The sequence below is a fragment of the Cyrtonyx montezumae genome, unplaced genomic scaffold (genome assembly GCF_038088225.1).
Source record: "Cyrtonyx montezumae isolate F1298 unplaced genomic scaffold, pur_monq_1.0 scaffold_9, whole genome shotgun sequence".
Lineage (NCBI taxonomy): Eukaryota > Metazoa > Chordata > Aves > Galliformes > Odontophoridae > Cyrtonyx > Cyrtonyx montezumae.
Window position 1 is genome coordinate 6849328 of NW_027072100.1, and position 266462 is coordinate 7115789.

The 266462-nt window shown below is 42.8% G+C and overlaps 6 protein-coding genes, 1 long non-coding RNA gene and 4 other non-coding genes across 21 annotated transcripts; 10 read left to right on the plus strand and 1 right to left on the minus strand.

Moving 5' to 3' along the window:
• Positions 1 to 1402: 1402 nt before the first annotated feature.
• Positions 1403 to 29963, plus strand: STAU1 (staufen double-stranded RNA binding protein 1). 11 transcript variants are annotated; one of them, XM_065754411.1, is made up of 17 exons: positions 1403 to 1482; positions 5640 to 5706; positions 10411 to 10687; positions 11071 to 11195; positions 12560 to 12716; positions 14181 to 14319; positions 14998 to 15163; positions 19936 to 20034; positions 21351 to 21581; positions 22108 to 22251; positions 23055 to 23201; positions 23935 to 24007; positions 24309 to 24628; positions 25330 to 25452; positions 26982 to 27067; positions 27167 to 27214; positions 27732 to 29963. In XM_065754411.1, the coding sequence occupies exons 3-17, from the start codon at positions 10495 to 10497 to the stop codon at positions 27817 to 27819; spliced, it is 2139 nt and encodes a 712-aa protein (XP_065610483.1). In that variant the 5' UTR covers positions 1403 to 1482; positions 5640 to 5706; positions 10411 to 10494; the 3' UTR covers positions 27820 to 29963. The 11 variants fall into 11 exon arrangements, with proteins under 11 accessions (XP_065610483.1, XP_065610484.1, XP_065610492.1 ...); XM_065754412.1 differs by having other exon boundaries at positions 21369 to 21581; XM_065754420.1 differs by having other exon boundaries at positions 27172 to 27214; positions 27732 to 27777.
• A 7326-nt stretch (positions 29964 to 37289) lies between these two features.
• On the plus strand, positions 37290 to 39391 carry LOC136060125 (uncharacterized). The gene is made up of 3 exons (XR_010623330.1): positions 37290 to 37523; positions 38336 to 38463; positions 39301 to 39391. It is a non-coding gene; the product is annotated as an uncharacterized LOC136060125 (long non-coding RNA).
• Positions 37297 to 37388, plus strand: LOC136060268 (small nucleolar SNORD12/SNORD106). The gene has a single exon (XR_010623341.1). It is a non-coding gene; the product is annotated as a small nucleolar SNORD12/SNORD106 (small nucleolar RNA).
• On the plus strand, positions 38174 to 38265 carry LOC136060269 (small nucleolar SNORD12/SNORD106). Its single transcript, XR_010623342.1, has one exon. It is a non-coding gene; the product is annotated as a small nucleolar SNORD12/SNORD106 (small nucleolar RNA).
• LOC136060267 (small nucleolar SNORD12/SNORD106) lies at positions 39135 to 39226 on the plus strand. The gene has a single exon (XR_010623340.1). It is a non-coding gene; the product is annotated as a small nucleolar SNORD12/SNORD106 (small nucleolar RNA).
• A 319-nt stretch (positions 39392 to 39710) lies between the features above and the next one.
• LOC136060270 (small nucleolar SNORD12/SNORD106) lies at positions 39711 to 39805 on the plus strand. The gene has a single exon (XR_010623343.1). It is a non-coding gene; the product is annotated as a small nucleolar SNORD12/SNORD106 (small nucleolar RNA).
• Positions 39806 to 55607: 15802 nt separating this feature from the next.
• LOC136060121 (somatomedin-B and thrombospondin type-1 domain-containing protein-like) lies at positions 55608 to 171768 on the plus strand. The gene is given in 9 exon segments (XM_065754432.1): positions 55608 to 55778; positions 55780 to 55813; positions 55816 to 55919; positions 55921 to 56173; positions 58333 to 58527; positions 59449 to 59527; positions 60649 to 60825; positions 65351 to 65669; positions 171759 to 171768. Coding segments are annotated over 8 exon segments (1068 nt in total). The 5' UTR covers positions 55608 to 55670; the 3' UTR covers positions 65469 to 65669; positions 171759 to 171768.
• On the minus strand, positions 86472 to 191772 carry KCNB1 (potassium voltage-gated channel subfamily B member 1). The gene is made up of 2 exons (XM_065754410.1): positions 191126 to 191772; positions 86472 to 95300 (listed from the first exon to the last, which is right to left on the minus strand). Exons 1-2 carry the CDS (start codon positions 191690 to 191692, stop codon positions 93276 to 93278), a joined length of 2592 nt encoding a protein of 863 aa, XP_065610482.1. The 5' UTR covers positions 191693 to 191772; the 3' UTR covers positions 86472 to 93275.
• Positions 191773 to 209381: 17609 nt separating this feature from the next.
• On the plus strand, positions 209382 to 225187 carry LOC136060265 (protein-glutamine gamma-glutamyltransferase E-like). Its single transcript, XM_065754647.1, has 13 exons — positions 209382 to 209395; positions 215039 to 215206; positions 215500 to 215742; positions 216053 to 216171; positions 216673 to 216801; positions 218073 to 218250; positions 218380 to 218515; positions 219411 to 219514; positions 219974 to 220219; positions 221328 to 221633; positions 222335 to 222492; positions 222686 to 222819; positions 224862 to 225187. Exons 1-13 carry the CDS (start codon positions 209389 to 209391, stop codon positions 225007 to 225009), a joined length of 2076 nt encoding a protein of 691 aa, XP_065610719.1. The 5' UTR covers positions 209382 to 209388; the 3' UTR covers positions 225010 to 225187.
• A 1970-nt stretch (positions 225188 to 227157) lies between these two features.
• Positions 227158 to 242308, plus strand: LOC136060264 (protein-glutamine gamma-glutamyltransferase 6-like). Its single transcript, XM_065754645.1, has 14 exons — positions 227158 to 227529; positions 228552 to 228666; positions 230792 to 230965; positions 231124 to 231363; positions 233633 to 233751; positions 234362 to 234490; positions 234601 to 234781; positions 235002 to 235137; positions 236792 to 236895; positions 236976 to 237218; positions 238495 to 238812; positions 239711 to 239874; positions 240738 to 240862; positions 241832 to 242308. The coding sequence occupies exons 2-14, from the start codon at positions 228660 to 228662 to the stop codon at positions 241980 to 241982; spliced, it is 2091 nt and encodes a 696-aa protein (XP_065610717.1). The 5' UTR covers positions 227158 to 227529; positions 228552 to 228659; the 3' UTR covers positions 241983 to 242308.
• A 2724-nt stretch (positions 242309 to 245032) lies between these two features.
• Positions 245033 to 260028, plus strand: LOC136060124 (protein-glutamine gamma-glutamyltransferase 6-like). The gene is made up of 13 exons (XM_065754436.1): positions 245033 to 245111; positions 248167 to 248340; positions 249173 to 249412; positions 249872 to 249990; positions 251037 to 251165; positions 252519 to 252696; positions 253004 to 253139; positions 254244 to 254347; positions 256237 to 256479; positions 256831 to 257175; positions 257977 to 258134; positions 258993 to 259126; positions 259804 to 260028. Exons 1-13 carry the CDS (start codon positions 245105 to 245107, stop codon positions 259955 to 259957), a joined length of 2121 nt encoding a protein of 706 aa, XP_065610508.1. The 5' UTR covers positions 245033 to 245104; the 3' UTR covers positions 259958 to 260028.
• The last annotated feature ends 6434 nt before the right edge of the window (positions 260029 to 266462 follow it).

Genomic DNA, 266462 nt, shown 5'->3' on the forward strand with positions numbered 1-266462 from the left:
CTTGTGCGAGCAGCACCGTTCAGTGCTGTGATTTCGCTGGCTTTTGTGCTAGCATGGATTTGTTATGAAAAGCAGTTGTATTGTTTAAGAAATGATACGGGCAAGGAAGTGTTGGCTTTAAAGCATCTACAGCTCAGGACAGCACGCACCAGAATCCCGCCCAGCACTTGGACTGCTGCAGTGATGGCCGAAGGACCCCCGCCACCCCAGCCCCTGGGCGGGCAGCCAGCCGCAGCCGCTGTCACTGCGGCCGTTGCTCTTCTTTGAAGAGCTCCGTGATCCGGAGTAACGTCTGCAGCATTTCAAAGCGCCGTTCCTATGATAAACCTTAAAGGACAGCGCTCAGGAGCGGCGGGTTGCAGTCGCTGCCCTCTTGATGCAGAGTGAGCGCGTCCACAGCCCGGCACTGCCTCAGCTGATGCACGTGACCCCGCTCCAGGCGCTGGTGGCGGGAGTCCGGCGGCAGCACCGAGCGCCCGCGCTCCCTCGGGGGGGGCTGTGGGAAGCGGGGCGCGGCCGCCGAGAGGTGAGTGCGGATCGGGGCCGTCCGAGCGCGTTCACAGCAACCGCGCGCACCCGACGCGTCCCGTCCGCGCTCCCGCGCTGAGCTCGGCCGCACCGCAGCGGCCGCACGCGCTGTCCGACGGCGCAGGCGCTGCGCTGCTCCGGCTCTGCCCGTCCCCCCCCGCCCCGCCCCGCTGCTGCAGTTCGACATTTTACGCCGTCGGGGCTCGCAGCCGCCCCGGCTGACGTTGGCCGTTCGCTCCCCGGAACGAACGGAGCGCTTCAGGCCGCTTGTGAGCGGGAAGCGGCGCTTTAAGCTCTCGGCTCTGCGTTACCGGAGCACGGGGAGCAAAACGCAGCCGCTGCGGCCCCGCGGGAGCCCCGGAACGGCCGTGGTGCGGGGCGGGCCCCAGAGCCGCTTCCCGCCGCGGATGGGGCGGCTCCCGACCCTCGAACAGAGGACCGCGGGCGGGGGAAGCGCTGAGCTCCGGGGAAAGATGTGAACGGCGGCGGCACCCGGCCCCGCCGCGTCCCTCGGGCGCCTCCACCACAGCCGGGCACGGGCAGCGCGGCACGGCGGGAGCTGTAGTCCGGGCGCCCGGAGCCGGACCGCCGCTGTGGGGCGAGGCGCGCCGGGACTTGTAGTCGCCGCGAAGGAGGCGGTGCTCCCGCCAGGCCGCGCGCCCATTGGTCGAAAGCGCGGAGCGGGGCGTTTCCTGAGGGGTCTCGGGCGCTCCCGATTGGCTGCTCGCCTCCCCCTCGCCGCCTCCCGGCGCGGCGGCGTCACTTCCTCCCCGGCCGGAGCTGGCCCCGCTCATTCTCTTTAGTGTTTGCCCTGTGCCCGCCGCCTTCCTCCGCCGCCGCGGTCGCCCCCCGGCCCGCCCCCCCCCCCTTCCCCCCCGGGACCCGGCCCATGGACTGAGCCGCCCGCTGGCCCGCCCCCGCAGCCGGCCCGGGAGCCGCAGCCCAGGCAGCCAGGTGAGGGGGAGGCGGCCCGGGCTCCCACCCCCCCCCCGGTAGCGGGGCGGGGGGAGGAGGGGGGGTGGCGGCGGGGCCTAGCGAGGCCCTAGGGAGGGGCCCGGCTCCGCTCCCCCCGCCCCGCACCGGGCCCCGCCCGTCCGCCGGGGGCGGCCCCGCCACGGTGTGGTAGCGGGCAGGTGGAGGGGGCGCTCCGCGGGGCCGCCCCGCTGAGCCTCGCCGGGTCCCCGCCCGCCCCCAACGCCGCCCGGGCGGCCCCGCGACTCGAAAAGGGGGGGAGAGGTGGGGGGACACCGATGGGGTCGGCCCGCCTGGGAGGGGGGACGGTAGCCGCGGCTCTCGGGGTGCGCTCCTCAGGAGCCGCCCGACGCCGAGCCGGGGATGGCCGCAGCCCGCAGCTCTCAGCCCGCTGGCCGCGCACATCGCAGCGCGCACCCCGAGGCGGCGGTGGGCAGCGCTGCGCGGCGTTACCGCGGGCCCCGCGCCCTCCCCTCGCTGCCCCTCTCACTCGGCGGCCGCCGTGCTGCTCCGTGGCCGTGCTGCTCCGTGGCCGTGCTGCTCCGTGGCCGTTCCGTGATCGCGGTGGCAGCAACAAGTTCTGTCGCAGCCGTACCGCGCTCTGCTCCGAGCTGCACGGCTCTGGTCCTTCTGGGTTCTCCTTCGGGTGTTGCTGTCGCTGGGAGCAGTGAGCGCTGTCTGTCGTTGATCCGCGTGTTGGGCATTTTCTGTCTGTTTTCTGACAAAAGGCAAACCTGGGAGGAGCGCCATTGGGAACTGATGGGCAGCGAGGTGTATCGGTAGCAGTGAAATGAAATACCTGCGTAGAAGGCCCTTGCCTGCTTTCAGGACAGTGTGTTCAGAGTTGTTGAATTCTACCAAGAACGTGTGACTGCACTGCGTGGTTGCTCTGTCCGTGCTGACAGGTTATTCTTTTTCAAACATCATCTCAAGACGTGCTGTAACAGTACAGCTGTGGCTGCAGTGTGGTGAAGCGTTCCCTCATTTGTCCATTTATCATCTCATGATAGCACATCACGATATCATGTCAAGGTTTACCGGGTGACCGTCACGTCCTGGCCAAACTTTTAGGAGTAAATGGGTTCGACTGATTCTGCGTTTTGTGGTGCCAGATCAGAATTTCATTTCAGAACTGCTTTTAGGTGCATGTGTGAGACACATTTCACTCTCATTGAAAACTTTCTTAACATTGATCATCGGTTGTGAGTTCATTGTCAGTTGGGCCACGTCTGAGGCATTTGTGGGCAAAATGGAAGTATTTGTAGGTTGAAATCAGTTTGGGGTGTAGTAACTGTAACTCTGCAGTTGGAGCAAAACAGAGAACTGCTCTGTTTTCCATATGGCACTGAAAAGCAGCAGCTTTGTTCTGAGGACGTGCAAACGGTCAAAAAATGTTTTAATCAATGAGCCATGCCTGAGCTGCTATGTCTTGTAAAGAGTTTTCTCTCCTTGAAGATTTCTTCCATCTGTAGTCCTAAAGAACAGTGCCTTTTTCTTCAATGGGTGCTGGTGCTGAGATGCACCTTGTCCTGCTCAGGTGCTGTAGAAGATCAGTTGAAGGCAGCAGTGCTGAGCATGCTGTGTAAATAGCCTTGGGTCTATAAAGTTGAGAGTATTGTTTATCTTTATTGGCAGAGTGTATTTATTTACAGTTTTCAGTTGTAAATAGTCAGGTATTGTTGTTAATGCAGTTGCAGAAGCCAAGTGCTTTAGGATTTTGTGCCAGATATACACAGCTACCAGTGTGTGTTTTTCAGCTCTGTGATAGGAAATGAACCATCTCAGTAAATCTGATGGAATTTGTGGAGATGTGTTCTTGGTGCTCCCGAATGAGTATGCAACAAAAGGAGGAGGCTCAGCTGCCACGTCTGGGTTATTTAAGGTTCCTTTTGAGAAGGGCTGAGGAAGGGAGCTTCCCTGAGCTGTGTTTCGCCCAGCATGGTGGGTGCACACAGTGTCTTCCTCCGTCTGCAGCAGCAGGTGGGAGTGCGGCCACTCCGCTCTGCCTGCGTGCTGTAGGTGATGTTGGTGTGTGCTGATCTCAACCTGTAATTTGTGTCCTGATGGCTTTGTCTGGTGTCCGTTGTGTTTCTCATTTCCCTCTGCTCTCATACCTAAAAATCCCTCCTCTGCTGCTGGCAGTTCATGAATGGGTGCACAGAAGGTTTAATGAGATATGCCTGCAAGCTGTGATAGGCAGCTTAATGGCATGTGCTTGCACACAGCTCTCCAGATGTGCACGTCCTGGAGAGCAGGACACCTTCCCATATTCTGCTACTGACAATGAATAAAATACACTTCTTTGAGATCTCGGTCTCTGTTGTGTTTTCAGCTGACCTGTCAGTGTTCAGAGCATGTCTGTGGCAGGTCATTGTGAGATCCCCTTTTTCCAAACCTGGTGTTTGAGCTCCAGGTGCTGCCCTTCAGTGATGGGGAAGGGCTGGTGCTGGTAGGGGCTGGGCTGTGCTGTCCTGGGAGAGCAGGGACACTGGGAAGCAGCAATGCATTGCATCCATCTGCAGCAGCATCTCTGAGACCTCATCCCAAGTGCGTGTTTATCAGTTACTTCAAGTTTGCCAACAAGTCATCTCCACCACCCGCAGTGGTGTGGTGCTCTGCAGTCCTTCCTGTTAGAAAGCTCCATCTCCATGCGTTTTTAAGCCTGCCACATCTTGTTCTGTTACTTTACGCATGGAGAAATTATTCCTTTCCACTTGAAGAACTGTACTGTGCTTGTGGACTGCTGTTGTCAGCTGCAGCCTGCCAACCCCTTCAGCATTCATGAGCCCAAGTCCATTCATGTTCCTTCCAGGATATACTTTCCTAAAGCTCAGAGTGCTGCCTGCTCTCCTTGCTGTATTTTTGCTAACCAGGTCTGTGCTTGTGTCAAGGTGTGGCACCCATGCAGTGTGGACGTGGTGCTCCAGCTGAGGGCTCAGTAGCACTGATTTGGAGTCAAGGCTGCTTGTCTGCAGGGTGATGGTTGCTTTTTCTGAAACTGCCCATCAGCATTGGCTCGTGTGGGGTGATGCTGTTCCACTCTGTTGGTTGTGACTCCTTTTGTGCTGTGCTGGAGCCCCTGGGAGGTTTTCCTGCCCTGTTTGGATCAGCAGTAGTTCCTGCCTGGGACTTTGTGTTAATCCCTGTAGAGGTGGTGGGATCTGAGCCTGGTTTGGCCACCAGGGATGGCAGGAAAGAATGCAGTGTCTTTACACAGTTTGGTTTTGATCCTGCCTGGGAATGTTATCTATTGCCTTGTTTTCCAGATGCTTTACTAAATTAAATTAATTCTTCCAGGAACACTTCTGGAAAAGAAGTTCAACTGACAGAGCTGTAATCCTCTTGTCTCCTTCCTCCACTCTCCAATTTAGCCACGAGGTTTGCCTTTTTCGGGCATCTCTATCCTCCTCTGTTCACAGGCACTGCTGATGACTGGTTGCAGCTCCAGGGTTTGTTGTAGGCTCTTAAAGCAGTGGAAGTAAAGCGGTGGCCTTGTGCATCTGATTCCTTTTCTAACCTTAACCGAGGTGGAGACCTTCCCTGTTGTGTTGCTGGTGGTAATGCTCCTGGATATCTGCGTGCAGTTGGCTTCAGCCATGGAAAAGAAGGATTAAACACTTAGTGCTATATTTGTAAGCAGAATAATGTAACGTTTTGATTTCCATTTAGAAAAGTCCACGCAAATGATAGGATGTTTGTAGCAAGGTTGATTTTTCTGTGTGAGTTTCTGCAGTCAATAGCTACCTGTGTTCCTCTGTTTGGTGCCTTGGTTTGGTTGATTTTTGTGATCTAAGATCTGGGTCTAATCTCAGTAGCTGATCTCTAGGGCTGTTAGGAGGAAACTTAACTTCTGTAACACCAGAAACTTTGTGAGGGGAAAATAAATTACAAGTGCTTCAGAGACCTGTAAAGAGTACAGCTGGACTGCACTCCTCGTGTGAGATCATTTGAGCGTGGGAGAAGAGCAAGGAATTGTTGGAGCAGGTTGGAATTCTGCTTGGGAAAACGTAGCTGTGTTGAGCTGTGTGTCAGTGAGAACTGAGTGGGCATCCAAAAGGGTAAGGCGAACTGGTTGTAGTGGTGTGATGTTTGCTCTAGACTTCTATGTAGCAAAATGCTAACTCTGTTTTTCTTTCTAGGGATTCTCCATCATAAATACCCAATTCACAACTAAATCCAAATCTTCACTGTCTGGATCTCCTAAAGGTACAGGAAACTTACTTCAAATGTTCAAGTTTCTTACCTTTTACTTGCTTTAAAGAAGGCATGTGTTGTGGTGAAGTGTGATGATCCCTAGGAAGTGTCTGTTGTGTGACCCTCTGGCTTCCATCTGCAACACTTCATTGTGATAAAGCAAGAAAAAAACGAGAACAGTTGAGGATTATCATGAGGATAATATCGAGACAGCGCTGTCTCAGTACATTTTAATATACCAATGCCTGATTTAACAAGAAATAAATATGCAGAGTTGGGAAAGGAGCAAATTATGTGATTAACTGCTGACTGAGGTGGTACACATGAAATGTTTGTTGGCTCACCTGTCTGTCTTCCAGACTTTGTTAGCTTGTAAGTTCTAGCAATGTCACAAGTATTGCGTAGGGGTCAGGTGATTTGTAGTAATATTTGCCTTGAAATATTTGAAGTAGTTAGTTAACCTCTGGTTACATGGAAAAGTCACCTGAGATACCAGCATCTTCATTTCTCCATCCAGACAGGCGTACGTAAATTGTTTTTTTTTGAGTGCTTCAGAGCTTGTAACTGTTAGAGGACAGAGAGTGAATTATGCTGAGAAAGCATTGTAAACTCTTTATTATCCACAAAACCCCATTACTGAACATTCATTGAGGTGCAGTAAGTTCTTTATCCTAGTTAAGTATTTCACACAAACCAGCAACGCTTCCGTAAGCTGCACAAGTAACTGAGAAATTAGAGACAAAGTCCTGATTTGCTTTGCCAGAATGTGCTTTAATGTTGCTTGCAGGAGCTAAATGGCTTTTAAAAGAAAACAATATGTATTTGTATATGTCAACTTGCAGTGTGTGATCTTGTAAATTGCTACGTAGGGTCTAAAATGGTGAGAAATTTATAAAGGGAAACTGTGCAACTCACAGATGTTCTAACTGCCAAGCAGTGAAGGTGGATTTGTGAAACAAAGCCTAAATTCAATGTAACCAACTCTGAAATGGTTCTGAATGGGCAGTAACTTGCTGGATGTTTATTAAACTTTTTGATTAGAATATAAAAATGTGAGATCAGCGACTGAAGGGGAAATCAGAGAATCACTATGTGATGGTGATGTAACCAACTGATGTAGAAGGAAGCATTTATTGTGCTTAATGCCAACAGGTTAAAATGACACATCAATTGCAAGAGTTTTATTGTCATAGCATTTTAGCTGTCTCCCTGGTAATAGTTTGTTCAGCTGTGGAAAGTGCCTGGCGTGCACAGCTCTTCTTCTTGAATGTCATGGGGATAAGCCCTGAACCGTGGGGCATTCTGCAGGTCTCAGATTTCTGTTCCAAGTAAAGATTAACTTACTGATTTCTTGCAGTTTTTGTCCTGATAGACATTGCTGCTGCTTCCTTCTCCACCTTGAGGAGCACTCATGGAAAGGGACACTCATGTGATGCTGTTGAGCACATTTTTTTCTTTCTTGTTATATACAGTTCCAGAGGGCAAATATTTGTACGGTAGTTTTGATCATCAAATCCTGGATGTGTGTGTAATTGCAGAGTATTTTGCAAAGAAGAGTGGGTGGGACTGTTGGCATCTTACAGATGCCTGAAGTAAGCCGTGCTGAAACTTGTGGTACTCGGCTCCTTTGGAAGTGTCTGGATTCCCAGAAGGTTCAGGGAGGCTGAACTCTGCTCATCTTTGACTTGTCAGGATGGAGGAGGGTGCGTGCTGAGCTCTGGGAGGTGTGCTTCCCAGCCACGTTTCAATGTGACCGAGCAGCCAGACTGCCAGAGAAGCTGGGGGTCGTTCCCACGCTGAGAACTAGCGTGCTGTGAGCCATGGTGTGTCTGCTGTGACTTTTTTTTTGTCTGGTCGTGGAATGTGAACAGCTGAAGCCTATTCTCAGTTGGGTCTGTTTCCAAAACTTTGTTGCTTTAAGCACTAAGATGTGAGCTTAAGCCTCCAAAGATTTTGTGAATCATGCCTGAATTGTTTATTCTGAATGTTATTCTAAATAGAGGTGTTAAAAAAAAAAAAAGCTTTTTTGGACTGGCACAGATGACTTCAGCTCTTGATAGAGTGAGTTCTGGATGGAAAATAGTCCAGGCTGTCCTGGTATGAGGTTCCTCAGTATTCCATGGTAAATATAGCAGGTGAACTAAGTGGAAGTCCTTGATGGCAACTCTCTTGGAATAAAAAAATGAGGGATCAGGATTAAGGTTTTCCTAGTATAGTGAGAGTAAAAGAAGATAAAGGGAGGAATAAGTTGAAGAAGTTACTCAAGTTTTTCAAGCTGAGCTATTAAATGTAGTGTTCTCTCTTTACATAGAATAATGTCGGGTTTTGCTTAAAGCACAGATTGACATCCTTGGAACAAGTTGCTGTGAGTAGACGTGTGGCTGTGGATGAGTTTTGGGAACAAGAAATGTAAGAGGTGAACTTCAGTGCACCACAAAAATAGTGGGAAAAATTGAATACAGTATGGAACAAAACTCATTTGTAATGTGACAGTGAAAGCTGAATTGTCTTTATGTACAAATTTGAAATAGAAAATTGCAAAGTTGCTCTAGATTTTAAATATCCAGTGACAGATCCTACTTGATACAAAAGACTTTTGCAGATTTCCAGCCAGACGTGGACTTGCTGAGATGTTTATTTAGCAGAGCTTTACTTCTGAAAGTATACGATTCTTGTCTGCATTGTATGATAGCTGACCAGAAAACCACTTTGGTATACGTATTTTTGGTGTTGAAATTCCACCTTTCCAATAACCAGACGATTGCAAGTAACTGAAGATGAATGACTTGCTTTAGAAATGAAGCACTTCTAGGCAGAGTTCTGAGAAGAATGTTTCAGGCTTCCTTTCCAGCATGATCTCAGAGATGTCAAAACCAAACATTTTGGTGTTCTCAAAACGGGGGGATCTCAAATGTGTGAACTTGGGTTAATTTGAGGGACGCTGCACTTCAGCAGTAAATAATAATTCACTTTTTATAGGACTACAAGATTATGTATTCATTTGTGGCAATTGTATTATATTTGAAAATGTTCAGGGTTTCTAGTGATGCTCCAGGGAATGAAACTTAGCTATTATAAAATGATTACCCTAGGGTCTTAGTCTACATACTTTTGATCCTTGTCTTTCAGTTTCTTTGAGCTCCTTCAGATAGGGCTCCCTGGTGCCCTTTCCACAGTTGCAGTGTACCTAAAGCACACTCTGATAGTCAAATACAGCATTTACTTATAGACAACGTATAGATCTTGTGAACTAAGGAGGTCTTCTGAAGTAATTTCCCTGTCTAGTGAAAAACAAAGCTGTCCAGCCAGCAGCATGGTAAGCCTGACGTGTTTATGATAATTCTTCAAAGCAAAAATATTCCAGATGGCAGATTGGTTTGTGTGTGTCGTTTTCTGTGGCTTTTTATTTACCAGATGAAATCTTCCTATGAGTGCATTACCCTAAGTTCTCCCCTTAGAACTGTTCGGTCAGTACCAAGCTAAAAGCTTCAGTCTGACTCACTGCTGCTCCTCTTACACTGGGCAGCCCATTCACAGGTCCAGAATTTGAGGCTTACTGAGCTCTTGCAGAGTTGTGTTGCTACTAATAGCTCCCTGGCAGTATCTGGAGCAGTGATTTCACTTGTACCTTTCATCTGTAATTATGTCAGGAAAAAAAAACCACCTTTGTTTGGTGCCCTAATAAATTCTGTGGCAGATGAGTGTGTGCATCCATGTGTGTGCATATCTGTGCAAAATGTATTTACTTGGCTGTGAAATTTATTTGGAACAAACAAATTGATATGTGGATCGTAAGTGGATATGGACAGCTGAGCTCTGGCAGCAATGATGGCCTCAAACTGGCAACCCCTTAGTGTATATTTAGGTTTAACTGTGTGAGCATGTAGATAATGTTGCATCCATGTGTAAGAGAAGTCTAACGCTAATTTGTCAGTGGAGGAATATCACAATTCCTTGCTGCAGTGCTGCAGGTGCATTGCTTGGAGTTATTTCTTACATGAACATGTTGCCAATGAACACTCTCAGCCCTGGTTTACAGGCTTGTGAGGCTGGGTAACTGTACACTGATAGCTTGGAACTTTGTGACACAAGTAGAAGTATCCTTCAAGTTGCATGTCACTTAGATTATAAGCTCTTACACCTTCGCTTTTCCACCAGTAGCTACTTCAGCATTTTCTGCTAGACATCAGTTGTGTTCCCTTGTAAATGATCAGGTGCTCTCTTTAGTGAGCCTGGAAAAAAAAAAGTACACATTTTCAACAAAGAGTACAAGCTCTAAAGAGTTTCTCTGCAGAGAATACGTTTGTAGCTTGCCCTTCCTAGTTAAAAAAAAAAAAAATTGACTTGAAATGGTAAAATGCACAAAGTGTTACCTGTTCATGCAAGTTATTCTGTGCTTACTGTATGAGCAGTGGTTGTCAGTTTAAGTAACAGGATTTGCTTTGTAAGGTGACTTAGTGACATAGCAGTCAGGAAGTCAAATAAGTAAGCATTAAATAAGACTCCTATACTGCTCTTTCATAGATTAAAACAATGCTATTAAAACTGGATGTCTAAGTGACTTACTGCGTACCAAATGGAAACAGTGGCTGCTTTATTTAACACTTTTGACCCCTTTACACCTTCTTGTTGCTGAGAAATAATTTCAGCAGATCGTTATTTAGAGATTGGTAAACATTCAGTATTAACTTTTCTTTTTCCATCTTTACATTTTAGGTCAGCAGTTTGGTTCCACTGCACTGAGTTTGCCTGCATTCAAAACTGTTTACCTACAGTAACTTGCTCTGGTTGGAAGTGAACATGTCTCAAGTTCAAATTCAGAATCCTGCTACTGCCCTTGCAGGGACCCAGATACTGACTAAGAACCCATCTCTTTCACAGCCACTGAGTATTCCTTCTACCACTAGTTCTCTGCCCTCTGAAAATGCAGGTAGACCTATCCAAAATTCTGCTTTACCCTCAGCATCTGTTACATCCACCAATGCAGCCGCAGGTGAGATTGAGTGTCTGTTAATAGATGTATGTATTCTTCATGTCTTGGACATAGGAATATTTTAAAATTAGTATTTATCCAGCTACAGCAGCTTGTAAAAACTCCATGCTGAATGGAGTCTGTCTGAGGCAGACAGAAGTGCACTTCTGCACAGAGTTCTGTTTGTAGTACTGAGAAATACTGGACAGTTTTGTACAGGTCCCAAAGTTCATCAGGGAACGTGCTGTCATTTTGGCTAACGACCAGAACTGTCTAATCCAGGGTGTGTGCTTCTGGGGGGTATTGCAGACATCTTGTTGCTAAGCCAGTGGAGAAAATTTATCTAAAGTGCTTGTAGATTTCGTGTTATCTGTTCATCTATCTGTTTTTATGTCTTCTTTCAGCTCCTTCTAACATGGCAAACCCCAAAGAGAAGACCCCAATGTGTCTTGTGAATGAGTTAGCCCGTTTCAACAAGATTCAGCCTGAATATAAGCTCCTGAGCGAGCAAGGTCCAGCTCATTCTAAGGTAGTACCCGTTCATATAGGTCTCTTGTTTCCATTCTTTGTGGTCTTGTACTTTTTTAGTGGAAAGGAGAAGTATATGCCTTTAGTTGTTAATCAAATGAGTCTGTCCTAATTGTCAGGTATTGGGAAAACAAGGATCTTGGTATATGTTCTTTAATGCCTGAAATACAGTACAATTGAACAACACTGAACATTCATCTGTTGCAAAACAGTTACTTTAGCAAAAGAATCATTGGTCCATGATGGTGGGGATTATGGAAATGCCTAGGAGAAGCCAGCACATGGTGTTCATCCAGTGCTGTTGTGCATCTTGTACAATGCATTACAAGCCCAGTAACGTGCAATTTGTTTAGTGCTCTGTTTACCCATGGAGAGAGAGAGGAATACAGTAAATGCAGAAGCATTTTGTGTTACTTAAAGAACAATGAGGGTGTGATTTTAACATTATTAAACTCTTTAATTCTCATTGGAGATCTCTGTTGCATGAGTACTGAGATCAAGTCACACAAGGAAAATCAGCCAGGGCTACATCTATTTAATCTGACACCATCTCCTTAAGGTGTTTTCTGGAACAGTGTCAGTGTTGTATGTTAGAGGGCTTACCTTTGATGTGGGTAATGCTGAGAATTAAAATCTTTCAACCTAAGTATGTGTAATGTCAGCTTCAGTGTGCAAAGCAGGCAAGGTTTGCATTTGCAAGAAGTAATGGAATAACATTCAGAGCATCTGTTCACTTGTTTTCATTCAGATTGAAATTATATTTCATTTAATTACCAGCGAGACTTTGGCTTTCTGTTGTCTGATTAATTTGTGAAAATTTAGGGCAATATATATCCACATAAAAGGAAGTGTCACCGAGCATTGCTCTATAATCTGATAGGCTTCACTCACCTGGGGGGCATGCAGGGGGCTTTTTGGTGCAATGTGAACTTCTCATTCCTCAAACTGCTGGAAAGTACAGTTTATTAGAAGAAAAAAAAAAGTGTTAAAACAGCAGGTTGTTGGGGAATCATGTCTGATTTTCAAGGCAGCTGTTCAGAGTGATGTTGATATACCATCCATCCTTGTGGCGGTCACTTCTTTACGCATCGCCTCTTCTGTTTTATGGAATAGTCTCTTTCATCTCACACAATATGCAGGACAGTGCTAGCTGCAATTTTGGTGAAATTCTCAGTTAAATAATCAGGGATATCCTGTAGATGTCTCGAGCCTCCAAAGCCTGCACTGATGTGTTAGTTAAGGAAAGCACTGGGTACTGTCTCCTCAACTTTTACATCAGTAAAAGACTCATGGTTCGATGGAAGGCAGTCTGATAAATGATGTAAATTCTGAACTCACTCATAAAAAATGTTTCCTGTTTCTCAGGTGTTTACAGTGCAGCTGACTCTTGGGGACCAGCACTGGGAAGCTGAAGGAACTAGTATTAAAAAAGCTCAACATGCAGCAGCTGCCAAAGCCTTGGAAGGGACGAAGTTCCCTAAACCAACAGCTCGTCCATCTCGTAGTGAAGGCAAGAATCCAGGTATGTACCTCACCAAACTGCCTTAAAAACCAACAAACAGAAACTATGGAATTTAGCTTCCTGGTTTTAACATATGTGTGAAGTTGTGTGAATAAAAACGGTGATGCTGAAATTATGTTCTGCATATTTAATAACAGCAGTAGTTGGGTTTTCTGAGGAAGTCATTTTGATTTAACCTTTGATTGTGGTAGACATCATTAAAAAAAATCAAAAACTAACAAGTTAAAAGTACAGATGTTATTTTTCTGTCAAGTCACTCAGGGTTGAAGATCGTACTGCTTAACTTGCTGCTTTCTTTTGTATTGCATGGTGGAATCTTTGAAACTACTTTTACCATAACCTTAAAAAAAATCTATCAAGAATTCAGTCACAGATAATGATAGTGTTCTTCATAGGCTGGTGAATTTATTTGGCAATTTTTACAGGATAGTTCAGAAGTTTGATAAGGATTTCCTTAAAACTTTAAGTAAAAAATCGAACTATTAAGTTTGTGTTGAGCAGTTGATTCAGAACTTTGGAAGGTGTTTCATTTGCGTTTCTTTAAAGAGAAGTAGAAGTTGAGTTATAGAAAAGCATCTACACTTGTGTAACATTTAGGCAACTTCTTATTTTCTAAGATTGCCTTAAGCATGTATCTAAAATGTGAAAGTAAGTACGAAGAACCTTTTCAATTCAACTGCACATGTGATAACTTCGCATGTTTCTCTCACTTGAGTTGAAAGCTCTATAAGGACAGCATTATTTCATTCAGCAAAGAGTAGAACTTTAATACCAGCTGTATTCTGATCTCGCCTACATTCTTTCTTTAGAAACACTTGGTGTTGTGAACAGAAAAAATACCAGGAACTAGCAATTACCTATTTTTTTTCTATGAATCTATTCCGTAATTTCATTTTATTTTGGCAGTTACCTTAAAACTCTCCTTTATGTTTCTGTGACTGTTTATCAGATGAGAGTAGTCAGTCAGTTACTCATCCACATGAAATCCGCATTGAGAAAAATGCTTAGAGCCATCAGCAGCCATATACCTTCCTTATCAAAAGGCAAATTGCAATTTGAAAGTGAAGAGTCATAAAACCTTTGTTAGTTGTTGAGGACGAGAAGAAATACTTGATCATTCTCAATAAACAACAGAATCAGAAGGTATGTATATATGTATAGCATGTCTGTTAATTAAAAAAGATATAAAGAGAAATTTCTGCTCTGCCCAGCATATTAGATATGATGTAAAAATCAATCTGCAGCTTAACAAAGCTTCACCAGAAAAAAAACATTTTTTATAAGAGAATTGCCACAATTTTCTAGGCTTATAATTTAATATGCATCACACATGTATTTTCTCCGTGTTCAGAATATGAAATGGCAAAATCTAGTCTTCTTTTTCTCTGCCTGGAGTCAGGATGAGTTTGTATTGCTGCAGTCCCTAGTGACAGTTGGACAACTCTTTATTTCTGTTTTATTTAGACAGTGTAACCCCCACAGTGGAGCTGAATGCACTTTGCATGAAGCTGGGAAAGAAACCTTTGTATAAACCTATTGATCCTTATACGGGGATGAGATCCACTTACAACTACACAATGAGAGGTGGTACTTATCCTCCACGGTATGTATTGTTTTATTTTGGGGGTCTGCAGTCTGTTGATTTTGAACTCTGTTCTCTTCATCTGATGAAATCTTCTGAAAACTATCTAAAACTGTCTAAAAATGCTGTATCCCTTAAGCACCAGTTCAGCTTGAAAGACACTCTGAGACAAACAGGATTTGATAAATACACTCCATGTAAAACTGCCAGTTGTCATAATGGTTCTTCGTTTTGGGGGAATGGGAAGGAGAAGGAACTGAACCAGATGATGCAGTGTTTTGAGGGACGCTTGGATATATCCAGTTTCATGAATACAATACCTCATACTTCTTGAATTTCCTTTCTATGTAAAAACAGTTTTATGCTTTTTTTTTAAACTATTTAAGTTGGATATTCAGTTTAAAGATTATGAGCATTGGAGTGAAGAATTCAAAGCTTGCAGGACTGACAACTTTGTCAACTCACAGTTATGTTGTCTTTCACTATTTAGTTTGTTATAAATGTTTTTATACTGTAAAAGAAGAAATATTAATAGCCACTATGTCTCCCTGAAAGCTTTTAGACTTACAATTTGGCTTTTTAATAGTCATGCTTACGTGCTGAGTAGTGGTTGCTGATACCCAAGGGATTCTTCCACATATATCTTTTCTGTTTGTTTGCTCTGTAGGCCAAACTACTTACTTCTTTCTCTCTTTATAGGTACTTTTACCCATTTCCTGTTGGGCCTTTACTTTATCAAGTTGAGCTTTCAATTGGGGGGCAACAGTTTCATGGGAAAGGAAGAACAAGACAAGCTGCTAAGCATGATGCAGCTGCTAAAGCACTGAAAGTACTGCAGAATGAACCCTTGCCTGAGAAACCAGAGGTGGGAATTAATCTAAGTGTTTTAAGCATAAATTGTTAAGATTGAGTTATTGTAGATTTTTTGTTTCCAAATTGAGAAGAAGATCATAGTTATGAAATTTAATTCTGTACCTGTGCCACTAGGAACAATTTGATTAAAATAGTATTAATTTTCTATGAAACTAGAAATATCCCAAATGAAGTTTTATTAATTCTTTTGCTGTAGTATTTTTCCACAGCAATGCTATAGCCCTCTGTCAGACATAATAAGCACTAGAAGCTTCTATAGGAACGAATGACTTAATAGCTCCAGATAATATGCAAACTTCAGAAAAAGTCTAAGCAGGGCAGTTAGATTCCAGTACAGGCAACACAGAGATCAGAGGCAGGTTTCCTTCCTGGGCAAAATTTGTGTGATTATGGTAAGAACAATAGAACTTAGAGAGGGTTCATGGAAGTGGTAGAGTTGTCCACCATTTTTGATAGAAATAATAAGAAGCAGAGTTGTATCCCTTCATATTTTTATGATTACCTGGCACTGCTCATTCCAAGATCCTTGCTTTTTATTTTGTTTTTCTATTTATTTATTTAACTGCTTGGGTGGGAAGTCTCATTGTGTGCACATGAGTTCCTGGAGCTGAGGTGATTGTGTGCAACCTCTCCTTATGTGCTGACTGACTTCTCTAGCCATAGCTCTCAGTCTGGGGAGCAGAGCATGTTGGTTACAAAATCTGACTGTGTGCTGGGGGAGGGAGAGGAAAAAAAAAAGGGAGAAGAGAGAAATTGGCAAGAATGTAATTGGGGAGTTTCAGATTGAGATATTGAGTTAAAAATGTGTTTGTGGGAGAGACCGCTGCCTGGATAATGAGGGAAAAACAGGTGTGATGGTTTCAGGATGAGGCCTAGGAGGCAGTGCAGTATGGAGCAGATCAGAGTGCAGGTGGTCAGGGACGAGCTGGGGGTCTTCAGCAGAGGAGATGAAGCCTGAGGGAGGTATTTTCCTTCAGTGCAGGAGGACCTCAAATTTCTGAGCACTGTCATTCTGTGTCACTGATGCATAATAATCGCTTTTTCTGCTCGTTGTCCTCAAACATGGCCTACTGTCCTTGGACAGTACTGGACCCAAGGAGCCCAACTCTGCAGAAAATCTGAATTCATTTCTGTTCACTGCTTTAGAGAAACTTACGTGCAAGTGACTTAGAGTATTTGTGAAGTTGTGTTTGAAGCTGAGTAACGTCTTGAGAACAAACACTGTACTTCCACACGATTGTGTACTCTTTACTATAGGTTGTCTTTTTATTGTAAGTGGTGTGAATTGAGAGATGAGGGAAGTAAACCTAGGGGGTGCCTCTTTTTGTTTGGTTATTTTGAGGGTACAGCCAGGAAATTGCTATTGTGAACTATACAAGGGGTTACAAGAAGAGAATTATTTTATGAACAGAACAGTTGCAAGTTCCCTGTGTTCTGTCTTGACTCCGCTATACATATGCTGGGCAAGCCACTTTAAGTTCACATTCACAAGAAGCATGCATTTGTCTTTTTGTTTTCATTTATTTAAGCTTGACTTCTACAAAAAGTGAACATTAAGAAATACAGCTGTGCTTAAGGAGAGCAGTCCTTTGAACACAGTACTGTTTTATAACAAGCACTCAAACCAGATGTTAACTTAAATTTGGTACTTCAGTAACAAGTTCATTCATATTTGTGGATCTGGAGTGTTGCAGTTCTGGGTACATCTGAGGGAGTTGCAATCTTTGTAACAGCTTTTTTGCACTAGACAAGATGAGGAGAAAAAAAAGAATATTTAACTCTAAGTGAACAGTGTTCATTGAAGCAAGATCACTGGAGAATGCAGCAGTGTAAGATCCTACGAGATTCCCTTACAACATGTGCATACAGTGAAGGCAAAGTAAGAATTTTACAAGCATAGTCCTGATAATTCCTGCTTGCTACTTGATGTTGCCAGTAATTACCCTTTCAAGCATACTTATTTTCATGTATCCCAGTGTGTGTCTGTATATAAAATGTGCAACCTCGAGCTCCTCTGGTTTTAGCTGGAAAATGCTCGATACTTAAGAATAAGTCATTGAGTAAAACGAGTAGACTTTAGGCATAAGAATAACCATTTTCCATACCATCTTAGAGCACAAATATGGAAGCTAGTGGCAGGAGAAAGATTTTAATAAAATTTGCTGTCAGCTGGACAGAGCACTGCCTGAGCAACTGATCTAATTTTGTCTCTGCTTTGAGCAGGAGTCTATAGTAGGAAACCTCCAAAGGATCGTTCCAACCTAAATTAGTCTGACTGGAGTTCAGGAGCACTGACAAGGAGGCAGAACAGGGTTATTTGCATATTCAGAGGCAGGAGCAGTTTTAAAGCTTGGAAAGCAATGCTTTCCAGCACAGTGCTCAGGCAAATTCTGTTTGCCTGAAAACACTAAAACCAAAAACACTAAAGTTTTTTTTTTCTATGTATCTGTTAAATATCAGCTGCTCTTTACAGCTGTAACATGGAAGAAAATACTGATAGCTCTGTTGAAATCAACGTAGGTCTCATCAGCAATTTTAATAACTAGCTTATGAGCAGTCTTTGAGGAAGTACACCTAGAAAATGGGGAATCCCTCTTATAGGAGGATATTACTTCTGCAGTTTGCTAGGAGCTTTTTCAATCTCTATTTTTTTGTTTCATTACATGACTTTAAATTGATAGAGAGGGATCTAATAATGTGATAAAAGTGAGATGGATGTTTGTGGTCTCATTCTGATTTGGAGGCGTAGATTCTTTGGAGAGGAATACATGTGTGCAAAGTGCTTTAAAAGCAGACTTTGTGGATTATCTGCCTCAAGGCTGCTGGGAAAGAGGAAGAAGGTGGGGGTGTGATTATCTTTGATTTATTAAAAAAACAAACTGATTCAGAACTCAAAAGTGGATGCAAAATAATTGCCACAAGAGCCATAGTGTGTTAATGCTTTGATATTAATTTACTCTTTTTAAAGAAAAACACTGAAAAATACCTGTTTTAAACCATTTGAACAGACTTGAAGTATGTCAAAAATATACAAACGTAATTTTGCAGATAATTTCACAGTATATATTTGTTTTGTTTTGAAAGTATTTTAAATGGAAAAGTGATCAAATGAAGAGAGGCCCTGGTCATCTTGGCAAGGAAAAATGTGGGAATTTCACAATCTGGGATATATCTGAGATTACAGGGAAGGGGAAGATATTTGTAATTAAAGTGACTGTGCAAATGTTTTTATAGTGAAGACAGTGACAGGTCATTCCTATCGGTGCTGGCAGTCCATAATAAAATAAGCCTGGAAGAGTTCAAATACTTCTTCTGGGAATATGATTGGTATTCATTTTTAACCTACCACTTGCTTTTGAAATGGATTTTAGAATATGGTGACTGGGATTTTTGGCTCCAGTAGTCAATCCTACTTTTGCTGGACTTTGCCCACACTGCCTCCTGCTGAGATGTAGTGTGTGCTTCTTGGAGTGAAGGTACAGCTTGCACACTGCTTGTGTGCTGCTGTGTGCTTCGCTCCCGTGGGAGTGGTGCCATCATGTGGGCTTGGTTTTCACAGACCTGAGGGTTGTTCTGTGCATTGGAAGACCAGAAATGTTAGATGTAATCACTGTTTAAATATATGGATAGATAGATAGATGTTAGACTGTGTGTGTTTTTCTGAAACAGTGCAACTCAAACCTGGAATGTGAGGTGGGTCCATAGGAACAGTGTAAAATCTGATGGGATGCTGGGAAGGAGTATATGTATTTTGTTCAAAGATTGGAAGAGGCTGCTTTAAATGGTGGGAAACAAACATAAATGTCCTTTATGTTCTGATCTGACTTGTTAGTAACAGATAACTGAGGATGCTTGCTACCATCAAAACTAGATTTAATCAGTAAGAGCTCTCTAGCATATTTCTGCTGCTTCAATAAAATATTTAAATCATTTTTGTTAGCTGGTTGCATAACCAGTATTGCAGCATAATACAATTGGTGTAATTGTTGCTATTTGCCTTACCATAATCCTTCCTATATCACTGCTGAACACTTAGCCTTAAAATTTCTCTGTTGCTGTTACCATACCTCTTAGTTCATGTTGATACCAACTTCAGTGAAGACATTTTTGGAATCACAATCAAAATTTTACCGGGGGATACACAGAAGTGCCTGTAGGTAAGCTCCACCTGGCACTGCTGTCCTTCTAGCAAGGTGTAAGGTATCAGAGATGGATGGTATTGATTTAAGGCAAGTTTCTGATAGTATGCTCCTCAGATGAAGAACTTGCAAGAGGGCACGCTGAATGGCAGGTCTGTGCCAGGGTCTGACGGGTCATCCTTTATTCACGTTGGTCCCATTCTCAGAATCTTCATTTTTTCTGGCCTTTCTCTTATCTGATACTGTCTTAGTGCATTTGGTACAAATGTCCAATCAGCATGTGGAAACTGTATTTCATAGAGGTACTTCGTTTGGAAAGCAGTTCATTTAACACTTCAGTTTCTTTTTCTGTAGATAGATTTTAAATCTATTGGCCCATATTCTATTTGTTTTTTCCCATCACGAGCACATGCAAATAAGGAGGTATGCCAGCTTTTACCCATACACCCTAAAGGAGCTTCCTAAATTTCAGTTCTGTAGTATGTGTGCTGCATTTTTGCACATTCATGTAAAATGGCACTAAAAGTTAAGCTACTTACAAAATTTGAGAGTTCAATAAACTGGTTGGATTAATCAAATTCAATTTAATAGGATCTTTATTTTAAATAGAGTATGCTTCTTTTAGGTTAACGGAAAAGAACCAGATGATGAAAATCTCAATAAATCTGAAATAAGCCAAGTTTTTGAGATTGCACTTAAAAGGAACTTGCCTGTGAATTTTGAGGTATGTTTATTTTACAAGCTCTAGACCTGTTTTCATTAGAAAATTAAGGCTACACATTAAGTAGAGTCTTTTCTAGGTAAGCCAAACAACTGACTTTTAACACGCTTTGTTAGTTGTGAATACATGTTCATTTTTGACAGTCACTCTGACTGTCTCAGAGTTGATAAGGTTAAGTGATGGAAGAAATCCACCTGTTCACCAAATCATGCACTAAAATCATAGCGTGAGTGAACAGCTGTGCTGTGGTTGTCTGTGCAATCTTTTTTCAATTTTTTTTTATTTTTAATTTTAATTTATATCAGTATTATAGTGAAAAACAAAACAGAACACAATCCCACATTAAAGATTAGAGCACTGAAGCACAAAGTCGAGGCAGAAGAGTGTAACTTGCTCTGAAGGAGCTTATTTATGGAAGTATTTTCTTAACTGAGCACTGATGTGGACTACCCGCAAGTTGCAGGATCTCACAGATAGGTTTCTTTTCTTGCCATGAGGTGACCTCATGTGCATCTTACTTTCCTTTCCCTTTGGCCTGGCTGCTTGCTGCCTCTTTGCCCATCTTTGATCATTTAGTTATCTTAAATCAGTAGCTTCGATAGGAGCATCTTAATTGCACTAAAATATTAATTTATCGTGTTGCCTTCCTGAGCTGGCAGAATAACATTTCAATCAATTATGTGAATGATCACAGTAAGAAAATGTAATTGTGTGTAACTAAATTGCTTTTTAAAACTGTATTATGAAATTTTATATGAATCTTCCAGTTATTAGAGATTGGCATGAACATCACCAGTACAAATATACTGTCACAAAAAGCCAGTTGTAGGTGGAAGCTCTCAATTCCTTTTTATTTTTTGACTCTCAATGTTTTGAAGTACGATTTGTTTGGAATGGACTTAAATCTAAATCTGTAGTAGGCAGCTAGCACTTAAACGCTTAACTCAGAAATCAGTAATTCTGGAAATTGCTGGATCCCAAATAATGGCTTTCTCAGTGATGTTCTGTTACTGTGACGTAATGTACGAGGTGATGTTATCTGCATGGAAGTAGACAATGAAATAGAACAGTCATTTGAAGGAGTAAATAAATAAGATGGGTTAATGACTGTAATATATAAATAACGTTTATGGCTTGCTGCATCTGGTCTTCTAAAACACATTTATTTGGGTGGGGTTATGTTATTAGAAGATGGTTTACATTGTTGCTTCATGAAGTTTGTTAAAATTTAAGATCTTTATCCATAGTGCTAGAGAGAATTTTGCTACAAACAATGTGCTGTACCATTTTTAATAAGTGTTTATCACGCTTTCACTCAGTTTTTCCCTCTGAAACAGGTGACCAAGGAAAGTGGTCCTCCCCATATGAAGAGCTTTGTAACCAAGGTGTCAGTTGGAGAATTCATAGGAGAAGGTGAAGGAAAGAGCAAGAAGATCTCAAAGAAAAATGCTGCAATAGCAGTCCTAGAAGAACTGAAAAAATTGCCACCCCTTCCTACGGTTGAGAAAATGAAGCCACGAATCAAAAAGAAAACAAAATCAATAGTGAAGGTAAGAGACAGTCTAACTGCTGTAAATCATCAGGTGAGAGACATTTCGTAGTCAATTATAAATGCTTTCAGGTTGCTTAACATTTGTCATCGTACTGATGCTGCAAAAGAATATTTTGCTTCCACTGGGAGCAAATGGGGTTCTGTCAAAATTTTTACAACAGTTAGTAATAAATTCAGGATGAAAGAGAAACAATATAAAAGAATGAACGATACCTAAAAAACAAGTTATGACTTTCAAGCCTTAGTGTGGGGTTTTGCATGATTTTTGCTTGTACAGATTCTCCTGCAAGCCTGTCCTTTCCAACATATGATTAGAATCTCTGAAACTATTTCCAGTGGTAGGTTCTATATGGTCAACCTGTGACAGCAGAGCCAAATAAACTGGGTGTTTCTCCGTGGCTGCAATGGTATTTCGTTAAGTAATTTTGTTTTTTAATTCAGAAAATAACGAGTTACGTGGCTCTGTTCTTTTGAATCAAATATTCACAAACTTGGGCTTATTTCCTGAATGTTATTCTGTGTAGCTGCAGACAAGTCCAGAGTATGGTCAAGGCATGAATCCCATTAGCAGACTTGCCCAGATACAGCAGGCCAAGAAAGAGAAGGAACCAGAGTACATGCTCATCACAGAACGTGGTCTTCCGAGACGCAGGGAGTTTGTTATGCAGGTTTGTATGTGGACCTGAGAAATTCTGTTGCTTGGTGTGTTTCTTGTGATGTTGGCTTATTGTAATTAGAGTGTGGTGATGGTATACAAAATGGATAGGATTACAGCCAAATTTGCATTGAATTTATTGCAGAAATATTAGATTCCACACATGGGAGACAATGGTTCAAGAAACATTATCTGAATCGTGTTTAAAAAAAAAAAAAAGAAAAAAGCATGGGACTGCAGAAGTCTACCTGTACCTTCCTACTGTATTTAAAGCTTTTTATTTTTTTATAACATAGGATTCATTAAACATGAATGAGATAATTCTTCAATTCTTCCTTCCCAAGATTTCTTGTATTGCCTTGGAGTACAGTGTTTTCTGTATTCTTCATTGCAAATTCCAATAGCATGTTACTTTATTGACTATCTGCTAGACTCTAATAATTATGTCTTCCAGCCCTCTCGTATCTTGGAAAAAGCAGAAAAATCAGTTTCTTTCTAGTACTTTAGGAAAAATTGCTAAACAGGTAACTTCAGCTTGAAAAAACTGTCTCCACTGTGATGTCAGTTTTGAGCGTTTAGGCTGGTGCCAACTTGTGATAATGAAATACCACTGATTATGCTATTCCTGTTTGCTATTTTGTGGCTGGAGGGCAGTGATTGAAGATAATAAACAACAGATTAATTGTTGCTTAGAATAATAGTTTGAGCTATCTCGTGACTTGTGCTGTGTTGAAGATGCAGGTGAACAGCGAGTGAATCCTAAGGTTCAATCCCAAGCTTAAGATTTTACTTTCTCTTTCTTCCTCTTCTGTCCAGGTGAAAGTTGGTGTGCACACAGCTGAAGGAATGGGCACAAACAAAAAGGTTGCTAAACGCAATGCAGCTGAAAATATGTTGGAAATTTTAGGTTTCAAAATTCCTCAACCTCAGCCTCCAAAACCAGCATTAAAGACAGAAGAGAAGGTAATATTCTTTGAATACTGACCACAGTTAACATTTAAATGATTTGCAAGACATTAAAGTTACAGTAAACTCGTGCCTTCTGCTCTGGTCAGGAAACCATTCTGTTGAGGTGAGTGCTCTAAATAACTGCATTTTGGTTACATCAAGGATTCAACTTTGCAAGCAAATCGAAACCTCATCAGAAGGTTCAGTAATGTATTTTCCACAGAATGGTTCAGTATCTGATCCATTTGGTCTTAGAAACTGACAAACATTTAGGGTACAGCGCATATTGGAATTCGTGGTAGCTTTATCAGTAATTTCAGTCACAAGTTTGTCATAGTTTTTTATTCTCTGGTGAGTCTCCGAGCATGGAAAGAGCCTTGCATTCTTGTCTGTGACTCAGCAGATGTGAAGTTAAAATAGCAAGTCTTGCTTTCTCTTTTTCATGTATGTGTTCACTCACATCCAGTGCATGTTGTTACCAGCAACATGAATGTTATTTTAGCTGGCTGATTATGGCATCTAGTTTTCAATATCCGTGCTCCTACTAGCACTTCAATAGCCTGTAGATTGCTTTATTCAGTAAGAGTCACTGAACTTGTCTTTTCTTTATGGGTATATGAGAGACATTTAAATAATATTTCTTGAGTGAAATTTTGACAAGTCAGCCTACGTTTTGAAAACTTTAGCACTTGCGGGGAAAAAAAGTTTTTAAAGGGTTATTGTTTGACCTCAGTTCTTTATTTTTAAGACACCAGTGAAGAAACCAGGTGATGGGAGAAAAGTAACTTTCTTTGAGCCGGGCTCTGAAGAGACTTCAACTAGTAAGTAACCTTACTGATAGAAGCACGGCCCTGGTGCGTTTCTCAGTCCCTTCATAAGTGTCATTTAATATGCTGTGATAAGCAGAAGTGCTGGGACAATGTCTGTGTGAGGAACAGGCAGGGAGAGGAGAGATCAGTCTCTTTGACTTGGGAGAAAGTTTTCTCTGGTAGAGTCCAAGTGAGGATGGGAGCAGATTCTCTGGGAAAAGTGATGTGGTTTCTGTCACCTGGGATTAGCGTAGGTTTGGAGAAGAGTTGCAATAAGCAAGCTCTGTATTGGTGGTACCTTTCTTCTCCTCAGGTAATAAAGACGACGAGTTTAGGATGCCTTATCTCAGTCATCAGCAGCTTCCCGCTGGAATTCTTCCCATGGTCCCTGAGGTTGCACAAGCTGTAGGGGCCAGTCAAGGACACCACACCAAAGAATTCAATAGGGCAGCCCCAAATCCTGCCAAGGCTACTGTAACAGCAATGATTGCCAGAGAGCTATTGTATGGTGGTACTTCTCCTACTGCTGAGACCATATTAAAAAATAACAACTCATCGGGCCACGTGCCCCACGGACCACTTACCAGGCCCTCTGAACAGCTGGACTACCTTTCCAACGTTCAAGGAATCCAGGTAAACGTTCGGTTTTCAAGAATTCTTCCAAACTTACTGAAACTGATATAACTTGTTTTAAAGCATTATAGCTCTGCTGGTGACTGATGTTCATGTAAACACTTTACCTACAAAATATACTGAATCTTACAGCTTTTTTTTAACTTAGTTGTTTGATATGCATTATACACTACATCCCCAGGCTCAATTCGGTGCTGGTGTGAAGAACAAAAATGAAAGTAGTGTTTCCTGAAAACTGCCATGATGTGGGGACATAATGTGAACTAGTGATTTTAAATCAGTCTTTGTGAAAAATTGATTCATTAACGCTGCCATAAACTCTACATTTACTTAGGTTTAGTCCCTTTCATTCGAATCGCATTTAATTTCCTATGCTGATATTTTACTGATACTATTCTTAGTAATAAGAGCTCCATCAATTAAAAAGTGTAATAGGAAAAGCATTCAGGTACCACTGAGTAGAATAAAGATCATAGAAATAATCACTATATAGCAATTGTAATTCAGAAGGCTTGCAGAGTTCTTGTGATTACTCAAAATTATTATTACAAATTCAGAAGTAAATGGTTCTGCTGGCTAACAGATAATGATTAAAAGTAGGGTTTGGCTCCACATGTGGGAAAATAATCTTTAGCAGTCACAATGTATTATTTCCTATACATATGTAACTGAAAAGAACTAAATGATTCTCTTTTCTTTAGGTTGAATATAAAGACTTTCCAAAAAATAACAAGAATGAGTTTGTGTCTCTTATAAACTGTTCCTCTCAGCCTCCACTGATCAGCCATGGAATTGGAAAGGATGTAGAATCTTGCCATGATATGGTATGATGAATATTATGGACATGCTTTCTTTTTTTGTCTTCAGTGACTTAAGGGATGCAGCAGGTAGAACAGGATTTTGTTACTGCTGGATAATAATTAAATGCTGTACAATTCCCTGACTATTTTTGTCAAATACATCACAGGTTGCTAAAGTAACTGATGAATAATATCAACATCTAATTTAAATAACCTTTAACATGCTTAATATATGTTAATAATTTTGTTCTACAGGATGTGCATTTATCTCGGTGATATGTGCCCTGAAGAGATATTAAAGAAAATGAATAGAAAGAAACTTGTAAAACACAAAAGCATATAATTTTTTACTTTCTTCAATGGAATGAGCTGATATCTTATTTGGAACTATGATACTTGGATTCTTATTACCAGATTTTCTGCTGGAGTGAAACCCAAAAGGGAAAGACATGCAATAAGTAATTAAGTAGGAGATGCTCTAAATCTGTTAAAATCCATTCATAAATAAGGTGTTTTTATTCACAGTAGCTGAAATAGTTTTTGTGAAAGAATGAGTTTTCTGGAGACTGTACATTGTAAGCGATCTTGTCTTCTGCTCCATCTGTAAAAGACATTACCTATTGTTAGCCATATGTACACAGAGTACTGTAACTTGAAGGAGGAATTTATTTCCTTTGGTACCTGGTGGTGGCTAGACCACAGACTAAATAAGAGTTTATCATATGTAAATACATGTAAGAAAACCTGTTTTACTGACTTCTAGACTCAGCATTTTTTGCAGTAACTTTATAATAGCTTTATTTTGACAGAGATACTTCAATCTTTGTCACTTATTTGTAATGCTTTCATACCTGTCTCTATATCCTCTATATCCTAAAGGGGTCCTGGAAGACCAAGCACATAAGTCAGTGTAGTGGGTGAAGGGAAAAGGACAGCTACTTTCAAGCTTAAACATTGTGATTTAATAGATGTGAGACCATTCTCTTGTTCAGATATCCAGCTTTCATTGATGCATGTGCCATAACTGATCAGGTGTTTTGAAGAGGTGCACCTGAAACTGATCCAAACAAAACAGAAAAATCTTTTCAATACTTAAAGGAGGTGACTTTTGTATTAGCCATGCCACATTAACAAAATAGACTTCTTTTATGCAGTGTATCCTATTTGTATTGTATTTTTGATATTTAGGCATATTTTTTTCTTATTCTGTGGAAGAGTTTTTGGTTCCCTGTATTTTAATGTCCCTTACTAAGTACTGTACAGTTGGAGCCATTACTAATCTTGTCTTTTTCCATGGTATTAATAGTACTGCTGAATTAATGTTTCCTTGTTGCTAAAACAAATGCTATGGGAATCCTCTAGCCACAGTACTCTTCTGTTGTTTATTGTAGCAGGATCAAATTCTACACCATTTAATGTTTTCTGCCGTAATTCTGATTCTTAAAAAATATAATACAAAAATCAGAGTGCTTACTTTGAGTCCCAGTCCCCACTTAACCAAACAAACGAAATGGGCTCAAGTTGAATTGTTGAATGCTGTTGCTTTTCTTTAGGCTGCACTGAACATTTTGAAGTTGCTGTCTGAGCTGGACCAACAAACCACAGAGATGCCAAGAACAGGAAATGGACCAATGTCTGTGTGAGTGTGACCCATTGACTTTCCCTTGTACTAATGGAAACCTGTAACCCTAAGATGTACTATAAACAAATAAAATATGAGGGTTTTTTTCTTTGCCAGAGAAGTTAAAATACCAAAGGCTGTTACCTTCCTGAGAAGGACGAGAGGGTAGGTTTTATGATCAAGCTTGTAATTTTCATGTGTCAAATGCAAGTTACTAAGCTTAATGCTGGAGCACGTAGATAAAATGTAATGGCTGTGATTCAGAGAAATTTTGACTGTGATGTCTCTGCTTAAATTAGTTTCATGTATTTGTAAACAGTGTGGCGTTTTTTAGTGGGGTTAAGTATTACAGCAGCCTCTAGAAATTTCCTGCATGTAAATTGCAATCTCTGTTTAGATTTCACAGTTTGCTCACAGAAGAAGTGGGGGAGGTGGAAGGGGGGGGTGGTTTGTAAATTACTTTACCAGAAAAAAAAAAAGAGACTTTTTGTTTTTGTCATTCAGATAACAAGCTACAAAAACAGTTGAATCAGCAAAGAGCTGATTGATTAAAAATTGAGGCCAGTTGCATGTAAGCAGGTTTGTCATCTGCACCTCACATCCTTCGTATCAGTTTTAGAAGTGTCTTGTTTGTGGAAGTGATGTTTTGTCCCATAAGTAACAGATGTTTCCTCACTTCTAGATGTGTGAAACAAGAAATGGAAAGTGACCCTCTTCTCAAACCGGCTAACTCAAACACTTTGGGACAAACACTGGACAGCACTGCCTAAAAAGGCTTTTGACTGGACCCAAACGTGAAAGCACCAGAGAAAATCAAATGCTTCCTATTAATGTAACCTAACTGTTTTAGAGTGCTACAGTCTTTACAACCTACTGTAGTGTCTAAATCATAACTGTTGCTTTTTCTTCAAACAGTGATAAATTTTTAGTTTCATTATGTTGTTTTGATTGAAATGACACTATAAATTTTTCATTTAAAAGTTTCTTAATTGTATCTAGAACAATAGCGCAGTTTAGAAACTTTGTCTTCTGAGACTGACATGTTATCTGTGAACTAACTTGGGAAGATCATATCCATGAATGTGGTTATTTTGTTTTTATTGAAATAGCAAGTTTCTCTGGAAACAAATTGTGTGGCCACCATTTTTAAGAAGTCTAGTACTTTTGCCAACCTGGTGTAATTATCCAACGGTTGAATTAATTACAACACTTCAGGAATTTTAAACTTTGATCATATTTGGTTAATTTCTAGTTTTGTTGAGTAGGGGTATGGGAACTCGAATGCAACGTGACTTTAAGTGATCTCTGATCTGTGTTTTAAGGATTGTGTGTATAGATGGCACACAGCTCACTACATTACAGGATATGATCTCAATGTATAAAACCGCAGATTGATTTTCCTTGAGTGCTTTATACTGTTTAATTACATCTCCATGTAGGGCTGAAAAAAAATACCTATGTTTATATATAAACTGTGTTGCTTTTGATGTTGTGTTATTGCGCACTGAACTGTGTGCAATAAAGTATTTGCATATGGTCCAGGTAAAGCACGATAGCCTTGCAAGTTAAGTACTGCTTCAGTTCATTGTTTACGCTGGAATTTTTTCTCCCCATGGAATGTAAGTAAAACGTAGTGTTTGTCACCAATAAATGGTAATACTAAATTTTTTTTTGGTTAATTTATTCTTGTATGCCACTACAGGGGCTGCTTTTTCATAGGACTCATAATGCTTGTGACATAGTATGGGCGGTATTGTAAAGCTGTAACTGTACAATGATTATCCACAACATATGAATAATTCCTATTTAGTAACGTGGAGGATGTGAAACATTGGCAAGGTGAAGGAAATTCAAAAGTAATGTAGGTACATTTTGTTATTTGTGCCACAGTGTATTAGTGCAGCTGTATTTGTGGGAGCTTAAACTAACTTTATGATTCTGACAGGAAACCTGGCACAACAGGTTGGAATGATTTTCAAGTTTAAGTCTCTGCTTTCAAGTTCCCTTGTTTGCTTGTAATTTGAGTCATAACCTTGCCTTGCACCGAGTAACTCTGGGTAAGTAGCACTTTAACCAATGAAACCAAACTTTAGCAACAAAAATTGGCACTGTAGACTGACCCATGGCAGTGTGTCATTTGGATGTAAACTATGTTCATGTGTACTTAACTGGTAATCTGTAGCAACACTTCCCATGTGCAGTGTGTGTAGTAACTCGTCACAGAAAGCAGTTACTGCGCATGCTGTGACTCAAAGCTAAATGTCTCAGCCTTTTTTATTTGCATTATCAAAAACAATTGGGCTACGTGAACTGCATACCAAATTGTATGGAATCAAGTTGGTTTTGATCATTATAAGCTGAAAAAACTTTGTATGTTTTTTTTTAACGTTTGTAGAACTGAATGTTGTACATTTAAAAATTAAAAAAACTTGCTAGGCTGAGGCTTTGTATTGCAAATTCTTACAACTTACAAGCTATTTACCAGACAATACTGGGAAACAGATACCACGATAGCAGTGTAAATGGTCTCCCTGCATCCATCTGCTGCTACTTAAGTTTTCTCTTTGAATGGAACTTTTGGCTTTTCAGCCACAGTCATTTGTTGATAATGCTGTTTCATGTGAATTTTAAGGTACTTTGCCACAGATATCTCTACTTCAGTGCTGGTAAATGCATCAGCCATGTCAGAGGTGCTATATAAGAGAAGGTTACTTTGTGAAAGACCTTATTATAAGAGCCACACGATGGAAGACTTCATGGCCATATGTGGATTCTAGGTAACATAAGTGAGGGTTTTTTTCTAGAGCACTACCGTCACTTTTTTTTTCTATCGACTCCTCTGTGCTCAGTGCAGGAAGTGCTGATAAGAACGACTGCTTACTATACGTAATTGAAAGGCTTCATATTACCCTAGTTCTGCTGATACTATAGAATATTCCACAAAGAAGAGAATTATAAAAAAAAAAAAAACCCTGAGGGAAAAGATAAGTACCCTGACTGCAGTGATCTAGCAGGCTGGTATTGGTATAACCTATACATTTCTGAGTACTAGCAAAGTGCTGCCTGCAAAGGCACATCATTTTGGATGGTTTCTTCAAATAATAATCTTTGAAATAATAGTAATCTTTCTACTTTCACTTTCTGACTGCAACTGAATGAGATGGAGCTTCAGAATGTGATCATCAGTCTACAATACCTTGGGCTCTTGCAGTCCTACCTTTCATTTAAGATCCCATTATAAAACCAACAAGAATGTATACGGCCTATTGTAAAATGACAGATCTTAATTGTCTAGTATTGTTTTCCCTCCAGCAGATTTCCACCCCATTATCTTATTTGACTCTGCTTAAAATTGGCACCAACTTTTTAGTGGATGAATGCACTTTTCCCCATGTTTCTCCCAAAATATTTGGCAGTATGACACTACTATTCTCACTGTCCCAGAATCTGCTGTATATTTAGTAAACTGTGAAATTCTGCATTCACTTAATTGTACAGAGAACTTCCTTTTAAAATTGTCTCCGCTAAAAAGGAATAAGGAAAACAAAGTAATGTAGTGTGATACATCAGTCTTGCAACTATTATGCTAACAATTGATATAGTGACCTTGTTTCTTTTCTGAATTTGACATTATTGCAGCCTCTTATATTGTAGAGCTGATGTTCTGCAAGTAGAGCTGCCTTTAAGCCACTGCTTTAAAGTAGAAAGTGGAGATTTGATCCTAAAAAACATCCACTACTGCTTTAGTAACCTGTAAAGTTGAGGGTGATTCCCAAGGAGACAGGTCATTGGATTATAGGAATATGATGTGTCAGAGCTGCTGAATTTCAGTCCATTTCAGTCTTTTTGGACCTTTTTAATTCCTATCTATCCTACTTCGAAAAGGAAGTGCAGAGCACACAAGCTCCAAAGAAGTAGCTTGGAGTTTTGAAAAACAGATTCTGAAAGTATTTTTATGCTAGTTTTCCAGTTGTTCAGGTTATAAATAATACTAGCAGAGACCAGAGAGAGTAGGCAGTACATTTTCCTTCACCGAAGAAAATGTCCTATCTGCCTGTACTCCTTCTCTTGCATGGACTCTAGTCATCAAGTTGTTATTTTCTGCTATGGGAAGGAAAGCACTTACTGCTGCTTTCTAAAATGTCAAAGCCACAAGCCAGTTGTAACGTCCAGCAACTTTTACACCGCTTTCCTTAAAGTGCTTTTGTAAAGTGCTGCACTTATTAGTGGTTCTTGTCGAGAGTGATACTATGCCACTATTGGACAAATGCAGCCACATATCCCATTTCAGTGCCCTGCATGGGAACCTGAGAAATGTCTTTGTAGATGTGCTGCCTACAAAACTTATCAAAGCCTTTTTCAGTGCTGTGTTTCTGAGCTTAATGACTGCTGCCTCCTATTTTAATAGCAACTTGGACTCTAAACATAGTGTTTAAGGTGGGTGGTTGGGTAGTCTAAGTTCATTCAGGGAGTATTGTCTGCTTTCTTCAAAGGGTCATTTTGTTACTGTTGAGCTGAAAAACTGCAACACATAAAGGGGAATAACAAAATGCGTGTCAGTGGATTTTTTTTAAAGCAAAATATTTTATATGTTACTAGGAAATCCTCACTTCCCAAAGGAAGAGGCATAATTATCCATGACCTCCATCCTGAAACTAACAGTGATGGATCTTAGAAAAAAGAAGAATCTGTGCAAAATTTATTTTGGAGAAGGCTGACCTGTAGGTAGTCACAGTGTGCATACAGAATGAGCAGCAGCATGGATTCACTGTGATATGTGTTTGTTCCATGATACTAAAACACGTTCCCACACTTTGAATTGTGTTTAGAACAGGATTTTGTTTTGCAGTGTTTTGTAGTTGCAATGACAGTGCTAGTACTGAAGCTTTTATACTGGTTCACCTAGTCTCCAGTGATCTTTTATTGGACGGCTGGTATTTCCTTAGGATAAATCCTGCCTGAAAGGACTCAGCCAGGGAATCTGCCCCTAGCGAGGCAGTTATTTGGCTAGAGAATTGAGAATATTCATTTTAGTAATGTACATCGGAGTTAAATTTAGATGTACTTGGGATTCTATTGTAATCATTCTATTATTTAAGGATCACAACAATATTCTGTTCAAACCTGTTGGTCAAAGTTTAAAGTAGGATTTTTGTTCTGATGTAATAAAGTAAAGGCAAATGGTGGTGGCTGCAGAAGTGCCTAACTTCAGGAAGGGATAGGATGTTTGTGTACCATTTGACACGATCTTCTTTTGTGAAGCAACCACATAATTATTTGGTGCTTTCACTTTAAATCTGCAGAAAAAATCCAACAGAACAAGTGTGAATCAGTGTAAAAGCTTCCTTAAGGGCTTCAAATACAGAAATGTTTTTATACAGATGACTCCTCTGTTTCAAAGTTCAGATGAAGAAATACTGGTCCAGAGGTAGTTACCAATCTGAAAATACTCAGCTTTGTGTCTGTGGCTACAACATGCTGTACTGCTTTCCATTACCTGCTGATTGGACTCATAGACTTATTTAATACTTAAGAACTTCTGAGCAAGAAAATGAACATCCTGTGAAAGGAGGTTGGGGAACGTAAATTGTTAAAGCAAAATCTCTAGGATGTTCATTTAATCTCTCAGATTAGAACTGAATAAGAGCATACAGGTGGTGAATATTACTTATCCAAAGTTTATTTTATTCTCAGACAAAATAAATTATTTTTTGTACCACTAGCAGCATCCTAATGAAGCAAATTGTATTCAACTAGAAATGAAAATAATAGTGCTTTAAACTGTATTTCTTCTCCTGTTTCCAGTTTCACTGTATTTTAGCAATCTGGTAAGAGAGTGATTTTGAATGTCTTTAGTTATGCCACACATATCCTGGACAGAATATGCTTTCAGTGTGTCATCCTAAACTACCATTCTTTCATTACCTTGTTGTTTTTAGTTATTTTTGTTCTTTAGAGAAGGTATGCTCCTTAAGGAGGCAAACCCGGCTCTGTGCTAAAGGGACAAAACCTCTGATGATTTTCATGGCTAAGTCTAAATGCAAAAGCCATTTAGGTACAACTGAGCATCTCTACAGACGTAATCTCCTACTCCCATTTTAACATGGGTACAACCTGTCAAGCTGCTGTACTTGAAATGTTAAAATTGTTACAAAGTACATCACAGTAAAGATATATCTTGTGGTCTGACTGTTAAGTGTTGCTTTCGTTGTTGCTTTCACACAGCAGATTGGTTTTTATGGAGAGAAGACTATTTAGCTCTTGCCAAGAAAAAACAATTGGGACATGAAAGTATCACTGGAAAAAGTAAAACTATCAGGAGTTTGTTGTAGAAGAGATTCAACATAACTTTCCTGCAAACTGCCACTGTATTTGCATAGAATGTTTGTCTAGTCCCTTTTAAAGTTTGCTAAGTAGATACTGAAGTGCTTATGTGTTCAAATGCTGAGCCAATGAGTTATTTTAATTACTAAAGGGGATAGAAACTTGAAGAAAATGTGCTACATCAAATTCACAAAAGCTAAATACACTTAAATAATTGTCTCTTCCAAGCAATGGCGGTATTGTGCTTTCTCTCGTACTGTGTGAGTTGGAAAGTATTGTAATGTGTTCCTGCACAGTTGTTCAACATTGCAGTTGAAAAGTTTGTCCCATGTAAATGGACCTACAACACTGAGTTACTTTTGCATGATGTTCACACCTTTCTCTAAAATTATTTTCAAGTTAATACCATATTGGTCCATTGCTCCATCTTGTTATGACAGAGCAGTGTCTTTTATCAATGCCTATGTAAAATTAATTTGCTAATAATAAAAGAGAGTAATCTGTAAGCCATCAAAGCTACCTTTTTCCTCAGAAAATATTTTCTTTAGAATTTAGCCAGAAATTTTGCAAAGTGTTACTGGTGTCGTGTGTCACTAGAAATTATGTCCTCAGTGCAGAGCTGTTAAAGAGGCAGTCGCTATCAAAATGGCTGTTTCCACTTTTTAAATTATTTCTTAGCTTCAAAAAACTAAAATGTTTTGATCCATTTTAAGTCTGCACTTGAAATAGATGCATTAAGTCAGCATTAAACCCAGTGCTGCAAGGCTGCAATGATTATACCCTAAAAAAATGCAGCATCTTTGGGAAAGCTTGTGGTCAACAGAAAATCAACGCTGGCATTTCTCTGTATGAGTGCTTTGTGTCTCTGGTGATCAATAGTCACTGACCTCTAAACCTGCTACTGCCAACAGGGCTGAGGTTCCTGCTTCACTTACAGTGTGGCTGTGATTCATTTAGGTCAGTTTTGGAGAAAAACCCAGGACAGTCTGTAGGAAGAAAAAAACACAGCTTCATCTATGCGCAAAAAAGTCTCTTGCTGAAATTCAGCTGCGCCATTCATAATTTTGTTTCTAGTTCTAGATGTAGGCTAGGAAACTTCTGGCTACATGATCAAGCTGTGGCAGTTTCTTTTTTACTGCCCTCAATACATTCTGTGAATTTTGTGTTTGAAATTTCTCATATTCCAAAAGGCCAGTGTGTATGATTTGGCAGATAGTCACAGTGTGTGTGTGTTTTTAATACCCTGTCAGTGTTCTGACCGTTTATATTTTGACTTTCATAGTTCTGAACAAGAAAGTCGCTGACCCAGTAGCTCAAAAAGACTTTTGTTGTCTACTACAAAATTATATATCGAGTAGTAATAATCTATTAAAAATGTTGCAAATATTGGAGGCATTTGGTGCCACGGTTTTAGTTTTGATTATTCAGTTGAGAAGTCAGAGGTTGCATCCCAATTAAATTTTATATTTCCTCATAGTTCAGATTTTAAAAGAAACAGCATAAGAATGGAGCAGTTGGATACTGTCAAGTGAAATATTTAATCACTCCACAAGATTTAAGAGGTTTGGCTTTTTTTAGAAGTTCTGCAGCATTTCTTCTCATCACGTTTCCTCTTTGGACACTAGAGAAAATAAGGCTTGTGTGGTGGTACTCAGTGTTGGCATGTGAAAGAAGCTACAGACATATGCTTGTGAAAGTTGCTGTAATATGGAAGCATTGTTCAGAAGTTGTGGTACTGTTACAAGACATAAACAGAAAACATGTGACTGACTGCCCTTTAACCATCACTTTGGTTTTGACCATCCCTGGTAAGGTCTGATACTGCAACTGCTCAGGTATGACTTACACATCGTGCTGAAATAATCAAAAGGACTGGATTCTTTAACACTGTATGTTAAAGAATTCATAAACTAGACAGATTTTCAACATATTTCTGCCAAGAATAAAAACAAGTGCAATCAAATACATTTGATAATAAGTTTGACTGCAGCTGCTTAACATCCCAGACCTTCCTACTTTTCCTTCCTAGAAAGGAAGCTAGGGAACACAAGTCACGTTTACAGTTCTTGAGTTGTGTATGTGACATGGGTTTGCACTGTAACAAGATTACTTTTCCCTGTAATCTTCTTAAAATGTCCTTCTCTGGACTGCCTTTTCATCTCTAGGTGTTCTGGAACTTGGATTAATGGGATTGAAATTTATTCCATGAGTCCCATTTGATAAGCTGCTTTCTGGAATTAGTTGCTTACAAACACATTTCATTTGGAAAGAATATTTTAATGACAGTTGAATTATATATATCATGCCAAACATAGTACAAAGCCTAAGTACAATCACAGTATGGTTGTCAGTAGATACTACTAGACAAGTTGAATAAAGCAAGGCAGACTGATTTGTTTCAGTGTTTAAAACATCTTATGGCTGCTGCAGGCACATAGGAAGAGCCTTGGCCATGTTTGCAAACTAGCTGACCAATTTACCATGGGTCTTTTTTGTTAGTTTTCACCATCTTTCAAGAACCATCCTTAAGCCACCCCTTCTACTTACCCCACAGGATTACCTTGCAATCAGTTTGATCTGGTTCCCTATGCCCTAGAATCCCTTTTAAATTAGTAAAAGTCTGATACCAAAGTAAACACTAGTTTGCTTAAACAATAATGTGAGAAGTTGCACAGGAGTGCCACTTTGTACAGTGCAGACTGACTGAACTAATGTGCCCAGTGCCCTGTCATAACTAGTGTGTATTTTACAAAGAGAAAAATCCAAGGCATGGAGTAATCCCATGGTTTTAAGGCAACAGCCTCATCCAGAGCTGGTTAATGCAGAATTTGGGGTTGCTCAGTTCCCATATTTAGCTCAGGAAACTACCCTTCAGATCTAAAACAAGCATATATTCTACCTTGCCCTATCCCTCTGGCTCCATTTCATTCAACCTCTTCATCCCAGCACCAGAAGTCCCCGCCTTCCCCAGGAGGTGCTGCAAGAGGCGGTCATGTCTGCAGGACGTCTGTCTGATCTGACCTGGTAGCATCCCTGCTGTGCAGTGACCATTGGCGAGGAGTGTGACCACAGATAGCTGTACTCCCACAGTGCTCACCAAAAATACCTTCGCAGTGAACTCAAGGCTGCCACGGGGCACGTCCCCACCAGATGCAGGTGACTTACAGCTGCAGGATCACCACCTGCAACAGTGGCTGGGTTGCAGAGCACGGCTGTTAGCGACACAAACTTTGCTTTTTGTGTTGCTCAGCAGTAATACGTTTCATGGGAAGCAGCGCGCCTACCGACGGCCACCGAAGCTCAAGACAAGCCGTTCGCTTTGGGCAAGTTACCGAACATCCCTGAACCTGATTTTTTTTTCTTTCCAAGAAGAAACGAACGAGAAGATATATATATATATTGTAGGACGTATCGACGCCAGAAGCACGGGGCAGCACCCGCCTGATGAGGGGGTGGGGGGGTTCTGGGCCTTTCCTGTAACATATGACATGTACAGAAGCAAAGCAGAGAGCCAGCTTCCCCTCACGGTGGCCCCTCAGTTCCCCGAGGCGGGAACTACCTCAGCAGCACCGCCAAATGGCGGCCGGGCCGCCCCGCGCGCCTTACACCGCCTCCTCTCCCGGCATCCAGCGCGGGCTGGGGGTGGGGGCGGGGCGGGGCGGGGCGGGCGGCCCATAAAGCGCGGCGCGCGCGGCCTGACGACCTCTTGCTGCGCCGCGGAGAGGTAAGTGTAAGTGCTCTGCTCCTTGGGTCTGGGTGAGTTTGGGTTTTACGCTGTTCCTTTAGAGCAAGGCTAGATCTCGGCTGGATGCGTGCTCTGCCGCCTTCTTTCTGCCCCTGTGCGGGAGTGGCTGGCACGGCCGCCCCTTGTTCTGCCCCGTCCCTTGAGCTCTGTAACGGGAGCTCTGCCCGTCCCGGGCCGCGCTGGTGTAGCTGATGACTGAACTTTTTTCCCCATCAGAGCGACAGTGTTGATTACTTATCACTCTAGCCAGGTCCTGTCTGATGCACCGGCGGGGAAGGGCTGCGGTGCCCCGCACCCTCGTGTGCGCGGTGCTCACTGTCCCTTTGTCTCCTTCCCAGGCCTCCGAAGCACCCCGTGTGTGCCCGATGGACGGCTGCAGCTGCCCGGCCCGCCCCGCCGTGCTGGGTGAGATTCCCAAGTCCTTCCTGTTACTTGCATCCCTCATTATATATATATATATATTTTTTTTTTTCTTGTTGGCGGCGGTTACACGCAGTGTCAGGTCTGGGATGGCAAGAAACAGGCAGATAAGTGGCTTAGCGTTTGTCGCGACAGCGTGACTCGTGCTCGGGGCACGGCTAGGCCGTGGCGACACGTGGGCGCCGCCGCTCGGAGCTGTGGGGCCGGAGCGCCGTGGGCGGAGCCGTGCTTCCCGCACGTGGGGCCGGCTGGCTCGGCACTGCCCCGCTCTGCCGCTTGCTGGTGGGTATGCGGTAGTGCTCGTGGCATGGGGCGTCGTGCCTGGCTGTCGCCTGTGTCCCTGCCCTGCCCTCGTGGGCAGAAATGCCTCTTGGCCGTAGAGGTTGTAGCTGCGGAAGTGTGTGAGCTGTTATCTCTGTCTGACTCCTGTTAGGTTTGCCTTAGCTGTCTCACGCTGAACTGCAGAAGTCTATTTCATCGTTTTTCCTTGGTGCTCTGCATCGTTTCCCCTGTGCCATGAGCCTGTTGAGTAGACAAATCAGTTAACTTTCTGGGGAAGTGTTTGTGTGAATTGATGCAGACCCTGTGGACGTGCCTAGGGAGGTGGGAATGTGGCTGTGTCACTCCTTGGACCTGCTGGTGTAGCTGATGACTGAACTTTTTTCCCCGTCATAGCGACAGTGTTGATTAATCATCACTCTAGCCAGATCTTGTCTGATGCACCAGCAGGGAAGAACTGTTGTGTCCCTCAGTCTTGTGTGGCTTGATGCTAAATGATCCTTTGGTTTTACTCCCAGATCCCTATGGAGGCAGAAGGGCACTGTGCCTGCTGGAGACCTGATGGGATGGCTGTAGCCAGCAGTGATCAGCTGTGTGATGAAGGCAGTTGTCCTGGCTTGCACCACAATGCCCTAACCTTTGGCAGGTAAGAATAGCAATTTGTAGGGTTTCCATTGTTAATCATTGTTTCAAATTGAGAAAAACAAAGTGTCTTTGTGCAGAGGGTCTGTTTCTGAAATGCTTTGTCAAATTGGTATCTTTGGAGACTTCCTCTGTATGATTTGCAATACATTACCTAATGCACAGAGCTGAAAGCACACAGGGTTTACTTCTGCAGAGGCACTGCATCAGGAGCCTTTGTGCCTCGTGTCACTCATGTTCTATCATGTTCAAAATGGCAAGTGTGAACAGTAACCAGCATAGCAAGGGGTTGGTAACTTTGTACCAGTGGGTTTAGCTGGAGCAGACTAGTGGATTTATAGCTGTGTCCCTTTTTTTTTTCTCAATGATAAACTCTGTTCATAGTACTTAGTGAAGTCATTCTCCTTGGAGAAATAGGGGTAATCTGCTCAGAGCAGCTGCTGTAATATGGTATGGGAACCATCCTGACATGGATCCCTTAGGAATAGAGTCTGTTGAGTTTAAGGTTTTCTTGCTAGCTGGCTTGAGGAAGTGTTGAGGGAGGTTAGATCCTATGAGTGTTCAGTGGGGGCTGTATGTGTGCATGGCTTTTCTGCCTCTGCATTAGTTCACTGTTCTCCATGGACCTGTCTTAGGAAGTGAGAGCACTGCATTGCTCTGTAACTCCTTGGACCTGCTGGTGTAGCTGATGACTGAACTTTTTTCCCCGTCAGAGCGACAGTGTTGATTAATCATCACTCTAGCCAGATCTTGTCTGATGCACCAGCTATGTGGGAAGAGCTATGGTGTCCCACAACTTTACAGGGCTCAGTGCTAACTGGTACTTGGATTTCATTCCTAGGCCTCTGTGAAGGCAGAGGGATGTTGGGCCTGCTGGAGACCGGATGAGGTGGCTGTAGCCAGCAGTGGATCGGCTGTGTGATAACTCCAGTTGCCCTTGGCTTTTTCTGCTGTGTATTTCCTCTTTGATAGAGGAGCAAAGGTAAGTTGTTTCCCTGGAGACTTGATTAATTGGTAGACTTGTATGAGCCCTCTAGGCAATACCTTTGTCCTCCTACAGCATGTAGTGATAACAGATGAACAGAAAACATTTTTTACTAGTTTTCCTGAGAATTTACACCTGTTGGAAGTACTCTTGATTACTTCTATTTTTTTTGTGCAGTATGTAGTGCCCTATTGGTTATTTATGGACCTGAAGGCTTCTTAAATGTAATGAATTGCCTCAACATGAAGCTGAGGAGCATCTGTCATTCTGTGGTATATGATGACTTCAAACTTTTTTCCCCGTCAGATCGACAGTGCTGATACAAACTTGTATTTAAGCCAGATTTGTCTGATTCCACAGATGCAAGACTCTTCAGTTTGTCATTTGGTTTTGTATTGAGGCTTCATGCCTATGGGTGAGAGATTTGTGTTATGTGCTGCGTGCTTGGAGGGCAAACAGCACTGGAGGGTGCTGTCTGCATGTATCTTAGTAACACTGATTGCATTACATTATCTGACATGCATAAAAGTATTAAAAGACTAAAAGTGAAAGGATTTTTGCTTTCAGAAGATCTCCAGTATCAGAAATGGCAGAGAGATTTGAGAAGTTTAACTTAAAAGAGCATAAACATAGCTTTTTTTTTCCTTTTTTGCCTCTTTTCGGCAGTGTTAAAATGAAGTGTTTCATATAAAGCAAAGGGGACCTTTGTGGATTTATTTTACTTGTGAATGAGATATTCTCCATGCCCTATAAGTGGATAAATGTCAGCTTGCAGCAAATTTCTGTTTTGCAGAGAAGGATTGCTTTTGGTGGTTTTTCTTCCTTTGTTTCTGTAAGGGATCATCTGTGATATCTTCTCAAAACTTAGCTATTTGTTTAGGGTTTCACTAATGCTTTAAGAAATGTGCTTAACAGAATTTTGCTTCTTTGAGTAAACACTGCTGGCTTCATTCAGTTGCAGCCTGATCTTGCTGTTTGTGTACGTTGTGTTCAGCTGTCATACTGCTAAGGGAGACTGAAGTCTCCTCCATAGCCTGTATCTGGAGAGCACAGATGTGACCTTTCTGCATAGCACGTTAGAATTCTGAAGGAGTGTGAGTGATCTGTCAGATGGCAGAGCTGATCGAATATAATGCTCTGGCACCCTCTGCTCAGTTAGCCCCCCAGACTTTTATCAAATACTATGAAATTCCAAAAAATTTACTTTCAAGAGTATCCAATCTGGAGTGTCTTGGCAGTACAGCAGTTCTTCTGTCTGCAGAACAATCCTTAATATCATAAAGAATTTTGTGAGATTTGAAAGCTGTGTTTTTGCTGTTTGATAAGAACTGACACAATGTTGGGTGTGTTTTTTGACAGGCTGAGTGAGATCTCTCAGAAGTCCTCAGGATTTGCTGTTCGAAGCACTGAGTGGAACCTGCCTTTTTTAGCAAAAGTGTTTCTTTCCATGCTGCTGGCTGTGATCCCTTGTCCATGCTACAGCATCCATATCACTGCAACAACTCTTGAGTCTTTTCTCTTGGTATCTTGCCAACTCACAGATGGGAGGGTGTTTTTTTTCCTTTATGTGATACATTTAATCACAATGGAGTCTGGAATTTGCAGCATGTTTTACATAATTGGATGATTTTTGTCTGCAAGGACTGCATTTACCACCTGAGAACTGATGTTACTTGACATTAAAAGTATAAAAGCCTTAAAAAGCTGTTGTCATACATTGGATGATGGCCTTGTGTACAAGATTGCTTTTTTTAATAAAATCTTGAGTACTGAAAGAATTCACCTGTTTAATGAAATTGTCTTCCATATCTTTAACAGCCAAATTCTGTTTTTAATTATTGTTGATGTTGGGAATTGGGTGATAGTGCATCTCTGTGGTGACTGTTTCATGGAACTGCTTTCTGCCTCAATTAAGAAGTAAAGGGTCATGGTCTCATGGCAGGATAGCTACTCCTCACACCCTGAAGAAAGGTGCTTAACTGAGATGGGTAGCTTCTGACATTCCCTAGGAAACTATAGTGCACTGGAAGCTGTAGCTGGCTTGGTAAAAGATGTAGGATACCATGTTCCAGGTAAGTAGGTCACAGTTGCTTTGCAAAATCTTCCATCTATGAGTCCTTCAGAGTTCGCAGCCTAGGAAGGAAGAGAAGCTGATGTCAGCTTCTGTAAGGATTTGGATATCTCCCTCATGCAGTGTGATCACGGTTAGCAAAAATGACTGTTGTTGGCTAGAGAGACTAGTGGCAGATGTTGATTCAGCTCCTGCAGCCTTCCCCTGGCTGCTTTTTGGCAGTCTTCCCAATCTGTGGAGCAGGAGAATTAAATATGAATTACATGTGCTGAAGTAGGAAAACACTGAACAAGATGGTTTCCCTAAAACTAGAGAAGTAGTTGGAGCTGTGGAGTATGTTGCTTCTTGTACCTCCAGACGTAGCTCTGTAAAATATAGGTGTCTGGCCTCAATGGGGAACATTTTATCAATGGGCTTGTGCTATGCAATGTCCACTTGAGGTTGAATAGTGGTAAGTCTGCCTCCTGCATGAAGGTATTCTCCATCTGTTGTGACCATTAGCCTGGCAATCGAATGGTGTCTGCATGGTGCACAAACAGGCCTTGGCAGATGGCTCATGCAGATCCTGGTCTGCTAGCATCTCTATACCCCACTGGCAATGCAAATGAAGTAAAACAGTCTCTTGAATTCAAGCTGTTGTAGAAAGCTGGGACTTGAATAAACTGGGTGTCTCAAACAGCAGAAGTTGACATTGAAACCCCAGGCCTAATGACGGAAGTAGTTGCCTATGTGCTCTGTTGAGAAGCAGCACAGTAGTTAGTAGGTTCATTAGGAATGCATTTTAAAACCCATCCTGCAGCCTCATTAGTTTCCTGAGGAGCAGGGTCACCTGTGTGTTACTAGTCCTGGGCTAGTTATCATGAGTTACACATGCAAGTATCAAGTAAGTGGCTGCTGCCTGAAGCAGCTAAATGCTTATCCCCTACAGTGAGCTGACTAGCCCAGCACCTGGAGGACAGAAGTGAGTGGATAACAGGCTAATGAAATATTTAAAGAATTATTTCCTGCTGCATTTTAAGTTTTTTAAATGCTATTTTTACCTCTTGATAGCAACAGCTTAATTAATATTAAATAGCTTGGTAATTATTTACCTAGAATTTCTGTAGGGTGATTCCATTTCTTAAAACCATAAATAGCAGTTTCAGTCATTGTAGGAGGGGATTTGATACCTGAACTGACTGGCCTTGAGCATGCATGTCTAATAGACTACAGTGTTGATGGAAAATAAGCTGTTAATCAACATGTAAAAAGGAGTCTTCTGTTAAACTGGGTAGAGAGATTCTTCTCAATTACTCCAGTGTAATCTCTTGAAGTAACGTATTGATGTGGGATCAGAGCTGCTAATAAGACTTAATCTACTGAGAGTATCTACCAGCAAGCTTTCCGTGGATTGTGGAGTAGAGACTGCTAGTTATCCAATAGGACAGGTATACCTGAAATGTCCCCTGTATATTTTAATCTTGTCAGGAGAAGAGGTCAGGATTGAAGCTTTGGTACTACTCTCATGTGCAGGGATAGATGATGGAACTGAAGATGGCTGATCTGCTGCGAGCAGTTGGGGAGCATTTCAGGCTGGAGAGATGGAGGAACTGAACTGTATGCAGTGCGCTGGGCTCAGAGATCTGACCTGACAGCTACAAGGGGTGCTGTGTGTGTACCTTTCCCAAGCTTAGTTAAGGTCCAAGCAGACAAGTCTTCCTCATCAACTCTTCATTTGTGTGTTTATAGTCTGGATGCTTTCACTTTGCCACTATAGCAGTTTGCTGTAGTAACAGTGGACTAGTGTTTGAGATTTGTCTGTGTGAACAATTAGTTTGACAGTGGGGAGAAACTGAAAGTCACATGCAAGTGAATCTGAACTTGTCAAAGGCTTTTATATTTAGAATGGTGAAGGTGGACTTCTATACTGGCAGGCTTTTGTTTCAGAGCTTTTTTTCTGGAGTTTCTGATGGGCCTGCAAACAGCAGGGCACCTTAGGTACAGTTTCATTCTACATCTGCTGTCATAATCTTTCTGGAACTGATTTGGTTCTAGAGGGACTTCCCTGGTGCTCCTTCCAGACCTGTGTTCCAAATCCCCATGCACCTTTGAGGGAGAGTCCTATGAGGACAGGCTGCGTGTGGTCACGGGCAGCTCTGGGCTCTCTCAGGTGTATTCTGAGCTCAGGTAGTTTTCTAATATATAATTAATTGTAAGCTACTCAAAAACTTGAGCTACAGTGGATTTCATAGTACTACAGCTTACAGCTGTGCAGTAAAGTAAGCTTCCCTAGTAATAGAGAAGCCAAGAAAAGAACTCCACTGGCTCTATCGATGCAGGTAAGATCACCCCATTTGAAAATTTCTCCATATTTCCCTTTGTAAAAAGATGGGAGATTTACACTGAATTTAAAGCAATTTTCACCTTGCATTTGTTGCCCCATTGTTGCCTGGTCACTCTGGTAGCTGGGTGTTTTGAATGAAGTAATGACGGCAAAGAGGAATGTTTTGGACAAAGGCTGACTTAGAGCCTGTTCTGATTGTAATTCTTCACAGATAGCTCCCTGCCATCTCAGAGACAAGCAGAGGAAAATCAGTGTGTCCAGAGCTCTTATTCTGCTGCTGTGAAGAAGTTGAACAGGGCTGTGAGGACAAAGGCAGGGTTTGTCAGCTCCATCAGTTGTAACAGAAACAGTGTTGTATTGTATATACTTGGGTAACTTTCTAAAATTGAAATCTGTGGTCACTAGGCTGATATGTTCAAGCAAATGTTTACTTTTCTGAAGCAGCACTGTTTCTTGGTGCTGTGAGCATTTGAGAGGAAAATAGCACAGACTATTTCTCTGGATGTTGCTTTTAATAGACGTGTTTTCGTACACAGTGAGTGGTTTAACATTCATATTCTTTACGACTCAGGAATGTTTTTTTGACTGCATATTAATATTTTCTAACTTTTTTAGACACGTCTGTTAAGTGGCTGCATTAGCTCATGGGATAGCACAGTCTGCTTACTCATTGCTGCTTCTACTGTTGTGTTGTCTCTGCCTTAATCTCTGCTCCTCGATAGATAAAATTACTAAATTATCAGCTGTGGTAACAGGCTAGATGTTATTTTGGACAGCAGTGAAGTAAAAGTTGGTTTTGTGATCTAGGAAGGTCCAGATTTTGGGACGCTCAAGCTCTCCTACAGACAGGGGTAAAAATATGCTTTGAAGCAGGTTTCTTTCTTGAACAGCATGCTTTTAGAGGAACCTTTTGTGTTCCTCTTCCACCCTTTTTGCCAGTTCCCTTGCAGTGGTGGGGTGAAGTTTGCCATCTCAGTGAAACCCAGGTTTGTTTTTGCACTGTGGGATCTGCTGGCACAACATTGCCAATCCCTTGTGCATGAATGGGCCCAATACGATGATAATGGATAAGGTACTTTGTGCTAGACATGGTGTAAATTAGAAGCAGTTCCATTACGTTCTCTAGGATTGTTCCTGAGTTCATGGAAATGAGTTCAGGATTGGTTTTGTGTTACCTGAGATCTGCTTGATTTCTTTGGTGATATATTTAGAAAGCATTCACTGGAGAGTCTGCACTTTGCTGGTGCCTGTCACTGTTTGTTTTTACATGCTGTGGCAGGGTCACCTTGAAGTCTTCCCTTCAGTGCTGAGAATAAGCTTGACTTCTGTAGCCTTTCCTTAAACCAGATATTAAAGCCAAGGGTTGTCCTCATTTCTCTACTTCATACAGATTTCTTTGAGTTCCTGCATCCTTCCTCAGCAAGAATGTCCTGAGTAAGAGAACAGCAGATGTGATCTCAGCATTGACTACACAAAGAAGCAAGGCATGTTGATCTCCAGGTGGAAAGCATCCCTCCAGCAGGCTCATCTGGTGGTAGGTGTGCAGAAGCAGTCCCACATGGTGCTGCTTGCCCAGATGAATTCCCTGCATCCTTTCCTGGAAGTTGCTCTCCAGAGGTGATGCAGTATGTCAGCACGCAGGGGTTGGCCTGGGGTAGGTCATTCTGCTGAGCATGTGTTTTTATTTCCCACTGTGGGTGGCCTCAAATATGTTCAACAGCTTACTGCTTCTGGTTCAGAGCTGCTCTGTGATAGAAAGGGTGAGGCTTTTGATCCTCCTACAGATACTGGAATGCTTGTGCATCAGTCCAGGATAGAGCCTGTCCCTTTGGCAGCAGCTAACCTTCTGGATACCATTTCTCAGAAGAAACACTGAAGTCTACCTCTGTCATTGTTTGATAGCTGTATGTGCACTTCTATTGTGCTGCACATCTGTAACATTGCCTTACCCTGCCTATTTTCCCCATCTAGCTGTGGAATTATTGGTATGAGGATGATGGAAGATGGCTGCTCTTGGTCACAAACCCTCGGCAGGCTCACGGGAGTGTTGCTCTAACTGTTCCACTGACTTAGTCTTCATTCACATTCATAAAAATTTTGTCTACCAAGAAGAGAAAAAATATTCTGAGAGAAGATCTGTCTTGAGAGCAAATCCATTTTCTTATAGATGTGGGTCAGGTCCTTGACAACAACAGTTCAGAGAAGACTTTGAGTGTATTCACTGACAGTGTTTTACAGCAGGATTTTTGTAGGTGCAGTTTTCTTGGAAATCTGCAGAGGAGGACTGGAAGTGTCTGAGAAGTTCTGTTAGTCAGCAGTTTATGTTGCTGTGGAAACACCTTAATGGAGCTTGGGAAAGCTGCCTGGAGAAAATGGCTGTGCTAACAGCAGCTTGCATCTTTTGTTGGTTTGTAGCTTACCTAAACCTATGCAATGAGCACATGATCCACAGCAGTTGGTGTTGTAACATGAGGGTGACACATCTCATGCTGCTGGCCATGATTTCCCTCTGCAGACCCTGTCACTCATCTGAACTATGACACATACTCCCTGGCAGTCTTTCCTCTAATTTGGAGTGGTATGCAAGGTACCAAAGTGATACCAAAATCCTTCAATGTTGCGTTGCTAGAGGTAAAAGAGAGTAGTAATATCTATGGGGACGAGGGGAAAACTGATGAACTCTGGTGTCTCATTATGTGTTACAATGACCTGGTGGATGTCTTCGTATACAAATACATCTGTTCTTTTTTCCCTCTGGATGGATAGACCAGGTAGACCTGCCTTTACATGGCCTTTTGACAAGTAGAGGGTGCGCTGACGAGTCATCTTGTTAGTTTCATATAGCAGGTACAAATCTGCCCCTTACTCTTTTTTTCCTGGCTTACTTCTTTTTTTTCATCTGGAGAAAGGTTCTTGTAAGAATAAAGCAGAGCAGAGAGGAAGCGTAGATGGATTTTCTCAGTGAAAGAATGCAGGCTGAGTCAGGGCTGTGACTGCCAGGCTTGCACTACAAATGCTGGGTGCATGGTCGCTGTGCTACGTGAAGTGGACATGATAGTCACAAAAGATGTGTTGCATGAGAGGTGATACAGCCTTTTCTTTCCAAGTGGGTGCCTCTTACTGTGGTGCAGGCTGCCTTCTGCCTGTCTGAGTTGTGACAGGTAATCTGACAGAGGCACATCCAGAGAAAGAGCCTAATGATTTTCTCTCACTGTGAAAAAGAAAGCTCGTTGATACCTGGGTGTTGTCAGATGTTCCCACTGTCTGATGGAGTCTGTCTATCCATCACAGCACTGTTCCTCCATCTGTGGCTCAGGAGCTACCAGAAGGGCTATGTAAAGCCACATGGGAGGCCTGCAGAGTTAGTGGAAGACAGGAGCTTTCAGGCCTTCAGGAATGCATCACTGGCTTCAGCCACAGGTGATGGGCTTGTCAGTGAGCTATGGTTAGAACTCCCACAGTGCTTAATCAGGTTTTTCATAAAAGAAGGCAGTAAGAATGCAAAAGAATCTGAAAGAATGCACTTTCAGGTATGAAAATATCAGAAAAGCTTCTGTTTTCATGCAATTATTCTTACTACTGAATTCCAATGAACATGTATACTTGATTGATTAATGCCTTCCTATGCCAATGACAGCTGCTGCTCTCATTGTAGAAAATAAATGTGACCATTTCTGCCATTTAAATTGTATCAATTAAATAAAACCATTAAATAGGTGAGCTAATATGAAAGGTTGCATTTATCTTCATCCCTGCTGTTACTGTATGCTCTTTCCCAGTTGCACTCAAATGCCAGTCTCAAAAAGGACCCATTCTTCTGAGAGTTGACTTTTGGGAGCTTCGGTCAGTGCTTTGTTTTCTGGCTCTCCTTCACAACATATTTATTTCCTTCTTATTAACATGTTACAGAGTGTTTAGCCATCATCTGCAGAGACTGAATTTGTGCAGGTAAGCGTCCTTGAATCTCCTGTGGAAATGCATTTCTTGTAGGTAAGACCTCTGGCTTTGTCACCTAAGTGCAAATGAGCATCTGCTGCTTTGTAGATTAACTGGAACTTTATTAATGTACAAGGGTCAACTTACTGTTTTGCTTTTTTTTTGTCTGCTAAAACAAGGGGAAACATGTAGGTTTCAAGAGGCAGAATGGCTCCAAGACTGATGAAGGATCTAGAATTTAGGATTCATTTGTTCTAGGTCTGATTCTACAAATACTTCTTCAAGGCAGAAGATGCAGTGAAGACACAGAACTGCCTGCACAAATAAGGCCCATTTGGCAGATGTTTACAGCACTGAAATGATAATTTCCATGCCACCTGATTGCACCACGTGCATCTGACTCATCGCATGCTTGAGAAGCCCTCAGATTACCTTTGGCAGGTAGAAAGGTGTGGGGCAGACCAGGCGTCTTCCCTTGGTGGCTTCCTCCAGGAATGCTGTGTGGCAGACGTTAAGCCGAGTGCTGTTCTCTGGCCTCTTTGGCTTCTTGATAAAGGCAGTCTGTGACACAGGCAGCACCTGGAGTGCAGAGCCAGACTGAGTTCAGATAAGTTTAATCCTGACAGTATCATCAGAAATCGTGTTGGGTTTTTTTCCATTAGCATAGTCAAGCTTTTAGCTGACATTTGATAGCTAATGTCAACCCTCTTGTGAAGTGGGCATTTAAATTTATGACACAAAAGTGCTAGATCAATTGTGAAAGACAAGGTTTTGGATGTACAATCAACTGAAAATTTAAGACTAGCCTGAGTAAATACATTAGCTTTCTTCTGCAGCTTTTATACCGCATTACCAAGCCTGGTTAATGATCAGAACAGTTATGTCTGTGTGCAGTGTAATATTTTGAACATATTTAAGCATGCTTTGAATGTAGAAAGACACAGTGTTCTGTTTAGGCAGCACCTGTATCACTTTAGAATTTGCTTTCTGTTTACTTTGCTTGACTTCTTAACATCTGGGGAGAGATTTAGGAGTATGAAATTCATGGCTGGCTTTGATAACTGTGCTGAGGAGCTCTGGGTGACTTCCCAGCTGATCTTGTATTACACAGAGTTCCATGAGATGAGTGGTGCCGTGTCACACCAGAGCCTGATGCTGCACCTTGCACACCACTCACTTGTACTTGCTGCTTTTAAGTCAGCTCAACTGATTTGACAATTCAGTAAATTAATAAACATGAGTGTGGGTTGGCTTTGGTGGGTGCTTTTTTGTTTGTTTTAAGCTGTGGATGGATTTTTTTAGCCTGAGACATAGAAGGGTATTGCTATGAGTATCAGGTATATCTGCTGCTGTATGGAAGGACAATATCTGCTTTTTGTCTCCATAAGAAATCTCTGTATAAAAACCAACAACAACAACAACAACAAAAAAAAAAACCCACACACAATGTATGTCTTAGATTTACCTGTTACAGAACAGGAAGATGTCAGCTTTTCATCTTAATCTAATGGATAACCACTTACAAAAAGTTAAGAGACCTGTATTCTGACCTATGTCAAGTTGCAGTTGCTTCCCTGCAACTGAAGAAGCAGAAATGGTGGCCTGGAATCTCAGGCTGTTTTCTTAAGACTGCCTTAGCTAAGCAAGATGAGATGATGCAGTGTTGACTGGGAAGACTGGTGATGGGGCATGACTGGAACTGCTGTTTCTGGAAGGGTGGTAGCAGTGTATTGTTTCATCTCTAGAGTGAAAAGTGTCTCTTGTGCCCTTAGAGATTTTCCCCAGCTCTGCAGAAGAAGTGTGGTGTGCTTCATTCACAGGGCTCTGTCTCATCGCTTGGACTCTCAGAAATTGTTCCTTCATTTTCTCTAATGAAAAGAGAAAGAAGAACACGAAGTACTGGATTCAGAGAAGTTGGCAGGTTTCCTTTTCTTTGGGGAAGCAAAAGACCCAGAGAGAAAACCACTAAAAGCTTTTTATTAAAGTATTTATCTTTCCTATTTTCTGAATAAGACTCTTGGCCACTTTGAACCTTCCATAACGCTCATTAAAGATAATAGCTTTTTAATGACAACGAGTTTGTTTCCTTTATGCCCTGGGGTGAGTCACAGCCCTGATCTCCATGGAGGGACTGCACATGACAGGGGTTGTGAAATAGCTCTGGGAAGAGAGGAGGGGAAGGTTATCACCCCTTCTGTGTGTGCCACACATCTGAATGAGATGTTGGTGCTTCTTTTTTTCCGATTTCCCCCTGGTCCTACCATGCAGAACTGTGTGTGAGAGAAGGCAGAATAAGCAGATCACACTTCCCATGTGTTGAGCTGAGAGACTGACTTTGCTGTGTTGAGATGAAGCCTTTATCAAGGGCAAACATGCTTGGGGTTTAAATCCAAGAAAGTGTTTGTTGTTGTGATAGAGGCACAGCCATAACTGCTGTGCTGTGGTGGGGATTCTCTTGGCAGTACCTTGAGGACACAGCATGTTGTGTACAAGAAGAGAATATGCTTCAGACCTAAAGGGTTCACGTGGTAGAGCTCTGGGAAGCACTGCTTTTGTCCAGAGAGTCGTTGTGGTTCTCCTCTTTGCAGCCAGGTGTGTATGGGTTATACAAGGGTGGCAGAGACATGGCTGGAGGGCTGTGCAGTGGCTGCTGGGCACACAGAGAAGTCCAGGTCTAACAGTAGGGGATTTTTTTTCTGTCTGAGTTGCTTTTAGATCTCCATATCTACATCCCACTTCATGCATGCTGACCAAAATCCCCTGCAGTCTCAAAATGAGTTCCCATCCCTTTATCAGAATATAGGACTGCTTGTGGGTGGGCTTTGCTTGCAGTGTTGTTTAGGACTATTTGGTTTTATGTTTTTCACTCCTACAGCAAAAGCTATCATCTCAGCTCATACAGGGCTCTGGTCTGATTTCTTCAGACAGCAAATCTGTCAGGAATATCTCTGAATCTTGCTCGGTATCAACTTCAAACCCATGTCTCCGTGTGCCATTCGTAGGTCGTCTCACTTCTATTCTGAAAACTCGGAGGATGCTGCAAAGGAGAGAATCAAGTGCAGTCAGAATCTCTTCCAAGTAAAGTGGCATTAGGATCCCTGCAGATGTGTTCTCTGCATACTGGTCTCAATAAAAGAAAATTCCACAAATCTTTTCTTAAATAAGCCCTCAATGCTTAGTCCTCCTCCCTTCCCTGACCCATCGACACTTTTTTAATTACAGCTTTCAGTACAGAGTGCCTGGGATAAGCAGGCAGACAGGCATCTGAAGAAAGCAGGAGCAGGTGTGAAAGTAAATCACCCAGCTCCTCTAGTTTTTACAATTATTTTGAGTTTACAGAAAGAAAGACCCAAAAAACAACAACTCTTAGTTCCTGCATTTGGATATTTTCACTTTTTTTTTTTTCTAGGATTAAGCCCTTGTCATCTGTCTGTGAGAATTTTTCATCTTGGCCTTAACAGCACGAATTTGTATTGTGATTGGAACAATAGCACTGCCTCAGCTCAGCCCACTGCCCTGGCAGCCCCTTTGGGCAGGGTAGGCCTTCCGCTGGCAAAAGAGATGATTAAGGGAGAGTTCAGTGGAGATCTATAAAATCCGGAGTTGCTTTGAGAAAGTAAATGAGAATTGATTGTTCGCTGTCTACTACAGGAACTAGAAATTCCAATTAAATTAACTGATGGTAGCTTCAAAACGATGCTGTGCTCTGCGAGAGCGCTGTGGGTGTGAGGTTGGGGGTGCTAAAAGCTTACGTGAGTTTGAAGTGGGATGGAAGAAAATTTGTATATGACTGAGGCATAGGCACCGCCTATTAGGGAATTCTGGAGGTGAACTTACCAGAAGGAGTGAGAGCACTGTGGGAAATACCACTATACAGCTCATACTCCCTCCTGGGCAATTGCTATTGCCTGCTGTTAAACGCAGATACCAGGAGAGAGAGGTATTTTTTGTAGATTTCTTAGCAGCTAAACAAATACACAGTGTTTTTTTCACAGCAGTCTGACCTCAATTCCCTTTCTTCCTTCTGCTCTGGGACAGAGCAAGAGGATACTAACCAGCTGTCAGAAGATGTCCTTGAGCTGCGTTGGGAAGAGCTGTGCCCTGAACTCCTTATGAGAGCTGGGGTAGGCAGGACCAGGAGAGCAGCATCCTCATGCCTGGCGTGGGATGGAGGGTTGAGAAGCTTCAGAGATTCCCTGCTGCCAGGACACATGGAAGGGAGTTAACAATTGAACAAAACAAACAAACAAAAAGTATTTTTTTTCTCAGGCAAGTGGCTTCAGTGGAATACTCAGGTAGGGTAAATCATTAAAGGCAGACAGATGTTTCTTGCTTGTGTTCCCTGCTTTTCCTGTGCTGAGGCTTTTTTTTTTTTTTTTCTATTTGCCACACAGAGAGAAGGATCTGGGATGAGAAAACATTCAGCGAACTGCAGAATCAGATAAATGCCCTGAACACAAAAACACAGCGGTGGCTTTGGCCTTGGCATGTGGCCAGCTTGCCCCTATTCTGCTTGGGCAGCGAAGCACAGCACAAAGGACAGCTTGAAAGGGAGGGTTCATTAGGAATAGCATGGGGCAGTTCGGTCACTTCGGTTTCATTTTGGTCCTCCTCTCTACAGCCGCGCTTCGGTTCAGGCGGAGATCAAGTGCTGCTGCTCAGCCACAGCAGCAGCCTGAAAGGAGTGAGAAAAAACTCAGCGTTTGCATCTGAATATAAATACTGCTGAAAACGAAACAGCCTGTTTCAAAGGCTGCTGCAGCATAATTTTATTGGGAGAGGGGGAGAATCCCCAGAAACAAGGTTGGAGGATAGAAAAAAGATATTAATGTAGCTGCAGGTTAGAAGGTTGGCTTACAAAGGTGTGACAAGAGCTGGCCTCCAGCTTTGCTGTGTTCAGGTGCTACCTATACTTAGAGCTGTAGGGGTTCTGATCATTGTCTATCCCCAAGGGCTTCATCCTCTTGCTGGATTTCCTGGTTCTGGAGTTTCACTGCTTCTATTGGGTTTGTTAGTGGTAGGACACTGGGTTATTTGTCTCAGCTTTTCTTTGAAAACATTAAAATTTTGGACAGTTTATCTGGTGCCCGGATGGTATTGACAAGCTGAGAACAAACTGCTGTGTGCAGCTGGAATTCTTCCTGTGCTCCCCTCCATCTAGCAGGGCATAACCTGTTCATGAGCACATTGCTAAAACTCTGACCAGCAAAGCCTGGAAATGTGTGCCTTTGCATGCTGCTCTCTCTGGCTATGAGTTAAGATACAGCCATCAACAGCACAGGCTCTTCTGCTGGAGTTGATTTTTGAGTTGGTACCTGCTCACAGCAGCAAAAGTGTAGGTGGGAACACTGAGCTTCGCTTCGTTTTGGACAAGTATTGTTGTCATTTCTGTTTGTGTCATATTCTGGAAGGCTCATATGAACTGATGGTACTTCTTGCTGAAACAGAAAAAAAAACAAGCAGAGCATCTCTTGTGAGCACTTCTGAGGAGGGTTTGCATGAGCTGGCAGCCAGCTCTCATGTGGCCCTCACGTAGTGTAGAAATCAGCTTCAAGAAATTAGATCACTCAGTTGGCTACTTTCTTTTTATGCTTTTACAGACCTGGCTGCCACAATGGAGATGAAAATCTGATGCTCTAAACAAGAACTAGTTTTTTCTGTCCTGCGCACTGATACCTCTGTGTTTCCTCACTGCTGCAATGCACATGAACCCAGGTCCTGAATGAGGGATGTAATGTGCAAGAGGCTGTACAGACAGAGCAAAGGAAATACTATTCTCCTAATGGATTTGCACTGTACACATAAATCACCACTGTGACATGTAGATAGATAGAGATGGATATATAGGAAATAAGGTAACACCTATTTAAAAACACACTACGTGGGCTTTTTTTATTATTATTATTTTCTTTTAAGGTGGGGGAAATTAGGGCAAAACAAAGTTTAAGGAGGTACTAGTATTGGACAGTATTCCCTGCTTCACAGATGGGTGGATCAGCTGATGGTAGAAACAGTAATGAACAGTGATGAGCTACTCCAGGCACTACCCAGAGTGGAAGGGTGAATAAGCTCCCTTTTGTCACTTGGGAGGGTCGTTCCATCTGCTGACATCCTCTGTCCATCCGCATTAATGAAGGGCACAGAAGGGCCTCTGGGAACTGGGTCAGGGGCAGCTCTGGCACAGTGCAACCTAATTAAGGTAGGGGAAATGAGTGGGAGGGAAGGAACCCTGCAAGGCCAGCCAGGAAGGCAGCTGTGTTTGCACAAGCAGATAAAGCTGCTTTTCCACCTGCCCTGGTGAGCTGCCTCTTGATGTTCCCTGTAGGTTGGAAGATGCAATTCGTGCTGCCAACAACAGCCCTGCAAGCTGCTCTGCTACTGAATGCTTGCTTGGCCCTAATTTTTCTCATAGGGCCAACAGTCCTGCTTTTAGACTCTGCAGTTCTTTAACAACAATTTTCTTGCCTGGCTGGAGAGGTCCAGCATGGCTTGGGCCATATTCCCCCCAGCTTCTTCAACATTATTATTTTTAGCACATTAAAGGGGGACTAAATAAGTCCCCCAGTGTGCTATGTCAAACCAGAACAAGAACTTTTGTTTTCAGACCAGCAATGTGAGATGGGCAACAAAGCTTGCTCCCAGGAGCTTTAGGTGGATTGAAGTAAACTCCAGTGAGATGTCTGGACCCAGATCCAATCTTCCCAATAGCACAGGGTCAGTCAAAACTACAGTGTTTATGTGGATACACTGTTTGCTAAAACTAATTTCTATTCAGTCAGCTTTCTGTATCTCAGAATAATGTGGTTGTATTCCTCCTACCACAATACTGCTGGCAGGGGACCTGGAGCATTGGCAGCATAAGTGCTGGAAACATCAACACCTGGGAAATATTCTCCATCACTGCCCCTCAGTTAACTGTGCAAGAGCTGCACAGTCCTCTGGTTTGTGTGGACTAATTAGTTGAGTAATGCAATCTCCTTTCGAATGTTGACCTTCCTGTTCTAGATCAAGAATGAGCCATACATCGATTGAATGACTTACCCACAGGCAGCAAGTGACTCATGGGCAGAGGCAGGAATTAACACACCTGGCATCTCTGCGTTCCTGTTTCCCTCTTGTTTCAGTGCTCTGCCCTTTCCTCTCCTGCATTTTTGTCTCTTGCCCACCGTGGGATTTGTTATGTGTGATTTCCAAGGAGGCAACATCGGACCACTGCCAAGAAGACAAGCCATCTTTTCTTTCACTCAAGTGTATCTGCAGACATATAAAGAAGCTAACGTTCTCTTTATTGCTTATCTTTTTGGAATATTTTACCACGTTATGCCTGATTTGGTCTACTGCTCCTGTACCTCCAGCACTGCCCATGGACTGCCCTGTAGTCCTTTTGTTCTAGAAGTGTCTTTGCTGCAGTCTCCTACAGTCGGAATGCTCTGCCCATACCCACCATCGGTACAAGGGCATAATCAGTCACGGAAAGTCAGTGGGTGGGTTTTGTAAATCCCAGCTCTATTCAGCGAGGTAAAACAGCTGTTGTGATCAATATTTTACAGCAAGTCTGTTTGAGAAGAAGTTACAGTAAAGCCTTTAGCATCCCACTGAATAGCTGAGCAATTCACAGGAGTGGCTCTAATCGCTTTAAGCTCTTTGCATTTGAAAGTGAGCAGAAAATTCAGAGTAATTCTGCAGAGGGGTGTTGCTTAGAGCCACTGAGCTGAGAGGAGCAGAGCTTCAGGTTCTTAACGGCTTCTCAGGTGCGCTGGAGCCCAATCTAGGGAAAAGCGTTCTCGTGTCATTTGGTTTGCCTGGTATCCTTCACGATGATTTTCTGCAGCGCAGAAATCGTACCCCGTAGTTTTAAAACTTTGCACAACCAGAACTCTGCGTGTGCACCGTGAGATGCCACGAAAGCAGAGAAACATTCTGGTGCCGCCAGGAAAAGAAAGGCAGAGAGGAACTGCTCCGAGCCCCGCCGCAGCCCCCAGCCCTCCGCCCGGCTCGGCCCTGCCCTTCCCGGCCCGGGGCAGCGCTCAGACGGGCGGGCCCCGTCCGTCGCCTTTCGCTTTGGGAGGCGGGCCGGCTCCTTCCCTCCCAGCGGTGAAAGCCACGGGACGCGGAGCTCCGTGTGCTGGGGTAAAGTCTTCCCGACCCAACCGCACCGCGTCGCCCCGCCATGCCGCCGCCACCACTCCTCCTCTTCCTCCTCCTCCTCCTCCTCCTCCCGGCCCTGCGCCTTGCCGCCGCCGCCGGCTGTGCCACCCTGGGGCTGTGCTGCCCGGGCCGCTCCCCGTCCTGCCGCAGCACCGGCTGGCGGCCCGACGGCTCCCACGGGCCCTGCTACTGCGACCAGGCGTGCGAGCACACCCTCGACTGCTGCCACGATTACTCCCAGGCCTGCCCAGGTGAGCAGAAAGACGACCGCGGGCGGGCTGGAGCCGGCTGCATCCCCGTGACGGCGCCGAGGGCTGCACAGTGCGCTCTGCTGACGGCTCGGCTGCGGTGCCCGCGGGGCTGTGCGCTGGGGAGGTGTTATTTTAGCGAGCGGAGCCGTCCCATATTCCCTTCCCATAGCCAGCATCCTCACGGAGCCCTATCCACTCACATAATGCTTTTTTTTTTTTTGCCGTTGTTGTTGTACTTTAACTTGATCAGCTGTGCCGTTGCACGGTTTGCTTTAGGCAGCTGTTCCTATGGTTCAGTTACCTTTTTCTCGAGAAAACAGCTAATTCAGCCCGAAGACTGTGCTCCGAGCGCGGCAGGGAGCGGCGGTGCGCGTGGGATGGTCCCGCACACGCGTGACCCCGGCGCTGCGGTGCCGGCCGTGCCCACTGCTACCGCTTTGACAGCGCGGCCGGGTCCCGCAGGAGCCGCTCACAGAAGGGCGGTGCGAGCACCGCACCCACGGGGAAGCGGCGATGGGCGCTCCGTCCCGGGCCGAGTTCGGCGCTACCGCTCTGCGCGGGGTCCTGAGCGCTCCTTGCAGCCTGCCCTTCCTTCGGGGAGCTGTTTTATCAGACTGGTTTTGCAGAGAGATGTTATGGCGTCTACGTTAATATCCGAAGCCGAATGGGACTGAAAAGAGCGGGAGATTTCAAGTACAGAGTGATTAGGGGTTATCTGTTTGCAGCGGGGGAGCGCATGGAGGTGTCAGGGTATCAGCAGCAGTTAGCATCTTACTCCCAGGAAATCAGGGAGCATCGGGCTTTGGGATGGCTTTGTAAATCAGACTGCAGCTGGCTGTTCCTGCAAGGTGCCGAGTGTGTTGGCTTGCCATTGGTTTTGGTGAGCTCTCCTGCACCTTGGGATTGAGTGGTTGGTTTGTAGCTGGGCTGGATTTATAACCAAGGAATTCCTTGAGCCTGAGCTCAGTGTCATGGGTCAGATTTTTCCATTTGCTTCTTGAGTACTTGCAGGGACTTAGTGAAAGGCAGCTTGCAGGCACAATCATTCTCCTATAAGGAAGGAGATGCTGTTCTTCAACCGAGTGCTGTGTGCGAGAGATCGAAGCGGCGATGTTGCAGAGCTGCCAGTTCCATGCTCTGGTCCTGCTGAAGTCAGATGTCCTTAGTAGTGGTGTGATGCATTGTCACACAGTGACTTGGAGCAGTCATGAGGTGCAGAAATGCAAGGAGTGGAGCTGTAGCTGACAGGGAATACACAGGAGACGTGAGACGACTTTCCAGAAGAAGCCCATTTGCCTTGAGAAGCCCAAAGGACATCTTGGGTGGCTCAGGAAGTCCTATGGCGACGTGGCACAGCACAGCTTCCCACCCACTGTGTCCAGTGGTGCATGCTGACAGCTACCCGAGATAAAGCAAATCTAGGCCACCCAAACATGAGGGAAAACAGGATCAAAGCAGACTGAGGTCCCAGCCTCTCTCTCCCAGCCCATGTGCTCTTGTTACTGTTCTCAGTCAGGCAAGGAAGATTGAGTTATGAGACACAGTTAATTACAGAAGGCATGTGAGGCTGTGCCGCTGCTGATGGCAGCCAGGAGCTCCTGTGCTGGCCAAGCACTGCTGCTGGGGCAGCCAGCCAGGGTCCTGCCAGGAGAAGGAGCGATGCCAGCACTGCCAGGGTTGGAATGCTGCTCTCTTTTTGCCTTCTGCTCAGTCAGGCCAGATGGTGCAGTTCACCAATGAAGAGTGGACAGAGAAGCAGTTTTGGTAATCTTGTGCTGTAATAATAAACGTGTGTTTGAGCATCCTCACAACTGTTTCTCAGTAGTGTGTGACAGACAGAGAAGGTGGGCAGTGGTCCCCAGTATCTCCCTGCACTCTTGTGGATACTGAAGAGCTTGTTACATTCCCCCCTTCTCTTGCTTTTGATCCTTCTCATACAGCTCAGTTTGATTCAGTTTGATACAAAACATGCTCAGTTCCCCAGTGCAGGTGCATCTGCACTGGAGCTCACAGCAGTGTAGCAGGAGGTGAGTGGCCCCATGCAGCCTGGGCTTGTTTGAGTGGATGGAGCTTCTGGGAACAGACCTACCAGCACAGCTGTGAAAACAGCAAAACTCATTTCTGCAGAGCTCCACGTGCTTTGTTTCTTACTCTTCCAGTTATCCCCTGCGTTGTTTCTCAGTGGAGTGAATGGAGTGGCTGTGCAGAGCCATGCAAGACAACGTATCGTGTTCGGAGGAGGCACATCATCCAGGAGCCCCAGAATGGAGGAGAGGCATGTCCTGCCCTGGAGGAGAGGGCTGGCTGCGTGGAGTACTGGACTGAGCAAGGAACAGAGTGTAAACAGTCCCTGAGTAAGTCCTCTGAAAATGTAAGTGCCTTGGTAACAGGAGGGCTTGTTTGGGCCAACAGACTTGGTCTGTCTTTATTTGAGAAGAGTTGTTTTCAGACACCAGCAGATTCGCTCTGGGTCTGTCTGGTGGAACTGAGAATGGAGCTCTTCACACAGGGGTGTAGAGATATCCATCCTGGGACAATATTTAAAAATAGTTCCTGCTATTTACTATGTTCTGGTGTGTTTCAAAGGTGAAATATTACAGTCCTGTCATGATCTCACAAGTGTAAGTCTCTGGTAATTTTGATAGAGTTGGTAGATTAATGGTGGTTTAAAACTTCTGCAAGTGTGTGTTGAGTGCTTTTTTTTTTTTTTTTTTTTTGTTAATGAGTCATCTGCAAAAAGCCATGAAGGAGCAATACCCATCAAAGGCAAGGTATGGCCTTTTGCATTGGAGCAGGATGCATGCAGAAGAAACCTCTTTTTATTTTCTGGAGGAAAGGTCTGATTTGAGTTTGTTCAGGTTGATTTTTCATGACATACCTTTACTGACTTTTTTGAAAGAACTGCTTGTGATTTTTTGCTGGTGTTTTTGGGTCAAAATCTCTACAATCTTGAATTTAGCTACAGCTGGCTTTGTCAAACCTGTGGAGTTGATGCCAAGTAAATATTGCCGCCTCCTCCTCTGTCTTTGGGTGTGCCTGATAAGAAGGCTCACACTGCTCAAGCAAAAATCTGGTAGCAATACAGGTTTTCCTTTCAGTGAAGTTGTTGGTGGGAATCAATAGTATGAAAATACACAGTTGTGTTTGTTTTTCTCTCCTGCCAAAGATAAAACCAAGTGACATTAAAGGCCTATCTCCACTGTTTTGCAGACACTGACAGCCTCAGTGTGGTACAACCACTTATACTGTGTACTCTTTCTCTTTGACATATGCAGTCCCTGCGTTAATAACAACAGGAGGGTTTGGAAAAGCAAGGAAAAAAAGAGCTGCAGCTGATGGCAGTGAAAGAGCTGGGTAAGTTGGTGGGTCAGCACAAGGCACAGTCGTACTCCACCTTGAGCATCTGCTTTGGGACTGGCTTCCTGCTAGTAAGAGCCAGCAAATCCTGCTAGGACAGAGCACTTTACAAGAGCAAGGTGCTGCCCTCTCCTCAGCAACAGCTTATCTGCAGGGAGCCTGAAGCCTGTGAGCCTGCTTTGCTGTAAGGCTGGTAGGCTGATGCCGTGAACAAAGGTTGTGTGATCAGTAAACCAGAGGCCAGTCACTACAGCTCTTCTCAGTGCCCAATTTGAGTGCTCTGTGCTTCTCTATCTTTACAGGATAGGATGTCTGGCAAGGAGCTTTTGAAAGTCTCATGCCTGTGGTTAGTGATGCTGCTTGAAAAGATTCCTAACCGCAGACCATATTTAGTGCTTATACATGTATATTTACTGTAATGTACATGGTGTATGGACTGCACAGTTAAGAAGCAGTAGACTTTAATGGGAAGAATTGTAAAACACGGTGGAGCAGCAGCCCTTCTACAAGGGAGTGCTGTCAGAATGTAGATACTGGAGCGTGATGTGTCTGTTCAGCAGTCCTTACTGTGATGAAACTTCTTTGTTACTTCTTTAACCAATGTAAGTCCAGCCCTTGTCTCTTCTCCTTAGGAGAGTCATTTACCAACAGAATCTTGTGGGTCCTTACTAGTTACTCTGAGAGGGAAGAGTGTGTTGCTAATCCAGAGTTTCATTTCTGTCTCGATACATTATGGAGGTTTGGTGTGGAGACAGGAGCCATGGATTAGGAATGTTATGGCTGTTGTTGGACTCTGAGGGTTCATGCTGAGCCCTCGTGAGGCTGCTGAGGGTTGCTGACTTGAGGGATTGTGCCTTGGTATCAGGAGTGCAAACAGGGGCTCTTTGTGTGGATCTGTGTAAAAGGAGCAAATTCCCAGGAGGCAGAATCTGCTCTGTGCATGGGAAACTCATCCTTCTGCCACTTCAGCTCCTTTGGGCTGCCCATTTGTGCTGCATTTTGTTTGTTTGTTTCTAATTAGTGATGTATGGTTGCTGAATTTACTCTGTCTCTTCCAGTGCTGCTGAAGGCTCTAACCTGGTTATGAAGCTAACCCTCCATGGTTATTTTGGCTGCAGGTACTGTGTGGAGTTCCAGCTTGTGGCCATCACGCAGGGCTGCCTGCACAGTCACCACGTGTACACTCACTGGATGCAGTATCTCAGGGAGGGCCACATTGTCTGTGTGGAGTGTCAGCACCCGGCCTTGGACTCCAAGAGTCTGCATTGCTACGGGGATGGCAGTGGAAGCAAAAGGTAAGAGTTTGGGTTTCTTTTCATTCTCCTTCCTCGACATGCTTGTCCCAGTTTCATGATGTGCTTTGTTCAGCTCTCTGGAGCACTATCCATATATTATCTGGTGATCCTTGCTGCATACTGTGAGTTAGGCTGGAAATTTTCTAATTGCTTTCTTGCAGAAAAGTCAAATATTAAACCAGTAGCAGAGCCAGGACTGGAAAGTTCTGTACTTAGTCTGTGAAGTCTCACAGACTTTTAAGTAGAACAGTTGTGTATTTATTTATTTATTGTCAGTGGTGGTGTTTTTAAGATACTTCAACCATATCTCTAAGGTCAACAGTCCTATCAGGTCAGGTCAAATAAAATGAAATTTGTTTGTGATTTTTTAAGAATTGGGGATTTTGTTTCTACAAGTGACTCTTAATGAGTACTTCTGGCAAGTGGTAGCTTGGGCTCCCTTAGGCTCAGGGAGCTGGGCTAAGTGCTGGCACCTGTGCTTGGATGGTAGCACTGTTAAATCTCTGCTCTTTCAGCATCCTTTCCCTGGAAGGCTGGAGAAGCTTTAGGATGATTGATGGGGACTGCCCAAGGTGTGCAGATTGGGTGGACTTCAGTGAAGATGTAGGGAATGGCTTGAAGCTGTGAAACATCTGTGGCAGAGCCAGAGGAATCCTGGCTCTCAGGCCTCTGCTGTGGTCACAGGAGGCACAGCTTCTGCATTTCTTTTATCCTGGTAGATACAATTCTCTTAGATAAAATGCTCTTAGAATTTAACCCCCTTGTCAGCTTGTTAAAGGCATTCTATGAAACTACAAAACAGCCTTGGCTACTGTTACCTGTCAGTGTGGGGAGGGATGTTTCTAAAACATGTACAAAAGTTGAAATAAGCATGTTCATTTGAATTAGGAACTCTAAACTGAGTTTGTTAGGCTTCAAGCACAAGAAGTATTGTGCTAGCAGGACTGCCAGGAGTGGCCCTTTTATCAGGGTTTGTTTCAGGCTTTTAGTAAGAGGAAGTCATGTTGGACTTTTTTTTTTTTCCCTTGCCTCAGCATGTTATATGCAGAAGTTCCAAAAGGGTTTTAGACAAAGAGGAAAAATACTTCAGAACCAAGACTCAGCCCATGGCTCAGCAGCTGGTTTGATTCCACCTGAACTAAGCAAAACCTAGAAATCGTTTCTGTAGACTTGCTGTAGGTCTGTAAGATAATTCCTTATAGGCATGTGAAAACCTAGGAGGGAAAACAGCTTTCAAGTAAGCTTTCATCTCTCCAGTGTTACTGCCTATAATATCAAATGAAGTAATGTCTTTGGCATTTTCTGGGCAGGTATGAGCTCTCTGTGTGTGCCAAGCTGATGTAATGAGTGCGTTCACTTAAGTTCATTACCGAGGTAGCAGTGTAGGCTTGCAGAACAGGCAGTGCTGCTGTGGGCTGGCATGGGCAGTGGAGAAAGCTCAAAGCTCTGCAATAAACAGTGGAGATGCATTTCTTGCCTCCTTGATCTGTCTGTGCTGGTCAGGTTGGTCAGGGTGAATGGGCAGCTGGCAAGTGGGATGTAAATGATGTCTCTGCTCTGCAGATTTCTCCTCTTGTGTGTGCACCTGAAACCTCCCTTCCCTTCCACGTGCATCTACTAGATAACCTCCATGACACAGTTCTTCAGCACTGTGTGACCTAACTACAGTGGTGTATCAAGTTGGTTCTTGGCTAGGGCTGGATATCTTGCTTGATTTACTTGATATCAACATCTCCTAAGTATATATTATATGTGTTCTTTATATGAACAGAACTAACTCATAATTAGTTTTAGAAATAATATGCTTTTTTTGCCAGGTTACATGGTGGAAAAAGTTGACCTCTGTGGTCTCTGAGAAGAAACTGGACTCTTGGTGGGGACAACCATTGAGTGGGATCAGGGAAGTGTCTGTGAAAAGGTTTCTGCCTTCAATTAGAGTAAGTGGACATACCTGAGCATGCAGTGTTGGCATGGAGCTGAGCTTTGGAGGTCACGTGGTGAGGACATAGGCTGGGATTTGATGGCCAAATATGGAGAACAGAAGCATGATGCTTGGAAAGAACAGTGGAAGAAGATAAGGCAACAGCTTCTCTGAGAAAAAAGGTGGTGGGAGGCCAAAGCTGATGCCAGCACTTGGGATGCAGTGCACAGCATGTGTGAGTGCACTTAGATCTGCTCCTGAGTCTCAGGCTGCTTGCTCAGTTCACCGTCTCATGGAATTTTTGCCTGTGTAACTCTACTGGTCACCTTTCCAGGGAGCCAAGGACAGCTTGCTGGTGACTTCAGACCAAGTCTGTGTGGCTGGCCTGTGCCGTGGTGCTGCTCTGGGTCTGTTGGGCTGTGCATGCACAGCTGCTGCTGTCACACCCACGCCGTGCCTGCGCTCTGCTCTGCACACTCTGTTGGTTTGGCAGCTTGTGCCAGCGTTTAGTTTGCCGAGGTATTGTTCCAAGAGTGACTCTCAGGAAGGAAAACATCTGACAAGAGTTTAAAATAAACTCGGCAATGCTGGTATATTTTGATGAATATTTCCTAATTATCTTCTTGTGTCTAAGTGGAGTCTGGCTTAAAAATGCGTCAAAATGAAGAGAGATGGTTGTTGTCTTTGCCTTCCACCTGTCCTCCACTGTGTAGAAGAGGTTAGTTCATCTTAACTCCTGTTGTGAAGTGAGTACGAGCTCAGGAGTTTCCCAAATTTTTGATTTGTGTCCATCAAGTGAGGATAGGTGGGATAATTCAGTAGCTTGGATTGGCTTCTTCTTTCTGGAATGTTATGAGATAAACAAGGTGGTGCATTATAGCTGAAATGGATCTGTTAATTTTGCATCATCTTCTGAATGGTCTACGAAGAAAGCCTGGAGCAGCAGACTTGACATCTGTGAAATTGTTACTCAGCCTATGTTGAAGTGGATCAGCTGCTGTTCATCTGGAGCAAGCTGTGGTGGTGGTAGCACATAAACGTCCATCCGGGCTGCAAAAGCTTATGCCCATACTTGTTGGGTGGGGGGAAAAAGAGGAATGGATGGACTTGATTTATAGCAGAGTCAGTATCTGCCTTCCCCACCAGCCGGACTGGAGTTGGCAAGCTTAGCTGATGTGTTTAAGCAGTAAAGCCTTTTAAAGGTAAAGTTGCAGCCCAGAGTTTTGAAAGGTATGGTACTGCTCTGTATGCAGGCTGCTTTATCAGAGTTCTTAATCCTCCCTCTGTGGATTCTGGTATTTTGAAATGACCTTAAGCCAGGAGAAAAATACAGTGAGCCTTTTTCCAACCATGTGTGATGCATAAAACCCTGCTCTGTAGCGTGACATCTCATTAAACTAAGGAGAGAGTTATCCATGTGGAGCTCCAGTAATAATTCCAGTTTCCACAGAACTATAAAATAAGCAGAAGTTGGGGATCTGTTTGGCTGTTCTGCTGGCAGCACTCTGCAGAGGGCAAGAGGCACTATCAAACTGTGGTATCTGTGCATCTCCAAAGGGCAGGGCTGAGACACAGGTGTAAGGAATTCCTTTAAATCACTGTGCAATCAATTCTAGGAAGGAACACGCTGTATGTTTCTTGTACTCCAGCTGCTCGTGGAGATGAATTTTACAGGTCTTATGTTCAAATCCAGGTCTATGTGCTCATAAGGGAGTAAGTATCTAACAAAGCCTGTGTCGCTGCTCTTGCAGTGAACCCGTGCTATATCAAAATATCTGTTTCTGTGGCTCTTCAGCCAGCATTTCTTCTGCAGCCACTGATTGTGACAAATAGCCTGTGGATCTGCTTGGTTGTTTTAATAGGATATTTCTCTGTTCAGTTCTGGTCGAGGTATTGATGGACTGTCTGAAGGAAATGTGTTGTGGTTTGGGTTTTTTGTTTGTTTTGCATCTTCTCCTTATGAGACCTGTCAGTGAGCCTGTTCCAACAAGTGAAGCTCTGATACCTTTAGCTAGCTGCAGTCAAGAAGTTGTTTTAGTGTGCAGCTCTTAGGAAGATAGAAAAACTTCAGCAGGTGTTCCACTAACGTGGTTATCCAGAGATGCTCACACAGACCTGAGCTGTGGGTTGTGTGCTGGGAATACTCAGTGTCTCGTTGGCTGTGGATGGCAATAGAGCTCTGCCTGCTGAGGTATTACAAAGAAAAACACCAATTTTGCCCACTCTGCCAAGTGTTTCAATACAGGAGTTACAGGGATGTGGGATCATTCTGTGAACTGTTGCATGTGATGATGGGCACGCTGTGGAATGTTTCTCTGACCCCTTTTGGGTTTAACACCTGCACTATCAGCTGCTTTGGCTTCTTCCAGTCCAGTGTTCCTGGGCGGAGTGGTTGTGGTCTGCTTCGTGTTATTATAACCCTGTGGGGGTCACTGAAGATACTTCTTTACAGCAGCTGAAGCGGAGAATTGGGTCCATGGAGTGAAAATTGAAGTTAGCTACCTGAATAGAACTTAATGGATGATGTAGCTCTGCTTGTACTAGTGTCTTCCTGCAGTGGGAGTGTAGCGTGCTTACTTTCTCCATCTTGTGCTTGTGTTTCAGGAATCAGCTGTTGCACTGGCAGGCGGTAGGGAACCCTCGATGCAGCGGGACGTGGAAGAGAATTCGCCAGCTGGACACTTGCTCCTGTCCTTCTGTTCACAGCTTCTTGTTCATCTAACTCCTGACAGTCCCAGCAAGTGAGCGCTGCGGTGGCTTGTCTGGCGCAAACATGCGGTAGCAGTAGTAACCACAACCAAAACAATGACTTCTCCACGTCAGAGGCTGTGCTGCTTACTTTCAAGAGTTTGCTGTCTGCCCTGGGTCATGCTGAATGCTGTACTCCTGTTTCCAAAGAAGTCAGGCTGACTGTGAAGTGCCAGTCTCTTTGTATGTCCACTCCTATAGCCTCTTCTGCCTGAGACAGGCCTTTCTGGCCCAGTGACTTTGAAATCACCCCCTCCCTCATGTAAGAAAACGGAAAAAAAGTCCATATAAACCCAAGATTAATTATTGTTTCCTAAAGTCTCACTGATAAATAACACAGTGCAGAGTGAATCAACTCAAGTGCATCCTTTTCATGGCAATAGTATTTCTAGATGGATCCTTGTGCTCGTATATCTTTTCCTTTTGTTTTCATCTCCCTTCCCCAATCTCATCATTTCATATTGATCTTTGTTTTATATTGATTCTCAGTCTTACGCAAGGTTGATCTTGCACAGCTGAGATAATGACAAAATGCAGAAATAGCCTATACCAATCTATGAGGATCAAAGGTAGCAGGGATAAATGGGAGTTGGACTTCACATTTTGAGGAGTGTCTTGGAGTTGTCCTCCAAACGTAGTGCAGTCCTGGAGCTCTAAATAGCAAGTCATTACAGATTTACCTATGGAGGCTAGCTGTGGCCTTGTGGTTTTTTACGGGAAAATATATGAATTGTTTTCTCTATATTCTGCTGATTTACATTCATGCTTTTCTGTAAATGGAAATAAGAGAGACTGGAGATGTTCTCCCAGTGCGAGGTTTGCTTAACCTCTGTAGTGCCTGAGCCTGCCTGATTTGTTCCAGCCAGTCTTACTATCAGCTCCTGTACTCCAGCAGGTAAGTTCCTAGAATCATTAAGGTAGGAAAAACCACTAAGATCATCTAATCCAGCCATCAGCCCATGCCTGTGACTGCTCTAAACCATGTCACTCAGTGGGACATCTGCCTTCTTGAAAACCCCCAGGGACAGTGACTCCACCACATTCCAATACCTTGCCACTCTTTCTGAGAACAATTTTTTCTTAATATCCAATGTAAACCTTCCCTGGTGCAGCTTAAGGCCATTGTCCTGTCTTGTCCTGTCCCAGGTTATCTGGGAAAAGAGGCTAACCCCCAAAGTTGCTGTTGTCCAGTTCCAGAACTAGCGGGGATTTACAGAACAAAGTAATGCATTGTGATCTACCAGTATGCAAAGTGAATATATTTCTTGCAACATGCCCATAGTTCTGGATCTGCTTAAACAAAATTATGACCTGTTTAGATTCCATCTTGTGTCTGCGATGAGGATATTTTGTAAAAACATTAAAGGGCTGAGGAGAAGTTCTTGATTTGGATAGGTGTACGTGTAGCACGGCACTACAAAGCCTAGCAGCGCTTGACTCCTCCTGGTCAGCACACTAGGGATTTTAGAGCAAGGCTCTGCTTTTTACTGTGTGCTACAAGCTGTCTCTGTGAATTAATGACTCACAGTGGGGTGATCTCATCCCAGAGTAACAGGATTGGAAAAAAAAAAAAAAAAAAAAGACTTTTCTTCACTGTCTGGCATAATCTACCTTTGTGGCCTGCTCTGGAAAACTCTGGCTTGTGACCAGAGTGATGCAATGTGCTGAGGAATGGTTTGTGTGTAAGTGGCTGGAGTGCAGCATTCTAGTTTTGCCAGTGAGGAATTTCTATCAAGCTGGAAGTCAGTTTCTTGGTGTAGGTATGTAATCACAGCAGCATTTAGTCACTGTAAGGTTTTCTTTGTCCTGCAGATGCCCCATGCTGGGCCCCAAGAACCTGAAGAGGGAGCTGCTCATATCAGCATCAGAATGAACCTGCTGTTGGAAACATGTTTTGCTTTCAAAATCAACTCAAATTTTAACAACCTGAATCCTTTCTCTTTCCAGATGCTCTAAGAACTGAGTACAGAATCTATAAAAGACGCAGTCTCTCCTTAGTGAGGCTCAGAAACTTAGTCTTCCAAATGTAACATTCACCGGGCTACCCTTTCCTACAGTATCAGAATCAGGTAGCAAAAGGCTGTATTGGGAACTAATACATGATATTGCCAAGTGGTAGAAGCTTTTGTTATAATCAGTGAAGTGATTTAGTACCTTAAAGCACTTTAATTGCAATCCCTTTCATTTATTGAATACTTGAGCAATACTATACTATTTTTGTGTGTAAGACCTTTGTTAAATTGCTATAGTAGTTGTCACATGTTTAGTCCTGGCATTAATACATTTTGTTGTGAGTATTCTAGGAACTGCTGATTGGCACCTGTCCTGAGTGAGTGTTGTGACACACCCTCCCTGACCCCAACCTTTGTGGGAAGAACTCTCCTCATGCTTCAAGGTCTTGTGAATAAATAAATTTTAAGAGAGGTTCTTTCATAATGCTTTCATCTGTTCTACTCAATGTGTAGAAAGTTTGCAGAATTAAGACCCATAAGGCAGTGGAGCTGGATACAGAGAGCTGAGATGTTTGGGGACATACTGCTCAGAAATAATGTTCTGGCAAAGTCTTTGGCTGCAGCAAGTGAAGATGAGCCCAGATGCTGCAGCCATGGAAGCAGAAATCAAGGAGAAGAGCTGGTCACCTTTGGAAGGCCTCAGGTATGCACAGGTCTCCAGAAAGACACCCTCACCTCCACTTCCAGTCCTTAAATGAGGTCTGGAAAGGGGTACATTCTGGCTCCACACCTTCCAGTCATTCAGATGCATTGTGTGCACCTGAGCTCCCCTGGGTTGGCTCTTCCTTCCCCCTAGGTGCTCCATCACTGGTTCAAGCTGTGACAGCATTTCCACTACGCTTTCCCCAGCCTCGTTATTTTCAAGTTTCTGTTTCTTGGAGAATATTGGAGGAAAAAAAGTCATTTTGACTTGACAAATTACTCCCCCCAATTCCATTCTTAAATCAAAGATCTGCTGTGACAGCTAAGTTCATATGTGGCTAGGTCTGATATATCTGAGAGCTGTTCCTGCCCATCAATAGTGGGTTTCTTCTGGGGTCCTGCTTGTGATACTACACTAGTAAGTGTAGGGTAGTCTGCTGTTCAGTGACTTGTTTTTTGATGTGTCTTCATGTTAGTGCTTCATCCTTGAGCTTATAACATGAAAATATATCGAGAGCCATTGGTGGTGGCATGGTTGAACTTCCAGTTTTCTGCTTCCATCACTGTAGCCTAGAAATGCAGGAGCATTGTAGTGGTTGCATTTCTACATAGGCTACATCACTTGATGAAAGGAGACAGTGCAAATGTATCAGCTCATCTTATAAAGCTCATCTTGTCCTGTCCCAGGTTATCTGGGAAAAGAGGCTAACCCCCAAAGTGGCTTCAGCTTCTCATCTTGAGTAACTTCAAACTACTGAATCCCGGGGGGAGTTAAGAAAGATGCAAGCATGTGTGAGAAAGAGCAAGAGTGAGCCTTTTAAGTAGGAGAGGATAACAAAGCTTTCAAATGACTTTTCCTAAAAGTCAAAATTAGCTCGTGGTGTAGATAAATACTGGCCCTGCCTGTTTCCCTCTAGAGACTTTATCACTGTCCATCATTACAATCTCTATAGCCTGGGTTTTGGGAAAGATAAGATTATTGAAAACCCAAGGCAAAACACTCTTGAAAAATGGCTTTGTACAATAAACAAGAAAGGCTGCCTCACGTTGAGAAGAGGCTGTGCACTGAGGATGACAGCTGTTCCCATGACAACGCCAAAAACCTTTCACCATTGGATATCAACAGGAGAACATCTCCCACGGCAAGTGCATGAAGCCAGGAGCTTGCTTAGTCCTCATCTCATAAATCATCCTGATGGACAGCGCTGATCAGCACTGCCAGTTGGGCACGTGCAGCTCACCTCCCAGGGGTCAACTGCCTTAGGATGAAATGAAGAGCAAATAAAGCTCCAGAGCTGGCTGTATGTAAAAGGAAAATTAAGCTCTACTAGCAGTACTAGGTTTCCCTCTGTTCTCTAGCTGAGAAATAGCAATTTTTAATGATGAAAAAAAACAGCAAAGGTCCAGGACATCTTACAAACCGTTTAAGAGGACTAATGAAGAGGCCATGTGATTTTGCTCAGCTGCAGACAGATCTCTCATTGACTTGGGATGGAGACACAAGGGCAACCTCAGAGAATTCTGCTATATTTCATCCTGATCCTGTAGTGTTCAATTTCTGATTCAAACACTTTTGTGTGGGGCCCAGCTTCTGTATTTATCTTAATGTATGAGAATCTGCTTGCTTTTTTTTTTTTTTTTAAGGAAAAAACCTGTATGCATTTGGAAAAATATACATGTATAATGTGCCCAGAAATCTCAGTAGTCTGAGGTAAAGAAAAAGAGTAAACTCCTTAATTTTCTTAAATATTCTTTTTGGTCTAAAGACAAAGCTGTTTTTTCTTGCCTAGAGGAGTTGAGTACATTGTGCTTTATTGGTAGGAGTTAGCATAAATAAGGCAGTTCTGTTATCTTTAGCTTTACAAAGCATGTTTTCGTCCTTCATTCTGAATATTTTGTGTGCTTAAATACAAAGATCACTGACTCTTCTTCTATCAGTTTATTTATTTATTTATATTATTTTAGAGGAAGTTTTCCTCAAGTCCTCTCCAGCCACAACATTGGTTGCTTGGTGATGGTGTTGATACTGCAAGTGTAGGAGTAGAGGTGAGAAAGGAGAGGGGATTCTGAACCAGTAAAATTATTCTGTTCTGTAAATGCCTACTGCAGCCTCAAAGCACAAGAAGAAAAATTAGCAAGAGGTGATTGTTTCTTTTTGTTTGTTTTGTTTCTTTGTTTTAAATGCTGTTTTTCCCATTTCAAGTTGGGTGCAGTGTGTTCACTTCTAAGGCTGTTCCATACGTGCTGTGAGTCACTGTCTTTGAATATCCACGTGGATCTGTAGGGCCACCAGGCTTCTGCTCATGGTGCTGCAGTTCTCATGTCCTGTGGGGCATGTCCTCAAGTCACCATAACATTATGGGACCTGGACATGCATACAGAGTGGGGTGTGCTTTGTTGCATCTTGTAAACATCTTGGAGAGGTACTGAATAGAGATATTTGTGCACATCTGCTGACAAACATCACAATGTTGTTGTTTTTTCATGAGTTCAGGCACAGTATCTGACCCCACACTGCCTGAAGTAATGAATTCCACAACTGGCTCATGCTGGAAATAGGGCACAGTTTCCCTTTTCGCATTCCCTTATCCTCAGGCTGCAGAGCTGACTCTGTGCTGAGATCTGTGCAGAGTTCAGCAAGGCTCTGTTTCTGCACATTGGTGTTTTGCTGCTACTACTTCATGTGCTCTGTTCTTGTTCTACTTAAGGTTTGCTACAGCCTTTCTGTACCAATAGCTGTGTGCTTCTGGGTTACTAGAAGGATGCTGTAAGGAGATGCCAGAGCTTATGGACTTTAACCTTCCACTGCTCTCACATTGAATCATTGGGCTGATGAATCAGCTCCTGGGTTATTCCTTGTGCCATGCTTCCCTCATTAGCCCTTTGCAGGTGGGGCAGAAGATTTCTGAGAAATGGCTCAGCCCATCCTGCTGGCAGTGGGAGCAGATTCTCATCTAACCCTGTGAATTTCTTCTCATCTGCAGGCCAGGGATGTTCTCTGAGCCTTAAGAGCACTAGAGAGCACAGAGTGCAGCTGAATACCTTCCTGCTGAGCACAGATGTGTCTGTATCTCTTATGGGCTCCTCCAAACCAGAGCCTGTGACCATTTCTGCATCCCAGGTGTGGGGACAGGTGCTCTGATGGGGCAGAGCATTTCCAGGAACCCGTTTGCTGGTTGTTTGGGTACTGGCTGGAAAATTCTGTGTTTCTTTGATAAGACAAGAGGACACTGTTATGTTTTGCTATTGTTTTCTCTTTCTGTTATATCTCTAGCAGGTGGATGCAGTGTAGAAGCAGATCTCTGAAACGTTGTAACAAGGAGAGTGGCTTAGGGCTCCATTTAAATCCAGAGGATACGTGAGTAAGTGGTTTCACAAAGGATCCTCAGGCACAATTGTGTGCCTGAGAGCTGACTCTCCCACTTCTCCCTCTCAGCTGCCTTCTGTGGGCATTGACTGTGTTCGTTTAGGCACAGCAGTATGAAGACAGCTGGCAATCCTGGGTGGGAATTTTCTTCTTCAAATAGTTTGATACCGTTCCTCATGGATAATGGCCTTAAAATCACAACCAAACCTTGGATGCAGGCTCACAGGCTACGTGTGGATAATTCTTCAGTGTGTCAGCTGTGTGGCTTAATTTCTGTGTCATAACACAGACTGATGGCAGATGGGAACTTTGGGTTTGAGAATTCATTCAGCTCCATTCAGATTTTTTGTTGTTTTTTACAGTCAGAATTGCAATAGTAATGGTGGATTGCAGAGGTTTCCTGGAAACAGAATTAACAATTAAAAAAACAAAGTACAATAAAATGTGTAGAGGTGTGGGTGTCAGAGAAAGGGGAGTGCTTACCTTAGCCGGAGTCAGTAATTGATGTTCGTAATGTAGAACTGATGGCACGCTGACAGATCACGGTGCATTGCGGCTGCCCTGAGCTGGAAAAGCAGCACAGTCACAGACCCACATGTCACCTGCATCCTCAGAGGAGCAGGGAGCACACCAGGGGGAGAATCATGGTTCTGGTTCCTCATCTCCTGATGACCACGTGAGCCCTGAGCAGCACCGGAGCGCAGTGCTCCCAGCACGAGGTGTGCAGTGTGCTGTGCTGGTGGGCAGGGAGGAAGAAGGGCTGGGTGGAGGGCTGCAGCTGAGATGGGCAGGCTGCAGAAAGGGCAGGAGCAGGTGGAGGCACTGCTCTGCTAATAGGATTCACAAGAGGTGCAATGTAATCTCATGTTTCTCCAAATGAACTTCCGCTTGGCAGTTCAAACAGCCAGAAATGGCTTCCAAAACATCAATACAGGAATGGTTGCTACATTTACATATTGGAATGGCTTATTAAACAGCTGTAATTGTGCAAATGCAGTGGCAGATATGTTTGCTTTGTGGAGGCACATCTCCATAAGGATAGTTTGATGAGTGTGCTGAAGTCCTTCATTTGGAAATGTAGAGGCCATGCAATTAAGTAAATGCATTTTCCAGGATTCTGATCCTGCAGTTTTTTATGTGCTCTGTATGACTGCAATTGATTTATTAATTCTTGGGTACTTTTGGTAGGAAGTGAATATATACAGCATAATCAGAGCTCTCCTTCAACCTCATGGATATGCAAAAGCTGTTCTCTCTGTCTTCCATTTGGAAAGTAACCTCACTTACCTGCAAGGATGTGTGATGGGTTCAGATTTCCTTAAAACCACCCAAATCTTTCAACCCTTCCCAAAGGCGCAGCCTTGGGCCAAACTGAAAGGCGATGCACATGCTCAGCAGCTTCCATGGTGCTGGAAGGCAAAACAGTCATAGCTCACGGCACGATGCAGGAGGAGCCCCTCATCTGTCTGTCTCTTGGGCTGTCTTCTCATTTGCTGTCTTCAGGATTTGATGGATAAGCTGTCACTTCAGGCTTGTCTTGGTAAGTAATGGGAAAATCACTGCAGGTCTCTGAGAGAAGCCTGAGGGGAGATGGTTAGGAGAAGCACTTCTTCACTTGAAATTGAAGAGGAAAAAGTCTTATCTGAAATTTGTACAAGTAGACATTCATATTCCTTGCGAATTGCAGATGTTTTTAGAATGGAGCAGTTTCTTATTTCATGATCTGTGTTCTGCTCTGTATTCCTATGTTAGACCAAATCCCACTAGACTCAAAAGAATCAAAATTGGTTGGAGCAATTGAGCAAGTGTGCCTTTTCCAAATATGCCCAAAGGCTTTGTGGCAAGTTAAAGCTGAACATGTCTTCAGTGTTTTGGACATCTCCACACTGAGCAGACAGGGATCCAGTGGAAGTCAGTGCTCTCCCAGGGGCTGTAGGTGGCCATAGGCTGGAATTCCAAAGGTCAGCACTCTTAGATGTAGAGGCAGCAGCACCACGGTCAGTGCTGTCCACCCTGGATTGATTCACAAGGGAAGGACATAAAGTAGCCACATCCACTAAGAAATTTCTGTGTTTTTGTCAACGTGACTTTATCACCTGTTGATCAGAGGTGAATGGATAAGGAGTCAGAGGTGATTTGAGATTCCCAAACTACAGTCATGGCTGCTTGTACTTGGGTCTCAGTCCCTTAGGAGCAAGGGAATGGAAATCCAAAGCAGCTCTCATGTTCAGCCTCCATCTTGCCCTCTGTCACAGGGGGTGAGATGGGGAAAGGTTAATAAGCAAATTCCTTTTAACAAGATCCTGGGCCTGGAGATAGCTACATTTTAATTGACTGTGTTAATCTGTTTGCCTATCTTGCTCCTTTTTTTAATCTTTGCATCTATTAATTATTGCAGAGCAGTTCTTACTGATAACTTCCCAGCAGTTTGCACTGTTCTAAAATTATAAAATGATATAGTTGGCAGAATGGGTACAGACATGTACAGTTAATTGGTTTTTTGCAGAAGGAAATTACATAGTATAATAACATGCCCAGGGTGCCATGGGAAACACAATTTCTTGTTGCTTTAGTAAATAGAATTGGGAGAATATGATGTCTGGATTATAAATTGCTTTGGGATCTATCCCAAAGCTGCAAAGGGTTTGAAAGCCCTATCATTTGTGTTTCTACCTCCTGTCCCTGTCATCACAAACCCACTGCTGGCTCTGCTGTCCCTGTTGTTCTTGTCTTCCATTCATTCACTAAGATGATGGCTCAGGTGCAGAGTCCCAGGGCAGCTGTTTTGGTTGGGTGCCCACAAGTCACAGGAGCCACGTGACAGTAAAACAAGTCATGGTCCTAGAGAAAGGTGGTCTGTGAAAACCCAAGGTTTTGGGGGAAAAAAAGTATTTCTACTTCTCACTTCTTTTTTAGGAAGTAGGATTGGTTAGAAGCAGTTGAGGACACTTTCTAAGTGAGAACAGTTGGTGAGAATGAATGTTTTTCATTTCCTGCTAAGTGCAATTCTCAAAACCAAGGCTCTTGTGTTTTTTTTTTGTTTGTTTGTTGTTGTTGTTGTTGTTGTTGTTTGCTGCTTGATGGCTTTTGTTTGTTTTTTTTCAACCTGACTGCATAAACTGGAGTCGACTTGAAAATATTACACAAATTTTGTAGCTTTAGTGTCTGGAAAAAACCCAACAAAACACAGAGGATGAATAATTTGAAGTTTAAATGGAGATTTAAAGTTTTTCTTGTAATTTTTATTGAAAAGAACAACTCCTGCTCCCAGGATTTTGAGCAGTAAATCTTTGTAATTGGTATTAGCCTTAGCTCAGGGTATCAATAATTTGATATCTGCCTTTGTACTTCGATGTCACACAGTGTCCCCAGCTGTATCGGGGCTGAGATCTGCACCCTGAGCCCCAGTAAAGCTCCTGGCTCTTGCACGCCTCTGAGGCTGCAGATTTTTCTCCTCCCCTCTTCATTGCTTCAGTGTCAGAGGTGGGTTCCAAACTTTGTCACCTTTATAGAGGCCTCAGAGACCCTCAGCAAGCTGTTCTGGATGCAAGCAGCAAAGCTCATTTCATCCTGCCTATGCAGTGTGCCATCTCCTCCAGTCATCTCCACTAATTTCATTAAAGCTCTCTTTTTATGAGTTGGAGATCTGTAACTTTTGTGTTGTTGTTGCTGCTAGTGCTGGTGTGCTGCATCAGAGCTCGTTCTTATAATTAATGTGACAGATCTTGAACTAGCATGTCAAAACAGCACAGTTGAGGCAGAAAAGCATCGCAAAGATCATCTTTAATCAAACAACAGTGATTCATGCTTAACTGGGTAAATGGGAAGTCCTCTACCTAGCTGGCTCTGAGCGAGGCTTCCCTAAGGACAGGGTGTTGTTAAAAGTTTTGCTGAACTGCCTGGCCCCCCCCACTTGCTCTTTTTGATGGAAACTCTTTAAAATGCCATTTCTGTCATTATGTCAGAGCTGTAGCTGTGAAGCTCTGAACCCTAGCAATTCTTTTCATATTTATTTTCTAGGAACTGTGCAAAAAAGATAAATGTAAGGGAAACAATCTTGATTGGAAGCTCCTGGAGCCAAACTATGTCAGGTGGGTGGAAATGCTTTGTTTCAGGAGTCCCAGCTCTTTTTTCCCCAGACTCTCTCCATCTTTCTGCAAAGGTTTTGTGAATACAAATGGAAAACATGTACATCCCCGTGTCCTCAGCTGGGCTTGAGTAACTGGGAGCTTTGAGGCAGACCCATGGGAACTGGGAGTACTTTCATTGGTCAGATGCAGTGCCTTCTGACACTGCACAGTTCTATCATTTAATGACATCCAGTGTTTGGGAAGGCTTTGAAATTTGCTAAGCTAACTACAGCTGCAGTCCGGAGTTCTGGCATGTAGGGTACCAGAACCTTAGATTAATGGCAGTATTTTTATGTTGCCATAAATAAACTTTCATTCTTGACCAGAGATGTGTATTGGTGTGTTATCACAGTACTTATTGTAAGATTGCCTTGCACAGCCAATAATAACATTTGGCACTGCTTAAGATTCAGGAGCCCAGGTTTCAAGAGCTGAGCATTTCTAGCTGACAGGAACCCACCCACCAGTGCTCAGGTACCATGAACACCTACCTCAGTTACCAGTTCTTTTTCAGTGAAATTTCTAGCTCTGAAGCTACTGACCTTTGTGAGAAGACCATGGGGACACGTGGGAAGGACATGAGGCCCGGTGCAGGAGCAGCATGGCAACATCCGTGTTCCTGCAATGTTTTGCTTCTGAGAGTATTTCTCCTTCTCTTGCTCTATACATATGAATGGAATCTTTGATTTCAAAACCTAATTGGTAAATATATATCATTTACATGAAAAAGTGGAGTGAGCAGGTGGGATGCTGTTGTTCTTGGCACACTTGTTGCCCTCTGAAGGTGATGGGATGGAATTTGGTCCTCAAGTACAATGGCTGGAGTAGTCCAGTGGATACATGAGGAAGCATTGGGCTATTCAAGTGCTGCTAGGATCTCTGCCAGAGAATTGCTTGAAGAAATTAATGAGTGGGAGGGGAAGGAGAAGGGGGAGGTGGGACAGTCTTTTCCTACTGCGCTTTCCTGCAGTGGAAGGCTGATGACCTGGAGCTATTGAAATGCTTATAATTGTCTCATTATGGGCAGAAAATGTAATTTGAAGGGACAGCAATCTTTCTCCAAATTCAAAACACCGCAGTCTATCTTTGAAAGCAATTTTGGCCATTAGCGCAGGTGGTAATGTCCCAGCAATTGAACTCAATCTAATTGAAGTGTCAAATGGCTAAGGAGAAAAAATGAGCTCCCTCTCTGATGCTACCTGGCACAGCCTTGAGTCCATGGGGAGCGCTGGGAGCACAGGGCAGCATGGAGCTGGGTGAGGAGAGGGGATCATGGTGGGACATGGGCACCCATGGGTGGGCACCCACCAACAGGAGGGGCTCTTTCCTGGCTCTGTGCTCCTGGCCCTGATGCCATTTTGCGCTGAGATCAGGAGAGTGCATGTGCTGCATCTGCAGATGGCATCAATTGTGTTATTTTTGCTGGAGATGAGTGGCTCAACCACATGTTCTCCAGTACAGTGAGCTAAAATTACTCATGTCTTTGTCTTGCTTTTCCTAGATATTAAAGCAGCTCCATGTCCCAGGATAAAGGATGCTCTGTAAATTTGTGAGCAAAGCTGAGATACGCATGAGGGAGGTAGCTGGGTGAAAGTACGCACTCTTTGTGGTCTCAGCACAGTCTCTTCTCTCTCTTGCTAGAAGTGATGATTTCAGCCAGAAGTGCTCCTTCTAAGCAGGAAGGGTGGGTGGTTCATCAGGGCTTGCTGCAAGCAGGCTGGGCAGCTGCTGATAGCCCATGGTCACTGCTCTTTGGTGCTCTTTGAGGCTTTCAGAAAGACCTAAAAAAGCGCCATGAATCTATGAGAACAGTAGTTTCATGTTCCTCAGGTTGTACAAAATGTTTTTGGTGGAACAACAAGTTGGTCTTGACTTCAATTCTTGGTATATTTTCTTTCAAAAGAAAAAAAATGTCTCTTTCTATTTACATGCTTATTCTCATGTTTTCACATATTTTTTTACTCAGAAGATGGTGAGGCACTGGCATAGACTGCCCAGAGAGGCTGTGGGTACCCTCTCTGGGGACATTCAAGACCAAGTTGTCTGGGATCCTGGGCCTTGATCTGGTGGAGAACAAGCAGCCCTTGGTGGTTGGAACTGGGTGATCTTTAAGGTCCTCTCTAACCAAAGCCGTTCTGTGATTCTGTGATACAATTCTGTGATTCTTTTCTGCAATCAGAAGCAGAGAAGCTGAAGTGCAGAGAAAAAAAAAATATCTTGGTCTTACCTCATGAAGAACTGAGACATTAGAGTTAATGCATAAAAAGGTTTATGCTGATCCCCTGTGGCTTCATGTTGGGCTGTGTATCCAGGGGTCTGCTGTGGCTGTAGCAGAATGCAGTGGGAGATCCAACCCCATCTGAGATGCGGGAAGGGCTGCTGGCATAGGGAGGCCACCCTTGCAATGCATCCGCTGCTCCTCTGCTAGGGAGGGACTGACATTTCTAGAAATGCTGCTCAGAAAAGCCTGCTTATGAGTAAAGTATTACTATGGGAACTGGTGGAAGGTACCATCTGGTGGTACCTGTCCAGAGCTCATCTGCAGTGTGTCTTCATGGGCTCAGTCTTTAAGACATCATGTCATGACTTTGCAGCCTGAAAAAGGGGCGGTGATGTTGTGCTGAAGAAGGCAGTGACTAAAATGAAGGAACTAACAAGAAAAGTAAAAAAGCTAATTTTTTTTTCTAATCTCCAGAGACACGAAGGAAGATTTTTGCAGCTAATGAATTATTTCTGAAAACACTAGGAATAGCTGCAGGCAACATTAACTTCAAGAATCCCAATGAGCAAGCTTCATTTATGCGCAGATTTAAAATTCGAATGTATTTTCATTTGCAGTAGCTCAACTCCAACATGTCTGGGGGTCTGGAAGGAGGCCAGAAGCAGCAGCCACGTTGTTGACAGTTTAGATGCAGCAGTGGAAAGCAGTGGCCAGATCCTACTGAAGCCTGGGGCAACCAATTATTTCAGCAGAGAGGCTCCTAAGCCCTTCATTAGCACTGGAAAAGCAGTGAGTTCATGGTTGCTGCAAGCACAACGATGTCTTCAAGATCAGTTGTGTCATAGGTTAAACAGCTCTACTGCTATTAGAAAACCCAGAGTGGGACTCTGGCCCAGCTGGGAATACTAGAAGTATTGCTTTCAACTTCTTGCACTGGAGTTCCTGCCTTTTTTCAGTTAAACTCCACTACCAAGCTGGTGCTAAAACCCAGCCAGGACCATGGACTGGAGCACCTCAAGGCACTGGATCTCATCTGCAGGTGGGAATGTGGTGGCCCGAAATCCCACCTCACAGCTGGAGCTGGGCTGGTGGTTTTCTGGGGCACAGGGAAGGAGATGGGGCTGTAGGGCTGGTGCTCATGGGTTTGGTTGGCATCTCGATGGCAGTGCTTGGTGCTGGAGGGATGTGTCATCCAAGAGAAAAAGGAAAACAGATGGTAGAGGGAGTTACAGTGGGAGGAAAACCCAATTAGAAGTCCCAGCATGGTTTGTGGTAGGAATATGGATCTTATACCTTGAGTAACAGCCAGGAAAAGAGCGGCACCCAGCTTTTTCACCCATAGTGGTGAGGATTTTGTTTAAAGCAGAGGTTGATACTGAAAAAAAAACACAAACCAAAAACCACATTTGTGAAGCTTTTGAGAGATTCTTCTCTGCAAGGAGAGAGAATGTGGGCAACGCAATATGAGAGATGATAGACTTTAAATCCAGAATGTAGAATCATTATTCCTTTCTTTCCTCCAGAAGGATACTTAATATTTGAGACAGCAGCTACGGAAGTAGAAGCCTGTGGTCCCACACTGGGGATGGGATACCATCATCCCCTTCTGCCATAGACATCCTTTGTCTCTGCAGTTGCTTGCAGCCCTGTTTTAGCCACCCAGCAGTTAATTTCAAGCATCTGGAAGCATTAACACGAGCTGAAGGAGGGCTGTGAGTACCTCTGGGCTTCAGTTTCTGCAAAATACTTCATCTGTGCCATTTGTAACTCCTTGCAGTTCACAGGGACCAGGCATGCTGTCACTCCCAGCCCTGATGTGGGTTGTGGCCAATGAGCAGTGTTACCTAAATTGCAAAATCCAAACTTGGAATTCCAGAAAACATGCAGCCTGTGTTTTTCTGTGCAGTTCTTGCCTTGCTCATGTGTTATGATGGAGCCTGATGGCAGCACCCTGCCTCCAGAAAAATACCCTCTCCAAGGGATAGGAGATCAAGTCATAAAAATAATTATTGAATAGCAAGAGATATGGTGAAAATCTTGTATTTTTGTTTGTTCTTTTTTACTGTGATCTTTTTTTTTTCCCCATGAAACTATTCCTTCCTGCTATTGCACTGAATTAGCTTGCTGAATACATTAAATATTTTTCCTTCTCAGATCAATAACTAACGCTAATAAATAACTCCTCATAATACTCTGAATGAAATAGATTTGTGTTTCCTCCCTACTGAAGAGTGTTCAGGAACAAAGGATCAGAGTTAAATATAGGACCAGGGCTCAGGCTTCACCATTGTGCTAAGGCCATCAAGTCATCCTTGATGCTCATAATAGCAGAGGTGGAAATGACTGCCCATGTTTAAAGCTTTTTTACCTTATGTAAAGTCCAAGAAATGCTGTTCTGCAAGTTTATTCTGGAACTGAGTGTATCTATTGCACAGATTACTCATAATGTAGGCATATATTAAAAAAACTGCAACACAGTATGGGATACTTGCTGACTTGGAAATCCTCTTTAAGTGCCTCAGTATGTCTGAAAAATCTTCTTACAGCTCTGGATCTGTTCGGTCAGTGTGGCCTACTGTCTCACCTTCTGTTCATTGACCCTAGCACCAGGGTGGGAAACAGACACTTGCAATGTCCTTCCTTCACTTTCTCTTAATTTTTTGTTACATAAATTCTATATATTCTGGAATAGAGGCTCTGAACTGCTGAACTCAAACTGAAGTCAGTACCAGTAACAAGCTCATTTATATTAATAGGAAATCAACTGTTCCTTTTTTCTGGATTCCCAGTGGAACAGCTGAGGGTCTGCTTTTTTCCATGTTGGCTTTCTACTCCAACAGAAATGCCTCAAAAATACTTGTTTGCTAGAAAATTTTAGTGGAAGCCAGTAGTGCTGATGTGAAAAACAAGAGAACAGAGAAAACCACAGATTCTTCTGGTCAATTAGATCTTTGGAAAGCGGTCTAATCTTTTGTATATGATTACTCAGCTCTTCATAACTGCCTTCCAACAAATAGCCTCATGGTTTTTGATGACTAATCCTGAAAAAAAAAAGGAGATAGTTAGAGCTGTGGTTAAGTTATTTGCCATGAGATGTATTTAAGAGTTTGGACATAGTTGCAATAGCATATCAGCCTAAAATTCCTTTGCCTCTCCTGGCGTAACTGGTGAACACTAGCACTTTGAGGATGTTGGATAAGAAATGCTGCGTTGGACAACTTACAGGCAAATTTATCTGTGGAGAATTAATCATTTTTTGACTTATACCACTAGAAAAGGGCTTATATACTTTCTATTTTGTTGTCTTTGTTTTTTACCTGTAATTTTCTTTTCTGCTTACTTGTCTCTTTATACTCTTCAGAGCTTCAGGGACATCCTGACCTGCTCATTAGCAGAGAGGGCAGTGCATGTCTTGTCTGAGACCGAGAGCAGTGTCACCCCAAACACAGAGCAGGTCTCAGGACTGCCCAGGGCAGTACGTGGATCCTAATGACAAACAGATTGCACATTTGCATAATGATGCAAATGAGAGATCTGATCACAGAAAGAGTGGCACGTCTTGGCAGACCCCCATTACCATTGCACAACACTGTTAGTCATCCAGGAAGGCTTGGGAAGTGGTCATCTTCCCATACTAAGCCTTGAGAGAGGCAAACTCTCTTGGGCTTGGCTTCCTGTGAGAGAAAGCCACAGCCTTGGTGCCATCACCTTTCCCATGGCTCAGTTATGTACATGCTGTGATCCACGCTGTGTTGGCTGTGCTAGGATCCCTGCAATGAGTGGCAGCAGTTTCTGTACAGCCACGTGAGCACTCTGCTTTACCAAAGATTTTGTAGGTAAGCGCACGTTTGTGTAGCACTGGAGATGTTCAACAAGCTGTGCCTCAGACTCCTGTACTGTGGGGACTTAATTTCTTAAGGCATTTTTTAAGGCTTTGCCAGTCTCTCATGTTTCAGAAAATAATGTCTCCAATTTATTGAATGATCTGGCTATTAAATCTGCCTGTAAAGAGTAGTAAAACTAGACCATGAACATCTATGGGAATTCATTTTTGTTAAATAATTAAATTTACACTTTCTCGTGCCCGGATCAATCTCATCTGAATGTCCCCTAGTGTTCTCCTCTCTACCATTTGGAAGAATGCTGGAAGCTAAATCACTGTGCAGTTCATTTTTAGACTAATTATCATCAAGGCATGAAAACAGCATTTTATATTATGTTTCTTCAGTTCAGCAGATAGACCAATTCATTTTAGCTTCTATTATTGTTAACCATGTATCTGCCAAGACTGCAGAATGCCACTGGGTACAGCAAACTGTAAGCTTAACTTTAGATGGGAGTTGTGGGTTCTTTGTTTAATTATATCGGGATTAAATGCCGTGATGCAATGTTGCACAAATTTGCTCTTCTTTTCTGAAGCTAAGGTTGATGTTCAGTGCTCGTGTTCCTAACCAGAAACCACAAACTTTCATTGCTGCGACACATTAGTCTCAGCTTCTGCTTGGCTGGTTGAAGATGATACTCTGGGGCAAATTTACCTCTAAATGCTCTTGCTTGCTGAATAATAATGATGTCACATTTCTTAGGAGCTCAATTTCTTTACAGAAAGTAGGAAGGAAGGTAAGAAAGCAGAAGGAGGTAGAATGGAAGATCTACTCCATATTTCATAAGCCTACAAAAAATCTTGTAAATTATTTAAATTGCTACTGTATTTTCTGAAATGAACAAAATATTCAAAATCTGAACTTTTCCTTTTGTTCATTAATTTTTAAGTGCCTAAATATCCTCCTTGGTCTGGGTGACACAGTGTGATGTTACACAGGAACAGGAGCGTCCCTGTAGAAGGCAGTGACATCTCCAGGAGTGAAGTCTGTGCTGCATCATCGCTATTTTCAGCAGCTCAGCTTCCAGCACCACTCGCCAAGTTAAACTCTGGAAGAACTCCACTGGCTTTATTAAGGAAAGAATTAAAAGTAATATAAAAAAGTGCCTGTGGCCAATGCTCAGCATGCACTTATCAGATCTTTCCATAGTGTGTATTTCCATAGTGTACCCTTAATATTTGTTGTATGATATAGAGTGCTACGCAGTGCTGTGATTTTGGGGCTTTGTAGGTCTGCCAGCAGCTGGCTCTTCTCCCTCTGCCCTAATGGGTGTTGGGAAGAGCTGGATGAGCCCTAGTGGTGCTGAAGGACCCTGGGGCTTCTGTGCCCCAACCTGGGGTGTGTGCTCCCTCACCAGATGGCTTTGTTTGATTAACCTTTGGGATGATGGGCTGACTTGGTGTGGGGAGGATGTAGGCTTGCTCTGGTGTTCGGGGAAACAGTCTTCATTAAACATATAAGGTCAGATTTTGTAATAGAATGGTACATAGCCTGAAGAGGAACAAAAAGCCTGCCTAGTTTAACATAAATAAAAATCACAGGAAAATCCATCCAGTTTGGAAGGAAGAGGCAGAGAGGTTTTTGCTGATGCACTGATGTGGCAGAAAGTGCTGCAAAGAACAGCTGGGAGCAGCACGGGCATTCCTGTAGTATACCTTAACTAGGAAAAAAATATTTAATAGCTGAAGGTTTGGCACACAATAATGAAGCACAACGCCTGAGGAGATAGGCATTATTTTAATTTACTTGATAAAGTAAATCAATTCATAGAGAAAACCTCCTTGGACAGTATAATTACAGTAATGGATTATAATTCAGGGGCTTGCATGCTCAGGCTGGCAGGCAAAACAACAAAAAATCATTAGCAGAAAGTGGAAGAGGAAGACATATGTTGTAGGAATTTCTCCACTTTCTGGTTCTTCATTTGTAAACTTCCCTTCAAGCTCAGTGCCTTAATCTTATTAGATGTCATTGTCACAGTTTGTTATAGAACGCTCAGCGAATCATTTAGATGTTTTGAAAAAGATCTAACTGAACTGAGAATGAACACAAGGAAGTGAAGAAACGTGCTATTGAAGGGCATTATATGTACCTCTCTTGTGCATTTAACCTCCTGCTCTCCATTTGCAGCAGTGGTGGCTGTATAAAATAAGACTTGCAGCTGTGTATTTCTTAATCTTTTCCATTGGACTGGTATGTGCCGTTACTCTGCCAGGTTGCATGTACTGCAGAATCACCCAGGGCTATAAGTGTCTGAGTTAACTCTGTCTGCATAAAATGGAGGAGCCAGATTAAAGATTGGAGGAGTCTTACTGAACATTCTAGTTTAAGAAACTTGATGTAATCAAAGAAAAGATTCCTGAGCAGTTCAAATTACCTTTGCTCTGATGACTTTCATTATCGAACCAACCTGCTGCTTAACCTAATGGAGAAGAAAACTGCAGTGACTCTATCAGAGAGTCCGAGCTTTTGCCCCCAGGCAGCAGCAAAGCAACCTGTTTGCTTCACTTTCACACCCAAAGCTCTTTGTGTCCAAACCTTGGTTGTTCTCTCATCTACATCTGACTCTGCAGCTGCATGCTTGAGAGTAAGATGCTATGTCAAGGTGTTCAGTGAGGCTGGGAGATGCTTGGTCCCTGAGCTCAGTCACAGCCACAGGGGTGAGGGTGGGCTGTGTCCGTGCCAGGCAAGGGCTGGATCGTGCTGGTTTGGGCATCAAGTCTATCAGCATCAAAGGAGGAGGTGTTGAGCTCAGCACTGCTTTCCTGAATCACGGCTTCATCCGTGAGCAAATAACATATGTCTAAACCTGCTGTCAGCTGCAATGAGCTAAAGCAGATGCTCAGTGCCAGCTGACGGTGGTTTTATTTTTGGCCAGCAAATATGACCAGGAAACAGAGCAAATGAATGGTTTGGTTTATCCATACCTTTTTATTTATTTCTGTAGTCTGTAGTAAGGGACCATTGCTTTAAAATCCTTAGACATTTGGACATATTTTACAAGACAGTACAGTTTCTGAATGTCACACATTGATCACAGTTTCATACTACTACATGCATATAAAGACATTGATTTTTTTTTTTTTTAATAATTTGTTTACGGAAACAATTGGAGAGGTCAATAAACTTCAACAAAGAATGACTAAATCAAAGTTACAAAAAATGTAAGACTCCAAGTACACTAGTATATGGCTAATGTTGCTGTTATCACCCCAAAATGCCAGGGTGTTGGAAAGTTGCTTAAATGGGGAGAAAACATCTGCTGATGCATGCCCCTTGGGTCAGCCCAATGTAACCCAATGAAGGGATTGTGCAAGACGTGCAGGATCTGCTGGGCTGTAGGCAGAGGCATGGCACTCTGCCCTTTGTTATATACAAGCTGAACTGGATTCCCCATTGTTTCCCCTCATTGCTTAGGTTAAAACATAACTGAAGTGCAAGGCAATGGAGAAAGCTGTCATATTCTGCTCTTTCTCAAGCTGGGTCACAGTTGATTTCAGTTTCCAGCTACAAAAGCAATTTGATGTACATTTACTAGGAGAGTCACAGGAAACTTGCATTTTCCAGTTTTTATTTGTTGTTGAATATTACGTTTTTCTTTTAAGGGGAACCCCACATCTTTCTTGTCCTTTCGCAACTACGGGTGCCTACCAAGGGAAGTGCTGGCCAGGGTGGCCATGGGGTCAGTGACTGGCAGAACAGCACAGCTCGAGCAGTTATCCTGTCCTTTGGGAGAAGGAAGAGCTTGGGCTGTTCCCTGGCATGGGGAGACACCAAGCAGCTGGCATGCAGCACAGACTGCCTGGCACGCCACATTGGACATGGAGTTGTCACCGAGCAGCACATGCAACAGTGCCTTGGTCAGTGTTTTCTCTCCATTTAAGAACTGCTTCACTGGCCTGATAGAAAGAAGGCTTTTCCTGCATTAACTGGGGCATTATTTTAATGCTAATCTAGCTGGAAAGCAAATTTGGTTGGTAGCTGTGGCTGGCCTTTCTAAGTGCAGTATCATGGCTTCAGAGTTCTAAGTAACATAGAGATGCTGCCCGCACCCCAGATATACCAGTGGGGATTGCTTCAATGTAAGAGCAATGCTGGGCACCCACAACCAGAGAACCAGAAAGAACTGGAGAAAATAGATATGTCTTCTGGCTGTCACAAGACAACAAAATTTATACAAACAGATCCCAGTGGTTGCATGAGCCTAAGAGTGGCTAATGGTACTCAGGAGTAGTTGAAAAACAGGAGGAAGAGGAGATCTCAAATGAAGTACGGTGTTTAGGGCAGAACTGTTGCAACCTAAAATGGCCTTAACTGCAGATTTCCAGTAAGACTGGAGGTTGACACAAATATAACTGTTGGCCCATGAGCCTGTAGGTTCTTCCTTGCATCAGCCAGTTCCTGGACTGGGTGCTGCCAGGGTTGAACAATGTGGTCCTGTGGTAGGAACAGACATTTGTGAGTTTGATATGCTGCCTGTGGTATCAAGCCCACAAAGAGTGAGCCAACATAGAGGGCTGCTCAGTCAAGGCTGGGATGATAACGATGATTATCTTCCTCTTGTGTGAAGGATTTCCTTCTTTTCCCTATCTCTTCCCATTCCCTGTCCTCATTGGTCTCCTTGTAGGTGCTGTGGGCAGACACCTCCATCCCTGAGGTCATGCAGAGCCTGTAGTTTTCAATTAACATTTAATGACAAGGATCCAAATACTTTACTGGGATAAACTGAGAACAGCTCCATTGACCTCAATGGGTTTTACTTACAGCAGCAAATAATTTGTTATTTCATTCAAATTCAGCTCCCTGGCTTCTCACAATGCTCTGGTTTGGGTGGGTCTTTGCACTGAGCCCAAACTGATTTATTACTTCTTGAAAGTAGCATCCCTGCAGTCTGTAGAAGACCCCTTTAAAAATGTCAAAAAAGTTAATCCTTGTTCAGTCCTACAGAATATCAATAGTATTATTTCCACATAAAAAGAAAAATGAAAGTTTCTCTTCTATGCCTCTAGACTGAAGACTTCTTGTGCGATGAAGCCAGAATGAAGCAAAGCAAAATTCTGAGTAGTATTTACAGATATGAACACTTGTGGCACCCTACCGTTGGTGTCAAAGGACACTTATTTGTGTAACACCAGCAACAAAGGGGATACACATCCTGAATGCAAACATTCAGCTTTCCTAAATTTTCCTTTGTCTGGCCAAGACAAAGTTTCAGTGCAAGAGCCTGCATTTGGTCAGCATGGGGTGCAAAACGCATGCTGAAAAATAAATACCACTTCTTGGATGGGATGGTTGGTATCTGGGTCATTTCTGTTTCGGTGGGAGGGCTACCTGTAGGAGTAAATTTAAGACTGGCAAGACCGGAAGCTTGCTGTGGTGGTGGTAAGTATGTTCATGTGAAATTAGTGATATGGAAAGTGCATTTTGAAGAGATTTATGGGGTCTTTTATGATAGTTATAATGGGTTATTGCACTAGTTGTTTTTAAAAAACAACCAACCAACCAAAAAACCTCACCCAGTTTTGATCACCTTGTGTGTAAATAAGTATTGCTGATATATAATCACAAGCAAACCAGTTTCTGATGGTTATATTGCTCATTCGAGTGTTGCCAAGACTTTCTCAATATGTTACATTCCCAAATTAATTCTATTATTTCAAATTTACTGGGTAATGTGGTGAGCATATAAAAGTCACACAAAGGAGATTGCTTTGGGGTAAGAAAAGGAAAAGAGACCATAATTCCATCTATGAAAAAAATTGTCGCTGACCGGACTGTTGGGCTGATTCAAGCCAAAACATTTCTGTGGAGTGAAAGGGCAATCTGAATCTCTTAGTCATGCTAGACTTTGACAGGCCATGAGATATGTTCAGGATGCACATTTGTCTCATGGGCTTTTTATTAAATTTTTGTGATGATACAACTACAAAGGAGCAAGCAAGATCACTAGGTAAGCAGGTACATGGGTGATCTTTACCTTAGCCAAATCCAGTCCCTTTCTGAATGTGTACATTTATTATTATTATTATTATTATTATTCTCTTTTTCTTTTTTTTTTTTTTTTTCCCAATTTCTTGATTTTATCTGGGATTGAAAGTAGAAGTTCCAAACACCCAGTGAGAAATAAGTCTTGATCCTTCTGTTTTAACCCAGGGAAAGTTCCCCTGGATGTAGGAGCTATGGAGGGAGTTTTGCCTGAGCATTGCTAGGCCACTGCCCTTGAAATAAGAGCCTGACTTTTCAGTTTTAATTAAAACTGAAATGAGATACTTATCCCAATTCTATCATAATAATTAGGACAATCAGATTCAAATCCTGTCTCTTCATGCTCATCTGAATTGATGTGAATCTGAAAAAACTCCACTGAAACCCAGGCTATGGCTAACGCTGAAGCCAGTGGCATAGGCTGGCATGTATCAGCACTGCCATAACCGAGATCAGTTTGGCCAATTCTTTGTTTCTCAGAAAGAACAGCTTAGTTTCCATAGCCAACCTCTGGCTATTTTTACATACCACAAACAGGAAAATACAAAAACACGACAACATCGCACAAACTTAGTGACCTTTCACAGACATACTCCCATGAGGGATGTTGTGGGTGTTTTCAGAATGAAGGAAAATGATGACAACAAAAAAGTTAGGGGACCAGCTATTGAAATGAACAAGAAAGCATCTAATATATTATTCTGTAATACAAAAAGAAGAGATTTGACTTGATTGCCCTATTATAAATTTGTTAAAAATACATATATATATATTTATATTTTTATATATATATATAATTTTTTTATCTGAACAGAAAAATAGACTACTCTGGAATGCATGAAAGTCACATGACTTTTCCATACATCAGATACTTATAAAGCCAACACAATGGCAAACAGAAGGTACAGAGGTAACTAAAACATCTGTACTTTATTCAAGAACTGTTTAAAGCCATATTCTCCCCAAGTGGCTGGGCCTAAAGCAATCTAAGGTAACACTTGTCCCGTTCAGTTACCATAAGCAGAAGTGACTGACTAAACACGAGTGCTTTGCTGAAGAAGTTGGAGCAAATTTGGAGCTGCTGGGAAGCCCACCTCCCCATCTCACTCCTGACTGAGCTGCATGAAGGGCGTCAGTGCCGTGCGGTCCCCATCGCTCTGCTGCTTCACTCGGTAATTCTACTGCTTGCTTTGAAATGAGGCATTAAAAACTATGGAGGATTATGTTACGGGGAACTTACCAACAGAGAGAGAACTTGGCTTTAGAGACGTTGTCTTTGTAATGAGTTTTAAATACCCTTGTAATTTACTATAAACTGTACCAGTCATAATTCTGTCAAGACATAAATATACAATAGGTACAAATATTAACAATACATTACAACTTTACAGAAGAGAATACTGTTTTCCTTAGAAATGTGTATCTTATTAGCTGCAAGGGAAGAAAAGGCTACAGTTTATCACAGCCATAGTTGCCAAAGAAACCAACCACCTTGGACTCCTTCCTGTGTGCCTTGCACAGACAAATACCCCGGCATGTGACACTCGGCATGTTGAGAAAGGGAATGTGCGTTCCATGGGTTTTCTTTTCCTCTTTTTTTTTTTCTTCTTCTTCTTCTACCTTTATAGACTCTCAAACCTTTCAGAAAATGTGGATTTCACAGGAGACTTTTGTTTTATTTAGCTTTTCCGTAAGTGTGCTTAGGTGAAGTTTCTAAGAAAAGGCACTGAGAAATCTACTGCAATAAGTGACTGCTGTTTTCCTTTGTTCAAGGCTAAAACTCAAAGGACCTTTGCTTCCTAGTTAAGAAAACTGCACCCATTTCTCCTGCAAATATATATATTCTATTTATATATATATATTTATAGATATGTATTAAAAATGGTGTTGATGGCGTAAGATACAAGCAAGAGCAGACATCAGACATTACATAGTCCTTTCAGATACGACGCCTTCTGCAGCAGCAGGTGAAACTGTTGTCTTGCTTGATACAGGCTACACAGTAAGTTCACAGACCTGAATGCCAAATATCAGTGATTAAACTGCACACTTTAGCTTGATGCAAGAGAAATTGCATATTTGCTCCTACTTTGATGAGCTTTGGGAGATATGTACCAAACAAACTATAAAATGAAATTGTCCTTCTAGTATCTATAGGATTTAGTGAGCATTATGTTTTCAAAGCACTGCCTTTCCTTTTGTAATGAGTACAGATTTAGTCTACCATAGCTTTATGTTAGAGTAGATTTCCCAGTGCTTACATTATATATATGTGTATTATGCACACACACACATATATAGGTACATACTTCATAATCAGACTTTATTTCATTAAAATAAATTAAACATATTTCCTTTTTAACTGGGCACAAAATGAGAGCTACATCTTCATACACAAATAAGAAAGAAATGCTCTTCAAGCATATTATATGCTCAATTTTAAATTATTTGCTTTCTATAAGAAATCTATAGGACTTTGGCTATTCAGAATTAAAAGGTAGATTTTTAATGATACTTTTGAATTTGGCTTTCAAAAGTGACTCAATAAAATGCTACTTTAAAGGTAGGACTAAATAGATGATATAAGGTATGTGTCATAAGTGAACACACAAGGCAAACAGAGGGCCTTTGGTTACAAGGAGAGTTGCACCAGTTGATTATCAGTTAAAAATGATAGAATCGTTGATCTATACATTTTTGTCAGTGCCATCTATGAACCAAATACATCAATTTGGATGAAAGTGTGGTAAATACTACACTATATGGCTATATTTAAATATGCTCACTTTTGTGATATGTAAAATATGACTTTTTTTTCCACATGAAAGCATCAGCTCTAAAAATATTTAACTTGGAAATCACTATTACTTACTTTATCAAAAAAATTGTCCCTGATTTTTTTTTTCTTTTTACATTTGTGCTGATGGCAGACATGAATGATCACTGAAACACAGAGGTTATGTTAAGACTGTTCTCGTTAAAATTTCTCATTGCCACTCTATGGCCTCGGAAAGCCATAGAATAAATCAGTATTTAAAGCTTATCTGCTGGAAAGTCACTTTACTTCTTCGTAACGAATCAATCTTAACTAGCAATACGACAGTTCCTTTAAGTACACTTGTATTTACTATGGCCAAATCCTAAAGTCCTTCACCAGGCAAAGAACCCATTTGGATGAATGGTGGTTTTGACTGAGTGAAGACAGAGCAAAAGCTGAGAAACCTCAGGAATTGGCCCTGTGTAAATACTCTGGAGAGCACAGTTTGCTCACATGGATGCCTTTCACTGAGTTTGAGTACCTCCCATGTAATTCTCTGCATGACATGAGGCCTCTTCCACCGCCAGCGAGCAAATCTGTGGGATGGAGGCTCAGGTCTCACTTGTCCCTTCCCTAGGGCCTGGCCTTGCAGGAGGCAAGCAGGACGCGTTAGCAGGTGCCTCGGGCTGTATCCCACTGTCAGGAGCCCAGTGGGTCCACTGCTGCAGCATGCGTGCGGGTTTGTGCCACGGAGAGACCTAGCAAAGCTATCATCGTAACCCATAACAGTTCCTAAAACAGATATGTGCTTATTGCTTTTGTCCGTACATGCTGCATTCACTATTATGGATTACAGACAGAAGTACTGTACAGCTCGGACGGACAGACAGTTACATTCAGGACCAACCAACAGCTTTTTCACAAGGGGAAGGAACAAAACGCAGCGGGCTCGCATGGTTATGGTCTTCCTCCAGCGTGCACCTCCGCTCCTGAGTCCTGTGCCTCCGCACGCCCCAAGACCTGTTGCATGCAGATAGCTACACGCCCCGGCAGGTGCTCCGAAATAGGTCAGGAAACGCTTATTGACAGAGTTATTTACAACTGAGTTTTACAGTAGAAACGGATAACAACATAAAAGATTACCATCACAGTTATCACAGGACAGGTTGTGACTTGCTACTGGCGTGTAACAAATCACAGTCACGACAGGAGGCACAAATTAAAATAGTGCTTGGTTAAAGTGCTTGATTGTTACACTCTGCTATCCTACTCCAGCATTGCAACAACAACAACAAAAAGTCAACGTAAAGTGCTTTTCCCCCCCAGTATTAAAAACCAAAGACAAATTATTTCCTACACAATTTGACAGAACTTTATTGAAACAATAATATTTTAAAAACCTAGGCTGGTGGCTGCTAGTTCTGTTCACTTAAAATGGTCAAATCTTTTTTTTATTATTATTTTTTTATTATTTTTTTTCTTCTTTCACTTAAAAATGAGTGGATGCTATTAAAACATCAGGCCTGGTCCTGCTGTCTCTGGCAGCCTCCCTGTGCTGCCTAACGCACCAACATGGCAGGAGATGCTCCCACCCAACCTCCTCATGAGAGAGAGCACAACCAGGCCCGGGGCGGGTAGCTAAAGAATCCCTCTTTTTGCATATTTATGTAACGCTTGCATATCTTTCACCACGCCGCGTGGGCGCGAAAAGCTTCAGACCAACTGGTTCCTCTCCTACGCCAAGGGCAAGACTTCGGCTGGTGCCTGAAGTCAGGGCGCGGGCGGGAAGGGTAGGACCGAGGAGCCGGCCAGGCCTGGACCAAACCTCGGGGCCAGCTACTGTGCTCGGCCATCCCTGTAGGGCCGGGAGCTGCCGTGGTGCGGCTGGGAGCCCCGAGAAGAGCTGAGCTCCCCTTCCAGCCCCACACTCCCCGGCTGCAGGAAGGGAGCTGTGATGCCGCCGGAGATCCCTGCTTCTGCATGGCTCCTTCACACCTTCCCAGCATGGGCTGTGCGTGCCACGAGGGCCACGTGCTGGCCCAAGGACAGCTTTCTATTTTAGCAGAGGGTAAGTGCGAGTTTCACTACGTCCTAAAGGGGTGTTTGGAATTAGATACAAGTGGTGCAACTCACCCTGCTGATATTTCAGAAGAAAACGTCAGGTCCTACAGGATATAGTATTGTTAAACACACACAGAGCATTTTAATAACTGGTTTCTCTAGACCACTATTTGTTTTAAATGTTTTTCACTTGGATTTTTCTAATAATGCAAGTGTTCCCTGTTACCTTTAGACATAATATCCATCAGAGAAAGCTGTAGATGAGGAACAGCTGCCCTGAAGCAGAAAGCATTGTGGTTTAGATAGCTTTATACCAACCCCAGCAAATTATTCCAGAGTTCAAATCTGGCTGCCTTGGCATCCTTTATGGAACTAACGCAAATCAGGTGTTAATATTTCCAAAAGGAGCTCTAGCGTTAAAGGGGAATGGATGGATATTTGGTCACATTGGCTTCACTGGACAACATGAAAGGAGATCAATGTGTGATCATGATTTGCAATCCTTATTTTTGACTGATGTGGGCAATGTCTTTAGAGTTGTTTCAGAGAAGGACATTTTCACAAACCCACACTGGACCTCCCCTCAGACTTTTAGAAACAGATGGCTTGTTTCAGCCAAGTTCATGCCATGCAGAAGCTCTTTTTTTTTTTCTTTTTTTTCTTTTTGTGTTGACTGTAAGGACATTCCTTTAAACTTTCAGTAAGTTCTCTTGGAGCCTGTTCAGATACTCTGATCATGTGTGTTAGCATGTCCTCCACTGCCTGGTAATACATGGACTTCTGGGGAAATGTGATTTTCTAGTCTGACAGTCTCCTGATTGCCCTGGGTTCTTCCAGTGATACCTTCCATAGAGTAAATGCAGTTTTGCCCTATTAGCTTAGGGGAGGTGGGTAAAGCAGCAGCTTCTAGATGGTTCTTCTCTGTTCTATAAACACTGTCCTTTTGCTTTAGATAACCAATGTTTGTGACATTGTACTTAGGACTCACATTTCCAGGAGGACTTGAATCATAAAGCAGCTGACCTTCATCATCAGTGTCAGCATCTATGTATTTGTGAATACCGGCATCATGGAAGTTGAAAGCTATGGGTGCCTGCATCTCTGGTGACTTTGGAGGTGTTCTTGCACTTGCAGTTGTGTAGATAGAGGTTTCTGGGCTCATGAGAGATCTGTCAGAGAGTAAGGAAGTATCTGTGCCAGTGGCAGCAGCAGCTCCCCTGCTCTTGAGAGTGTCTGGATATATTCTTAGGACGTTTGATGCTGGTACTAATGTGCTGGTGTCCTCCTCCATGAAGTTGACCTTCAGAGATCTTAGTTTTAAAGGATTACTGGCCTTTATGGAGCTTTTTGGACTTTCTATGAAAAAAGCAGAACGGTGGCTGCCTTCAGAGCTTGGGTTTATTTCTGCAAATCTGGTACTGCTCCCTTCCGCTCTGCTCTGCTCCTGAATCACATTAATGCCACCTTTGCATGGGAGGGTAGCGAGTGGGCTGTGAGAAAACCTCCCAGAGTCAGGGAACTCTGCAGCACAACTTATGAAGCTGTCGATACTGGACATGCTCCTCATGTCAATGATCCCATCGGTGCGAGTTGTCAGCAAGGGCACCATAGGGCCAGGAAGGGTCTCCATTTCTAGCTCTTCCTTTTGTTTTCCAGGTTGACTTGACTCTTTAGTGTTAAGGTTTGGCTGTGACTGAGTCTTTGCCATTTTGTTATACATGTCTTCTAGCTGTTGGACATTCAGGTGCTGGGGGCTTGAAGATGATCTAGCTTTTTCTGGAGATCCTTGTTCCTTAGTTTCAAAAGATTTACTAGAGCTAGTTTCAGAGAGTGTTCTCTTGGTCCATTTCCATTTGTTGGGAGATAAATGATTGTCCTGAACCTTATCCTTTTTGGCTATGCTTTCTCCATTCTTTTCCACCACAATGTCCATAAGTTCTATACTACGGGCAAATGCATCTTTCATGTTCATGGAGACAATACTACCATTCCTTTTTGCCCTTTCAAGAGCTTCTCTGCGCTTAATGGCTTTCTCTTGCCTCTTCTGCTCTTTGTAGAACTCAGAGAAGTTATTGACAATAATTGGGATAGGAAGAGCGATCACCAGCACTCCAGCAATACAGCACAGTCCTCCTACTATTTTACCTAAAAGTGTTTTGGGGTAGATGTCTCCATAGCCTACTGTTGTCATGGTGATTGTTGCCCACCAGAAAGAAGCTGGGATGCTCTTGAATTTTGTATCATCCTCATCCTTTTCTGCAAAAAACACTAAGCTGGAAAAGATCATAATGCCCATGGCCAAAAACAAGATAAGTAAGCCAAGCTCATTGTAGCTTCTCCTCAGTGTAAACCCCAAGGACTGTAAACCTGTTGAGTGCCGGGCAAGCTTTAGAATCCGGAGTATCCTCATAATCCGAAATATTTGGACCACTCGTCGTACATTTTGGAACTGAAGTACACTTTTATTGGATTCTGTGAGGAAGATAGTGACATAGTATGGTAAGATAGCTAGCAAATCAATAGCATTCAGTGGGCCTTTGAAAAACTTCCATTTCTTAGGCGAGGATAGGAACCGCAAGAGGTATTCCATTGTAAACCATGCAATGCACACTGCTTCCACGTGGGCAAGTTGAGGATTATCTGTGGTCTGCCCAAATTCATCCATGCCTTGTAGTTCAGGAAGTGTGTTAAGGGACAAGGCAATTGTAGATAGTACAATAAACATGATGGAAATGATTGCCAAAATCTGGAAAGGAAAGAGAAAACAGTGAGTTTGGCTCAGAATATATTACATGATCTACCATCACATTTCATATCTACCAACACATTAATACACAAGACTGTACTTCCTTTTATGCATTTCTAGACTAATTCAGCTCTTGGTACATGGAAATTTATCCTGAAGTGATTCTATTTTGGAAACTGAATTGAGCTATATCAGATGCATAGAGCAGATAAAGCATCTACTTTGACTCCTTTGCATTTATCTCATTCATTTTCAATGTGTTAGAAGCAGCTAGGATGCCAGAAGGACTGTGAAGCAGTTCACAGCAGGACCTTTTGATTAACTACTAATTAGGTGCCCAACAAAGTCCATCTGGACAACCATCTCTGGAATCTAAGCAATAGGGAATGTAATTGTGAATGCAAGATTCAATCACAGTGATGTCCTCCATTTAATCCATGGCTACGTCTGTAACTCTTGTGTGCCTGTGGCTTATTATAGTGATGTGTGTACATTTTTATTACAAATAAGTGTACAAGTAAATAATCTTCTTGAATGATTCATCTCTAATATGAAACTTGACTGCTGTGAAAGACACAAAAAAACATTTCTGAGGTTTTCTAAAACATTCTGAGATGTGAGCTATTCTGTGAGTGACCAAACAGCCATCCCAGCTCCTCACCACAACACGGGAAAAGAGCAAACCCAGCTGGGTGAATGGAACTGCTCAACAACGAGACAGCCTAGGCAGGACAGGTCTAGCCACTGGAGAGCTCAGCCCATGATAGAAACCAGATCTTGAGATCAAGAGTGCAAAGAGATGAGAAAGGTTTGCAGTGAGCAGCCTCTCTGAAAAAGTCACCTACACCTGCTCAGCTCCTGGGCCATTAACTTTATGCAGAACTGGAAAGCACAAAATGCTAGATTAGCATGTTTGCAGCGTTCAGATGCTGTAGGCAGGCTGTCCTTCCATATCTGTTTTAATTCTGTACTTTCCAGTTTCCCTAATTATGTTTTCTTTTAAAGTCATTTGAGGGAGGTTTTAGAGCTGACAGACAATTTGAAGAATGTTTTTTTTTTACTAGCGGGTTCTTTCTCTAGCTTGTTAATTGGGTAGGAATATATCCAGTTTCTTAGGCTACTGCCAAAATACAGAAATGATTTCAAAACACATGTATATGTGACTAATGTTTTATGTATTCATGGCAGTGTAAGCTGGTCCCTTATGCTTGCTTTTCTTCTGCCTAAGATAGAAAAGAAGCATAAAATCAATTGCAACAAATGTGTGTGATGACTAAATACACAATATGAAGCAATGAATTATAAGATGCATGACAGGAATTCTGGATCATTAATTGCAAATGTGACATGCTCTGAGCCCATGTCCTTCCTTGCCCATATGACTAGATCGTAGCTTTCCTCACAGCAGTGTCTCTCAGACAGCTTCACAACACCAGAATATCCACAATAACCACCTGGGGCACTGCAGAAAGAAATTCTTGCAGGATTTCTCTTCAGACAAATCCAGCACAGGTATTCTAATTGTCAGGAGCTATGAATTCTGAATGGGTCCCTACAGTAGTACAAGCCTTGCTACTGTAGGAGAAACACACAGATGCAATATGAATTGGAAACATCTTGGTTATCTCTGGAAGAAGCTCAGCTTTTTGAAACTGAAAAACAGAAGTGTTCTGCAAGAGTGTTCTTCTGGAAGACTTACTTGAACTAAATTCAGCTTGAATTAAATTCAGCTACTGTTTTTGGAGGAAAGACATCTCACACACCTTCAAAAAATTCTAATTTAACATGAGACTCTCAATTTTGACAATCTGATTTCCAAAAGTGCTTTAAAAATCTACTTGCAGGTTAAAAAAGCCTTCTGAATCAATATAATAAAAAACATCTACATTTAAATCACTGAAAATGTAACTTTGATTTGTACATGACACTGCAGACCTAGTAATTTAATCTGAAGAATGAAATCTGACTAGAAACAAACATTAGTTCCATTAAACAGCCTGTTTTCATTGCTTAAATTGGATTAAATGAAATAAAGTGAATGGTGTAAATGGCTTCCTCTGCAATGCTGGGAATTTAGAATATCATCACTTTCAGTTACTTAGTTTTTACTTGGAGAAATGCTGGAAGATTCCCTTTCTTTTTAAAACAGATTGTTTATAAGAAAGCTTGGTGTTAGAAGAATAAAAATTTATTCACTGAAGACAATCTACTGATAGGAAACGAATAACTTCAAATTGAATCTCTACATTTCAGTTAATTGAGTGTTAGAAAGAGGTCAGCAGAAATACAATCTGGCTTATGAGCATTCAGAAGAAGCAACCATTTAAGCTTACTCATGGATTCTACTTTTATTTGGCTGAAAGAAAAGGTGAAAAACGAGGCAAAATTAATAGAGATATTTTGATACAGGACATTATGCTGAAGTGGGGAGAAATTCAGACAACTATTTCTGCAGATTAATTTGAAAGATCATCTCCTAAAGACCAGAAAATTCCTCTAGAATCAGGGAGCTACATTTGCTTTCCTAGAAGGCTCTTTTAGAGCTTTTGCTGTGATTTCTTTGTTTACAACTTGTGATTTCTGAAGGTGTTTGGGATGCTTTCAATAGCATTTTCCAATTTCTTGCTGGGCTTTATCTCTGCCTGCTATGCACATAGGGGCTTATTTGTAGACTTAGATGTACCTAGTGTGTTTTATCTCCTTCGCTTTCAGTGTAAATATTAACACTCCATCTTTATTCAGTGGATGCCATCCAGAAGCAGTAATTGGTGTCAAACCCTGTTTCCTTTGATATATTTTCCTGCTTTGAAGATCAAGGCAATGCCAGATGAACATAAATTTGAAAACTAGGAGATCTGAGAATAAAATTTGTTTTTAGTCTAGCAGATCTAGTCACGGAGCGAAGCCATAAACAGACAGAGACATTTATCATTTCTCCAGCAAGTTACAGCAAGATGTCACCTGTATGCCAAAGATACAGATTTTCCCCTTTGTTGATCTGCTGCAATCATACATCTTTAGAGGGCTGTCAGGCTAAGAAAAACTTCCCAATGTGGGTTGACTGTCCTCAAGTATTCAGAGCACTTTTCAGTTGGAAAGTACCAAAACAACAGAGGATGAATTTCTCCAGAAGCCTTTTAGGTGATCCTTCTCTAAGGCATGTCTTGTAGCATGCACCACCCAAAAACCCACCTGAGGAGCAGCTGTCTGCAGAAAATCGGGTCCAGTTGCTATTGCTGCTGAGCATTAGCAGTGCATTCAGTGGCACAATGCTCTATGCCAATATATTTACAGTCTTGGATTTCAGATTACAGAAATCCCTGTCTGTCTAATAGACTTCCAATCAGAGCCATACTGATTCTCTGGCATTTTAGGTTTTGTATTTTCCACTATCAGTAATGAGACACTGAAAGTTGAAGGAAAGACAGTCTACCAAGAGAGTTTATCATAGAATCATTACGGTTGGAAAGACCAGTAAGATTCAACCATCTAGTTCAACCATCTACTCATGACCACTCTAGACCCATAACCACCATGCCCATTAAACCCACATGTCATTCTGTGCAACATCTACACTTTTCTTGAACACCTCTTGACTCCACCACCTTGTTGGGCAGCCTGTTCCAATACCTCACACTAGGGATGCTCAGTGTGGTGGGCAGCCTTTCCATGAGATCTCCACCATTTTCTCCTTCCTTTGCTCTTCCAGGTCCACTTTAAAGCTATGTGCTTCTGGTGTCATCTCCCCAGAACCATTTCTTCTAACAAGTTGCATGAAATAAGCTGTGTAAGTCTCCTTTCTGCTTTTGCTCTTACATTTCACCTCACACCATAAATTGTGAATTTCCCCATCAGCTACTTTACTCAATGGCTTGCAGAGAGTGTTGGACTGGCTCCTAAAGACAGCACTGCCTCACAGTGCACAACTAAATATGTACAGGCAGGATTCCAGAAAATACTTCTCCATCAAATCGACTGTTCTGCAAAGGCTTTGACTGAGTGAATCTGGATCATTGGTATGATTCCTTTGTGGTAGCTGAATAACCCAAGGGCAGGGCAAGCTTTTGAATGAATTTAAAGCACTTTCCTGGAAGTGATTAGCATGATTCTACATACAGGCTGGTTATTACACATGCAAATGAGATGTGCAAGCTGATTATGTGAGTAAGTAGCAGAATTTGGTGGGCAGGAAAACCACATGTGCTATCTCTGTAGGTAGGGTAAGTTTCAGGCAGCGTTAGGTCTGGTAATATGTATTGCTTGATTATCTGTTCTTTGCACTGCTAAAAACCCTAACTAAGGTCAAAGTATAAGATTGGAGATTCTCAAAGCCATTAAAATTAATGAGAATAGGCTGTCCAAATCCTAAAATCCCAGTGTAAGCATCTAAGGTCTATCTGCTCATGGCAACATGCCCTATACTTTTTCTGCTTTCATCCTCAGTAATGAAGCTGATATAGCAAAGAGAAGGGGTGGTGTGTGGGAGAGAGTAGGAGGGTGTTTGAATATAGATAGATTCAATATTCTTGGAAATACGATGAGGAAATTGTTATGTAATCAAGAAGTTCAATAATGGTTTAGTCTAATGCACTTTTTTAGCTCCATCAGGACATGCAGAATAAGCTTGGCATCAGGACCAGGTTTCATTCATATGCTCCATTTACTAAGGGATTTTTCCTGCTGCCTTCCCATTTCCCCAGGTAAACAATATACTTGGGAGTCATACTGCCCAGCTCACTCCTGCCGTGCCAATGCCATCCTGATGCCTTCACAGACCCTGAGAAACAGCACGGTGTGTTTTGAGTGGTATCCCACAGAAACAGATGGAGAGTTCCTTAATCTCCTCCCCACTTTGTGGAGCACAAGGAAACATCACCCACTCACCACAGGTATTTGTTGACAAAGACTTGCTTTGGGAAGCACCTTTTCTCTAGAAAATGCCTACATATTCTGAAACTTTGCAGAAAATTCTTAGTTCTAATGCCATGATTCTGACCATTGGGCTGCAGGATATTTTTTTTTTCTAGAACACACTGGGGCCATTAAGAACTGCAACACTTGGTTCTTGGATTGTGACAAGGAGAGGAGATGAGGATAAGGAGGGACACAGAGCCTTAAGTTTTTTTTTTTTTTTTTTTGTGTGTGTGTGTGTGTGTGCTTAGAAGGATGTTAAGATGCAAATTAAGACCTTAAGTTAAGACCCTCAACCAAATCTATAAGTCCCACTGATTTCTGGAAACCATAAGCCTTTGCTTATGAGTTGTACCTGATCTGGCACTCTCCATGTCACTTCTGCATCTTGAGACCCATTTGCTCTGTCCTCGAGAGGTGTAGGACCCTGCACCATCAGCTCACACTCCTGCAGTGCCCTCTGTTGTGTGCACAGACTGGGAGAGTTCAAATGCCTCTGCTCTTCTGTAAGCACTACAGCACAGTATAAAATCTATAGAACCAAAATCACTTGTATTCTGCTTTGTACTGCCTGAGATCTTAATTTTGACATTGTCTGGCAGAGCCCAGATTGAATACTAGTTAATTACTTGATTTTAGTTATAACTGTAGTAATTTCATCTATTGGGAGACTAAGTCTACTTGGCCTAAAAGGGGATGCAATACTTCTGCTGATTATATAGCAATACTTTGCTTACCTACAGGCATCCAGAGCTGCTGCTGCAACTGCTGCTGACTAAGCTGAAGTGGGCAGAGAAGTAGCCTTCAGGCATGACTGCCTGTAAATTCCTTAATGCTGCTAAGAACATGTTTAGTTGTCAGAGAGCTATCAAGCCCCATTAAATGATAAATGGTGTCAGTCTTCCTTCTGAGCAAAGCCCAGATGCAAATGCTGCGCAGGAGAAGAAAATGATAAATGAACGAAAAGACTGGAAAGGCAAACTTCAAAGGCACACACTGCTTTCAGATATCAGTACAATAATAGTGCTTGAGAAAGGATGAGAGGGAAGCATCTGTCCTATTTCTGCTGCTGGGGAAAGGTAGAAAACAAACACATAGAAGCTCAAATTTACCCCTATTTTTTCCAGGTTTTAGGTCCCTGAAAGGCAACTCAGGAGCAGATTGTAGTGAAAACCTCATGCACAATGCACAGAGCATCCCACCTGCTCTTAAACTCTCTACAGGAAACCAAGAAATCATGCTGGGAAATCATGCTGGGTTTCCTCTATAGTTAACTCAACATTTTCCTGGGGCACATTTATTCAGAAGTTTGTTTCATTCTCTTTTCTCATAACCCATACTTCACTTTTGAATTCTCCTTTTCTGATTTTATTTACCTTTTCTTCACACATCCAGGTCATCTTCTTTCCTACCCCTGCTTTTTTTATTCCTCCTATCCTAATGCCTTCTGTGATCCTAAGTCTGACATAGCAGAGTGCTAGACCTCAAAATGCAATTCAGTTTCAATAAGAAGTAACTTCATAGTATCCTGCGTTAGTGACCAGCACCTGTCTTGGGGTTATAGCAACTTCTTATTTTCATGGGTTTTGCTGACATTAAGGCAAAGCATTAGCTGTTGTCATAGAACCATTACGGTTGGAAAAGGCCACTTGGACCATCTAGTCCAACTACTAACCCATCACCATCATGCTTACTAACCATGTCACTCAGTGCCACATCTACCAGAGTCAGACTCTAGACCTCCTCCCAGATAGCTTTTTGCTCCCTCACTCCTTCTTTCTCTGTTGTATTCAGTAATCAATGGTTTCAATGCAGAAAAAACAAACCCAACAAAACAAAAGGAAGTCAATTTCTTAACCCTTGCTCATGAATAACTCCCCGTGTCCCAAGAATCTACTCAGACTCAGTCACTGTCTTCAGGTTCTGCTGAGCTGAAAGTGTTGGAGTTCACTGGTGTAGATGTGGGAGGTTTTATTTAATGGTTAAATTGAATCAAGAATGTGCCATATATAGCATGAAATCAACTAAATGTAATTAAGCAAAAACTATTAGCTTGATTGCTAAACCAGCCTTCCTCTCATGAATATGCATGAAAATAATTGATATTAATTCTTTTTGAATCTAAGACACATTGGTCCTGCATATTACAGTGTGAAATCTTTTGGAAGACTAAACCAGTTCCACTGCCACTTCCTCATCAAAAGGTATAATTAGTTTTGCTGCAGGGAGATACACTTCATCATTGATACCATACTGGGCTGTCACATAGCATGGAAATTAGGACAGTGCTCCATGTTTTGTCTGTAAAAAATGGTGACCCAATCAACAATTCTTCCAGAAATGCATTAGGAGAAGACAAATCTGTTACAAGAATCAGCAATGCTAATGACATGAAGAGATAGGGAAGCCTTCAGGAACAGTAAATCCCTACAGAGTGGAAATATCCTCAACCCATTGAGAATGTTTGACACTAACACAGAGTGGAGGTACTGCTCCTCGGGGACTGGCTGTCTTTGGTCAGCAGGCGGTTTTTTCATCACTTCCTTTGAATATTTTCCTCTCCTCTCCTCTCCTCTCCTCTCCTCTCCTCTCCTCTCCTCTCCTCTCCTCTCCTCTCCTCTCCTCTCCTCTCCTCTCCTCTCCTCTCCTCTCCTCTCCTCTCCTCTCCTCTCCTCTCCTCTCCTCTCCTCTCCTCTCCTCTCCTCTCCCTCTCCTCTCCCTCTCCTCTCCCTCTCCTCTCCCTCTCCTCTCCCTCTCCTCTCCCTCTCCTCTCCCTCTCCTCTCCCTCTCCTCTCCCTCTCCTCTCCCTCTCCTCTCCCTCTCCTCTCCCTCTCCTCTCCCTCTCCTCTCCCTCTCCTCTCCCTCTCCTCTCCCTCTCCTCTCCCTCTCCTCTCCCTCTCCTCTCCCTCTCCTCTCCCTCTCCTCTCCCTCTCCTCTCCCTCTCCTCTCTCTTCTTTTCTCTCTCTTCTTTTCTCTCTCTTCTTTCTCTTTTATTAAATCATCCTTGTCTTGGCCCAAGAGTTTATGCAATTTTTAATTTTGCCCCAGGAAAATTTCCCCCTCAGGCTGAGGCACTTCTTCTCCCTTCCAGGCTGAGAAAGATTTACTTCTTTAGTGAGACAAATCCTCCTGCATCAGGCTGCAGCCCTTGCCTGGGCTGCACAGCCCCACGCAGCTGCCCACACTCTTACAAACTGATGTAAGAGGAGCTTTACTTGCATCTATTGCCTTGGTGAGTAAGCTTTGTGCTCACACAAGGGATTACAGATGATAACTGTTTATTCCTGCAAAGAAGTTGAATATGTGTCTCTTTTTGCAAGAGAAACATACAAAGGCTGCAGATGATGGGAAATGTCACTGCAGAGTTCCCTACGAGCTCTCAGCACCTCCCTTTTTATTCTGAAAAAACCTGTGCTTTCCCTATCAGCCTCTCTGCTCTCTCTCCTGTCCACGCTCTATTTGCAGACATCAGGGCTGTGATTTGGGGGAGCACATCCACATGTGAATCTCTCTCCAGCATTCCCAGGGATTTTCTCTGACTGCAGCCCTTTAAAATACTTCGTTCACTTTATGCTTGCAGTCTTGAGCACAGATGGCTCTTCCCTTTGGAAGCACTAAACACTTGATTAGATATCACATATTTAATAAATAGCAACAACTGTAGACAAACCAAAGCAGCTAAAAATGAATCCTCAGCAATTAATCATTCATATCAATATGAGACCTCAGCAAGTAGTAAACAGAGACTGTAGATACAGAATCTGTTTCAATGCAAAAGAAAAGGCAGAAGCTATACACTGCTGTTTCAATAAGAGTTTGATCTCAGCTCAGTATGACAGTTTTGATGCATTTAAGCTATAAATACAGGAAACAAAACTGAAAGTGCCAAGATATATACTTCTTTTTCTTTTTTTTAACTTGTTTTTGAGCTCAGAAAAAGCTCTTTGAAGTGTCAGCTGGCAGCCTGGGATCTCCCCTTATTTCCATGTTCACTGACTTCTGGGAGAAATGGGCATGACACTAACTGCACAGTAAGCTCTTTCAAAGCCACAAGAAATAAGAACATTCCACTCCAGACAGCTTTGGACTTTCTGATATTTTCAGCATCTCTTACGATGGCCTTTCCTACACTGCTGCATAACAGCTTACCAATAGACACTACATGGGCAGCCCAGCAAAGCAGTGCATATCACACACTGCAGTTTCTTTCTTCTCTCTTCTCCTCAGTACAGCCCTCCAAAGTCACTGTGCTACTGCCACGCTCCCAGCATGGTCCCCAACCTACAGGGCAGGCACCCAAGCTCTATTCTTGCTGCCATGGTACCCAAGAAGCACCTTTACAACAAAAACAGATCTTTTCTTTACCACTCCTTTTCCAATGCTCACAGAACTAGAGAAAAAGTAGATATGAAAAGAAAGAAAAATAAGAGAAATAAGAAGAAAAAGCTACCTAATTCTTTTTGTCAGAGAGCACAGTCGGTATTCATACTATCCCCCTGGAGATTTTTGTTTGTTTGTTTGTTTGTTTAACGGCTACTTTGCCCTTTACACTAATAAATTCACTGAAAGTTTAAAAAAGCACCACTGAAGATGTGCTGTATTTAAGTGAAAGTTTATTGAACAGAGAAGAGCAGCAAGAGGCAAGGTTTGCTGTACATGGCAGATGGGCAGTGCCAGGTGGTACACCATATTTTAATCAATGTTCAGAAGAGCAAAGACCAGCACTGAAGAAGAAGGGAGATGAGGTACTTCACAGGGTTTTAGCACGTTCTCAGTTGCATGTTTTTCTTCAGGGTTTCTATGTTAATATAGGATGATACCACATTATACACTGACTGGCAGAAATTAATCTTGTCACCAATGTACTTCTTTGAGAGGCTGAGCCTCCTTGAGCTCTTAATTTGAGCTGATTTGACTGTCTCATTATCATAGCAGCAGGTTTTGGAATAGCAAAGTTGAACCTTACTTGAACTTGTTGGCTACATCAGTGCTGTTTTTCCTTCTCCCCACCTCCATCCACGAATAATACCAGCATCACTTTTTTATGCTGTTGAGGCCTCCTAGTAACTGTTTGCTCAACAAACACAGCCAACATGGTGCATTAAGGAGCCTGATTTGTGTTTGCCAAAGATAGAACTTGTCATCCCAGGGAAACGCTCCATTTTGAAGTCCTGGGAAACAGGGTTTTCAGTCAAGCGTGCGGTGCCTTTATCTCGCACATCGAACAGACTGTGAGCATGACAGCTCTGGGCTTTGCAAAACACATATCGTGTGTGGATGGGGGCCAGGTTGCTTTGTTTCCGTGTTCTGAGGCGTCACTGAAGTTCAGCTGAGCAGTCCCGGGCTCGGGCTGCTGTTTCCAACTCAGACTGCGGCTCTGCTTTGCTCACGCTCCCCACTCACTGCTGTGATGAAGATCTAGCACAGTCCTGATGCTTCCATTGAGACCGTGCTTGGCCAGCAGAAAACAACCCATCCCCCTCTAGGTATGTCCTGTGACACATCTGACTGGGCCCTGCCTGCAGCAGAGGCATCCATCCCTTCCTTGCCCCAATAACTTTCCTCAGAAAGAATGCAGGTGGGTGGGAGCAGGACTGCAGTGCCTGTGAACAGCCCTGCAATCCAGTGCAAGGTCAGCCATGAGCCGCCCCGTGGGCTCGCTGAGCTGCTGGATAAAGCTCTGTTTCTGATCAGCTTGCATTATCCCTAACGAGCTCTGGCAGACACTTCAGTACTCTGCTCTTCCACCAAGACAAACTGGTAAGAGCCACCTTCTGAGGGCAGCGCTTAACTCTTTCCATGTATGCTTGCTTGCCCACAGGGAAGCTCAGATGCTATTTGGGTCCTGAACAAGGCATCCACATCACTCACACAGATCATCAGAGCAACACAGCCACCTGCTGAATGGGGGATTTCCCCATGGACAGTGTGATCTGTGGTTTGTAAGAGGTGCTACTGAGACCGGCCAGTGCTCAGCAGGTCTGCAGAAATGGCAGTATTTCTGTTCTGCTGTTTGGCTTCTTGATGGCTACAGCACGAAATGCCAAGAGTCTCCAACAGTGCAAGGTCTGAAAGAGATCCCAGCATGCTTCTAAGAATGCATTTGGAAATAATAAGTGGAGGAAACCCAGCACAGGGACAGACCTGCTGCAGAGTGGGAAAAACAAACCCTATGCTGACAGCCATCTAAAAAGGACAAAATACCAAAGGAAGAAAGAACATCTCAGTGTGCCAGGTATATATGTTTATAGGAATAACAAAGGGATCTAGGAATAACCTTTAAATGGAAGGAATTGGGCACAGAACAGATGTGAATGAAAGTCCCCTGCAGCTGAGGTTCTCCATGCATGACGTGAAGCTGGCAATCCCCAGGGCAGCCCTGAACAGCCAGGCTCATCAGGGAAGCTAATATTGACTTATTGTTTTCCTTTACTTCTTAGAGAGGAAAAAACATCCTTACAGCAGCTGTGCTGGAGCTGTGTGTCCCTATTAACCTGCTGCAGGTAGGGTCAATCTGTTCTCTCCTGCATCCCCTTCAGAGGGCACAGAGCGTGTCTGTTCCCATGGCCACTGTCCCCTGGGAAGGAAAGGAGGAAGAAAGGTGCTGTTCTATTTATGAGATAGTTCTGCTTTATGGCGCTGCTCTTCCTGCAGCCTGGCTGAATGGTCTTTCTTTTTCTTTTTTTTTTTTTTCCTTCTCTCTCATTTTTCTGTCAATTGATTGCTCACTGCCAGAGGGTATTATTGGCTTCAAAAGCCTCATTTTCTGGTTCCTGAACTGCTCGTGTTCTCCTGGCTCATTGCTGCTGCTAGAGGTCAGATCTGAGTCCCAGAGTCATTAGGCTGTTCTGGGTTTGACCTTGACAGCTTCTAAAGCTCACCACATATCATGAAGAGCATTTTTGAAAAGCTCATTGGATCATTTCAGACACACACTTTTAAAATAACACCCAGTGACCAGAGATGACGTGATTATTTCAGTGGTAGGTGGAAATAAGCTGGAACCACACCACTGCCACGTTTCAGAATGCAGTTGACTTGGAGTGTTTCTGAGCAGCACTCAGTTCTGCTTGGTGCAGAGCTGGGGGCTCTGAGAGCATCCCCTCAGTCCCAGCATGCATGGAAAACTTGGTTCAGTTCTGTAAAAATGCAACAGTTCCATTCTGGTCTCAGCTCCTGCTATGGATTAACACATCAGGTGCAAGATGCAGTTCTGTGATTTGCAAGAAAACTGTTCTGGTACAGGTGTTTTGGGAAGGGTTTCTCTCTGGATTGGAAATTCCCAAGCTGTAGCTGTCAGTAAGCAGTCACTGAAAGCACCAGGGAAAAAAATTAAAATTAAATCCTTAAAAATTAAAATTAAATCCTTATCAGTACCTTGCTGTTCAGTTCCACTCTGCCCCACTACGTAAACATGGCGAAGAAGATGCAGTGGTAAGAATTCCATACTAAACTGATTATTTGTTAATTTAATACCTTGTTTCTTATTCCTTGTAATATTCCAGGGAGTTATATTGTTCTCTACAGAACTGTGCTGGCAAGATCCCATGAGATTCAAAACTTTGAGGTGAGGCACTAACACCTCCTGGGGAGGAGCAGTCCAAACAGATCAATGGATGTCAGATTAGATATCACAGAATCACAGATTTGTAGGTATTAGGATAATTTTCTCTCAGAAAGAGTGGTCAAGCATTGGAACAGGCTGCCCAGGGAGGTGGTGGAGTCTCCATCCCTGGAGGAGTTCATGAAAAAGATGGATATGGCACTGAGTGACATGGTTCAGTGGGCATGGTGGTGAGGGGTTGGTGTTTGGACTTGATAATCTTAGAGGTCTTATCCAACCTTAATGATTCTGTGGCGTTATGAATGAGCAGCCCATGGGCTGGGGTTGGGGATGGGGACTGAGCGTGAGCCCAGTAGGGCAGGGAGCAGATGCTCTGTCCATGCAGACTGTTGCAAGGTGGGTGGAGGGGAGGGACTGCTCTGTCCCTCCTGTCTGGAGGGAATAAAATGGACTCAGAATCACTATTGCTACTGCTATGCTTGGCTGAGGATGTGGTTTGGGTTTGTCATTGTTAGCTCATTTCCTTTTATGCTCTGTACCTTTGCAGAAGGAATAAATAATGCTTTGTCTGGACAAATTCATCCTATGCCACTGCAGATGTGCCAGGCAGGCTTCTGGATGGAAGCTGCTACAAAGAGCCCAGGCAGGTCAGGCTCTACTCCCACAGAAGACACAGGTGCCATACACACTCTGTGCAGTCAGACTTCAGCATCTCCTCCCCAGGATGATGGGTATCTGCTCATAGGACACCTAAGCATCCAAGCAATGAGAGGAGCTGCTCACCTGGGAAGCCACCTCCATGCCTTCCCACCCTGCTCTCACCAAATGATCACAAATGGGAGGCTTAAAAACCTTCAGTTCAGCCTTGGGGCAAGTTGGCCTCCAAATAAGATAGAATTGGGGCACTCTGGCTGAACACCTGCTCTTGAAAACATGAAGAGCAACTCAGACTGTGTTAGACATGCGTGTAAGACGTGATGCTATTGGAAACCAAATAAAAAATCACAAACACTGTAAGCAGCAGCAGCCTGGCTATACTGGGGGCTGTGTGGGAAGGAAAAAGAATGGCTCCTATTTAAAGATGCCTTAATCAAATCCCATCCCATCTACACTTTTAGGTTTTGCTCCAAAATCCAGTTAAACCACTGAGCTAACAAAAACCCTAATTAGCAAAGAAGACAATGAACCAGAAGACACACACTCCTGGGGTATTTCACTGCTCTGTAGGGGAAGCACCGAAATGCTGACAGTATACCTCTCAAACTCCTCAAATAAAACAATTCTTGAAGATTCCTGAAATATTATCAACATGAACAGCCTGCAGGTGGGGGCTGCACCAGAATGGTTTTGCTGTGGCCATAGTACAGGGCTGTCACACAGTGGCACTGCACTGAAAAATTGTTTGTGCTGGTTAGGATGCCCTGAGGAATCCAGGTCTCTCCAAAGTCACTGTTCACAGAGAGCACCCTCAGCCCATTTCTCCCTGCATGAAGATGGTGCAAAATGCGGAAGAATTGTGAAATTTGGAGGGAACTGTACTCAAAGAGAAATCACACATTATTGATAAAAAAGAATCTGTTGAAGAAAAAAAATAATCTGCAGTTCTCTGTGTTAGCGGCACATTGTCTGCTGGTTCAAAATCAGGCTCTGGTTGATGTTATTTTGGGGGGTTTAAACCAGACTCTTGCTGTTGCCGTCTCACTGTTCTTGGCTTTGTTGCTGTTTCTCTTTTTTATTATTCTGAAGAATAGAAGTCAGTTAGAGCATTCTTTTTTTGGCTCTGTGAGCACAGTGTGGACAGGCTCCAGGTGGCACAGTGGCTCAGCGCATGGGCTGCTTCCTGCTGCTCCAAGTCAGGTGCAATGTCACGGGGATTTCCCTCCTGCAGCACAGGGCTTTACAGGCTCTCAAGGTGTATCCTGGTGCTAAGCACCTGCATGGAGCTACAGCCACACATCCAGGAAGTTGTACAGCCTAGATGTGGCCCTGGGCAGAGGGGAGGGTGTACAGGAGCCTGTGTGCATGTCCCAGCCTGTGTGTACATCCCAGCCATCCCCCCAGGGCTGTCTATCCCTCGTGAGATCTATAACTCTCCCTCCAGAGCAGACCCTGTGTTATGCTGCATGATGTCTCTACATACATGCACAGTGCTGATGAGCCTTCCCTTTGCCTCCACCTGCACAGGCCCACCTGGCTTTGCTTGCTGCAAAATATCCCCACAGCAGATGTGACTGTCCAGGCTATGAACCAACCTGGCTCCAACATGCCCACAGCACCACGTGATGAGATCCTGACATCGTGCACATCTCCTCCCTCGCAGTCTCTCTTTCCAGCATCAATTAGCTACCTGCTGGCACAGCACAGACTGCAGTCTTAGAGGCACTTGCCTCTGAGCGGACTTTAATTACCCTCTGAAAGCTGTGCACCCAACAGGTATCAGATAATTTACAAGGCAACTTCCAATCCCTATATTTAAAAAGGTGACCTTAGTTTGAGAAAAGATTTTTGAGGGTCAAACTGTAATTTGGAAACGTTTAAACATGGATTTAAGTAACCCTGTAAAATAATGTGCTGCCAGGTGAGAGCTTTGGGTTAAATTAAACCCCCAGGAAAATTGCAATGTGTGAAAGTGGCTGCTGGAAGTTGACAGGGCCTTCATTATGGCAGCCCTGGTGGGCAATCTGGCAACAGAGCAATCAGTTAGAAAATCTCTGCTGGGAGGGTAGTGGTGAACCCCATGTGCTGGTGCACATCCTGCTGAGAGCCATACTGCTGGGGCTGTGTGTTTTTGAGAGAAACAGCTTCAGAGGAGCCAACAACTTCAGAGGCTCCTTCCCCTGGTTCAGGCTCCTCCAGAAAATAAACACAGAAACTGCTCTGCTCAGTGTTTCTTGACACAGAGCCACACTCTGCTGTGTTGCTTTGTGACAGCAGCACTGCAAAACGCATGCTGCTCTGCTTTGACATCCCCAGCTTGCAACTTAAAGGCAGAGCATTCTCCTCCTTGTCTCTTTCCCACACCATCAGAGTATAAAACCACCAAGCTCTGCTGCTAATGGCCCAAACAAATGGTTTAATCACAGTGATGTAAAAGGAGTGAGGAGCATGCAGGATGGAAAAAATGCTGGATAGACAGTAAGCCTAATGAGGTAGTGTGCAAAGCCAAAAGTTTTCTAACAGACAGAACGTGGCAGAGCTGACATGTATATTGATAGGGACATAAAAGCGTAGACAAAACAATAGCCGTGGTTGGCCACAGCTTGGTTTACGTAGTGGAAACATTTTTTCCTCTGAAGGCAAAAGGGAGAAGTGCAGAAGACTCATTGAAAACTCCATTATTGGTAGTGCAGACCCAGCATGGCCATGAGAGATGCAGAACGCCTGTGCACAGGCAGCTCGAGCTCTGAGGCTTTGCCAGCACCAGTGTGATGAGTCTGCCAGGGCCCTGCTGGACTGCCCCTGTGAGAAGAGCAGAGTGAGGGGACAAGTGCCCAGTGGCGCCATGGGTTGGGTAAAGGGCAAACTCTGGGTTTCTACCTGCCTGCTCTTACTCTAGAAACCTGTTGGAAATTCCTGCTGGTGCACCCGAAGAGCTACCTGTTTCAAACTGCCATAGCAGCCAATCTGCATGAGTCATTCAATTCTTAAGCATTTTCCCCATTTTGGAGTAGCTGTGAAAATTAAAACCACTAATTCCAGCTGATTGCATTCAGTGTACACTCAAATGGCAATTACTGGTGAAACTTTCCTATGGCTGCTGAAGAACTTGGACTTTATATAATCCAGGTAATAACATCAGCCACAAACAGATAACTTGCACTGACTGCACTGCCACTGTGCCCAGAACGGATTTACACAGTTCAGTGCTTTGCAGTAGTTTAGCCAGTGCTAAAAACATAAGAATTTAGTTATTAATGTCATTTCACATTGAGATAGTGTGCAGGATCAATCTATCACGCTAAATCTACAACCTTCAAACTGTATACATAAGGTATACTGGGGGATTTGGAAAGATTAAGAATAGCTCCTAAGTGTCTGCATGTGTGTATAACCACTGATGGCTTTATCTATGAGTTACCTGCTGCTGTGCTGGAAAGGCAAAGATAAGGAAACCTGCTCAGCCTGCCTGGGAGCAGCAGTGTGGGACCTATCCATTGCTGAGCTCTGTCTCTCTGGTTTGGGGCAATGTAGCCCTAAAACGTTGTGCTGAGCCTAGCTGGAGCTCAGGGCATCCCACAATTCTGCCATCTGCACTGAGCCTCCTCTTGGATGAGCACTGATCTCCTATGGGATGCTGTGATGAATCAGCCATTCCTAGGTGAATGGAGCCCTGCGTGAGGTGTGGTGAATCCCATAATCCCCCCGTGATTCAGTCATCACCTCCCACAGCTCCAGCCAGAGATATTCACCGCAGCCCCAGCCCCAGGATCAGCAGCAGGGCAAAAAGGAAAGGACACTCCACAGGACAGCGAGCACTGGCTATGTTAGTGAAAGCAAACCTTCACCTGTGTTGTGAAGTCTGTGTCATTGCAGAGTACCTGAGCCAGTACTACCTTCCCCAAACGCCCATAGCGTGTGTAACCACGCCGTTTATAAAAAGCATCCTATGAAAAGATTTTCCTACCGGGTAAAGGCCCATTATGAGGACTTCCTGGCTTACGTGGCTGTATATAGCAGTGGTAATCCTATTATGCTTATCCTAAACTGTCCTCCACCGAACAGTGAAATGAACTTTACAGAACACTAGGAGCTTAATTAAGCCTCCAAACCTGCTGCGAGAAGCACAGCTCTGCCTCTGTAACCACACGGTTATCGCAGCAAACCCAGGCAGCACACCTGCACCATACACACACCCAGCGCTGCGTCCCTGCCTCCACTCAGCTTGTTTTTGGGAAATTCAAGGCAAGTCCTTTGTAGGAAGTGTTGTCCCATTAATACTTTATCATCGTGAGCCCAAATCTCTGCACACATACGCCTGGCCATAACTCTGCTCTGGTAATAGCTGTGCTGAGGCTGAAGAGCAGTCGCTCACGCACTTCTGTTTTTTCATTGCTCAGCTGTGCTTCCCCGCGGCGAGGATAAATAAAAGTGGAAGTGATCAGCCTGGCCCTTCTGGGGGGCCTGAGCAAAGCTTTAAAGAAGCAGTATTACAGCAAAAGTGAGTAATAATGAGCTGGGTTGCAGTAGCCCCAGTGCCTCTGTGCTGTGTATCAGCGCAAAGCTTCTGAGCTGCCACACAGACTGAAGAGCTGACCAGCAGTGTCCAGCTGTGTGACACGTGGAGGGGGCAGATCTGGATGCCCTGATCACTTCATTTCAGCTGCATGCCCCTAGATGCCCACATTCATGTTTCACACCTATCACTTTTTCACACAATTCATACTTGATAGTCTTTGAATGTCACCAAAGAAAACCGAGCACCCATGAAGCTCCTGTGCAAAGCCAAAGGGATGTGATGTGCAAGAGCATACGCACAGCAGCCAGAAAGAGCCACAGGGATGATTGCCCTATGACCAGAAAGGAGTCTTTCTGATGTTAATAATATCACAACTATTGGTCTAAAACCCTGAGGAAATTTCAGTGTCAGTGCCAGCCATTGTGCAGAGCTGAACACCTCACCCTCACTGAACACAGATTCCTGAGACCTTTCCCATGCCTTTTCCCTATGCAGGGCAACTTAGAGGTTTAGCTGTAGGAATTAATATCTTCAGACACTTTTCTTTTCTTTTTTTTTTTTTGGTGTAACAAGCTGAGACAGCCTAAATATTTTGTGTTCTTGTTTTTCCAGGCTGGTAAACCAGATACTAATAATGAAGCACAACAGGGTCATGAGAATTAATATTAGCATCTGCGTTAGCTGCTTTATTTACATCACTGTATCTGTCAAAAGTTGTAGGTAGCTTAAAAGGAATCTGGTTGATTTATGTTGACAACAGCAGGAAAATAGCTGCGTCCATGAGGCTGGGGCTCAGGACAAAGGACAGGAACACAGGCTGTGCCAGAGCTGTGTCATGGCTAGGTCTGGGCTGGAGGCAGCAGTTAGAAGAGGTTCATTCTTAAAGCTCCAATCATTGTTTCATCAAAATTAAGAAAGTAATTTAAACTCTAGCTCAGTAATTATGGAAACTTCAGCCATGGGAAGGAGTGCCTCTTCCTGTGGGTGCCTATGTTAGTGTCTGGGGACATCCTGCTTGGAGTGGACAGTGATGAGATTGTGGTGGTGTTAGGATGAGTGTGATTCAACTGCCAGAGCTGGGGATCTCTGTATCTGAGATGTTGAGAGGCTGTTGAAGGAGCTGGCTGGGAAGTGTCATCCTGGTGTCAAGCAAGGGATCTCAAGGATGGAGTGAGCTTGGGAGCTGCTACTGCAGTGCAACACTGCAGTGAGCATCTCCTGGATCCCCATAGCCATCACGGGTTTATCATTTCACTGCATACATAGAGAGATCACCATTTGTTCCAGAACCCTGCACCAGAGAAATGTTTGCCTGTTAATTATCAGGAAACTAACCAAAACAGACATGATCTCCTCCACAGTAGGCACGAGAAAACACTATTAAAATCCTCTTATGTCCTTGTCTCGGTTGTTATATGGACAAACATTTAAGCAACCCTATCACAACAAAGGCAATGTCTGTTTTCAAAGCAAGCAAAGACATATCTCTAGGAATTGGGTGGTCCTGGATCCAGAGGTACTGTTCTCTGTTGGATTTCAGTACTGACAGATGTTGAGCTTCACTGCCTTCGGAAAACACAAGTTGTCATCTGGAAGCTTCATCAGCACATACAGATTGCAACTGTAAACGTGCATATTAAGCAAAAGTTGGACTTGATCTCTAGAGATCCCTTCTGATCACATTCTGTGATTCTGTGAAATTTGTCTCAGAAAAAGCAAAACTCTCCCTAGGACTGAGTTTGTGGCTGCTCCCCAAACCTGCAGCAAGTTGCATTTTTATGAACAGTTATCTAGGAAATGCAGGAATTTCTGTGAAATTTTCAATTTTCACTTGAATTAGCATCCCTCCCCTCAGCCCCTATGCCAAAGAGTGGCACTGCACTGGGACAAACCTGTTGGTGTTGTGCCAGAGCACCGCACCAGTACCTCCTGCAGCCTCCCTATGAATATCTGCTGCCATGGCCATCCTGAGCCTCCTTTCTGCTTCACATATAGGAAAAAGCAAGGCTTTTTTTTATCTTTAATCAGCTCCTGGCTCCATAGGTGTTCCCCTATCAGTCATTTCCAGCAGTAATCGCAGTGTTAGCCTCTTCTTGCCTTGCACTCAATCTAGACAGTTCCCTACCAGCCCTGTGTCAGCTTTGCTCTTTGATCTCCAAGGGAAGCCTGAAATAATTATGAAATGGTGCTTTCTTTGCTGGCAGCTTTAACAACCACCTGACTGGCTCTTTAGATGCCATCCTGCCAGCTGTCACTCATACAGTGGAGAGGCGAAAGTAAATATTACCTCACCTTGTCTAAAAATCCCACAGAGGACTTTTTAGTGGATGATTTGTTGGTGTTGGTTGCATGGCCCTTTCCAGCAAAGCCCTAAGAGCTGTCTCCTTAACAGATGACTGCAAACACAGCTCCCACGTTACTGACTTCCTCTCTCCTGGCAGCAACCAGCAGCCATTGCCCCAGTAATGGAGAGAGCGGTGGTTCTTGGGTGAGCACGATTCTCCCAACACTAAAACTCCCAAGAGTGCCAAGTAAATGAGTCTTGGGACTCCTGATTTAAAGAATGAGTTGGGTCTGCTCCATTGCTCCCCTCATCGCTGCTGTGAGGCTCAGAGTGGCTCTCCTCATCCTGAGATCCATGAGAAGGAAAGTGCAAGAGGAACAGAAAATATAGGAAGAACTGGTGGGAAAAAGAGTCAGCCCTGGCTGGTCATTTCTGACTGAAAGCTCTGGGCATCTGCTGGCATTTTTTTGCTAACTGTACTTTTAAATTTTGGCAAGGATACGCAGAACCCAGGAGAGGAATGCTCTGTGTATATAATTATAAATCAAAATATAATATAATAAGTAAAATGAGCACTGAAAACCACCACTCACTAACTGCATATGCCATCCACCTAATAGTTCCAGGCCATGAGTCACCACTTGAATTAAAGAGGTGCAGCAGAGTGGCTGTGGGCCAGCTCCACAGAGATGGCAAAGGCTCTAAAGCCTGTCCTCGTTCATGCCTTGTGGTGAAGCCAGCAGCTCTCAGACCTGGCACCAGGGAACCTGCACTCAGTGGTGTCATACCTGGCTGCCTAGTTGTGCCAGGCTGTGCATTCAGTTTCCTGTGTTATATGGGGAAAGGTCTAAATAATTAAGAAATGGGATCATGGACCTGACCAGGCAACAGAAATGAGTAAAAGAAAGCCTAGGCTGGTGCAGAACTGAACATCTCTACACAATGCATCCAGGAGCTTTCAGGGGATGGACACCTACACCAGGTCAGGAAAAAAAGAGAGAAAGAGGAGGTGCTGACACATGTCTGGGTTTTAGAAATGTCTGCTGAGTGTACTAGCAAATGCAAATGCAAAGAAAGGTCAATGGAGCAAGGAGCAGAGGAGAGAGGTTTGCAGTTGCTAGCCTTAACACCCTGGTAATGAGCAGCAGAGGGTGAAAGGGCATTCCACATGCACATCAGCACAGACCTCTGCGACCTGTATGTCTTCAGTGCTTGTGCAACAGGAACTTACAGAAAGCAGCACTCCGAAATAATTCAGTGTAAGATGTCAGGGTCCCATAATCATAACTCATGGTGACTTCATACCAGCTCTGAGCCAGTTTCCCTGCTGCTGGCAAGGCCGTGTGTCCTTGCCTTTGGACTGCTTCACTCCCCGTTGGAATTCAGCCACCTCTGCACTGGGACACACTAGGATTTCAATTCTGTAAGTGAGAGAACCAGTGTTGACCTCAGGGCCTTCCCTGGGAGCTGGGAGCTGCCGCATCCTTTGGCTGTTTGCAGACATTCATGTATTCACAGCAAGCTGTTAATTTCTGGGAAACAAGCTGGGGTTCAGTTATTATTACTTAAATGGAGTGGGGTAATTGGGGCAGAAGGTAGGCACCTGAAACCTTAATAAAATCCCCAGCCAAAAGGTGTGAACATTTCATTCCTCTTGTAGAGCAGCTGTGCTCTGTGACAAAGGCACTGGTGACACACGAGGTCTCTTACTGCTTGGATTGTCCAGAAAAGGAAAAGAAAGCCTTTTTATGACTTCCTATTTTTATTTTTATTTCCACATGATCCCAGAAAAGCTCTGGGTCTTTTGGAAACATTTTTGACGACCTGAGAAGGCTTGAAGTATTTTCTTCCAAGTGACTTTTATTCTGAAAGTGCTTTACATTTCTTATGTTTGGTAATGGCGATAATAACTGCTAAACCCCATCAATCCAGGAGTGAGATTCCTCGTCACCTTGTGTGTGGTTTAACTGAAGCAGATTTGTTTACGGTGTAGTAAGGGCATTGGGAGGTTGGAACATTTTTGCCAGCTGCTCCCTGCGATATTTTGGCAGCTCTCAGGATGTCACTGTCATTCCCAGCATAGCTTGAGATGGCTCTCAGAAGGCCAAGGAAAGACAGCCAGGCACGTCTGCACCTCCTCTGGGGTTTAGCACGCCTTACACGCTCCATTGTGTCTACTGCAGGGAAATCCCCCATTTGCAGTGCCTTGGAGCATTAAAGGTCTCCTGGTCAAGAAACTCCTCTTACTGAAAGCAAGCAGCAAAGCTGACAAGCAATACCCTTTTATTTTTTTCTGGTTTTTTATTTTTCCTTTTTCTTTTCTTTCTTTTTCCTTTTTTAACATTTAGTCATTCTAAACTTTCTCACTGGAAGCTTTTGAACTTCTGAGAAATGGTATTAACTGTGATGCTGGAAATACAGTTCTTTGCCCTCGGGCTGAACCTGCACACGGACTCTTTTGGACTGTCTCACAACACCCCTGCGTCATGCTGAACCCTGTACCTATGATCTCTCTTTGTTTTTTCTTTTGCAGGAAATTAATTTCTAAGCCTGGTGGTTGCTCCTTCATCTGATGGACCTCTGTGGTTCCCCTAAGACCTCCGTGACATCTGGAATGAGATTTGGCTGCACCCTTTCTTGTACATTGAATTCACTTCTGACTTGCTTCTGCAAAAATAATGCTGAAGTGTTTTTATGGTTCAATAATAAATGATATTTTGTGGGATTTTTTAAAATCAATTGATAATGCCTCTCAGGAATGTTACACGTTTACCTGCAAACTCTGGCAATACACTATGTATTTTATCCTATGTAAAGTCTCATCTGGTTAATGCACCAAGGAGTTAAAATTGACTGAAATACTGATTATGATCATTTTGATGCATTATCTGATCTTGACACTTCCACATTTGATTACAGGCAACAGGACGCTTGGCAAGGTCTATGGAGAACCAGAACTATCCCCAGCACTGAGTGGGCAGCTGAAATTGCACAAGATTGAAGGACTTGAGCGTGTCCACAGACTGAATTTATCTTGGTGGCAATTGAAGTTGATGAAACAATCAGTTCCACCACTTTAAAGAACAAGCTTTCAAAATCTGGCCATTATTAAAGGTTAAAAAAAGCTGTAGTCTCCCAGGTAGCTCTTACCAAAGCAAAACAGAGTGCAAATTAGTATAAATTGGTGCCTCAACACAACTGTGTAATTTGCATTTAGACTACTAAGAGTCAAATGCAAATCTCACTTTGCCAGACATGATGCTACATTCAGACTGACTGGTTCAGCGTGTACCAGAATACTGCTGAGTCAGAAAGGAAGAAGTAGGATAGGTATGTGATGAGAAGGGGAATAGGGAGGTACACGTGTGGATGATGGAGTGCCCAGGGGAGAGTAAGTCACAGCAAGGAAGAAAAACAGCTTTTGCTGCTAAAGCAAGGAGAATTGAGCAATCTGGGTCCTCTTCCCAGTCATGGCATTTTGGATCTGTACTGTGACCTTGGGCAAATAATTTATTCTCTCTGTGCACAGTTTCCCCATCTGTAAAATAAGGTTAATAGCTACTGCCATAACGGGACAGCTTTTCTCTACTTGGGTGAAGGAATGAGTCAGGTTAGACTTTGGCACACAGCAGTCTGTGATGTGTTGAGAGATGCTACAGGAGTCAGTAGCGCAGGTAATGACAGCTCCTTCCAGCTGGGATCAGCAGGGCCTGGAGGGCAGGAGGAGGCACTCCAGGTCACACTGCAGTGCATCTGGCCCAACCTCCCCTGTGTATTTTGCATTTTTCTTTACCAGATGAGCAACATAAAGGGATGCAAAGTGAGCTCTGACAGCTTCAGGAGTGCCATGAGAGGAGCAGATGTTTTTTGTGCTGTAGCTTTTTCTGTGACTACCTTTGTCTCCACTCTTTATCTTGAACTACTGCTATTTCAGAAGGCAAAGTGAAGTGCCATACTGTACTTCTTCAAGTTTATTCAACCAGCTGTAGTTCACGGTAGATGTGTTCACCTTGGAAACTTGCTAGCTGGCCAGGGGCAATGTGAGCACCAAATACAGCAGAATGTCTGTCCACATTCTCAATGCCTTTTCTACTGAAGTTGCTATTCCAGCATACAACACTCCTCTCCAGCCTGGGCAAGACACATCCTTACAGAACATTGTTGTCTGTAGTTTAGAGCCACGTAAGCCAGCAGAACAACTATTTGTATGGCATTCCAGCCCAGGGTATCTGCACATCTCAGTAACATGCGAATCACACTGCCAGATGTGGAACATCTGTATAGATTTCAGTGACTTGATCAGCATCGCAGCTGAAGCCCATAGTTTAGTTTGACCAAATTTCTGTCAAATACTCAACTTTTGTACTAACACACATGAGAACAGAATTTCTCTCCATATTATAAGAAACCCTTTTATGACAAGCTATAAATGTGCATAGTCTGTGTAACTTCATATTTGCTTCTTGTAAAGTATGGAGTCTCTTTCGTGGTAAGTCCCAGCGGAACACTGACTACAAATTAGTTGTACTACTTACCCTACTATTTCTTAGTGGTTTTAAAATACAGTGCCCAATTCATTCATCCTGTATTAGTGCTGGCCCGACTCCCTGTGAAATATTTTGCTTCAATTTCAGCGCACAATCAAAAGAAAATTCAAGAACTCTAAGGCTGCTGTGACCACTAGGTGCCTGCTCTGTCCCACCACAGCAGCAGGAATTGCACACATGATGCTGAGCTGACAGGCTCTGATGGGGGACCTGGCTCTGGTGGCATGGCATGGTGCTGCTCCCTGCTCTGTTTGCTGAGATGATGAAAGAACTGCTCTGTTCCCTGAGGGTGTAGTTTTATGCACTGCTAAGGTGAACAATAAACCAGCTTGGACAGCAGATCGGTTCTCCTGGCCATATAACAATGAACGGCATCCATATATTTTTAGTGAATTGCTTAGATTTCTCTATCCTTCAGAAAAGAGAAGCTATGCGCACATATAAGGCAGCTCACATTTTAGGAGTTTCCTATTATAGATGTCATTCCCAATGGTTAATAACTCATCCAAGCATGACTTGAGTAGCCCACATCATCAATATTAAATGTGACATTTACTATCAAGAACAAAGTTTTGGGGCTGCTGCCAGCCCCACTCACTGAGCTGTAAATATTTTGATCATCAAAGAGGAAGGAAAAGGAAGGAGCTGATCAGGCTGTGCTCATACTCAATAGAATTCAGAAGGAATTGGGTGTTTCCACAGAGCCCCAAGGGCTCAGCGACTGCAGAAGCACTCTTGGATGAGTAAAGTCAAGAGAGCAAGCAGTGCTACTGTGGCCCTATGGAGACTGAAATTCTGCTGAGGGTGCAAATGGGAGAAGGGAAGCCATGCAGGAATCCCTTCTGGCCTCAAAGCCCCCACATACCGACAGGTCCCCTGAATGGGATCACATCACTTTCTCCCCTGCAGACCAGCCAGTCTGGCAAGGAATGCATGCAATAATTCGACCCATTTGACCTTTTCAGGTATGATTTGCTCACAGCTGTGTCCAGCCTGGAGCTGCAGTTTTCTGGGATGTCTGAACATTAGCTAAATCACACACATATTCTTTTATATGTAAACATTTTGATGCCTCCATGTTTACTATCCAGTGCTGTTGCTATAGCTACTTTACAGTTGGGTCTCTTTGTTGCAGCACTGATAATATTACACAAAGGTACAAAACCAAGAAACTGCTGTTCTTTAAAATGTGTTCTCACTGCAATTAGGGTGACACACAGCAATGAGAGTGCAGATCTCAAGACAAGAAAGGTCTTCAGTGTTATCTGGGCCAAGTCAAACCACTGCAAATGCACTTCTCTTCCACAAAGCAGCAAATGGGCATGGGAAGCTTTTGCATTGAGAGGACACTTAAATCATGCACACAGAGCACAAGAGCACTGCATACTGCCCCTTGCTTTTCCACTCTTACCTATATGTATATATATACACATATACTACTTTAGGTCAGGGCAGTGCTGTGTCTTTTGTCTGCTGCCTGTCCATCTCCTGCAGTGGAGGTGGAGCGGAGCCTTTGCTCCAGCTGGGAGGTAGGGATGCCCTGGCAGGTGGGATGCATTGAGCAGTGCTGCTGAGAAATGAATTGTTAAGCTCAGCAAATGAGCTGAGAAACAGTATTCTGAACTGACCCAAAATATTTTGTTCAGATCAAAGAAAAAACTTAGTTTTGTGCTAGATTAACAAAATCAAGTATTATTTCAAAAATGAGAGGGAACCATTTCATTTAGAAAATATCAGAACAGACTACTTCCCTTCACAGCTGTCCAAATAAATGTGTGGACATCCCAGAAGGACATATTTCACTACTGTAACCCGCACAGCTCCCCATGTCTGCCAGCTGCACAGTGATGTCTCTCCTCCTGAACCTGGGAGACGTGATTTGCTAAGAAATGTCACTCAGCTATAGCCTTGAATCAGAGAATCATTAAGGTTGGAAAGATCACTGAGATCATCTAGTCCAGCCATCACCCCATGAAGTAAGGAAACAGCAGTAAGGAAGCACCAAAGAACTGCCAGCGAATTGTTGCTTTGAGTTTTTTTTCAGAGTCCATTATATTGAGGGGGAGGATTTCTGGAGAAGCACCAAGTGTGTTTTCATGACGATGACCTTCTAATTAGACATGACAAATAAGTACAGAAGGTCTCATTGTTATGGAGTGATGCAGTATAATAAAGACTGCAAATACCAAATAGCTTCATTACGCCCATTATCATCTTCTATCATTGTTTAATTGTGCGTATCAATTTTTAATAAAGAAACTTCATGTGCCTGTGAATTAGATCACACTGAGAGGGGCTTTTGTTGATTGCAGACACATCACCAGGCCAGCTGGGTCAGCTGGATGCAAAGCAAGGTGGAGCAGAATGAAGCATCTTTGTTATTTAGGGCTGCGTGATGAACACAAACACTTGTTGAACTTTAGTCAGTGTCACTTAATGCTATTAGCGTCCTGGATCAGAGTGATTTTACTCCTCCTCCAAATAATGACAAATGGTGCAGCTGGACAGAGCTCAGCTATTCACTCCAATGGTAATTGCTGCACAATGATATTAAGAAGCATTCACCAAAATCTTCCCTGGTTAATGATGTTTAGCTCATTATTAAATGCAGCTCATTATGGTTGGAAATAAGGCCATTTAGCAGCCATCAGCTTTGTAATACCACTGAGTGTCTTGCAGTGACCAGGCAGCAGGGGGGATGGCATGTTTTAAAAACACATTTTCATTTCAGAATAAAAATGGAAATATGTTTGGCAGGGTTTTGAAAAGAAATAATGCCATATACCATCTGAACCTCACTTCCTTCTACAACTCTGGGAATGGGCATCTCCTCCACATTAGATAAAACTGCAATCCATGAAAACTGAGGGCTCATCTGGGCCCCTGCTCCCCACTGAGCACACTGTACTGCTGTTCCTTGCCCATCCCCAGCTTCAGTGCTGACCTGCAGGGTCCCTGCCCAGAGCAGAACCCAAGACCAGAGTTCCCTGCCTGAGGTTGAGCAGCTTACACAAGGAGTGACTGTGCAGCTGCAGAAGGCTCAAGTAACCCTGGGCTGAAGGTGAGGCCAGATGGTGCTCCATTTTTGAAGCTCATTAGGGGAAGGTGTTTTGTGACTCATGTCTAATTCCACACTAATGTTCCCCAGGGCTGCAGGTACAACTTCCAGCCTTTGTGGTTGGAGTTACTCTTCAGACTCCTCTTTGTTGACGGCAGCAAAGTTGCTCCCAAAGAAGATTATTTCGGGTAAAGAAAGGAGAAGGTGTGAAAATGAAGAGAGTGTGAGGGCATGTCTACAAGAAGCAGGGAGTGAGAGCTGAGGGGATCCCATGGTGTGGGTTGACCTTCAGCCCTAAGCCAGAGCAGTGCTGACCAGACATCCTCACAAGTCCTACACCTGACGCACCAAACAGTCCCAGAAAAAGAGAAACACAATATCACGATTCCCATGTAGTTCTGTTGGCCATCCTACTGCCACAGAACATCACCCTTTGTTCCGCAGAAGAACAAAGCAGGGTCTGAGATAGAGGAGACACAAACCTGGCTGGGGAAGTCCAACCATTTTTGTTACTTGCTACTGGTACCACCTTCCTCCGTCCACAGCTCACCTCCTGACAGGGTCAAGCAGAGTGCAGCATGCAGCCGGTGGCTGTTGTGTAGAGCAAGTAGCAGCTGCCCCACCACTGCAGCACGGGGCCACTCGCCATCTGTTTGCAGCAAAACTATCCCAATGTTGCACAAGCATTGCTTGATTAACTAGCAGATAATTCTCCAGAAAGAACCGAGTTGTGCTGTACTGTTTATAGGTACATTCACGGAGCTGGGGTTTAATGGCAGCCCTACACCCATGCTGCCCTGTGTGTAAATGCAGTGCCCACCCTGGGGTGGAGGGGGCAGCACCCCCAGGTCACACAGAGCCCTAATGTGTTTTGCTCCACGTGGAGCTCAGTCCTCCTCAACCATGGTTACTGAGCCGAGGAAAGTACTAACTCACATCTTTTGAGCTAAAAATGGTATGGGGTAATGTCAGGTTATGAAACAGACCACTCATTTGCTCTGGTTTAATTAAGATAATAAGAAGTGTAGGATGATGAGCTGTGGTTCTAGACAGTGGGAAAAAAGGGAAAAAAGAAAAAAGGACGAAGAGCAATTACATTTGGAACAAAGAGGAGTCTGTGGAGTTAGGGGCTGGGGAACAGGCTGTGACTAAAGTGAGGTCTACAGGAGATTTATGGGTACTCAAAATAGACCAGGGCAGGGCTGGTTGCTTGGATTAGTTCAGTGAAACAGAGAACTTATTCGTTTAAACAAAGTTGGCCCTTTTCTGAGCCTCATTTTTGTCCCATTCAGGAGGCCACCATGATATGCTTTCAATGAACACCACAGGCTGGGGAGAGCAATGAGCACTAATGATAACACTGCACCAGAAGCTGCATGCCTGCATTTACCATTCTGTAGCAAATACTGTTTGCTTTTCCTAAACCTGCCTTTCTTTGAAAAAAGAGACCCCTAAACTGCACACAGCATTTCCCTGTCCCTGCAGCATCCCTTTGAGGACAGCTGGAAAATGTATTTGAGGAAATCCCAATCACATGCTGCAACAGGAAAGAGGGGAAACTCTGAACGGGTCTGTATGTGCAGGCTACATAATTTGCCAGCACCATAATTAATTCAGATCACTTAGTTTTACAAGCAGTCCCTCAGCAGTGTAATTAAGCTTATCAGTGATCAAACTGGGTCTGACTTCAGCATTAGAAGAGCAACCAGAGAGAGAATCAGTAACTATGGGAGCAAAGGGGAGAGTTTAGAGTAGAGACAGTTGGTCAATACTGGTGAGACGTACGACTCATTATATACCTCCTTAACAAGCATGCATTTTATTTCTGTTCTGCTGTGTCTAATTCACTTCTCTGATGTTGTATTATATTGCATTTCTATGCAGTTTTTATAGGTTGAGTCCCAAGAGCCATAATTTATTGACATTAATTCATAAATCTTTAAAAGGGCAAGAGAGACTGACTTAATCAGAACGAATCATTTTCCCTTTGTTTGGTCTTGTTTAAAATCACTTACATTCTACTTGATACAATTTAAGTGACTAATTATGACTTGATTTTCTCCCCTCCCAATCCTTTTGATTCATAATCATTGCTTTCAGCTAATGAATTTCCCATTCTCAAACCACCATTAAAGACTTGGTCTTCTCCATGAATACTCTTATTTATGCAAGTATCCCATCGACTTTGGAGAGCATCAGTGATTAATTCACAAATAATTTATATGATAAATGTTGCTTCCCCCTCCCCTTGGAAACCGCCTGTGGGTGAATCAGAAATTTCTCAATTATTCATTATTTAGAACTACTTGTGAATTTTACTCAGTAAATAATATTTGGCCTAAAAATTAACTAGCTATAACCTAGGTGAAATCACTGGTGCTCTGTTGGTCAGCTTCAGGAGACATTACATTTCAGCCCACAAACAAGGATTTTGATATCCAACCATCACTGAGGTGATGGAGAATTTCACTTTTTGGCATATAAAATGACAGTTAATTCTGTTTTATTTTTAATTATTTATCTTCAAGCCCACTTCAAAGTATTCTAGGCAAGAGTTATATAAGAACAAAGTATTGTTATTCCTTCACCTGCCCTGCTTTTTCCCAGGTTGGTGCTGCACTCAGAAGTAGTATTTCAATTTCTGTTCACCAGGTTTGGGATTGGGACCTGCACTGCAGGAACAGCCACATGCACTGATAAGGGAAGGATGAATTGATTTCACAGTGCCAGTGTCACCACTCTCTTTCTTCACCACTTCTTGCTGTGTTGCCCAGGGCACTGCACATGTATGGTGCTGGGCATATGGAAACTCCCAGTGCCACTCATCACATGGCAGGATCTGGGGAATTTGACCTCTGGCAAACTGAGGACTTCAAAGCAGGCAGCTGTGAGCATCTGCAGGGCCAAGTTAAGTGGAGTGCCTGAGCTGCAGAGAGAAGCTTTTTATTTGCTGGGAGATTGGGATCATTATCTGACAATGAATTCCAGGCAGCCACTTACTCTCCTCTCTCCGTGGAGGGTTTTTCCACTCGTTGGACACAATACTGTATGTAAACAGAATTGATTAAGCTCCTGAGAAGATATTCTTCCATCAAGGAGAACACCAAAGCTCTGCAGAGTGAGGCTTTAAGGGCGCATGCTACGTGTGCCCTCAAGCAAAGGTCCTTTTCATGGAAAATCCTTCACATGTGAAGATCCCTGGTGGCTAATAGGAACCCATCTGATTTGGCTGAAATGACTCCTTACCTCCTCTCTCTGACCTCTGGTCCTTGCTGGTTGCCATGGCAAATGAGCAAATGAAACCCAGAAAGAATTTAAAGGAGAACTTACCTAAATTGAAATTTTAGCCATAGAACCTGCTCATTCACCCTTTGCTTTGGCAACGGGGGTGTTGACTTCCCTTTGCTCACTGTTAAATATTTAAACAGTGATATTGATAAAGCATATGTTACAAATTGACTTGAGTCAATTGGTTGCCAGATGGAAGGCTGAGCTCAGGGCAGTTCTGGGGACTTGAACTCTGTTATCCAGGTAGCAGAGAAGAGGGAAGAGGTCTCAAAGGCTCATTAGCATGTATATGGGGCTGAGAGTTTCCCATTGGATTTTATGACCCTCTCTCCACTTAGCAACACTGGGGGAAAAAAAAAAAAGAACATATCTATTATGCATAAATAACCTTGTTGCCATGACAGCAGCAGTATCTGCAAGCACTAGGAGTATAGTGAGCTTTTAGGTAAATGAGAAGTGACACCCTGCTCGCAAAATGAATATCCCAGGTTAACCAGGTGAAGAAGAGCTCAACTCATCTGCCAAAGGGCAAAGGGATGGATAGAAGTGTTTTCTTTACATTTAAAACTAACAAACAAATAAACAAACAAAAAACCTGTAAGCACAGTAGATATTTCATCATCATGCCTTTGGAAAGAAATCAACCTCTGAAGCATGATCTCCACTGGAGAGCACACGAGGACCACACCATGGACAGAATAGAAGTAGCACCACCCCATTCACCGCAGCTTCTCAGCTAGCAGAGCTTGCTGCAGGGCACACCGTTTGCCTGTCCTCACCTCACAGCTGCTGCAAAACTGGTCAGTAGTCTAGGACCTCATTTTCTTACAAGATTTGGCAAGTTCCCAACTGCCTTTTTTGACTATCATGAATGAACGATGAACTATGACTCATCCACCATGACAACAGCCAAACTGTAAGCGTGGACATGGGCACTGATGCTACCCATTCCCAGGAGCCAGGTTTGGTCCATGCCAACATGGATCAGTTTGCACAATGGATGACCCCAGAGGCTGCATTCATCATCACCTCCTAGAGCAATCAGAAAAGATGGGGCAGGAGGAGAGCTATGAATTTCTGACTCATGTTTGCAGTTAGCTGCCTTTTGCTTTTCAAGATCCCATTGAAGAACAGCAAGAGGTTGAGGGGGTTGCTGACACTTGGTGGTGGGATAAGTGCTTTGCATTCTTATTTATTCATCTCTAAGAAGTAAAGGAATTGGAAAATGGATGCTGGTGCAAGTGTTTTGTTTTGTTTTGTTTTGTTTTGTTTTGTTTTGTTTTGTTTTGTTTTGTTTTGTTTTTCAAGGGTGCTTTATCAAACCCTACACCTTCAAAAAGTGAATCAGATCAGGAACGCCCAGAAATGTTGCTCTTCCCAGTGCACAGCATTGCTGAATCCTGAGGCCAGGGTGCTGTCTTTGCCTTGGTAATCCTGTGCTTTCATTGTCTAAGGAGTAACAATGTTAGATGTAGCTCTACAAGCCCTTTCCAGAAGGTAGAGGACCTCTGTCGCTCAGGCGCACATTCAGCATCAAACATGGAGATCTCTGGGTTGAGTTTCTCTTACTTTCCCTGCACAGCCTCTGCTGCAGACACACTCCTAATAAGCTTAATGACCCTGATAACTTCAGGGCTGATCTGCTATTCAGCACTTGCAGCAATAACCCTGGCATCCATCAAAACCAGGGAGAAATCTCTCTCCTATATAGTATGCAAGCAAGCAAAAAAAAACACACCAGAAGCTTCCCTAATCCCTGAAGCATTGTTTCAGGGATGTTTTCTTAAAAACATTTTTGAATAGGAGCTGCAAGTACTCAGGGCAACTAAAATTAATGGCCTTGGTTTTATCCCAAATATGCATTGCTCAATCTCAGTTTTGCGCTTCTGGAAAATTATTTCTGCATTAACAGATCTCTGTGATGTTCCTCCCCTTCAGTGCCACTCTCCATTCTTGTGTCAGTTTCCATGATCATTGTGCCCAGCACTGGTGAACTTGGCTGGTGACTGGTGTCAAATTTATTTTTAAATACCATTTTGCACTGTGCAATCACTGGTGCCAACACAAACCTCTGCTGTGCCAGATGGGGGAGAGAGGCCAATGCTCAGTCTGGATGCGGAGGAGCCATAGCCCCTTCCTTTGCTCACTTAGCTGGCACTGCTGTGTCTGTGAAATGCCTTTTCTGGCAGTGAACATGTGTGTGAGCTGAGCTCTGAATGTGACCCCGCTTATGTGAACTAATGACTCCAATTTTTCCATGCAAAGTACTGTAAGAGAAAATTTCCCTCGTGGAACATTTCTGCCTTCCAAGAAGCAACTCCAAAAATATGACACAGAGTAGAGACCCTCAATAGATCCCACTTTGGGAATTACTGGAGTAACTAGGATATATTTTCCCCAGAGAAAAAAACCAGTTTTTTGGTAAACCATATTTAGTCCTTATAGATAAATGCTTTTGCAACTTGTATTTGAAAAACAAAGTGTAAATCTTTCTTTCATACCATTATCTGATCCATGGCTCTTATTTTTTTTTTCAACTGTCTCTTAACAACCCTGACACTGTAGGAAAGTTACTCCTTGCCTAAAAAGCATCTGGGCTCAGAGCTGCTCTCACAGCATGCCTCAGAAGCCATTGCTGTCTGGGGTTGCCCAGCTCAGCCTACCTGCACTGCACAGACCTGGGGAAAGCAAGGAGCTCGTGGAAGTGGAGCACACTAAGGCATCAATGGCCTTTTCATCCATTTGTAGAGAGGAGATACAGATGTAATGTCAATTGTGTGATTCCAACCTTGTATATTTGGGCTTAATTTTACTGGAAATCAGTGTTTGCCATTACTCCAGCACTGAGACATGCAGCACGCTGTGTTGAGCACTGTGATTTAATGACATGGTGAACAACTGGTTTTGCAAGATTTGCTTAAGGAATACAAAGAGAGTAGTATTACCCAGTTGTACAAAGCACTCAGACTGGTGTACTCCATGGGGATCTCCTAGTTGCTCCTTTGCCTTTGTGGAGGGTGGATATTTACAAAAGAGACGTATCTTTACTTATTTTACGCCAAATAATTATACTGTCTTAAACATGAAATCCTCAGGATGCATTTTAGAACATTAATATCTCCTTGTATAGTAACCTTATTACAGCCAGAGATAAGTGACCCCACCACAGTGCTGGCCTTGTTCAGGTTTGTCAGTAAGTATAAGAAGATTACCAAACACATCTTATTTCTGTTGCAATAAGCAGCTTAGACAATATGACTAAGGGTCACTCCATACAATAGCGCTATGTAAGTATATATAATTTTCTGGTATGTTGAATGAAGTGAGCTGCAGGTTTCCAGTATGGACTAGAGGCAGATTTTTTTTTCATGTCCCACAGGAAATAAGGACATTTTGACATTTCTGTGCAACAACATCTCTGAAAATGTATGTTTCAGATAAATGAAAACATTTTGTGAATATTGAAAACTTTTATTCCAACCAAGATCTTAAGAAGTGTTGTATTACCATGGGTGATAGAAAATAAGATGCACTGTGGAAAGAAAAGCCATTCCAAAATTGAATCAAAGTTACACAATCTCAACTTCACCAAACACAGGATCTCCTTTCCTGTTTTCTCCCCCCCAAAAAATGCTTCTCCACTGGTACTCCAGAACAGGCAGGTGAGACACCTCACCGTAGCCCTGGGGCCAACCCTGGTGTGGACTGGCCTCTCCCTCAAGTCCCTATTCCCCAGCAGCCCTAACCAAACCTGGGGTAGCACACAGCCAGCACATATGGAAATCAAGTATTTTAACAAAATATGAGCTTTCAGAGGCAAAGTGGTTTACTGGAAAATACCTGGGCAGCTGTGAGACATTAGGCACTGCCATGGAGCTTTTAATATTCTGGTAGGCATTAGTCAGCACAAGAAAACCCATATCTTCCCATGCCATCCCACTGCAGGGTATATCTGCAGCGTAGCACCCCAAGCATGGAGAAGCAGCCAGAGCAAATCCACAGCTTCATGGTCTCAGGCTCAGCTCAGTCTTGTTACCTGCTCCTTTGTGAACTACAGTGGTCCAAACTGATTCTCAAATGGGGAATCACAATACTTTGGAAGAGGGAATGTAGACCTCACTTTTAACATGAACTCAGTGTGACTGAACAGAAGTTTCCAGAGTTATGTGACTCCTTCATCCAAAATGGAGACTGGAATCAACAACCACTGCATTTTACCTCCACCCCTGAGGCACATTATACTACAGGCGTGTGAGTGCCTTGGGGCTATGCTTGTATCACTCAGTAATGTTTCTGGTCCGCAGGAAGATGCACTAACCAACAGGTCAAAATGCCATTTACTGAGTATGGCGACAAAAAGGCAGTATGAAATTCAGTAGATAAAAAGTTGCAGGGGTCAAGTGAACATTAACCGACTCATGTTCTGATTTTGTGAAGACTTGTAGATGTCAAGTTATGGGGCTGTGAGCATAGAATCTGGGGTATTATAAATACATCAGTAATTCTCCTAATTGAGGGATTCTCCAGGACTTTTAAGGTAGATGAATTGGTTTTGGGTATAATGAATGTAAGAACCGTGCTCCTCACTATATACCCATCCTGATCCTTGAAACCCAATCCATGTTCATTTGACATGTAGCCTTGCGGATGTGCTGTGATAGTTGGGTGTGCCTTTTCAGTCACAACTGAAGATAACAAGAGGGAACAAACCCTGAAGAGACCCCAAGCAAGTGACACCTCTGCAGAACACAAGCACACGTGGGATGCACTGGCAGCTATTGGTTCACAAATATTTGGATTTAACGAGTCCCCACAAGCCTGCAGGTTGCAGGAAGGCCAAAGTGGGATGGTTGGAGCTCTTGAAGGAGCTCCTCTTGGTCCCACCATGGATCAATGTGCAGTGTTGCAGGTAGGGCCAATGAACATCTCTGCTGCTTGAGCAATCCTTGCTACACATCATGGATCATTCCACGCAGATTCATTTTGAAACTGAGAGCTTATTTGTGACCTACTTTTTGGTTACTGGCTCATGAATGTTTTTGTAAGGCCTTTGAAATCCAGTGTGCTAAATGGCTCTGTGCAGAAGAAGTAAACACATCTTCTATCTTGTTCCACCCCTCCCATGTCACAGGAACGGCTTTTACACTCAGCATTTTTGCATGTCAACATCCCCTCCTATAAGTCAATTACTAACAGGGCTGGTGAGGCCTAGGTACAGGTCCCACCTCACTGGTATGAGATGGGAACCTCTCCATGCTGCCCCATGAAGGCCCTGTGTGCTCAGTTCCATGAGATGCCCCAACCCAGGAGGGGCCAAGGGGCTGGAGAATAGAGGCAGCATCTAGTTGGAGCAGCACCAGAAGCTGTGATGGATTTGAACTTGCAAGTGTTCTCACTGGGAAGGGGACTGTGTCATTGAGAGGGAGCAAGAAAGGGGAAAGGAGATCATGTTTTCTCAATGCTCTTATCTGAAGAAACCTTAATAAGGATTGGGATGAGCCTGGATAGAAGGAGGGCTGCTGCAATACAATGAGGAGCTGGAAGCTGGTGGGGGGCTGCCATGGGGCACAGAACTCAACTCAACAGGGCATCAGTGACACATAGCCCATCCCATCTTGCTACCTCATACGTGCTGCAGGACAGGCACTTGGTAGCCTTGTAGGAAAGGGTAGGTGATCCCCCTGGCTAATTGTGACAAATACTGCCAGGAGTCATTCCTTCCTCTGGGCAAGTGGAGCTGGGGGCAGTAGGAGGGGGTTCCAATGAAACCCAAAGAGAAAGACAAGAAGCAGCAGCACTTGTCTGACAATTCTGTTCTGTCCTTGGCAGCACTCTCAGCTCTCACCCCTGCTAGTCCTCCTCTGTTTGAGTTCTTTCGGCTCTGAGGTTTCAGAAGAGAAGAGAAAAAAATCAGTGCTTGTTTTTGAACAAAGGCAGATCTCTCTCCTGTAACTCTAAAGGAAGCAAAGCCACAGTACTCTTTGGTGTCCCTCTGCTCAGCAAGGGAACCCAGGAAGTGCATGGGCTCCATTAGCTAAGCATTTCTCTTACAAACAGTCTGGATGGGAGCAGGGATATTTGCAGGCCACCTGCAGGGTAACAGACCCTGCTCCAAACCATCCCAGGAGGAGACCCTGGGGCAAGGTTTGTGCCAGCACAGCACAGTCAGGTTTTTGCCTACCACCACCATACACAGGGGTTGTTATGAAACTCCGTAAGAGCAGAGCTTGTCCTTTTAAAGTCTCCCTGGAAAAGCTGTGCTGTGTGACCCAAGGAAGGAAGGTTTAGCAGCAATGTTAGTGGGGCACAAATGGGAATTGCTGTCCAAGTCCTTCACCCATTGCCGGCTACTCTCAAAGAAGCATGGAAAGGGGGATTAAAGGATTGAAAACTCACTGAGTATTAGAGCTACAAAAATACTTGTCATGTGCGTTGATTTGCTGTAGGGTAGTTGAGTGTGACTGGCATAGGGCAGTACGGGGTCTGCTGTGGGCCACCATTCCCAGGTTAGGGTCTAATGGGATTTCAGTATCCGCCAGTGCTCCCATCCAGGCGGCTGAACCAGCAGAAGCCTAATGCACTGGGAGCCATCAGTCACAGCAGAAATTCCTCTCTGAGGGCTTGGAAAGCTCTGCAGTGCCATTATTTCCTTCACTTAGAATGACTGGTAATCAAAAGGCTTGTTTGGAAAGCCCCATTTGTGCCTCACACAATCCCAGGCTCTGATGTATGCTAAAATCTCACTTCAATTATGCATGAAATGTACGTCTTTGGCTTTTAGGGACAGAGGAAACAGTTCTGTCTTGGGAATAACTGAGAATTATTTTGGCCTGGAGTCAGGAGCATGCAGCCATTTTTGTTTGTTTCAGTTGGTTTTAGGTTACTTTCTAAGTGCAGGCAGCTGTTTCATGAGGGCTCATTTCATACAGAAAAGAAAGTTTTTGTGTTTTTGGTATATTTTCTCCATGTGCTACTTTAGAACCACAGCAATTAGCACAATGTCTCTCCCCAGCCACAGCACTGTTGTCTCATGGCTCTTTGGGGACACCAGAGGGCATGCAACCAGTCCTGAGCTGTGGTCCACTGCTCCACACCTGAAAATCCACCAACCTAGGAACCAAAGTAGTTTTTAAATGGCCACTGAGCGAGGCATGGAGATGCTCACAGAACCTTCCTTGGATATGGAGAGTCCAGCTCAGCTGGATGTGTCCATTCTCTAGTCACCCTCTATTTCTCCTTCTCTTAGTGCTCTCCACTCCCACCTGCTGCTGTTGCATTATCTCTTCTTGCCCAGCTAACACACAAAAGGTCTCTGCCCCAGATCACTCATTCCAACTCTACCTGTGCATCCCAGATCTGTACTTCCTTCCTCATTACTCAGAATGGGACAAAAAGAGGCTTTCAGCCATCCCTTGGTTCATGCTATCTTTTTCCAGAGAAAAAGTATAGCCTTTTCCAAACCTGTTCCCACACAGACATGAGTTGCTCAAACCTCAAAGCATAGCTGGTGCCTCATTGCTACTTTTTGGAATGTGGTTGGAAGAAGAGGTCCCTTCCTCTCCCAGCCAGGTGGGCACCAGCAGCCATGCATGGGAGTGAGTGTGGTGAGGGTGGTAGGAGGTTGGGGCACTCAGTTTCTACCCTGGGAGGAAAAGAGGGAGAAGAAAATTAATCACTGTGGCACACTCCTGCAGACATCTCTCTCACAGCTGTACTCTTGCCTTCAGGAGCATCCCAAGAGCTGCCTATTTCCAGATGATGCTTCCAAGGAAGAGCAAACAATGCTGAGCTGCCATGATATATTTAACGATGAATCACTCTCTTAAAAATTATCAGCTGTGAAAGGCTTTCACCACTCTTGGGATAATGCAATGATGTGTTTCATGTGAATCAGTGTGGAGCGTATCCATGGCAACCCCAACCCAGCCGTTTGCCAACAGTTGGGGTAACCTGCCTGGAAAAGTTGCAGAAAATAAACCGGCATATTGTGGGTTTTCAAAGGTAAAATGTGTCTGTTTTGAATCACAAGTGACTTGTCTGCATGCTCCACGCTGGCTGGTTTGATGGGCACATCGCAAGACCTTCAGGGGTGTCATTGCTCAGGGAGCCCATTTACCATCTCCATGTTGGAGATGGCACCCCCACTCAGGGGGCACAGACCCTGCAGAGCTCTGTCCCCGCAGCCGGCTGTGATGCTCACAAGTGCCTGCTGGATTTAGAAGCCTACCTCCCACTCTCAGAATGGGCGTGGGCACCATGGGGCAGATCTTCGTGCAGCGACAGGCAGCCAAGCTGACAAGCCCACTCTGCAGGCACTGATGAAGCTGCAGCACAGATCCCACTAGGGGTGCAGTGTCTGCCTGATGGTAATTCAGATGTGGCCGAAATGATCACAATGAGCTCAGAGCTCTGTTTCCAACTCAGAGCTGCTGGTGTTTGCAAAGAGATCAGGAAGCCTCACCAAGAAGGCTTGGTCCCCATCCTATGGTGTTCCTCAGGCCAACGTGAGCTCTGGGAGGATGTTTTTTGCCAAACCACTGCACCTGCCTCCCAGCAATGCATGTGAGGTTGCACTGAGCAGCCTTACTCAGCAGCGTAATTTTTAAAACCATAAGGCTTTGTTGGACATCTCAAAAGAGAACATATATTCCGTTTTGCCCTTTGTCTCTGTCAACAGGTTTTAGACTCTCCCTGATTCAGTAATATGAATATTATGGAAAGGGAAAAAATTGAATTGCTCTTTATGATAGCAGGATTTTCATGAAATCGGCTATAAAATGCATCCTGCAGTAGAATGCCATGGCTGGTTTAACCCTCATCAGGTCAATCCAGGTTCTGTGTCTGCCTCAAAGTAAAGAAAAAGTAGAGAAGGTCATATTCCCTTAGGGAATGAAATGTTTTTGACACAGATGGCTGGGTATGAGCATTGGAGTGAGCTGAGAGGAGGAATGATCAGCCATGGGGAGGGCAGCAGAGCCAGAGTGCCTGGCCCAGATGCTGAGCTGAAGAGTGCCAGGGATGCGAGCTCCTGCCGAGCTCTGCTCCAGGCAGGTACCTAACGTGCTTTGTGTCTGCTGTCTGGAGCTTGAAAACTCAGCCTCAGGTGGCATAAAATGTGATTTTCCCCTCAGCATTATGTGGTGAGTGAATCCAGTCCATCTTTATTTTCTCTGAAGCATTATGAAAGACTAAACACTCCAAGAAAATGGCATCCATTCACAGCATGCCAAGGGCCGCCGGCAGTGCTAATAAAAATTCTAATTGCAAGAGGATAACTATCAATCTCTCTGACTCATGCTATGGAAGATGCTGAAATGGCACTCATGTTTTCATCTCTCCAGCACACTGTCATAGCGATAGTGTCTTTATGATAGCATCTATAAAGCACATACAGTTCTTGATATGTTTTCTAATTTCAATGAACAAATCCCTCGTATTTCCACATAAAAAAATAAGGATGAAACAAAGACAAGGGATGAAAGGATGAAGAATGGTAAAGAGAAGGAAAGAGAGGGAGAAAATTGGATGAGGGACAGGTAGGAAGAGAAACAGTTCAGCTTCTGCTGACCTGAGATTTTTCATTCTTATAAGAAGTTAAAAGCAAACATTTATCCATTTATCTGTGTTTTAAAAACCTCAGCATTCAGTGTGTGACCAGGTCAGCCTGGCTTCTGCCCAGTCCATCCTGGATGCAACTTCATCTCCCACCCAGCAGACTCCAGGAGGACCAGTCCTTCTGCCACTTGGATAATTTTCAGGATGCTGGAATATATCCGAAGACACACTAAAATCCAGTTTGGAGAAGTACAATTTAAGTAAGCATCCATTGTCATATTAATCCTCCTGCTAACTTCCAGCCAAAAGAGTTGTGTCTTGGAACAGCCTCAGGGCTCGTGAGCCAGCCCATGTTGTCATCAGTGCCTCTGCCTCAGCCAGGAGCAGACAGTACAGCCTTGAAGAACAAATGTGAACAAAACCTAATTTTCTGCTGGATCAACCTTAATTGTAAATCAATAGTTGAGTTTTGCATTGTTTTGTAAGGTGCTTCAGCACTGGCCAGGGTTCACATTATGTACAAATCCCAGTACCGAGCCTGGCAAGAGTAGCAGAGCCTGCTGGGCCAGGAAGGCTGCACAGGCTGCAAGCACTCATTGTTAGGATACTCTGACTACAGTCAGTTTTGAACACTCATCCTGCAGGAGGTGATTATCCTAGGGTACCACAGAGAGGCCAACTGTAATATGTGAAATGGCAGAATTTGTTATTCTGAGATTTATCTGGAGCCTCACCCATCTACAACTGCCTGAGGCAGGAACCAGGGAATGGCTCCTGGTCAGCTTTCAGCAGTGCCTAGACCAGCAATGTCTCTAGTTAGCCAGAGAGGGACAAAATGTTCAGGTTAAGCTGAGTGATCCTGAATTGGTTGCTAATATGTACATCTTGGGGCATATGTACATATGACTGCCATATGACCGCAGTGTTCAATGCTACTGCATTATATGAATCCCTGGCAAAGCTCCTGTTTGAGGAAGACTGGATGACATTTATATAGTCATATGAACACATTCTGGGTTTGGAAGAGTGCAAACTTAACCACACAGGCCATGAGGGAACTACAGTGCACTCTGTCCATGCAGTATGCTTGGACAAAGGCAGAACCAGGATTTCTGTTTCTTTCCCATAGACTGTTATGTATGACATAATCTGGGTGTAATTAAAGTGACAGGACAATGCCAGGGCTAGAGCCCAGCTACACTGGAACTCAGCATCCTGCCTTCAGACAAGACCATCCTGGTCCAGGTTAAACATTCAGGCTAAAGACCTGCAGTCCATGTGTGTGTCCAGGTAAAAGCTCCATGCTCTCATACTGGGTAAAGAAGACATGACCTAGAAAACCATGTCTGTCCAGATCAACCTTTTTCTTAAACACAACCCACAAATTAAACCCATCATAGGGCAGTGATACAGACCCAGGCAGACGTGGCTGGACCCTCCTGCACCAAGTGGTGGCCAAGAAACCTGCAGCCTCCAGGTGTGATGCAGAGGCTCCTCTTGTGCACTGGGCACACGTGCTCTTCTCTTCCCTCAGCTGCTGCTGCATTCTTGTGCCCGTCTGCTCCCCTTCCAATGCTACTCGTGTACTACTTCTCTCTGCTGTTGCTCATGTTCTATTGAGAAAAACTTCATTACTGTTTTCTGTAGATAACTCAAGAAGTCTGGCTTGCAATGAAGTGTTTCACCCTTCTCTGTTTCAGAGTAGCTTACTTTTGGTCTGTGCTCTCTCTGCTGCAGCCTCAGCTGGACTGTTCCCATCAGCTAGACTTGGTTATGTTAATGACCAACAAATACACTGAAATTACTTTAACAACATGATCTGCAAAGCACTGCCTGTAATTAGCACCCTCCAAACATGCAATGACAGTCATGCCCAAAAGGATGCATTTTCTTTACCCACATCTGCCAAGAACTATTTACCAGACTTCTTGGAAGCAAAATAAATCTTGCTGAATAAAGCAGGCCAGGAGACATAAATTCATACAGAGCAACAAAACTACGCTGTCTTCCTCCCACATTTTAAGTCATTTTCTGTAGAGGTAGTGTCCGCTTGCAGTACAGATAAACATAATAGGAATACAATCAATTAACCTCTGCTACATTTGGTAGAATGAACAGAGACTTCTTCCAGAGGGAAAGACAAATATATACTTCCTGGAGCCCCAGTCTGCCTTAAGGTTGGCTATTACAGCTAATATCATGAATAAAAGAAGCTATTACTGGCTTTAAGGAGACTGAGCAAAGCACATTGCCATGCAGCAATGCTATTTTCAGGGCTGTTTTTTCTGTATTTGTGCCATTGTTGAATCTGCAGTGTGCAAGCAGGCAAGCCATGGAGTGAAGGTTAAAAATATGTTTTCTGAAAGCACCGCCCTGAATAGTAGATACTTAATTTCATCCCGTTCACATAAGCAAAATGAGTATGCTATTCTGTTAACACTGTTTTGAAGAGTTTTTCTCTGGAAGCTTCCACCATATTGATTCCTCATGTCCATGCTCTACCTTTCACCTCTTGCATTTCTGTATCTGAGGTAAATTGGCCATTGCCCCAGTTCTACTAATGACATCGTGTCGCCCAGGGGTTAAGTGACTTTATCAATGTCCCGTTAATAAAGGAGCCATTACTGTTGATTGCCTGCTTCCTTCTGGGTGTTCTGCAACCTGTATTTCCACCTTTGCTGAGAGCAGAGTCCTTGTGTTCTCAATGCTCATCTGCCTGGTCAAGCTCAGAGGATCCCTTGGCTTCCCATTACAGTAGGTGTCACAGCATTTAATAGCAAAGATCAGAGATAACAACTATATCCTTTTACTGTGTTGCCTTACTGGTCTGCATAAACTGCTCCAAAAACCAATTGTGTCTACATACCAAATACTTTTTTTTTTATCCCTCTAGTTTTACATATTTCTGGACAATGCTTGCAATCAACTGATTTCTCCTATTGACCTATTGAGAATGGCTGACAAGAGCCTGAGTTGCTATAGAAGAAAATGATCATGGGACCTCTTGCCTGGTCCTCACTGTTGCCAAAAGCCAAAGGTTCACACAACATTTCTAAAGCCTTCCAAAAGCTTGAGCCCTGGCAGTCAGAGAATTATCCATTTCCTTGAAAACCGACTCATGAAAAGAATTGTTTTGATAGGTGGTAGGATAACATTGTCCTGTTTTGTAGGAATTTATGTTCTGAAGTGATACAGGTTGAATTAACAAACAAAATAAGAAGAAAAACAGAAAGATATCTGAACATAAATTTACCCGGATGGTACGACAACAGGGATGTTTTGTTTAGATAAGGCTGAAGGGCCTCGAGGGGAGAATGAAAGAATACATACACACTTAAAAAAATGCAAAACTGGAATTAATTCTATGAGATATATAAGAACTTATTAATAATTTCCTTCTGATAGGAGATAAGGTTGGTACACTGGAGAATTAAACTGAGAATCATCAGTTAGCAATGAGCTGAAACCAAGCAGCAAACACACACAATGATTACATTACAGCTGCAACTGAGAGGGATATAATTATTAATTGTTAATCATATGAACAAGTACATTTACTCTGCCTTCTTTAACAGTGCTCTGTATGTCTGAGGGAAGGAGATGAACAGCCCCTCTGCACTACTTGCACTCAGATCCTCCCAGTTCCAGTGCTCAATCTGTAAATTCCAGGAAACTCCTGAAATCCAATTTTTCATTGATAAAGCCACAGAGAACTCCAGTATCCTACAGAGAAGTAAAAACTGGGGAAAACTCTGCAGTTGGAGTCCCTGATAGTGTAAAATAAAAAGTGCCCACTGTTTTTGTTATTTTTAGCTCCTACCGGGACCTCCATTTATGGCACAGCTGCAGGACTCCTTGCAAGCAGTTGCTGTTTTCCTGCATGCCATTTGCAATCCCATAAAACCTATTCCCTCCCAAAGATATGCACAAGACTGGCTTGCAGGGATGACCAGCCGGTGGAGGAAGCTGCGAGAGCAAAATCTGCAAGCAATAAGACACAACACATGGAACTGAATACTCCCACTTCTTCTCAAATTGCAGTTGGGTGGAGCAGCCCTTTGTCCTGTGAGTCAGGCTGTCCCCAGGCAATGCAAATGGGAGATGTGAAGCTACACAAGGGCAGAAGAGCTTCAGGGAGAAGGCAGCGGTTTGAGAAGCAATTAGCAATGAACTGTGGAGAACATAACTTGAACCAAGAGCTGTCCAATGGCTGGATTTAAAACACTTGTGCCCAGAGAAGCTGTGGATGCCCCATATCTGGAGGAGCTCAAGACCAGGTTGGATGGGGCTCTTGGGAACCTGATCTAGTACTAGATCAGGAGATTGTTGGCCCTGCCTGTGAGAGGGATTGGAACTTGATGATCCTTGAGGTACCTTCCATTCCAGCCATTGACTCTATTATTCTATGATTCTATGTCCAAGATGATTCTGTTTTCTATGCACAGTGAAGTAAAATCCTGGGTATTTGCTGGTAAGCTCCACCAGTTCCACAAAGTGCACACCTGCTCTTCTGATGGGGAAACTCAACTAAACAGCAACAGCCAGCAGAGCCATCCCACTGACACTTCTGAATCTCTAGTTTCATGCAGTTTTCCAAACTCACCAGTTATGTCAGATTTCTCTCTACTTTAGAAAAACTAGTCAGAAAAATCTCTTCTGTGGAAAATTTTGATAATCTAGAGCCATCATTTTAATGTTTTTTGTTGGAGTTACAGAATGTGAGGTAACATGCTTTGATAATGTGAGATTGTTTCACTTTGATGAATTATGATCAAACTTCGCTAAAACTGTGAAGTCATAACTTACTATGAAGTACTGAGCAGTGTATGCACTCTTATAAATTCAAGTTTTAAAGTATGTATTTCCATCTAACTCAAAAACTTAAATGACATAAATTGAAATGATTGAATCAAAGGGAAACATTTTTACCTTAGCAAAATGAAACACCTTTGATGTTAGTGAAACTAAATGAGAAAGTCAAAATGATTTGACATTTCCCAGGAAACACTTCATCGGAACTGACACGGTTCTATGAAACATTCCTAGCATGAGGAAGATTTGGGGAGACCCTGTGATATCATATCCCTCTGGTACCAGCACTCTTGCCTCTTGCTCCCGCAACAGCTGCACAAGCTCATTGGAAAAATGTTATGCCAGCAAAAAATGACTCGGGTTTCCCAGCTGGGACTGATGTAGGTCTGGCTGTCATTCCTCCAGACGTGCCTCAGTTCTCTGCAAGGATCCCACATACACGTGCAGTTTGGCAGGTCACTGGCAACTCACAGGTTCCTGTAGGAGCAGGATGTCCCCATGCACTTCTCAGCTTTTTCTGCTGGTGTGAGCAGTGGTTTAAGGGGACCATGAGCCTCAGCACTATACAATTTCATTTGAAGCCATTCCTGTGACACTCTGCCCTATCCCACCCCCTACAGAAGTCTCTTAGAAATTCATAGGGACAAAAGAAGAAATCAATTCCTACAGCTGGTATCTTAAGGATCTGCACACGTCAATACAAAGTTTGTGAATAATTTTATACCAGAACTTATAAGATTCAACCGAGAATTATACTTTATTGGTATGATCTTATATTCTGGTTTAAGAAAGAATATTATGCTTTGTTAAATCCTACATGAGTTTTTATAAGAGACTGTTAAGAACAGAAACAAGAACTCCATACTCTGCTTCATTCAGTACATAAGAAATATCTTAGCAAAGAATATTAGAAAACAATATAATGCAATCCAAAGTGGAATATCCTGAACACCTTTAAGTACATGGCTTTCCCAGTGCAGGTGGAATAAAAAGAGAAAATAATTATAAAGGTCACTTAGTAAGTGACTCCAAAACATTTGGCATTTCTAGGTCTTTGATCTTTAATATTCTCGAGAGGAGAAAATGTAAAGACTGACTTTTGTGCTTTGACTTCAGAGAATGTGTGTTTACCACCTGTTTATGGAGCAGTGTCTGAGCCAGGCAATTATTTAAATATCAAAACAGAGACATAATCTGTGACTCAGTTAAGCTGCTCCTGTACTTTTGCCACCCAAGATAACCTCCCACTTGCTCTGCGGCTCTTTATCTCACTATCCTTCCCCCTCCTATGCCCAGGCTTCCCCAACACCCTCCTCCCCACTTTCTGCCCACGGTTTCCTTCTTCCTTTCCATCCTTCCCTTCTAGGGTGAGGAGATATACTCCTGAAGAAACCACTCTCTCTTCAATTTGACCCCAATCTATAGCCTCTCAATTTCCATTCCTGCTGCTCAGGGAGGCCAAGCAATGGAGGCCACCAGTCTCCTCCTCACAGATTACAAGACTGCCTATCTTCATCCTTTTCTTGGACAAGATACAGCATTAAAAATTTATCGTGTTCCATACATAGAAGCAGACAGACCCAGAAATGTCACCCAGCTGAGTGTGCAGCCTCTGCAATCCTGGCCGGCAGCTTCCGTGTTTATCAGAACTCCCATCCTCACTGACTTTACAGCAATTAAATAGGGTAAAACCACAAGGCCTTAACTGCTGGAGAAACACATGCAGAGACCTTGTTTACAAAGCAGGAGTTGGAAATAAGGGATAGCAACTCTAGCAGCATGGGAAGTGTAGAGGGATGGCATGAAAAAGGAAAATTTGAGTACTTGTTAATGAAGCTGGTTTGGTCTGATGCAGGAAGGCATGGGAAGGTTGCAGGAACCTCCACTTGCCTGCACAGGGCTGTGTGTTTGTGCTGAAGTGGGGTTCACATCGTGGGCCTCCTGGGCACATGTAAAGAAGAGGCAGGGAGGAATCTTCCTCTTGCAACAGTTGCAAAGATGTATAAGGAAACCTTGGTGTTATGGTTTTATGGGTTTTGTTGTATTATTGATATTCCACATCATAACATCATGTTATGATCGTCAGAAGCAACCAAGATATGTTAAAGAAGTATTAGCCTCAATGTTCACTAAAAAAATGACTTTTCTTAGTGCTGTATTGACACAGTAATGATACATCAATATTGCAACATTTATCATCAATGATAAATGAGAAAATATGATTTCTGTAGATGGTAGTAGGTGCTAACCTGGAACTATGAAGACATGACTAAACAATGCCTTAGTATAAAATAGAAGAACTTTATGAAAACAAGTGTATTTTGAAAGGTCAGATTGTGGTATCCCACAGGTGTGAAGCTGCTGCACAGAAAATCTCAGCTGCTGTAGGAGTAGAGGACAAACCACTTGCATTGAATTTCTTAAGTACAGGTGGAACTTCTGCACTTCATTGGCCTTCCCACTCCATCAGCCTTCTGAAAACAACACCTTTTTCAAATGACCATCTTGAACTGAACTTAACTAGGAGTTAAGGAGTACAAAGAGACAGACAGGTTCTTATCTGCAGAGATCTGAGTTAGCCAAAAATGTTGAGTGTGAGACAAAAATTCATCAGCAGTCTCCACATAAGACTGCAGTGAGAAGACGAGAAGACCTGACTCGGGAGTACAGAATATTTACAACACATACTTATGACACTGATCTATTCAGAATTCAGACTTCAAGGAACAACCTCCAGCTCAGTAGTTCCTGTGTGTTTGGTTTTTTTTATTACGTTTGGTTAGATTGTTGCCTCACTGCCAAATCCTTGCCAGAGGGTCCCAAATCTTTCGATTTAGTAAGAGAAATTTATTCTTCTTTACTCCCACCAAAACCTGACCTATTATATTTACATCGTCTTTCAACACAACAAGATGCATCTCGCCCTCAGGACCTCAGATCTGACTTATTTTGCAATCACCACAATGGGTTTGCAACTCATTTTTATCTACCTTTGCTGCTTCAAGGAAAGCAGAGCATTTTGTATCTGGCAGATTCATCTGAGTTTTTACTTCAAACATTTTGCAGGATAAAGTCGGAGCAAAATGCTGAGTTATAGAACTGGAATTGCTCACAGAAAAAGATCCTACAAATCTAAAGCACATCTGGAGCTAACCATTTCCTTGGGGTACGGTTTCGGGATCTCAGACAGCCTTTAAACAAACCAAAGATGGTTCCATCCTTCCCCATGCCCTCTTCTGGGTTCGTCACCAGTTACACCCTGGGTAATTCTCTCCCCCTGGCCAAACAACTCAAAGAAACTTGTCATATCTGTGACTGCACTTAGCAGCAGACATCTGTGAGGCTGCAGATAAGTGCTGCATGGGGCTGTTGGGGTTTGGCGTGCTCAAGGCCTTTGTGATATGGTGATTTTTCCCATCAGAGCCACTCTCCTGCCAAGACAGTTGACTGAACGCTGATATTTCTGACTTCTCCTTTCCACAGAGCATGACTTGCATTGTGAATAAATCTGTGGATCCAGAGTAACTTACCATACACATATTTTTCAAGCCTCTATGTTTTATATCTACACAACATTTTAATAGTCATACTGCCTGAGAGCCTGATGGGACTCCATGGAGGCTATATGTGCTGGGCTAACAACACTGACTGATTTAGCACTTTAGGATCCTCGGTTTTCACTTCCAAACTTATAAAGTTAGAAAAACAAGCTGCTAAAATGCTCCTAGTTAGACAACAGCCAATTTCTTAATCAGCACTTTTCATTTCTGATCCCAAAAACATTGGAAAAAAAAAAAAAGGACTAGAAGAAGCCCAGTTTCATAGAAAGAGAACTTTACAGAGTTACAGAGTAATCTATATGTAGGCAAAAAACAACCATAGCTTGAGACTTAAGGCCTTTGCACTGTCCCATACTCCTTGTCCATGGATTGAGTAATAAACCTAGCTATAATTTAGTCTCTCCTAAGTAAATCAAAAGCTTGCTGATGTTTGGAAAAAGTTCCAGGAGGAAGGGGGTGGGAGATAATGATGACTGTTATATTCTAAATCTCTTTGTCCTGTGGATCTGACTGATCAGGGTTGAATCACCTCGTAGACATTCTTCTCAAACCTTTTCAGAACCGTGTTTGAAAAATAAGAATGCTAGAAGTCTTGTGGTAAAAATCATACTCCAATTTTGAAGAGATCATTCTGGACAAGTTTATGAGAGAGATGCAGAGATCCACTGCACAACTTCTTAAAAGGAGCATTTGGATGCTGGAAGCATCTTAATACCAGCTTGAGATAAGATCTGAAGTGATTTTCTGATCATTTCCATGAAACCAATGCAGTAAATAGGAAAAGCAAAATGGGTGCAACAGTGAGATCAGAGTCAGACCTTAAGTCATTATTAGATAACAAGCCATGCTGGCTTCATTATTTAATTTAATGACACATGAACTATGGAGATGTGGGAGTAGAAAATGAATACCTGAAAAAGCCAAGTTTCAAATGAAAACATTTCACACAGATAAAGATTCCGTTCCTTTCTTTGAGAAAGCTAAAAAAAGAATAGGGAAATATCCAGAATAATTAGCTTAGAATAATGCCATTAAACCTAAGCAGAAAAAGACATTTATTTTGCTTGGACCCTTAGAGTAGGATGAGAACATTTTATCCTATGCAGTATAGTGATTTGCCTTGTTTACTTGTTGCACATTGTATTATTCTCCTCTCCTAACAAGTAGCACTCAATGCCAGTGCTTCAGCAGAACCTACCCTAAGTATTCATATTGCATTCATCACTGTTGCAGAGCCAAATGCTGTAAATAATCTAGCACTCAAACTTATTATTATCTTGACTGCCAAAGCCAGCTGCTCTTGGTGGTTAGCATCCATTTTCAAAGTAAACACATTGTTTCTTCCAGCTTTGGGCCTCCTCATATATTGGAGAAAGCAGGAATAGCTTGTAAAGATGTAAGCTTGGGGCATGTGCAATGGAATTTATTGTTGTCATGTTGTCTCTGTTTCCATAACTCCCCTAGCCCCTCAACCAAATACGAGCTCAAGTTGTGCTGGGAGCTGTACAACATGTAATCCTTGCAGCATTCTTGAAACAAACTTGTTTTGTTTATTTTTCCTCTTGTTTATTCCAATTATGTGGGTGCTCCTGTGAAGCCAGGGGCATAGATAGATTGCATGAAGTCATCCCTCAGACCTTGAGGAATGACCTGATCTTGGAAAAGATGATGAAGACCCACACTGCCTGAAATAGGATGCTTTTGATTATCTTGTTAGCTGCTGGCATGATCAACTCACCCTAAAGACAGAAGGTGAGACAATGAGATTTTCTTCTTTAGAGGAATGCTTGGGTCTTAGCCAAAGATCAGTGTATGCTGTATACAACATCTAAACATTTCATGTATCTTACAAGAGATATGGAAATAACATGTGGAGAGTGGATACATGACTCTACGATGGAAGATCCTTTCCATGATGTTTTTCCACAACTGTTCACAAAACAACACGGTCCTGGATAACAGGATTAGGAACTGGAGGCAATGAGCTGAACTAAGCTCCAACATTGCTGCATGAAAATGGCCTCTATGCTCATAATAAGGCAGGCTGGAGTGGGAGGGATGGACAACTCTTGGAGAAATGAAGGGGAAGTCCTGGAGTGCCTCCTGACCAATTGGTCGGTGTGCAACACCATTATCCTGCTACACTCAGAGAGCATTTGGTCTGGGAGTCTTGTAGGGCTCCAACAACTTTTGCACAAAGTGATGAGAAATTAAATTCATCAAAAGAGGAAGAAGAACGTGTTGTCATTCAAGCCTGCCCACCTTTCTCTACTGCACTGATGCTCCTTTGCAGGACATGGGAAGACTCTCACACCTGCTACTTAATGCACTTTTCACATGTGTTCTTCATAAAAATTGTCATTCAAATGCCTGAAAGGAGAGAATTTCCGATTTTTCATCTATTCCCCTCACTTCAAAATGCCTGAAGGTAGTCCATGGGCACGAGGACAACACTGTTCTCATGTGACACCAACTGGACATTAGAAAGATCGTGGGACAAGACCAGGAAGTGAAATCTGTTCTAAAGTATCAGCTCATTTATTTGAGCAGGTAATGAAAAGAGGCACTCATGCTCAAATATTTCAGCTTGCCATTGTTCAGGCTAGAATAGGTACTAAAAGATCATAAACCAGCCATAAGCCAGATGCTACCCCCTGAATTGTGCCTACAATTGAGCGGAAGCTAAATGTATTGATGATAGACAGAGGTAAAGACTGAATTTTCCATTTTGTATACAAAAACACACCTGGAATGCACAGATCTATTGTCAAAACCAAGAGCATCTGGAGTGATCACTGTTAATTGTGCTCATTTCTTCTCACCTCTATTGAAAGATACTACTGCTCATTTGATGGCTTTTCATCTGTACCGAAGTCCTTTATCTCAGAACACAATTTAAGGTATTAAGTAGGATACAGGGGCTTAATAGAGATTGTAAGGGACACTTCCTGACTATCTGCCTGTTCTCTTATTTCTTGATTGTGAGCTGGCTAGCCATTGCAGCCCTAAAACACATAGGCTAAAGCATCTCAGAAATATCCTGAGTGTTATGAGAGAGCCTGGAGCCTCTTGGTTCAGATGAGAAACCACAAGCAACCACAGCACAACATCAGCAGCTGAAAAACTTCACTCCCCTGTGACCTTTACCTTTTCTGTCTATGTATTGCATTCTTCTGATGACTGCCCTTCCATCATTAGTTAATGCACTGGCCCTGCTCTGGCCTCAAAAATACAGATTCAGAGCACACTTCCAGCCATCCCTTTCCAGCTCCAGGCTCACCCTTTGCAGAAGTGACAGGAACAGGGAGGGAAACAACCCCAGCATGGTGCACCCGCCCATGGAGATGGGTTTTCATTGGAAGTCTGTTCTGCAGTATCTTCATTGCTTTTATTATCTGCTGTGTTGAAGATAAGCCTTAGCTCTGCTGCAGTCCCCATGGAAACAGGTCCAAAGAGCTTTGGTTGATTATTAATCAAGTCATTTGATTGCCCTTTCTCCTGCAAAGTTCCCGAGGAAGGGAATCCCATTAGGGGCTGCTGGGGCTTACATGGGATTTTACTTCCTTTTCTGATGGGATGGAAAGGATGAAATCTGTCCAAGACTTCAGCAAGGCCTTACTCTGCAATCCCACAGTGTGCCGCCAAGAGATCATTTAGAGACATGAAGTCACACTTTGTCTCCTTGGTGCTTGGAGGGCAGCAGTGGCATTTCCCTGGCTGGCGTTTGGGATGATGAAGTGTTTGCAAGCAGAGGTGAATCATTTCCCTAAGGACACCCTCAGACTTGCTGTGATGTATCCAGGAGGAGAAAATGTTCTGCCTTTGGCCTTGACAGTCTTTTAGTGTCTCTGAAGTCCACCCATCAAACATGCAGACACACACATGCAAGGCTGGTTATATCTGCAGCCTCAGCTGTTGAAATTCCTGCTGATCCCAGTGCAAAACAAACACAACACCCAGTGCCAAACTGCCTAATATCAAGAGTTATGGGGTATGTGTGAGAGATTACAAGTTCAGTGAGGAAAGGGCTTCAGATTTGTTTCAAGGAGAGATGTCCAGAAAACTGACACTTTCCCATGAGAAGCTTCAGCCTAAAAAGTCATCCTCTAACTAAAACATTTAGTCAGGAATTTCCTGAACAGCATTCCTAGAGCATCAGATTGTTCCCAAGTTTTTAAATAGAAGACTTGGGGTTATCAATCTTAAGGTTCTCCCTGACTATAAGTTCTTTCTTTCAAAAAGACAGACTGCGTTTTCCATGAGAACTTGCAGTCCCATTGGTGCCACCCCTTCCCTCCCATGGTTCCCCAGGCCTGAGCCCACTGCTGGCAGTGTGCATACTCCATTTCTGGGCTCTGTTTCATGGGATCAAAATGGAGCAGCTTGGGAACATCATTCTCCCATGGATCTCCCATGCAACACAGGGGCTTGCAGGGACAGTTGATAGAAAGGCATTTCTAAGACTCAAGCAAACAAATCCACTGGGAAATTCAATCTCCTGTCGGCCTGTTGGCCAATACGCATGTAGCATCTTCAAGTCTACTGGGAACCCTGCTAGCCATGCTTGTCATCTCATGCCTGCTATAGAGGAGATTATCCAAGATGAGAAATGAAAATGGCAGGGATTTACAGCAGTAGAACTGGAACTGGAAGCTCTTTGCCATTTCTGCTCATTTTAAAATTACATCTGAGTAGAGCAGAACTTCTTCCCTAGACCTCTCATTGCCTGTGTCTGAAGTCCCTGGTTCCCTGGTGTGAACATGTGTCATTTGTTTGGTGCTCATAAGCGAGGGAACTGTATGGTCTCTCTAACCTGCTCTTTTAAAAATGAAAGTAGTAGATTTTCCTTCTCCATTGCCCCATATTTCTTCTCTCTCAAACAAATCATGCCCTGAGGAGTGATAAGATAAATTCCTTCTTCCCTCTGCCACTTTAGTGATGAGCTACAATCAGTTTTGCTCATGAGATGCCACAAACCATATATACAAGCTGCCATAGAAATATGCAACTAGAGCAGATCTATACCATACATGGTTAAGAGTTATAGGACAGGACTGACTGACTGCTGATTTTTTGCACTCAGACCCAGGACATCAGCAGAGGAACACAGGCTGGCCAGCAACTGAAACACCCACTTGTACCCAGTGCTTTCTGGTTGCATGCTTTATGCCATGGCAGCAGAAGGGGGCATTGGATCGCTTGGAAACTTGGGAGAGCTCATTGTTAGCATGTGGTTCATTACTTCTGTGGCTGTAGGGACAGTCAAAATATTACAAGATGACACTCACCACATTCCTCTCCTGGGAGTTTAGCAAGCTTTAAATGTCTAAAGCAAACAATACAAATAGAACATCAATTTTGTACTAGAAGTTTCCTTTTCTGACTAGCATTAAACAAAGCCTTGTTTCCTTCTGCTTTGGAAGATTCCGGATCTTGGAGCTGCACTGGAGGGAGCTGCATCTGCATCCCTGCACACACAGCCATACCACAGCCACAGAGGGATGCGCCCATGGTGACTTAGGTCCCTGATCATTAACCCCAGTAATACTGCACAAAGAACAGGATCAGGATTTGTACCTATTACTTCTCTCCCAAAGTCTTTCCAGCTGCCAGAATGTTTTCTTTGAACTATTTCATATTCTGTAAGCAGTGACACTGAAAATAAGACTGTGACAGCAGACTCAAAGGGAAAATGTCATTTAGTTCCAAGGAGTTGCATGTTCCTGCACTTGAGTTCAGAAATGCCCGCTCAGAAGACACATGCAATTCCTGGATCTGTATCCTCCAACTGAGCTCAAAGAGACACTTCCTGACCTCCTAACAGTGACTTTGTTTTGAACAGTTTCTAGATAAACTCTAAGTTAGAGGCCCATTTAAAAAGAAAAGAGTAGTTCTATTATCATCTTCTGGGCTAGAAATGAAAACCTGGATAGTTTTGTGTGTATGCTAAGACCAGGGTCAGAACAGATCTTTGTGAGTTTTCTATTTCTAGTCTAAAGATTCACAAAACAACTCTGTGCCAGCAACTCCCATAACCTTCTTTGCATGGAAAGGGCAACGATCTCTTGACCTGCTAAAAACTGAAAACATCCCGGGTCCTTCTGACCTCCTTCTTCCTTGTAGAAGAAAGGAGGCTGGGGAGAAGGAGAGGAGATGGAAGTCACAGTGCCTGAGGGGCTCTCAGGATGCCCTGCTGCAGCAGCATGTCCTTTTTGTGAATGACTCCTGACTCCAGCCAGGCTCCAGCTTTTCACAGCAGCTTCAGCACAAAGTGAAATACAGGGGCTAGTCCTCAGAGACAGAAGCTGAAATAACTGGAGGTCAGACAGCCAGGTCCTGCCTCTGACGTTTTAGTCTTTCTGAGGATTATGAAGTTTTCCATAGAATAAAAATGCTACACACGAGTTCCTGTCTCTGCCAGAATTGAGGTGCCCTGGTTCCTCCTTGCCATCTTCTGCTCTAGCCCGCAGGCAGCCAAAATCAAATAGGTAGGCCTAGGCACAACAAAATGCTGAGTATAGCAATTCCTGTTTGGACTAATAAATATGAGGTGTTAGGCATTTGCATACGAATTAGGAGCCTTAGAGCTCTTTTAAAACTGGACTTAAATGATTTTAGTTTTATCCTTAATGAACCAGGAAGCCTGTGGCATCATCATGAGAACAAACCACATGGGAGCTGGCTATCTTCCATGTCACCACCTCTTCCCTTGGGCATTACAACTTTGAAAATTCATGGGAAAACACACACACAAAACCACTTTGGGCAAAAGACTCCTGCCTTAAAGAAAATGCAACGATAAGCAGTGATCTCAATCTGAAATTAATGACTTGAGAATGTTTTTGGCTTTGCTTGTCACAATGATGAATTTGTAGATGAACCAATAAAGGCAGTGGACAAATGGTTAATGTTCTCCCAGTGATGATCACTGTTTATTACTATTATTACTATATTATTATAATGATTCAGTGAGTGCCAGAAAGAACCTGACTAGCAGCCTAAAATCTGTTGGAGGTGAATCTCACTTTTCTGTTCCTAAGGAATCATTACTTCTTTAGAATGTTTTGTATCAGCAGGTTCCCAAACTTGACACCTTGTCTAGAAGTCACCTGAGCACAGCCTAGACATCCACATGCACATCAGCAGACATGAAGAACATTAAGCAAGGGTTTTTCAACACTGCAGCCTTAAGTTCTCCCGGTCCATTACCCTCCCATCAAACCCAAATTGTGTCTGATACATCTGTCTGCTAGAGATGGGCAGCTCATGTCCCTGAACAATTAGCCAATCTGCCTTATGTGAACAAGCAGATGGACCATTGGTTTGTACTGCATGGCCTGTTCAATGACAGTGGATGTATTTGCTATATTGTCCCCAGGACTCTATTTGGTACACTGAGAATAAGTAGAAAATAACATGCAAAACAATAAATAAAACAAAGCTGATTGATAGGACTGTCTGTAACAACCGACCATAAAATGTACATTAAAACCAGATGATATTACAAGATTGTACATTACAGGATAAAAGCAAGAGATAAAAACACAGCTGTAATTTTAGCAATCTTATCCATAACATTAAAGCATACAACAGCACTCCTCAGACTCTGGGTGAGCACGATGCATATTTTACAGCCATGTTTTTATTGACTATAATTTATACCCTGAAGCATTGTTGCCTATGTATGAAAAGAGTAGTTCTGTTTTCCAGCAAGTGACTGGTTATCCAGAAGGCACTCAGGTTCTCCAGAGAGAGGCACATGCAACAAAATGTTAAAGGCAGATTATAGAATTTACTGCTGGATTAACAAAGCCTACGACCTGTTATTGCCCATGATCTTTGCTAAACAATGTAAACAGGGCATAAATACTTAATGAGTGCCTGACAATCTGCTGCTTGAATATATAGTGTCTAGGGGGACAGAAGACTCACTTTCCATGGAAAATGGGATGCGTTTTCTGTAAAACACCAGTTCTCTGGCTGCCACATATAATGACAGACCTGCAAACATTGGCAGCCACTGTTCTTATCCAGAGAAAGCTCCTGGCACCCCAGGGATGCTGTTGCTCTCCTCCTGCCCACCCCTTTCCTTCCTTCAGTCCCACCAAGAAAATTCCAAACCTTTTTGGGAGTTTCATGATGTGGGAATAGCTCTCATGGCATATGGAGTGGCCCTAGGGTGACAGGAGAACAGCCACAAGGGGATCCTCACCGAGTTCCCAAATTAAAATGTTGACCTGCAGCACTGAAAGATAACAGAAATGTGCAGAACCAAAAGCAACCACATTTTCCCCCTAAGGTCCATGGTAAAAATGAATGTCTCATATTAATTGCTCAGCCCTAATAAGACATCTGAGCTTTCATTAATGAAGAGTTGGAAAATTTTCATTTTGAACAAACCTGTTTCACAAAAATGTACCTAATTTATGCACACTTAATTACTGCAATTGCCGAACAAAATAGCCTTTGCCTGTGCAGTCAGGGTAATTGCATAGGAACATTAGCATAGCTAATAGCATCTTAATATTTAGTGGTAAAAATAGTATCGGATCTGTAGATGGTATAAATGAATGACTATAGAACTATCACGGTTTACTTCCAGTAAGGGTTGGTCTGTAATTTTTATCCAATCAGAGTCTTTTCAGTTGACAAATGTTAGCTGATATGTATCATGTTGCCTTGTGAGGCTGAAAATAGATTTTGCAAATATGTTTCTGGGTGCGGAGGTGGTTCATACAAGTGAAGCAAAAGATGAGGAGAGAAAAGATGGACACATTTTGGTTCCCGGGGCTGGATTTGAGGCTGTCTCATCTGCCCATGTTCATTAATCACTGTAGAAATGAAGCTCTGACCCTATTCACAGGGAGTACGATTTGTGCGCAGAACAGAGAACAGAGCCTGTGAGTGACAGTGATTCAAATTCATACAAAGGGATACAGAAGTAACATCACCTAAGCTGTCCTGCCATGTCATGCCATCAGAGAGAGCAGGCGCTTGCACGCAGATTCTGAGAGGTACAGTGTAAATGAAGCCTCTGGGGTTTTCCAAATTGCACCTTCCAGTGTTTGAAATATAGAGGCTAACAGAAGAAGATTTAGAAACAAGCCCTTTTGTTTGCACTTATAATTGGTACATAAGAAAAAGGCAGAGCAGAGCTCTGCTGTGTTTTCCCACGCACTCATCAATGAGACCAAGTGAGACCTCTTTCTGCCTGGGTGACCATTACCCTTTAGCCTTTCCTCTGGCTCCGGGCACTGGATTCCAGGACAGGATGTTACAGGTTTGACTGTCTTTTAGGTGGTGATTTTAAAATCACCATTACCACTCAATCTTTTCTGCTCTTCTGAAGAAAGAGAGCCACTTCACTGACTTGCTAATTCACTTCAGAAGGAGCAATATTTGAGATCTCTGAAATGTATTCAAGAGCAACTAATCTGAAGAGCTGAAACAGCTCTTGGAGACACACCATTAATTGTCCAAAACTAGAATTTGCTACGACTGTATGGTTTTTGTCTGGCAAAATACAGTAAAATCATTGCATAATAAATTACTTACAACTGACCTATTTTTATTTAGAACAAGCAGAGAAAAAGTGTCTGCTGATGAGCTGGGGGAGGAGGGGCTTGAAGGATGTCTACTGGAGTTACAGAGAGCTCAGACTTTTAGAGAAGAGATGCAAGGAAAAAAAAAAAGATCCAACTGCACAAACATGGGTACAGAAATATTTACTCACCAAAGTGAGTAAAATTGGCATGGGATAATTCTGTTGACTTCCCACCCATGGTCTTGATTTGCAAAAAAATTCAGTGAGTGGTTTGCAGCTCTCTCTTCCATGGGCTCATGAGGAAAAGGGAGGTCTCATGGATCTGCTTGAAAGTCCTACAGCATGCCTGAAAATATTCCAAGACAGTCTGTCCCCTTGGTAGAAAACATGATGTAAAGCATTCTAGTAAACAAAGTCGAGACCTCTATACACTCCCAGTTTGGGCAGGGGAGGCTTTAACAAGAGCACAACCAAGTCACCAGACAACATGCACTGAAATCCTCAGTCCATCTATAAATGGTCACTATAGTGCATCCTGTTTGTTTTGCTAGTTTGATGGATTGCTCCTTAGCTGTAAAGTATCCACCTTCTGCTGATAAGCAGAAGAGAGAAGAGAGCTGAAATAGATTCTGGAGTTATCTGCCAGGGATATCCATGCTTCTAAGGGATATCCATGTTTCTAAGTTTTATGATCTTAAACAACCACAAAATGTTCTGTCCCTGGAGGACATCTACACAGTGTATCTCCATATATGTTCTCAAAGAAAGCAGCCATTTTCTCCCTTCACCTGTTGCTCAGACCAACATAGAATCTAAGAGAGCATTTGTAAAATATCTTGAATTTGCCATATTATTCATCAGCATCCACTGCTGCCTTTTAGCTTGGCTTTCGATCAAGCTAAAGGGACGGTCTTAATCCCATTAAAGCCAAGATGAAATTCCCATTTCAAAGACTGGCACTACATCATTTTTACTTTGCCAGTGTGAAAGGAGTGGATACAGTACAAGAGAAGGAAAGATGTTTTATACCAAGAAATATTGTGACAAGAAACACTTCTTTTCCAGTAATGAAAACTTCCAAAAGTTGAAACATTGTCCATTGAAAAAATGTTACCCAAACATTGTCCCAATTCTATCGGCATTTTATTTTTCATAATGGAAGTTTTCTAGAAAACTCTGTATCTATCAGTAGTTTTGCATTCTTCTGCTTCTTGACAGAAATGCTTACAGGCAGAAGGAGGGAGGAAAGAGGAAATGCATTTCAATTTCCAAAGAAGTAAAGTTTTCCCATTCACTTGGGCTGCTGCACGGAGTCATGCCATGTTACACCAAGTGATAAACTCACACAATGAGAAGCAGTAACACAAAGCACGCTGTTGTATCTGACATAAGATGACACAGGTTGTCACTAGAGTGCTATATCAAAAAGCTGGCAAAAGGAAATAACAAGAGACACTTTGCAGATGTCTGCACTGAGGTTTAGAGGCATAGCTGTTTATGCATTGCAGGGAAAAAAATCTTAATCAGGCCTTGTAAAGAGTGCACATCACTTCTATTAACAGCAGTAATGCACCAGAATTAGCTCTGTGGCTTTTCTTCTCCTGTGTATTTATAGCTCCTTTCAATGCAGATAACGTGGCTGACAAAGCAGGATTGATTTGATTAGCATGTAAATAAAGCCTCATTGCTGCTCCTGGCTTGTCTGTCATGGTTATGTTTTGATGGAATCTCTGTCTTTCCTATTTACATCTGCTGTGTTCTTGCTGAGTTCTTCAGTTTGTGTGCTCAGATTGTACTGAAGTCCTCATCAAGGAATGAAAGACCCCATCCTGTAGCACTTGCTTCTGACCTGGCTGCAGGAGCAGGATCACATTGAAACCATTCTGCACCTTCCTCCTCATCAGGGAGCAACAAATATTGGTGCACTACAGTCATATCTCATTTTTCAAGCAGAACAGGTCTGAACAGCTTATGGGAGGGAGAAGGAACTCGAGCATGATCCACTGAACACTGGTCACACCACTGCACATGTCTCCAGGAACACAGTGAGAGTCACAGATTGAGAGAATCCAGACTGAATAGTTCAAGTAATGGTTATATGTGTTCCACAGAATCAAATTAATACATCCCAGCTTCAAATGAATTCTACCACTTTTCTATCACCTAATCAGTTTGGGCTGTTTTCAGTCACTCTAGCAAGAAGAGATAAGTCTGCAAAATTTTGTTCTAAAGGTAACAACTACAGGATTGAGTCCTGACAATGAAAGATGTGTTGTAATACCACTTTAACAGGAGACATAATCCCAATAAATGAAAGTGGCAGTAATTCACAATACAAGTAACAGACTGCAAGCTAAAATTGATCATCAGATAAATCACTTCCATCACAACAGGACTTAAATAAACACAGAAATCCTCTTGCAAAGCTAACTGAAGAGCTGCTAAGTGAAGGATTGGGTGCATGTATGTAGGCATGTACATATATGCTCATGTGCACAAAACTGAGTGTGCATGGATGTGTTTATGGATTAGAGACCTTCTGCTTTCCTCAGAGCAGCAACACTCCAGGGGTACACCCACCTCTAGCACCAAAGAACCTCCAGGGGAGTACTGAGCTGATGATGTCCCTTCGTGTCCCCAGAACAAGGGACAATGGTGCCCTCTGCTAGGAGGAGCCCTGATTTCCCCAGCAATCAGATGAGGATTGCTTTTCCTTCTGATCAGACCAGACCAGACCAGACCAGATTTTTGCCATGACACAAGGCTGCTCATAGGCTGTTCCCTTTGCTTCTCAAGACAAAAATCCATCTGTTTCACACATACAAAGCACAGGGAACACAGATGTCTAAGAAGAGACCAAAATCACCACTCAGATCTCAGATGTGAAAGGCTCAGCTCAAACAAACAGTCCTTTAACAGTCCTGGGGGACTGCAGTGATGTTTGGCCATTCATGTCAGAAAGGACAAGAATGAAAGCTACACACTGTTACCCAAGGCAGATATGTCCCAGGTGTGGACACCACACTGCTGGGCCCCTGACATCAGGTGTGCAGACAGGCCAGGCTGGGCAGCAAGCTCTGCTCCAAACTGAGGTGAGAAAACCATGCTTTTGAAGTTTACTAGAGATCAGAAATAAAGAAAAGTGTTGTTAAAACAGTGCCAAATCAGTTTGTTTCACTGTGATGAGGCAGCTAAGGCTGTCAGCACACTGCAACATTGTGCTGTTAGCATCTGGAAACAAAGAACCCCACCTTCTGGAAACATTTAATCATTTTGTGAATAGAAGAAGCACAAAAAATAATTTAACCGATGCCTCACTAGATGAATTCAGCAAAGCCATGCTTTCAGATGGAGGGCTATTCTGAGAACGTCTCTGATGGGCATTCAAATATCATTAGCGAGGAAGTAGAGGGGAAAACTCTGGTTCCTGCCTTGTCTCATGGGTGCATTCAGGCATGGGGTGCATATAACTGCCCCAAGTTGGGATAGCAGCATTTCAGCAGATGCATCAGTTGGGTCATGGATGGCATGGAGCTCTCCTCCCTCCCCTGAGCAGCAGGAGCGATGCCTAGCACAGGTTGCCTGCCTTCCCTGTCACTTTGCTTAGAGCAAGTTTCCCTCTGTTACTATTATCAGCACACTTCTGGTGGCACTTCAGAAGTGCTCACTTTTGTCTATCGTCTGGGGCTGTGGAAATTAATGGGATTTATTATTTTGGAGTGAACAGAAGCAGAACAGAGCCAGAAAGCATCCTAGGCAGTGCTGCTGGCTGCCAGGTGCGGGATCAATGCTGCAGCAGGTTTCAGCTCTGCAATATGAGCCCTTAGAAACTCTGCATGTTGACACATTTTATTATGAGATAAATGCCAATCTATCAGAGGAATCTTTTCATTCACGGCAGAGGGGTCAGGCTGCAAGTTGACAGGTTGCACAGTTGGATTATATTATCCAAAGGAAGCACCAGGCAAACACTTTCTAATGTCATTTTCCCTCATCAGAAAGTTATTAGTATTTCCATTTGTAAGGTTGTGCCATGCATGACATCCGGATGTAAAATAGTATTTCAGGGGAACTTGTGCAAAAACGTAATGTTTATGACCACAGATCCAGCTGTGGTTTTGGCAGGGAAGTGTTCCTCCATGCATTTTTCATGTGGTCCTTGAATCTAGGTTTCATGGGCATACAATGGCATGACTCCATCAACAGGTATGTCCCTGGGATGTGATGAGACTGAACCGTGCATGTACCCATGTTTAGCAATAAACAAATACAGATATTATATTTAACTATAATTTCTCTATTGAACTATTGAGCCATGTGGGCAGGAACCAGGATTTCCATCTGCAGGAAATCCTGGTTATTATAGGTTTATGCAGCACAATCCTTCTGCCTTGGAAGAAAAAAGCCTCCAAGCTTGGTATTTCCTACAGAACAAAATTCAAGAGAAAGTTGACTCACTGAAATACTGTGCTTTAACAAGATCAATATGCATGATATGAATATTAACTATAATAGGGGAATTATACTTAAATATAATATCTATATTTAATAAAAAGTTAAACAAAACAAAACCACGGGTTCATTTGGGTTGTTCCAGTGGGGAATTCAGACAAAATTAACACAGCCCACAGAGTATTTTAATTTGAACATGACTGAAATGTTGTGCTTTGCTGGGAGGTTTCCGAACAAAACCGAAGTTGTCAGCTTTCTGAAGTGGCTTTGATGGTAAAACCCTTTTTCCTGGGGCACAGCTCTGTCCTAACAAAACCCTGATGAGATCATTCCCATTTCCAGGGCTGGTTCTGACCAGGAGTGTGGCCCATGCTGCTGCTCTGATTCCTATGTGCTCTCTTAGCTTGCAGAGACTCAACAATCCACCATTTTAAAGCAAGCATTCTCCAATTTCTCTCCAGATTCTTCCTGCTCTGTTTCAACGCTACTAATCACTTCCATGTTTTGAATCCCTCCTTTACAAAAGCTGAACCCTGCTCTCTCAGCAACCATCTGACAGTCACTGCAGTCAGACGGTGCAGGATGCAAACCAGGACACCCAATCTTTGGGCACGGCTCTGTCTCTCTTCTAACATATTAGCTATTTTTATCCGTTACAGAGATCTAAAAAAAGATATATATATATATATATATTTCCCCAAGAACTACTTTAGGGAAACAGCAAACCTGCCCTGAATCCTGCAGCAATTCCCAGCAGCTCAGCCCCTGGCTGCCCGCAGCCCCTTCCCATGCCCAGCAGGGCTGCCAGCAGCTGCCCAGGGCTGCCTGTGAGCCCAACACCGACTGCCGCTCCTCCACCGACCTCGCTATCAGTGTGCCCCGATGCCGCTTGCCATTTTTGGCAGTCGAGCCCAGAAATATGTACGAGACATAAATAATTCCTTTTTAGAAGCTGGTCCAGAGGACACAGTGCTGAGCCCTGCCAGCAGCACGCTGTGGGACAGGACATTTGGGCGAGGGGTTGGCACGCCTCCCCACTGCAGGACACCTGCAGCACCATGCTTCTTCCCCACCAGTACAGGGTTCTCCCCCTGTGTATAGAGGAAGGGAAGGAGAGAACAGTGCTCTGGTGGCAGCCCTCAGGGTGTGAGGCGGGACATGTTTTTAACACTAATTATTGCAGTGAGTGCTGGGGGAGCACAGCAGAACATGCATCCAAGTGCTGTGCAAGCACCCAATTGCTTCTAGTCTAGGTTTTGGGATAAACTTGCCTTCTTCCCTGCTGCCAGGGAGTTTTCTTTGGAGGATGACAGGGCCCAAGGCAGACCATTTTGCTCCCTGCATCCAAGCCAACCATGTCCTCCTGTGCCATTGCTGAGCACCAAAAAGACCGTCATTGGGCAGCAAGGTCATACTCCTGCATAGCATGCTCCTGAGAGCCAAGGTCTGTGTAATACACATGACTTGACCTGTTAATTGTGCACAGAAACCCAGATGGGGACATGCCTGGGGTGGTCCTGAGTGGAGCAGCACAGTGCAGGGCAGGACAAGGGAACCCCTGAGCTGCAGGTTTGTTTCCAGGCTGTCAAGGGTTCACAGCTCACCTTGGCTGCTCAGAGGGGCTCAGAGCCAGAAATGTGCCCTCAGGCAGCCAATTCCCTTTACAGCAAATGATATGTACCTGGGTGCTGCCCTCCACTGGGTCCTTGGCTTCTCCACTGCTGCTGCCTGCCAAGAGACCACAGCTCACAGGTGGAAATGCACTTATTAGGGAAATAACCGTTTCTCACATGCATTACGACAGGGCTGAGGCTCACAGTAATATTCAGGAGTGCTGCCAGGCTCTGAGCTGATGGGAGACATATTAGAATTGTAGAATCATAGAACAAATAAGGTTGGAAAAAAACACTATAGTCATCTAGTTGAGCAGTTGACCTGCCACTGCCTTGCCCATTAAACCATGTTGCTCATGTCCTCATCTACCTTTTTCCTAAACTCCTCCAGGGATGATGACTCTACTACTTCCCTGGGCATCCTTTCATTCCAAGGTGGCTGATCCCATGCACACACAGCACCTCCAGAACTCTACACTGCTCTTGGAGCCCATTGAGAGATTCCAGGACCCAAAGACCCCATCTCCTGGGGTTCTTGGTCAAGAGCACCCTAACCCAGCACAGCACAGCTGCAAGGTGCTGCTGATGGATTTTAGACAGAGCTCTGCTAGGGCAAAAGCTCGTTGTGGTAGGTCTCAAGAATTATACAGCCTCACTGACCTCAGGTTAACAACTCATGCTCTGAAAACTTCCCATCATGTGCCTGTACCAAAATCTATAACAAAACCTCGGCTCTTGCCCAAACAGAGTCTGTAGGCCCAGGCTGCCTCGCAGTAAGAAATGCCTCTGAAGTGTCTCGGGGTTTCATCAGCTGACTTCAAGCCTGTCTACAGAGCACCCTGACAGCTGCTTTATGCCAGCGTTTACTTCAGCGCTCCAACTGCAAAACCAAAACAAAGCAACCTGACATATTCTCCCAGTGCTCTGAAAACAAAACACTGCAGTTTTGGCACCAGGGCTGACCCTCAATAGGTGGAGATCCACACTGCCTCCAGCTGAGTTCTGCTCCTTGACATCAGCGCTAGATCTCATCTGTGTCTGCAAATACCACACTTATGCAATGCTGCTAAATCCATCCTTGTGCTGCTACTCATAGAGCTTGTAAACACAGCCGCTGCAGTGCCCGGGCCTGCACAACCACGCTCCACTGTGTGTACTGAAAGGTGCCCCAAAGGCCACTGCCATAATAAAATCGTGATCCAGTCTCTGCAAAAAACCCTGAGAGGCTTTTTTCCAGCTCCTACCTGGCACTGAGCTTCCCCCCAACCAGGCTCTGAGGTCTCATGCGGCTGCAAAGGGAAAAAAATCTGAACTTCAGTCAGTGGGGATGGAAAAATATTTGCTGGAGGGTTTGACTTAGTAAAGAATGAGTGCATAAAAGGGCTCCAGCAGCCCCAGTAGATCTGTTTTGTGCACAGTTCTTCCTTTTCTCATCTCCATCTCTGCTCTTGACAGATGCCAATGGCACTGACAAACTGCTTTGCTTTCTGTGCAGTGCACACACGACTTGTGCAATGGGTGGTGGATAACTCAGGGAGGGATGCTTGTGATTCCTTCCCACACTGTATGGACAAAAGGACGTCCAGACGAAGCCCTGCCTGCACTGCTGATGCCCACAGCTCCCAGGGTGAAGCTGGCGTAGCTCAGGGGCTGCTCACAGTCCTGCAGGCTGCAAACGTGAGTGCACTCTGGGTTTTCCTTCTTGTGCTTTTGCAGTGTCCCCATTCGCAGCTTGCAGCTCCAGCAGTGGGATTCAGCTGCCATGGAAACCTCGCGGATGCCCTTTGCTAACAGCGACCGCCTGAAGCACGGATGAGGAGTGTTCCCTCCCCAAGACACAGCACTGGAATCACTCCTTAGACCCTGAGGGATACTCTCTGCTCCTGCAGCATTTAGATAAATGGTCTGTGAACCTGTTTTAGGGCAAAGGTGCTGCAAATGAGGCTGGGAACAAACACATCACCAGGCAGAATTCAACAGAATCCAGAAATACACCCTACATTTCAGTCTCGTCCTGAGCTAATGAGATCCTTTCAATGACATTTGCTGCCACAAAGGGTATTTCCTGGCGCTGTGAGACTTGAAAGGAAAAAGAAAAATCCATCTCTGGCAGGTAGACCACAATTCAGACCATCCCATCTGTGTCCCTCTTCCATTACAGCACTGCTCTGCCAATGGAGCACAAGGGGCTCAGCAGAGAGTGGCCAGCAGAGGCTCGGGCTGTGCTCAGTGAGTGCAGCAGGGGAAGCAAGGCAGCAGCAGCTCCTTGGTGCAGGGGCTGCATGGGCTGGAAGGAGGAGGGGAGCATCTAGGAAAATGTGTGGAATGGAAACTCCGCACACTGCCCCAGTTCAATGAAAATGTGGGTGTTAGTGATGGAGTTTAAAATCTACTGGCCTGCGAACATTCTTTAAGAAAAATCAACCCCATGTCTGAAGCAAAAGCACCATCAAATGTACTCAAAAGACACTATCTCTTGGTACTCAAAAGCCACCATGATTCTGACCAGGAGATCAGAGCTTGGGGTGACAGCGAGCTGCTGGTGGCAGAGCAGTCATCCTGGCTCCTCACCTCCTGCTCAAGGCATGAAAATATTCCTGAAGGGTGGGAAGGTGAAACCCAGGAAATCCAGAAATACAAACACTCAAACCTCCCCTTGTCTTAGAAATATCTCAACTCCCTGCTGCCAGAGCTCCCTCTCACACCAGCCATGCTGACTCCCAAGTTGAGTTTCCCATCCCGATATTTGTTGTTTTAATAAGTTTCACAGGGGCAAGAAGGAAGAACAGCAGATAAGATCTGTGCAAGTTAACTGGAAACAACCATCAAGGGAAATTCTGACCAAGTGATAAACAACTAAATGCAATTCTTCCAGTGAGAGTTATCAGATGAATTAAAGATTAAGCAACAGCACCAGTCCCTGGGAAAAAAAAAAAAGCCTGCAGAGCACCAGGACTTTCCCACATGCCTCCATGTCATGCATGGGACATGCATAGACAGAAAACCAGAGACAGTGATGGAGAAAGTGCAGTGGCTATAGGACTCTGAATGTACCTATGGGGCCAAGAGACCCCAGTTTTCTCCATTTCCCTTCCTCCCATTACCTCAGGAGGGCTTCAGGCTGCTGTCAAACACTGCCTCATCCCTGTCCTGCAGCAGGAGCACACCAGCCCTGGTACACCCTTGCCATGCAGTGCTTTGTTCACTAGCTGTGCTTGGCTAATTTGTCTTTAATTACTTCCCCTTATCTAGCATTCAAGCACAATGCTATTTTTAGGCTTTAATTGCCAATCTCCTACCAGTTTTTGTTGCTGCAAAGTCCTGGTATTACCAGTCAGAGATGTTTCTTGTTGGAAGATAACAACACTTAATTTCACTGTATAAAGACCTCGTGTAAGCCTGGCATCTAATTACTAGCCAAAAAAAAGAAAAAAAGGATTCCAATAAATCGCTAATATCTCTATCAAAGTACAGCTTGACATACAGAATAACCAAAGCTTCATGCCTAGATTTGTCCCAGTGCTCCTTGGCATTTCACAGATCACATTATGGCCCAAGGTGAACATCTCGGAAATCTACTAGGCTGCAAGGAGACATTTCCCATCCTGTACCTGAGAAAAGCAATCAACAGCACCATCTCTCATACCTCTCACAGCCCTGAAGCTCTCCATGCTTTCTCAGGACAGAGCACATTCCCGCCTTTCCTCAACTCTACCCCTGTTCTCTGTAGATTTTCCTACTTCAAGCTGCAGCAAAGGGATGTGCTACCAGCGATGTCCCCACCTGGCCCTCAGCTGGAAACCTATATACAGCAAGCATCCTCTGGGCTGAAAGTAATGTCACCTGGAAAAGACCCTGAAGATGCCTGGAGAAGTCAGGAATTTGGGTGGGCTTTCTTTTCACCCCTTTCTAACATTCAGACCCTAATGTTAAATCCCATGTCTGTTTTCCAGTCCCTGCAGTTCTGCAGCTGCTCAAGAGGAGATAGCCTGACCTTTCCCCCAAGGCCTCTGTGGCTTGGCAGGAAGAAAACCACAACAAATTCCCAGCCTGGAGCTCTTCCAGGCTCAGGGTCACCAGGGACTAATCTCTGTTTGCCTATTTTGTGCCGCTTTTTGTGTTCCACTCCCAGCACGAGTTTCACCTCTGCCCATAAGACATCTTCCAACTTCTCTGAGAAACTTCCAGATTTCTTCTAACTACTTTTTGTTGTTGTTCTTTTTTGTTTTGAAGCCTAGGGTCCTTCATTAGAATTTCTTCTAATCTCATTTTAATTCTTTTTCAAAGTCTCTAGCTGCCTTGGATGTGCTTTAGTTCCTTTTTTTTGAAATATACACTTCTTGTTTTAAGCCTTAATTTTGAGCTGAAGTCCTGGGCTGGGTGCACACTTGAGTTATGTAGTCCATTGGACTCAGCAGCAATGCCATCCCATGGCTTGCTCCTCTGACACTGGCCCTGATCCTGACTCTTCCCTGATTGATTTGGATCAAAGTGTGGGGCACCACTACACGACCCAGTTAATGGGAAAAATTGACAAAAGACTTAGGCATTTTTCTGATAAAACTCTACTCAGTTATGTATAACAAGTAGACCTGGTTCCCTGGAAAGAAACAGGAGAGAAAATTCCTTCACCATCTTCAGACAGCAGCAGACAAGATTTAACCCCCAGCTGCTCCTTGCACTGCTTTGCATCGTGGCACCATCATGACACAGCCCCTGCCCCACTGGCCTCATTTCTCAGCCTTCACACACATGGAAACTCATCACATGTTGGCCTGGGGGTCCTTTCCCCAAACTGCAGCAAATAAAACAGCAGTATAGGAGAAACAGAAAACAGAGGTTGACTCTTGCTGATATCATGGCTCACACTGGCACTCTCTTTAAACTGCATTGCCCTGCTCCTAAAATGAGGGCATGGCAAAATCTTCAAGAAAATTTTACCCCAGTTTGGATGGAAGTCACCAGATTTGCAAAGGAACAACCTGCTTTGTGTCAGGGCTGGCTAACGCAGGTCTGGTCAGGGTGACTGTTTTTTTCTGCCTGTCAACATTTGGAAGCAAAACCAGTGGGAATAAGAATTGCATTGGCAGAGAGAAAGACAAGCTCTCACTGCTGGTAAAACCTTAAAAGCCAATTGTTTATTTAAACTAAGTTGAGGTCACAGAGATGTCCAGCTTGAAAAAGACTTATCTATTTTTTATTTTATTTTATTTTTTTTTTTTTCCTACGAAATTCTGCATCTGAAGTTGCTCAGAAAACGAGGCAGGATACATGTGCAAAGGGGCAAAGGAGGAGGAGGACTGGGGAAGATGCTGGTGTGTGATGAAAAGCAGAAACTCTCTGTGAAGGAACACAGAGCTGGGCAGCACAGAAAGGTCGGTGCTCCCTCCCAGCAAGAGCAAACCTTGCAAAGAGCCAGAAGATTTCAGTCATTCTAGTTTCAGAAAAAAAAAAACCTCAAATTCCATCTTTTGATTAGAGAGGATTTAAAAGCTGCGTTTTCCTAAGTACCAAAGTGTATTCTCCAGGTTCCCCCAGTGACACAGTGGCTGAACACTGCCACTGATGTAAGAGCTGTGGCGTGTCCAGGACACAGTGCATTGCCGAGAAGGACTGCTGAGTAACCAAGCATCCCAGCCTGGGACATGTTGGTGTAAGCCCACATTTCACCTGATCCTGGGGGTCCCACAGCATCCTGGCATGCTGTGTCCTCCCCCCTCTGCCCGTGCAGGGACGTGGGGTCCCTGGTAGCAGCACCACTGTCAGATCCCATATGCCCACCCAGCTTCTTCTCTGCGGGCAGCTGCAAACTGGGGCTCAGATCCCATTTGATGCAAGAGGCTTTTGAAAGTCTGCAAAACTGTCACATCTACAAAACTGTCATCTCTGCAATAGGAGGGAGAGAAGCTGGGGAAGTCATGTGGCAGAAAGTTTGAGCTGCTTTGTTTGAAGAGACTCCACCTGCAACAGCAGAGCGATGAGGTGCCTGGAGAGAGCTTTGCAATTCAGATCTTGGTTGTAAGCACAACCAAAGCAAAGCCTTACAGTGTAACTGAGAACACAGAACCATCAAAGATCCTGAGATTTATGGCCACTTGAAACCACCTCCCACCTCTTTTCAAAATTGCTTCTCTCTGAAGCCAAAAGAAAGCTCTGTCTGCAGAGACTGCTGCAGAGTGAAAGCATGGCACTTGGGGTTTCATTTTCCTTTTGTTTTCTCTGCAACTGTGGGATATTTTTCACATGGTCCAATACAATAGAAAATGACTGAAGTCAGGATTCTGGGAAATAGAAACGTCTGGTTTGTAAGAACTTGCATTTTTTCTTAAGCTCTTTCCTTTGTATATTCATATTCTTGTGATCATGTGCTCAAGTGACCACAGCTTAGTTACTTCTCAGAGCCTGCTCTGTGAATAAAATGACTTCTCCATCCTGCCTTTCCACAATACAGAAATAAAAGCTCCTGACATCTGGCACAAAGTTGGCAGCCGGCTCAGAGCACAGCTGAGGTTCCACCCGTCATGACTCCGTCCCTGGGCAGCGTGTTCTTGCCACGCTCCCTGCCTCCTGGCACTGAAGGCCTACAAAATCACTGCCTTTGCTGTGAGAGTTCTCTGCTTTTCCAAGTGCATGGTTCATATTGCCTGTGCTGATTCTCATTGGGAAGGACATGATGGGTCTTTGCAGGGCTGTTACTCTATGCATGCCCACCAAAAGCAGAAAAGATCCACCCATCGACAGGTTCCCAGCCATTAGAGGGTGAACAAGAGGGATAATTAAAAGTTTTGGAGCAATGAAGCCTCTCAGAGGTGCTGCATATGTATTCAGAAGAAGCTAAAATGATTCAAAACTGGAAATAGTGCTACATTCCCTTGCCAAAAAACATTTGCAATGTTGGACTCAGCTTTCCCCTACGTCTGGTCAAATATTCACATCCATATTAATCTGCACTTGCAGCTCAAAAGTGTCAGTATGCATGCACAGTAGGAATAGCCTCTAACTGCTGTGTAGATTTAGGGAGTGAGGAAAGCCCACATGTTGGTGAGCAGGCACTTGCTGCCTGTGAATAAGGGCATTATATACACATGAACCATATGCACACTTTTGTTCCTACATAAAGAACCACTTCAAAATAAGCCTTTTGGTAAGAGGTTTAGAAGATGACCAAGACACTAAAATTCAAAGGAATAGAAATGTAAGTATGGTTCAAAGTGCACAAAGAGGAACGTGTAAGGATTTCTTCCTGCATACATGATGCTCTGTGGCCTGGAGTCCCAGCATGGCAAGACCTGGTAGAGAAGGGTCTGCTGTCTTGCACATGACCAAGAAGACATGAATCATTAAGGACATGGGAAAGTGAGACCTGTCACTGCCAACCAGAGCATCCCACTTATCCCAGAGCACAGCGTGCTCCCTACTCTTATGTTCTGCATCCCAACTGGAAATCACAGCTGCTGCTTTATCCAGCCCTTATGAACCCGACCTCTCCCAGCCTTTTCTGCACTCCTGAGAGTCATACTTCCATCAGTTCGCAGTGCATTTGTGCTTTTCATCCTCCTGTGATTAATAAATTATGTGCTACGGATATTAAAGCAGCCTGCGTTTATTTTTCCATCAATGGAAAGAGAATGTTTATTTGATATGAGAATCCCTTTTTCCATTGTCTGAATTTAAAGTTCAAGACAAATATGCTACTTATTGGTAATTTATGTGTTTCAGGACTGGCTCTGCTGAAAATAGCTTAGCCCACCCTTGTCAGTGAGTCCTCCCTTCTGCTTGTCAGTATTCCCAGCAAAGCAATGTATGAAAGAGAGCAGAGGAACAGTAACCCAGTGGTACTGTAAGCACTTATCCTTGTAAAGACATGAGCACCTCCACACCATATCCAGCTCAGTCACAGGAAGGCCCTGGCTGCTGGAGAATTCTGTCGGGTTGAAACAAAAAATTGTTCCAACTACATTCACTGACAATTTTAGTTCTAGGAGCATTATTGGCTCAAGCTGTCCCATCTAACCCCAGTTACTGGTGGGTTTGCCACAGTTACCTTCTGCTGTAATCCCCATTTCTAGATCTAAGTTTCTCAACCAGCTGCATAATCTTCTGATAAACACACATGGTGTTTATCACACAGGTACTTTTCATTCTGAGAGCCCAGAGAAGAATTAAGCAGGACATGAAGTGCTGGACTATGGCTCCCATTGATCCCTGCAAAAGCATTTCCAAATATTTTCAGAAGAAAATGTTCCAAATGGTCTAAAGTAAAAAAAAAGGAAAAGGGAAAAGGGAAAAGGAAAGGGAAAGGGAAAGGGAAATTGAAATGGAAAGGGAAAGGGAAAGAAAACACTGACAGTGAAAAAAAAAACACCTTAATTTTGCTGAAACACTGTTTTCAGTTAGAAAACAGCTTTGCTGGAAATGTTTTCAGCTTCATGGGGCCCCTGGAAAGAAAACACAGGGCTCTGTACTGCTCTGCTGCCAGCAGCCCCCAATCTCCCAGGGCACCATCTGCAGGGAGACACCTGTACCAGGACCCTGCTCCTTTTTGGGGCTGCTGGGAGGGCTCCCCACAGCCCTGAGCTGCCTCTCTCACTCTCTGGTAACACTCAATCTCTTCATTATCCTAATTTTGTGAGTGACAAGCCCTTGGTTTCTGTCAAGGTGATGGGAGAACATGTGTGAGGCATCCCCTCTGCTTGGGGTGGCTCAGCACATGCTTCTCACCTATATATAAAGGCTCTATCCCTCTATGCGGATCATGTGGGTGTCAGTAAATGGGTTTTGCTGTCAGGGATGACAGTGCCGAGGGAGCTTCTGTAGAGCATCACAGCCATGCACGGGCTGGGCTGTGCATGGATCTCCTGCCCATGCCACCTTCCTGATATGCACTTTCCTTGGGTGGATTTGCTTTCCTCTGTCCTTGTGCTGTTCTAATCTCCCCCTCCATCTGGAGAGCCACATCCACTTTCCTCCCACAGGGATGCTCACCCATGGGTTTTGCGGAGCTAAATTTTCACACTGCAACCTCCAAAAAACCCTGCCCCTGCCACTGCTGGCTCTGTCTGCCTTTGGGCACCCAGTGCTGCAGTGGTAGGGCTTCCTCTCCAGGGGGACAGGGCAGGACTCAATCCCTTCGCCAGTGCTCTGGGGTAGGTCAGAGCTGGTGCTGCCCTGGCCACCCTCCCAGCAGCACCCTGAGCTCATTTCTGGAACATGCTGCAGAGGTATAGTTAAGGAGCCCTTCATTTCTGATGGAAGTCTACTTGTGTCAACAGAGAGACGGGATTATTTAGCAGACTTCTTTTTCCACCCTGCTAATTTTAGTCCCTTATATAACATTTCTTTTCAATACAACCCAGTTTTCTTAGCCCACTGAAGGAACGGCGCTTCTCATTTGTCTTACACCAATGCCTAAAATACTCCAAGCAGCCCGAGGGCTCCCTGTCTGCTCCCCACATTCAGTGCAACACAACACACACCCAAGGATGGGCAACACTTCTGCAGGCTCTGCACATTGCTCCTGAAGCTGGGGCAAGTCCTGCACAGCTTTGGGCTCTGCTGCATCACTCCTGAGCTGCTTCCGGCTGTCAGCCCCAGCACAGTGCTTCCTACCTTCCTGAGTGAGCCTCAGCCTTGCATTGTGAAGCTCCAGAGCGCATCAAAAATACATCAAAATAACTCAAACTACCTTTGACAGACCACGTGAAGTTTGTGATTAGCATTTCAAAGCCACGCTCAGGCTTGGAAGGGAAAGGCAAACAAGGAAGCAGCAGACATCCAAACCCAGCAGTTCCCCGCCTGACACTGTGCAGAGGCTGGGCCAGCTCAGGAATGGGTGCTTTGGGCTTAACCCACCTCTGCCACAGTACACAGCATCCATCTGTCCCGTGTCTGACCCTCCCTCTGCACTGGGAAGCTGCTTCCTTCCCTTCCCCAGGAGCTTCTCACTGGTTCAGAGGCAAAGCATGGTTATTTACAGGCTGCTGGCTCTGTCCTTTCCTCTATCCAGTTAGGCCTCTGAGCTCAGTATCCACCAAGGATTCCTAGTGAAGCTTTGAATAAATAATGAGCACCTTATTTCACTTTACAGTAATTAATCTAGGGGATAATGCACTAATTTGCCAATGCTGAGAGCCTTTATCTTTTCCTCACAAAGAGTTTTTGCTATTAAAGATTCACTGTGTGCCAACAGAAACAGAATGCAGTGCCCACCTCGTGCTAACAGCTGGGTTAGCACTGCCTACAGCCCCCTGTAGCCCACTCCTCAATGCAGGAAATGCAAAACATTTCTCTCCTTTCCAGCACCTTTTATGAAGACTTGGCAAAACTTGTGTTCTCCAGATATTCATTGTGGAATGGACCATGACTTTGTCCCCCTTCTTTTCCCTTCCTCTCCAAAGGGATAGAAAAGCCCTTGGCATAGGGTGTTGGTATAGAATCCAGCTCCCAGCCCAGTGCAAGATCTCCCAAGTACCACCACCATGTAAATAATCGTGATTCATGAGCTCTAACTTCAAGCTTGGACACTGATCTCCTGAATTAAGCTGGTGAGTAAAGCCCTACAATGTGAGGCAGCCTCAGTCCACATGGCCATATTACTCAGCATGAAGCAAATCATTCCACTTGCTCTGGCACATGAATTCAGTATCGCTGATCTAAGCATCAGCAGAAAATTATTTTCATCATAGTCTTGAACTGTTTGACCTTCTCATTGAAAATGATATCAAAGAACATTTGTTTTCAGCTGCCCAAGTGCTCATGCCAATCCTGGTACGCATCAGCACAAATCCACCCAATGCAGCACCTGCTGGAAGCTGTATGGAGGTGAATGGCAACAGGCACAGCCAAACATGGGGGTCTCCAACTCCTTAAGGCCAGACAGAGTGATAAAGCAGACTCTGTCTTTGGAGGTAGCCTACAGGTTTCGGTTAAAATTGTGGATAGCACTTTTTTTTGCTGCTTTGTTGCTGTTAATAGTTATAAATATAAGCACCTGAACACTATGATACCCAGAGCTCTGCTGAAGATGGAGAAGTTGAGTTGCAGAAAGCATGCAGAGAAGTATTGTCTGCAGGGCATCTCCCCAGGACAGACACAGATACTCCCAGTACTGCCTCCTGCCCTTTTTGGGTTTGATACTAGGAAAAATTTGTCTCCGGAAGGAGTGGTGATGTGTTAGAACAGGCTGCCCGGGGGGGGGGGGGGGGTCATCGTCCTGGAGGGAGCAGTGGAGATGTGGCACTGAGGGATATGGTTAGTGGGCATGGTGTTAGTGGGCATGGGGTTGGGCTTGGTGATCTTAGAGGTCTTTTCCATTCTTGAAGATTCTGTGATGAGATAGGGCTTGGATTGCCACAGACATCTGCAGGGCAGCTTTTCTCAAAATATCCACACTTAGCCAATGTCAGAAATTTCTCTGGGTCTCCTCTGGTACCACATTCTTATATACATTCCTTAAAATCCATGTCCTCAGTCAAAATACAGAAATCTCACTAGGTTCCTCACTCCTGTAAAACCAAAGGGAGACGCACTGCTGCAGGATGCCCTCCTCAGAGAAACCAACCCCAGTGCAGCAGGCATGCTGGGGTTTGTGGCTCCTGGAAGATCCAGGTGATGGGCATCTGGAGGACAGAGAAGCAAAAAAAGGGGAGAAATTAAAACCAGGACAGAAAGCTCAGCTCACGGTACGAAAAAGGAACAACTCTCATCTTGCATCCTGCATGGTGCAAAGTGCTTTGTTCAGGCTTCTCTCACCTTACATTGATCTACCTCAACCTTGAACACAATCCAGCTGCATTTCTGTCCTTAAAAGAGCTGCAAGAATACCCCCCAAAACCCAGTCAGCTCAGCACAAGTCCCTCCCTTACACAGTTCACAAGTAGGAAAGGGGAGGGAAAGTCTGTGCAAATTTGCATTGCTTACATCTTATACAGCAAGAAGGAAAGAATATATGCATTCTTCCTTAATATATACAACAATAGGGAAGGAAAAGGGTGGGTCTAAGAGCATGTAATTACAAAAAACACAGCAAAGATTTAGCAACACTATTTTGAACAGCCCCATGAGCAGAGGTGGGAATGGTCAGGGGTTCTGGGAGTGTATGTCTGTGTCTGCCCCCTCACCAGGGGAAGGTGACAGTGGCGTGAGGTTGGCCACATGCAGATAAAGGAGATGGTAGCATAGGGGATGGAGAGGAGAGCTGAGGAAAAATAAATGTGAGAGAGCATGGATGGAGGAGTTGTCAATGGAAATACAAGGGAGTTGTCGTCACACACCATTGCATGCTTGAAGGCCTTAAAACCATCTGAGTTCTGGGTAACTGGCACTTAGATCTTGTGCTTGTGTCCAGACAAAGTTGCTGCTGGGCAGACAGCACTTGTCTAAGCGTAAGCACTATGCACACTCCTACCAGCAGCCTTGGAGCAGGCCAGGTGGCAGAAAAGGTACAAAACAGCACTGGTAACTTCGTAATCATTGAGAATTTTGAGCACAGCAGAGTGTAAATCAGTGACTCAAAGTGGATCACCTCCACCATATCCCAGAAATTCCTGCTGGGACACCCGCAGGGGCCATGCCTGTGCCAGCAGCACAGAGCACTGGGGGAAGCCGCTGCTGGTTGTTCCTCTGCTGAGGTTCTCCTTGTGACAAATGAGTCATCGGGAACGAAGCTAACAAGGATGGTGTCACAAACTTAACAGAAAAATTATATCCCTCTGGATATGTGTTATATTTGGGGAATAAACTGAAGAACGAGGCATTCTGCAACTGCGATGCTGCGAAAATCTGTGTACAGTCCTCCTGAAACCAAAACTCCACTGCAAGGACATTGCTGAATGATGGTGTCCTTCCGTCTGTAATTATGTTTGTTCCTACCTAAAGCACCAAAAGCTTTCACATCAGCAGTTTTCTAGCATTCATCCTGGGTCTTTTGGTCTCTTCTGGCCGTGGTGCACAGGGCACCAGACCAGCTCCCCAGCAAGGAACCAGAACTCAGTGATTAGCAGGAAACCAAGTGCATCCCCATCCTACTGAAAAGCAGCTACAATCCCGTGGCTCTGCATGCCAGGGTCCAACAAGCTCCCCATGGGAACACAGTTTGCTCACTCACGAAGACCAAAGAATAGGATTGCAGGGGAGCAGAGCGAGGTCAACCTCCTGGGGAGTGCTGCTGATTTCCTGGCTGCAGATGTGTTGTTCAGCACACACATGTGCTGTGTTCCAGGCACCCCTACGGTTCCCCACACACAACCACAGAATCAATACTGTTGTGCTCTGGGATCTTTATGAGAGCTGACTGAACCTCATGGCTCCTTTAATGTTTAGTGTTTCCTTTAATACTTGCACAGCCCAATACTTGCACACAGTGCTGTGCAGGAGTAGGAAGGAGAAGCTCCAGGTTCAGAGGGAGGGTGTCCAGGGGAGCAGTGGGGCTGCCCTGTAAACACCTTAGTCAGGAGCAGTGGGGGCAAAACTCTCATTCAGGCTCCATGTACAGGTGGCATACATAGAGAGCAGGCAGGATAAATCTGCCAAAACAGAGTTAAATGCTGCCACACAATTAATGCTGAAACATTGGAAATGGAGCCAGGAAACTGGACTTTAGGGAAAGACCAGGGGATAAGCACATCTCACCGACTTGTTTCTTTTTCTTGTTTTCTCGGACCCTGATCAGATTTGTGCAAGTGGAAATGTGCTTCATAGCTGAGAGAATGTGCTGCCCCTCCAGAGGACTCTGCCCTGCTCCGGAGCAGCATTAGCTGTGTCTAAAAGAAGGAGCCATGGCATGACTCATACTTTCCAGTCCCCATAATCCCTCTCAGAAGGTTTCAGACTTAAGAGTTTTCCTCTCTCTGACTTCACTTTTGCTATAATTTATGCACCTGCTTTGAAGAAGCCTTTGAAAAATCTGACAGTGGAGGAAAAAAGAGCTGTTTTATCCACCTGATGGACAGGCTGAAAGCAAAAAAGCCACAGCTGAATCCTGTGTTACCAGGAAAAAAACATCTGCCTGTGTAACTTTCTACCAGGCTGCTAGTAATCAAAAATAAACTACTAGAAACCCTTTGTCAGAACAAGGGCAGGGCTTAAGTGAAAGAATAAGCAGTTCAACAGTCAGAAGTGTGTGGCTGACATGAGACAGAGCCAATGTCTTAAAAAAAACCACAAAAAAACCACTAACAAATTACGTATGACTGCATGCTTGAGGGCTGGGATCTTGTGTCAGGCTCTCAGTGGCAGCAGCAGTGGCCGTGCTCTACCCAAACTGCCCAACCCTCCTGAGCCCATGGCAAAGCTTGGCTCTCCTGAAAATGAGTTTTTATGGAGTTTCAGAAAGGTCAGTACATAAAGTCTAAAATAATAGGCCCGTCAAAACATAGACAATATGATTTCTTCCCCCCCCCCCCCCCCTTTTTCCCTGGGTCTGAAAGTGTGAATAACATTTAAGTCACTTCGGAGTTGCAGTTTCATGTGTAATGACAGATTGTGGCTGATAGCATCTAAACCCTACAGGTGAGGCTGGCCCCAGGCAGCCCACAGCCCTTCCCAGCTCCCACTCCTTCCTCGTGTGCTTGGTGCCTCCTGATTCCACTTGCCTGCCCCGTGCTGGCAGCCAGCCCCAGGCTTTCAGAAGTGAAAAACCTCGTCCTGTGCTCAGATGTCTCTCCTGCTCATTTCCTGCTCTTACCACCTCTTTTCTGCACTGCGCATTACTGCAGAAGGGAAAATACAACCTGAATCATCTTGCTGCTTCCCACAAAGGCTGAGCTCCTCTTGGAGGACAGATTTCAATGCTCCCATGCTGCGACAAAGCCACAGGGCTGGGCAGAGTTGCTCAGGACCTGCAGTGAATAAAGGGTGACACCTGGGTTTGCTGCATTAGGAGCCAGGGCAGAGCTCAGGGAAGTTAGTGGGAACACATGGCTGTTCTCAGGAAGAGCAGTGATGTACTGGCACAGGCTGCCCAGGGAGGTGGTGGGGTCACTGTTCCTGGGGGTGCCCAGAGCTGAAGAGATGTAACACTAATGGACGTGATTAGTGGGCCTGGTTGGGTGGGTTTGAACTTGGAAATCTCAGTGGTCTTTTCCAACCTTCCTAATTCTATGATTCTCAGAGGGTGCAGCTGGATCTTTGGTACACCCATCCCTTTAGGTCTTGAATTGAAGAATAGCAAAAACAACAAAAAAAGCAACCCAAACAAACAGAAAAAAAAAAAAAAAACAAAGCAAAAGAAAAAGCACCAAAACGAGGGAAATTAGACTTCCTCCAGAAGCTGCCTGAGTGTGCTCTCACCTGGTTTGCGTGCTGCAAAGAGAGAGGTTCATATTTCGTGCAACGCTGCCCAACGCATGATCCTTCCCTATAACCTCTTTTGCCTCACATGTAAGAAACAGCCATAAGGCAGGAAGATTTCCTCGGGTTACTGCTTTTTTAGCATTGCTTTGTAGTCTCTTCATCTGCACTGTGTATTTTTAACACCTTCTAGATTGCTCCCTGCAACCAAAGAGGTGAGTGCACCGCATATGCTGAAAAAACAAATACTTTTACTACTGGCTTTGGGGAAGCTTTTCGTGAACAGCTGCATCTGTTTCTAAGTTTACTTTGTTCTAAAGTGGTGATAATATCTACCTGCCTGATGCGGTGCTCCTGAAGCTGTTAATTAAGAACACTTTGAGTTTTATTGGTGTTTGCGTTTGTGGCTGAGTTTTGGGTGTATAAGGGAATGGTGGCACCAGGAAAATTAGCATTTCTGCTGGAATGTGATGCTTAGGAATATGAATAATAGAGACAGACCTTCTTGAAACAGTTCAGTTTATCTGATCCATTTCTAAAAAGTCATATTACCAAGCTGAGAGTGTAAATGATCCAAAATTGCGACAGTGTTGAGCTATTTCAGGGCAAACTCAGGTGATTATATCCCAGTACTCCTCTGATAGATTTATCTAGTGGTAATCCTTCTGCATCCCCTCTTATTCTGCAGTCAATGACTAACTCTGCTCAGAAAAGCTGAGTAGCCTTTATCATCCATCGTCTTGATGACTGCAAATGTCTCTTCAATGGTAAGAGAACCAGGAATGATCTTTGCCTATATGAACATGAAATTTTAAAGAGCATTCCTTTCCCTGGATCTTCCCCTTGTGTAAATCAAGGGAAGGGGACACTAGGGCAGTAGGAAGAGATTTAGAAGGCTGCTGGTCTACATTTAGGGTGGATCTCATAGGTAAGATCTCCAGCTTCACTTTTCACAGACTTGCTAAACACAAACTTGTTACTCTACACAACTCCTCTTGTATCATTAAATCAAATCAAAAAGGAGCAAGAGTGATATGTCTGCACTTTTATACCCTTTCCTCAGCAGCATGGGGGGAAGTGTTCACTTGGAAATCAATTTGGCTTTGAGCTCTATATTAAGACCGGTTAGGTCATTTTGAGAGCAGAGTGTGCTATTCATCCCATATAACAAATAACCTGTTGCTTCACCCATACTCTGTGCATCTTTCAAAAGACTTAGAAATACACATACAGCCCCCAGAAATCCTTCCTGGAGATGTCAGACAGTTCCACCACAAACAACCTTTCCAACTGACTGTCATTTGGCTGATATGGATGAAGGCATCAATCAGAAAACCAGGTCTTGTTACCTCATCTATTTCTTTAAAAATAAATAACGAGGTCCATACATATGCTGTGAAGCTGCCACACAACCGGGTTATTTTGGGAGGCTGTGCAGGAGGGTCACAGAGCACCTGTGATGGAATCCTTTTATTCAGCCATCAGTGACTAACTCTAATCACAAACACAAGGTAACCTTTGCCATCCAGTCTCCATGGCTTCAAACACACAACTGAGGACTAAACTTCCTTACCCACAGTACCTACAGAAACTATGAGGAGCTGGTGCAAATCTGGTGTGTGTTCAACTCAAGACCTGGCTTCCTGCAACACAGCATCCACATCCAGGCAATCCTCACTGAACTGTTCTCCATGCCTGTGCTAATACAGCTGCTTGCTGTTGAGAAAATAACATAATTGCAGACCAAGCACTAAGCCTAATGAAACTATATTGATTTTGTTGTTAAGAACTATGTTTCTAGGATTGCTGGGCTTCCAAAATGTGTTTTCTAAATGGTACAGAGACAGTAAAGTGCAGAGAAATCCCATTAATGATGTAACAAATAACCCAGCTCAGCGACCATACTCGTTTAACATTCAAATCCTAAAAGTGATAGATTTTAATGTGCTCTGTGCCTTGCCACCTCCTTGATGACAAATAGTTTCAAATGGCACTAAGTCACTGGTCATTACTTAGATAAATCTTTTATACCATTTTACCTACAGCAGAGGGAGGGGGCTCACAATGCCTAAGCTCCTTTGTGTATGAATGCTGTGCCTGAATATCTACACAAATGCTCACAATGGGGCAGGGAACTGGAGAGTACTTTCCAGTCATCAGGCAACATGTGGTTTCTCCATCAGTCTCTTAATCTCAGAACCTATGGCAAACATTGACTGCCCTTGTGGAAACCACTGCACAAAGATTAATTGCCAGACACCTAGAGGCTTTAAGTGTGCTAGAGAAATTCTGTGCTCCCAAATTTGGCAGTTCATTATCACTTCCATGCAATCCACAGGGCAATAGCTTTCCAGGACAGCCTTCCCAGGACAGCAGACTTTCATGCTTACAGCCTAAAACATGGGCGTGCAGGAGAGCACTGTCCAGAAGGAAAGCAGAGCCTGGGATGCATATTAATTACTGGTGGCAGAAAGCCCAGGCAAGGTTGCTGCTCCATAGTCAAGTCATAAATCTGTCCAAATAGGATTCTGACTACGTCTGCTGTGTTTATATTACAGAATTTTATGACCATGTGATTCTTCACCTGGAGAGGAACAGTATCGCTGTGCAGCCAGCTAACGACAGAGATTTATTATGTGGTTAAAAAGATCTCGATGTTCTATGTGGGCCTTGCTCAGGTTGGGAGAACCCGTGCGTCCGCAGTGCCCGCAGCGCGGGGCTGCAGGAGGGATGGGCAAGGGATGGTGACACAGACACCAGCAGGGCTGGGTCTGGGCACTGCCTACATGGCGTGGGACACAGCTGTCCCTGCTTCAGACCCTACCTGAGGGTTAGGGAAGCTACTAGAGTCTCCATGCATGCCTCAGTTTCCCTGTTCATAGGTGGGCTTCAGGAGAACCTTGCTTGGTGTTGCCATCAGTAAGAACATGACACAGCCAACTTAATGTCCCGATTAGGGTCTTTCTCCTACAACTAAAAGATCCAGTTTCTGCAAGCAGAAGCAAGAAAATGTCCAAACTGACAAACTAAAATGAAGATTGTTGAACAGCTGTTCCACAGAAACAATCTCTCCTGGCCTCTTAGATGCTGCAGATAACACATTAGCCTTAAGCACTTAAGAATTCTAATTGAAGGAGGAAAATTTCCTTATTTTCATAGAAACTTAGCTGGCAGGTGCTCCTGGTATCCCAGCAAAATGTGTCCTTTAATTGCACCATCACTTGTTCCCTCTTTCCTACTAGCTTAATGCTAAGTAGATGCTTAAGACAGCTGACAACTGAGGTACAACTTGCATGCTGGAAGTTGGCATGTGCTGAAGTTTCCCACTCTTAGCAAGGTTTTCACTTTGCCCCTGGGCAGATCCAGTGGAGGGTCTGGCTGGGTGTGAGCATCACATAGCCCCAGGCAGCAAGGCAGGATCAGCTCTCTGCTCTGATACTCACTCTTAAGAAAGAAATGTCTAAAAATGCAAGGGAAGGCATCCCACATTCCTTGTTAATGTACCAACTTATAGCTCCAAAAATCTCCATTTTCTACTCGGTCTTCAAAAGAAAATGTTTGAAATAATCCATATTCATTAGAGTTTTTAATCCCTCACATGCCAGAATTCAGCAGGCTGCTAATGAAGAAGACAATTATACAGCACTTCAGAGAGGAAAAAAAAAAGCCCATCAGAACAGGTGCATAGGCTGGAGCTCTGCCATATTTGCTCTCTGTGCTTTAGCAGAGCACATCATTATTTTACTTGAAAAGTATTGAAGCATCCCAACAGTTTAAAGCATCAGTATGAAAGGGAAAGAGGTGACATTTAAGATTAATCATTAGCTGTTGACCACGTAAGGCACTAAATCAAAAAGACGACAGCTGGCCAAACTAAGCTTTATCTGTATTCCTTCTGAGCAACACAAGCACAAAGGATGCTGTATCAGCAGAGCAACAGAAAGGCAGATTGTGTTTGTTTTGCCCCTTGAATTAAGGCTGCAATGTGAAAGTACAGAGTAAAGAAGTGGTGCCCATGGGATTTATGTTCTACCAAGGCTGGCTTGGGAAAAATGAAGAGTTTCTGTCTTCGCAGATGTGTGTCAGAGGCACAAGACAGAAAATGCCCTTCAGGAGTTTGTGCAGGAATTCATGGCAAAGCCATGCTTTGGTGTGCCAATACCAGCCAGTCCCTGCCCAACAGACCCTCACATCTTGACACCTCCTACTTATCCTACATGCCTGGGTGGAAGCACACACATCCAGAGTGAGACGATGCTACAGGGCTGAATTTGAGAGCATTGAGCTAAGTTGTGTCTCATCTGACTTACCAGAACCTCTTCGAGAAAGACTGCAGCATGCAGGTCAATGGTGAAGGATGCTTACTGGATGAAACAGGCTTTTAAGAGGGGTTTGAAATGTCTTTTTGATGCAAAATATCATTCTATGGGTAGGAAGAGAGAGCCCATTTAACAAGGTTATGGCTCATTCCCCTGGAAAAAAAATGCTAAGGAATGGAAATATTACAGATAATAACAAGGAATGCAATGACAGTATAGGTTTAAGTGGTGCAAAACTGTTTAAGGACTTGATAGAAAAGGAAAAAGAATAAAATTAGGAGGAGGCTCACTACTTCATTTCCTCTAGAATATAAGGTCACATATTACTGGTAGAAGGGATCTGATCTGCTGACCATTTAGAAACACAACTGCGCCTCGTGCAGTGATACATCTAATTTGCACACAATTATCCTGTTTTTCCACATGCAGATTGAGTAATTGCTTGCATAAATTGCACGGTGCATTTGCATATTCCAACCACCTGATTTGCATGCTAAATTACAGCAAATGTGTGTACAAGCTAACTGTTCATCCTGCTTTGTGCGCGCACACACCTGCCCAAGTCTACACAAACCAAGACCACAGATTATATCTGTGTGGAAAATATCAGCAACAAACTCAACTACCGAAACTGGCCCAGAGCTCGTGGGTGGTCACTTCTGAATTGCTTTACGATTAGTTTATGGCAACAAAACCTCTGATGCAAAAGGCTTAGGTAAATCAAGCAGGGACAGCCAAGCAGTAGCTTTCTCCCTGTCTACTCTGCTCGCTGTTACAAAGATCACCACCCATGAAGAGCAAACAAGTTGAGTCCCCACTGATCTGGAGCCCAACCAGTGGCTGGAATCCCAATTTAAGTGTGCCAGCAATGGTGAGGGACACCCTGAATGGTGGCCTCCACACTGACATCCGTCTGACCCACACACTGTGAGCACTCAAAGCAAAATCAATAGGGTCAACAGAGGCTGATGTGCTCATTTAGGTCTGCTTTACTGAACAACCCAGCTTATGCCTAGACCAAGGCCAGAGTACAGATCCTGTTGGCCAAACTATTAGTGATGTTTCATTGCCAAAGGAAGAGAAACATATTCTGTTGCTCATTCCTTCCCTAAGTATCTATTGCTGCCTACTACCTGAGATGGTACACTGAGATGGACCTTTGGCCATACTGATTTGCACTGATCTGTCAAGAAAGAGGCCATTCTGATTTTGTGCTTAACAGTGATGGAAAGTAAAGCCCATACTCTTCAAGAACAGTTTTTGTTTTCTCTGTAAAACTTATTTATGGCTTGTTTTGGGGTAGCATACATGAGCTGTGAGTCAGGACAGTATTGCGCTTAGTGGCATATAAACACAGAACAAAAGATGGAACTTCCTACAAAGAGTTTATGAATTCAGTAAATTACATCTATAACTCCTGGAAGTGGTATTCTCCATGCCCAAGTTATCTGAACCACAAAGCAAGTGTCTCAGAAGCTAGTGCAAACTAAGAAGTATTTCACAGCCGCTTTACAAGAAGCTCTTAAGAGCATCTTTAAAAATAACTACTAAGTCAAGAGGGTTTCATTCATGGTCATTCATAACCAGAAACTTGAGCAAATTTGTTCTTTAGCTTAATGGACGTGCAAAAATAATGGAATTACGCCTGCTCCAGTGTTCAGCAGAGACAAACTAGAGGCTAGGCATTGCTTCAGTGAGACCCCTTGCATTTGCCTAGCATGATGGATGTCTCATTTCAGCAGGCAGAATTTATATGTTGAACTTGGCTTTGGCCAAGGCTGCAGGTATTGAATGAGATCATCCCCTGGGGTTGCTGAAAGTCTAAAGTTACTCCTATAGAATAACACTGTGTGTAAACACAGACAGAACACAAACGTGTCAGTTAGCAAAATGAGCTCTGATAACCACTGTAATCCAGAATGCAGCACAGCTTGTGTCTGGTCAAGGTATCTCCTTATCAGGACCTGAATCCCTCACAGAAACTTGGTGTCAGCATACAGACAGTGCTGGTTCTGCTGGCACATTAGGCAGTGGGAAGGGTCTTGCTCCAAAAACACTCCTATGTGACAAGAACAGCTTCAGTCAAGGCAGGGCTTGGAAATGAGCAAAGGGAATTAATCATACACTCTATACCTCATTTTGCTTTAAATTTAGCTTCAAGAGTCAAAGTAGTGATAAATAGGAACCAGCAACCCTGGAATCAGATACCAAACCCACAACTTTGTCAAACTAAACCAAAAGTGCATGCCAGTCATGCCAAATGGCATCTCCCCCAAAAGGGAAACCCAGAGGCTAAACTCTCTGAGAGTTCTCGTGGTACCAGGGGGTCTTCAGCATTCCTGAGAATGGAGTCCACATCACCTACTATACAAATATTGTCTTAATTCACCACAGAAAAGAGCAGGCACTCTGAAAAACAAAATTGTTGTTGTGTGTGCCTTCCTTCCTCACAGTAACAGGTAACACACCTAAAAGCCTTGTCTTTCCTCGGCTAAATGCTGCAAAACCTGCTGAGAACCATCAGACTTCTACCTGACGAAGATTAGAGGCTAAGAATAACTGCGGGTTGACTGAGTTTAATTCTGCTCACTGGCAGCGTGCAAGAGGTACATCTATAAAGGGAGGGAGCACTGCAGCCACAACTCTGGCATTTATTTATTTTTAATCTCTGCTTTATCCTAACAAAAACTACTCTTTCTGAAAACAAACCCATTCCTTATGACGCCAGTCAGGTCAGTTGGAGGCAGAGTTTCCCACAGCTCCAGATGCTGTACCTTTCCAGGCCGGGTTTGCTTTTGCCTCTATCTGGGAGATTTGCTTATTTACTGTTTCTTCTGCATTGTTATATTTATGCGTTGATTGATAATAAGAGCTACTGCACCAGGCAGTCGTGAGGATTACCTAATTAATGTTTGTGAAGCACTAAGATACTCCGATGAAAGGAGCTAAAAAATGCAAAGTATAATTATCATGTATTATTAATAAACTTCTGGCACATTGACAGGGGAAGAGACAACACTTTTTTTTTTCCCCCTATTCTTTTCTAAAAAGACTTTCATGCTACAGAAGACAGATTTACCAAAAATCCACAAATCAGCAAACAAGGAATGAAAGCTCCTCATTCCCCCACAAAGATCTTAAGCAGTGAGGCTGAGACATCCCTCTTTGCCCACATTTTCAGATTTCTGATCCTATTACGGGGATGTCTGATGGACGTTGTGTTTTGTCAATGTGAGATCCAGACAGGTGCATGGGTTCGTGTTCTGTGCTGCTGATCTCCCTTGCTGACAGCTAGGTTTCAGAGCAGGCAGGATGCAGGGTGGTGAGCTGAGGCCACCCTCCCATCGCTGCAGTGCCATCGCCTCGGGGACATGTCACAGAGCGGTCACAGCCAGAACATCGTTAGACCAGAATAGCTGCAAACTACAGCAAACAGCAAAACCACCCACAGATTACAATGTGCCTGGGAGAGACTTGTGAATGGGCAAAGGGGGAATGATCCTAACAATGCTGAGAGTCCTTGAGGACATGCAGAGTTTGAATGTCAGTCCAAAGGTGGCATTGGGCAGGGAAGGGACAGTGATGCAACTGCTCCCAAAGAGCAGCAGACCATAGGACTTCTCTATAAAAATCCACTGAAAGCTGCAGGGGCTGGATAAGTGCTGGAGCCTTGGGTTGGAAAAATAGAACTAGGGGCAGCCTGAGAGATTCTATGGAGGAAAAAGATTGTTATTGCCCTGAAGACCTCAGTCCTTGTAAGCCACACAAAGCTTGGCTGCTGCCTAAAATGTGATGAAGGAGCTCCCAAAGCAAAGAAAAGCCTGAGTTCTCACCAGCTGCTGTCCCACATATCTTGTTGCTAACAAAGGCAGCGCTCACTTTGTCTGAGGAGATATGACTGCTGCAAAGAGATGTTTGACTTGTTATATTTTCCGTGTTTCTCAAAGAGGAACTGCTTGTTGGGTTTTAGAGGTAACTGAAAAACTTTCCTTGCTCAGGGTACAAAGGAACTTCCATACAGAAGGACAATTCCAAACATATATATATGTATAAATGTATATGCTGTACTGGATATGACAACACCATTTCACAATACAATTATATATGCAACCTAATATTTGCACTCTCTTATTGTGCAGTTCAGTTTAACCCTTTCCACAGTCAGAATGGCATCAGAAATTGTCCTTGCACAGACTTTGTGTTTTTGGATCTTATAAAGAGAACCCAGTTTTTTTCTGTAACTACTCAACTTTTAAATATATCAAAGTTTTCCAGGACCTTCGTATGCAGATGGGCTCCTTTAGAGGCCAGCTAGATCCCCTCTGCCACGGGAACACATGGTGTTTTAGGACCCTGGGAAGCCAGGATTCCCCTCGGCTCTGCCCCACCTTCCCACTGACCTTGGACAATTGTCACCTCTTCACTTTAAGATGGGGATAATACATATATCACAGGTTTGTCCTGGCCTTAAGTAATCCATCTTTTCAAAGCACTTCAGAGCTTTGCTTGATGAGCACAGACATTATAATACTCATCTGTTCCCATTACATTCAATGGGAGTTTCACCCCACAGAGAAGCAGCTAGCCTCGCAGGACCTAGACATAAGTGTGCTTGGGATACTTGAATGCTAGCATTTTGGTAGGCACTACATGGAGTGAGTACAAAGGCACAGTGCTTGTGTAGAGATGCTTGAAAGTCTTATGGACCTACTGTAAGAATGAGTAGAACTTTTTCATTAAAAACTAGAAGATGACCTCACTGATTGCTGCTGGCAAACATTCTTGGCTATTGTCAGGCTGCACAAGGGACAGGAGAGACCTCAGGAAGAAGACAGAAGTCAGAAAGCAGTCACACTTGGAGGGGAAGCTTACCACAAAATTTGTTTCTGCTGTACCGAGTAACTGAGAAACAGAAGGTGAGAGTGCAGATATGCCCTGCAGACTGAACCCAGGGCAAGGTGATCTTAAGGATAAAGGGAGCCAAAGCTAAAGCAGCTCAGGTATAAAAGTGCTAAGTAATAGGGCGTGGGACAGGGATCCCTGAGCTCTTGCCAGCCCATAGGTGTGTGACACGGAGCTACACGGTGCTGATTCACCCTCCCAGCCCTTGAAGCAGTTTTTCCCCATCAGACAGCACCAGGGCTCCATGCTTCTCATTGAAACCAGCCGCTGCTGGAGCCGGACCTCCAGACTTAGGAAACAAATTAGGCAGCTCCTGGTAACATTGCCTCCGATCTCCTTCTGCCTTAGTGCAGAAGGAGTGACAATGCGTAGATTCTTCAGAAAAAACTATTAGTCTTGCTTCACATTCACTGCCACACTGTGTCTTTTCTGTTGCTGCTGCCAGATATCTCCATGGAGTAAATCATATTGACTGTGTTTATTGTAAGAACTAAGTGATCAGCTGTGAACTTTCTTTGACATAAATATTTTGCCATTAGTAGTGACAAATAGCAATGCTGCTGTCGTAAAAGTAGCCTTGGGTTGGTTTTCTCTGTGGGGGCTTCACATTGAGAGAAATCAGAAGGAAGTGTGGTCTGCAGGATCAAGAGGAACAGAGAGCTAAAAGCACCCATTTCCCTCCCATAAGCTGATGGCAAGGACACTTAACTCACCCCATAAAACTGCTAAATGAAGAAAATGTTTTAGAAAATTAAATAACTGATTTTTCACACAGCTGTAGAGCACATCTGCACAGCCAGCTCCAGCACCTGGCCCAAGGCTTGGCTTGCAATGGAGCAACTGAAACTGCACTCACAGTTCGTGAGCTTTACTCTATACTACATTTCCTGAAATCCAGGCCCAGCATTTTTCTTCAGAGTCTTTTTTCCTAAGACTCCACAGTTACAGATGAACAAAACAGGGATTTGCCATTCTTGCAAGATTTCCTACATTTTTGACTGATGTTGGCACCTTCAATCATATCTGCTCACAGGCTGAGCAACTGAGAGGATGGGAGAACGCTGAGCAGCAAGGCGAATGAATCTCAGACAGATTTTTTGAAAGGTACAAATGAGAGCTGGTGCTTTAAAAATAGCATCGACTGTACTTCTACAGCACACGTCCTCTGAGGAATTCATTCTAAGCACAGCAGCTTGCCGCTCCCCTCCTGAGGCAGGCGTTCTCATACAGATGTGGATATCCACGCTCGAAGAACCACAATGTGGTCCAGCCTCTCCTAGCAGAAAGTCAGAGATAAGTTAAAAACCCAAGGGTGTGCCTACATATCTGTTTATGCACACTTTGTGGTATGTGCATCAAAAGGACTACTAGGCATAGCAATTTTAAGTTTCCTTTTTCAAAACACTTCAGAGACTGCAAGCCTACAGGTTTGTACTGTAAGCTGCTGAACCAAAAATAGTAAGGTAGCATGTGCCAGGCAGCTGTCTGCTTGGATCCACGGGTGCTCCAGTAATAAGTCTGGAGAAAGAATTACCCCTGATAGGTGAGGGTCGCACCTGAAGAGCTTAGAATAAGCTTGTTGTTGGCAGATGTATGCCAGAAAATAGCATGAGGTGTTGCACTGGGGATGTGGGAGTCTGAGAAGACAATGCCATGGCACCTCCTTGCTTGTGATCCCTGTAGCAGGGATTCTTTAAAGCCAACAAGAATGAAAGGACATAATTACTGAGCTGGCAATAGAAACACTTTTCCCCTGAACTGAGGGGCTTAGGGAGGCTGTAGTGGAGTTCTGGGACCCGGTAGCACAGCAGTACCTTGTGGAAAGGTCATTGGTGAGACAGTGCTAGGAGCTGAATTAGGGCTTCCCAGGCAAAAGACATAAGAAGCTCACTGGAAGGACAAGTGCCCAGGAAGGAGCCACAGGATGAAATTAAACTGATATAGAGCAGCAATTGTTAGTACATCCACAGGACAGTGCTGTGCTAGAAACCCAACGATAAGCTATAGACCAAAGAGGCAAATCCCTGAGCCCATGGGGAAGGCTTTGGTTTGAGGCTTTGCTTTTGAAGATTTCCAAAAGCAGAAGTTTACTTTGGATGAAGGGGAATATTCTCCTATATTTAGCAGAACAGCCAAGGCAGTAGCTGTACCAGAAAAATGAAACTCAGAGCTGCAAGCAAAATATGGGCAATCCAGCTTTAACTGCCAAAGTCAACACCTGCCCTGTGGTGGGATCCTTAGAGGCAGAAGGCATTGCTAAGGTGTGACCCCTACAACTAGGGAGAGGGGTTTCCTCTGCTGAATGCTAAATTCAGGCGGGTTCCTAGAGATGAATGAAAACTGTGTGCCATAAGGGAGGGCCAGGAATAGAAAGCCCATGTGGGGGAAGAATGCTCTAGATGTAGCGAATACATCTCCAAGAGGTTTTATCATTCTTATTTTGTCCCTACTATCAACAATAATAAGGAAGGAGCTTACGGAACAGCCTTTTCAATCCCTAAGCAATGCATCCAGAGATTAGCAGCAGAGAGCAGTGGGCAGCTCGAGAAAAGCTGTTCAACAAATGTAGAGGCATGCATAATAAGATTACTGAATTGGAGTTGCATGTTTTCAAGGATAAACGTGATATTATTGCACTAGCAAAGACACTGTAGGAACAAGGTGAAAGATGAGAAATAGCCTGCCAGAGCTGCAGGTCTGCTACAGCTGAGCTCCTAACAGGACAGGAGCAAGGGAGAAGTGGAGGCAATGAAGAGGAGCAGCTCCCCATGAGCAGAGAGGAAAAGCGTCTCCTACTTGACATGCAGATATGCAGAGCAGCTTTTTGCAAAGTGGGTGATGTCATCATGTTTTTCTCAGCCTTCAGGACAGCAAGAGAAAAATAGATTGCATAGGAGTCTACAAGACAAGCAGGCTTTTCCCCCCGCCTCCCTCTCTGCAAAAATAGTTGCTCAAATATTGATCAGGAAAATAATTTGAAAGGGCTAAAAGAAGGAAGAACTTCTTTTCTCCTCAGAGGCAAGAAGGGAAATGTTCTTACATTATTCTGCTGGAAAGATCCAAGTGTTCAGAGGATTTCCAATACCATATAAGCTAAATAATGCATTGAGTTGGTCTGGTTTGGTATTTTGCTCATAAAGGAAAGCATGGAACAACAGAAGTTTGGGATTGTTCAGGATACCCCGAAGTCTGGCTGTCCCAGGGGGCACGAGTGCCCCACCAAGCAGACAGACCCACAGATCCTAACTAGTGTAATTTGTGAGAACAGAAACTATGGCAGGGACTTCTTAACTGGACAGCTGGGTGGTGGCTGGCAGAAACCAGCAGCCTGGGTTTCGCCCTGCTGAGGGAAAGCACAATGAAGATAAACCCCCAAACCAGAGTGCTGGAGGACTGCTAGTCACCGATGCCCTAACACAGGCACCAAGTCCTGAGAAAAAAACAGCAGTTGTTTGGCTTCTGGAAGGCTGTTTTTCTTTCCTGTGAAAGATACAAAGGAAAAATGCCATCTAACAAAACGTAATAACTATTTCAGAAAATATCTGTACCTCATCTTCATCTGGAAGAAATCTAGACAGAAGTGAGCACCAGGAAGTCCTTCATTGTTAAAAATGTGTTTTGTGGGTATACCAAAGCACAGGCGGAATGTTACTGAGGGGAAAACTAAAACCTTGAAGCAGACTGGAAAAATGATAAAAAAATAAAGCATGAATATGCATAGAGAACGATCACAGGAAGAGCGGGAAGCACTTACAAAGATTTCAGTGAATATTTCTCAGGCATATACAGGAAACAGGAGAAACTGATCTTTTAAAGTGTCTTGTAAGGTTAGAAAGAAATGAAAAAATGTACTAAACTAATGTCAATTAAATATCTTAAAATATATGCTTCTTTTTTTTCCTATGATGTGGAGTCTCTCCCTAGTACTGACTTTTGTACATGAACTTTCCCACTGGGTGAAGTGAGCCCAGCAGTGCTTCAAAGTCAAGCAGACTGTGAGGTGAGATGGCTCTGTGTGTCTGCTGCATGGGTGTGGGGTGGGTCACAAGGTGGCAACCCTAGCTTCAACAGCAGTCCGGTTCTTCATCTGAGGGCTGTCCAGGAATGGGCATTATAAAGTCTATCAGAGCATTCTCTTTGGTTAGGTGCGAGATGTAGCATTGGATCTAAGTCATCAATTGCCAGGAGGTGGTTAGTTCAAAAGCCAGACTGATTTGTCAAAAGATACGGGTAAATCCCTGCTGGACAATGGAGCAATATATAAACAAAATATATTAAGAGCTGGAGGATTCTTCTTTCCTTATTTCAATGTCATTTTACACCCTGTGGTACATCATGTATGATTTCTTCTTTAAAACAAGTAAAAAAGTTCCCTCCTCTCAGGACTTAATAGTCCCATTATGATGATGATAAGTTCTGTAGTAAGCTGTTATGGACGAGTCTAGTTAGATATTGGGCAGATAATGTTAAAATACAAAGAACGCTGACAGCTAGCAAGAAAATCTGCCTAGGAGTTGGGCTGTGTTGCATGACCTCCTAGGACTCTGTGTTTGGTTTAGAGAAAAATAAGCATTTGTAGTCATTTTCTAGATTCCTTGTAGAGAACATGAAGGGAGCCTGCACCTGCTACTTTTAAATGGGAACAACAACAACAACAACAAAAGCAAAAAAGAAACAAAAACAACAACAAAAAAACTTTTGCATTGAGTAACACAAGACTGAAGAAAAAGAATAAACAAAAAGAAAATAATTTAGGGGAACATTTGTGCTAGGTTATTCAGTGACAGTCATTAAACCTCAGAACAGTTTACTTTGTTCCTTCCCTACAGAAAGGGTTTTAGCTCCCAGACCTCGCAAAGCAAATCAAATCTGACTTTAGGAGACAGAAGCTCCTGGAGACCCATAGCCTCAGCAATAGTTCTCCACTAAACAGACAGCTTCTGGCCAGATTCTCTCAGATACCAGGCAGAGGCTCAGATTTAGAAAATGCAGCCTGGGCACAGCTGGTCAGGTCAGATAATGGGTCAGGCTGCCAAGTCTCTCTCTCCTCTTTTCCACCAGAAGATGAAGATGGTGTTCAGCCTATTCAATATGTGGAATGAATTCTCATGAAGGTGATCAAAGCAAAGGGCGTACTCTGTCAGGAGAGAAAAGCTTTCTACCATCAGGGGGAAAAACAGGCAAAGAATAGGTTTACCAGCTCTTCCGTCTCTGCCTGGTAGGCTAATTGTTCATCATGCTTATTTTCTTTGCTTCACTTGAAATGGGTAGAAATCTGTGAGAAGTGCTGAAGTATTTGAGGTCTGAGAGCATACAGCAACCATTTTCATTACAGTAACCAAGTCACAGAATGGTAGCTTTAAATGAGAAGGATAATAATGCATTACAGATTCACTTTCAATTAATCCAGAGCCTGCAATGCTGAATGCACTTAGTCCATGAATTTTCTCAGAAAATGAAGGTAGAGTATATTTCATTTATAAATCACAAAAGACACTTATTTGGCAAGAACGACCCCTGCTCATATACAATAAATCATGAACATCAACAGTCTCTAATGGATTTTGAGTCAGTGCCACATACAGCAAAGCCTGGGGCCTGTGTTTCAGGATTCCAGGGCTGTGCCAAAGGAGTCTTATAAATGATTAATGCATTCAGCACTGTGTCATCTGTGCCATTGGAGAGAAAAAGACATTCAGGGGCTCCGTTTGTCATTAAAAAAGTGATAACCAGTTCAGCAGCAGACCATGGCTCTCCCTTCCCCTGCCAGAATAAACTATTTAGCTCCAGACTTAATAAAGTCCCTCCCCAAAACTTCACACATATTCTTCATTCATGGTGTGCAACCCTGCAGTGAGAGAAAAGGCAGAGAAAGAAAAAGTCTGTTTTCATATGTAACCCTTCAATTCCAGACTTCCAGAGGGATAGAGTTGGGGCTTGCACTTGCAAATGTACATTCAGCATGGGGCTACATTACATAGGTGGCTGGGGCTTCTTTCTACTTCTTTGCTACTCTGTGAGGATGTCAGTATATAGACAATGCAAGTTTTGGTCCCTGCTGCTCAGTCTCTCATGCTTAGTTATCCATCTCACAGTTTTCAACCTCTCCCCCCTTTGCTTTTATCCCCATGGTTACTGAATCACTGTGTTCGCAGAGATTTTCCTCACTAAAGAATGTGACTAACATGAGACAGCTAAATTATTAGAGCCAGCTCCAACATTGGTTTCTCCTAACAAGGATCTTATCTTCCAAATGCTTTCAAAAAGATCTGTTTCACTGGCACCAACTTCAGAGTAAGCAGTGCTTCAACTATTGACAGAGACAGAGTTGCAGCAGCATTGTACAGGGAGACTTAAAATAGTCTGGAATCAGGTAAATGATGAAAAATAATGCTAGCTTTAGCATATCTGCAGCTTTGAAATACATGATACAAATACCTATGAGATGTATTTCACAAAAGGAAAACAGAAAAAGAAAAAAAGTAATTCCAGAAGGGAGCACAATACTTCCTGATAAGACCTGGCTCTAGGAGTTCAAGTAGATTTTCTCTCTTAAGAAATAGTTGGTCTGAGCAGTAAAACACAGATGTTTTAGGCCTCAAGAAATCTCTGTTACACAATACATCCAGACAGGCTATCAAAAAACAAGCCCACTAGCCTCCAGCCACAGCAACCAGCAAATGCTGACCCAGGGGTCACTGGAACTGTTCTCACACCGGCCAGCCTAAGATGCCCTCAGGGCAGAGCAAACTGAATCTCTTCCAAACCACCAAAAAAATATACATTAAGCCTCATTCACATGTGGGAAGTCTTTCTCTCCTTCACTCTTAGCATCTATTGAGCCACAATTGCCAAGATACTAAAGCAAGGGTAGCAAGTTAACACCTCAGGTAAGCATCACCACAGCCATGAGAACATACTTAGGACTTAAGAAGAAATGTGGAAGTCTTACCTTGGCCGCTACGGAGGAGTTGGGCTTCTCCAAGAGGTCCCAAAGCTTTTTCCTTTTGTCAGCGCAGCAAGTGTTATCAAATTCCTCCCCTTCCCTTTCCCTCAACGTCTCAGCTTCTCTCTTCAGCTCCTCATTCATCTGCTCCTTCTTCTGATGGTAGCGGGCCTGGCAGCAGGACTCCAGGTAGATCTCATCCACCCCCCAGTAGTCCAGCTCTTGGCTGAAGGACAAGGCGCACATCTCCTCCATCATGTGCAGCTTGCCAGTACGGTAGAAGTTCAAGATTGAGGTGAATGCCCCAGGGTGCCTGTCAAAGAAGTACTCATTCTCCTCCAGGTTGTAGTCATCACAGATCTCCATGAGGGAGTCATGTGTGTTGCAGTCTCTGAGCTTACCCAGCCTGGTCCGCGGCAACCTGTCCAAGGTCCGCCAGAGAACCTCGTGGGCCAGCCCCCCCACGTTGAGCTTGACCCTGCGGGAGCAGGCCTTGCTCCTGACGATCTCCGTGGGGTCCGGAGGCAAAGAGGTAGTAGAGCGAGATCCATGCTTATTCATCCCCAGAGGCATCGCTGGTCCCCCTCAGGCTGGATGCTCCAAGGTGCAGCGTGGGGCAGGGCGCGCGGGGGGCCGGCACTCCTCACCTCTCCTTCCCCTCCATGCCCCAAAGCTGCAAGAGAAGCCAACCATGGGTCCCAGCCCGCTGACCTCCGCTCCCCAGGGCCGCCTGCCCGCCGGCCTTATCCCCGCCCGGGGCAGCCCGGCCCCGCTAATCTGCTCAGGGGGCGGCGGCGGCGCTGTCCGCCCTCGCGGTGCTGAACCGCGCTCCGCTCGGGCGGGCGGCCTCGGGCAGGCGCTGTCCGCGCCCGCGGTGCTGAAGGCCGCCCGCTCCCACGTGGCGGAGCGGCGGCTCCCGCCGAGCTCCCCCGGGCGGCGGCCGGGTGCTGCCCTCTGTCCCGGCGGGTCCCAGGCTCTGCCCGGGAGGGTTGCCTGCACGCCTCGTGTGGGAAGCTAAGGAGGCTGGGCACGGCTTCGGCAGCCTCTTCTGGCAAAGGGCTGGCTGGGAGCTGCTTAGTTAAAGGGAGGGCGAAGAGCTTCCCCGAGCACCGCTCCGCGCTGCTCCCCAAAAGGCGCCCGGCCGCTAGACGCGGCTGCGCTGGTACGTTGTTTCCCATCCCGGAGCGACAGGACGGGAGCGCGCCGGCCCCACCACCGACAGTCCCCGAGTACTCGGACCCGCCGCTCCCTCGAGCAGCGGGGCCCTGCCGGACAGCGGGCGCCGTACCCCGGGTGCCCCCACGACCCACCCGGGCAACTCTCCTCCTCAAAGCCGGCGGTGCTGCCCGCTCTGCCCGGACGCGGAGGCGGCAGGGGGAAGCAGAGGCTTTTATAACTCCAGCCTTGCAAATTTCCCCTAGGAAAGCGCTGGGAAAGAGAAAGAGGGAGTATTTGCAGTCACTCTAACGACGCACTCTACCTCTCTGGGCTATTCAGGGACGCCTCCCCATACCCCACGCAGCCCTCTGCAGAACAGGAAAATCAACGAAAATGGGAATAAGAACCACCCCCGAGTCTTCCTTGCAAAGCCAATGCCTTATAACAGCCCCGAGCACTGTTGCTTACACAAGATGGCACGAAGAGAAACCCCGGCGCAGAAAGGAACGAACGGCTTCTCCCTGCTCAGCCGGCACGGCGCCGGGGCTCGGCCCCTCTCCCCATCGATTTAGATGCTCCCACCCCGACAGCGAAACCCCGACGCTGCCTTCAACCCTTTACCGGGGCCGCTCCCGGCCGCAGCCCCCAGGCGGAGGAAGGCTCCGCTCTCCCGGCCCGCACTTACCTCCTCCTGCGGGCTCCCAGCGAGGCGGCGCGGGGCTGTGCGGGACCGAGGGCGGCTACATCGTGCGGCGGGGCGGGCAGCCGGGATGGCCCCGCTCGCATCCCCCCGCGGGCAGCCTCGAGGCGGAGGGATGGCGGCCGCTCTCCCGTCTGGCCACGGAGCCCGGGGGGCGGGGGGAAGGGAAGCGAGGTAAATCGGATCCCTCGGCAGGAAGCTTTCCAAGGCCTTCCCTCGGCTGCGGCTCCTCGTTCCTGCCTGCCGTCAACTCCGAAGCCGCATCTGCCCCCTTCCCCCACCCTTCTCTTGGTGAAGACACAAAGGAAATCTTTGGTACTTCCTTCTGCTGCCTCGAAACGGAGATCAACAAGTCTAGTCTGAACCTCCGGCTTTTCCCTGCAATTCTGTCCCGGAGTTGTTTGGAGTGAATTGGAAGTTGGGGGTGGAAGAGAGGAAGGCAGCTCCACCGTGAGCTGGGATGCAGCATTGCAGGGAAGGTTAACGCTTTCCTGACCTGGCCCCGCCGCCCTGGGGCTGATTTACAGCGGGTGAAGCGCCTGGACCAGACCTAGCACCGAGGGGAGAGCTGCAGCATCCTTCCGTAGCAGTAGGACTATTCCCACCATCCTCCAGCTCCCGGTGGTATCATCCGTGAAAACAGGAGCGGGGATTGGTGCCAGGAGAAAAACGACAAGCAGAGAGTGCTGATAAGCCCAGCAGGGCTGCTATGGCTTTCTAGGCCCTGCTTGCTGAGCTAAGAGCAGCTAAGCTCTGTGAACTGCATATCTTCATGCAAGGAGTGACCTGGAGCATCACCCTCACACCAACAATCTCTCATCAAAGAGAAAGCCTTCACTTGGAATTGTTACATTTATTTGCAGACAGAGATGGGAGAAATAATAATAGATTTCTGATCAGGGATCTCCATGTAATAGAGTATCTGCTAACCAGAAGATACAGCATTCAAAGTATCCTTCTAGCACTCTGTTCTCCTTCCCTTCCATCAGGGGAAAATAGGTCTCAGCAGGAGCCTGCACCTTTATTAGCATTATTTAATGGGTACATCAGCACCACTAAATGCAGTTTGCCTTCTTAGGCAGGTGTAGCAGAGGTACACAGCTCTTTTTTTTGTCCCTTTCTCACCCTTTGCATTGATAGGTCATGCCTCTTGGTCACTGTAGTGACAATTCCTACTATGAGGTTTCTAAACCATGAACCTGGTGACTATGTGATCAACTTGAGAAAAAGACTCTCAGTGCTGCTTCTCTCTACTTCATATGCTTATCTACTTACCCTCATCTGCCTCCCATTGCCTAGTGTATGCAATATCACTGTTGTGCAACTATTTTTTTTATTTGAATTTTACATGTCTGTTTTAGAGATGACCTTCTGAAATCTCAATGATTTTTTGGTCTTTTTTTTTTCCTTGTAAGGAGAAGTGAGCCTTTCTTCTGCAGTAGGGGAAATAAAGGTGCAGAAAATCACTTGTGTGGAGATGAGAGAAAAGTCTGAGAATCAGTCCTGTTGACAAACCCAATCTACTCTTGCTGAAGTAGTTCCCCCACCCCAAGAAAACCTACAATCAGTATCCAGAGCACTTTGGTTCTCACTTTCCCTTCATTTCACCCCTAGACCCTACTTCACTCTTACAGTAGAGATGAAAATTCCTGATCAGGTCTGTGAGGCTAAATCTGTTAATGGTTACAAAGTGCTTGGAAACTTCCAGCTGGCAGTGCTGTATAAGAGCAGGTTATTTGTTTGTTAGCACTGGCATCCAGGGCACATTATCTCCTGTTGTGACAAATGGAGGCCACTCTTCTGCACAAAGAGAATGGTTGGAGGGAAAATGACAAGTAGCCTAACACAGGGACATGCATCAGATTCAATACAGCTAAATCACTGGGAGAGAAGCAATTCATTTTTTATTTGCAAGGCATTTGTATCTTTCCACATCACTCTTGCTACACTGCCCATGTCACTCACATGGTCTGGCGAGAGGCCAGGGAATCAGCCATGGGGAGGGGACATAAACGGGCAGCATGGAGGCACTGCTCCTGCCCTGCTTCCACACTCTCCTTGCCAGTATGAAGGACCATGCTTGAGCCTCAGGTAGAACTGCAGGAGGGCTTCCTGCAGATGGCTGTGCCTGGGGTGATCCAGGAGCCTGGACGAGAGAAGAGAACATTCCCAGCCCCAGGATGTCCATTCTCTGCAGCACTTCTTGTTCTGTGGCTGGCAAGCTTGTCAGCAAGGGGTGGTGAAGGCCTGAGGATGCAGAAGTCTGCTGTCTGCTCTGTCTTCTCCAAGGTTATCTCCCCCACTCTTGCTTTACATATTCCTTTTGATTGATATTTTTGTACCCTGAGCTTCTCCAACTGTATTTATGGTTTGTTATTTCCACAGCCCATGGAGCCAGCCAAATGCCTGAATGCAGCCCATGGCAAACCCTCTTCCTCTCTGCGTACTGTAGTCATTATTGACAAGGAAATACTTTAAACCTCAAGTACTTAAGGGGAAGCACACAGAGTGACACAAATGTGCTCCCCTGGGCTCATAGGCAGTGGTATATATAAAGACCTGGATTTAACCTGCCAGGCAGAAATGTGTGGAAGGCACTCTTTCTTGGGCCACAACATGACCACAACATGGCCATACAAAATGTGGTGGTGGTGATGGGCTGATGGTTGGACTAGGTGATCTCAGTGGCCTTTTCCAACCTCAATGATTCTGTGATTTTATGACAGCAAAGCAGGCTGAGCCTAAATGTGACAAAAACCCTCTGCAGTGCCTCCTCTGTCAGCATGAGGAAAAGTATCACATCTTCATAAACACCCACACTGCACAGCAGTCAGGGATCTCTTGTCCATCCTTTGAAGCAGGAGAGGAGGCTGATTCACGTCGCTGTACAAAGCAAACTAATGGCTGTGAGAAAGAAAGGTTCCTTGCACATAAACAAGCCTGCAGCTGTCACAGCAATGGCATTCAGAACAATGGACTTCCAGCAGAGAGCAGCACAGTGGCTTTGGTGGCTCACGAGCTTTGGCCGGTTCCCGATGCTGGAGGATGCTGGTTTTCATATCCTAAATTGAGTTAGAAGTTGTAACAATAACCCATATTGTTCTCACAGCCCCAGGGCCCTGTGCTTGTTCTTATGAGTGGGAAAGGCTGTCATACAATGACTGTCTCAGTTCCAGTGCTTCCTATTGTGCCCCTTTAAGGATTCCCTTAGTTTCCAGGGATTTTCTTTCCAGCATAGAAACACTTAAGATATAATGGAGATTTCTTTTATAGTCCAAAATCCTTTCCCTTAAATGGGAAAGAAAATTATCAGGTTTCTTGGCAGAGGTCTGTAACTAGCATTGAAAAGTGCAGAAGGAACTGAGACGAATGGTGCAGAGTGGTTGTACTACTGAGAGCATGAGAGCATGAAAATAGTGGAATACCAGGGAAAAATGCTGGAAGCAAGTAGCAAAATACAATCCAAAAATGAACCTTAAGTGCTGTGCCCTCCTTAGAAAAGCCAAGCGGAGCCTGGATGTCAATGTCAGCAACAGCTGGGCTCCATCCCTGTTACATTCTCTGTTGTGAAAGCTGCTCTGGGAGAGTTTCAGCTGAAGCTGCAGCCTGTGCTGCTGTGGGGGGAGCAGACTGCTGCATGGGGAAGGTTTTGTTACTGTTTTCCTGGCCCTAGGCTTGTCCTCCAGCATGCTTCACCATTCACTTTTCCCTCTACCACCCCTGCTCCTTCTCACACCATGGGACAAAAGAGCCATTCCCAAATTGTTCATTTAGGTTTTTAAGTCTGTAGCAGTTGGTACAAATATCAGAGCCTCTGCCAGCTGTTTGGGTCCTTAGAGAAGCACTGGAGGATGTTGGAGGGCTGAGCTGTCTGCAAGAGGTGGAGGGGAGAAAAGCAGAGAGGCCTCAGCAGGGCCTAGAAATAGAGGGCAAATGCTTCTTGGTGGAGGGCAGGGTCTTTGCAGGCTCAGATTTGGAAGAGAAAAGACAGGTGAGGGCAGGCCTCTCATATATAGGTAGAGTAGTCACATGGACACCCTGTCCTGAAAGGACCTGAAGATTTCAGCTCTCCCAGACTTGAGTAGGAAAAATGCCACTACGAATGGGTGAGCAGGGAACTGTATGAATCAGATTCCCACAAAGCACACTCAGAGCTGTCCCCCGGGCTCCAGCATTCTGCCCTTCCCAGGATATGCATTTCCTCCCCCGCAGCCATTAAGCAATCTCTCTGCACTCACTGACCACAGACACACACGTCACTGCTCCTCTTCCTGGGGATGGCTCCACCAGACCTGCTCTGGTCTCCCTTCCTGCAGGAGATGAGGCTGAGGATCAGCCCATTCCATAAGGTGAGTGGGTGTGCAAAGCACTACCTTCTTCCACACCTGCCTCATTCATGTCAGGTCTGAAGCCAAAGGCAGTTATTTCACAGAGGAAAAATGCACAGACTTTTCTGCTGGCTGGGGAACAAATGTCCCTGAAGGAGCGATTTGCCCCATCACCACTCTTCTAGGGAATTTGCAAAAATTTGAGAAATTAAGTTTTTTCCTACCTATCAATACCAAATCTTTGGGATTGTGTCTCACAGTAGTGCTTGGTCACCTGGGGATGCTGCTTTCCCCACACCCCATGTACGTGTCCCTGCTCATTGTAAAGGGGTTGGACTCAATGGCCTTTAAAGGTCCCTTCCAACTCCTATGACTTTATGATTCTGTGCTGTGGTTGGAGGGATGCTTTTTCTCCTCTGTGCTGCTTGGGCAGGGCTGGCACAGAGGGACAAGTAGCTGCCTGTAATATGTTACCTAACATTTAGCTTTAAGCACTGGATTCCATAAAGCAATTTGCCTTGCTATATTATTCAGCAGCCAGGGATTTATTAGGCCCCCAAGGGCTGGTGGCTCCTATTGATCACCTGGCATCCGTCAGGAGGGAGCCACATCTGTCAGCTGTGAGATGGTGTGGTGATCTCTCGCAGGGATGACCAGGTACCTGTCTCTGCCATCCACCTTGCAGCCAGGCTCCCAGGAGCAAGAACTGCTCTGCTCTTACATACATGAAGCCTGAAAGGGCACTGCAGTGAGAGAGCAATTTCAGATGGTTCCTGGGACGTAACACCACAATATCCCCTTTCATACTGAAGGAAATTGAGACAGAAGGATTAAAGCAACCTGACAAATTCTGTGTGGGATGGAGGATAAATGAGCAGCGAAATGTATTCTAAATCTTAAGAGATATCCCTTGTTGATTCCTGCCAGGACTGCCCCACCACCATTGTGTGCAGCAGAACGCACTGCTCAGGGGCTCCCTCCAGCAGCAGCTGTCACCAGGATCACACACTTCGGGGAGGGCAAAGCCAACATGTTCAACTTTCTGTTTCTCATTTTTTTTTCTCCTGAAGAACTTGCAGTAAATAGGCAAGAGCTGAAAACCCTGTACGAAGTCAGTCTTTCTTGGCCACTCCGTGCTCCCATTTGCCCTCAACTCTGAGGAAATGCCCTCCTCCTTCTTTCCTTCTTTTTGTCCAATTAACAGTAATTAAGGCTGGAGTTGCAAAGGGGTCAGAAAGCCTCATACCTATGGCTCCAGAGAAACATGAGGACAGCCCTTGGATCTACTTCCAAGCAGATATTTAATGCTACGGTCAGGACTGGGGGCTGGACTCTCCTGGGAGTAGTGAGAGCTTTGATTTTGGTGACACTTGGGTACAGCAACAGAAATTCCATGAATTGCCCATGGGAAGGGGTCACTTCCAGCCTTTCTTAGGTTATTTTGCATCTGTAACACGTATTTAATAAAATACATGTTAATTCTCAGGATTATGGAGATCACTTTAAAGCAGCTTATCTAACACTCTTCTCCTTCCCTGTTTTTCCCCAAAGTGTTTGTGGGCGATGCAGAAGGCTGCATTAAGCCATTCTTGAAGGCTTTCTCGGATTAGACTTCTTCACATGGGACAGAACCACTCCCCATGCATTTCAATGAGCTCTCCTCAGCCTGCTCTTTCCCTGCATGAAGGAGTGATGCCAGGTAGTAACTCCCAGCACTTACTAACCAAAACGAACAAGCTGGATGTAATCTGACAACACTGCAGTAACCCACTGCAAGTGAGCTCTGTGGGAGAGGAGAAGGATGTTGAGAGCAGAGCAGTGCCCACAGGGAGGACAGGACTATATAAGGACCCTGGCTGAAGCCCTTCTTCAGCACGGCTGAATCCATTTCCCACCTCCAATTGCTTCAGATTTGGACACCCAGGTTCCCATAAGACTTACAGCAAAACCCTTAATGCAACACTTGCCCCAACCACCTCTATTCTCTTGAGACCACTATTTTCTGGTGTGATTAAATATCCAAGAACAGCTACTTAGAAATGGAGGTTTACTCTCTGAACTCCTAGCAATGGAGTGCTCTAAAAAGCATTTTGCCATCCAAGCTCCTCACGATAACACAGAATTAAGTGTTTTAGTGAATGCTTTATCTGTGACAAGCAATCACATTGCAGCACCAGTGCAACACCAGAAACCTATTGGCCTTCCTCTGTGAGAAGGGCAGTGGATCTGCCTGTGAGTGACCACCTGAACCCCAACCAGGCCTGGGGGGACACTCAGCAGGACTCAGCTGCACCTGCAGCAGCCAGAAATGACAATCACCTATTTCAAACAAGATGCCTTATTTGACACAAGTCACAGCTGTCATCAGCTGGAGACAGTCATCATGCTCAGAGGCACTTCTGCACTGGTGCCTCTACTGTCCTCATCCCTCTATTCTCCTCTTGGACTGCAATCTTCCAACCCTGAGATTCATATGGGACATGACAAATGATGCTGCACTCCCCATTCCTGGTATTTATCCTATGCCATCCCACCAACTGAAGCAATAACAATAACAGGGATTCTTCAGGATTGTCATCATAGAGATTCTTATTTCAAGGGAGGTGTCAGCTACCTGTCTTTACCTTTCTCTGTACATTAAACAGAAGGCACTGATGGAGGGAAAATAAAACTACAATCAGCGAACTGTTGGTTCAGAAGTTGGTTCAGAACTGCTGGCTCCTGTTGCTGAAACTGAGTTGTTGTTTTTTTTTGTATTCAGCTTTTGCCAACATTAGAATTGCTCAGATTGGAATTTTCCAGGTTGTTATGGCCCCTAGTAGGAATCAAAGACAATTTCAGGAAAATCAGCCATTATCACTGATTATGACAAAATATCCAGTATTCAGAGAGATGGAGCTGTTATCAAGGGGGAAAAGAAGAAAAAGGCTTGATCTGGTATCTTCAGATTGCACCTCTCCATATACAAACAAGAGAAAATAGGATTTTATGGAAGCCTTACTTTTAGCAATTCAGATCAATCAATTGCTTGGTTTTGCAACCCAAATATCCCTCTAATGCAATAAGCTAGCAGAATGAAATTGCACCAATTTAACTAACAGAGTGAAAGCAGTGTTACCATGAAGTCAGGAACCTGGGAGCTTTTCCACTATATTGCACCAGTAAATAATTCCTGTAGTTTGGGACTCTTCCTAATCTATGGTGTAAAAAACAGCATTTAATTAAAAAGTTAATTTCTAAAAGAGTCTGTATAGGTCACTGAGGAATAAACAAATCTAAGAGATGGCTTTGATGTATAATCACATGCAAATATCAAAGGCATCTCACGAGTTGTATACGCAGTGCTTTATCCCAACCTAAGAGACTTCAGTGCTTTGCCCCAGCAATAGGGAGGAATTAACGTTTGCCACCCTTGCTAGTGGATTTTTGTGTCAGTCCAACTCATACTTTCAGTGAGCAGTATTTAGAGCCCCCATGCTGAAGCTCTGAATGGAGCAGAACCAAACCCATTATTAATGGGCCTTGGCCTCACACTCTGCACTTACTAGGGGGCTATGCTGCAGTAAAGCTGACACCATTCTTGGCTTCTGGGGCTCTAACAGGTTGCACATAAAGGGAAGCAAAGTCCATTTGTTGTTTCATTACAGATAAAAGGATGGAGGGGATACAGGGCAGAACCACATTTATAGTTAAGGACTGCATCCAGTTGCTATGGCAACTGAGACTCCAGTCCCACAGGACATTCCCCCCAAGCACCTCCAACAACTCCTGCACCGAGCCCAGCTTTGTGCAAGCTGCCAGCCTCCGGTCTGACACTTGTGCTGAAGGTGAGACAAGAAAACATCATTCACCCATTTCGCCCATACATCCACCTGTGTACTTGTACAGTCTTCATCTCCACAATGTCCTGATGGCCACAGGACATTGTGTTTGCTGGAAAAGTTGTACGTGAGACACACAAAATAAACCTCACCTTCCCCACTGTTAAAGCTTCAACTGGAGTTCCACATCCAGTTCTGGGTTCATTGAGAAAGATAGGGTCCAGCTGGCAAGAACCCAGAGGGCAGCAACAAGAGTGAACAGAGTAGAAAAGAGCCTCTAAGGAGAGGGGGAAAGAAATGGGTCAATCAACTCAAGAAAAAAAAAGAAAAAAAAAGGACAACAGATATAAGGGAAAACCAGGGTAGCTGTTAGGAGAAACTTTCAAAGCATAAGAGAGATGAAGCACTGGAACAGACTGTCCAAGAAGGCTGAAAGATGGAGACATTAGCACTATCAATAAGGTGTGTAAGCATCTATCAGGAATGGTCTAGACATACAGAGCTTGGCTTGGTACAGGAGGATGGATGAGGGCTTTCCTCCATGTTCCTTTCTGCCACACACATGTGATTTCTCTATGAGAACCTCACACACATGATGCAGTTATGTGGTGACGTGTAGGAACACACCCCATGCCTTGGGAGCCAGGTACAGCTGTTTTCCTGATGCAGTAGGGCTTCAGGAATCCACTGAACAAAAATCCAGAATTCCAGTTGTTGACTTAAGTCACGGGAAACAAACACTTCAGCAGATTGTCTCCTCCAACACTTGCAGCAATCTTTTGTCATAAATTTTCTCTGGTTTGTATCAACTAAAAATCTCTCTCACTCAAGATCCAGCTTGAAAAATGTTGGCTTAGGATTAATTTGAAGTAGATTTATATCCACAGACTGTGTTAGGGCGTGAGTTCTTCAAAACACTGACCTAACTTTACCATATAAGAATATGAAAAACCCAAAGAACTGATTCAAATCTAACTCGATGGATACACAAAGGCAGCAGGAGTCTGCCAACAGAAACCACTGTCAGCTTCTGTGTTAGTGCTGTATGCTCGAGGAAAATAAGTACTGCAACAGCTCAAGAGGAGACAATACTTGAAAAGCTTCCAGCACCTGGAAGCTGAACCTGAGTTGACACAGTGCTCCTCAACCATCCCCAGAGCTTTGAGAAAATGTATATATATATATTTAGAGCAAAGCTTTGACTTTGTTTAAATGAAGAAAAATGTTACATGGATAAATATTAATAGAGAAAAGGATTAAGAAGGGTGAAATAGCACCACATGGAGCACCACATCTGAGCCCAAGAATGTGTGTTTCTCTTCAGCTCAGAACTTTCCCTGGTTTTGGGCACGAGATAAGAAAACTCACAACAGCTCAGTGCTGCTCAGTGAGGGGGAACCAGAGGGGGATCCACGCTAAGCATTGCTGTTGCTGGGTGCCATGCATACAAAAGCAATTAAGCATGTGATAAACAGCCACACTGAGCTTTTCCCAGTAGTGAGCAACAGCTGCAGGAGCAGGGAAGGGGACAAACCACAGGGAGGTCTGGGGGCACCTCCAAGGCCAGGCTTCATCTCTTCTTCTTTTTCTTCTTCAAAGGAAGAAAAGCCAGTGGTTATTTACCCGCTGGTTGCTCAGCATGCCCAGGCACTTTGGGATGTGCCCTTGGTTTCAGTTTGCATTTTTTCAGTCTCTATGAAGCACTGGGATTTCCCATCCCATTTGCAAGAAGCGCATCTGTTTTTCTCTAGGCCAGCCTCCTCCAAGCTCGACAGTCATTTTATTTTTATTTCTCCTGCTTTGCACCTCTTCCCCACCCAGCAGACATCGGGGAGGCTGAGGCTGGCTTTGCTGCGGTGAAGGACAAAATCCCACCCCATGGGGCCAGTGCACTTCAAAGAGATGCAGATAAACCGTTCAGGAAGATTGCAGCTGTACAAAAGCAAAATCCTGACGGGAGACTGACATTACTTTCACCCATAGGGCTTATTTGAAATCCGAGCAGCAGCAAGCCTGCAGAACCCACAGCCAGAAGCTCTCCCGAGCGCTCGGCGGGCCTATCCAGACCCCTAGCTGCGGAGCTGGAAGCCCAGCGATGTACTCCAGGATCCCCCGCGTACCCCAAGGCACCCCGAGCGCCCCCCCCAACTGGCAACGCAGACAGCAACGCACTCCCCCCACCCCGCGCTGCACATGCGCAGTAGGGCCATGGGACTCGCTGCTGCCGCCTGTTGACTGAAATGCGGTACTGCAGGCGCTGCTTCGTAGCAGCAAGGCGCGAGCACTTCTACGCATGCGCCGACCAGCGTCTGCATTGCCTTTTTCTTTCCAGCGTGCGGCAGCGGTGAGCCCTCAGCTGTGCGCAGCGCATGCAGTACCGCCATTCTTCCTGTAGGTGGCAGCAGCGCTCAGTGAGCACCCCCCCCCGAAGGCGGTTGTTGGCTTTGCGCACCTCTCTCGGCCGGATTAATGAGCAGTGCTGTTTGCTGAAGCAGCAGACTGCAGGTTCATTTGTACTCGTGGTAAATACACTGTCTGCAGAGCACGTGCGAGTTCCAAAAATGTGAATAACACAGCTGACCGCAAATGTGTTCAGTGAAGGACTGGCTCTGTAGTGATCTCAAGTTTCCAGGGGAAGCGCCCACTAATAATCGGGTGTGCAAATCTCACCCAGTAGGTGCTCCAAGGAGGGAAAGAGAGGCATATCAAGCACCCCTGCTACTGCCAGCATCCAAAGCTGCAGGGTATGCTGCCTAGGGAACCACCATGGAGCAGATTCTTTGCATATTCACTCTGTTCCACCCTGGAGGTTTCCTCAGTGCTGTACCATCTCTTAGCAAGGGGACATCTCAACAAATCACCTCCAACACTAATCCTGCATAGAAGTAGGTGTGGATGCTGGGGGCAATTGGTGAGGTGAAGGCAGCTGTAAACTGCAGGGAGAGACAGAAAGATCAGCCTCTGGGAGAGGGAGGACAGAAGGACTGTTGCTGTCTGTTAGGCCAGTTCCCACTCCTGTAATCTTCGTCGCTTTCCCTGTTTCTAAAAATGTATTGCAGCCAAACACCACAGACCTGAAGGGGACAAAAGGGACATCCAATGTGACCACACAGTCACTTGGCCAGAAGAGCCCACAATATATAATGGTGACTTTGGATCTGGAGTCCTTTACCCCCTGTTTCACCACAGGACATGCTGGTTGAACCAGCCAGACATACACATCCTCATCCTTATTAACATGTTGGTGTGGAAAACAAATATGATTGGCTAATGAAATCAATAGGAAAACAAGCAGGAGCGATTGAAATCAGTTTTGTTTAAAATAAAGTCAGCTTCCCCTTATACAATCCTCTGATTAACTTCACCACATTTGATTCACATTTCAAAATTTAAAACAAAAGTGAATATCATGTGGTTACAGAAACATGTCACAGAAAGAATGGAGCTCCTTAGGGCAGCAAGGACATAGCAAGCTTGCAATGACTTGTCTTTCTGAGGCAATACTTATATATACATATATAAATTTAGCCAAAGGAGATTTGGCACTTTTACAATTTCTGTTATTACACCAATAAGTTCTTATTTTACAGTTTACAGTTAAGAAATAACTGTTAAAACAAGCTGGTTTCTCAAAACTGGTCCCAAGTATGAAATTACAGGAAATGTCCTAAACATTTCTGTACAATAATATGTGCACAACAGTTCTAATGTGAGCAGTCTGGACAGAAGGAGGGCAATACAATGAGTGGTTCAGTCTGCTTTCATATATGCAAGGTTTAGAAAATAGACTTCATGTATAAAATGCAGTTTGTAGGTTAAAAATCACTTCAGATTTTATGGCTTCTCAGAATCATAGAATCCTTAGAGTTGGAAGGGACCTCTGAAGGCCATGCAGTCCAACTCCTGCAATGAACAAGGACACCACAGCTAGATCACGTTGTCCAGGGACTTATCCAGACTCACCTTGAAAGTCTCCAGGGGCAAGGATCAACCACATGACTGGTCAACCTGTGCCAGTGTCTCACCACTCTCACTGTAAAAGATTTTTTTGTTATATCTAACCGAAATCTACCCACTTTAAGCTTAAAACCGTTTCCCCTTTTTCTATCACCACAGACCCTGCTAAAGAGACTGTCCCCCTCTTTCCTGTAGCTCCCCTTTAGATCCTGAAAGAATATTACTGAGTATTTTAAATTGAAGGGAAGAGAAAAGGCACCATCATTTGCAACAATCAATATATCATTTTGTTAGTACCAATAGCAGCTGTTTAAAGATGAGGGATATTTGGTACTTGTGTCTTGCTCTTTCCCTGTTTCACCAAGTCATGCCAATGGTTATTTTGCAAAATGTAAGGAAGGGGACAAGAGAGAATGGCCTCAAGTTGTGTCAGGGGAAGTGCATGTTGGATGTTAGGAAGAATTTTGTCTCTGAAAGAGTGGTGATGCAGTGGCACAGCTGCCCAGGGAGGTGGTGGGGCCACCATCCCTGGAGGTGCTCCAGAGACACAGAGATGTGGCACTGAGGGACGTGGGCAGTGGGCACAGTGGGGTGGGCTGGGGTTGGACTGGGTAATTGTGGAGGTCTTTTCTAACCTTCATGGTTCTGTGATTCTATGAATAAATTACTGTTATTTGCTCATCATTTTTTTCCAAAAGATATGATTAAATAATGTACTGGGATGGGACTTAGGATATAAGGTTATTTATGGTGTCAAGTCACAACACCTACCTTGTTGGTTTCCCTTTCTATAAGCTAAGCTGATAATGCTCTGGATACTCCTGCTATGAAACTATTATGCTTCCAGAGACACAAGATGAATACTACAAAAAGCCAAAATGCCTGCAAATAAGAACATACTCCATAACCACATCCCTTCCCATCTTTTGCAATTAAAAGTGCTTTTAGACTTTCAAAAGTAAATCCTGTCCAAATAGTAAGCTTCTGCTGATGAATCTAGCAGTTACAAATGACAGACACTTCTATTATCTTAAAATGGAATGCACTTGCTTTCTTGTTCAGCTAAAGCTGTTTCATTTTCCTTTTTCAGAAGGAAAAACAAAACCAATAGTATCAGTCATGCGATGCACCATCTTCAATGATTGAATGATTCTTTAAATCTGTAAGGAGACTTACTTAACTCTAAAATGCAAATATAGGCTGACCTGTTACCTCCAAAAAATAGTGTTCTCTCTCAAACAGCTGATTCTGCTTACTTTTCCATCTATTATGGTGTTTTCATTACAATTATCAGCTCCCTGAACATGCTATTTACAAACTCCTTGCAAATTAATTTAATTCACTCCGGGATCTTGTCATTTTATTCCCCCTTATGCCATATTCCTTTGTACAGGATTCAAAAATGCAGTCTTATGGGCTGAGCTGAGCATTGCTTAAAATGAACAAAACCAACCAACCAACCAAAACTGGCAAAAACTGGATTCATAAAAAATAGATCCAGAAATAACTAATAATCACTGTCACAATGTTAGTGGTATATTCTCTTTCCACTTCTTCATATCAAAAAGTACACAAAAGAAATATAATGAATCTCAGAAATACATGGCATAGTCAAAGATATCAGCATGACAAGAGCCTGAAAAATCTGAAATTCTGTAATTGTGGGGATAAAAAATAACACCACATTATACAAGAATGCAAAACACTGAGCAGTAAGTGAAGCAAAGCCATGGGCACCTTTTAACACTGACTGCATAAGAACTCGTGGATCTTAAATGCAAAAGGAAATGTTTAGAAAATTATTTACACAACTCATAATTAGCACGTGAAATTCATTGCTCTAAGGCACAGAAAGCCAATGAACTTTAATGGATTCTATAAAGGAGGCAGCTTTTCTCTGTACAAGATGACGTGATTTTTTTTTTTTTGGGTCACATATAAATTCCTTCTTTCATGGAGCAAGGACTGAATGTAGGGTAGATTTCCCCTTCACAAGGAGAGCAATATAATGCCATGGGGCTTCCCAGCCAGTCTTGCTAGTCTTCTGCATTGGCAGAAACAAGAACTTTGAATGATTCTATACTGGGCAAGTACTCTGCTTACATTCCTGTTTCTGTTCAAAACATTCAATTCCCTCTTTGAAATGAGCATTTAAGATGAATGTGTTATGTAAGAAACCTATGCTAAGGCCCTCTCTATGTGACACAGCTCAACTTCAAGTACTAAGAGTACACAACAGGGAAAAAACATGACTGAGATGGATCAGACATCAAAATAAGTTCCCTGGGGTAAAATTGACTACACATGCATGTACTATCCTCAACAATCATTCATTCAGTCCATTTTAATCTCCAGTGAAAAAGAACACGTATACTTTTACAACCTCCATAGAGGATCGAGTTCAGTACTTATCCCTCACTGCCAACATTTCAATGTATGCTTAACTTTAGCATTTGTAATGACAGACTGAAGTTTTTTAGCTTCCTCTTTTTGTAACCATTACTCAAATTTTTGAAAAATTTTCATCACGTCTCCCCAGCTGCCTCTGTTTCAGACTGATTCAGCTCTGTGCTCAGGGTTGGACACAGTATTCCATCTGAAGTCCTAGTAACAGACATAGCATGTTTAGCAAGCATGAAAGCTCTGAGACAGCTTTTCATGGCACTGCAGTCACTACGGCCTTCCAGTTGGACAGTGAACTGTTGAGACAACATGCCACTTGCTTTATTCCTACAAATTATGCCATTAGCTCACAGAAATTTTGTGTAAATGTCTCCAAAGTATGCTTATGAAAATACCACGTAGGATACTGATACAAATAAAACATAAATAAATAAACAGGAAAAAAAAATGGGTGAGATTGGCTGACTTCTTGTTAAATTTGTGGTAGTCTTAGTAGATTTTGATCATCTTGGTGATGCTAACGAGTTTATCTATTCCATTAATTTCCACAAACTGGCAACCCTACCTGTGGCAGAGGGGTTTCAAACCACGTTATCATTAAGGTCCCCTCCAACCTAAGCAATTCTATGATTCTATGACCAAATTAGTTGATGTAAACTGCAATTTATAGGCTCCTTCTCATGGCTCTTACCCCATTTTATTATACATAGGTATTACGTTTGCCCATTCCTCATCTTATGAAAATTTCACTCTTCAAGTTCTTCAAGGTGAGCATTAGCATTCCTGAGATTGCTTCAGGCTCTGTTCCTCATTGTAGATAAGTGAGATTAAGCAATAATAAAATGAGACAAAATACTTCATTCAAATTGAAGTAAGCATAAAGAAACGTAAGTTCCTATATAAAAAGACAGAAAGATCCATGATCAAATTGCTAGAAAACTAATACCAAAAAAAAAAAAGAGAGAGAAAATTAGCCAGAAAAAAAAGAGAAATATCATGAGGTAATTATGCCAATGAATTCATTTTCTTTGTATCTATAAAATGCCCTCCTTGAACATGCAGATCAAAGTATTTTACCTTTTTATGTTGTGCCTTTGTAGTCAGAAACTAGTTGAGTAATCACCATAGAAGCACAAATTATAGTTTAATTTGTACCTGCTACAAAATGAGTGTTTTCTTTAATTTTATCAGGATGAAGTTTCCCTTTGTGCAGGGAGGATTACTGCTTGAGATCCACTCTTCAGAGCTATTCAGCATTCAGTTCATCAATTTAATAGCAGCTTACTTGACATGTACAGCGTTAATACTATTACTATTAATTCACTGTCACAAAAGCATCACTGAGCCCAAAAAGATTTAGTGATCCCAAAACAAAGACTACTGAGGTGAACGAATAGTTCTGTTGTTTCTTTGTAAGAATTATGAGTATATTCATAGGGAGGGAACTATATTAATTTTATTATGAATAAAACTTTTATTTTGCGAACACTCATCTGTGGATCATGCTAGGAAAAGATATTCACTCATTCTGACTCAAAAAATCTTCTCCTCTTCCCAAGTGATGCATCATTGGATGTGAAATTCTGGATTCCAGGAAGGCAATTAAATGTTCTACTTTTTTGAGCATCTCAGTCAACCCTCGGGATAAATAGCCTGAATTGCATAAGTGTGGTGTGTTAAAAGCCATGAGCTAATATATGGTCACTAGGAAGTTTACATGCCCACTGGAATGACTTACCTGCCTCACCCACCTAATGTGAATTACAATTGGTTTGAGCAGAAGGAGAGGCCTGAAGTTTTCTCTATAAATGCTGCTGCACAACCGAAGCTTGAAGTCTTATCATAAACTTCTACAGTTGCTTACAGAAATACAAAGTCCAAGACACAGAGGAGCAAGGAAGCATGGCTGGTAAGTGAAAATAAATAAGTAAATAAATAAATGAATAAACAAATACATAAATCTCTTCCTGAATAGGGAACGGGTAAGTGAATAATTTACCTTTTTTTTTTTTTTTTTTTTTTTCCTGTAGGGTGTTTATCTGTAAAAGGCTCTGAATTGTTGAAGTACTCTACATGCTGAGATGTTGAGTAGGTTATTTCAGCATTTTCTTTCCTGAATTTTTCAAAAGACACCAATGAGGGAAAAATATAATCCATCCATTACCGTACCAGAGCTAAGTATCTGAGAGCAGAAGAAATTATGGCAAATTGCAATCTATCTTGTAGTGTGAAACTTAAATCAAGAGTTGTTCAAGTATGAATGAATCTTGTGTTAATATTTGTGCCATAAGCATACTACTGATTAGATTCCTCCCTGGAGATTCAGAGTCAGCCAAATGCAGTATCACTTTAAATATTTGTTGAAATTACTGTGAAAGGGACTTCATAATGCAGAGAAATAAATACAGATGTCCAGGAGTAAGGTCATAGCAAGAAAGATACTAAATCAAGACACTGTAGTAAGATTGGCTTTGTTCTTGCTTAAGCCCAGCTTGTTGGGAACTTGCTTAAAAATTGAGTTACTTTACATCTTCTTGGCACGAAGTTCATGCCATTATGTCACATGAACTAGAAAAGTTCAGGAAATTAATCAAAAAGCAATCATCCACAAAGCAGAGAATGAAGTGCAGAAATAAGAGGTGTTGGTTACCCTCATGGAGGTTAAAACAGGCACAGTAGCCCCATGGTCAAAAAGCTTGATGAGACTTGATTGCACAAACTCTTAGGTATACTAATATTCATCCATTATGATCATTGAAATAATTCACATTCTTGACTGAACTACTTGTGCTGGTGTTCATCAGCAGTATCTGCTGTTTGCCTGTCAGTGCTTACTTAATGACTGCATCTGCTAAGTGTAATATCATCTAAATGTCCACTTGTTCAAGGGCTTAGCATGGGCTAGGAGAGAATCAGGTGAATATAATGGACATAAAACTATAGATTCCCTCATCCATCTCCTCTGCTCAGCAGCACGAATACATGGCCAAGCACAATTTGATAGGCAATCTGAAAGATTGGACTGATTAGGAAGATCTTTCCTTTTAGAGAAGAACTGTATGGACAGTAAAGGAGACAGTAAAAACCTTCCTCTGTAGTGATGGAGAAACAACCACGAAGTAAAATTGCATGCAAAGTGCATTGTAACACTTCCTTTTAAGCAATGATATGCCACTAACTTAGACAAGCCACTTTGGCAAGGCAATCCCTAAAAACTTCCTTTTTAGGTGTCATACATCAGTGCATCCTTCTTAACCACAATTTTCTCATCGCAGTAAATGCGAGAAGCAATAGCAGCATTTAACGAACAAACTGTTATTTGCTGATCATGGCCAACTCTTGCTTGTGAAATACCCAGGTCATACTGCAAGCCCAAGTTCAGTTGGAGAAGTCAGAAGTACCCAGTGGTCCTCCTCAAAGTGCCACACACATTTTTAATGTAAAAAGCTGTGTGTATACGTGAGCACAGGTGTGTGTGCATGATTACTTTCACATATGCACATGAACGTGTTCCGAAAACACATATCCTGTGAATATATGCACTTTCTTTTCCAGAAAGTTTAAATGCATCTGTGGGCCAGTCTCTAGTGGACTTGGTTTAACATGATCCAGAAAGAGAAATGAAGGTGGTACGTAAAGAATGGGAAAAGCACCTTAAATGATCCTGTAAATTTGATAACACTTTTTTTTTTTCCTAAGAGTTTTGACAGTCAGCAGCACATTACTGCTACTAAGCATTCAGTAATTTGATTCACAGCCTCACACTCAATTATCTCTGCTTGTGTCTGTCAGTTTTGTGTCATTACCACTAAAGAGTGAGTCACTACAGCAAGCATCTTGTTTATGTACTAGAAGTAGGAGTGCTTGGCCATAGGATGGGACATGTTGAATTGAAGTTCTTAGAGGAAATAAGTAGAGTCAGATAGTGAACGGAGCTTGCAAAGAGGTATTTCTGATGAGTGTGCAAATGTAACTGGAAGTTACAACATCCAGATAACATCTTTACTCCATTCCAGTGGAAGGGATGTGTGGAAGTGGGAGAGGTAGGGGATTACCTTTAGATGTAATAGGCTATAAACAACAGGTCATGTCTGGCTATGTGGAGCTGTCTGGGAAGTTTGCACTGTCAGTTTGATTCATTTCTAGGTGTTGGTCCCTTGGTAGTTTTTGAAGTTGCCATATTAGTATATGTCACTATCAACTTCACATCTGGAAAGAGCCATAGCATTCCTGAAGATCCTAAGGGAAGATCTCAAGGGAAAGATCCTAAGGGAAAAATCTGAGCTTCTGGGAATTTTCTGGCACTCTGCAACATGTTCCCTGCTAACTAAGGTATTTTCATGGAATGATAGACTCGTTTGTGCTAGAAGGAATCTTTAAAAGCTATCTGACCCAGTTCCCCTGCAACAAGCAGGGACACCCACAGCTCCATCAGTGCTCAGATCCCCTCCAGACTGATCCTGAGTGTCTGCAGGGATGCGGCCCCCACCTCATCTCTGGGCAGTCTGTGTCAGTGCCTCACTGCACTTACAATAAGTAAAAATCTTCCTCCTCATATCAAATATAAATTTCTTTCCATTTGAGACCATCTCTCCTTGTCCTATCACACAGACCTTGATAAACAGTCTGTCCCCTTTCCCACAGCCTGTTTCGATGCAGTCAAGGCACTCTCAGGCCTCCCCAAAGCCTTCTCTCCTCCAAGATGTACATCCCCCGCCCTCTCAGCTGTGCTTGTGGGGAGGTGTCTCATCCCTCAGAGCATTTTTGTGGCCCTCCTCTGGATGAGCTCCAGCAGTTCCACTTCTCCCCTGTACTGAGGACTCCACATCTGGACACAGTGCTCCAGGTGAAGTCTAACCAGCACAGAGCAGAGGGGACATTTTGAATGGAGGACGAAGAGGAAAGAAAAAAAGGAAGTTTGTCTTGGGCAATATATAGAGCCTAGAAGAGATCCCAGCCAAGTGTTTTTCTAATAGATTTGACCAGTCTACATCAGCAGGTTGTGGTCCTGGAGGGTGTTGACACGAGTCAGTCCACATTGCTATTCCAGGGCCCCAGGTCCCTCCCTAGTGTTTTACAAATATAGTATAGTTGTAGAAAAATACTTGAATTCCTGCATCTAGGATAGCAGGAGTTATTTTGGTGGTGAAATTCCTTGCTTAATTATTCAGCAAAGGAGTGAGAGGGGAGACAGGTCAGTCCAAACTTCCCAGGTAAATGAGGCAGTCCCCAGTAAGTTATGTCCAGATGTTTGTAACATGATGCTTCAGGAATACGTATGGAAGAATATGAAAGAATAAAGAGGAAGATAAGGACTGTTTTCTCATCCTGAAACAAATGCACAATTAATTATAGGTGAATTGAAATTGTATATTTTTTAGATTACAGTTGAGTTTTGCATGTGATAAAACTACTGTCCCATCTTTCCCCAAAATTCTGCTGATCCTCATTTAGACATGAGATGGGTTGAGAAGCATTCATGGAAGTAGCTCCAGAAAAGCAATGGATTCAACGAATTAATTTTAGAAGAACGTCCCTGTTAATATTGCTCATGAACAATTCCACATTAAAAACAATGTGGTACAAGAAGCAGTTATGCTTTTACTATAGTTTGGTTATTTTAACTTATGAACTTATGAACTAAATACTGAAATTCTTATAAATTCAAACACAATAAGAAACTTTTAACAGGTGACCAGACTTCTAAGCATAAATATGGCCAGGTTGGATGGGCCCTGAGCAGCCTGATCTGGTAGGTGGCAACCAGCCTATGTAGGGGGTTGGAACCAGATTATCTTTAATGCCCCCTCCACCCTAAGCCATTCTATGACATTATCCAAGCTTCCTATGTTAGGTTGCAAGGAAGTGAGATCAGAACATTGGGACTAAGAGGGAAAAAAAGATAAAGAAAAAAAATCCTCAACCCCTTTGGTCAGATAAAGACTGGGGAGCAAAGACAGCTATTGAAGCTCCACCCCTTCCCACAGGAAAAACTTTACAAGTAGACTTTTAAGGAAGTGAAAGGTACCAACCACTCTTTGAATCAACAGAAGTAGAGGTGGCCATTCAGAGGAAAACTCCAAAGCTGCTCTTACAGGACATATTGATCAGATATGGGCCAAGGTGAGCAAGGGGGCAAGCCCTTCTGTGATTCTTTGTTGTTCTCTTACATCAATAAGATGTATATTCAGCTCTGAAAGGGATGAGAAGGTCTGCAGGTTTTTTAAGTTGTCAGCCTACTACAAATGGGACACCAACAAAACTGATACAGTATTTAGTGAAGGTATTATTGAAAAGGCTAAGGGAGGTTACAATAAGCAGAAGAGGTTAAGATCTTTAGTTAAAACTGAGAGGGCACAAAAACATAAGGATTTTGTTTGTCTGTTTTTGCTTTGTTGCTAAAATTTATACTTACGTACACTGCCTACTTTGCTGCCATTTCCGACCTTGGCAGCTAATCTCTGCCTTTCTAAAGAAAAGATTTCCTCACCCCTGAGCTTGTCCTATAACAGATGTGCTTTACTGTTGAGTTTCTGAAGGTTATTTAAAAAAAAAAGGTACATTCCTACAAAATCGAAGTACGTGCTGCTTGCCTAAACATAAAAACATATTTCCTCTATTTGAACTGTGACTACATTTCTAAGGAATGATTGTTTAAAAAATAATTTTTAAAGAACACACACACTGAAATCTTTTTCTTCTGTATTTCTGTACTTCATTTCAACCATCAAGATTATTTTCTACTAAAGAACCTTCCGTAGCCTCTGTCCATGTCAGCACCAAACCAAATTCAGATACTTATTCTTTGGTCTCTCATTAAGCTACAACTTGCACACGAGCATTCCATGGCATATTATTTCATAAACATGATTTTAGTAGCATTTACTCTCCAATTCTGTCATCTCTTCCACTCTCAAATGACCCAATCCACCTGTAGATGTCCCTGCTCATTGCAGAGGGGTTGGTCTAGATGACCTTTAAGGATTCCTTCCAACTCAAACAATTCTATGACTTTATGGTCTTGTTAGGTGCTTTCAACAGATAAGAACTGGCATTTATATCAGAGGTGCATGCAACATAAATGGGACTAGAGAACATATCATGATTTAAAACGCAGAAACATTCTTTGGGTCACTCTGGTTTCTTTGTTTCTTATCTAGAGGTTGCAAATCTGTGCCTCTGTTAGAACATCATGTAATGGAATGAACAAAACCATGAAGGAGTTAGCTGAGTTCAGATGGATTCTGTATTCAGTAACTCACAGGTGTTCCTTCTCTCATAGTTCTCTCCTCTTAGATTCTTTTCTGATTTTTCTTTAGTACTGGATATATTTCTTTCTTAATAATTACACAGATAGTTTTTAATAATCTCAGCAAGGTGTAAGCTCTCTCTCTCAAAAAAAGAAAATAATAAAATGCCCAGAAATAACATTTCTGTTTATGGTGGAAACTTCACATTTTTATTAGCTACTTACAGAAATAACATGCAATTCTTGCAAGCAAGCATTTAGGTGCTTCTTCCTCCTTCTAATGTACTTCTCACTTTTTCTTAGCTGCAACGCAGCCAAGTACTGACTGGCACCTGAAAGAAAATGCGAGAGATCACCACACAAGTAAATTCTCTAGCAAAGAGTTGATTGTGAGGAGAGGTCAGGCCTTTGTTGTCACCTTCAATGGAGTAGAACAGCCTGAGCAAACCTTAACATTCATCGCAGAAACAGGTATGGCTCCCAGCTCCTTTCACAGAAATTGTAATGCCTAAGCCACATTCTTTTGGACTGATATGTGCTATATGGAAGCAAGTTAACACCTCAGAACTGACATGCTAATTTAAATAGCCCTGGAAGTGTTTGAAGTGTTTGCTGTACTACTTCCACCTCAGCTGGCAGTGGCAGCTTCTTTCATTTTCGAACACATGACACATTCATTTGAGAGGAGGGTTACATCTCTGATGAGTTTGTTGATAAGTTTCAGCAAGATGGAAAAAAAAAAGGTTGTTTATTTTCTTTAAAAGGTCCTAAACCCTCCAAGCAGGCCAAGACCCAAGCCACATTTGGTATCTCCAGCACAGCAAGCAAAGACAGTTGGAGCGCAGTTCTTCAGTCCACCAGTTCCCACTCTGTGAGCGTCTCCATTTCCAGCCCAGCTAATGCAGTCATCGGACGTTACAAGCTGAGTGTTCAAAGTACTTCAAGTGGCAGCTCATCTCCAGAAGCTCTTGGCACTTTTGTTTTGCTCTTTAACCCTTGGTCTTCAGGTATGAATATAGCATTCCCTGAAAGATCTGATTTACTTGTAGTTTGATTGGGATTTGCAGCTTCTCCACCTGACCTACACTTCTGCAGTATGGACATTGAACATTCACCACATAACCAAGCAGTCAGAAAAGGAAAGCATAAAATGGTTTCTTAGTAGCTTCTGATATATAAAACCTGCTCTGTATCATGTACTTACTGGAGGGCCCTTTGTCCCCTAGAGATGTGCAGATAAAGTTCTGCCAAAACTCTGGAGGTTTTTTATTTATTTTGCCTGCTGTGATTGAATATACCTCTGCTTTGGCTTTTCAGGTGATGATGTGTTCATGCCCAACAAGGCTGAGTGTGAGGAATATGTGCTAGAAGAGTTTGGTATCATTTTTGCAGGCAACAATCATCATATCAACAGCTTTGGATGGAACTTTGGCCAGGTAAACACAGCACTGAACCAGCAGCCAATGCTTTGTGCTCTGTTTTTCACATAAGCTGGATGATCAGCTTGTTTATTTTTTTATGTTTATCACGGTCATACACCTGAGAAGACCAGGAGTATGGTATTGCAGTTGGAACTCACATCAAGTCCTGTTACATTGATTAATAAGAACATTTGCAGTTGACTAGTTGGTGATATGACATAGGACTCAGATGCATCCAGCAGAAATCTAAGAGTCTGTTGCATACTACAGTAGAGCATCACTGAATGGCATAGGGCTAGCCTTCAGTCCACAGATTATGAGTTTTTTAAACCTCTTCGAGTTTTAATCTTCATGGTTTGTTGAGGGCAAATTTTTATGTCGAATTCTTGGCTGAGCTGCAAGGTTTCATCTAGTGATTAAAGAAATATGCTTACATAGCTCTACTCATCTGGATTTTTTTTTAGTATGGTAGATTAATCTGTGTTTCCAATGAATTAATATATTTCTGTAACATAGTTTCAAGGAGACATCCTCAATATTTGCCTTTCCATGCTGGATCGAAGCTTGAACTACCGTCAGGATCCTGCCACAGATGTATCTCACAGAAATGATCCCAAATATCTCGGCCGTGTACTCAGTGCAATGGTAAAAAACATATTCAGAAAGTCCAAACTACTGACTGTTCACTTCTCAGAAAATTTTAGGCCACTGTTTGCATGCACCACAAAGCAGAAATGTAGCCCAGGGAAATCCCTAAGTTGTTGTCTGGTCTCAGCCTTCCAGACTTGTCTCATTTATGTATGTCTAACACTTAACACTTTGATATCCAGTATTGAAACTGAAGCTTATGTTGCGGGCGGATACACTGAGCACTTTGAAGGTCTTTAATCCAACTTCCCATTTGAAGGGGGTCTGCTGGGCACTAGATCAGGTCATCCATGGATTTCTCATGTTGTCCTGATAATCTCCAAGGATGAAAGTTTCGCTGCCCTTCCAGGTGACCAATCCAGAGTTGCACTGTCTTCTTAGTGATTAATTTTCTCTTATGTCCAATATGTTTTTCCCAAGCTAGAACTTTCTGTCGTTGCCTCTTGGTATTCAATATACCAGTGCAGAGGAAAGTAGGACTCCTGGTTTTGTATGTCCTATTCAAATATTTGTAAACTGCTATTATAGTCTCCATCTTTGCCAGACTGAACTACCCTAGAGCCCTCAGCTTTATGTAAGTTATGTGCTCTAGGGACCATGACCTGGACCCTGCTCAGTGCCACAACAGCTTCCCTCAATATTCTGACAATTTCTGGCACTTGCTGTAACTCCCGTGCTCATTTCAGCTGAGCTGTCACTCAGCAAACTACTTCTCAGCCTGTACCAGTTCATGGGGTTTTCCTGTCCTAAATCCTGAAATCTACACATTCTCATCCTGGATTTCCTGAGATTCCTGTTGACCCAGTTAACAAGCTGGTTAAAGTGACTCTGCATTTCTTGTATCTGCCCTTTCCCCTTCCTTAATATTGTCTGTACAGTTGCTAAGAATTCACTCTGTTATCATGCAGGCACATTCTGAAAGATACACTGCATTATATGCATTTATCATGCTATTCAATCACATAGCAGAAAAGTTGCTACCTCACAATAGAAAGGTTCACTATAAACTTGTGTTTGTCATCGTGCTGGGTACTTCCGCACTTGGGTAAGAGAAACAGTGGTTAATTTATTTTCATTTCTTAGGAGGACACTTCTATAATTTCTCTGAAAAGATGAGATTTCCTCTTGCAGGCCAACTGCAAGAAGCAATGACTTTTGTCCAGTAAAATGACATTCAAGGCTTTTCTCCTGTCCCCTTCTCCACCACTACTTCATGTACTGTAAATTCATTATTCATCTTATCATAAATTTTGTGAACATTTTTACAGGTCAATGCCAATGATGACCAAGGGGTGGTACTAGGAAACTGGAGTGGAAATTATGATGGTGGGAAAAGTCCAAGCAGCTGGACTGGAAGTGGTGAAATCCTGCAAAACTGGAAGAAATCAGGATACAAGCCTGTGAGATATGGACAGTGTTGGGTTTTTGCAGCAGTATTAACCACAGGTATGCTTTATGTAATGCATGTAATGATACTGAACAGATTCTGTGCACTAATAATACTTTCTACATGAAAATAAATGTCATATTCTGGAAATAGTGCTTTCTGACTGTGGTTTTCTATTCTCTCTTTAGTGCTTAGATGTCTGGGAATTCCCACTCGTACAATTACAAACTTCAGCTCTGCCCACGATGCAGATGGAAACCTGCGTGTGGATGAGTTTTATGATGCTTCTGGAAATCATTTGAACGAGGGAGCTGACAGTGTCTGGTAAGGTTCTGCAGTATTTAGAAACAGGATCTATCACTGATTGTAGTCTTCAGGTGCAGAGTATAGATTCTGATAACAAATGCTCTGTTAACTTCTATAAAATTGTCTTAAAAACAACTACGTGCACAGGATCAACAAAAAGTATACTACTACAGAATTTAGTACTCTTCCTAACTAAACAGAATTAACATGAGTTATAACAGCAAACTGAAGCCAAAGAAGGCAAAGTTATAGCTGCCACAGATTACTGAGAATTTGGGATGTTACACTGGAAATATCAAATATTGTGACCTAACTTTGAAACTACTTTTCAAAACCAAACCATGTTAAACTGTAAGAGTTCAACAGAACTAGCTCCCCTGTCCTCCATTTTTCATGCACTGAAATCATTTGCAGTGAAAATAATTATTATCAATACTAAGCAAGAAATGCAATTGAAGTAAGCTTTCATTTGGCAAAGAAGATTGCAGCCTCTCATTGTTTGCCTTGTTCACTTTCCTGCTTGTTTTGGATACATCCTAAATCTAAGAGAAACTTATAGAAAATGCTATGGTTTTGTGCAATAAGCACAGCTCAAACTAAGTAAGTCCACATGCTCAGAACATTTCTTTTTTTTTTTTTTTTTTTGGGGGGGGGGGGAAGAGACTGAAGACATTTTGCATAATTTCCAAAATTCAGTATCTCCCCCAGAAAACTTAGAATTGCTTCACAACACAATTTTCAGCTCCTACATAATTAAGATAGCCAAGATCAGAGTGATAGCGGTCAGTCTCAGATAAGAACCTTCAGAAGTTAAACCATTTGATACATTTAACTAAGAATACTAAGTAATGAATGTGAATAGAAATTTAGAACACACATACCACTGTTTTACTTCATTCATTCTTGAATGTAGGAATTTCCATGTCTGGAATGAAAGCTGGTTTTCCCGCAGTGACTTGGGCCCTTCATACAATGGATGGCAAATTCTGGATGCAACTCCCCAAGAAGAAAGTGGAGGTACACAGATTTCATTACAGGAGTAGTGCTGAAAAATCATAAAGTCAGTCATTTCCAGAGAGAAAAATAAATTGTAAAACTGCTGAACAAGAAATTTCTTTTCCTGCTCAGAAACAGAATGAGAGTTTCTGGCTAATAAAAAAAGCATCAGCTCCTCTATGGGTGCCAAGAAACAAATAGGCTTCTAGGGCCAAACTTTTGCAGCTCTTTCTGTTTTTCCAGCGTAGGTGTCTAGAGCCATTGATGATTAATTAATACTGTGAAATAGATCAAGTATATGCTGAGAATAAATGCAAGACACATTGATTATTGGCTTGGTATGAGGCTCCAGTGGATAAAAGGGCCAGAATGGGCCACCAGCACTTGATAATTCAAGGGTCATTGATAAATGTCTGTCTAGTAATCTGCTTACTTTAAAAACATTGATTAATTCTAAGGTATATTTTCTTAATACCATAGGAATTTATCAGTGTGGTCCTGCCTCAAGGAATGCCATCAAAGAAGGAGATGTAGATCTGGACTATGACTGTCCATTTGTATATGCAGAAGTGAATGCAGACTGTATGTACTGGAATTATGATCCTGCAACTAGAAAGAAAACACTGTTATTCAATAAGTCTACAGTAATCGGCCAACTCATCAGCACGAAGGCAGTTGGTAGAGATGATCGTATAGATATTACCAGTGATTATAAATATGAAGAAGGTAAAAAAAACTTTATAATTCTATATTTGATTAATTCCAGAACTTACATAAACTTCATAATAGGAATATCTTGGTGGGCAGTTTGGGGCGTCTGTATGGTAAGATGAAAATTTATTCTATATTTCTTCAGTTCTAGCAGAAAAAAATAAAACATAAAAAAAAGAGAATATAAACAGTGAAAAATAACATCCTCCAACTTCTGATACGTAGTTGCTTTTGGGACCTAAATAAGACAAGACTAAATAACTTTGAGTAAAGTATTCACTGTTGCACCAGCATATGATAATGTGTACTGACTGCCCCTCTTCTGTACTAATTAGTCTACAATCCCGTTGCTTGACAGCAAGATGAAAGACCTGTGACAAAAATCATAAGCTAAATCAATAATAAGGTCCAAGAGAAGTAGCACACAGCATGTAAATGTAAATGTTTACAGCATGTAAAGGCACCACGATCATTGGGTTTGATATTGCAGAAAAAATATTATAACCATGAACTGAATTTGCAAATGCGGAGAATAATCCTTATTGCTGTAAATATATATATATATAAGAAGGGTGGAAAGCATGGTAATGAAGAGGCCAAATAACTAGCTTCCATTGTGCACTGGATCTGACTGGGATGTTTTTTCTGTTCATGTGCAGCTTTTGTTTTCCCTTTTAAACTGTCTTTATCCTGATCCATAGTTCTTTTCAACTTTCTTCTATTTTTACCTACCCTGCAGGTATGGAGAGCGAGCGTGTGTTGGGTGTGTGTTTGGCTGCTTGTCAGAGTCAACAGACCACATTATATCATTGCCCTTCCCTTATTTAAGGGGCATTTTACTATTTTTACATTACTAGCAAATAAAAGTATACATTTTAAAAATATTACAACTGTAAAAAAAGTATAGAAATGGAAAGGGTGAGAAAATTTGGACTTAAAATTTTGTTTTACATAAAGATGCTACTACAGAGACTGTGACATTGCTGAGGGCAGAGTCAGAAGATTAAGAGTGGCTGTTCCTCTCTAAGTACAGAACTATGTTCAGCTGAGTCATCTAGCTGTCATGTAAAAGAAAAGATGTGTGTTAACTGTTGAGGCTAACTTTCATGGTTCTTCCTAACAGGCTCTAAAAAAGAAAGGGATGTTTTTAAAAAAGCTCGTAAGAAGCTGGGACTTGAGGATAAGTTTGATCCCACAGCACCGACACCAAGGGAAATTGAACAAAAGCCTGATATCTCAGGCAAGTTCAAGATGGCTGGTCCTTTAGAAGTTGGCAAAGATCTCAGTTTAATTCTGGTTCTTGCAAATTTACAATCTGAAGTTAAAACTGTTCAGGTAAATATGACTGCTTGGAGCACTGTGTACACTAGAAGACCAGTTCGTGAGATCTGGAAGGACTCCATATCTGTCTCTCTGTCTCCTGAGGAAGGTAATTTTTCAAATAATACAATCATACAATTCTTATTGAAAGTTATCAGTAAGCTGGCATTAGAAAATGGTCAACTTGGGTCTGGGCAATCTAAGATGTACAAAATGAGAGGACTCCTGACAGCAGCCCTGTGAAGAAGGGCATGGGGGTCCTGATGGATAAAAAACATGAGCCAGCAGTGTGTGTGCTTGCAGACTGGAAGGCCAACAGAATCTCAGGCTGCACCATCAGAGGGCTGGCAATGGGAAGGAAGGGGGTTATCCCCATATACTCTGCCCTCTTGAGGCCCCATCTGCAGTACTGCATCCAGGCCTGCAGCTCCCAGTACAGGAGGGATGTGGAGCTGTTGGAATGGGTCCAGAGGAGGGCCACAAAGATGCTCAGAGGGCTGGAACACCTCTCCCTTGAAGACAAGCTGAGAGAGTTGGACTTGTTTGGCTTTGAGAAGAGAAGGCTGTGGGGAGACCTTCCTGTGGCCTTTCACTTAAAAGAAAGGGAGCTTATAATAAAGATGGAGACCAACTTTTTATAGTAATAGTAGAAAGGGGATAGGCTTTAAACTGAAAGAGGGAAGATTTATGTCAGATGTGAAGAGGAAATCCTTTACTCACAGGGTGGTGAGACTCTGGCACTGCTGCCCAGAGAAGTGAGCATACTCATCCCTCGATTAATACTGGGTATTATTTTATTTTTTCCCACAGAGAAACATTTTCCCATCAAGATATCTTATGCTGAATATCAACAGCAGCTAACTACAGATAACACAATTGAAGTAACAGCTTTATGTCATGTGGAAGATGGGATGCAAGTACTGGTGCAAAGACACATTGCCCTGGACAACCCTGCCATTGACATACAGGTAAATTGTTGTATCTTTACTCTAATAGCAGTGGCAGAGTAATAGGAAAATGAATTTTAACCACTTTCTTCCTCAGAAAGAGATGTTCTGCTCACACTCTGCCATGGTACATCACAGTACCTCATAGTAACACCTCTTCTGACATGACTGAGAATGCTGACAATCTGACCTTTTAAGCATTTTCTTTGCTCAGGTACTTGATGAGGCAAAAGTGAATAAAGAAGTGGATGTGGAAGTGGTATTTACGAATCCTATTGATATAGAACTGAAGGATTGTGTGCTGCAGGTAGAAGGCAATGACCTGCTGAGAGGAATCCTTAAGATAGAGTAAGTACAAGAAGCACCTCCTTCCTGCTACTAAAGATAACTAATCCAGAACACGGGCATGGATGACTTTGAACCAAACACAAGAATGAGACAATTTTCTCCTTGCAAACAGCTTTAAATCAGCTTTCTGTCTCACTTAGGCTTTGACGCTGTGCTTTGAGAGGGCAATTTGACAGAACTTTCTTGCCTATCCATCTAGCAGGACACCACAGTTCCAGAAAAAGTTTTATGTATGCCCATGCAGTAGATGTTACTGAGGCAGTGTATGCTGCTATAGACCAGATGGGTTGAACCTTCCTGTTCTAACTGTAGGATTAGCAATAGCATATGAGTGTTTCTGTCCACACTATTCCCAAACTATTCTGTATTTTAACCAGGATTTTTTCAGGATTTTTTTTTAATAGACTGCAAGTGCCAATCTGAGTGGTCAGCCTTCTAAGCAATTTGCATTTGCATTACACATGTAAACATGTATGTAAAAAAACAGATGCACCAGTGTCCCAGCTTTGTGAACACAAATAAACACAGACTGTTTAGGGACAGGCTGTGAACTCAAAAGGTGGCACTTCTGAAAGAAACAGCCCAAAGTATGCTCTATGTGTGGCTATTCCAGACACAATAAATCATGACTAAGGAGGATAAACATTAGAGAACAGACTAAACCATGACCAGCAGCTACTCCTTAGATGACTGAATTTACTTCACTAAGGTCTGCAACTTGAACAAAAATACTTAAGGCAGGCAGGAAGAGGATAGGGAAAATGGTGAATATTAAGATGAAAGATTTTCCAAAACAGGAACTACAGGCACATGGATTTTCAATCTCTGCTTTTAGAACTCTACAAAATAATGATGTTGGTATATTATTAAACTGAGTCTGAAAGGTTCTAGATGATGTTGAAATGCAGAATGAGAAGGGTGGAATAAGATGGTTTTCTTTTACTATAGATCCCAGCTACCTGTAATATGGAAATGTGCTCTTTAAGTGAACATAAGTGAACATTTCAACCCTGGAGGTGTTAAAGAAACATGTACACATGGTCCTAAGGATTGTGTTTCAGTGGGCACTATTGGTGGTAGGTGGAGGGTTGGACTAGATGATCTTAAAGGTCTTTTTCAATCTTTGTGATTCTATGATATACACGTACATGCACTCTGACAAACAAAAACAAAAATTCACAGCAACTTAAGATGGCCATTCTTGCTTGAGCAACTATGTATGGCCTATCTCACATATTCCCTATTCTACAACTGAGGGAATTTGGCAACCCTGTGTTATGTATCATATACATCTTTATCCTCAGGCAAGACAAAAAAACCACAGGCTAAGACTGTTAGGTAAAACCACAAACACAGGTTTCCTAAAACTACAAAATATACTGGTATAAAACATTTTAAGGTCCATTTAGAATTTCCCTGTGTGTAAACACTTTTTTCACATTACTATAATCTACTGTAATTCAGGAGTTCGCATCAATATTCCTTGTGGGTCCAGCTCATCTTATTCAACACAATGATGCATTTTATGCTTCCTGTTCTGCATGAAGATTTATCTTATATAAGAAGAGTATGTTTTCACCCTGATCCCAAGTAAACTTATCTAGATTACTGCATAATGTTTTTTGGGGTCCTTAATGCATGGCCCTGAGTATTTAAATCTGTATCATAGAATCATGAAGGTTGGAAAAGACCTCCAAGATCAACAAGCCCAACCTCAAACCATCCCACCATGACCACTAACCATGTCTCTGTGAGCCACAACTCCACAGTTTTGGAATATCAAAAAAGAAACTGATCGTAATATTCAACCTGAAATTGCTTCCATTGACTGGCTCTCCAGTGATGAAAATGAGAATCAAGCCCCCCAGCTCCAGAATGGTGCTCTCAAAATAGCTAAGTCTCGTACAGTCTTTTCATGACCATCTTGCACTGAACTGATAGGAGTTCTTACATAAGGAAGGAATTGGCTGAAGAGTAAACTCACATGTGATGTATAAGCCTATTTTCAATTTATATTCTTTTCTTTTGTTTTCTATTTCTAGCGTGCCACCACTGAAAGCCAAAGAGATATCCAGTACAAAATTTAAACTTATCCCTTTTGAAACGGGCTTCAAGCATCTACTTGTTAATTTCTCCTGTGATAAATTTGCAGATATCAAGGCCTTTAAAACTGTAAAGGTGATTGACTAACTGGAAGATACGCAATAAATGATCTTTGTCCCTGTCAATTGAACAAAATGGCATAAGAAATATTGTACGAGAAAAATATGAGAAAACTAACAAAACAAAATCCTTGCTTCCTGTGATATGGGTTTAACAACTTTATACCATTAACATTTTACATTGTAATTTTAAATAAACTATGGAATAGTTCACTTACTACTGTGCACATCCATGTTATCAAACAGAACATCTGTTCAGAGACTACTTGTTTGACTTGTCTGCTTCTGTTTGGAAATCATTACTTCTGGCTCCAGCTGTTTCTACACAAATATAAACACAGTTTTACACATTCAAAGCCTCATACAGGGCAATTGCAAAGTGGTGTTTCTCTTCATCGCAGTAATGATACTATAAAGTAGACAGGATTAAGTGCATGCTTTACGTTATTTCACCCACTTTTTTTGTCAATAATGAGTAAGTATCATGACATTCTTCTTTTCTGCCAAATCACAGTGGACAAGTGAGGCACAGGAAATGTTCTAAAGCAATTTGGATGGTGTCCAGTACAAGAGCAACTTGACAAACATATTAGAATAATTGCCCAGCTCAACATATATGAGGTTCTTTTTACATGCTGCTGTTTTGTACTCACTGATTTTTTCTGGGAGAGTAATCTTAGGTCAGGGGGTATTTTAACTCTGGAAAAAATAGAATTTTTCACTATAGTTTGTGTGTTAGGAAGCCATCTCTATCAGCAAATAATATATTAAATACAGAGTTTGGTTAATATAGAGGTCAAGTTCAGTACATCTTAGTTAAACACTTAATAAATAGGTGCAGACCACAAGCATGAAAAAACTAGTGTGAGTAAAGAATGCATCCAAATTTCTTTGGGTGTTGTGAAGACCGAAAATGGCAGTAAAAAGGTGTGTCTTAATAAAAGGTGCCTTAACCTTCATTTTAAAATTGTATAATTAACCTAGCTATTGAATTTCACATCTTGAATTCCTGTTGCTAAACAGTATGTGCAACAGTAGATGTTCTTTTAATGCAGTTCTATCTGGCAGGTGATTAAGTAGTTTGTAGGGAAGTAGAAGCTAAAAGTGAGATTCCAGGAACAACTAGGTGTAGCCCATTGATTGGCTTGCTTTATGGCTGACAATATGCAACAGTAAGTCAACCTCTGACTGAAAAATGATCTCTGTAGATGAAGTGAATGAAAAGTCTCACTACTGCTCTATTGTACTTTGGACTGCAGAAATCCCATTGTCCCTGTATACTGCAATAGAACTTGAGCATACTGTCAGTCATCTAGATTTCCAGTGTCAGACATATAGCATTAGTACAACATCACACTGTCTATATAATGACATGGCTATGGAGAAGCCATACAAGCAACCCACAGATTTTCTTCTGATGTTCCTCAAAGCTTGTGAGAGCTAAGAGCTCTCATCACATTGAGCAAATGATGGAAGCTCAAACTCAAGGACTTTGACTTAGAATTTCAACTTTTTAAATGAGTGAAGACAACCAGACTCAGCTGAAGTCAAGTGAATTGCACTAGCAGAAATGACAGAATCTGGTGAACTGGACCTCTAGGGGAACTGAAGAAAGGCAACACCCTGCCCCTGCAATAATTCACACGTGCATAAAATTAGCACATCTAATTTAAATGTGTGCCTACTGGGATACAGACTCATAGACAGGATTCTGAAATGTTTTTGTGGAAGTATAGTGCTCTCTTACAAGTAAAGACTAGCAACAATATGAATTTAAGGTGCAAAATGGCTAATATAAGGTCGTGATAGTGCAATGCTCAAACAACAAAGGAGGCAAATAAAATATGTTTAGTTTACTGTGGAAAACGGGAAAACTGAATGGAAATGCCAAGGCTGTGAAACTAGGGAGAGAAGAAATAAAATATTTTGACCATTTTGGATGATAGGTGGGTGGAACTGAGCTAGGAAAAACACCTGTGACACTATTAAGTCATTAGTCACATAGGAACCATGACCGCTGCATTCCAAAGGGATTACAAAAGTGGCTGCTAATGCTTTGGTGTGGTGAAGGTGTCGACTGTCAGGAGCTGGTTTAGGATGTAGGCCACTATGAAAGTTCAGGGTGGCTTGGTGAGCACTACAATGGGTACGTCATACAGAGGTAAAGGAGGTGGATGCAGCCAAGACAGAAAAAGTGGTCTGAATTTTAATTGCTTATGTGAGTAGCGAGGAAGAAGAAAGGAACTAGTCATGCTCCAGAGGGAGCAGTGTGAAGCGTCTGAAGCAATCACTTGTAAGTACTGAACACCTGAACTTAAGAACTGGTTGATGCGGTTCATCACTAGGACTGTGTGTGAAGAACAGGTAACATCAGAGGCTTGTGGCTGTTATGGTTTTCAAGGACTATGAATTAAGGAGAAGAGAGAAAGACCAACTAAAGCAACTCTGAAAAGCAATCAAATCCATTCAAGGAGACTCCTGGAACAAGTTCTGAGAGCGTGAACAACCCAGGAATTTCCAAGAAGAGGAAGGACCTCTGAATTATAATGTAAGTGGAGATATACATGGTCATAGGAGATATAGTGTGGCCAAGTATGGAAAGCTTTAGTGTTTTTCTTTCAAGACAGGACAGGCATGAATGCCATATAAGTACTGTTTTAGTTTTCATGCTATGAAAGCCAAGTTTCACAAAAAGATGTGAGAAGCCAGTATATATATATATAAAGTATATATATATAGTATGTATATATATAGTATATATAGGTTCATAGGTTCATAGAATATAAATCATTTATGTATATATATATAAATCTTAGAAAAAAATAGATTTCTGCTTATTTTCTATTTTTCTTATAATTTTAAAATTCAGATTTATTTATTTATTTAAGTCTTTACTGAGCACTCAAACATGACCAGTGGAATTGAGGAATTTTAACATGATAACTTTTCATCCCCAGAAAAATTTCACTTTACTACCTGCACACTTTTTCATTGAATTTTTAAGTTTGCATTGATAACAACAATTCATGGTTATATATTTCAGTTCTGGGTTTCTGGAGTTTCTTTTTGTTGTTGATGTTCTTTGTTTTTTTGGTTTTGAAAGAAAATTTCCATTTAAATAGACAATGTAGAGCTGGCTAACAAAACAGGTAGACAGATATTTGTTTCTAGTAGGAATTTATCATTTCACTTAGGACAGGGGGCAAGGTCTGAGGTAATCAAAACCAGAAGTCACATTAACCAACCTGGAAGTTAAGTCATCAGGAAATGCCTCTTTTCCTTCATATGGTTTGTATGTCCCACCACACTCCCTATTTCCTCATTGCCAAAGATAACTTATTCATGCCACACCCATTATTCTTTGTAGGAAGTTCTACTTGTCTTGGAATTCAGGAGAATGCATTTCCTCTGAGTAAATAATTTTGGTATCTCCTCCCATAATTACACCCACATCATACAGGAACATTGGCATTAGACAGACTTATATTATAGCAACTAATTAATTCATTTGACAAGTCTACATGTATTAATAACAACTGCTAAGTACTTATTCCTTTTCTTGAATTTCAGCTGACGGTACACGAAGATTGCTGGGTTTCTTCGTTTTCTGAATAGCACAAATCCAACTTCCTTGAAGAACAAAGTAGAAGGCGTATGCAATTCACATAAGCTGAGGGAATGGCAGGTGAGTTCTGTGTCAGTTGCTTCCCTGCAGCAGGTTCTTTACTCAGGATTGGTTACTTATGATACATGCCCTGTAGAAATCTGCATAGGTGTTTTTTTGAGGAGATTTCATATTGCCATTTGTTATTGCATCTCATTTTCAGTGTCTTATTGTCATTACCAGGACTGTTTGAATAATATTTTCAGCTTAACTAGGGATTTTTTTTTTTAGGATAAAAAAAGAAATTCCCATCACTTCAAAGGCACCACACCTACCTCTGTCTAAACCCTTATTTTTAAATGCTTTTTCAAAAATATTATGCTTTATTTTGTAACAAGAAAATCTGTGTAATTCAACATAATCAAGCTGTGAGCTTGAACTCTATAGGCAGGAATACAAAGGAAACTCAAAACTCTATCAAAGGAGAATTGTAATGACAATATCTCCACTACATCCTGATCAAAATCAACATTTAAAATAATGATCTGGACAATTGGAAAGCAGGTCTATCTTTTGTTAAATCATGAAAAACAAGTTTTCAAGTCTGTTTTTAAAGTGTTGCTTTGCTGAGGAAATAGCCTAATACAGTTGATGTTGAAAACAGAAATGTGATATTGTTTCTTTTAGTCCATCAGTGCTTACTCACAGAACTTCTCTGTAATCTAGGACTACAAAGAAAATACTTTTATTTCTTGAATTTAATTATAGCATTTTCTTTTTTTTTGGTCAGATTAAGGTAGACTTTGCTTTCAATCTTTCTTCAAAGTTTGTACGTAGATTGTATTAAGAAGCAGCTTTATTGTTTCAGATCTGACTTAGTACGTTGTTGCTGTGTTCCATGGTATGAGAAAGAACTGGAAGCTTGTCTTAAGATCTCAACCATAATACGGCATTGTGCCACATGCTTTAATCCCTCCTTTCCCACTTTGAGCATTGTAATGAAGCATGAGCAAGAGAAGGGAAAACATTCCTGCTAGGAGAATCATATACATACTTGCTTTTATGCTAGTATAGTATATATATGCATAATCATACATGCTTATGTACATACATGCTTAATGAATATGTACATTATGCTTCAGCACTAGTATAGCATTTAAGGTGGCAAACACTAATTTGTGGATTTTATACACTAGACTACGATAAGAGTATGTGCGGAGGGGGACACTTGCTACCAATGAACTCCAACCACATTGGAAGTCATCGAACTACTCTAGGACATGATGAAGGCAAAACCTGCTAGAACAGTAATCCTAACCATTCAATTTTGGACAGCACTAAATTTAACCAGATGACTTTCTGTGTCAAAAGATCCAATGTACCACAGAATTTGTGTTGAAAGGAATCATTAAAGGCCATCTATTCCAACTCCCTGCAATGATCAGGGACACCCATAGCTTCATCAGGAGCTCAAATCCCCTCCAGCCTGGCCCTGAGTGTCTCCAGGAATGGGGCATCCACCACCTCATCTCTGGAAAACCTGTGTCAGCTCCTCACTGTCCATACTGCAGAAAACTTATTCCTTATATTCAATCTAAATCTCTCCTCTTTTGGTTTGAAACAATTTCCCCTTGTCCTATCACAACAGACCCTGCTAATGAGTTTGTCTCCTTTATTACAGTCCCCCCTTTAGATACTGTTGTTAGTACGTCCACAAATATCTCTTATTCATTCATTAAAGGCAGATCATCTCCCACTATGTATCTTTCCATACTCTAGGCCAGATGGCACCAAAATGTAAGCAGGAAAAGTAAGATATTCTAGAAGGTATTTCTGGAAAATTAAAACACATATACTGAAATTTTAGAGTGGCTAATAACTACTTTATTTGCTACTGACTTTGAAAAACACTGATTTGTCTCCATACATTTTTCTCTAAATTCAGTGATACAACAGCACCTTGTACTATATAGGAAGTATTTGTTATCTTGGTGTATGACTGCTCAGTAACAAAATACAAGCACAATTTTTCTGTTACTAACCACTAATCTTCATCAATTTAGTTGACCTTTAGTTGACCATATGCCATTTATCTGTCCTTTCTCCAATAAAACATAACTGCTCTTACCAATCTCATCATTCTACTTGGCAGGAAATGAGTTCTTCTCATGCTGTCAGCTTCTTAATATTTTCTTTTATTTTACAGAGCTGAAACCAACACATATTAGCTGGCAGCCTTCAGTAAATGCAAGCGCACACCATACTGACAGATATGCCAACACAGAGTTGACTGTGAGACGTGGACAACCCTTCACTATTACTCTTTACTTCAACAGACAAAAGTACCCTGGGGAGAGCCTAGCCTTTGTCACTGAAATAGGTAATCCTCCCTTAGATTACCCCATGCTCTCACACAGCTGTAAGATTCCTTCTATTTTCCCCTTATTATCATAGAAAAGCTTAGGTTGGAAGGGACTTTAAAGATCATCCATTTCCATCCATTTAGAATGTTAATTAATTGCCTCTTCTTTCTGGCAGGACCATCCCCCTCAGAATCTCATCGTACAAGGGCTGTATTTAACCTCTCTGAGGTGGGAGCAAGTGGCTGGAGTGCTGTCCAGGGACCCAGTGAGTCTGGATACATGACTTTTATAATATCTAGCCCAGCTAATGCCATCATTGGACGATACAATCTCATCCTCCAGGTAAAGTCAGGGAACAATATCTTCTCCAGGTTCCTGGGACAGTTTGTGATTCTTTTCAATCCTTGGTGCCCTGGTAAGTAGTAATGACTTTTCTCTTGAACGTAACTGGTCTATTTGCTCGTTCCTTCAAGCTGTCTTTCTTTTGGTTGCTACATCTCAGCTATGTGTTCACAGATCTGGTTTCTCTACGTTAAAAATACACAATCTTCCTTCTCCTTTTTAATGAAATGTGCTTTATGGGATGACATTATAGACTCTGTCTTCAGGACTGAGCAGATCACATTCTATAGATGAGAGCTAACAGACTTCCATTTGTGCATGTACATTTCAGAAAATAAAGCAAGCATACAGTAATGCCTTTTACTTACACCAAAATCAAAGCAATGCTCCTCCTGTACATGTTATCTGAGAACAAAATAGCTCAACTGTCCTTATAATAACTGATAGAGTACTAAAGTGAAGAAGATTGGTACTTCCCATATCTTTATCATAGGTTGAAAAGGGCCTTCTTTGGTTGCTCCCATTTTTAATTTCTGCAGCCTCAGCATACTGCAGAAGAAATTAAAATTCCTAAACTCAGATTTTGCAAGTACATGACAGAAACCTAGATTATATCACTATACAGACTATCTCACTCTAAGGTTAAGGGAGCTTGTAAGATGAGAGAAATTGCTTTCAGATGATAAAGTAAGCTATGTCCTTACAATTTAAAACTAATGACTTTGCAGAAAAGCCCTTCAGATTTATCTGACTGAACAATAACCACTGCTAAACAAAAGGGAGTATCCTTCGAGTGGATTGTGGCTCAATAAGCTGCTGCTCCTGAGATACAAGAACAGATTCAATGTGAGGGTACATTACCACTATAGGAAATGTCATAGTAAAAGGGAAATAGAAAAACTATGTTCTCTGCAAAGGATAAATGGAAGAGACTGTCTGGACTTACATTTCCACATAGGAGCTTAGTCATTAAGCTGGGAAAGACAGGAATTAATTCATACACTGTAATATTAGTAACTGAATACTTGAAACAAAGCAGCTGGGGTGGCAGTTGGAAGTCATGAAGAATATGAAGGTACTTACAGGTCAAGCAATGAGAACCACGGTCAAATGTCCCTGAAAAGACAAATACAATCTTTAGCTGGATAAGAGGAAACAACTCCTCAGATGTATAAACATTAATATAACTGCACAAGAAGCTAATGTTAATAATTCCTGAACAGGAGTTATGGAGTATAACATGCTCAGAGTAGTGTTACTACCATGACTGGAATCACAAAAAGCCCTTTGGATAATAGAAGAACTACTTGAAATTTTTTTGTTTACCCAACAAAGCAATTAATTTTACTGGTTGCACTTCTAAAATAGATACAGGATTTGGAAACAGGAAATACCACCTTCCAAGAATGGTAAAGTTAATAATGCATTTATCAGTTCACTGAAGTATTTGTTTAAAACCTGGAGAAAACGAAAAATGATGTTTTAATATTAAATGTCCTTATGACACTTTATTAAAGGGAAAACTTTAATCCAAAGATACTTGCAACCTTGGCCATTCTAGGATTCTGACACAATCTTCTAGCAGGAAGGAAAGGAAGGGAAGTTCCCTTAGGAAGGTAAAGAAGTTGACTCAATAGAATAGAAAATGAATCCTGAAATTTCCAAAAATAATTTTCAATATTATAATATTAAACACAGAGCTAAGTAGATAGTACTACATAAAGAAAGAACAAATCAACCTAGAAATCAGTGGGAAGCTAATGCTTCTGCAGCAGCTACATATTGTGCCATGGAGTAGGGCAACCAACGAGGAGCAATGCAATCAAAAAGAACAGGTCAGCAGGCTCTCCTAATAACATTCTGATAATTGTTTGGATCAGGCAAGAAGAGATCTTTGTTTGAGACTTTTAAAACAAGATGAACATGACAGGAAAATAAAGAAAAATATCATCTGCATGATTAATTTCAACTGTCCTTTCTACTTCTAACTACTCCAAAAAAGCAGGAAACCAATGAGCTAGCTTGGATTTTTTCCATCTTCCTCACCAAATTACAACATAAAGACAGGTAACATTTGTATAATACAAAAAAAACTACACTAAAAGTGAGGAAAATAGCCACAGTAATAACATTCTTTCCACTTCTCTCTACCCACAACCAGGATGTGTACAATAACAAGGAATTTTCACTGAACTACACATGTCCAGGGAGTTATAATACTGAGATGTGTTTTTCCAAATAGTAAAGCAAATTCCCCACTTTAGGTCAAGATAAAAACATTTTTCAAAGGTTGCTAGTTTTCCTAGTTTTAAGCGTAAAAGTATGTACAACTTGGTTTTCAGGTGATGATGTCTACATAGCTAATGAAAATGAGAGACAGGAGTATGTTCTCAATGAAAATGGAATTATCTTTGTGGGCAATGCAAAATACATCGAAGCAAGAGGATGGTTCTATGGACAGGTAAGCTGTAGGAAGTTAATTTGTCTCCAATATCATTTTAACTTACCAGTGTTTGTCTCTTTGATTGGTAATACATATTTATATGAAAACTGGACAAACCTGGCTGGCTCTGCTTGTGGTTTGCTCACTGTGTGCCTAGCATGGCTTTGCTTTGAGAGATGGCTTAGCACAGTACTGCAGCTAGGACTGACTCCTACAAGTACTGTGAGCTCCAAGTACAATTATAGGGCCTATCTGTCAGCAGAGAATCCACAGTACAAATGAAAACGGGGCTGCAATACACCTACTCTTTTTAATGCAGTTACAAAGGGCTAGAAATGACATTACATAATCCTAGAGAATTTGTAACTGCAGATAGAATAAGCTTGCCAGTTTCAGTTTTAGTCATTTCTTCTGATGGTCAGAGACACTATGCCAGACTTAGGGTTTGTTTAGATAGCCTTGATTTTAGCCAATATTGTAGTGTCAATTGCACACTACTGGCTTCATGCATCACTCTCCCTATAACCTTCGGTCTGGAATACCTCAGAAAGGAGGGACTACAGTAGAATCTGCTCTAATCATGTTAGTGTAATTATTTTCTTAAATTTTTTCTTACATCTGATCACAGTTTCAAAATCACATTCTAAACATCTGTCTCACCATGCTTGATCTGAGTCTATACTACCGTCAGGATCCAGCTGTTGATGTATCTCGAAGAGGAGATCCTAAATATGTGGGCCGAGTCATAAGCTCTATGGTAAGAAATGTACAACTTACTCTAATCAAAAACAGAATACATTAGTTACCCTGCAAATGCTATATTACACACAATGACTTTGCCTGTTCTGTCCATTGGCTTGTTTTTAGATCAATGGAAATGATAATGATAATGGAGTTCTCCTGGGAAAGTGGCAAGGAAGTTTCCATTCACATGAGAATCCATCCAGATGGGATGGCAGCGTAGTAATCCTCCAAAAATGGCGTCAGGATAACTACAGGCCTGTTCAATACGGCCAGTGCTGGGTGTTTGCAGGTGTGATGTGTACAGGTAAGCTTTAAGGTTGGAGAACTGTAGTGAAACAGAGGCACTTTGTGATCCAGGGCTTTGTCAAAGCTGCAGAGAAGCTAATTCTATAAGAGGGACAATGCTTTGAAGGCATCCTGAAAAATCACAAAATATTTGGATAAATTTTCCTCTCAGACACTTATAATCTATTACAAAAGTATTAGGTTTTTGTTTTTTTGTTTGTTTGTTTAATATATTTCAGTTCTGAGATGCCTGGGGATTCCAACTCGTTTGGTTTCAAATTTTAACTCTGCCCATGATGTGGATAGAAACCTGAGCATCGATAAGTACTATGACAGCTCTGGAAAAAGTCTTAATATCAGCAAGGATTCCACGTGGTAAATACAAGTTTTTGCATCTCACAACCAGTTAGAATGTCGTATAAAACCATATTCCGTTGTTTTGGGTTAACATTTACTTCAAACAAACAAAAAAAACCTTTTTTTTTTTTTGCAATCCCAGACTTCAAACTAATTGCAACTTTCCTAAAATTGTAAAATGCCTCAATTTACAATGTACCAGATTCAAAGTCTCTTACTTATTAACTCTTAACCAGCCTGTTCCTGATAATGCAACTCTGTACCTTCCACATACTTAACTAGTTACTGCTACAATAACTTTCTTTCGTCACACATTGAAAACCTCTGTTTCTCAGCTGGGATTGTCATCCTCCTTAGGGACACGGAAGCCTCCCCAGTAAGATTTGCAGCTCTCCTTTAGCTAGCCTTTCCCTTTGCTGGAGCAGAAGAGAGAACAATTCCAATACAATTTGCAAATGAAATAAAATAAGATTATCAGGAGAAATAAATACAGATTCAACAAGGGAGAATCATGTTGGACCATCTGGTAGCATTCTATGATATCTTGACTGCCTGGATAAATGAGCAGAGAGCTGTGAATGTTTTCTATCTTGATTTCAGCAAGGCTTTTGAAACTGTCTCCCAGAACATCCTTCTAGGTAAGCTTAGGAAGCGTGAAATAGATGAGTGGACATTGAGGTGGACTGAGAACTGGCTGACTGGCAGAGCTCAGAGAGTTGCAATCAATGGTTCTGTGATTACTTGAAGGCCTGTAGCTAGCAATCTTCCCCATGGGTTGGTACTGGATCCAGTCTTGTTCAACATTGGTGATCTAGATGAAGGGACAGAATGTGCCTTCATCAAATTTGTTGATACAAAACTGGGAGGAGTGGCTGACACAGCAGAAGATTGTGCTGCCATTCAGCAAGACCTGTACAGGCTGGAGAATCAGACAAAGGGGAACCTTCTGAGATTCAACATGGGCAAGTGTAGGGTCCTACACTTGGGGAAGAATAACTGCACACATCAGTACAGGTTGGGGGCTGACCTGCTGGAAGAGAGTTCCAGAGAGAAGTACCTAGATGTCCTGGTGGACATAAGCCAGGAGTATGCCCCTGTGGCCGAGAAAGCCAATGTTATTCCCCAGGATATCATTAGAAAGAGTGCGGCCAGCAGGTCAAGGGAGGTTCTCCTCCTCAGTGTAATTTCTAGTTCAGTAAGTCCCTAATTTTCTTACTGCTACAAACCATGAGGGTAAATTAGAAGGATCACTGTGATCACACGATATTCCTAGCTTTTTTCTAGTCATTTCCTGCTGCACACAACTATAGATGAACTATTACACTTTACGAACAATTTATTTGAGTATAGCTGTCTCAAGTTACTTTGAAACTTGTAGCTCTCACAACTGAAGGTTACTGAGCCTAATCCCTAAACATTGCCCTTATCCAAAGCTTAAATCTTTCCTATTACTCCTAATGTAAGCTGTTCAGTTCTGTATACTCATTCTGTTTTTATTACAGAGGTCTACAGCAGGCAGTATATCTGTACTTTATAAAAAAGCAGTGAGCTACTGTAAATAGACAGTATAATGTCTTAAGTAATCTTTAAAACAATTCACTACACCATTCAATTTGTGAGCGTAGGTGCTTCTATATTACTATGCTTTCTAGATATTGTTCTCTGTCTCTAGGGATTATCATGTCTGGAATGAAAGCTGGTTCATTCGCCCAGATCTGGGAACACGATACAATGGATGGCAGGTTTTAGATGCGACTCCACAAGAACAAAGCAAAGGTAACAGTGTAAAGACTTAACATTCCTTTTCCAAACTGAGCATGATTAATCAAGTTTAACACTTTTTTTTCATACTTTAGGATTATTCCAGTGCGGCCCTGCATCTGTTGTAGCCATCAAAGAAGGTGATGTAGACCTAGATTACGACACCTTATTTGTGTATACAGAAGTGAATGCTGATTGCAACAGATGGATTGTATACAATGATGGAACTAAGAAAAGAGTTTATTGTGATACTGAAATAATTGGCAGGTTTATCAGCACCAAAGCTGTTGGCAGCAATTCCCGTGTGGATATCACTTATAACTACAAATATCCAGAAGGTAAAGTAAGACTTTGTTATCACAGTGTATCCCTTTCTGAACTCCTGGTGGTGGGATTGGTAGCCTGTTCAGCTCAGATTTCTTTAGAAAATATTTCTGTTGCCAGATTATTTTCCCAATACAGCAGGTATTATATTTTTGGTTTTGTGTACTTGCTAGCATCCTTACTATGACAGACACAAAATATACTTTAGTCTCTCACACAAAATTACAAAATGAAATATATACAAAGAACAGAGATCAAAGTTTTAGTAGAAGAGGCAGACAATTCCAAATTTTCTTAAGAAGTCTTAAAACTGGGTCCCTCATGCATCCCCAACTGTTCACAGGACTGTAGTATGGGAAGTTACAGATTAGTAAATAGTAGCTTTCTCATTTGTCTGGCAGAGGGGTGAGAACTACCATAAAGTCTCTTATAAAAAACCTTAAACTAGTCTTCTGATGCTAGATATCTATCTCACACTCCGTTTCTCTCAAATAAACTCTTCTCTACTTTGTTCATTCCAACTCTTCATTTTTATTTTTTGAAGACCCTGTTTCACCCTTCTCCCAAGAATGGTGACTCGGCCTTACTGGTTGGCTGACCTATTCACCAAACTATGCTTTCTTGTGCTTCTACTTTGACATCCAGCCATCAGCTAACCAGCTGTTATTATGTGTTCGCACTCTCTGTAGACTCACACAGTATTGGATTCTGAAAACAAAACAGTTTGGAAACAGGAGGGTAGTAAACGTCATTCACCTGTACTTAAGAAAACAAGAGAGCAACAGTTAAAAACTGCTTAACCCTATGTTCATAGGAATATTTTTAGATACCTGATTTTTGAGAGGAGATATGTCTTTTCATAAGAATTAAGGCTTGCCATTCAGAATCAGTGACCGTATTTCAGTACCTACCTCCTCAAGGCTTTAGTGCAAACACATTGAATGCAGAGAAGGATTACCATCAGATTAACAGTGACACTTGTAACACTACTGTATATTCTGATCAAATAAAAAATAAATCTTACATACAAAAAAAACAAATGCATGATATTTCATTTCTGTGACTTATTCACCTTATTACAATATGTTTATTACTTTAATGCAAAAAACCTGAAAAAACACAAAAAAACCTGACTGAAAAATATGAGGAACTTTTAGGTATTTCATATTTCTAGCCAATACAGAGCTGATACCTACTATCATTCTGATAACTTTTACACACAGGAGGTGCAATGGCAAAACAAACAAATAAATAAAGTATGAATTTTACTTGGCTCTCTTGTTTAATCAGGCTCTTCTGAGGAAAGAAGAGTTTACAAAAAGGCCTTAGCCAAGATATTTGGATCACGCATCACAGAAGGACACACTGCTTCTCCACATGAAAGACCTTCAGAGGCAATGAGAAACCCTGGGATCTCTGGGAAGTTCAAGCTGGCTGAACCTCCAGTGTTTGGCAAAGACATTAACCTCATCTTAATTCTCAGTAACCTATCCTCTGACCACAAGACTGTGAAGGTGGACATCAGTGCATCAAGTGTCCTGTACACAAGGAGAGCAGTGGCAGAGATCCTGAAAGCAAACACCTCTGTGGATCTTGGCTCTAAGCAAGGTAACTTCTAATTACTTCCTGGAGCTTTTCTAAGGCTCTTTATAGCCATTAAAGTGACCTGATGGCAAATGGAAGGAAGAAACATCAATATAATATCTGTATGATGCTTATGGAACACTGATTTATTCCATCTCCTAGTAACATTGTTTATGACTAGATTTTACAAGATATTTTTCCCTTTAAAAACTTGCACTAGCTCAACCAGGAACTGAAGGTCTCACAAGTAGTTATATAGAAGGCTATATCTATATTAGAGCACCAGAAACAATACATTGATGTCCCCATTCACTGCAAGGGAGCTGGATTAAACTACTTTAGTGTCCCTCCCAACTCAAATGATTCTATGATATATGTGCCTGTAATCATTACCATACGTATAGGAACACATCTTACTCTATTAAGAAATAAAGAACCCTGTTATATAGAAATCTTTCTCAACTCCAGGGGCTGTAAAGATAAACACTCCCCCCCACCCTCCCACACACACAACAGAAAATTAGTAGGAATAAGACAATATGTAGTTGACCAGAATGCTTGAAAAAAAATCCCTGGAACCTGACCCAACCTCTCTCTTGACTGAAGTAAAACAAATAGTAAAACCAATATGGAGTAAACAAATAGTTATATGCCTTACCAGTAAAAACTCACAGGGACAGGAATCCAGTGAAATGCAGATAAGAAGATTCTGCTTCAGGCCAAAATTCTCCTGTAAGGGTCAAACAAGCTCTTTAAAGCAGAAAAAAGACTGTGGGAGAAGGAAATGCACAACTGGCCTCACAAAAAAGAAATATATACAGCCCCTGCTGTCTTATCTTCTGCTCTCTTTCACAGTTTCAAACACTCACTTCTCTTTAGCATTCTTTCAGAATGTAATAGTTCCTACATATTTGAATTGCAGGGAAACATATCCGGTTAAAGATTCCTTATGCTTATTATGGGAAATACTTGACTACTGACAAAAGGATCCAAGTTACTGCTTTGTGTGAAGTCATGCACATGCATGGGGTAAAGCTGTTGGTGGAGAAGACGATCATTTTAGAGGACACAAACATTATCATTAAGGTAAGCAATTCCCTTACTGATATCCTACATAGAAAGAACTAATGAGCCTTCCTGAAGCTCAGTACTTAAGATGAGAATTTGAGGATAAATGCATGCAGTTAGATTGCAGTTTCAGTTGTTGCTCTAAAATTCTGCCTGCTTAATTGGAGGATGTTTTCTCAAAATGGCAGTGTAGGAAAGAAACCACTTTGGATCTGCTTTGTTGCTGTCCTTCTTCCCCAGTCGCATTCCACTGCTTTGATTTTACAGAAATTGATTTCATCCCATATTTAATCCAGCTATTGGAGGTGTTTGGATTGCCTTCAAACAATTTTGCCTTCTCACAGAGTACAGACTTAAACCTTGAATTCTAATCTACACCAGGGTCAATTTATACAGCTTTAACACTTGAATCCTAGTTAATCATGTTCCCTGAAAAAAAACACAAACCCAAATATCAGACAGATTTAATAATATGTCTATGTAGTCATGCTCTAATTCACTGAAGTGGTATAAAAAACATTCTATGCAGCTCAATGGGAAGAATTTCTTCTCTGAAAGAGTAGTAATGCATTAGTACCAGCTGCCCATGGAGGTGTTGGAGTGTTCCTGGAGGTGTTGAAGGACGGGGTAGATGTGGTACTTAGGGATGGTTTAGTGGGCAATACTGGTGGTAGTTGGAGGGTTGGAAGTTTTTTCCAGCCTTAATAATTCTACAACACTATTTAGCAAGTCTAAACCCAGCATACTAATTGTGTGTTCAATTCCAGTACTCCTACCAATATCTCATTCATCTTCACATATTGGAGATGCTCTCCTTACAGTTCAGCTGAGACTCCAGAAAAGAATAAGTGAATGATGGGAAAATTGTCTTTGTCATTTAGATTCCACATCGTGTTGTAGTGAACAAAGCTGCAACACTAGAGATCTCCTATGCCAATCCACTCCCTGAACCCGTGGACCACTGTGTACTCCTGGTCACTCTGATGAATCAACAGGTCAAGATACAGTAAGTGAAAGCTGTTGCATTTACTCAGTGCTAGTAAAATAGCCAACTGCATGGTTAGTTTCTCAGTAAGAAAATAAAAAGCATGTAAATTCTCATTACTGTGTAATAAATATTCTATTTATTAACACAAAAATGCCAAATAAATACATACTGAGAACAAATGGTTTCTCAATCATGTATTATTTTTCCATCTTCAATATCTTCAAGAACTAAAAATTGCTAACATCCTTCTTGAGAACGCATGTGTACACAAATTCTTTAATCTCTCTGATATTTCTTCCTCTGTTTGGCTTTTTATCTACGACACTCCCATAGTACTAAAGTAAGTCTGAGCTAGAGTAAACAAATAGGACAGTTCTTAGCTTCCATTTTTTCAGCCTCCCAAAAAAGTTGCTCTGCTCTCCTTTCAAGAAAACTATGTCTTCTCAAAACTAAGAGCAAAATGTTCTATTACATTTTTTTTTTACCCAAACCCCATGTTGTTTTTTTTTTTTTCTTTAAATGAATTAACTCAGTGTTGAGTACTTATTTCCTAAAGCTTACAGCCTGACTTGCTATGGTTCTGGAAATACTTGGACATGATAATTCATAAAATATGGAACAATTTCTGGCCATAGGAAAAATAAATAAATAACCATATTACTGGCAAAATGGATACGAGCCAAACACCATCAACTGATCTTTAACATCAATCTTCCTATTCCAAGTTTCTGTGTTGACTATCCAAACTTGTACTCAGTTCTAACATGGAAGCATGAAGCAGAGGTTCAATCCTTCATTGTTCTGTTCTAGACTAAATGATTGCAGTACTGTCCTCTCTCTTCATAAAACTCCAAGTAACCCACTGAACACAGCACTGGATCTTGAATAACCCATTGGTGTCCTAGCTATCACATAGCTCTGCTTCTTGGGAACCTCCAGGAAAGACAATATATGTCTGAATGAAATAATATTTTGTTTTGTTTTCAGTCTAGCACGACTGGCACCAAGGGAGAGATCAAGAATTTATTTTGAATTTACACCTCGCAGGACTGGGCCCTTACAGCTGCAAGTAGACTTCTCTTGTGACAAATTTTCACACGTTAAGGGCTTTGTAACCATTGCAGTAGCACCTGCATAATACAGTGGAATCAATCTTGTGTTTCTACATTATCACAACAAGACTTTCTTCTTCAAATAAGGACAGTGTTTCTCTCTCATATTATAATAGAATTAAGCTCCCTGCTTTTATAGCACTACATTATTTAGTCTCTGTTTTTCCTTTTTTCTTTTTGCCATCACAGCTAGAGAAATAAACCTCCCTTCCTCGTATAGATAGTTTCACTGTTATTTCAAATCTACTGATTGCATTAAGCTTCAGATTTTGACCTTTCCATCAAACAATTAATGCAATCTCTTCATAATCTCATTCTAATTACCAGCAATAAATAAAAGCTATTAAAATAACTGTATTCTTTTTTAATGGAACATACATTACATGAAAATATGAGAAATCACAATATTGAGGAAAGCTCCTTTTCCTGTATTTCACAAGTTTCTAATATAAGAAAGTGAAACACTTCCTCCGTTATTCTGTACCTTGTGATACCAATGACTTTGTGAATGGGGAAAAAAAGCCATCAAAAACTATGGAAATACTCTTTCCATGACCTGTGGACATAGGCCTTTAACAAAACAAACAACTCACATATAAATTCAATTCAGTAACATGACCAACTCCCAAGCAGCATGGAGAATAGGAAGAATCTTGCATTAATACAGAAGATCAGCAATACATGGTAACTAACATTTTTTGTCCACCACTGTATGGTCACGAGAGACCATACCTTCAAATGCAGCTTGTTCACAAGCAGAACCTGCTCCACACTTCTGTCAGTCTTTGCATACAGATGCCTCTTTTGAGAGTTCCTGATCCTACCAACCCCAGGTATCAGGTCTCACCCAAACCACATTTTCTAATAGAATCACGCAGTGGCTTAGATTGGAGGCACCTTAAAGATCATCCAGTTTCAACCCCCTGAAGTGGGCAAGGTTGCCAGCCACCAGCTCAGGCTGTCCAGAGCCCCATCCAATGTGGCCTTGAACACTTCCAGAGACGGGGAACCCTCCACATCTCCGGGCAACCTCTTCCAGGGTCTCACCACCCTCTGGTCAAGAAGTTTCATCCTAATATCCAATCTAAATGTCCCTTCTTTTAGATATAAGCCATTGGCCCTTGCTCTATCACCATGTGAAAATTCAATCACCTTCTTGCCTGTAACCTCCCTTAAAGTACAGGAGTGTGATAATAAGGACTCCCTATAGCCTTCTCTTCTCCAAGTTCAACAAGCCCAACTCCCTCAGTCTGTCTTCATGGGAGAGATGTTCCAGCCCTCTGAGCATCTTTATGGCCCTCCTCTGGACCCAATTCAACAGCTCCATATCCCTCCTATACTGGGGGCCCCAGGTCCAGGGGCACTACTGCAGATGAGGCCTCACAAAGGTAAAATCTACAAAAGTAGATGGGAGAGACAGAGTAGAAGTAGACAACCCCCTCCTTGCTCACTGGTAGCTCTCTGTAGATGCAGCTCAGGATGCCATGGGCTTTCCAGGCAGCAAGTACACACTACTGGCTCACATCCAGCTTTTTGTCCATCAGTACCCCCAACTCCTACTCCACAGGTTTGCTCTCAAGTTCTACTCTCAGTCTGTATATGTATCCAGGATTGCCTCAACCAAAGCTCAAACAATCCCTCAAGCCTCTCCAGCGATGGCTGAAAAATATAATGATTGAGTGACTACCTGGCCCATAGTTTGGACCTTTTCAATAGAAATCTAACCTGGCTACAGTTAATTTGGCTTTTTGGTTGCATGCAATCTTGATATGGATCTGTAAATAAAATAGAAAACAGCAGAGACATTAAAAAGGCACAATGTAGAAACGCTGAGGCAATTAAAATACAGGATCAGCCTTTCTCCCACAGTTCTTCCTACTCCTCATCATAGTCCATTGAAAGTGCACAACGAATGGCACGCAACACCCTCTTGGGACAAATTGGCAGGGCACATTTCTAGATAAGCCCTGGCATGAGATGAGGGACAAAAGAACATGAGAGCTTAAAGAAGTGTCTGTAATTAGAGTGGGTAGAGCTTATGGTAGAAAAAGTGCTGCTCTGCAGCATCCTCCTGGATCCAGCTCAAGATGCCATGCCAAATAGCTACAGAGAAATAATGTACATGTATTAAGAATGCCAAACTATAAACAAAAAATGAGTAAAAGTAAAGGCAGACAGTAATCAGTCCTTAATAGAAACCTCTGATGCGTAGGTGACCATGTAATTATACTCTTCCAGTGGGATGTATTGCTCCTAACGCAAGAAACACATGCTACAGATAATGACATCAGGAACAGATAACGAGAAAATCACAAGTCAGTATGCCTCCAAGAAAGAGTCAGTTATACAAAGTTACACATAAGACCTTCAGGCAGGTCTGTCTTTTTCATAAATTGATTATGCTATGCAAAGTCGTGATGCTACTGAGTTCCAGTAACATTACAAATCTACTCCGATTACTGCACATTCCACATTGTAGAATATATAATGTAGAATATAAGCTATTCATCTCTATCTGACCATCTGTTCACGTAGCCTCCAGAAAACTTAAGTAGACACAAATTCATCTGACCAAAACGAAGTTGGGTAGGAGGCAGTGGAACAGGTTGCCCAGAGGTGAGGTGGGTCTCCCATCCCTGCAGACACTCAGGATCAGGCTGGAGGGGCTCTGAGCACCGACGAAGCAGGGACTGGGTGTCCCTGCTCATTGAAGGGAGCTGGGACAGATTACCTTTAAAGATCCCTTCCAACACAAATGATTCCATGATTCTAAGTTTCTTCTGACTCCTTAAAGACCATTTTCTTTGTTTGATCCAACTCAGAATTTTCCTCTCTTAGTAGAGGAGACATCAGGATACTGATTATAGTCCTTCCTCAGCCATTCACCGATTTAAAATAGTCATAATTAGATTCCACATTGTGCAATTAAATCAGCCCTAAATAGATGCTTATGTAGGATTTACCAAAACAACAATAACTTGCAACCACAGGTCACACCCTGCTTTATATAAGCTGTAGCTTATTTAGTGGGGTCAGTACCCTAAGCCCTTCATTACTTATGCTGGTTGGAGAAGAATCAGAAAGTTGCTGCACGTTTTTGTAGCCATAGCCTCAACTACCTAAGTGGGGAAAAGAAGAAAGAAACCTTATGGCTGGTAAGTTAAAAAAGAAATAATAAAAAAAATAAACCATAGCTTGATTGCTCCAGTCATCACTCCTCCAGTACAGATAAGTGACATTTGATGAGGAAATAGGATAAACTACATCTCATTGTTCTTGGAAAGTTAGCCTTCTTTAGATTAAATGCATTTATAAATAACTCCATTAGAAATTATTTATTTGATATAATGTATCTTGAATGATTTGTTGGTGGCTGTTATTTTCTGTTTGTTTTTGTTACAAGGGTAGGAAAAAAAAGAAATTGAGTAAGAATCTACTTTTTTTTAAAAACCATATCCATTAACTACTCTATACAGTGCCTCAGCAGCTTTGTTGAACAGCAATGCAAGCATCAAACTGACACACAAATGCTGGGCTCTAATCCCTCTGTGATACCAAACTGATGAATGGCCTCACAAGGGTCATTTGATGGCCTTGAGACTCCCTGTCCCCCTCACTGCAAAATGGCTATGTCAGTCTGAGTGCTTCTTGGTGGAAACACAACCCTGGTATCTATGGATTGCATTGCACTGGTTCCCATTCTGACTGGAAAATTCTGCAGAATGTTGCTTATAAGCACGTTCCCAAAGTCTATCCATTAGAGGATAAGCACTTTCCCAAACAACTTCTTTAGGACTCTTCACAATGGTACATAGTCAGGATTATTGAAAGCACCTCTTTTTTTTTTTTTTTTTTTACTCCCCCAAAAGAGAGATACTGAAAACAGAAGAAATAAGTTTAAAATTAAAACCGTAAAGAAGATTAAACAAAGGAGAAAGTTGAAGTACACACTGGTAAAGACTGGCATTAGATTTTTATTGTGACTTGTGGCATGTTCACTAGAAACATCTCTAACTACTAGCTTTGGAAGGCAAGCCAAAATACTAATGCAGTAAATTCTTAGAGGTAACAAATGCTAGTCACTGTTGGTTTGTGGGTTTTGCTTTGTAAGATTTTTTTCCTTTTTTCTTTTCTTTTTTCTAAGTCTTTCCTACTCCTCCAAGAGTTATTTCTTACTCTGACCTACATTTTGTCTTCACCTGTGACATTCTTCACTGGAAGACCTACCAGCATTCATTAGGTCATTAAACATCACATTCCCACCAGCATCCACAAAAACATAGCTTGGTTTTTATTGTGCTACATTTTTCTTTGCCGTTACATAAATTGTTCTTTGTTATATGCATCACTGCACAACTAATGACTCTCCAAGACATACCTCTTTTTCTTGCACAGGAAACCCAGATAGCTTACATATGTTCCAAATTCAGCAGCCTTAGAAACATCCTTTTCTCTAATGTGCTTATGTGAGGAACCCAGGTATTTAACTTGCACAGTTCAGGAAAAATAGTGGTAGGATATATATGGCTGAAGTATTGGAAAACTAACTTCTTTTAAAGCTCTGAGCCCAGGAAACCTGTTCTTGTTCACTCTTAGAGGACTTGATGGTAGGATTATTGTTTGCTGTAGGCTCATTCCAATCAAGCATATTTAAGCCAGGAAAATGAAGTGATGGTGCAAGTGAGAAGCTTTATAGCCATTTTACATCATGCAACATAAACATTACTGTATATACATATTACTGTACACTGCTGTGCAAACACAGCAGAAAACTCAAGGCCCTCCTTCCTCTATTACTGTAATAGAATACTATCAATTCCTATAGATCACAGAATGGTTTGGGTTGAAAGAGATCTTAAAGATCACCTAGTTTCAACACCCATGCCACAGGTGGGGTCATTTCTGGACATCTACAAGAGCAGGTTGCTCAAAGTTCCATCCAACCTGGCCTTGAATACTACCGGGGTGGGGATCTCCTCAACTTACCTGGGCACACCATTCCAGTATCTACATCCTCACAGTAAATAATTTCTTCCTTATCTCTAATCTAAATCTCTTTTAGTTTAAAACCATGCCTCTTGACCTATCGTTACACACTCTGGTAAAGAGGTATTTCTCCATCTTTCTTGTAGGCCATTTTTAAGATTTGGAAGGCCATAATAAGATTTTCCTAAAGCCTTCACTTTTCTACTCTAAATAATCCCAACTCTCTCAGCCCTCTGATCATTTCAGTGGTCTTCCTCTGGACCCATTCCAATAGGTCTGTCTCTCATGCTGGACTCTCCAAAGCTGAATGCAGTGCTCCAGGTGGGATCTCACAAGAGCAGAGAAGGAGCAGAGAATCACCTCCCTAGACCTGTAGGTCACGCTTCTTTTGATACAGCCCAGGATATGACTAGCTTTCTAGGTTGCAAAAATTGAATCACATTTCAAGTGACACAAGGTGATACTAACCAAGAACTGTATCTCAGTTCAGTGAAAGAGGGAAATGTCTACCAGCACCATTAGTTTGCAAAGGGTTCACATGCTCTTGTCTTAGTGAGTTTTCAAGTCGAAATCCTCTGAAGCGTTCAAGTGCAGAAGGGCACATCTCCAACACAAGTGTTCATAGAAGGATCTATTTACTTATAATTATTATTAATTAAAGAACAAGAAAGGTTTGAAAGCTTCTGTAATCTGTGTCTCAGTATCTCATTTTAAATGCAGAGGGCAACCTAACTGATGCAATAGAACAACCCATTGCACTGTCTCAGCACCTTCAGCTCTTAAGCTTACTATCTGTCCTCTGCCTATTTCTGACAGGCTATGAAATAACACAGAGCATGAAACACAAGCAAAACATCTCTGTGCATCTCAGTTAATGTATTCTTTTGTCACGTATATTCTGATTTTAACAATAAAGACATTAGCCTTCTATTAATCATCTGTCACACTGCTTGAAGGTTGCACTTGCATATGAGTTCTAATATATATTTTTTGTACTTCTGTAAAGCTGAAGCTAGATCCCTATAGGAAAAGCTGTTCTTTTAGATAGTTTATTGTTCCAAATTTATTATTTGAATAACTTGATGGTGGATTTCTCCTGTTTTCGTAGAACATTTAACTCCAGCTATACATAAATGGAATGAAGCAACAACATTAGACAAGCTGATAAGATGTGCAAGTTTAAAGGAACAAAGTTTTCAGTTAACTTGCCTTGCATTTTTCTAGCCCTGAAAATAACAAATGTTGACTGGCATTCCAAGCTAAATAAAGCTGCACACCACACATCTGATTACAACAGCATGCAAATGGTCTTGAGAAGAGGACAGGCTTTCACCATCACTCTAAACTTCCAAACAACAGTGCAATCTGGGGACAACTTCACATTTGTTGCAAGCACAGGTAATTTACTCATGACGCTCACCTCCTATCCTGGCTGCTCCAGCTCCAAAACACTACTGCCTTACAACCTCCTGTACGGTATCATTAACCATTGCTCCATATCATTCAATCATTTTAGGCTTAGAAGTACCCATTCTAAACTTCAGTGGGCATCTTAAGCCAATGGATAATTAAAGTAATAATAAGCAGAAAGGCACAGGCCATTCTCATTAAAAAAAAAAACCAACAGAAAAAGAAACAAACAACAACAACAAAAAAACCAACAAGCCTGTATTCCTGCTTTTAAGAACATACACGAAATACTATATCTCTTCATTTTGTGGATCCTAAACTGCAGAAGCAGCTCCACCTCCCACAGACCACGATTATGTGTGTGCCTTCTCCCCTAGCACTTGACCTGTTTAAACTCTGCTTGATTAACTTCAGATGTTCTGTAGTCCTTGAACAGCCCACACTGCCTATTTACTAAGGCTCCCATCTCTCTTTCAAAGGGCCTTCTCTGAAAAAAAAAATTCCAGCAGCTGTGAACCCTCTAGTGAAATGGATATCACAACCTGTGCCCTATCTTACCTATGTAGTTTTCAACCAATAGATTTTGAGGACAAGGGCTTGCCTATTTACTTGTTTAGAATGGCTGGGAGTACTCACATTGACAAGATCACACATCCAACACAGAGGGCCACATAGGGTGATTTTGTGTATTGAATTGCAGTTAACTTATATTGGTCCGATCAACCATAATCTTTCAAGGTAGCAAATGAAATAATCACTGATCCTGGTTTGTCTCTCACCACTGCCATTCAGGATTGCTGTCTCCTGTTCCCTCTGGCAGGACCATCTCCAGCAGAATCACAGCAAACCAAGGCCATATTTAACCTTTCTGAGGATGCTGCAAATGGTTGGAGTGCAACCCGAGAGCACTGTGAGCCTGGCTGCATGAATTTGATGATAGTCAGCCCTGCAAATGCCATCATTGGACGATACAAACTCAAACTCCAGATTGTTTCTGGCAACAAGACCTCTTCAAAACTCCTGGGCCATTTTGTGTTACTCTTCAATCCCTGGTGTCCAAGTATGTTGCACTGTATTATGTTCTTCAGGAAATCTGGGTGCCACAGTAAAGCATGTACCAGACAGCAACAGCATGATACAGTACGATACTTTGCTTAACATAAAGGATGTTGTTTTTGCTTTTGCTTCAGTGCATCAAAGATCCAGCTTTCTGCTCATAGAGTTAGAAATTAAAGAAATATTTCAAATACTTATTTACATTTATTTTTCCCTCTGTTACTGTGTTCAGTTGTAAGTGACACAATATCTATCAGTAAGACACATAACAAGATCAGAGAAGCAGTGAAAGGACAAGAGCACATTCAGTTCCCATAAAATTAGCTTAATGCTAATTTTATTCACTCTGTTAATGATTGCAGGGGTACAGCCTCACCTGTTCCTCAGAAGACCCCTTAAAGTTTTTTTTCAATTGCAGCAAACCAACAATCCTTTCAGCTGACTTTTCTCATTCTGCTTCTAGATGACGATGTCTATATGGCTAACGAGAAGGAGCGACAGGAGTATGTTCTGAATGACAGTGGAATCATATTTCAGGGAAAAGAAAAATATATTCAGCAAGAAGCTTGGAATTATGGACAGGTAAGCAAGGAAAACAGAAAAATAAGAGAAGTGAGTGCATGGATGGGGGTCTTAAGAACAGAGAGTCCTTAGTATAAGAGATTATTATAGCATAGGGATTCAATATTCCTCATTCATTTTTTTCTTGACAAGCTCTCAGTTTTCTACACACCACAAAAATATCAGGATCTTTCCCCCTCCAGCACATGCTAATAAAAGAAATGAGAGACAAAACACAATTTCAGGCGGTGGTGTTTTGTTGCTCTTCTGTTGTTGTTGTGGAGAAATTCTACTTTTTTTCCTTGTCCCTGTAAAGGGCAATATAAACTATTTGAGTTGCAACTTATATTTATTGAATGATTGGTACATCTAAGTATTTAAATAATTGACCTAGTATTGGGGCAGAATATCTCAAATATATTCAACAGAAACAACTCAAGTTGGAATTTTAAAATACCAGTTTGGCTTTCTAAACACATCTGCTATTAATATGATCATACCTACTGCTCATCTGTGGTTACATACTTGTCCTGCAATTTCTGAGGTCAGTCAAAACCACCTATGGCCATTTCATGCCTAACAACTGTACCAAAAGTTTCTCTCTTCCCCTATATTTCTCCCCCTCTTCTTTTCCTTCTCTCTTCCTTTATTTTCCAGTTCATATAATTTGATGTATGGGTGAAGACAGTCCATCAGAGCAAGGTTTTTGTAATGTGAAGGGGAGAGTACCTGCTTGGACACAACAGGATGTGGGAGGAGGTGTAGCCTGCTGAGCCAGTCCTGGAATGGTCTTGTCTGGACCACCAGGCCATGACTGAGTAATTTCTTCATGAATGTTGTGGTACCAAAACGTGCTTGTAAACACGCTGGTTGCTAATTACTACTAGTATAATTAAATACTAGTGAGTGTTTTTTCTTTCTTATTGTGCCTATTTTTTTTCATAGTAAAGAAAAATCTTATATAACCATCACCCCATAATCCTAGGAGAAGGAAAATACATAGGGAGTTTATTCTTGTTTTTATTTATAAAATTAACATTTAATAATAACACCGGTTTTGATTTCAGTTTGAAGAAGATATCCTTGATATCTCTCTGTCTATATTGGATCGAAGCTTGAACCACCGCGAAGATCCATCCACTGATGTATCCAACAGGAATGATCCCATCTATGTGTGCAGGGTTATTAGTGCTATGGTAAAGTGACTGATTACAACTGTACAATGTACCTACTAACACATACCTCAATGTTTCTATTGTGAACCTTCTCAATGTTTGGTAGAATTTGTTTGTTTGTTACTGAAAAAAAAAAATAAGCTACAGAAGAGAAATAAGAGAGATCTCTTCTCAAGGAAAAGTACCCCAAATGTTTAATTTTCCTCCTTCCCAAAAGTTTCCTCATAATTGAAGGAACGAAGACTGTTTCTAAGACTTCCTGACACTGAATCTCAGCAGTTTTCTTAACAGATTTTAAGGCCATTAGATATTTTCCCTAATTTAGAAAGTCTATTCTGATTTTCAAACACCAAAAGATGCATGAAATATTTTGGAAAACTAGTACTGATATGATTGCATTTAATGTATTCATATTGTATTCCTCACTTTGGGGAGTTCATTCAATGAGGATGGTATGCATTTCCTTCAGCAAAAAGTTACATCTCAATAATTCCCCATCCTCACACATGCACAACCAGGCAACTGAAAAGTTTTCAGTTATATACATAATTTATGGCTTACCACATTCCTTACCTGAGACTGTTTATTTACAGCTGTGATCCTTCCTGGCCTTATAGACAGTATTTGCTTTAGGCAATTTCAATATTAAGTAAATAACTCTACTTAGATATGCATAATTACCGAGAGTAGGAATTCTGAAGGAAAAAAAATTATAAAAATCCAACTTAATGTACCTGATGCTATATGAAACCATACATAGCACTTACACAGGCCACTAAAACAGATGTGCAAAAATATGCGAGCACATTTATACTGTTGAATGCCTCAACCCCAGAGACATTCAAAACCAGGTTGGATGGGGCCATGGACAGCCTGACCTGGTGAGTGGCAACCGGCCCAAGGCAGGGGGTTGGAACTGGGTGAGCTTTAAAGTCCTCTCCAACCTATGCCATTCTAAGTGGCCCTCCAGTCCTTAATGGAGGTCTAAAAAACAAAAGAAGACATGGAGGGACTCTTTATCAAAGGGTTTTATCAAGGGGTATAGTGATAGGACAAGACAGAATGGTTTAAAACCAAAAGAGGTAGATTTAGATTAGATATGAGGAATAAATTGTTTACTATGAGTGTGATTAGATACCAAAACAGGGTACTCAGAAAGTTGTGGAGGTCCCTCCCTGGAAGTGTTCAAAGTCAGGATTGATGTGGCTCTGAGCAGCCTGCTCTGGTGGGAGGTGTCACTGCCCAGGGCAGGGGCATTAGAACTGCATCATCTCTAAGGTCTCTTCCAACTCAAACCGTTCTATAACCCTCTATTTCTGCCTCTCCCTTCTTCTATACATATTGTAATTCTCTCATGAGAAGGATTGTTTTCAGGTTAACAGCAATGATGAAAAGGGAGTAGTGGAAGGGAAGTGGAGTGGAAACTACCGTTCAGGAACCAACCCCTTGCACTGGAGTGGAAGCGTGACCATCCTTCGAAAGTGGTACAGAGGGAGATACAAACCCATCCGGTACGGCCAGTGCTGGGTCTTTGCAGGAGTTATGTGCACAGGTATACGTGAAGGGGAGAAGAATACTATCAGAAAGGAAACTTAATAGAATTATAAGTAGCTTTAACCTTATGATGCTATTGAAAATATATGAAGAATGAAAGGTTAAAATAAATGAGTAAATCTAACTCTTCTTCAAAAGAACAAGGCAGTTAAGAATGCTGTGTGAATGGAACTGTCTTCTAAGCAACTGTGTACAATGAGTACGTGACATCCTTGCACCATATCATGTTTCTCCATCAGAAAAATGGAGAAATACTTTCTGAAAGTCTGTAAAATAGGTGTAAAACACTTTTATCTGTATTGCAGTTCTGAGATCACTGGGAATACCTACCCGTGTTATTACAAACTTTAACTCTGCCCACGATACTAATATCAACCTGAGTATTGATAAATACATCGATGTTTCTGGAAAGACCCTGCACTTAACTGAGGACAGTGTGTGGTAAATACAATTTTTATCTTAATATTTCTTCAATTGTATTCTCCTCTAATCACAAGAATTAGAATTACACTACTGAAAACTCAACCCAACCTCATGCTCCCAAAGATATAAAACTCCATAGCAAAGATTCAACAGAAATGTGTTCAGAAATGCAGGATGTAGTCAGTTCCAACATTCTGAAGAATCAACAGAGGAGACCTACCCCATGGCAGAGGAGTTGAAGCTAGATGATCTTTGAGGTCCTTTTCAATCCTTTTCTGATTCTATGACATTTGGCATGCATGCTGTTCAACACACAGTTGAAAGATACAACTTCTAATTTTGTCTCTACTATGTGAGTTTTTTTTTTCCAAAAGAAAGTTAGTGTGATTAACTGCTTGATTAAAATGAGCTCATTTGTCCCTCAATTCCTAAAACTCTCAGAAATCCACAGGTTTTAGGCCCAGCTCCCGTGCTACATGATTCTGATTTTCTCGGTCTTTCTTGATTTCTTGATATATACATCCCTTGCACTGTATTAAAACAAAGGCAATATATTTAATGCAGCAGAGAAAAATCCCATGCCACCCCATTGCTTAGGAAGGACATGTTATTTCTTTCACCTCAGAGGAGCTATTTCTGAAGTATGATGCCTCTAACAAACAAGTGAACAGAAACTAATGCATTGCATGCATGCACTGTACTGCATATCCAGTGTTTCAGACCACAAGCACCCTCTGCTATTTGGACTAAGAGGGACAAGGGTGACACAAAGTAGAATTAAATACCATAAGATAGCAATATATGTGGGAGACCTTGTTCTGGAATTCATCAGTTCCCATTAACATATTGTTTTGGAATATCCAGATCTGAATACTTGACTCTGCAATAAATATATTTTTCATATCGCTTTGTATGAAACACCCCAATACTTCTGAGAGGTCTGAATACAGAAAACAAAGGGGGAAAGAGGTACTCAAGAAAGGAGGAAGCAGCTGGTCTCTATGCAGAGGAGTTATTCACTCCAGTAGTGTTTGTTCTTGCATTGCACTGCATATTTATCGTATCTTTCAACATAAAATTGATTGCATCAAAGTCTTCCTATTTTCCTTCCCTCCTTCCCAGGAATTTCCATGTCTGGAATGAAAGCTGGTTTACTAGAAGAGATCTGGGATCTTTTTATGATGGATGGCAGGTTTTGGATGCAACACCCCAGGAAAAAAGCAAAGGTAACGTGGTAAACAAAAAAACTGTAGATTATGTTCCTAACAATTGCTACTGAAATTGTAGGATAATTCTTTTCTCTCTACTCTCCTTAGAATAGATGTACCATTAATTTGGGCATTCATGGAAAGCCATAATCTCATCCCCAGTAGACTGCCTTCCTGTCAACCTCTGGAGTAGCTACCAGCATGCAAATTCTTACTTTTTCTGCTCATCTGCCTACATAAAAACAAATGCTAAGTTTCACTTAAGTTTGAAGTTCACTTATTTTACCTTGCTTATCTTGCTTGTCTGAGCTCCAAACACAGATTCATAACATTATGCAGAACAGCTAAGGTTAAAAGGGACTTCTGGAAACTGCATACTCTGCTCAGTGCAGGGTCAATCACAGCAGTTTTCTCAGGACCATGTCCAGTTAGGTTTTGAATATTTCATAGGATGGAGACTTCACAACCTCTCTGAGCATACTATTCCAGTGCTTGACCACCCCCACAGTAAAAGAGGTTTTTCCTTATGTTTAAAAGGGGTTTTCAATTTGTACGCACTGCTTCCTGTCCTTTCACTGGTTATCACTGAGGAGAGACCGATTCTGTCATCTTTATACATTCCTGCTAGACATTTATACATGTTGATACGATTACCCCCAAGCCTTCTCTTCTCCAGGTTGAACAGTCACAGTTCTCATCCCTTAATCACTTTTGTGACCCTTTGCAGGACTTGTTCCCTTATGTCCACATCTATCTTGTACTGGAGAACTCAGAACTGAAAACAGCACTCCAGAAATGGCCTCACCAGTAGAGGGGCAAGATTTTCTCCCTTGACCTGATGGCAAAGCCTTTTTAAATGTGATCCTGTATGTTGTTGGCTTTCCTTGTTGCAAACACATGCTGCTGGCATTAGACAGATTTAGAAACAGAACAAATTAAAAACCCATCTAGAAAGATGCCAAGTATAGATTTCAGAGTGTGTAGCAATAGAGTTGAATAAAAGACTCTAAAACAGGAAAAAAAATATGTCAATGACCATAGCCTATATTTTACAGGACATTCTGTAACAAGTAGGAAGATATTTCATATGATATCCTGAAAAATGTGGTGTATAGATACAAAATTATATGAAAGGAGCCACAAACTGCTATCTGGTTATGAAACCAAGTGGCATAGAACAGTATTTGTTTACAGCACTGAACACTTCCTCCCAGATAAAAACAAAACAAAACACAACAAAAACCAGCACAGCCCACTGGGAGCACTGGCAAAGAGAAAAACCATCACCAACAATAGCACCTAAGCCAAAACATTGAGAAGCTTGCTAGAAAACAGTGTTGACAACCACTGGTCAGCACTTGGGCTCACACTTCTGCTTTGGTTTTTACTTATTAATGCAGACACAAACTCACTGATCTCATATGATGAGCCTCACCAAAAGAATCATTTATTTAGCCACTTAAAATCTACTAAGCTTCAGATAAACACCCCAGTTTACCAAATTAAAGCTCCTGGTTCATCAACGCTGCACATACAGCACTGATGACTCACATCTGAGCAGTCTGACTGTACTTCTGAGAGATACCATCCTCTTCTCTCCTTTCATTTGACAGGTCAGCATAAATCCTCACAGACTTTAGGGGATTAGAACAATTAACACATCACAGAATGCATTAGCTACATCTCCTCAGCCTTACAGCTTCCTTGTTTGTGCCTTCTGATAGAAAATGTACGCTGAATTTCTGGATGTGCTGTTACCATGATGTAAAGATCCAGAAACAATGGAGTTCATCAAAACATGTCTTTGGAGTGACTACCTCTCCCTTTGGCTGTCAGCAGGAGGATTTGTGGCCCACACCTGATCTGTTGCAATAGGTAATCACTTAACTTCTCTCTCCCTCATCCAGGCATCTATCAGTGTGGCCCAGCTTCCACCAGAGCCATTAAGGAAGGAGATGTGGACCTGGATTATGACAGTTCATTTGTGTTCGCAGCAGTGAATGCTGACTGTGTTACTTGGATTCAGCATAGCAACAAAAGGAAAGAGAGAGTTTATTCCAACACTAGGAAGATTGGAAAATTTATTAGCACCAAAGCAGTGGGCACCAACACACGAGTAGATGTCACTGATAATTACAAATATCCAGAAGGTAAATTCTTCATTTATTTATTTTTTTTCTATTTTCATAGGAGTTGGCAATTGCCCTAGTTTACACAGGAGAATTGAGCTCTTCCAGGAATTATCTTTCTACTGCTAACAGCTTCCCAAGAACAGCCAGCTACAGATAACAGCCAGTTTTGCTTTCCAGCCATCCTGACCATGTATATTCACTTAGGATTCTTTGGGTCAAAATTTGCCTTTAGTTAGTCCTCACTTTCTCCTCTCATATATCTTTCCCCTCCTCAGCCTTCACAAACTGTATTTACTGAGAGCACTTCTGGCCTAATTGCCCTATATCCAGCGCATATGAGATCGCTGACCACGTTGTCTTTTAAAACAGGATCTCCCAAAGAAAGGCAGGTGTACAAAAAGGCACTGAAGCTGCTGGGTGTGAGAAATGATGGAAGAAGGAAAAAAGTTACAAAACCTAGGAGACAATTTCCAGAAGCACGGAGAAGAAATATGGCAGCAACCACACGAAAACCCACAGTCTCTGGGAAGCTGAGGCTGGATGCATCTCCTGTAATAGGCCAGGATATCCTTCTCACTTTGGCACTGAGGAATGTGACTGCAGATTTCAAGACCATAAAGATTAAACTGAGGGCTTCAGCTGTTCTCTACACAAGAAAACCAAAGGCAGACATCTTGCAATGGTCTAGGTCTGTTCAACTTGGATCTGAAGAAGGTAATCTTAATGTTATTACAGCTCAAGACAAGACAAAGATTTAGTCTGTGGCCCAGTCATATAGACATCAGGTCTCAAAAAGTGCACTGCCTGTAAATGATCTGAGGTTACAGCTATTCAGGGGAAGACATACTTGCCCTGTTTTAAACGTTTGCTTTTGGACACTGTTAGGAAGGATACTTCTGTAAGAATAGGATGGTAACTACAGATTGCAGTAAGAAAGAGATACACTATTTGCAGATAAAGGCTTTTGGCCTTGTTGTTTAAGAGGGAGTGCTGAATAATGAAGCGTAGGACAAGTGAATACAACTACCATCTCAAACTAATCCACAGTATTGTAACTCCTTCTGCCATGCTAGGAGTGGATGAGTTATTTCTCAACGTACTGAGAAGTGCACTGCCTTCCTCAGTGTCAAATAACACAGAATGTTCAGCCTCTCTAAGACAGAGGCTGAACAGCTGCATCAGCACAGTCATTTAAATCAGGCCATCTTTTCATTTCTGCCTCCTTTGTGAAGATAGAATGTGAAATTCCCAGCTTCAGATTCATAAGAAAACCACCTGCAGGGGCTGCCACAGAAACCCATCCTCATATCTGTTCAGCTAGCAAACTATACCTGGTCACTTGGTGTTTGATGTGAATATAAGTAGAAGTCATCTCTGAGCATCCTTTCTATCTATGGGCTGTCAACATCCAAAAATGAACAGACCCAACATTGCTCCCTAAATTATAGGTATCCTTAAAGATACCTAGAACTTGGAAAATAAGAGAGGAAATTTCTGCTTCTATTTGCATTCCAGTGAAAGAGATCTCATTCAAGATCTCTTACTCCCAGTACAAGAATGCTCTGATGGATGACAGAAAGATCCTAGTGACTGCTGTGTGTGAAGACAGACAGGGAGCATCACTTCTAGTGGAGAAGGATATTGTACTCGAGGATCCTTTTCTCATCATTGAGGTAAAAGCCGGACCCTTCTGTGTCTCTGTGCCTACTGTACTGTAAGTAACTTACAAGGAGTGATAGAATTTCTGAGTGTTTTGCAGCCTTCAGACTAGATCTGCACACCCACAAAGCTATACTGCATCGTGTCAGCTTATTAGGGCAGACACTTAGTGACTGAAATTCTAAAAGGTTTTGTGTTTCTGATTATTGAAATTCCTGTATAAACATACATTCAGTGATTGAAAAATACAATTAGGGTGCTCCATTATTATCTACAGAGACAAGCAGATGTGCCAATTCTACATTATCTCAGTCAGAATAAGGTAATTAATACATTTATTTGCTATTTCACATTCTAACTCTTCTGCCTGAGATTCTACAGTTCATTTCTGCCTTACACTTAATCCTAAAGCATTCATTTAGCCTAACTAAAGCTAATTTCATTTAAGAATCTATAGTAGCTAGCCATATATGCCAAGATAATACTTGTATTCTTATTCTGTTCTCACTTTTAAGTACCATACACTATATAGAACATAACACCTAGTTAAAAAGTTAGGAATTATAGATTCTAAAGTAGTCCATAGTTCCTCAGAAATAGTGAATGTCTGACTCAAGCCTGTACGTCATGCCCAAAAATATGTACATAGATTAATTCCTTACTCGTTCAGATCACCCAGAAAAGATAAGTGATTTGCAATGGGAATTAAAAGAGAAAACTGTGAGAAAGAAGTGAGGCCAATACTGAAGCTGAGCAGAATTTAGTAGTTGGGTAGAGATAGTGATAGGAGGATGGTTGGACTAGATGATCTTATAGGTCCTTTCCAACCTTATGAACTTATGAACTTATGAACTTATGTCTTTTCTCTGTAGGTCCTTGGTCCAACAGTGGTACACAAGGCCACTAATGTGCAGGTCACATTTACCAACCCGCTGTCTGAAGTGGTGACAGACTGCGTGCTGAGAGCAGAAGGTAGCGGCCTGCTCAAAGAGCAACTCAAAATCAAGTATGTAAATGATGTTTGGCTAATAACTCATTCTCTTTGGTGGGAATTTAGAATACAAGTGGAGTTTTTTTAAAGGTTCTGTCAATCCCATGACTTCTGTTTGTACTAAGATTGGACAAAAAATTATCTTAGCACTCTCCATAATCTAATTGGAATATTTTGCACCTCCATTGCCAAACTTCGAATTACAGAATGCTCAGGGAATGGAGAGAAAGCATGCTTTTAATGACAGCATGCAACTTGGAGCACTGTAGTTTGTGACTGGATTACGTAAATAACAAAAATGTCAAAACTTTCTTCCTTCTGTGGCTTGCAAAAGGAAAAACAAAAATTCCACAAAGAAAAAGAGGAAAAGCATAATTCTTTCATTGATTCTATGGTTATTAGTTTAAGAACATGTTTGAAAATCTCCAAAGTATTTAGATCGAGAGAGTTAATACCAGGAAATTCTAAGAGGAAAAAATAAATAAATAGGGGATCCTGGATAACTGTGTGCATCACTGTGGCTTCATTTACACAGAACACAAAACTCCATCCAGAGTTGAGGTAGCTGTGAACCTTTACATCCATCTATGGGGCACACAAACACACCAGTCATATACCCCGACACCTGTTCATAGAATATAAGGCAAAAATTTCTCTGCTGTTTGAACTTAACAAAATATCCTGTCTTATAGCGTGGCAAGAATGGCCCCCATGGAGACCTCAACAGTTGAGTTTGAGATCATTCCCTATAAGAGTGGCATCAAGCAGCTTCAGGTGGACTTGGCTTGCATCCATTTTTCAAACATCAAGAGATTTGTGATGCTTGATGTGGCTCCTGCCCAGTGATACAGCCTTCACATCAGTTCAGTTCTGTCTTGGTTTATGAGAGTGGTGCAGTTTTCAAACATTATTAGGACTAGAAACATAGAAGTGCAGTTTACTTGGCCAAAGCAAATGATGAAATGTGAACTGAAAACAACAAAAAGGTACTGTACACTGTACTGTTCTTAGTTTTGCAAAGTAGCTCAGGAAAAAGTTTCAGACAAAGGCAAAACTGATACCTATACTGCTTTGTTGATAGAAATGAGATACTTTCTGTCTGCACCTTCCTAATTTAAGCATTGCCAAAAGCTTTCAGGACTTATATGTATATAACTCTGCCATGACTGCTGTGTTTCATTGCTCTTTAAATACAAATGACAGCAAGATAAAGGTGCCAGTCTGGAAGACTTGCTGCAGGAAAAGCTGACCAAGCTATTCTACTGGCCCAGAGGAAATGACCCTGAACTGTATCCTCTCCATAAGGAATGGCAGCAGTTCCCTTGGAATATTTACCCTTTTAGGCTTTGCTAAGCCTAAACACGAGCAATTTCCTGAAAATAAAAAATAATGTGTGTAGAGAACTCCTTTACATGCTCTCTGGCTTTGTAACATTGCCCACTTCTAGACTGAATCTATTCTAGGCTGCAGTAGTCACCAGAATCTATGATCAGCACAGGCAAACAGACAGTTCATTGGTCTAATTTATGTTGGAATGATGCACTTTGATTAAATTGGAGTTGGGGATGGGGGGGTTTGGGGAAAGGTTGAGTGTTTTAGTTTACTCCAGCTCAACAACTTACCCCCTGCACTACCCGAAGAATAGGCTGAACTTGTCAATGACACCACTTGAGAAAAAGGAGCCCACTACAAGTACTGCTGCTTTGTGCTGGCATGACTTTCAGGGCTAAGTGCCCAGACCTGCTGCTACATGTTTCACTCAGCCCTTCATCTGAATCTTACAAAACCATTGTATCCGCCCTCCCCGCCTATGACAGATCCACCACCTGTTGCTTTATGCCAAGCAGACAGGAGAAAAGCAAGACTGATTTTTCAATTTGCAAAGGCAGACTCTGTGCAACACTTCCAGCAGTGCTCAGGAAACAGGCTGGTAGAAAAGGCTCAGGTCAGTGTATCAGAAGGATGCACAAAAGTTCGCAGTTAGGAGTCGTGGATCCTCTTCCCACAAAGCTCTTGAAGTAGGTCACCACCCTCTGTGAGAAAGGCATTGTGACACTCATATCTAAATCCAAGCAACGTATTAATATATTCCTTGCAGTTAAGAAACCAAAAGAGCAAAGATACGAACTTTCCTAAGATACAGTTTGTCCATTTCCTCCTAAGGACACCTAAGGACACCTCCTAAGGACCTCCTAAGGCACGAGGGATACCCAGGAACGGAGTCTCAGCTTCCCCCAAAAATAAAGTTTCACATACACAAACTGATGCTGTGACAGATTAAACTGAGGTCTCATTCAAATCTCTTTGATTTGAAGCCAACACAATCTTCAAAACACGTAAATTTTTGTTTTATTACATCAATTACAGTATTCAGCCACCCACATGTATACTTAGAAGGGTCCCCAAAGCTAAACAAAACCAGTCAGTCCAGCAAGACTGGAATGAAGACTGAAAAGTACACACACACACACACATGGATACAGGAATTTGGATTTCTCCAGGCAAAGCAGAGGGGGAATGAGTAGCTTTGCAGCTATCAATTAAGTCTTACAGAATCTTGGAAAGTCAGGGTATACAATCCTCTATTCACCTCAGAGGGGGCCTTGAGGTGGTGATTATGTTCACAACGTCTCATTCAGCCCCGCAAGAACGCAGACAGACATTACACTCGAGACGCAGTACAGCTAAGCCATTTAAATTCCTTCACTATTTGTCCTTAAATACAACTCAGGAAATGATCTAACACAGTGTTTGTTACAAGAGCTTGGCATCACCTCGTCCTAATTAACTATTTGTAAACGAAGCCTGCAGTTTAAAGGGAAATCAGCAGCAGCACTTGTGCAAAGCCCTCTGCTTTGCAACAAGTGGGGTTGCTGGGTTTTCAGGGTGTCAGCATTAACTGCCCTCAGCAACCACACCCAGCTTGGCTTCAATGCTAGAACACAGATTTATCAGTCCAGTGATGTACAAGAAATACACATTCCTCCTTTGTTAAACAGATGGTCAATTAAACTAATAATTATTACACAGAAAAATGTTTAAGTGCCCAAAGAAAGATTTAAACACTTTGAGCAAACCTACAATTTTTATACAGCCCTTAGTCAGAAGTCAGCAGGAGTTAGTAGAGTAACACACAGCTAATAATCAGCATTTTGCTTTATAAATATTCTATTTAAACCAGAATGTGCAGAAGAGGCTGGCCCAGCCCTTATTCCACTCTGATTAATCCAATAAGTTATAATAATAATGCCAACACTAGCTGAAATCAAACATTCACACTATGAATTTGGCTTGAGGGGTCTCAAAAACAGTAAATGCTTCTCCCCAAAAATGTTTCCTTGATATAAGTTTCTCAGGCCTTAATTCAAAGTCAATGAAATAACTACCCTTTATTTATCCTTTTAAATCTGAGATAGCCCAAGTTGGTTGTTTCAAAGCACTTGGTTGCTTTGGCTCTCACCAAAGCTGCACTGCTTTAACAGACCTGTATCCAATGTGGACAAACACTGCTCACTACAAAAAGCAATAAAAGACACAGTGTAAACTCTAAAGAGATGAGAAGTTCACATCTAATACACAGATGCGCCATGCTGGAGGTAGACAGAGCCATATGTATTTTTCAATCACTACATTCAGAAAAGAGATCTAGCCATTAATGATGTCAATGTAATGTCATAATGATGATAAAGAACTTTATGGATTCATATTTGGACCAATAAACACACAAAAATCCCTAACCCTATAAAGATAATGACACAGTAAGCAGGATAGATACTTTCAAGGATCCATACTTCCAAGGATCCTATGGATCACTTTTCTTTTACATTTCTGTGAGCATGTCAGAGATCTAATGGACACACAACGGCCTGAATGAAGTCTTTCAGAATAAGCAGTGCTTTTGCAGTACAAAATCTGCTTATGGCATAAAACTATTTAAATCACTCAGGACCAAAAAGCTATGAGGAACTTCGGAGAGTCGTAAACAAGACAAAAAAGCAGACAATATAACAATCATCGAAACTCAGCACAGCTGGAAAGCGATTTTTAGTCTCCTGTCATGCAGAGTGTTACACCAAACGTATCAAATGCAGAATGAGATCCCAGCATAAACAGGCAACTCAACCGAAATTACAGCATCCTGTGTTTCTATGATATCCACTAATTACATGTTAGATTGCAAAGCAGACAGGAGGGGAGTACTACAAAGAATATTGTTAACAAGAGCTCCAAGTGAAATTAGTACAAGATAATGCTTTGCTTGCAGGGGTGGGGCTCACACACGTCCTCCTCAGGCATCTGGTGTTACGTACGAACTGGCAGAGACAGGATTAGACTGGGTGAACTTCCATTCTGATCCAGTTCGGCAAGTTGTACATGCCTCTGCTTCTGCTGCATTTGAGAGACAAGTACAGGTTTGGACTTGGTTAATTCTGAGTGCAAGAATGATCATTCATACTGAATCCTTACCATGAAGAGCAGAATTCACCCAGTTGGTTCCATGGACCTTCTGCACACGCTGCTAATCAAACTATTGCTGGTATTAATGATACTGCAGTCTCAGAGGTTGGAAGCAGAATGCTGCTGGTCCACTTGCAATTGGCAGTTTTATAAATAATGGTATATATCACAAGTATATGTGTTAAATCTGTGAACAAATTATGTTGACAGCTAGCAACTGTAGAGTAAAATGAACTGGAACTTTATCTTTTTGGAGACAGAAACATGTAAGTAATACCTATTTGAAAAGCATATTAAAGAACCATCATTAAAGCAGATTTGCAAGACAAAGTTGCTGAATTCAACATTGCTGAATTGACCCTTTTTACAGTTCAGATTAAAAATAAAGCAAAATCTATTTTTCTGAAGTGTCTGATCTCTTCTGAAGAATCCTCGGGCAACACCTCTGGAAGACCTATATCATAGAGCCACCACAGGACTCCATTTGTTCAGCAAGCGTAGATGAATGTCAACAGGTGCAAGTATTTCCACATGGAGGAATTCAGTTACACCCCTCTGTTTCATACACACTTCCATGCCAGACGTCATTCTGTCAGACTGCCCCTTTGCTCTCATCTGTCACATGGCAACAAAATAGAGCAGAATGTTGGGAAAGTTCAACCTCTAGTGCCATACCACTGACTCTGACGCTATGGGACAACAAAATAGGAGGCATTACTTCTGGAGCAGCCCTCATACATTGAGCCTTTTAACAGATTTCCTTTTTAGAGCCTCACTGATGTAACGAAAGACACAAAGGGACAACAAGTAGCCGTCTGTTCACAGTTTGCAAAGTATTCATCAGAGCATCCTGCTTAGCAAACACTACTTGCAGTTGCTGCTTTGACCATGAGGTGGTACTGTCTGTACACACAGCCATGCAGTGCAGCGGTGACGAGGTTTACCTGCTTGAATCTCCGAACCAGGAGAGTGGTTTACATAAACTAACACATATTGTGCAAAGATGCCTTTAAAAAATACTGACCATGTGAAGAAAGTTGGTTTGTGCACGATCAGTGGCTCAAATCTTACATGTACTTTAAGAGTATGGATCAGTAACTATATACTGAGTTCAGCCCTTCATAATAAAAAGTTCAAAACATACACTAAAATCATACACAGCTGATACAGAAAAAAATGCAAACAGTAAAAAACACATCATTTTCTGGACATCTCCCCACTGTCCATATGGTCTTTCCTGATTTCTGCAAGTCTGGTGACCTGTATGCTCAGTAATAAAACATCAAAGTAGTCAACACTTGTCATGAGTCAGCAATGCTGCAGAGAAGCCTACTGGTATCCTGGGCTGCATTAGGCAGAGCACTGCCAGCAGATGGAGGGATCCTTCCACTCTATTCAGCACCAGTAAGACGACACCCTGAGTACTGTGTCTGGTCCTGAGCTCTTCAGTACAAGAGAGATGGGATTACACATGGGATTACCACTGCAGTTCAATGAAGGACCACAAAAACAATGAAGGAACATCTCACAAATGAGGAAAGACCCAAGAGAGCTGAGGCTGCTCAGCCCAGAGAATAGAGGGCTCAAGGAGATGTTCTCAATGTATATAAACACCTGCAGCAAGCGCATAAAGAAGACAGCCAGGCTTCTTTCAGTGGTGCCCAGTGATAGAACAAGGGGGAATGGGCACATACTGAAAGAAAGAATGCTCTGTCCAAACATCTGGAAACACTTTCACTGTGAGAATAACTGAGCAATGGAAAAGGTTGTCCAAAGTTGTGTAATCTCCCACTTTGGAGATATCCAAAAGCCAACTGGACGTGGCCCTGGGTAGCCTGCTTCATCCTGGCCCTGCTTCAAAAACAAGGGTTGAACAAGATGACCTCCAGAGGTCCTTTCACAGAGTCACAGAATTGTAGGGGTTGGAAGGAACCCTTCTAACAATGAGCAGTCCAAAATTCTGTTAATCTACATATATGTTATGTAGATATATCTGTATATAACAAAGAATCCCTATATTTACAGTACAGCCTCAACTATACACTATTGTGTATAATATATTATATACATGCACATTATGTTGTATATAATACATACAGAATTGAGGTTATGCTGCAAGTAAGAAATTTCGTATTTTACTTGCTTAAATGCATCAGAAAAGCTACTGTTAAGTTTAATACTCAAATAATAAGAAAATTGTCAAGCTCACAGGACTATATTTAGCAGCAGGTATCTAGTGCAAATCCACATTTTATCCTGGAATCACTACATCTACTTCCAAATGCATCATTGCATTTGTAAGACTTGGTTCCCTTTTTTCTATTGTACATGTCTACACTGATCTCTACTTGCTATGTTATGGTCTTGTCATTCAGTATCTTTGTATTCCTCTGCAACTATTCCAAAGCTGCCACCTTCATCTTTATTACTCAGAATAACTGAACACACTTTGCCACCTTTTTCATTTTTCTTGGCTTCCCAAATTATTCATGAACTCATCAAAGATCATGGACTTCTGCAAACTACTGGCGACTCATTCCACTGTGAAACTTTCATTACTGCTGTCTTACTTTCTGTCTTTTGACCAATTGTTTGTCAGTACAGTGACCTTCCTTCCTTTCATCTTACAGCAACTTTAGGAATCACTATGAATGTAATCCAAGCCTTCAGTGTGACATTTCTGAATAATCTGCACTATGCTGCAGAAATTCTGCTTTTTACAGTTTTTGCTTTTAGCAGGTTTCCTCATTTAAAAGGTTTCATGTTTTAGAATTAGGCAAAAGTGCTCTGGACATACTGACTTGTTTACTTGTTGAAGGATTTAGTATCTAAGTATCTTGCAGCCACTGTTAGAGAGCAGCTCTTCTTCAAGGGTAACCCTTAAAGTGCACTC

Bases quoted from the DNA above. Each gene is read 5' to 3' on its own strand.
- STAU1 (XM_065754411.1), top strand. From the start codon at position 10,495: ATGTCTCAAGTTCAAATTCAGAATCCTGCTACTGCCCTTGCAGGGACC. The intron at 15,164-19,935 runs GTGGGAATTAAT...TGCTTCTTTTAG, and splicing joins CCTTGCCTGAGAAACCAGAG to GTTAACGGAAAAGAACCAGA. The intron at 21,582-22,107 runs GTAAGAGACAGT...TATTCTGTGTAG, and splicing joins AAACAAAATCAATAGTGAAG to CTGCAGACAAGTCCAGAGTA.
- KCNB1 (XM_065754410.1), bottom strand. From the start codon at position 191,692: ATGCCTCTGGGGATGAATAAGCATGGATCTCGCTCTACTACCTCTTTG. The intron at 95,301-191,125 runs GTAAGACTTCCA...TTTCCTTTCCAG, and splicing joins ACTCCTCCGTAGCGGCCAAG to ATTTTGGCAATCATTTCCAT.
- LOC136060265 (XM_065754647.1), top strand. The intron at 215,207-215,499 runs GTATGGCTCCCA...TTTCTTTAAAAG, and splicing joins AACATTCATCGCAGAAACAG to GTCCTAAACCCTCCAAGCAG. The intron at 218,251-218,379 runs GTATGCTTTATG...TTCTCTCTTTAG, and splicing joins TGCAGCAGTATTAACCACAG to TGCTTAGATGTCTGGGAATT.
- LOC136060264 (XM_065754645.1), top strand. The intron at 230,966-231,123 runs GTAATCCTCCCT...TCTTTCTGGCAG, and splicing joins AGCCTTTGTCACTGAAATAG to GACCATCCCCCTCAGAATCT. The intron at 240,863-241,831 runs GTAAGTGAAAGC...TTTTGTTTTCAG, and splicing joins AATCAACAGGTCAAGATACA to TCTAGCACGACTGGCACCAA.
- LOC136060124 (XM_065754436.1), top strand. The intron at 251,166-252,518 runs GTAAAGTGACTG...GATTGTTTTCAG, and splicing joins GCAGGGTTATTAGTGCTATG to GTTAACAGCAATGATGAAAA. The intron at 257,176-257,976 runs GTAATCTTAATG...TTTGCATTCCAG, and splicing joins TCAACTTGGATCTGAAGAAG to TGAAAGAGATCTCATTCAAG.